This window comes from Morchella sextelata (genome assembly GCF_020137385.1).
Source record: "Morchella sextelata strain SCLS chromosome Unknown scls_26, whole genome shotgun sequence".
Classification (NCBI taxonomy): domain Eukaryota; kingdom Fungi; phylum Ascomycota; class Pezizomycetes; order Pezizales; family Morchellaceae; genus Morchella; species Morchella sextelata.
Genome location: NW_025408641.1, coordinates 697139 through 900047, shown reverse-complemented (window position 1 = coordinate 900047; position 202909 = coordinate 697139). Strand labels below are relative to the sequence as shown.

General features: G+C 47.9%; 48 protein-coding genes across 48 annotated transcripts; 28 read left to right on the top strand and 20 right to left on the bottom strand.

Annotated features, from left to right (window-relative positions):
- Positions 1–5266: 5266 nt before the first annotated feature.
- H6S33_008510 (uncharacterized protein) lies at positions 5267–7024 on the top strand (the record flags this gene model as incomplete). The annotated part of the gene is made up of 4 exons (XM_044839866.1): positions 5267–5843; positions 6123–6512; positions 6601–6741; positions 6798–7024. The coding sequence occupies 4 exons, from the start codon at positions 5267–5269 to the stop codon at positions 7022–7024; spliced, it is 1335 nt and encodes a 444-aa protein (XP_044688055.1).
- Positions 7025–9778: 2754 nt separating this feature from the next.
- Positions 9779–11532, bottom strand: H6S33_008509 (uncharacterized protein; the record flags this gene model as incomplete). The annotated part of the gene is made up of 3 exons (XM_044839865.1): positions 9779–10917; positions 11040–11201; positions 11343–11532. The coding sequence occupies 3 exons, from the start codon at positions 11530–11532 to the stop codon at positions 9779–9781; spliced, it is 1491 nt and encodes a 496-aa protein (XP_044688054.1).
- A 3874-nt stretch (positions 11533–15406) lies between these two features.
- On the bottom strand, positions 15407–16726 carry H6S33_008508 (uncharacterized protein; the record flags this gene model as incomplete). The annotated part of the gene is made up of 3 exons (XM_044839863.1): positions 15407–16401; positions 16456–16558; positions 16628–16726. 3 exons carry the CDS (start codon positions 16724–16726, stop codon positions 15407–15409), a joined length of 1197 nt encoding a protein of 398 aa, XP_044688053.1.
- A 1587-nt stretch (positions 16727–18313) lies between these two features.
- Positions 18314–19358, top strand: H6S33_008507 (uncharacterized protein; the record flags this gene model as incomplete). The annotated part of the gene is made up of 2 exons (XM_044839862.1): positions 18314–18917; positions 18979–19358. 2 exons carry the CDS (start codon positions 18314–18316, stop codon positions 19356–19358), a joined length of 984 nt encoding a protein of 327 aa, XP_044688052.1.
- Positions 19359–21681: 2323 nt separating this feature from the next.
- Positions 21682–23986, top strand: H6S33_008506 (uncharacterized protein; the record flags this gene model as incomplete). Its single annotated transcript, XM_044839861.1, has 3 exons — positions 21682–21822; positions 22059–22190; positions 22334–23986. The coding sequence occupies 3 exons, from the start codon at positions 21682–21684 to the stop codon at positions 23984–23986; spliced, it is 1926 nt and encodes a 641-aa protein (XP_044688051.1).
- A 748-nt stretch (positions 23987–24734) lies between these two features.
- H6S33_008505 (uncharacterized protein) lies at positions 24735–29284 on the top strand (the record flags this gene model as incomplete). The annotated part of the gene is made up of 4 exons (XM_044839860.1): positions 24735–24927; positions 25046–28458; positions 28539–28777; positions 28843–29284. The coding sequence occupies 4 exons, from the start codon at positions 24735–24737 to the stop codon at positions 29282–29284; spliced, it is 4287 nt and encodes a 1428-aa protein (XP_044688050.1).
- Positions 29285–30539: 1255 nt separating this feature from the next.
- On the top strand, positions 30540–31332 carry H6S33_008504 (uncharacterized protein; the record flags this gene model as incomplete). The annotated part of the gene is made up of 2 exons (XM_044839859.1): positions 30540–30876; positions 30941–31332. 2 exons carry the CDS (start codon positions 30540–30542, stop codon positions 31330–31332), a joined length of 729 nt encoding a protein of 242 aa, XP_044688049.1.
- A 2482-nt stretch (positions 31333–33814) lies between these two features.
- H6S33_008503 (uncharacterized protein) lies at positions 33815–36410 on the bottom strand (the record flags this gene model as incomplete). The annotated part of the gene is made up of 5 exons (XM_044839858.1): positions 33815–33920; positions 33987–34824; positions 34897–34967; positions 35020–35881; positions 35945–36410. 5 exons carry the CDS (start codon positions 36408–36410, stop codon positions 33815–33817), a joined length of 2343 nt encoding a protein of 780 aa, XP_044688048.1.
- A 779-nt stretch (positions 36411–37189) lies between these two features.
- H6S33_008502 (uncharacterized protein) lies at positions 37190–37541 on the top strand (the record flags this gene model as incomplete). Its single annotated transcript, XM_044839857.1, has 3 exons — positions 37190–37222; positions 37279–37321; positions 37375–37541. The coding sequence occupies 3 exons, from the start codon at positions 37190–37192 to the stop codon at positions 37539–37541; spliced, it is 243 nt and encodes an 80-aa protein (XP_044688047.1).
- Positions 37542–40532: 2991 nt separating this feature from the next.
- On the bottom strand, positions 40533–41249 carry H6S33_008501 (uncharacterized protein; the record flags this gene model as incomplete). The annotated part of the gene is made up of 1 exon (XM_044839856.1): positions 40533–41249. The coding sequence occupies one exon, from the start codon at positions 41247–41249 to the stop codon at positions 40533–40535; it is 717 nt and encodes a 238-aa protein (XP_044688046.1).
- A 2084-nt stretch (positions 41250–43333) lies between these two features.
- On the top strand, positions 43334–43972 carry H6S33_008500 (uncharacterized protein; the record flags this gene model as incomplete). The annotated part of the gene is made up of 1 exon (XM_044839855.1): positions 43334–43972. One exon carries the CDS (start codon positions 43334–43336, stop codon positions 43970–43972), a length of 639 nt encoding a protein of 212 aa, XP_044688045.1.
- A 4494-nt stretch (positions 43973–48466) lies between these two features.
- Positions 48467–50759, top strand: H6S33_008499 (uncharacterized protein; the record flags this gene model as incomplete). The annotated part of the gene is made up of 8 exons (XM_044839854.1): positions 48467–48565; positions 48623–48950; positions 49040–49080; positions 49136–49294; positions 49345–49518; positions 49579–50316; positions 50377–50474; positions 50531–50759. 8 exons carry the CDS (start codon positions 48467–48469, stop codon positions 50757–50759), a joined length of 1866 nt encoding a protein of 621 aa, XP_044688044.1.
- Positions 50760–51817: 1058 nt separating this feature from the next.
- Positions 51818–54782, bottom strand: H6S33_008498 (uncharacterized protein; the record flags this gene model as incomplete). Its single annotated transcript, XM_044839852.1, has 9 exons — positions 51818–52192; positions 52250–52402; positions 52463–53620; positions 53674–54072; positions 54125–54167; positions 54218–54395; positions 54454–54538; positions 54615–54642; positions 54742–54782. The coding sequence occupies 9 exons, from the start codon at positions 54780–54782 to the stop codon at positions 51818–51820; spliced, it is 2460 nt and encodes an 819-aa protein (XP_044688043.1).
- Positions 54783–58388: 3606 nt separating this feature from the next.
- Positions 58389–59990, bottom strand: H6S33_008497 (uncharacterized protein; the record flags this gene model as incomplete). Its single annotated transcript, XM_044839851.1, has 2 exons — positions 58389–58418; positions 58497–59990. 2 exons carry the CDS (start codon positions 59988–59990, stop codon positions 58389–58391), a joined length of 1524 nt encoding a protein of 507 aa, XP_044688042.1.
- A 909-nt stretch (positions 59991–60899) lies between these two features.
- On the top strand, positions 60900–62023 carry H6S33_008496 (uncharacterized protein; the record flags this gene model as incomplete). The annotated part of the gene is made up of 2 exons (XM_044839850.1): positions 60900–61239; positions 61302–62023. The coding sequence occupies 2 exons, from the start codon at positions 60900–60902 to the stop codon at positions 62021–62023; spliced, it is 1062 nt and encodes a 353-aa protein (XP_044688041.1).
- A 645-nt stretch (positions 62024–62668) lies between these two features.
- H6S33_008495 (uncharacterized protein) lies at positions 62669–63177 on the bottom strand (the record flags this gene model as incomplete). Its single annotated transcript, XM_044839849.1, has 3 exons — positions 62669–62960; positions 63045–63076; positions 63154–63177. The coding sequence occupies 3 exons, from the start codon at positions 63175–63177 to the stop codon at positions 62669–62671; spliced, it is 348 nt and encodes a 115-aa protein (XP_044688040.1).
- Positions 63178–63765: 588 nt separating this feature from the next.
- On the top strand, positions 63766–64426 carry H6S33_008494 (uncharacterized protein; the record flags this gene model as incomplete). Its single annotated transcript, XM_044839848.1, has 3 exons — positions 63766–63883; positions 63941–64000; positions 64098–64426. The coding sequence occupies 3 exons, from the start codon at positions 63766–63768 to the stop codon at positions 64424–64426; spliced, it is 507 nt and encodes a 168-aa protein (XP_044688039.1).
- Positions 64427–65466: 1040 nt separating this feature from the next.
- H6S33_008493 (uncharacterized protein) lies at positions 65467–67610 on the bottom strand (the record flags this gene model as incomplete). The annotated part of the gene is made up of 4 exons (XM_044839847.1): positions 65467–65741; positions 65797–67090; positions 67147–67347; positions 67416–67610. The coding sequence occupies 4 exons, from the start codon at positions 67608–67610 to the stop codon at positions 65467–65469; spliced, it is 1965 nt and encodes a 654-aa protein (XP_044688038.1).
- Positions 67611–69943: 2333 nt separating this feature from the next.
- On the top strand, positions 69944–71637 carry H6S33_008492 (uncharacterized protein; the record flags this gene model as incomplete). Its single annotated transcript, XM_044839846.1, has 3 exons — positions 69944–70594; positions 70682–71354; positions 71408–71637. 3 exons carry the CDS (start codon positions 69944–69946, stop codon positions 71635–71637), a joined length of 1554 nt encoding a protein of 517 aa, XP_044688037.1.
- Positions 71638–73172: 1535 nt separating this feature from the next.
- H6S33_008491 (uncharacterized protein) lies at positions 73173–73603 on the bottom strand (the record flags this gene model as incomplete). The annotated part of the gene is made up of 2 exons (XM_044839845.1): positions 73173–73432; positions 73495–73603. 2 exons carry the CDS (start codon positions 73601–73603, stop codon positions 73173–73175), a joined length of 369 nt encoding a protein of 122 aa, XP_044688036.1.
- Positions 73604–74652: 1049 nt separating this feature from the next.
- H6S33_008490 (uncharacterized protein) lies at positions 74653–77217 on the top strand (the record flags this gene model as incomplete). The annotated part of the gene is made up of 5 exons (XM_044839844.1): positions 74653–75359; positions 75434–76071; positions 76136–76791; positions 76843–77138; positions 77196–77217. 5 exons carry the CDS (start codon positions 74653–74655, stop codon positions 77215–77217), a joined length of 2319 nt encoding a protein of 772 aa, XP_044688035.1.
- Positions 77218–77700: 483 nt separating this feature from the next.
- Positions 77701–79680, top strand: H6S33_008489 (uncharacterized protein; the record flags this gene model as incomplete). The annotated part of the gene is made up of 1 exon (XM_044839843.1): positions 77701–79680. One exon carries the CDS (start codon positions 77701–77703, stop codon positions 79678–79680), a length of 1980 nt encoding a protein of 659 aa, XP_044688034.1.
- A 3194-nt stretch (positions 79681–82874) lies between these two features.
- Positions 82875–83477, bottom strand: H6S33_008488 (uncharacterized protein; the record flags this gene model as incomplete). Its single annotated transcript, XM_044839841.1, has 1 exon — positions 82875–83477. One exon carries the CDS (start codon positions 83475–83477, stop codon positions 82875–82877), a length of 603 nt encoding a protein of 200 aa, XP_044688033.1.
- Positions 83478–84179: 702 nt separating this feature from the next.
- H6S33_008487 (uncharacterized protein) lies at positions 84180–84634 on the bottom strand (the record flags this gene model as incomplete). The annotated part of the gene is made up of 3 exons (XM_044839840.1): positions 84180–84219; positions 84362–84480; positions 84566–84634. 3 exons carry the CDS (start codon positions 84632–84634, stop codon positions 84180–84182), a joined length of 228 nt encoding a protein of 75 aa, XP_044688032.1.
- Positions 84635–85464: 830 nt separating this feature from the next.
- On the top strand, positions 85465–86458 carry H6S33_008486 (uncharacterized protein; the record flags this gene model as incomplete). The annotated part of the gene is made up of 4 exons (XM_044839839.1): positions 85465–85572; positions 85647–85678; positions 85775–86291; positions 86372–86458. The coding sequence occupies 4 exons, from the start codon at positions 85465–85467 to the stop codon at positions 86456–86458; spliced, it is 744 nt and encodes a 247-aa protein (XP_044688031.1).
- An 890-nt stretch (positions 86459–87348) lies between these two features.
- H6S33_008485 (uncharacterized protein) lies at positions 87349–87935 on the top strand (the record flags this gene model as incomplete). The annotated part of the gene is made up of 3 exons (XM_044839838.1): positions 87349–87379; positions 87446–87771; positions 87855–87935. 3 exons carry the CDS (start codon positions 87349–87351, stop codon positions 87933–87935), a joined length of 438 nt encoding a protein of 145 aa, XP_044688030.1.
- A 4741-nt stretch (positions 87936–92676) lies between these two features.
- H6S33_008484 (uncharacterized protein) lies at positions 92677–94853 on the bottom strand (the record flags this gene model as incomplete). The annotated part of the gene is made up of 4 exons (XM_044839837.1): positions 92677–93732; positions 93801–94485; positions 94574–94586; positions 94751–94853. The coding sequence occupies 4 exons, from the start codon at positions 94851–94853 to the stop codon at positions 92677–92679; spliced, it is 1857 nt and encodes a 618-aa protein (XP_044688029.1).
- A 4439-nt stretch (positions 94854–99292) lies between these two features.
- On the top strand, positions 99293–101810 carry H6S33_008483 (uncharacterized protein; the record flags this gene model as incomplete). The annotated part of the gene is made up of 4 exons (XM_044839836.1): positions 99293–99608; positions 99692–99844; positions 99926–101634; positions 101757–101810. 4 exons carry the CDS (start codon positions 99293–99295, stop codon positions 101808–101810), a joined length of 2232 nt encoding a protein of 743 aa, XP_044688028.1.
- A 2467-nt stretch (positions 101811–104277) lies between these two features.
- On the top strand, positions 104278–106133 carry H6S33_008482 (uncharacterized protein; the record flags this gene model as incomplete). The annotated part of the gene is made up of 5 exons (XM_044839835.1): positions 104278–104622; positions 104692–104764; positions 104827–104954; positions 105009–105683; positions 105738–106133. 5 exons carry the CDS (start codon positions 104278–104280, stop codon positions 106131–106133), a joined length of 1617 nt encoding a protein of 538 aa, XP_044688027.1.
- A 1603-nt stretch (positions 106134–107736) lies between these two features.
- On the top strand, positions 107737–109689 carry H6S33_008481 (uncharacterized protein; the record flags this gene model as incomplete). The annotated part of the gene is made up of 3 exons (XM_044839834.1): positions 107737–108199; positions 108255–108311; positions 108410–109689. The coding sequence occupies 3 exons, from the start codon at positions 107737–107739 to the stop codon at positions 109687–109689; spliced, it is 1800 nt and encodes a 599-aa protein (XP_044688026.1).
- Positions 109690–110217: 528 nt separating this feature from the next.
- On the bottom strand, positions 110218–110778 carry H6S33_008480 (uncharacterized protein; the record flags this gene model as incomplete). Its single annotated transcript, XM_044839833.1, has 1 exon — positions 110218–110778. One exon carries the CDS (start codon positions 110776–110778, stop codon positions 110218–110220), a length of 561 nt encoding a protein of 186 aa, XP_044688025.1.
- Positions 110779–113271: 2493 nt separating this feature from the next.
- Positions 113272–114270, top strand: H6S33_008479 (uncharacterized protein; the record flags this gene model as incomplete). The annotated part of the gene is made up of 1 exon (XM_044839832.1): positions 113272–114270. One exon carries the CDS (start codon positions 113272–113274, stop codon positions 114268–114270), a length of 999 nt encoding a protein of 332 aa, XP_044688024.1.
- Positions 114271–116093: 1823 nt separating this feature from the next.
- H6S33_008478 (uncharacterized protein) lies at positions 116094–117104 on the top strand (the record flags this gene model as incomplete). The annotated part of the gene is made up of 3 exons (XM_044839830.1): positions 116094–116207; positions 116293–116436; positions 116541–117104. 3 exons carry the CDS (start codon positions 116094–116096, stop codon positions 117102–117104), a joined length of 822 nt encoding a protein of 273 aa, XP_044688023.1.
- Positions 117105–119024: 1920 nt separating this feature from the next.
- Positions 119025–120485, bottom strand: H6S33_008477 (uncharacterized protein; the record flags this gene model as incomplete). Its single annotated transcript, XM_044839829.1, has 4 exons — positions 119025–119252; positions 119312–119439; positions 119504–119573; positions 119640–120485. 4 exons carry the CDS (start codon positions 120483–120485, stop codon positions 119025–119027), a joined length of 1272 nt encoding a protein of 423 aa, XP_044688022.1.
- A 2339-nt stretch (positions 120486–122824) lies between these two features.
- On the top strand, positions 122825–124461 carry H6S33_008476 (uncharacterized protein; the record flags this gene model as incomplete). The annotated part of the gene is made up of 4 exons (XM_044839828.1): positions 122825–123136; positions 123216–123311; positions 123366–124013; positions 124072–124461. 4 exons carry the CDS (start codon positions 122825–122827, stop codon positions 124459–124461), a joined length of 1446 nt encoding a protein of 481 aa, XP_044688021.1.
- An 8482-nt stretch (positions 124462–132943) lies between these two features.
- On the top strand, positions 132944–133854 carry H6S33_008475 (uncharacterized protein; the record flags this gene model as incomplete). The annotated part of the gene is made up of 4 exons (XM_044839827.1): positions 132944–133064; positions 133135–133306; positions 133362–133690; positions 133775–133854. The coding sequence occupies 4 exons, from the start codon at positions 132944–132946 to the stop codon at positions 133852–133854; spliced, it is 702 nt and encodes a 233-aa protein (XP_044688020.1).
- A 6151-nt stretch (positions 133855–140005) lies between these two features.
- Positions 140006–140685, bottom strand: H6S33_008474 (uncharacterized protein; the record flags this gene model as incomplete). The annotated part of the gene is made up of 3 exons (XM_044839826.1): positions 140006–140126; positions 140187–140482; positions 140572–140685. The coding sequence occupies 3 exons, from the start codon at positions 140683–140685 to the stop codon at positions 140006–140008; spliced, it is 531 nt and encodes a 176-aa protein (XP_044688019.1).
- A 1407-nt stretch (positions 140686–142092) lies between these two features.
- H6S33_008473 (uncharacterized protein) lies at positions 142093–142564 on the bottom strand (the record flags this gene model as incomplete). The annotated part of the gene is made up of 2 exons (XM_044839825.1): positions 142093–142380; positions 142442–142564. The coding sequence occupies 2 exons, from the start codon at positions 142562–142564 to the stop codon at positions 142093–142095; spliced, it is 411 nt and encodes a 136-aa protein (XP_044688018.1).
- A 2446-nt stretch (positions 142565–145010) lies between these two features.
- H6S33_008472 (uncharacterized protein) lies at positions 145011–147925 on the bottom strand (the record flags this gene model as incomplete). The annotated part of the gene is made up of 3 exons (XM_044839824.1): positions 145011–145894; positions 145994–146482; positions 146659–147925. 3 exons carry the CDS (start codon positions 147923–147925, stop codon positions 145011–145013), a joined length of 2640 nt encoding a protein of 879 aa, XP_044688017.1.
- Positions 147926–154212: 6287 nt separating this feature from the next.
- H6S33_008471 (uncharacterized protein) lies at positions 154213–155699 on the top strand (the record flags this gene model as incomplete). The annotated part of the gene is made up of 2 exons (XM_044839823.1): positions 154213–154560; positions 154638–155699. 2 exons carry the CDS (start codon positions 154213–154215, stop codon positions 155697–155699), a joined length of 1410 nt encoding a protein of 469 aa, XP_044688016.1.
- Positions 155700–157502: 1803 nt separating this feature from the next.
- H6S33_008470 (uncharacterized protein) lies at positions 157503–158726 on the bottom strand (the record flags this gene model as incomplete). The annotated part of the gene is made up of 1 exon (XM_044839822.1): positions 157503–158726. The coding sequence occupies one exon, from the start codon at positions 158724–158726 to the stop codon at positions 157503–157505; it is 1224 nt and encodes a 407-aa protein (XP_044688015.1).
- A 2944-nt stretch (positions 158727–161670) lies between these two features.
- On the top strand, positions 161671–163376 carry H6S33_008469 (uncharacterized protein; the record flags this gene model as incomplete). Its single annotated transcript, XM_044839821.1, has 3 exons — positions 161671–163007; positions 163072–163283; positions 163354–163376. The coding sequence occupies 3 exons, from the start codon at positions 161671–161673 to the stop codon at positions 163374–163376; spliced, it is 1572 nt and encodes a 523-aa protein (XP_044688014.1).
- Positions 163377–174069: 10693 nt separating this feature from the next.
- Positions 174070–177128, top strand: H6S33_008468 (uncharacterized protein; the record flags this gene model as incomplete). The annotated part of the gene is made up of 4 exons (XM_044839818.1): positions 174070–175168; positions 175224–176446; positions 176505–177019; positions 177080–177128. The coding sequence occupies 4 exons, from the start codon at positions 174070–174072 to the stop codon at positions 177126–177128; spliced, it is 2886 nt and encodes a 961-aa protein (XP_044688013.1).
- Positions 177129–178046: 918 nt separating this feature from the next.
- Positions 178047–178905, bottom strand: H6S33_008467 (uncharacterized protein; the record flags this gene model as incomplete). Its single annotated transcript, XM_044839817.1, has 1 exon — positions 178047–178905. A coding segment is annotated over one exon (859 nt), but the record flags the coding sequence as incomplete, so codon positions are not given.
- A 6049-nt stretch (positions 178906–184954) lies between these two features.
- Positions 184955–187143, top strand: H6S33_008466 (uncharacterized protein; the record flags this gene model as incomplete). The annotated part of the gene is made up of 10 exons (XM_044839816.1): positions 184955–185405; positions 185484–185540; positions 185606–185651; positions 185732–185751; positions 185811–185849; positions 185905–186022; positions 186093–186218; positions 186278–186359; positions 186416–186718; positions 186802–187143. The coding sequence occupies 10 exons, from the start codon at positions 184955–184957 to the stop codon at positions 187141–187143; spliced, it is 1584 nt and encodes a 527-aa protein (XP_044688011.1).
- Positions 187144–187966: 823 nt separating this feature from the next.
- H6S33_008465 (uncharacterized protein) lies at positions 187967–188929 on the bottom strand (the record flags this gene model as incomplete). Its single annotated transcript, XM_044839815.1, has 3 exons — positions 187967–188010; positions 188112–188488; positions 188658–188929. 3 exons carry the CDS (start codon positions 188927–188929, stop codon positions 187967–187969), a joined length of 693 nt encoding a protein of 230 aa, XP_044688010.1.
- A 369-nt stretch (positions 188930–189298) lies between these two features.
- On the top strand, positions 189299–191964 carry H6S33_008464 (uncharacterized protein; the record flags this gene model as incomplete). The annotated part of the gene is made up of 4 exons (XM_044839814.1): positions 189299–189413; positions 189473–190590; positions 190648–191659; positions 191717–191964. 4 exons carry the CDS (start codon positions 189299–189301, stop codon positions 191962–191964), a joined length of 2493 nt encoding a protein of 830 aa, XP_044688009.1.
- A 704-nt stretch (positions 191965–192668) lies between these two features.
- H6S33_008463 (uncharacterized protein) lies at positions 192669–193799 on the top strand (the record flags this gene model as incomplete). Its single annotated transcript, XM_044839813.1, has 3 exons — positions 192669–192779; positions 192829–193048; positions 193183–193799. The coding sequence occupies 3 exons, from the start codon at positions 192669–192671 to the stop codon at positions 193797–193799; spliced, it is 948 nt and encodes a 315-aa protein (XP_044688008.1).
- Positions 193800–202909: the final 9110 nt, after the last annotated feature.

Below are 202909 nucleotides of genomic sequence, written 5' to 3'. Positions count from 1 at the left end.
AGAACATGCGTTTCCAATAACGATTCCAGTTTTTCGTGAAAGGAAACAATGTTCCGGCCATTTCAAAGCTGCAAACTCCCGCATAGAAGCAGTAAGAAAAGGAATAATGGGGGAGGTTGTCTCGGGATTCATGTAAACGTGATCGATTCATCTGTATCCACACACATGTCGTAGTGTGGCACAGAAGAAAGATTCTATCTCGCCCGCCTCGGACTATAGATGTTGAAGTACACATCCAGAGCATCTCATCGCTTGGATTACCGGTTACATTATATCCGAGCAAGCGAGATGTATGCCAAGTCTGGGGGGATAATAATACTTTACCAAGTCAATCTTCGATTATGTGACTCTGAGGGAGATGTTTTAAATCACCAACAGTTTTTCTGCCGGGATATCGATGGATATAAAAAAGGAACCCTGAAACGAACCACGCATGGCCATTTCCCGTGTACGTACGTTGATAATAGTACCGTATCAGTGCTTTAATCTACTTTAACGAACTAACGAATGAGAACTGACGGGATGGACGGTGGGATCTGCAACACGCTCGCTCGGTATTTAAACCATATTGTACCACTGAGCTGCGCATAAAGCAGGTACATACCGGCTGTCATTCGATCATGCGTGCACAATAAAATATCCCGTTGTACCAGGTAAACATCTATCAGGTATAAAGCTAAAGTTCCAAATTTAAGAAGGAGAGGAGGTTTTTTCTTTCTTTCGGGCGCATGTATTCGGTGCAGCTTCCCGATTTGTGACCGCTTGGACCAGGGGTTCCAATTATCTGCTATTTAATATATGTGCTGTAATATAGGTATGCGTGCCTAGTAGCGAGATTTAATGGTACGGATGCTCTTAAGTTTGGCCTTGTGAAATATCGACGGTCAACACACGCTGTAATGAAAGGTCTCAAAAGTCTGTTCGTGTATGTCTTATTAAAATACAGAGTCATAGAGCAGGTACATACATGTACTCTATGTACCTGCATATATGGACCGAGAAGCTATAGTGGGTAGGTGTGTAAACTTCGGCGTTTGCAGCCAATCAATCTATAGAAATTGGGAGATCTACGTATACTCACACAATGGTACTAGTGCCTAGCCTAACGGTGGAATTTTCTCTAATTCCCATACAAAAAAGGTTCCTCTGAAGTTGACATATCCACCCCCTATGCCTTCTCGCGCCATATCTTTAAAAGATTCCTAAAACGTCTCTGGTCATGGTGGTAAGCTTATTTGATTAGGTGAAGCTCATCATGCAATGTTCCCAATCGGTTGCGTAAATAATGGTCTAAATTTAGCTTCTGGCCCATGCCTTGATGATTGGGTAGATAAGCTTCACCAAGTAATAAAACGATGAAGCAATCAGTGGTTCGTCAAAGCGTCTGTTATTCCATAGTAGAAACTCCCTGACCAACGGGTAGGATTCCATTCAAATCGACATTGACCCCATTCCCATACACAATGTATTTCGACTCATGTACTGTTACCAAATGGTTGATATTTAATGTCATCTAGTAGAACCATTGGCTTGTAATTGGTTGTCCGGTCCCTAGAAGTGTCGATAGGTGGTTAGAGGAGTATCCAAAATGTTGATCTAGACGACCAAACTAAGATATCTGCAGTTATGTATTTCTAATCTTTGGTAAGACTAGCACTGCTTATAGAAACAATTTATACAGCTGTGCTGGTCACGGGTCAGTCTGTAACTTGATATTCAGGAAACAGTCTGAAGGAGTGGGATATATATATATGGCTAGACGTACGTCATACTTTGGCTCATATCTTCTAATGACCTTTGATGCTGTTCAATACCAGGGGACGGTCATATTCGCGCACGTGTGCGAGAGACCGTACAGAGCAATAGAAATCTCGTGGGGGGAATTTGTGGTGATGTCTACCAGTAGCACATGCAGTTAATGGTTGTTCAGATGCCACCACCCCCGGATTCATATGGTGATTCGAACTAAACATGTAGTTTGCGGGAGATTGTTGGATCTGAACGTCATCGTCAACATCAACGTTCTGTTGTGTTTAGGATGCTGCTGCAGATTTAGGTTTTAAGTTTCGAACAACGACAACAAAACCCCGAGCCGTTAAAAACATCCTAGCCTCGTTCACCAAACACCACCCTTCTTCGATCGTTACAGTCACTTCAAACGGTTTCAACTCTAAATCCTTCGGGCCTCCAATATGAGAGTGAATACTGTCATTCGCTCTAGCTTAGCTAGTCAAAATCACGGGGCAAGGTAAGCTAAGAGACCGGGGGAAGCATGTTGTGGACTAAATTCGTATGTACATGTTGCTGATATATTAATCTAAGCAAATTCATTCAACATAAGAGCTTTATCATTCGATAAGGTAGATCTTAATGTCTACCGCCAAACCTCAATCACGGTGCCAGACACACGCCTAGGCTATAGTCGAATCAGAATGAATCTCAAGTTTCTCGAAATGGCCCCGGCCCACTGCGAATTCCTACCGGGGACTGGTTGATCAGGGGAATGAATGGAGGCAGAATTCTGGATCCACTTTACCAATCAACAACTGCACCCACTATGTCTGAGCACACCAAGCGCCGAGCGTCTTCTATCCTACCCAAAGACCGGAGGTCTTAATTATGTATCGCTAGAATTGGCGATTCGGGGAATAATGGTGGAGGGTGTACCTACATAGGGTAGAGTACTCGCGGTAGGCATGAAGAACCTGAACATCGTTTTTCTGGTAGCAACCACTTTGACCCCTGCTAGCGCGTTTTTATGTTCAGGTTCTTGTTACCTGCCCCGAGTACATACATACCCAGGTTTTGGGGGAGAGTCTAGTCGCGTTCTGGATCCACATGTCTATGTGGCACTCAATTTTCGCTGAGGTTGGACTCAGATGGACTGGATTCTGGCCGAGGAGAATATATGGACTCTAGACCTCAACGCCAACACACCACCATCATAAGTACGAATACTTAATACATATGTACCTTTTGGAGATATGCAACAAGAGAAGCCATGGTCACACACTTTTGAGATTCAATTGGATAAGGGTTACTCTAGCATCTCGCTTAATCTCTTAGTAGGCGACATATTCACAAGGTCTCACTCGGGAACATCCAACCCAATCAAATCCCGAACAAGTATCATCGGACGAATACTAAATACACTACATACCCGCTATGTAGTAACAAGATAGAGAATTGCTGTTGATTGGAAGGGGGAGACTGTTGAACAATACGGATAGTTAATATACACTTGCTCCTATCAGCTAAAACCTCATTTCATAAAACCTTGATACCAACACAACTGTTGACAGTTATGAGCAACTACATACCTAGCTGTAACGAGTGCTGGATAGCTAACTGTGTTTCCCTTTCTTGAATAGAGTCCGCGACGCAGATCCTCCTGAGAGAAAAAAAAAAACCTTCCCCCCTTCAGATTTACAGTCAACATTAAGGCACGCGCGCGATACATAGCAAGATTGCAAAAGCCCAGACCCGCCAACGCCTCGTGCTGGTGTTTGAAAGGAAGACAGATCCACTTAATAACCAGATCCGGAAGGCCGATATTTAAAAGTGGCGAGACCGACACAATGAAAAGGAAAGAAACCCGGGAATCGTGCATGTTGACCCGCACAGATTCTCTTTTCGGCCCTTAGGCTAGGGTGCTTTACTCTATGATGTGCATCATCTCGCATATGAAAACTCGCAATGCCGAGTCCAAGAATATTTGACAGACTGGTATTATACCGTGTTGGTAGTAAATGGCATGGAGTGTAACTCTCAAGGTTACATCTGGTTAGGTGTCGAGATACAACAAACCAACAGGCACAGCCTACCTCCATATATGCAAATCTTCACCCTCAACCTCATGCCCTTGCACACTTGCTACTCCTGTTCCTGCTCTTGTTCCTAGAAATGTCAATTCTGACAGCACGAGGGGAAGGCTCATCCTAGTTATAGTTTCGCAAACGGCCATACCCGGCCAATGATCCACGCGCCCTTGTGTATGTCGTTATTTACCACCCAGACATGAAAGTTTCTCTACTCTACTCTAAGTGCCTATCATCCAAGGTTGGGTCGAATCACTTACAGGGATTAATCGACGGGAAACGCACGGTGATTGGAAGGCGGACCGTCGCCAATCGGTGATTGCCCGTGTCTGCTTCCTCCCTTTCCACTAGCGCAGAGGGATGGGTGGTTGAGAGCCCATCGCGACAGCACTACGAGTCTGGGCTATCGCATACAAGTTACATCACGGGTGACCAATAACCGATGTCGGTATTAGGGATTGGGCTTTCTCCACGTGCGCCTCACCTGAGTGAGGTGGGAAAGGGTGGAAGAGGAGGAAGAGAGGGGACTTCTTACAGTGCCTAAGGCATGGAAGACAGTACCTGCTACTGGATGAGAGGCTGCGGATGACTCTGGGTTTACGAGAGGGTGGTCATAAAAAGTATCCATTACGAGTCAATCAATTCCTACCTTTTTTTCTCTCCGCCCCCCTCTACTCTGAATCTCTGTTGGACTTGCAAACCTGTTATTTGTTACAATACAGTTAGTACATACTTACATGTATGTTTGGGTGTGAACAGCATTTGTACTCTCACCAATAACTCTGAACTGTCACATCTTTCCAGAAGGAAAGGAACAGAACATAATCCCCCCTGCTTCTGATTTCTTTATCCACTGTACCTACTGTACCGTCTACCGGCTTTCTTACTACTGCAGGGCCTACATAGCCGCTGCCCACCCAGTACCGTTCCTTCTGCGTCGTAACGCAGCAGCACCCATCCCATCTCCCCACAAAACTTGTTGTAGGCGCCAAATATTTCAGCCCTGCCATAGCATAGCATTGACTTTCTCTCTTGCTTTGATCTTTGCCGTACGTCGCGTCATCGCATTTGAATCTGGGGACAAAAATCGTTCTTTCATTATCAGGGGTACAAGTTGTTTTTCGCGCTTTTGGTAGGTACGTTATCTGCAATATATCGCTTGCTATTCAGTCGCGCTTCTCTCTTAACTAATGGATAGTTAGCATCACGGATTTTGTTTTTCTTACATACATGTTCTTTTGACTTGTCTGGACCTTTGTCACTAGTATAATTATTTGGGGGTTTAAGAAGTATCTAGTCCTGCCTCTCCTCCCCTTACTATTTGGCGCCTGCATAGACATCACATCACTCCCAAGACCTCAAGGTAATAAGAGGTTTTTTATCACACGACGCCAGGATCTGGATCTTTCCCCTTCTTACTAGTCATTCTTTATTTTTCCCTATAAACAATGGCGTCCCGGAAGCAAGGACAAGAGCAGCCATACTCCACCCAGCAACAGTACTATCAGTTGCACCCGGCTCAAGCGTCGCAGTTTTCACTACACACCCCCACGGACCCAAATCCGCCAAACTCATCTTTTCGGTCTCCCGTGATGGACCAGCAACAACCTGTAACTGGGGTAGGACAACAAAGATTACCACGGGTATTTGATGGGGACGAGTCACCTGTGGAGGAGAATTTCAATGAACAGTCGCGGGTTCGCGAACAGCAACTGCCTCAAGTGGTGGAGCAGGAACAGTCGTGGGTTCGCGATCAGCAACTGCCTCAAGTGGTGGAGCAGGAGCAGCCGCGGTTAGAATACTCTGTCCCAGAGGGTATTGAGAATAATCATCAGCCCCAAGGTCACGAACAGCAGTACCAAGACCACGAACAGCAGTACCAGGGTCACCATCAGCAGCAGCCCCAAGGTCAAGAACAGTACCAGCAGCAGCACCAATCGCAGCCCCAAGCACAAGATCTGCAGTATCAGCAATCCTCATCATCACCACCTCCACCAACTGATTACCTCCACCAGTACCAGCAAGGTTACGACGCACATATCCAAGCCCAATACTCAACACCCCTCCCCTCGCCGGGCTTCCCTCAATCACAATTTGAAGCTCAACAAACTGTCCGACGTACATCACAGCAGTACGGCCCGGCACCACAATACGTATCACCACCACATTCGCCATCTTTCCCACCACCTCAACGATCTGCAACATTCCGACCACCGCATCTATCATTTCCACCACCTCCCCACTCACCTTCCTTTATACCTCACCCGCAATCTCCTTCGTATCCGCCACTTCCCCAGTCTCCAGGATACCCACCACATATACCACATACACCAGGGTTTGCACCACAAACTCTGACATTTCCACCTCCGCCCACATCAGAAATCTATCAACCTTCAGTACCAGTACCACAATCCACAATAATGTCAAGTTCAGTACCTCCAGCGACGGAAACGCCGCCTCCTACAGATCAGGGCGTGGAGTTGATTACGAGACCGCCAGAGCCAATTGTCGCGGCGTCATATACACCCGGAGTTGGAATGGAGGGGCCGAAAACTCCGCTTTATACACCGGGTGGCGGGAGCGGACCAAATGGAGGGACTCATGCGCCAGGCCAGATTGGGCATCCAAATCAGCAGCATGGGAAGGATGAATATCAACATGGGCTTTGTGATTGCTTTGGCGATATTCCTACTTGTAAGTTACTTTTGCATTTACCCCACTCTTCCCCGCTTTTTCTTTGATGCGGGATTGCTTGAAACTAATCATTGAGGGTGATACACAGGCTGTATAGGGTGTTGGTGTCCATGCATACTATACTCGCGTACAAACCACAGATTAAAAACTATCCCCAACTCAAACCTTAATGACTTCCACCATTGTAATACCCATTGCGTTGGGTGTTGCGTCTTGGCACCAGTATCATGTAACTATCCACACCTCCTTCCCATATATCTCCCTTAATACTAACATAAATTAAAGGGATATTTACTTTTCTCCAACGTGGCCGCATACGGGAGAAGTACCACCTCGAAGGCACCCTCATGAGCGACTGTGGAAAGGCTTATTGCTGCGTCATGTGTACGCTTGTGCAAGACGAGCGGGAAGTCAGTGATCGTGAGGATGAAAGGAGGAGAAACGCAGGACCAGGCAGTGGTGTAGTGGGCGAGACGGGGTATATGAGACAGAGTAATATGATCTACGGCTGATGGATTTGGACGTTTTTAGACTTCCTGTGATTATTTTTTTTCTTCTTTTTCTTTTCTTGGGGCTGCATGGGGTTTGATTTTGATTTTTGATTTAGCGGCTGCGCTCAGCTCAGATGGTATCATATATTACTCTACTTATTTATTGGGATGGGTCGGTCTTAGGGGTTTTCTTCTTTTTGTATATTTTTTTTATATTTCTTTTGTCATCTATATACTAGGGGTTTTCTTTTTCCTTGAATACCTTAGGGTCGGTGACTCCATGTTGATAATTTTCTGGGGTGGTATATCCTTTTATTTCCTAATTTGTTTCTATATTGAGCTGGAAGGACGGTCCTTAAGATCTTTCATTAATGTGTAAATTGTATAAATGTTTAGTGTATCAATCCGCTAGAAACTGAAAACTAAAATAAATGCCATTAATGTAATGCATTACCATAACGTAACCTTCAACCCTTTCAGCCATAGGGCTTTTATAAAAAGGAAAACTAACGGTTGAACTTCGCCCTAGTCAGGAGGGGAATACTGATAAGCCATGAACTCAGCTGCTGCCAGCACAGCACATACACACGCTAAGACGTTGGGATAAGAATTGCACTAAGCAAGCCAGTGGCAAAACCCGCGGGAAATGCAGCCGACGAAGCAGTCGCGTGCAGCGTGCGGCGTGCCGAACCTTATTTCTGACCCGGAGACCTGCTCTCGGCTGCCGGCAGGGGAGGGCGCGATAATGTATGGGTCATGAGTTATCACTCGTAAGTAGGCGTGAGATCCAGCGAAGGGGGTGTTTATGTAAACTACCGGGGAAGGGGTTCTCGCATAATGAGAGAGGGAATAGATTTGAAAAACATGTATAACCCAGTACTAGGAGGTGTTTTTGCTCTGGTGTCGGTATGGTGTTGTGGTGGGTACGCGCTAGGTTAGCTAGGTAGGGTGGTTTAAGGCGTGCCTTGCGTAGACGCCGTAACTTTTGCCAACAGAGGGTACTGGAATAGTTTAGACAAAAAGTCCTGTTATTAGTGATTCAACATGGTTAGAAGCTGTTGTAGGTAATACTTGCGCATATCCCCTAGATATACTAGGCTAAATAGGCCAAACCCGCGTACCAAGGCGACCCTAGCCATCTTGATCAGTATATTCAGAAGAACTACAAGGCTGACAATTCGTAAAACAGAGAAACTGATCCTCGTACCTTGTGCAGAGTTATCCGCTCTCGACTGGTCCCGAATTGGTAAGTGTTTATGTACTGTACTAGCTTCGGGGGTCAGTCTTGTTTTAAGATGTTTTACCTCGATGTAGGGGTTGATAACACATTGCTATATATACCTAGCATTCGCGGTCAGCTAATTGACAGGAAGATCTGCCCATAGAGTATTGCATACGTGTAAACGAGTGAGGGCTCATATACCGAATACAAGATACATACATGTATGCATCGGCGATCTCTTTCAAAAGCCCTACTCTCCTACTAATCATTGCCAGTGCCTGTACATATACTCAATGCATACATGTCCATCCCCAATGCCGCCCCTGCTGCGATCATATAGGACCCCGTAACCTCACCACTTACCTTCAAATAAACAAATCAATCAATTACTCAATTAACGAAACCCCCACGCTTTGAAACATCGAGTGACATCCCATGATGCACACCACACCACACCACCCCCATGACCACAAGTACGCAACCCACCCACCCACCTGCACATGTCCGGTCCGATCCCCAATCCTTATTTCAACATCACACCGCATAAAAAGGTGGGTGTGGGGTGGGGCGAGGTGAGGTGGGGTGGATGCTTTATCCGTTAGTTAACCCCAGTTGCGCATGCAGCGCAGTTGCACCCATACTATCAACCCTCGAACCCCACCACCACCACCACGGTCTTCCCCGCCGGTAAAAACAAAATAGTAACAAAAAAACAAAAATAACCGGATGGAACGTATGTAGATGTATGGATGCCTATTGTATTCTATATAGACTACATGTATTGTATATCCCCCATCTCCCCAGCTATCTATCTCGATCGTTCTGCTCATTCTTACCCACTACAACTACACTACAGTTTCCCAAGAAAGAAGGACGAAGAGGAAGAAGAGGAAGAGGAAGACGTAGAGGTTACATGGTGCATAGGTAGGTGTTATCTGACCCCGCCTGCACCAACCGGCCGTTTTTCCACACACAACAAAGGGAAGAAACAAAATAGGACCCGCACAGCAGATAGAGGTAATGATACTGGTGCAAGTACTCAAAACCATTCAGAACCCAATCCCCACAAACCCAACGTCCGAAACCTAACCCAACCAACCCGCTGAACCTCGACTCACCCACCACCCCAACCCATCCCAACCACAACCCCAAACGATAATTCAAAAATAGCCCAAGATGGTATCCAGAAAGAAAGAGACAAAAAAAAAGGTAATAATAGCTGTTGTCACACAACAATAAGCAAGAAGAGAGGAAAACTAAATCTGTACTATTCGAAGAAAATAAAACCATGGCCGCCATAAGCTAAAAACCGAAAAATCAAAAACACAGAAAAAGACAAACCCCCTGCAAACGCAAATGTTTCCTACACTTTTTTTTAAAAAAACCCCGTCACACCAATGCGGCTAGTACTCGGAAAAACATACAAAAGCCAAGAAGGAGTTAAAAACCACAAGAAAATTCATGACTCCGTTGCACACCGTGTGCACCTGTTCAAAGCTAAAGCCCAAATAGAATGTCCATCAATTCCCATTTTCACGACATTTTCCCCGTTACTATAATACCCCTCCTGGTAATACGCCAGGTAACGTGATATCTTGGCCCCTTCCGTAGATACTGGATCCACTACCTCCTGGTATCCCGGTTCCAGGTCCAATTGAGGTTTCAAAATTACCGTTTCGCCTTAACATGAACATTGGTTTCCGTCCCTCTTTGTCAAGCTGCTTGAACAATATCAACGGCTTCTCGTCCAATCCCAAACAACGCTCCTGGTCTCCATGCACAATGTACAATGCGTACTGTCGCCAGTCTGCCTGGATGTTGTACCGCTTCAGAGCAGCGGGGAGAACCTTGTAACAAGGATCATCCATGGATACCCTGAACGACTTGAAAATTTCGACAGTAGGTTGTGAACCGCCGGCAGTATTAGGAGGCTCTTCATCAGGGGACGTTTTGGCAGATCGTCGTTCAGGTGGTTTGTGCGACGAAGAGGTGTGAGTTGTATTTGGCGAGAGATGGTTTATCGTTGACGGAGAAGTTGGTGATGGCATAGCAGAAGAGTCCCTGATATCCCTTATAGCTCCATTCGTTGCTGTTGGGGGTGGTTCATACTCGTTTCTCACGGTATCTGGATGTGTTGGATGGGTGGGAGATGCATTCTTCGGAGTTCCAAGTATGAGTTTCTTCATCGAAAACTTTCTAGACAAGCCTTTTCCTGCAGATGGTGCGGGCAAGAGATTTGGATTGTTGACAGGGAAAGCTTGTTCTTGTAGCTGCTGCTCCCTCTCCCTTTGACTTTCCCTCTCCCTCTCTCGTTGTTCTTTTTCCCGTGCCTCTCTTTCACGAGCTTCCCTCTCCCTTTCCCTTTCCCGTTGCTTAAGCTCTCTCCGCTCTGTTTCACGCTCACGTTCATCTCCCCGTGATGATACTGAAGGTTCGGGAGGGTATGCGACCGGCGTCATTAACGGGGCGTTCGGATATGTGCTACCTTGCGGCGTTGGGAGTGACTTATGGCTGTTCTTGATTATGCGCCACACCGGCAATAGCTCTTCGCGCAACTTGACAAAAGCATCCTGCATTTTCTGCAGGTCGCGTTCGGCCTGCACAATCCTTTCATCCCGCCGACGTATGATAGCGATTAAGCGCTGTATGTCGTTTTGTGTGGCAGCCTTCTCGTTTTCATCGGCGTCGGCGGCTGGAGCATGCGATAAGCCACCAATCAGCATTCGGCTGCTTGCAAAGGGGTTTTTTTCTAAAAAGGAAAAAGGAAAGAAAAAAGAAAAACACGGGATTTTAGGATGGAATGGAACAACATACAAACAGGAACATAATGTTCTGGCTCGATCGTTACTCCGTGGGCGACTTTTAGATGGTAGATATTCTTTAGGATCGTAAGTCGGTGTCCCACACTCTTTATCCCAATATCCCGTAGTTCGTCGTGTTCTAGATGGATAAGTGCTTCGCCATCGATTCCTTCCTCTGTAGAGATCGATCTCATCGGTCAGAATCAAAGTAACACTACCACAATCGAATGGTATCCCATTCCATCCCATCTCAGATATGGATTTTGGTGACGATAGAGATGATGGAGGGGTAGATGAATGGAGAAGAACGACCCACCTATAAAACATTCTCTATATTGATCCAGCCCTATTGAAGCAATATAGGTCCCGACATCCTCAGTGTCCCATTCAGAGATATGACTCTCAGGAATGTCTGAATCCCGCGGGTATGTGGGGGTATGCTGGCCACCGTCCCGCGAGGGAATGGAGTTTGTCGGAGAATCCGGCTGATAACTTGGAGAAGGCATCCCTAGCTCAGGTATTATCGACGGAAAGTTGAGGGCGACGGGAGGCGACAGGGGAGGGAGACTAGGGGGAGAAGACCCCGAAGAGCTCGGGGTTCTTTGCTGTTGGTACGTCGTGGTGGGAACTTTGAGGGTTATGTTGTTTGTGTAGTTGCTCTGGTCGAGCTCTTTGGTGAAGCGAGCGGGGAGTTACCTGTGGCTTCCCAATGTGGAGAACTGTCCTGGTATGGACGTGAGAGGCGAGCAGATGTGCTTTGATCCACGTTTGATGGGTACAGCTGATGGGTGGGTAGAGGATGAGGAAACGTGCAGGTGAGGTTTCCTTTCCTTTGCTTGGGGGGGGGGGGAACGATGATGATGTATGTAGACAGGGTAAGGGGCAAGCAGTGGGTGGGGATGGGGCGGTGTGGGATGCGTGTGGTTGGATGGTTCTGTTGTTTTATTTTGGTGGGGGGCTGGTTGGTGGTGAGGTATGTAGGTATTCCAGGGTGAGTATGTAATTCATGTGTGTGCGAAAGTATATCTTGATCTATGCTTTTCAGGACGAATTGTAGATACTCTGGTTATTACTAGTATGCGGCTAGCCCTCTTGTAGTGCTCAAGAGCCTAGATGTCTAGACACATGTAATCGGTATGGTACTAGTAAGTAGTAGTACTACTCTCTAGACTACTGCAGTAGACAAGAGCTCTGTCGGTTACTGTAGGATGATCAAGGAATCGTAGGCGCACAACCGTACAAAAAAAAAAACCTGTGAGATGGTGGCCGCAGTAGGTAGACAGGAAACAAGAGTAGTAGAAAACCCCCGGATTCCCACCGCAACCGATACGATCCCTGGGAAACAAAAATAGCGAGTCGCAGCAACTTCAATTATGCCCTCGAGAGCTCTCGCCCAAGGAGAAACACAATGCAGAAAAAACAATACGACACACGTGCACAAATGTTCGGAAAAAAACCAGGTCGAGAACGGAAACGAATCCGACGGGCGAAAACAATTCAGAAGGAGCGGACGTCGCTGGCTGGTGACGAGGAGAAGAAGGACCCTAAGAGGGGACGGAGAAGGAGAGAGAAAGGGAGAGAGGGATTTGTTACAATATTTTGTGATATGGTACGTCTCTAGGGGGCGGGCAGGCCAAGGACAAGACGAACCCTCCCCAATTAAAGATGCTCACTGAATAAAGAAAGAAGCTTCTCAATCGGCATGTGTCTAGAGAGTCAAAAATTCTACACCATAACCACCTGCTGGCCAATGCACCCTGCACACTCCCCCTCTTCCGCTTCAGGTCCCTGTCGGCGTGGTGCTGCTGCTGCTGCACAAAGATCACAGAACGCATAAGGTTGTGTCCAACGAAGATCGAAAGAGAAAAAAAAAAAGAAAGGCGAACAACAACCCCAATTAAGAAACGGAGAAATAGCCGCAGCGTTAATAATCGACCGGAGAAACTCTGTCTTCACTTCAGCCAGCGACCGATTAGCGGATCAAATCGATTGTCACTATCCCATACCCTGCTCTGATTTATGGTACGGTAACGGGCGTGCGTGCATAGTTTCCAGACCGGAATGAAAGAGGCCCTCGATAGGTGCCAGCCAGGCCCCCAAACAACACTTGGCACAGTCCTTCCACTCCATATATAATACTCTAGCAACAACACAACACAGCAGGTCCCCTGTATGTACGTATCTACTAACATAACATTCCTTTCCAGGGTATGTAGTATTTCGCTAACTAAGGATGGAACAGGGCTAGGAGCCTGGGTTCTTGAACAATTGGTAATTAAGAAATTACTAGTTGAAATTTGATAATATCATGACATCCTCAGACGCGAATAATTTCATAGGCCTGTGAGGACTTAATCATGAAGCAAGCCACTCTAGGGGAAAGGCCACCTTTAATTTTGCCACGAAGCACCAGATATTTGTTTAGCAAGGCACCAAAGAAAGAAACGGCATTTGAACCCCCAGTGCCCCTGGTGGCAGTTCACCATTATTATCGGAATGAAGAGAAATGCATGGGGAGTTATGATGGCCTCCTAACAGATTGCGGCGCCTGTGGCGCATGCCGAGAGATTTAACACCTGATTACAATCCATATCTTACAAAGGGCCCTAATGGGGCATTTGGATTTATAAACTGTTAATAACTCCCTAAAGCTCTTGGCTATTACAATAGACAATACTAATATTTGCGAAGATGTGTTAACCTGAATCATGTGATATCACTCGGTCCTCACTAAAATGGCACCGAGTGTTATCGTAAACTGACGATAGGTTTTCCAAATCTACAATATATCGGGGTGGGTCAAAGCCCATGACTTTGATATAAAGTCACACAAAGACCACTTAGCTGGCCAGCGGCGTGGAAATCAACGTCAGCCCCTATAGAGGAAGCAGGTGCCTTAAGTCAAAATAAGTTCCCAATGCCTAGCTTAAGTATCCAATTCTGATAGATTTCCAGTCTCAACCCGTAGTGGTGCGGCCACCCCCCATAGCATCCATGACTTGAGACTCGAAACATGTTCTGAAGATAGTTAGTCTTACTGCTTCACTAGCATCCGTATTAACCGCCACAAATACCCCCACGGAGCGAAAATACACCTTACCATAACCTCATAGACATCTCTCTGATACCACACGCCCTCCAAGTAAAGCGCCACGCAATCCACCGCTCAGGTAACAGTTGCGTCACAGAAAATCACTCGCTACTCGACCGCACAATCAAGAATCCAGACGAACAGCCCCCAAGCCCTGATACACTTGCGAGTATGTTTCTTCCGCCGTACAGCGTCTAATTTCCATACATAAGTACCGGCATTGCGCTCACTCCCCACCACGGAGAGCGTATAAGGGGGCTGTTTGGTGAGGCCATATATCAGCTATCACACACCTCCACCGAGCGCACCGGTACCTACCTCCCAAAACCGCGGTAGCGAAAGCAGACCCCGCACTCGACCGCGGGGGGGTGCGGGACACAAGTAATCTCCTCGGCTTCTATGTCCGACAATAGTCCGTACCGTGCATCCCTAGATCTGTCGTTGATTAGGAAAGACTGCTAATGCAGCCCAATCTCCGTGGGTACGTGGATAATGAACTGATTTCGGGCTGGAGGTATAATATATGTGGGGAAGGGGATGATGGGGTAGAGCTCACTCAGGATCCTCGCGCTATGGTGTAGGGTTCTTAGGGATAAGAAGGCCAGAGTAGTACCGCGAGATGTATCAAGTTCACTTGATTCCTCACATCTTCGGACTCCAAATTCCATAGGATATTTGTTCAAGACACATCAGCATCATTACGCAGCAGCCGAAAGCTGCTCCTCGTTTTTGTGTTCTAGATTTTTTTACTATTGCTGACGGTACACATAAATCCCACATAAACCGACGGACATGTAAAAATATTAGAATATTTATCTCCTCGAGCTCCATATTATGCTGCTCAACCAAGCCAAGAAACAGAGCATCAAGATAAATAAACACAAAAATACTCGGTCTACCAGCTTCATTATACACGTGTACACCCATCCGAGAGACGCCCCCTACTAGTACTTAAATCAAGATAAAAAAAAAGCAAAAACATGCACCACGATAATCTAACAGAGCATGCTTCTTTGAGCCTCCCGCATGCATCCCAACCACTGAACAACAAAACATTTGCTAGAAAGCGCTTCAGAATTCAGAATAAAAGAATGCGTAAGAACGCCCGGAAGCCAATTGCTAATGCCAACTGCTAATGCTAACTGCCGCTGAAACGCCTTAAATCTCCCCTTGCCCACCCTCCTGACCGCAACCCCTTCGAGTCTCATATCCGTGATATTTCTCATCCGATAAAATAAAGCAAGATAATCGATAAGAAAGAAGAATTAAAGAATGAGTTACCGAGCACTTTAATTCTCCTTCTTCTCACCGTCTTCACTGGTGCTCTCATCTTCATCCTCGCTCCTCTCATCCACGGCATCGCTGGTAAGGACATATCTCTTGGCAATCCTCAAAATCAACCACAACCAGAACAAATTGACAGCTTGCAAACTACCAAGAAGAACAATCGCAACGCTTTGAGCCAAGCCCGACTTGTAAGTCCCAGTCTCCCAATTAAGTTCCCAGGTTCCAACACTCTTAAACTTGGTCAATACACTCCACAGGATTCCCAGGTTGAGGAAATGGCGCATGTAAATCCAAACAAAGATGAAGAACCCAAAGTAGGGCCCGATAAACCAGTGGTCAAGATAGTTCAATGTCTTCGAGGTAGCAAGGAAGAAATCGGAAATGTCGTGGGTAACAAAGACAGCAAGGCCAATCCAAGTGAAGTGGAAACGGTAGCTCAAGGCGATAAGGCTGAGAGTGACAATGTGATGTCCAACAAGCTCTTTGAAATCCTTGCGAGGTTTCTCAAGCTGAAGAAGGAGTACAATGCACTGTTGGAGCCAATATGCAGCCTGGAGGAGATAATAGGCCTTGAAGTCGGCAGTGTGGGTGCGGTGGGGGTACGCTTCGTAGTAAGCAGTGGTGTTGAAGTACCAGATTGGAGTTTGGTACATGACGTATAATCCAAACGGACCAAACACTGAAAAGTAGATTGCCGTGTATGACTGCTCCATAAAACGAGATACCTTGGCCTTCTTGGTGATGTTGTTATAAAATGCAATTGGGCGGAGGAGCTGCAGCATCAAGAATTCACGAGTGAAGCTGAAGAGGAACGTGTAAAAGAAAACAAACGCCAAATCACGAGGGCCCTTGTCATATTGGTATTCGGTTGGTGCGTGGGAGCTTGGATCCGGAGCAGTACGGTACGAGAGGAATATGCAGGCGTGTAGGGGATTGGAGGGGGTGGGGTTAACGGCATAGCCTGCTAGAGCGATAATCATTACGAGGAGAGGATTCACTAGCGAGGACTTGTTAGCACTTTGAAGCTCAAGGGAAGAGTAGATTGACGTACACCATGTTTTACGGTAGGACAGCTCCCTGTACCAGGTAAACCAGTTTTCTGGTCGTGATTTTGACATTGACAGCTTTCTTCTTCGCTGTTTTGACGCGGCTCTCTGTTAGGTAAAAACGATCAGCGTCGCTGTTGGAGTGCGTGACTTAAGGGGTTGGATATTAATTCGTACTTGATCTTTCGTCGTAGGCATCGTAGAAACAGCCGGAGCTGACGTATCGCCCACCCTGATATCCTCCCCTAATGACGACCTTCGCTTGACTCGAGCCATATTGCGCAATTCTTTTTTTGTGTTCCGGATCGAGTTGTAGAAGCTCGTGCGATTCAAGGCTGTCTCGGAGGTGATTATTGTGACAGCACGCGATGTGTAGTGACCCCTTTGGAAGCTTGAGAACTTGCAGTGGCAACGGAGGCGACCGAGGTTGTAATGACGAAGTAGAAGGAAGGTTCCCAAGACCGGAGTGAGGAGTGATGGATGGATGGGAACAATTATATATTTATTTACAGAAAGGAAGCAAGAAATAAAGCAGAGGAGGGGAGAGAGATGGGTAGGAGGTGAGAGAGAGGTGGGCTGTAGAAGAAGAATCCTTCTGGAAGAACACCCTGCAACAAAAAACTTAGGGAGAGACGAGGGTACACAGCTTACCCTTACCATATCAGGATCGGGACCAGGGGGGAAATGGATCTCCAGGGAACCAAAACGTTCCGACGACGCTTCTGGATGGCGACAACGTGTATCCTGGACCAGGGTGCCTGGACCGCTTACTTTCCCGGTAGCTCGGAGCCCGCTTCCCGATTTTTGGTCTACGCGAAACTCGCTCGTAGTATTTATTCGACGAAGCGAAATGTCCTGTAGATAGAGTGGTTTCCCGTTTAAATATTCTTGTTTTGGTAAGAAAAACGGATGCTTGATAGTCCGGATACTTACGCGTTAGCCGCGGTTATTTGCACAACTTCTCACTCGGCGCGAGCAACTCCGTAGGGCGTCACCATGCCAGCTGTGGATCACCGATGATGTGGATAACTTATAAATATATTTCTTCAGCCTTTATAGACTGGGCTTTGTAATTATCGATAAACTTGTATATGCTGACGGCATTGAGAAATCTATGATACAGTCTGGAATTACATGTTCTTGTAGATCTCTCATGTACTTACATGTATGTTGCCCTAGGTACATGTGCTTTCATGATATTATATCAGAGTCTGTTCTCGCTTCGTCTCGTTTCGACATGGAAACGAAGCCTCCGAGAATCTTATGTTATTCCTGTCACCACGTCATGAAAGGGTCTAGTGCTATTGATATATCACAAGCCCTTGATCAACATCTTTAGCTGCCATCGATAATTTGCCGATGTACAGAGTCACGATAATTACCCCGAATTACTTTTCAAGTCAGGTGAAATCCGAAAAAAAAAAGATTAATTCCAGCCCCACCACACGTATCGGCATCTCCGTGCACTTATGGAGTTGCCAGTTCAAACTAACGTCATACGTATACAAACCGTGCCGTTTCTTGAAAACTTTAATTCATCCACATGTCCTGTCATCGGAAGTTGATAGCTGGTGGCTATTAGATAAGTACACATAATGACCACGTGACAAGTTCCAGATTTCTGAACGTTTTTAAGGGAGTGTCATTTGCAAGCTTCGGCCAATCTGGACTATGTCACTCATCCTCATATCTTGCTATCAGTCACTTAAGCTACCAGTCAGCTAACTTACCACAAGTGTCTTTATAACCTGGGAAAATGGGTAGGTCCTGTCCCTCTGCTGTTTGCTCGCTCCCACAGAATGTGATTACATCTTGTTTTAGAACACCGGCTAACGTATATACGTAGAAGAAGAACAAGGAATAATGGCCTGTTTGGAACAAGACTGCTGGATAAGACTCAACACAAATGCACCGTGGAATGACAGCGGCGAAGGACTGTTTTCAACCAGAGAGATCGAAATGGGGCATCTCATCTACACAGAATTCCCAGAGACAATCGTCAACCATCTAGATCCCAAATACAGAGACAATACTGGCGATGGAATAGATTTGTTATACTTCTGTCGGTCCAGCCTGACTCGTGAAAAATACGACGAGGAGCTGAAGTACACACTCCTTGGGAAAAACACAGCGGATATGTTGGTCAAAAAACGGAAGGGTGGGATCTTCGATTGGACAACAGAACTGGAAATGTTAAGTGTCAAGCCGACTTGGGTCAACCACAGCTGCGTGCCAAACATGTACAGGATCGATAGCAATGACCTCATAACAGGTCGACTCAAGTGCCAGTTTTTTGCGTTGAGAGATATTAGTGAGGGTGAGGAGTTGACGATAGCCTACGAAGACGTAGTAGAGTGGGAGAGTGTAAGCACAAGAAGAGCATTTCTTGGGAGGGAGTACGGATTCTTTTGTCGATGCCTTAGGTGTGCTGAAGAATCCGAATTACGTGACATGGAGCCCCTCCGACGTAAGTATCCTAATAACAAGGATCCGACTCTGAGATATATGCTAATATGAACAACTGATAGCGGCCCACATGAATTTGTCGCTACAAATCCGCAACGACAGCAGGAAGATGGATGGAGCTGGAGATCACGATACTTCCCGGTCTGTGAAGACTCAGGACTACAAGCTCCCTAAAACCTATTCCGAAGACTATCTTCATCTCAGACACAGCAAGGCATTGAGCAGTAGTCGTGGAAGAACTCGCCTAAGGCTTAAATCCTTGCTTGTAGGCCTACGGGATAGGTTTAACAAGAGTGATATTGCCGAAAATACACTGGCCATGGATTCACATGATTCTCTTGAAAGGTTGGACGAAGAAGACGAAACGCATGCAGCTGTTGCTCAGTCCGGCTTGCCTTTGTCTATCCGCGAACAGAAGAGGAAGGAGAATAGTACAATTTGATATTGCTTATAATTATTAATTGCTTGGAGAGAATGTTCGAGGTTGGGGAATACTCGAACACTTTATGGGATTATTTGGGTTGGGGTCCTAGCTAGAGCCTGTGTATAATTACAACGTCACATGGAATAATGTGGAAAGTGAATTGGGAGGAAAGAGATGGTGGACTCGGGCACTGCTATAAAGACTTCGATAATAGATATCGCATTAGGGGCTTTTATTTCAGATTAAAGACTCGAAGCGGATGAAAAGAAAACCCGAATGGCGTTCCACACTTGAGAATGGGATTGTGAGCTCTTCATAAACAACCATGATGATCCTCAGGACTAGCAATTGTACGCCTACTCACTAGGGTTTAGTATGAATGTAAAGAAATAGTGAGATCGATTGTTAATTATTAACGCAGTGGATAATACTTAATTGTATTTTAAGTACTCAGGACAATCCATATCAATCCTCATGTAGAGTACACTGCCAGCGGAACGACCGATGGACTATTTTCTTCAAAGTTAATAACTGATTATCTCGGAATGGATTATGTATTTTTACGTACGTAGAGCTAGATAAAGATTCTGCGACTCGTTCGAGTTTAATTCAACTAGGTTTGCTTTACATCTTACTGCTGTAAAAAATAAAACTTGAACGCAATACTCCCATGAGCCTATACAGCTATACTAGGGGGGATGCTTCGAATTGGTAGATGATGTGGTCTGATGCTCGCAGTTCGCGGCCTAGGTGCTAACTATACCACATAACAAGACCCATGTGGTAGGTTAGCGAATAGGTGTTAAGACACATTGCAGTGGCTACGTGGTTGTAAGTACTGGTTAAGCTCACTCTCATCTTCCTTCACAAGAGCAGTAGAGCCTCTATACAGATTCCAGATAATGAGAGCTGGATCACTAAAAATCTGAAAACGCCTCGAGCTACTAGTTTAAGTAGGCTAGCTACATGCTCCGAAGTACCTAGCATCATAATGTACAAGTTCTGGGAAGTATCAGTAACCCCCATTTGTATGCTATATATGTACTCTATGTATTTTGTCACACTTATACTTATCATTCAGTGTAGTTCGATTCACGAGGACGCTCCAGGCGAGGTTTGAGAGTGTCCTCGAGATGTCTCGTCCTCGTTGACCTCTGTTCTTGTCTGACCGCGACGTCCAACATCGTTGTCCTCGAGGTTCCCCGAGGCAAGGACAGGTAGTGTCATCGAGACTCCTTGTTCATTGTTTTTTTTTTTTTTTTTTAGACCATTAACCTTATATGTCATCGAAGACACGTCCTTAAGGCAAGAACACAAGGACGCTTGTTCTCGTGGACCACACTATTATCATTTAAAAGCTGGCGTGCTTTATTAACTGGGATATGTAGTGCACGCTATAATTTATAAATTGTGGTTCGAACATTCGATTTGTTGATTCTATTAAAATCTCGCAATTGAATCAAATGATAGTTATGCGTACGATTTATCACAGCTTGAAATTTATTTCTCGAATCGGTTCCAACCATACACCAAATTGGCCCGAGATACGTTTATGGAAGAAGCTAGTCTCAGGAATATATGTGGCGCAGCTAGAAGAGCCTTCTAATTATCCTTTCAGTAGTGCAGGGATTATGGTCTGGGTTTGAATCGATTTCGAATTTTGTGCGATTAGTCAAATCAAATCGTGGTTTTGATTTGGTGCCGCGCCGCGCCGGCAATTGATTCTTTGATTATATTAGATTTAGGGCGTTCTAAGTCGACTCAAAATCGAACCATGATGCAGTTAATTGGGGATTCCGTGCAGAGGTACGTCACGTCGTGTTGAGGATAAGTGCACTAGCGCCAAAATTTGAGGTGTCAATGATAGCAACCGCACCAAGACGCCCATTCTATGTGAGCCAACTAATCCCAATTTGGCCAAAATATTAGAGCCCCCTTCTAACGGCCCTCTGCCAACGCCGAGATTTGGGCGAGTACTGCAGTATTGCTATTTCTCGTTCTCTTCTTCTCTTTATTTTTTCATCCATCCGACGTTCTCTCCCTCCTCACTCTTCATCTTCATCATCACATCCAGACATCAATTCTTGGTGCTCGTCATCATCAATCTTCTTGCCAGTCATCAATTCTTTCTTCTCTTACTTGTGCTCCAAGTGTCTGGCACTAGTGCTCTTCTTTCTCTTTCCAACCCACGAACTTTTTCTCTCTCAACACAAAACTTCTTTTCTCCCACCAACACCAACACCAACACCAACCATCTTCTTCTACCATCCCCTCTAATACCCCCCTCCGTACCACCTCTTTAAAAAACCTCCCCCACCCCAAATTGACAAATAAATTGAAAATGGCAAACAACAATGAACGCAACGATCGCATGTACAGAAACCGTGATAGATCTATATCTCCGAGAGATAGGAAAGGCCGAGTCAGGTCTAGATCCCCGAGAGATCCCCAGAGAGGAAACGAGAATAGGGCTGGCGCGAATGTATGTATAAACCTAAATCTATCTTGGCTTCATTTTGTTCTCTTTTTTTTTCAAAAAAAAAAAAAAAAAAAAAAAACCTTTTCTTTTATTCTTTGCTGTTGCATCATCATATGATTGCGCTACTTCTGTATCGTATCGTATCGTGTGGGATGAAGCTGAGGCCAGCTCGTCTCAAAACTGAATTTGAAGGAACGATTACTTGGAGAACATTCCACTGACGCCAGCCCCAAAACCAGAATCGAAACAAAAGTCAAGGCCAGAGCCATAGCCGCAGTCTGCAGCAAGAGCGGGAGAGGAACGAAAGGCTCAGGGCTGTCCTCAACAGGGTAAAGAGAGAGTCTGCAGCCCGGGGAATGAATGATGATAGGGTACGTACATGTGTTTCTCTAGCTGTTTTCTCTCTCCGTCATCTATGCTACTGCACGCATATAGAGATCAGAGGCAGATATCTAGTGACGTTTATATAACTATATGTATATAAGAAACACTCACTAACACCCCCAACCTACAGAACCAAGCTCAAAACCAGGCCCAACCCAGAGCGGCTCGTAGACCAAACTCAAACTCTGCTCGTTCCGCCCGCCCCTACATCCCTAATTCTGCCCGCACCTCCAACGACTGGATCGCCGACCGCGAACAACAGCGTCGTGCCCGCCGCAATAACTATGGCAGAGCCGATAACCCTGTAGTCATTGAAGACGACGAGCAGGAAGATGTTCCAAGACCCGCCGCACCTCTTCTGCGCAATGAAAATCGCGAGGCCCCGATTGTCGTCCAGGATGCTCCGCGTGCGAGGATTGCCGCTGCTGTTCCAGCTGATGTTGCTCCAGCTGATGTTGCTCCAGCTGATGTTGCTCCAGCTGATGTTGCTCCAGCTGATGTTGCTCCAGCTGCCCCGATTGTTGATGCTCCAGTCGTTGCTCCAGTCGTTGCTCCAGTCGCGGTACCAGTCGCTGCACGAGTCGCTCCACGGGTCCCCGCTCCAGTCGCTCCACGGGTCGCTGTACCAGTTCCTGTGTCTCCAATCCGAGCCTTCGCTGTCCGCCGCCGCCCCCCACCAGTTTTCCACCCCGCTCCTGCCGGCTACAATCCTCAACCTCTCGGTCTTCTTCGCCCCAACGCACCTGTTTTCTTCGCTGCCCCACCTGTTCCCCAGGACGACATTCATTTCCCCCCCCCTCCTCCGTACATGGGCCCATTCCACCAGCCGAGAGGCAACGTGATCATGGAGCCTCGCAATTTTGGGGGGGGGATGTTCGCGCGCCGGGATTATGGCGAACCGCCGGGGATTCTTTATTACGATGATGGTCCGATGGAGCGAGCTCATTATTTTTATGACCCTCCTGCTCATCCTCCTGTTGCTCCTGCTCATCCTCCTGTTGCTCCTGCTCATGCCCCTGCTCATGCCCCTGCCCGCCCAGCAGTTGTAGCGCCAGCAGATGAGGCGCCAGCAGATGAAGCCCCCGGGCCACCACCAGACCGCCGCCGCTTGCAAGAATACAATGTTCTCCCCGTCCCCGTCAACCTCGGCTTCCCCCACGAATGGACCCGTATCCACGACGAGAGCCTCGCAACGCTCCTCCGCGCCCGCATCGAGGTACATACCGCGCGCTGGCTCGCCATCACAAACGCCAACAACGGTCTCCGCGACGCCCATCCCAACCACCACCACCTTGCGCCCCCAGAGCCCTTCGAGAGCGACACCTTCACGGACCCCGGCGATGACGACGAGGAGCTCGACGCCCCAGAGGTGCCCGAGGGCGAGCACTGCAACACCTGCATGGACAGGCGCGCGAACGTGCAGTTCAACTGCCGCGGCAGGGTTGGCGGCGAGCCGCATTCGGCGTGCACGCGCTGTGTCATGGAGATATGGCGGGCCAAGGTCGGCATGGGCCGGATTGAGCGGGACCTGAATCCGCTGGCGTCGTACTTGGTGTGCCCGGTGTGTAGGGCCCACGTGACCCAGTTGACGGCGGATAATGAGCTGGGCGAGTTTTCGGAGGCGATGGTCGCAGGCAGGTATGTGCCGGTGGTGGAGGGGCAGGAGACGGAGTGGGTTTCTATCAGGCCGTGGATCGCGAGGCGGTCGCAGAGGTATGCGAAGAGGATTGAGAGGCAGGTTGGGGGGGGTAGGGGTCGGAGAGCGGGTTGGGCGCCGTATTGAGAGTATTTCTTTTTTAGATTAGAGGCCTGCATTGTTAGAATCAATAAATAGTATGTTCTTTGGGATCTTGTAGTCTTCTCTTGGGCCGTGAATAGCTTTGAGTTGTGGGTAGTTTTCTATCGTGAATTGTGAATAGTTTGCGTGTGCTCGAATGTGGCAACCTGATCATTGACTGTGGTCACACAACAACCGAGTGACCGTCTGTGAATCAAATACAAACTGTGCCCAATCCATCTCCCATTCCAGAGTAGTTCCCACTTCAATAACCCCGCATCTCATCTAAGCTCTCACAGCTCCTCACAAAACTAGTGATTCCCGCCGTCTCCAAAACCCATCCCGTCACCCCTCACCACACCGACCCTCGTCACACCCGCATCACGGTGGCGCAGCGCCACACCATGTACCAGCCACCCGCCGCACCGCCGCACCGCCACACGCGCGCGTAGAGTGCTTTCGCGCCCTTGTCTTTTTGCTACTTCGCTCGACCTGCGACACGAATTCTATTCACGTACCCACGAACGCGTCTCCACACGAATCTCGCCCGCCAAACTCACAATTCTAAGATTCTCGATACAAGCCTCTACAAGCCTCTACACTTTCGCTACAACTCTCTAGAACTCGAACATTCTCGCCACAGCTGCACAACTGCACCTGAACACTCTGCAGCTTCGCTCTACACCTGTCTACGAACACTTCTGGACCTCCGCTGATGACCTGAACCACAAGGCGGTGCGGTACAAATAGATCAATGGCTTCACGGGAGGGCGAGAACGGCGCCGGGGGTGACAATGTGGTCAATGCGGCCAACGGGGGTGAAAATACCGCGGCGGTCAACGGGGGTGGAAATGGCGGGAGTGCAGCACAAGTACCGGTTCCAGCACCAGCACCAGCACCAGCACCAGCACCGGCGACGGTGTTTCCGCTGTTTGATCTCAAGAAACGTACTCCCCCCATTCTACTCCCTTCTTCCCCCACTCACGCACTCGAAACTTGAAGGCGGTTAAAAAGGGAGAGCAAGAGCAAGAGCAAGAGGAACTGACACTGGCAATGTATGTACAGGCAAAGAACTCCACCAAAAACCACCCCCCCCACCACCCACACGCAAATCCCGCGCCCCCCGCTCCACCACGCCCACCTCCTCCTCCCTCTCAGACAACGAGTCACCCGCCCCCACCTCCACCTCCACCTCCACCACCACCACCACCGCCGCAAAGAAAAAGCAAAACCCAAAACAACCCGCAAAGCCCAAATGCCGCCCCAAAGACGACCCCGACGGCGACTTCTCCGCCGCAAAGCCGCGGCCGCGCAGGGCGCCGCGCAGAGCGGGCGCGAAGAAGAAGCTGCTGAAGCCGCCCAAGGACACGGCGAAGAAGGACGAGAAGGAGGAGAAGGAGGAGGGGGGGATGGCCGAGACGCCGTTTCTGACGCCTACGTCGTCGCCGCCGGCGATGGACTGTGGTAGTGGCGATGACATGGACGTGGACGAGGTGGATCTCGGCCGCGGCCGTCGCAAGCGCCGGCGGAAGACGCCGGTCGAGGAGCTTGCGGGGGCTGTACCGTCGTCGCCGGCGGTGGTGGCGCAGATGGGGGCGCTCGCGGTGTCGCAGCCGCAGTCGCAGTCGCCGCGTCGGGAGCAGCAGAGGGCGGATGCGTTTGGCGTGCTGATGGGTAGGCGGAGCAACGCGGAGCGGAAAGAGGAGACTGTGGGGGTGGACTTGGAGCAGGAAGAAGAAGAGGAAGAGGAAGATGAGCCCATGCTGCCCCTGCACGCACCGGAGGCGGCGGGCGCGCGGAAGAGGATACCGGTGTCGTGGGACTCGGAGACGGGGATGCTGACGATAAGGAGTAGTCCAGGCTTGTTGCCGTCGAGTCCGGCGCTGGGGCCGATTAGTGTGCTGGATTTGACGGCGAGGAGTGATTTCGACATAGGGGACGGGGACGGGGACGGGGAGGGGGAAGGGGGGGGAGGGGGGGGAGTGCTGATGGGCCTGGGGAGGAGGAGGAGGGCGACCGCGAGGTATGATCCGGGCACGGGCATCCTGAGTATCAAGAGCAGCCCGATCCTCGCGCCGGAGAGTGGCCTTGATGCTGTTCCTGATAGCGATTTCTGCCTTTTGGACCATGAACAACAGCAGGAAGAGGATGATAAAAAACTACCACTGCCACCTCCGGGCGAGTCTATGGAGACATCACAGCCCGAAAGCACAGCAAAACGGACATCCGCAAAATACGACACCACCACCGGCCTGCTCATCATCAGCAGCCCCATCATAGGCCCTATAAAAACGCCCGAGCTGCGGCCCAAGAGCGCGTTCAGCCTGCTCGGGAAAAAGAAGAAAGAACCCCCACCTCCGCCTGCCCCAACAACTGCTCCTTCCCAGACAGCAGCACCGCCGGTACAGGAGCCACTGCCGACAGTCACGGTGCGGCAGGCGCCAAAGAAGGTGGCCGGCTCGCAGACCGGGAAGAGCGTGCACCCGTTCTTCAAGCCCGGGGGCCTCAAGAAAGTCCCCTCACCCCCAACCCAGCCCCAATCCGACCCCGAGGAAGAGGTCACCGTCAACTCCCAGCCCCCACGGAGCATCTTCAGCGCCACCCCAGGCCCAGCCCCCACCCTCAGCGCCTTCGCCAGCACCGCCAAGGTCGCAGTCCCATGGGACATCCCGTGGCCGACGCGCGCGAACTGCCACATCCGCGACCTCCCCGCCACCCCGCTCCTGCCGCCAGCAGACGTGCGCCTGCCGCCCACCGACCGCAAGCGCAAGGAGCGCGCCGTCGTCGTGCCCGGCGCCGAAGACGTCCTGCAGCAGCTCGCGCGCACGCTGCGTGTCCCGCGCGTGGCCCGCGAGATCGCGGCGCACGACTACTACACGCGCCGCTACTACGACGTGCCGGGCGATGTGCGCCTGCCGGGGCGGATCGTGACGACGGGGAGCGAGCTGCAGGCGATGGTCAGGAGCCAGGTAGCCAGTCGGCTGCCGCACCCGGAGAGGGCGGCGGATGGGGGCGGGGGCGGGAAGGTGCACCCGGGGCTGCTGAGGCTGTATCGGAGGTTGAAGAACGAGCTGACGCCGTTCGACGTGAGTGAGTGCGAGACGAGCTGCTGGGAGGTCAAGTATGCGCCGGAGAGCGCGGGCGAGGTGCTGCAGACGGGGAAGGAGACGCAGGTATTGAGGGACTGGCTGCTGGCGCTGAAGGTGGAGAGCGTGGCGCCGGCGCCGGCGTCGGCGTCGGCCGCGAGGGCGACGAAGCGGAAGACGAGGAGCGTGAAGGGCGCTGCGGCAAAGAAGCGCAAGAAGAAGAAGGACGCGGAGTTGTCGGACTTCATCATCGACAGCGAGGAGGAGCGCGACGAGATGAACGAGATCTCGGACGCGGAGGACAGCAACAGCGGCAGCGGCAGCGGCGTGTTCGGGGCCAAGAAGTCGACGATCCGCGCGGGTGATAAGGGCGGTGATTGCCCGTTCGGCGGGCCGAAGGAGCCCGGGAGGCTGGTCAACGCGGTGGTCATCAGCGGGCCCAACGGGTGCGGGAAGACGGCGGCCGTGTATGCGATTGCGAAGGAGGCGGGGTTCACGGTGTTTGAGGTGTCGCCGGGCATGCGGCGGAACGGGAAGGACATCGTTGACCAGGTGGGCGAGATGAGTAGGACGCATCTCGTGCACCAGGCCAAGGCTGCCGCGCCCGAGGCGGGGGCGTTCTTCAAGCCGAAATCGGCGCGGGAGGAGGAGGCGGCGGTGGCAGTGGGGGTGGGGGTGGGGGGGCAAAAGGCGGCGCCGGCAGCGCAGCAGCAGCAGTCGTTGATCCTGATTGAGGAGGCCGATGTGCTCTTCGACGAGGACAAGAACTTCTGGTCGAGCGTGCAGACGCTCATGGCGCAGAGCAAGCGCCCCATCGTGTTCACTTGCAACGACGAGAGCCTCCTCCCCATCAGCAGCCTCTCGCTGCACGCCGTTCTGCGCTTCACCCCGCCGCCCAGAGACCTGCTGGTCGACAATCTCGTGCTGATGTGCGCGAACGAGGGACACCTGCTGGAGCGCGAGAGCGTGCAGAGCCTCGTCGCGGCGAAGAAAGACGATATGAGGGCTGCCCTTGTAGAGCTGGAGTTCTGGTGCCGCCTGGGGCTGGGGGACCGGAAGGGGGGATTGGACTGGATGGTGATGCGGTGGCCGGAGGGGGTGGATGTGGCGGACAATGGCGAGCGGATGAGGGTCGTGAGCGAGGGGACGTACCTGAAGGGCATGGGCGCGTTTGATCGTGTGCCCAGGGGGGGGCAGCGCAGGTTGAGGGATGCGTGGGAGATGTGGGGGGTGGATGTCGGGCCTGCGGACGGCGGGGAGGAGCTGGCGAGGGAGATGCGCGGCGGGGAGGGCATGCATGTGGCGGGGGCGCTGCGGACTTGCGAGGAGTATGCGGAGGCGTTGAGTGCCGTGGATGTGTATGCGGGCGCCTCCATGCGGGGCTTTGATGAGGTGAACCATAGATATTCTCCTATTCCTACTGTTGTGTTGGTGGTTTGTGTAGTTACTGACTGGTAATGATCGAGGTGCAGCAATTCATGGACAGCACGCAGCCGCCCCCCAGCGCCAAAGTCCGCGCAGACGATCTCCAGGGCCACACAACGCTGCGCGAAGACCCCCTCGACCGCCTCTACACCGTGGGCACCGACCTGGCCACCACCGTGCGCTACCTCGCGAAGCGCCACCTCTACGGCGGCAAGTACACCGCGCTCAAGGACAGCCAGCTCGTGGACCTCATCACGCAGCGGGGACGCATCAAGAAAGAACTAGCGTAAGCGCCCCCCCCTCCCCCCCCTCCTTTCTCCCTAGAACAGTGCAGTGCTAATAACCAACCAGACCACTATCACCCCACTACCTGACCGAGACCTTCCGCCCCCTCTCGTACGCGTCGACCGTTTTTGCGACGACCCCCGCGATCGTGCATTCGGCGATCAATAGGACGCCGGCCGTGCTGATGCTGGATGTGGCGCCGTACGTGCGTGGTATTGTGCGGCATGATGCGCGGCAGGCGGAGCTGCGGGTTAGGGCGAGTGGGCTGCTGTCTGCTGGTGGCGGCGGGAGGGTGACGAGGACGGCGAGGAACGCAGGGGAGGGCGGGGATCGGAGGAGGAGGGATAGGTGGCTGGGGGTGGCGGGGGTGGAGGCGGGGATGGTGCTGGGGAGTGGGGGGGTGGGGTGGGGTGCGGGTGCGGGGGCGGAGGAGGAGGAGGAGGAGGAGGAGGAGGGGGATGGGGAGAGGGATGGGGAGTATGAGTTGGAGGAGGAGGAGTTAGACTAGTGGGTGGGGCGTTCTTTTTTTGTATTTTTTGTATTTTTTTTTTTTTTTTTTTGTGCGTTGATAATGGGTTTTTTTTTTTCTTTTCTTTCGCTACTTTTACTTTGCTTTTGCTTGTGGCTTGGGATGAGGGGGAGGATAATTGCGGCGGACTGTATACTACATGTATCTAGCTAGACGTCTCCCCGCCCACCCTACACCACCCTCCTCCCTGCTTCTTCACCCGCCTACCTAAGTACTCACCCACCCTCATGCTACCCACATACCTTCCCACACGCATCACATTGCATTGCATCATATCGCATCATTCATGTACCACTTACAGTTACGATAATCACGATCGATCGAGTAGACCTTTTACTTGCTATACCTGCATACAGTAGTTAGTAATAGTACTTATATAGCAGACAGACATATCTGGACAGAAGTTATAATTGTTGAATTAGAGATGCCTGGCTGCATGGCTGGTTGGGTGGGTAGGTGTTGGGTGGGTGGTAATATATGGCGTTTTTAGAGGGAGGTTTTTTCTTTTGGATACTTGAATACAAAGCACGAGAAAAAAAGAAGAAAAACGCTCAATTCCAAACCCCAAACTCCAGGGAGTACAAAAAACAAAAACCTAGTGACCCAAGATCAGTTTACACAAACCCTTACGTTCTGCATAACCCTCCTGCCTAGGAAGTGAGCCGAACCGGGGATCACCGGGTTAAGCTGCCTCGGGAACCGTACCCCAATACCGCTAGGCCATTGGGAGGTTCGGTGTTTCAAACTGCAGCAATATAATGAGCCAAACCTTTAATTGAGCAGCCAGGTCTTGTTTGGGTCTTGGCTCACAACTGCTCACTCGATTCTTCTCAAGCCTGGCATTAAGACGAGACGGGACCGGCACCCTCGAGGCAAGACTGGGCCTCAGTCTCGTCACGAACGGTGTCGTGGAGAACACTACACGGTGCATGTGGATTGGGGTGGGGTACACGTGGTTGGGGATGGGGCGAAGTGAATAGAAGGAAGATGATTGCAAATGGTGATTACAGATGAAGTAGGAGTAATTCAATGGGTATATGAAGCGCTGAGGGAACTGACTGGTTTTATAAACCAATACCCTACTACAGCTACAGGCAGTTGGATCCTCAGGATATTTGCTTCTATTGTTCTACAGACACTGACTCACATACTAACTTACACAAAAGCGCTACCAACCCTCAGCCCCAAGCCAAAACCAAAACCAAAAACAACAATAATTATACCACCAACATCCATGTCCACCTACGCCGCTGAAATTGAGGCAATCCTCGCCGCCGTCCGCGCACGCATAGAGGCCGAGGAAGGGGAAAGATATGAAATTGTCGAACTGAGTGGCGACCCGATGCCAGATGCACCTACCACCGCAGCACCTGGAATGGCGGAATTTTATGGCTATGGCCGCCGGTTGGAAGATATTGGGGAGGAGCAGCAGGAGCAGCAGGGGGAGGAGGAGCAGCAGGAGGGGGAGGGGCAGCAGGAGCAGCAGCAGCAGCAGGAGGAGGGGTATGTGAACCGTTATGCGACGAACGAGGATATTGCAAGGGAGCTGGGGATCCCAGGGTTTGGTGGACGTATGATCCCCTAATTTCTCTATACATTTTGGAATCACCTACTAACGAACTAACCAACATACAGTCAACACGATCCCCCATCCCCGCCGCGCCCTCTTCCCCCCACCTCCCACCCCGCTCTCCGAGTCCGAGTCCGAGCCCGAAGACACTACCGTCCCGGAGCACATGCAGTGCGGCATCTGCCTGTGCCGCCAGATCACGCTCGCGTACAACGGGTGCACGCATGGCGCGTGCAGGACGTGTGTCAAGCGGATTTGTGCGACGCAGGGCCCGCAAAGCACGTTTCCGTGCCATGTGTGTCGCGCCTTGGTAGCGGAGGTGGGACCGCTGGTGGAGAGGGAGGGGGCGGAGGGGCTGCGGTGGAGTGGGTGGGATGTCGAGCGCTGGGTGCCGGTGGTGGAGTGGGTGATGGGGGTGTCAGCGAGGGTGAGAGGGAGGTGGGGGAGGTGGTTGTAGGCGGTGGGTGGGGGGTGAGCGTGCTAGTTTGGGTGGTTTACTTTTTGTGTTAGATAGCTGTGATGGTGAAGATGTAATCACTAGAACTTGGCCTATAATTCGTAGAACTTAGGACGTAATTTTAAAGACTTGCGCTGCAATTCATAGAGCTTAGAATCATTTCTACACTCTCAAAAGCATACAGTCTCCATTCGTAACTCCAACCCCGAGTACTTCTTTCTTAGACGCCAACTCTCTCAGCCAGAATCAATTGCAACGTCAATACGGCCTCCCCCTCCAAACAACCCCATCACAAAATATCACTCGACGACCAAATCCACCGCAACCCACCAACCTCGAAACCAACAGCTACAATTCATCCGAGTCCATATGCTGAGGCTTGGAGTGGCTGCCCTTATATGCTGGGTTGCATGAGTAAGCCCCACACACCAAAGCCCAACACAAAATACCCACCCGCGCCGAGCCCGAGTGATAAGCTATGACGAACCGGACACCCGCCGTTCTACACTTGCGTCCAGGTGAGTACAGTAGATGCTGTTGGTGGGGAGGAAGCCACTGTATTGGGCTTCGCTTCCATGGATTCTACACCCGCTTATGGCCACCATGGAACACAGAAACCTCCTCTGGATGCATGCAGTTACTTTACAACCTCCCGTTCCAGTCTATAGCCAATACGCCCACAGCTTGGCTGGCCCTGAAAATAACTGTGTTTAGCTCACTGGACTTGAGTAGGTGCGGGAGTTGGTATAAGTACTGTTAGTCTGGTTTGGCCGTAGTCTACGAAAATAGTATAAAACGTACCACCAAACAAACCACGCCGTGAATGAACCCCGCGCCCCATCCACACCCGCCGCAATCTTTCAATAACGCACCAAGTACTCTGGTGGTTACCTACTTTGATTACTAGTACAGTCGACTCTCCCTATAAGGGTACAAAAATACCGCGAGGTCGTACCCTTATCCCATGAACCGTAGAGGCCTGAGGTTCCAATTGGGTACTTTGCAACTCCAACCTCGACAAAAACACAAAAACGATATAATTCAGCCCTGTTTACTGATAAGAAAGAAGCGGGAAAGATTATTAAGCGATCCCAATAACAGCTCTTAATATAGTACTCACGGAGCTGGTGTTGCTGTGAATTTGAGAAGGGTAACTTTATTTCAAGTGGAACCCAATTGGGTCCTTAACTCGGTTGCTACGGTTGATGGGATAGAGCAGTTACCCTTATAGATATTTCAGGGTTAGGTTTGGCAGAGTAGAAAGTTCACTTTTGGGGTGAAGGGTTCGCGCAACACTGAATTTGGTAGAGTGGGAAGTTCGCGGAACTTCACTTTTGGCGGCTAAACCATTACTCTTTAGTAACGGAAATTTCGCTTTTTGGTGGTGCAACTTTCAATCTTAGCAGAACATTTTTTACTTTTTGAGGGCGAAGGGTCCCAACTTCCACTCAAGAGTCACTCTCTCAATAAGGGTAACACACCAAAAAATTGGAAAAAGTACTAAGGGTATTCTTATGGTGAAAAGATGAGCATTTACCCTTAACACTACATACTAAAAAAAAGTAGCCTGTAGACCGGGCTCCTTATAGGGCGAGTATTCTTATAGAGGGTACCCTTATATGGAGAGTCGACTGTACCATGCCATGCCCTTTCTTTTACTCAAGGGTATGGATGTGGATGTGTGGGAGTGCCAATCCCCAGGCGGTTTGGCTCATTACATTGCTACAGTTAGAAACACCGAACCTCCCAATGGCCTAGCGGTATTGGGGTACGGTTCCCGAGGCAGCTTAACCGGGTGACCCTCGGTTCGGCTCACTTCCTAGGCAGGAGGGTTATGCAAAACGTAAAGGATTGTGTAAACTTCTTGGGTCACTAGGTTTTTGTTTTTGTACTCTCTGGCGTTTGGGGTTTGGAATTGTGCGTTTTTCTTCTTTTTATTTCTTGTGATTTGTATTCAAATCTTGGAATTGACCACACACCCGTGTTGACCATACCTCTGTGAAGGCGTCTATGAATGTACTTGGAGTATATATAGAGGTCCATCCATACAAGTTATCACCCACACACATGGACATATACAGATGGATGGAGGAAAGACTACAGATGCACACTCAAATTATCACCTTCGTGCTGCGCACCACCACTCGCCCTCACCCACCTCATACCCAGCTCCCAACTTCTCAAGCGCTCAAAAGAACAAGCAACAAGAAAACAATAAACAGGCTAGAATGTTCATAACATCGTGACAAACAACAACAAAAAAACGCAGAATCCCACCCAGGCTACACATCATCTCGAGTACGTACAGCATAACAAAAACACACAACACGCGCAAAAACAGAAACAGAAACAGAGAAAAAAAAGGCGGATAAATGAATTATTATCCCAAAACAAGAACAAGAATAGAAGGCGGGAGGAGGAGGAGGAGGAGGATGGCTAACGATGAACAAACAAACAAAACCCAGTAAATTAGTCTACCACTCTACTCGCCTAATGGCATTTCTTCAACTTCGTTACAGAGTGCCCTCCAATTATCCGCCTGCAGCTCCGCGTATTTGACTCTCTCCTGGCTCCAATCCTGGTGCAACCTATTCCACCGCCCCCGTTAGTTATCTATTCACCCCTACTCAAAGAAAGGAATCACAGCAACATACCTCGAAACATGATACTGGCTGCTCTGGAAATGGATCAGCTCATCCCTAACACACTCCTTCACAAACACCCTCCTATTAAGCATCTCCACGATGCTCGCCTTATCCCTCACAATACTCTCCTCGACCCTCTCCCTCTCACCGGGCTTCACCGTGCCCTCCGGCTTGTTCCTCAGCGCCTCCAGCTTCGCCTGACTCGTCTTAATGCGTCTCTCCAGCTGCGGCACATTATCGACAGCCAGGCGCTCCTTGCGGTCAAACAGCTCTCTCATGCTCACCAGGCAGTCGCGCTGGCGCTTGAGGTCCTCCAAGATGCCGGCATCCCACGCCTTGGTCTCGTCCTCGAGCAGCGTCTGGCAGTTTGACAGGTGCTGCGAGACGGCGAGGAGCCCATTGTTCAAGAGCGGGATCTCGTTGGTGTCGACGGCGTATGTGGCCTCGCTGCAGTCGGTGAGGGAGCGGAGCGCAAGGCTGAAGCGGAGGTAGTCGGCGGCAATGCCTTCGTTGCGCTTCTCGAGGCGTTCGAGGAGGCTGCAGAGCTGGATGTAGATCTCGCTGGACTTGCGGAGGCCGCTGCGCACAGTGTCGAATGTCTGCTCGAGGTTCACGGGGAGGCTGTCTTCGAGACCCGGAGGAAGAGGCTTGCCGGCGAATTCTTCTTGCATGGAGATGGTGGTTTGCTTCCGCCAAACGGTGAGCTCCGTGGGCACTGTGAGGAACATGATGACGAGTTGCTCCTGGGAGAGGACGGGGTGGCGCACGAGGGCGTTGGCGAAGCGGAAGAGGCCGCGGCGGCGGCGCTCGACGAAGGCGGCGTCGGCTGAGAGGTAGTGGCCGTTAACTGAGTTCGGACAGACGTTATTTCTGCTGTGATAGCACAATGGCATGTGCCACTAGGGAGAGAGGATCTTACCAGCTAGTCTTTTGGGGGGTAGGAGAGGCAATTGGCGGAAGGGGTAGCGTTTATGCAGACATTCAAGAAGCCTGTCTAGTTAGCATCATCTACCAATAACCAAAAAATAAATAAAAGACATACCAGACAAAATCACTATATCTTCGCACAACCCTGCTGCCCCGTCTCGCACTTGCAATCTGATAATTGCGATGTTGGAACATGAACATGCCCTCCTTCTCGGGCAGCACCGACACTGTGACAACCTCTTCTGGCCCCCTACTCGGCACCCCCGACTCAGACTGAATGGTGGTTCCGCCGAGGCCTCCAAACGACCCATGCCGCGCCGGCGCACTCGGCTCCGAAAACAAGGACGGATTATACCCACCCGTCTCTGCGTGCGGGCCGCCTTCATAGGCCCCCCACGCTGACGACGCGCTTGTGCGGTTCGCGTTATTGTTTCGGAGCGCCGAGTGGATGTCGTCAGGCTCGAGCTCCGAGTCGTCGATCTGGTTGCGTATGCGCGTCGGCGACGAGTACGGTTCGTTGCGGCCTAGGGAGCTGGCGCGGCCGTGCGAGTCGCCGCGGACATGTGTGCTTGCGGGGCGCGCGGACGCGGAAGGCTGGTAATTAAAGGAGTTGGTGCGCTCTGCGGTCGGGCTGGTTTGATGTACGCTTACGGGGGCCTCGACAACGGGAGGCGCGGTGTGGCTTTGTACTACTGCGGGGCTGCTACCCCAGGGGTCTTCGACTTCGTCAACGAACTTCGAGGTGCGCGTGCGGATAGGAGAGGTGCTAATGGGTGTTGACTGCTGGCGGTGGACTATAAGAGGCTTTATGGAGCTTGGTGAGGTCGGCTGGTCCTGTGATTGGTCGTGGACAGAGTGCGGGGCGGTATTGGCGGACTTGTGGGTTGAAGATGCAAGAGACGTTGTAGGGGTCTCGACGCCTGGCCCGCGATGATGCTGTCGAGCTACGATCGTAGTAAATCTTGGGATTGGAAGATCTAGCTCTACAATTAGCGCCGTCCAATGGCGAGTGAGCGGGGGAGGGGGGTTAGCAAACTCACTTCTCCTCCTATAGTCGACCCCATCAATACTGATCTCGTCGCCCTCCTGCGCCAGCCCGATCATAGCCAGAAGCACATTGACCTCATCCCTACCTACACTCTCCTTCCCGCCTCTCATGATGACTCCCCAAATCCTCTCCCTTGCCGTAGAGTCAACCCCGGCCTCGAGCAGTATCTTCCCCACGCCCTCCACGGAGATGCCATTCGGCGCCGCATACTGTGCCAGCAGTGCGTCGTAGTAGTCTACATACTCCTCAGGGATACTCGCATTCTCAGGCGTCAGCAGCGTCTTTGTGATGTCGCTGTCGGCTCCACGGCGCGGCACCGGCAGTCCCGTGGCCCATGGATCAGGCCCAGAGTCGTCAAAGAGCGAGCCTGAGCCTGGCGTCGCGGTCGTGAAGTCGTCGTCGAAGAGGGAGGAGCGCGAGCGCGCAGCGGGGGGAGGGGAGTCGCCAAAGATGGACATTTGTTGTGGTTTGGTGGTGATGGGTTGTGGTGCGGGGATGTGGAGGTGGTGGTGTCGGGCTAGCTGGTGGTCGGGTTAGCTCTCTTTGGTCTGGTTGGTTGTTATCTCCACCGTCGGACTACCCGGCGGCTAGCTTGGAGAGTTACCTAGGTAACTGTTGTAGCTTGCTATGTGGGATGAGCTTCTTCTTCCTCTCAGATTCTGGCAGCGAATTAGGAGAGGGATATCTGATTGTTTGGAAGAGTCTCACGGTGCTGTCTCTTTGGGCGGAGAGAGACAGACAGACTCAGGTGGATGTTTTTATGTCGTGGAGTGGTGTTGACGTTGCAGCAGCGAGAGAGAGGGAGGAGGGAGGATGCGTGCGTTGCGTTGCGTTGCGCTTGTCTTGTCACACCTGCAACAACATCCCTGCAAGCCACACCCAGCCACTTGCACAAAACGGGCGCTGATGATGTCAACCTGATCATTGGTGGGGTGATAGCTCATGAAGCTGAAGAAGCTGGACACTGAAGAAGAAGAAGAAGACACACCTAAGTACCCGCGCTTTACGCAGACGCCAGATTGTAGGTGAACATGTAGTCATTTAGACCATTTTAAAGCGCCAAAGCCCAAAATGCTTCACCACGAGCTATCTCCACAGCTAACTAACCATCAAGCTCCGTCACGAACGTCATTACATGACCCACCTACATAGCTCCTCCGCCCCCGATCTCCGACATCTGAGTCAGCAGTACATCCACCTCTTCCAAACGCCTACAAAACCACCCCGCGAGCGTAGCATGCAACCCCGCCTCTCACCGCACCGCAGCAAGGTTCTCACTCCCCTTACAGCTACCCAACTTACTTTAACTTACCCATGGACTTTCAGACACTAAATAAGGCCGGATACATACCAGAGCCATTCTTAAGAGGTGCCATCCCCGCCACTTCTACTAGCTCCCTACCTCCTAACTAACGATCAAAGACCCAGCCCCAGAAAAAGACCTCGAGGCCCAGCTCAAAGATGAATACAAGCCCACGGGGCTCAGCATAATCGTCATGAACTGCGTTGGTGCATGCTGCTGGCTACTCGAGTTCTGGATCATGTACGTTGTGTGGTGCTGGATTGAGGAGCTGCGGGCGCAGATTTGATGCGACGGTGTTCCTGGTGGCGTTTGGGTATGCTTTTTTGCGGCCGAGTGATTGTGTGTGATTGTAATGGGTTTAGTGGGTAACTCGGGATGCCTTTTTTTCCTTTTGTTCTTTCATTTTTTTATAGGCGTTGGGAAGGAATTTGATTATCCGGAAGGGTGGGAGTTTGGTCCCGTCAACATGTCAAGAGAGGTTCAAATGGATACATCTAAGTATTCACTCGAAGAATTCATGAGAACTGTACTCCTTGATTCTGCCGCCAAAATCCATAAATACACTCTCCAGGGATAGTAAATATCCATACCTTATCGGCGTGCTCTTTTCTTGTAGTATGGTAGAAACCAGGCGTATGAATGCTTATCGCTCTTACTTTATTTAGACACGACTCTTCTCGGTCCTCTTCCATCCTGGGGAGTATTAATCCAGCGGGTGCCAGTCTATTAACAGCCAGTCCTCCTACTACAACAAAAGACCCATACTATCTGTTCGATATCTGGTAAGTAGCTGGTATTTCCATGTCAATCGGCCCCTTATGGCATGAAAGGACGCGATAGTCATAGAGACATCGAATCACATCGCCCCAAGAAGAATCAGCGCCCAACCACCGAGAGCCTTTAGGGGCAAGATTTGACACTGCATGTCATTTTGGTGAGGGGAATATGTCGAGATCCACAGGGCAGTGGTGGTCGTCGTGCTATCCTAGATCCCCATAGACTCTTTCGTTACCTCCAATACAGCGCTGTGAGGCGGCAGTATCTTCTTATGCGTGTCCTACGCCTCCTCAAGCATACATGTAACTGTGGGGGCGGGGTCTTTCTCGATAAATATATCGGTCAACCCCATACCCATACCATGTACATACCGGTAGTCACCAGCCAGCGCCCCATAACACGCAGATTCTCAGAAAGTTAGGATTCTCGGATGCTGTGATGGTAGATGAAGTGGATTGACACTCGTGCTGGCTGCTGCGGCGGTGCGTCATGGCGTGTCACTCGCGCTGTGCTGCGGCTCTGAGAGGGAGGAGTGTTCTCGCTAGTGTTTTCTGGGTTTTGATTTAGACGGTGGGGTGGGTAGAGGGAGGGTTTGAGTGTAGTTGCGGCATATGGCCGGATGGTGGGGTGGTGCGTACGTTGGTGCGATGGTACGGTGTCACAGCATTACTTTTTGTGTATTTATTGCCCCCCTTTTTTTTGAGGGGCCTGAGGGCCTTAGTGGGGTATGTGTGATATCGATCAGAGCTCTCTGGCAGGCCTACAATCGCAGATCGAACTATCTTAGCTTCTCGCTCGTTATTTAGCCAATTAGTCTCCCCCATGGTCAGGGCCGGATGTAGGATTAGGCTGGTTTAGCGAAACTTTTTCGGGCCATATGTATTCTTTTATAGTATAGTAGATAGATATAGTAGATGTAGACCGTGCACGCAGCAACCACGACAATAAGAGCTATAAAACTTCCAACGTCGCCTTATACCCATCCATCCGTCAACAAGACATCGCAATACTAGAACTATACGCCCTATCCGTTCATCAACCACGTACGTTATTCCACTGGCTAAGTGTGTATACCGTTAGCTAAGGGCAGCAAGATTTCTAAATGGAGCGATCTTTTAGAGGCCCACGCTGGGTTAAATGCATATGGTTTGTTGATGTCTGAACTGTTTGCTGTAACTGACTATTTTTTAGCTATGTTTAGTGAAGAAAGATTGGATGACAGTGCTACATGTAGTTACACAGAGAATGCTCCCCTCCCATCTCCATCTAGTATCAATGCTTCCCAACACCCCACGCAGGAGACGCTCAAGCAGAGAGGAGGAGGGGGTCTGGAAACCGCTAATATTCTCCTCAAACCGAAGAGGTCAACAGTGCCGCCCTGCTCATCGGCTCACTAGCTTCATGAGAGATGGATGCCCATAGGTTACCGCACAACTGAACTTCTGATTAGACTCTTCACTAACTTGAAGAATAACTAGGTGTGCGCTTGGTCGGCGGCTCTATGTGAGTCTTTGAAAACTCTTCTTGTCAATGATAAATTCTACAGCCTCCTAATGCAGATGAAGTAGCCAAGCTATGAAGACTTTAAGCCGTGTGGAAACAGAAGAAAAAGACTAGGTTCAAGGAAAGAACAAAAGCTGGTCAGCTCGGTTTCATCTTCCAGTAGGGCACCACTCAACTCAGGCGAATTGGGCCACTAGTGCGTTATTGCAACTCCAGCATATTTTTCAAGCATAGAAGGTGCTGCACCTATATGTAGTTCTATGGATTATGGCCAGGTAGGACTCCGGGTTTGCAACTATTTCTGTCACGACCTCGAATTTAGAACACCGTCGAGTGATAGTTGGTGACCGAAGACCTTCTAGTACATTTATGGTCACACTACTACTGCTATAGGGGACAGTTTGCGTACCCGCCTCGTATCTACAGGATTAGCGAGATTTATAGTCGATTCATCGATTTGAGGGCGTAAAGATTCACTGAAATCGTGCTCCATTTCTTGGATTATCTCTTTAATTTGAAAATAAAGATCATAACTAACTAAACTACATAACTACCTGCGCGAACAGCACGGGAAAAGAAATAAAGATGTCTCATACACTCTAGTCAACCTATGACATGATTACATGGACACTGTTAAACGACAGGGTGTATAATGAAAATGAACCGTAAACCCGCAAAAGAAACAGCAAAAGAAAGACAGAGTGCGTTATATAACTCAAAAAAATGAACCTACGTCAAAGATGAACGGGAAAATGCAAATAACACTACTAGATATGGATGTAGAGTGGGTGCACAGCGTCTATTCTCATTGTAATAGATACTGAAAACTAACCTACTTAACCTGTCATGTACTCAAAGAAAATCGCCCATACCAGAATAATTAACAGGGCGATAAAAACCGAAAGAAAAAAAAAAAAAACGAAGACCTAAGCAATAAGGGTATCTCAAAATTAGCAGGCATTGCCCCGTTGCGCAAGAAAGCCCACCGCAATCAATTTCACTCGCCATACCTTGCCTTCCACATCCTTTGGATCCTCTCCGACACTTGGACAATCCACTCCAACACCTTCAGCCCCACTCCAACCACCTCTTCCCCATCAACGAGATCCACGGTATTCACCTTACCTTTACATTCCTGGCACCTCAGCCATGTCGGAAACCTCAGCCTCATCATCCTTCCTCTACACCACACCCGCTTTGCACAGCATACACAAGCGCCATGGCCGCACGATACATATACAACCTGAATATTTCTACGCTTGCACACACCACACACATTTTCTCCGAGCACAAACGCCGGATCCCCTTCCTCAGACTCGGAGCCTAGATCATATTGTGGCGGCGGCTGATAGACCTCCGCTTTCCCTCCCCCCTTACTTGGAAATCTTTGCATGATATCGTTGAAGCCTGTACCCTCCTTAACTTCCTCCTTCTCTACGACAGGTACTCCATCTTCAGAATCACAATGATCAAGATATGGATCATGATATATATCACTTGCCTTCTCATCGTCCTCAGATATGTCGTGCTCGGAGTCGAGTTCGTCATCGCCTATCGGGTAGTCGCGTTCTGTATCATCGTAGTCCATGTCACAATTACAATACCACCTGTGATTTTCTTCCCAGGGATTTTTATACTGGCGGCGTTCTTCTTTCCATGATTCTGCGTCGTCAGGGTCTTCCTCATGCTCACGTATAAAGTCGTCGTCGTCCATTGGTGTGAGTTAAGAGTTGTAGTATGTTGTTACCGGTTTAGCGGATTTGGAGCTTGGATATCTGATAGTGTGAACTTTGCCAGCTACTGCGGGAGGGAGGGTTATATATACGGACTCGGGTGAGTCTTCCCAGTAAGTCCTGTCAGCTTTGGAGAACATGAAACACTCTTCGAGGGTTGCCATTGAATGTGGAGTTCTTTCTTGCACATGCGGAGTGTTACTCAAATGATAGGAGGGAGAACGCGTAATTGGTGGCAAGCCCATAATGGTACGTGGGTGTGTATGTGGTTATACATATTGTAATACCGAGCAAAACTCGATCTCTTTGGTCTCGTACTCGCAATTACTACGCTATCTACTGAAACTGGTCAATTACTTATGACTACTAACTATAAAGACACCCCATGTGGCTAGCATTGATCGCCTTGTGATTTAGGATTTGACTAATTGGAATTAAGATATTTGTTAGAATATTTCCCCATTGAATTGAGCGCTATATCCTGTGCGGGCTTGTGTAGCGTAATCATGGAATATCACTCGTTCAAGGGAAACAGTTGATTGGTTGTCATGTTGCAAGGTGACCAATCTTTCCTGGAAATTTGTATAATATTTAAGGGCTACTTCTGCCTAACATAAGTGGGTACACTGAAAATCTCCGGCAGGTGTTGGGTGGGGTGGACCGGTGGGGGGGGCAAGCATTCTATGGCGGGTGTCGATCTGATAAAACCGTTCGCACAGCCAAATTCTTACTCTGATCGAAGTACTTTCGGGCCTGGGAGTTAAGTCCCCGGGTTGAGTTATTTTTATATGGGTTTATACGTGACATGATTTTTATATCATTACCAGGAGTTATTCTCCGGGGTTATTTATGATGGTCTAGAATATCTCATTAAGGGAGTCTAGAACTTACTATTGCCACATATTTTTAGTATATATAGTTCTATTATTTTACTATCATGTCGAATAATCAAGAAAATAATTACTGTATTTCCGCACATAAAAAACTACACGAAGATCAACATTGCTGCCGAGTGAGACCTTGTGATTACAGTGTTCGCACCATAATAAAATAAACGTGTTATCCATGAGTGAGTTTGATTTATCAAGTGATGTGTTTCTATTGTACGTATTGATACCATACCAAAAGCCTATGGTCAGGCCAGGCCAAATTTGACGCTGTGGCTCGGGGTTTCAGCTTCACATTCACGATTCACGAGATCCGTCTGATTCACAGTGTGGATATTAACCATAATTATAATCTCGGTCACTCAAGCCTAGGGTCAAACTCCGCACAGGCGCTTTCATTATTCTCACCTTAGTACCCATACCAATCTATAACTAACACCTAGTTATAGCGTCGCATTCAAGCCAGCCTAGACTCAGTACGTACCACTACCACTCAGCATCTAACCCGAACAGATAAACCGCCATACATCCCCATCCTCTCGGCCCCATATAGCACACCATGTCCGAGATCCTCAATCTGAACATCCATAGCAGTAGCAGTAGCCCGTAGAAGACCCTGACTTTCGTGCCCCCTACCCAAGCGAGGAATATGGCAGCGAGCCAAGTGTAGTTGCCTCGATACCATAGTGCCGCCATTAGGAGGATGGTCACGAGCTTTGTGTACATTGGTATGAGCGAGTGGTGACGGTGGTGATGGTGATGTATGGGTGCTGGTGGGTTGTAGGATGGGAGGTACATGCCGGTTATATGGCCGGTGAGCATGAGGATTATGGTACTTGGAAGGGTGACTGGAATGGACGGTGCGGTATTCGAACAATCAATGGCTGAAAGATATAGGTCCCGAGTCTTGAAAAATTTGGGCAAGGGATGGGTGGTGCTGATGTGGTACAGGTGTCGTGTTCTGAAGGTTTCAAGTGGGTTATCTTTTTAAACTCTTATGTATAGCTTGAATAGTGTATGTGACCACATGAAAACACAGCATGCCTAACCTGGATACGTATATAAGACACTATAGTGCCTGCATTCTGAAATTTATTATTCACACCAGTCACTTCACCGCCTATCTACTCATCCATAACAATTACACTCGCAAGATTCAATCTACCATAACTCTAAACATGAGCACTTCAAATGATACATCGGCATCTCTTAGTGACCGCCTCCTCGCCCTCTTCAATACCAGCGTCGATTCAATCGATACCTCAATCGAGGCCTTAATCGATACCTCCTTCACCTCCAGCCCGCCAGCTTACGACGCCATCATTCACAGCACTCTCAACGATATGGAATCCGTCTTCACTGAGTGGGAACATGATCACAACCTCAGCTTCATCACCTCCGTCATCCACAGACGCCGCACTCAGCTTCTCGAGACCGGTAGCTTCACCTCCGGCGATGAGGACTTCCTTGCCTACCATGCTCCACCCTCAGAGACCGCTTCTGATGCCACTGAGCCCGACGTCCCCGATGATATGCTGTGTACTATCTGTGGGCGCCGCCAGATCAGCGTCCAGTTCCGCGATTGTGTCCATGCGTCGTGCAAGGACTGTGCGAAGGGTATGTGGCGTGCGAGAATCCAGTACGACGGTCATTTTCCAGACTATTGGCATTGCCCGTTGTGTAGGAGGTATGTTTATGAGGTGAAGGAGATTCGTGCGAAGGATGATGAGGGTGAAGCTAGGGAAATAGCAGTCATGGAGTGGATTTTGGAGGTTTCGAAGAGCGCAAAGGAGATGGTTGTGGATGTGCTGGAATAGACAAAAAAGCTAAGGCAAGTCGTGAAGGATGAGAAGATAGGCTAGGCCTATATAAAGACTATTTGAACGCATACGCTTCTCGTATGCGTCGTCGAAAGGAGAAGATTTAAATGATACGGAATAAATTGCTACTACTATCGGAGTTGTCAGTACTTCTCAGTGATTAACAAAGAATTCTTCGCGGTTGAAACCCAAGTTATAAACACCCACCAAATATCAACGTAAAATATATGCCGGCTATGCGGACGGAAGAAGGCCTGACTGCATTTTTCTTTTGATTTTGTTTAGTGAATTGGTGTATGCCTATGTCTAAATAGTACACACCTACCTTCACCCAAGCAAAGCCCCTTATTGTCTATTTTCCCATCGAGTATGCCATTTATGGAGTAATTCTTTGTAGGAATTCTTTAAGCTTCATGTGTTTCTTCTAGAGATGATGTAGCTATCAGATCTTGTCACACTTCCCCTCACGAGAGAGGAATCATGGAGCTCAGCTACTTGATGTAAGGTGCAATATATTATGGCCTATAGTACGGCCTGCCAGCTGGGAATGATATTCAATCGAATGTCCTGTGAGAAGTTGATTAATGAGATGTAGTATGTGCTGTAGACGTAATAAAGGATTTGAATAGCAATGGATCTCATCAGCCAATTAGCAATCCTTCAACCACAAGGTTAATTAAGATATTGTCGATATATCTGGAGGAGATCGAGATAAATGGTGCAATGTATATGTCAATACCAGAAGTACTCGATATGATAGTTGTGGCCATGAATCATCACTCGGTCTAAGGGACACATAACTAATCTTTGTGTTGATATTTCTAGCTTTAAGGTGCAGTGTAGTTTGCTATCTACAACTACCGTACGTAGTTTGAAGTCTTTGAGCTTTTCGAGCCTTTGTGGCTACATTTAGGTCGAGTTAATATTTATGATAGATTATACATCTGTTATGAGTACTTTCTAGTACTAGGCACCATATGTCGACTCACCGTCTCGCACAGTTACGGTTTGCTATACATGACTCATTAGCAGCACAAAGTCCTCTTACCATTAATTATTCCTGCCGTTACACTACGTTCTTTCTACACCACGATTCTCCACCCGCAGTGTAATGAAGAGAGCTACGTCTACATTCAGTTTTTGCTAGGTATTTACACAAGTATCCACACCTGCGCCTCTGGCTCTCCTGCCACAATTTTAAACCTCCGTATACTATGAAGTCTTCAGTCATTCAAGAGTTACTATGTACTAGTTCACTAGTTGTGGACCCCCGGGCGTGCGCGTGGTGCTTATGGTCATCCTGGCTTTCGACTGCTCTTTTCTACATCCCACTGACTTCTCTATCCTTTATTAACGCTTCAATAGAACTGATCATTTAGAGGAACGTGGCATGGGAGCTCCCAAGGAGTGAAGAAGACTACGGAGTTTTGTCCATCCAGAGCGAGAAACAGGCGAAGGCTGTTTTTAGACAAGAAAATTTCGGTTTGAAGGTGGCTATTATATGAATTACGCTATTTCACATATGGAGTGAACTGTCTTGAAAGCAAACGGAGGCTTGAAGATCATTGTGTACGCACACTTTTGGGTTTATTCACTGGTGTTCACATCACTTGATGTCACTCGATTGATGCAGGAACCCGACCTGCCTTAATTTCAAGAACAACAACCAACTCAGCTCTCGGTATTCCTATTGATACCATAGAGGAGTAATTTACAGTGAACTGCGCATACGGAAATGAAGCCAGAGGTTAACCTACCCCCGAGCTTATATTATGGGGGATTATCTCGCTAATTGCATATTGTTAACTGCGTAGCATTGTCTTCATATTTTCACTCATAATATCAATGGTATTAGTCGTCAGAAGTAGTGTTCTTTCATGCTGCCAGTATGAAAACGTTAACAGCACTTGAAACCCAACGGAAAATATACCCCACCGATTGAAAAGGCATATTTCAAAACCTGAAGATCTATGCATGAAATTCATCATAAAAGCCCTCATACCGGTGCAAAAGACCTTTAAATATCACACACTCTTACTCTAATCAAAGCATCATCTCAATCACACAATCACACCAGCATTAACAACAACTATCAAATACTAAATACCCACCCACGTTCCAAATCAACACTCAAATACTAAACCAATACTCAAAAACCACTCAAAAATACTCAAAATAATGTGCTTCACACACACCGTTCTCCCCGTTGCACCAATGTGCCCCGTGCCTGTCACCAGCACGGAAAAATTTCCCAAGAGGCCCAGCAACGTCAAGTCCGCGCGCACGCCAGCAAGATGGATTTGCTGCCGTTGTGAATCGGCGAATACATATTATTTGAGACAGTGTATGGACTGTCTCCATAACAAATGTCGTGATTGTTACCGTGAATACTAGTAGAGGCAGTAGAGACAGTATTCGGATATTCGAGGGATGAGGTTAAAGTGTGGAATTTTTGCATGGAGAGGAATATTTAGAGGTTAGCGATGAGAGATTAGGCGATATTAGATGATATTAGATGAGATGTTGGACGAGATATTAAATGAGTGATAGATAGAAAAGGCGAGAAAAATATAAAAAAATATGGTGGGATTAAACTTGTTTGGTTGGTCTGCATACGCGTGCTTTATTGGTTTATTGGATTAAGCGTAGCCACGTGCTGCGTGTCCTAGATATTTGGCTAAGAAACTTTCATAGTTCTGGCCGAGGCTAGGTACCTCTGGTACTTGTGCGCTTAGAGAAATTCGTGAGAGAGAGAGAGAGAGAGAGAGAAGGAGAACTAAAATCTCATAGGCTTGCGTATTTGGGTTTCTTTTTGATCGTCCTATGTAACGGAGAAAGTGGCCACGCAAACCACCTTGCTCTGCAATTTGACCAATAAGTACATATGTAGTCGCCCTCCCACCCCAGTCCCAACTCTTACGTTACTTCAGTACTATCGACCGCCGGCTTCCTGAATAAAATTATATGATTTTTGTGCAAGCCGAGTCTTCGGATAGAAGAGAAGGTGCGAGTTTTCTGTAAGAGAATGGGGGGTGGAAAAGCTGGGTATAGCTAGGGAGACTCTGCTGAGAAATCTGGTGCAAATATGGGCGTTCCGCCGGTGGCTAGGGAGAGCGAAGGGCTTTCGCCGCTACTGTGTTGATCCATTTAGCGTATCTGCATACCCCGTTTTTGGGGCCACGGAATGATAGGCGGACAACTACTTGGTACGCTAATGATCTATGATTATATGCATGTTACCTAGATTACTACCGGAGTCAAAACTTAAAACGATAGGTATATATATGTGTATATCGTTACACGTTCAGAGGGATACCATATTCTATGTGCCGAAATCCAGATTAAGGGCCAGGCAAAGGGTAGCTATAAAGACACAACAAGGAGCTTCGCCTAGCTGAGTCTACTTTGGAATATATCCCTGCCGAAAGCCTAGGGCTCCTAATTAACCACTGGCTGCCAAAGAATCTACACAGAATAGATATAGCAGTCCACCAACCAGCATTGTCCGTAACCGTTTCTACCACCAAATTTTGTCCCAAGAGCTGAATGCCAAGTAGCCCAGACACAGTTCCTTGGCGACCTTCGTCGAGTGAGACATTGTGAAGTATCCTTTTACCCCCGAGCTTGCGCAAAGACCATTCCCCGTCCTAAAGGGTAAGAGAAGGTGTAGATTTATAACTAACGGTTTCTCGATGGAATTTTAATTCCGAACTGGTAGTGTAGCTCGTTTAGCCAAGCCTCCCCCCTTAAATATTCGTTCGAAATTTCCAATGGCTGGTTAAATAGCCTCTATGTTAGATCTGAAACTCCAGGTCGGCCTAGAAGCAGCTGTATGGAACATTCCTGGTTTTAGATGAAGATACTGGTCTCTGAGCCCTTCTTTAAAAATGAGCTTCATAATGGAGCAGATATTCTATCTGTAAAGACCTAATGGAGTTGTAAAAAAGAGATGGATTAAATTCAAAACCAAATAATTAGGGAATTGCTAATTCTAAGAGGAAACTTGCCTAGCAAAAGATACAGCTGTACAGATGCACCAGCGCCCGAGTGCAAAGAAGGATTGAGGACCGACATCCAGCCTGAACAAAGATGAATCTTATAGCTTTACATTTCATTAGCAAATCTCATAGGGACACTGAGCTCCTGGATTTCTGATTGGCGTTCTCATAAGTAGTAGTGATTCAACCAATACTTTTTTTGAGTAACATTGTGTGGAAAAAAAGATATTCTATCTAAGTTACTAGTAACAGAAGGGTTGATGGGACAAACTGTATGGTATCAAGCCTAGGTACGAGCAGGGTCCATTCAATTGTCGGTTACATCACCGGCTTAGTCATAGCTCACCCCTTGCTCTCAGAGACACACCAGCGTCATGCAGCTTACAACTTTATTTGTACTGCACCGAAACATCTCCAGAACTTCCACGTCGAGCTTCAAATTTCCCCAAAGCTTTTATCGTCCCCAGCGAGAAAAATAGCAACTTGCACAGTTATGCCTTCAGATAGTGATGGCACTGCCATCCCCACTATGGACTCTGACGATATTCCAGAGACCACGATGTCAAGGGGGAGACCTCTACTTTTACCCACGGTAGGTGTGGGGACTTCCGATTTTTTGATGAAGCTTTTGAGAACTAACACAGAGGAGGGTCGTAAATTACGGCATCTGAACGGGATCGTGGTGAGGAATTTGACGACTTCGACGGCACCTTCACGTGCCAGAGGGAAATCAACCGATGACGACTTTCTGGCAGGTGCCTGGAGAACAGCGAGCAAGACGCTCGCTGCTACTCAACAGGATGAGAGCGAATCAAGCCTGCACCACTCGAAATCGTCAAGCGACCTGTCTTCAGAGAGACCACATTCGAGGCGACGTAGTACGCGTGGGTTGGACGGCCCGGTACAGAAGCAGAAGCGACTTGAGGATATGAGAATGTCCGATGTGTTCTTCTCGCTGCATGTTGCAGAGCTTGGAGGTGGGTGCTACTCCGATTTATCCTCTATTATTGATGGCGAACGAGCGTACTGAGTTGAGAGTCCTCTCTTTTGCGTGTGCGACACCTAGATGATCCAATATACATTAGCGAAGTTATTCATAAGTCAATGGTACGTGAGTGTTTTAGATTAAAGCAACGGGGAGAGGAAGCTAACAACTTAATAGAATCCGAACTTCCAGTCGTTCGAGTTAACAAATGCCGGAGCGCATATCTCGAGACGGGACGTAGTAATTGTCAAATTATGGGCTGGCGTCAGCGAACAATTTCAGCTTATTGTCGAGTTGGACATTGCACTATCGTCGTTAAGGTTTATTGGGAAAAGTGTTGGTAGCTCTTTCCCTCACTACGCGACGGGTAATAACTGACGTAACAGCTTGAAAACTTTCCGTACCCGTTTTCTACAAACTGCATTATTTTTTCCCTATCCGACGGAATCTATACTGTAGTTAACGATCTCCCAATGCCGCTACCAAAAGAGCTTCGGACTGGTGGCCACAATATTTCAAACTCTATTTCATCATTGTCGTTCTCCAGCGAGAATACAATTGTGCACTCACACCTGCCCTCGTTTCAAAAATTCGATTTACTAATATTAATATTCATATAGCCATCCACCTCTTACGACACCGTGATGAAGCTCAATAACCTCGAAGAGTGCATTAACGATGCTCAAGTGACTACCGCAAAGGTCTCCTCGCAAATAAGCGCTCTTCTCACTCGTGAAGCAACTCCTCTATCTCTGCTCAAGTTGACCGCTGCCGCAACCTCTCGCCGTGATGCGGCCAAAAAAGCTCTCGCAGCCGAGAAAAAACGCCTAGAGAGTGTCACCGCTCGCCGTGATAATCTCTTGAAGAGCATCAGCTCACGCAGAAGCGCTATGGCACTCGGTAAAGAAAGTCAATCAACTAGCGAAAAGTTCCTCGAAGAAGCCACCACACAACTCGAGAGATCTCGCATTGACCTTGCAGAGACAAAGAGTGGCATCGAAGCTCAGAGGCGCCGCATTGTAAACGACTTGCAGCAGATCTATCCTATTGAGCCGACCCCTGAGCATTCGTTGGGATTCACGATTCGGGGCTTGTATCTACCCAATACGGACCATGATGATCATAATGATGAGGTTATCTCAGCAGCTCTGGGCTACACTGCTCGTATGGTGTATCAGCTGGGTTATTACCTGGGCACATATCTACGGTATCCGGTACAGCCAGTGGAAAGTAACTCATTCATCATGGATCCAATCAGTGTTATCGGTGGCGCGAGAACATTTCCCTTATGGATGAAAGGAAGTTTACATTTCCGGTTCGAGTACGGAATCTTCTTGCTGAATAAGGATATTGAGCAGGTAATTTCCCCCAAACCCATCATAGCAGCCGGTAACTAATACAATCGTGATGTGGCATAGTTGATGAGCCGCCAAGGTCTCTCAGTAATGGACCTACGCAACACGCTCCCAAACCTCAAGTACCTTCTTCTATACATGACTTCTGGAAATGCGCCCATGTAACCTTCCCCCCACACCATCTAATCTCCTCGTTTACTAAGACCTTCAGCTCCAGTCTCGAAAGGGAACGCCCCTCGTCGCCATTCATCCAGAACCTGCGCCGCAGACAATCGGAACGTTCTCCAAACGGGAGATCCGTAAGCCCGGCAGGCAGCACGCATGCAAGAAGAACCATGTCGCTGGACGTTCCCAAAAGAGACTTTGTGGATTTGACAGACTTGGTTGATAAAGGAGAAGAGACCTACACTAGCACCGCCACAGCAGCGTCTGTTGTCGGAAGCTAGGCATAATTGCTTTCATATATTTTTTTTTGTTCTTTTGCTTTGGGGATGGGGGCATTAAAGGAGAACAGGTTGTGGAAAAAATTACGGGTAATCGGTAATGATCAAAAGTTTGACTTTTTAGTTTGGGGAAAGGGGGGGGGGGGGGGGACAGAGGAAGGGCGTTTTAGAGTTTAATTTTTCTTTTTTTTTTTTTTTTTGCTTCCTTTATATATACCTTTTTTCTTTTCTTTTCTTTTCGGCGATATTCCCTTTTAAATACTTGACGGGCATGATGGGTTCTATTCATGATCATGAGGAAATGATGCGATGCATGAAAGCACTAGGAGATGCTTTGTAATTACATGTACGCACGGAGGGTGGGACTTACTGTATCTAACTTACACTGTATGTACAGTCTATCAGCTACATATATACGAGATTTTTACTCTCGCTTCTGAGTATTGCCATCTCTAGATAGTAATGACCCGGAATGAGAAGGCAGAAAACAGCCAAGACCTTCGAGTGATCACATGTGATTGCATAAAATCAAACCCACATGACAATATTCTTGGATCTTGTAGTCCGAGGTAGGTCCTTTTAACCCCACTTTTCTCTAACCATACATGATTGACTAGAAACTCTTGCCGCGCGTAGACCGCTCACGCACATCATATTAGCAGCAGAGGTAAGAAAAACCGTGTAGATGGGTTATGTGTGTAGGAGCAGATTCGTATCCTTGTAGCTAATAATAGTCTACTTGATCTAATGAATTGAGCTTGCATAATTCAAGAACACAAGATATATAACTCACGAAACCATAAAATCGATTTAAGTAGAAGGGAGAACAAAAAGCCGAACTATAAGAACATAATTTCCCTACCCAAGGAGCAAAAAAAAACCAGTATTGATATGAATTAATAACAACAGATACATGAAAATAGCTGCTGTATCAAATTCTAGAGCAGAGAAAAAATATGCTGTCATTTCTCGTAAAACAAGATGTAAAAAAAAACAATGTTTGTCAGACCCATCCGGTGTTTTACTTGCCCTGATCAATTAAAAGAAACCCCTCAACGAATTTATGAGTACAAGTCATCATCTTCACCACCTGTGCCAAACCCGGCACCACCAGAGCCACCAGTGGCCGCACCCTCGCCCTCACTTGGGAAGCGGAAAGTGTTCATACCACCTGACTGCTTCATGCTTTGAGCAAACGCCTCGTAACGCCTGACCTCAACATCACTGACGGAACGTCTGGCAGCACCCATGGCCTCCTCGAAATGAGCCTTGGTAAGCTCTGGGACGGGGTCCTCGAGCTCAATATCATCCATCTCAGTATCTCCAGCATTGTCCTTCTCCTTGCTGGCCTCAATTTCGGCAGCAATTGCCTGCTTGATGGCCAATTTAACAGCACGCTGGGTAACGAAACCCAAATCGGCACCAGAGAATCCGTGCTGTAGAACGTTAGTATCGCACTATAAAGTCAAAAAAAAAAACATGGGGATAGTTACAGTCTTTGAAGCGATGTAGTTCAAGTCGACATCAGGGGCAACAGGTGTGTTCTTAAGCTGGGCCTTGAGGATAGATATTCTGGATGTCTCATCGGGAAGAGGAACGTAGACCAAAGTGTCAAGACGACCTGGGCGGCACAAGGCAGCATCCAACTAAAATCTGTTAGAATTGCCATATAAATAAAATAGAAACGAGGCTGAAAGGGCTTTTACCTGTTCGGGACGATTGGTGGCACCAATAACGAAAACGTTCTTCTTCACACCCATACCATCCAACTCAGTCAACAACATGTTTACGACACGGTCACTGGCACCGCCGGCATCACCCATGGATCCACCACGGCTCTTGGCAATGGAATCCAACTCGTCCAAGAATACGACACAAGGAGCTGCGGCACGAGCCTTGTCGAAGATGTCTCGAATGTTGCTCTCAGATTCACCGAACCACATGGACAACAACTCGGGTCCCTTGACGGAGATAAAGTTGGCAGCGCACTCGTTGGCGACGGCCTTAGCCAACAAGGTCTTACCAGTACCGGGAGGACCATAGAAGAGGACACCACGAGACGGTGACATTCCGAATTTGAGGAACTTGTCGGGGTGCTCCACAGGGTACTGTACTGACTCGATGAGCTCGGCCTTGACACCCTCGAGACCACCAATGTCGTCCCAGCGAACATTGGGAACTTCGACAACGGCAACCTCGCGCAGGGCTGAGGGGTTGCTGACACCGAGCGCAAAACGGAAGTTCTCCATAGTAACACCAAGTGAGTCTAGAACCTCGGCATCGATGGTGTCCTCATCCAAATCGATCAAGTCCATCTTCTCACGAATCTGCTGCATTGCTGCCTCTGAGCAAAGCGATGCAACATCAGAACCAACATAACCGTGGGTTTCTGATGCAATTTGTTCCAAATCGACACCCTCAGCAAGCTTCATGTTCTTTGTGTGAATTTGCAAGATCTCAAGACGACCGGTTGGGTCGGGAATACCGATGTCAACCTCACGATCGAAACGTCCAAAACGACGAAGAGCAGGGTCAATTGAGTTAGGTCGGTTGGTGGCAGCCATGACAACGATGTTGCTACGAGCCTTCATACCATCCATCAAGGTAAGAAGCTGGGAGACAACTCTTCGCTCGACTTCACCATTGGTCTTTTCACGCTTGGGGGCGATAGAATCGATTTCATCAATGAAGATGATGGAAGGAGAGTTCTTCTCTGCTTCCTCGAAAGCTTTCCTAAGATTTGACTCTGACTCTCCGGCCATCTTACTCATAATCTCGGGACCGTTGATAAGGAAGAAGAAACTTCCGGTTTCGTTGGCAACAGCACGGGCCATTAGGGTTTTACCAGTACCAGGAGGTCCATACTAATAAAATTGTTAGTAAAGGTACTTTAGAAAAGGGTTATTTGGGAAATTACCAGAAGAATACCGCGTGGAGGCTTGATACCGATGCTCTTGAAGAGCTGGGGATGTCTCAGCGGCAGCTCAACCAACTCTCTGATCTGTGCCATCTGCTTTCTGCAACCGCCGATATCATCGTATCCAACCTCATTTAGGTTACCCTCCTCGTCCTCACGGTTTAGAGGCTCTCCCTCACAGTGGATAACTGTGTCTTGAGCAACGATACCATAGTCTGGAGGATCAAGCTCAACAACCTTGAACTCTACCATTCGCATACCACCTCGGACTGTGAAGAGATCACCCATTCGCACAGGTCGGTAGGCTTCAAGGAAATAGGGCTTAAGGTAAACGTCAAAGAGAGAACCCGTGAGTCCCTCAACAGTGTCTGCAATGGGAAGAACAGCAATGCGTTTCGCCTGCGAAAAAATGTTAGACAGTTTAGTAATTTATTCCTCGAGTAAAACTTACGTATTTAATATCGGGGCAGGGATGAACTGTGATGACATCTCCTCTATAAGTTTGTTAGCATCTTTCCAACATCCAGGACTTGGTTCAACTTACAGCCTGACGCGCAAGTTATTTCGGACTACACGGTTAACTCTTGCAGATCCATCATCGAGATCATCGTCGGCCAGAACAATTAAAACTGTGTCTTTTCTCTTCTTTCCCTTGACAAGGACAGTGTCACCACGGAAGAGTTGTAACGTCTCCATGGTGTTGTTTGATAAGGCGATGATACCTACATGACGGTTATCCATTAGCGGCAATCCTACCGATAACGATGCGGGGCAACGAACTGTTATCATCATTCACAGCATCGGTAACGATCAAGCTATTTGGCTTCTTCTTTTTCTTCAAGATGGCGGTGGCAACATCATCGGCCTTATTTCCACAAATTAGTATACAAGAGCTGGAGTTGCAACCTCTCATCAACCGAGGCGAACAGGTGGATTCTCACATCTTTTGGCGGAGCACCGGATGAGTCCCTGAAGCGCAAAGAGATGGTTAGTAGATGGTTCTAGGAACAAATGCTGATGACGTTTATTGTAAGATGCAAGATGAAGGGAACATGATGATGAACATACCCCAAGTTGACCTTCTTCTTCTTATCTTCGTGATCCGGCATATTGGATTCTTTTTAGGTGGAATAAATGTGTTTTTCTGTAGATGGATGAAATAAAGAAGACAAGGAGAGAATGATGGGTGTGTAGATGTGATGATGGATAGAAGAAAGGTTTGGGGGGGAGGGGAGGTTGAAGAAGTAAGAGAGGTGCTGGGAGAGGTGTTGAGGGAGGCGGATTTAGACTGGGAGCTTCGTTACCTCAGCCAGCCAAGAAGAACCCCGCCGAACTTCATCGACGAATAGCATGTAACAAACCTGTCCCCCACATCAACTCAACCTGGCTATCTGGCTTTATGCACATGAAATTGGTTTAATTCCTATCACTGATTTGTATCCGCGATAAAGACTGGCTCTTGGGCCTTAAGTCATTCTAGAATGCTCATAGCTCTCGCTGTTTACAACGCGCTTCCGCCACAATGCGGCTCTGAGATGTGGCTTTGCCCCACTTTCCGAATTGGTTGCCTAACTCAATATCTGTCCTTACACAGCCCAAAGTTGGGATTTATGACTCTCAAGTGGGAAAAGGCGTTGGATTACCAAATTCTACGCCTGGAAGCTTCCATCTCGCTGAAGGTAAAAAGTGTTTCGTAGGTATCTATCAATAATGATGGGGCAGCTGGAGTACATGCCATGATGATAGGTACATGTATTTCAGTTCCCCATAGCCCTGGTAAATGGATTCGATTCTAATTCTGCCGGTAGATAGCTTTGGCCAATCAAACGAGGTGGCAATAGCAAAGGATTTGCAAGGGTCCTTTGGACGTGCATGATAAAAAAAAAAAATGCAAGCCCGCAATTGTTTGCCACTAAGTACATGAACCGGTCGACATTACAAACTCGGGCCGGGTCCTTCCAGAAGAAGCTCTCCCCAGATGCTACGAGAACCCCAGCTACACGTAGATACCACGCTCTAGTCCTACCCTATCGAAAGCCCGATGCATACAGACATATGCGCACTCAAACTTCTCTATCCAAATTTCAGAGGTTATGCACGCAGGCTGTCTGAATATGATACCAGCCGGGTGAATTCAGCGGGTTATCGAATATTTCAAGATATCAAACCGAAAATATTATAGCTCAATCTCAGGTAAGTTAGTAAAATCAATAGCACCTCTTTTCCCTTTAGATTATAGCCTAATACGTATATACATATGTACCGCTTTTTCTATTATTACTGAAGATAAAGAACTTGGGCTGAACGTATTCATCGAGTGATTTCCCATGATCCGATGCTATGATAATTGATTGATTGATTACTTTATTAATTGTATATATGATCGATGCTATGATAAGGACTGCAGCTAACCTTCACAACAACCACAGGTGTAGAAAAACCTCTAGTATTATAGAAACTTTGTATATATTGACTACGAATCCTATTGATCCAGCGTTTAGAACCCGAGAAAAGTCATGCACGCACGCACCTACAAGTATATTATTGGCCATGTTTTGCACTATGAGTATTCGGGGTTGTTCGACCTAGACAGAAGATTTCCATTCTTCTTCCCCACCATTAATCCCATTCATCCTCCCCAAGTACTGACTATGATTAAACCTGTCGAGTACATACATGTATTATTTGATATTTCGAACATCTCTCTACCAAAACACCTAAAAAGACTGAAATTCAAGCTACCAGACTGCGCAACCCGAAACATTCTAGTGATGTGCCTCAATTGAAGCTGAATATTCAAAGCAATTTATTTTAAATTGAGCAGTGTATACATGTGTGTTGTTCAGCTAGATGCGCGCTCATTTGTTGGATTTGAGCATGATCTCGTTCGAAAACACCCATGATAAAAACGTTAATCAACACCTCCACAGCTGCAAGATATTCTTAATGATAGTATCATGATATCCCTAAGTATCATCTTTAACAACTTGAGCTCTGGGTTTAGTTGCAGGGAATCCGAAGCTTAGTAAAGTACCCTGCCTCTCCATCAACTTGATAGCCTTCTTGGTTGTGGCCTGTCTAGCTTTCTCTCTTCTGAGTTCAGCCTTCTTCGCCGATGCCCTGGCTTTCGTTAACTTCTCGTCAGCTTGGTGCCGTCTGTTTTCCTGCCCCACGTCTGAAGTCCGACGGCGAGAGCGATATCTTTCATTTGACTCCTTCCTCGCTTGCTTGCTTGTCATCGGAGGAGGTGGGGGGAGTACCGGGCCCAAAACAGTGCGTTCCATGCAATATGTCGAAATGCTGAGCTGATGATAGTCCACTTTGGTCGTCGTTTCGGAGCCTATTCACAATTTAGAGAATGAGTCATGAGCCAAATAGATGTTTTAACCTACCTTCCATCGGGTGGTGCTTTGAAGATTGAGAAACTGCCATAATTGCGGATGGGAATGGCGAGTAGAAGACGGGGTCCAATACCGCCCTTTTTTTTAAAGACAAAACTCCATGTACGTGTCATCTCTCGACGGAAATACCTGTTCAAAAGTTAATGACAACAGGGAGACAGCTTTCAGACCCGGATATATTGACATATACACAAGCATACTCGCCATGTATGCACCTGATTGATTGATTGATAATTCATTAATTGCCATGTATGCACCTGTGATATATACACATCCCATCTTCTATCTCCAAGTGTAGCAGACGGATATTTGGTGAGAAAAACTAGTCCAAGAGGTGAAGAGGCCAGTACATTACAACGATATTTTTTCCATCTTAGGCCCAGTTTTCCGCTGAAGGTATATTGCGAGTTATCAAAAAATTATCCGGAAGCTTATTGTGTATAGGAAAAAATTAACAACTTCAACGTCGACCCTCCCCCACAACGTCAACCACCAGGGGAGAAGACAAGAGATTTCGTTTTTGTGATTCCTTAATTATGCCTCTGTTATCTTAGGCTTCAATACGAACTCGATTGAAGCAGGTAGTTTCAAAAACTTGGTTATTGCAGCCAATCTGATAGCCCACAATAGTATTCCGACGGAGGGAGGGAGGGAGGCATCTACCACCGGGCCGGGGGTTTAAATTTGAGTCGAAACATGAAGGACCTTACAACTTTTATTTGATTGTCTTTACCCCATTCAACTCACTTACACAGGTACATCACCGGTACGAACTGACCATGGGGGGGCGAGAATAAATACACACAGGACAAGTAGATTACATGCAAGTACTTGAAGCATCCCATACCCACGATTACATGCAGCTCCTCCCTCCCCTGTGATTGAAAACCATCGACGTTACGAACCCAGCACCTCCATCCCAGCCCGGCCTTCCCCTCTACGAAATAGATCAATTTTTTTTTCCATATCAATACAGCCTCCAGCCCTCCAGCCCATTGTACCAAATTTAACCAGCTCTTTTTGTTTTGTGTAACCCCCTTAAGCTGACGAAAAGATGAAGGCAATGACCACCCCACGTACAGAACCAATTATGTACAAAAAAAAAAAAAAAAAAAAGTGAATCCCCAATATATAAGGAAAAGAAGAAAAAATAAAATAAGAGTGGAGTTTGAAAAGAATAGAACCGGACCGAAAAGAACAACCAAGAGAAGAGAGAAGGTGGAAAGGAAGGACAAGATGCTCCCGTTTTTTTTTTTATTTCAATATCACTACTACGTATTTAATACCCTCAGAATATGATGGCTAGAAGCGCGATTAAGCTTGTCCCGGAGGTTTCGGCAGGCCCTATAAAAAAACATCAGCAAAACCGTCCTCACCCAGCGCCAATGCTCTCCAAACCGGGGGGGGGGGGGGGTTACTCACCTCTGTAAAGATCTTACTCAAGCTCGTCTTCATCTGCTCCGCCGCCTCCCTCTCCATATTCTTCTGCTCCATCATCATCTCATCCTTATGCTCCGCAATATGCTTCTGCGTCTCCTCATACATCTGCTGTCCCCTCTCCCTCGCCAAATCCATGAACGTCTTCTCCTCATCCTCCCTCCTCTTCTTCGGCGGCGCCATCCCCAGCGCGCCCATCAGCACCTCCCCCAGCGACCCCTTCTTCTGCGCCCTCTCCCTCTCAACCCTCTTCTTCAGCTCCGCCCTCGCCAGCGCCTCCCTCCTCGCAAACTCTGTCGCCACGTCCTTCTCGCCAAAGTCCTCAATGACCGGGCGCACATCGCTGATGCCCATCGCCGCAATATACTCCAAGAACGGGATCAGCTTGACCAGCTCCTTATCGTCCGCGTCGCCCGTCCACGGCTTCATCTTGATTGTGTTATTCGGGTTCATCGCCCACGCGTCCGGGTTCGTCTCCAGCATGATGACCTTCGACAGGTCGCGGTTCAGGTAGTTCAGGTCCTTGATATACTTCCCATCCTTGTACCGCGTGTGCGAGCGGAACAGCGGGTACATGATGTACCCGGGGTACTGATCCATCTTCTGTATGACGGGGGCCGCAAACTGGTCATGCTGGTTCGCAAACACCACAATCTCGTAATAATTAAACAGGTACGCCAAAAAATAGTCCAACCCGGGGCGCTTCGCAATGCGCCACCCATGCTCGCGGTCCCACGCGCTATGCACGCACAGGTCCTCGAGCGCAATGACGAGCGTGTACGGGCGCGAGTAGTCCGGGTGCGGGTCGGGGAGCAACTTCTCGAACGGCGGCTCGTTGTAGAAGTCGAGCACGTTCTGCAGGCGGGCCTTCAGGCGCGCGTAGAACGCGGAGGCCGTCCAGCCGTTGGGCACGGCGGCCGTGTCGTAGATGGTCTTCTCGAACTCGTTGAGGTCCTGGCCGAGGTAGATTGCGCCGCCGACGAGGGCGGCGAGGAAGGAGACGAAGACGAGGCGGGCGAGGCGCTCGCGCTTGCGGTCCGTGGACGAGACGTAGGAGGGCTTGGGGAAGGGTTCGTCGCCTTTACCGCCGCCGCCGGTGCTGGTCTTGGGGGGGGGTTCGTCGCCTTTACCACCGCCGCCGCCGGTGCTGGTCTGTTTGGCCGTTGGGTCTGCTGCATCGGAGGTTGGGGTGCTGGAGGAGGAGGAGGAGGCGGCGGCGGCGGCCTCGTCCTGGGAGAGTGGTGAGGCATTGGCCTCTGTGGGGATGATGGGGTCGGCGTCGGCGGGGTCCACGTCCTTGCTCGGGTCGCCGCCGGTGTATGGTCTTCGTTTCTTGAGGGCATATGTTCGTGACTGCTGCTGCAGGGTGCTCAGGAGCAGTGGGCTGTTCCTGGGAAGGATGGCAGGGCACCTCCGGGGGACAGCGGCCATTGACGGCCTTGACGCCAGCAGGGAGCGGGTGAGAGCTCTGGCGAGCATGTTTGGGGGGGGTTCTGTGGATGTGTGGGCCGTGGGCAGGCGGCGGATGGATGGGGGAGGTCTGGTGGCAGTGGTGGGGTAGATATCGAGAGATTGGATTGTAGATATCGATATCTAGGATCTGCTGCTGCTGCTGCTAATATTTGTTGTTGATGAGGTAATTGGGTCTTGGTAGGGTTCTGGTTTTTTTTTTCGCAGCAGGGATTGAGAGGACGTCAGTTATGTAGATGGTTAGAAGGACGATGTCTGAAGTAGCTCTAGAGTAGATCATAGATAGAACGATAGATATGTCTGAACGATCACTCACTCGCCACAGCTCTTCTCTTCGCTTCTCTTCTCTGCACTGCACTGCACCGCACTGCACCGAACTGCCCTCTCTCTCTCTCTCTCTCTCTCTTTCTCTCTCTTTCTCTTCCGCCACAGCTGAGACTTGACCTGCCTGGCTGTATGTGTGCAAGTAAATCTTCAATCTGCGGCTCTTCTTTCTTTCTCAGCTCAGAGCGGGGCAGCGCAGCCGAGGGAGGGGACACGGGCCTTGGCGACTTTTCCACTTTCGGGTTGCCGGAAGACGATTGCATGCTAGAGATTGGATGGAGGTTTGACACAGACCGAAACAGAGCACAACCTCTCGGGCTCTTCTGGCTGGAATACGTACTCGGGAGACTTCTTCTTCTCGCGTCTGCTTGACTGGAGGTATATTGCCTGGTCTGCGTGGTTGGTTGGCGATATACTGTATACTGCACGTACTCACCTCTCTCCAGCAGCACACAGGATCACCCGCCATCCACTCACATCTCCACCACACACCTGCATGCAATCGTGAACCCACCCACCAATTGCCCTCTCTCTACCATACATACATACATACATACATACATACATAAAACCCCACCACCCCACCACCCCGCCATGGCCTCCTACCTCCTCCTCCGCGCCCACCACGCCCTCATGTCCACCCTCACGCCCGACTCCTCCACGGCGGCCCCGGCCCCGGCCCCCACCCCCCGCCGCACCATCCGCATCGGCTCCCGCAAGTCCAAGCTCGCGCTCATCCAGACCGAGCTCGTGCGCAGCCTGCTCATCGCCGCGCACCCGCACCTCGACTTCGAGATCGTGTCCATGACCACCACGGGCGACAACAACCAGACCAAGCCACTGCACTCATTCGGCGCGAAAGCGCTCTGGACGCACGAGCTCGAAGAGCTCCTGCTGGACGGGAGGGTCGATATGATTGTGCATTCCCTCAAAGGTCCCCTCTCCCCCTCCCCCTCCCCCGCCTCCACGCAGCAGACAGCAGCTAACGCAGCACAGACATGCCCACCCAGCTCCCCCACCACTGCACCCTCGGCGCCATCCTCCCGCGCGAAGACCCGCGCGACGCCCTCGTCATGAAAGCCCCCTCCCCCCACAGCACCCTCGCCTCCCTCCCCGCCGGCTCCACAATCGGCACCTCCTCCGTGCGGCGCAGCGCCCAGCTCGCCCGGCGCTACCCGCACCTCACCTTCCAAGACGTGCGCGGCAACGTCGGCACGCGCCTGTCCAAGCTCGACGACCCGGACTCGCCCTACGCCGCGCTCATCCTCGCGAGCGCCGGGCTGATCAGGCTGGGGTTGTCGCATCGGATTACCGCGCCGCTGGAGAGCCCCGTGTTGCTGCATGCTGTGGGGCAGGGCGCGCTGGGGATCGAGGCGCGGGAGGGGGATGACGAGGTGGATGCGCTGCTGGCGCCGCTGCGCGATGAGAGGACGGCGCTGGCGTGTCGTGCGGAGAGGAGCCTGATGCGGACGTTGGAGGGGGGGTGTTCGGTGCCTATTGGGGTTGAGACGGCGTGGGAGGGCGGGGTGTTGAGGATGAAGAGTGTTGTGGTGAGTCTGGATGGGGGGGAGGCTGTTGAGTTTGAGGGCGAGATGGAGGTTGCTGGGGAGGAGGAGGCGGAGGAGATGGGGAGGGTTGTTGCGAGGGGGCTGGTGGAGAGGGGGGCGGAGGAGATATTGAAGAAGATTAATCTGAATAGGGAGATTGTGGATGCGTAGAGAGGGAGGGGGTGTAGATAGGGGGAATAAAAAAAAAGGGCAATCTTCACTTCGGATTTTTCGTCATTGTCTCTAGTTCTGTGGTTGTGATTTCTTTGTAGCTAAACAAAAACACACAACGTATCATTGACCTCTCCCCTCATACCTCTCCCTGCCTACACACTATAATACCAATAACCCAAACCCCTAACCCGCTCCAACCACAATCAAGCATGAGTGGCAAGCCATGAACCACCGAGTGAGGCCCCGTGCGTGGGCGAGCAGCAATACATGGTGAACGGATCATTGACCGCTTCCCCTTTGGGGGGGGGCTTATGTCTCAGAGGTGAGACTTGGCTGTACAGGGACTACTATTTTGGGTGGTATTGTTACGATTTGATATATATATACTGAGACGGTCATTTCTGCCAAATGAATCTTCCGAGGGTGGTATTGGATGCAATTAACACTGGAGTGCGATATATTATTTCGGCTTGATCTGGCATTTTCTATACCACACCGCCATACCATACCAGTGATATCTACAGCGTCCACCCCCCCCCACTCCCTCCAAAGCAAAAAAAAAAAAACCAAGAACCCTCCCCCCCTCCCTTCTCTCCCCCTCCCCCTTCCCCCCCCCCCCCCCCGCGGGCCACCTTGCACCCCCTACAACGGCTTCAGATTAAACGTCCTCCCCCCCACCCCCGCCACCTCCTCCAACTTTGTGCCCAGCTTCACCACCGAGAAGCTCACCATCCGCGGATCCATCTTCAGCGTGCGCCTGATCTCGTTCTGCGTGACGCTGTTTGAGTCGAAGCGCATCACAAAGTACTGCCCGTGCGTGTGGGTGCTCTGGTGCTTGTGGGTCTTCTTCGGGAGGAGCAGGCGCTCCCAGTTGGTGTAGCCGCGGACGACGCCGCCGTTGCGCAGGACGAGCGTGCCGGCGGATTTGGCGATGCTATACGGGGGAGGAGGGGAGTTAGTAGGCGGGGAGAAAGAAGGGGGGGGGGGAGGGGAGGGGAGGGGAGGGGGGGGATGGTACTCTTTGACTTCTTGGAGGGATTGGCCGCGGACCTGTAGGAGACAGAAGAGAGTATTAGTGGTTTGTGCTCTACCCGTCATGCAATTAGAAGCTAGGGCGAGGGACTTACGACGGCGATCAATTCGTACAGCATCTTTACAGTAAAGAAATAGTATAGAGAAAGGGAGAAGGAGAGGCTGCAGGTAGGTATGCGGACTGACGCGTGAGGCTCAAAATTCTTTGCTTCGCCGTGATGGTTTTCTTTTACCGGGGTCGGTTTGGGCGTTTATAGTGGGAGGTCCCCCACACACGTGATCCGCGGGGTCACGGCTCGAGTACGGACGTTCTTGAGACTTCTCAACGAACGAGAAATGTAGATATTGTATTTACCAAATGATGGTGCAAATTAGATCGATTCTTGACTGCTACATGATCATGAAGGATTGATGTATCTATTTTGCGAGGAAGGAAATAGCAGAAATGACCCTTCGAGTCGTCGACATCCACTGGCAATTTGCCTGCTTGACCTCGCTTATCGCTCCTTAGCTTAGCACGTGACCCGCCCCAACGTCTCACCCGGCTGTTCCTGTTTCCCCCAGCTCTGCTCGCCCGCCCGCCCGCCCGCAGCCTCTCCCCAACCACGCATTTCCTTCCTCTCTCGCGCCATTTAGACCCCCTCCGCACCACCACCTAATAATACCCAATACCCTCCCTCATCCCCCCCGCGCAAAACACCACCGCAATGGCCTCCCTCGCACGCACACTCTCCCTCCGCGCCTTCTCGGCCCTCACCCGGTCCGCCCTCCCCGCGCAGGCCCCCCGCGCAACCCGCGCCTTCTCCGGGTCCGCCAGGGTCTACGGTACACCTCCCAAGATACTATTTAACATCCTCCTCAACACCCGCTAACCCGCCCCAGTCACAAAGTTCACCAAAGACCACGAATGGGTATCCCACGACCCGTCCGTCTCCAACATCGGTACTCCCCCCCTTCCACCCTCCCCCTCCCCCTCCCCCCCCCCCTCCCTCCCTCCCCCACCACAGCCACTAACCCCCCCCCCCCCCCTTTCTCCCAGCCACGATCGGGATCACAACCTACGCCGCCAACGCCCTCGGCGACGTCGTCTTCGTTGAGCTCCCCGAGGCCGGCACCGAGGTCACCGCCGGCGACGCCTTCGGCGCCGTCGAGAGCGTCAAGAGCGCCTCCGACATCATGTCGCCCGTCAGCGGCGCGGTCGTGGAGGCCAACACGGCGCTGAAGGCGAAGCCTGCTCTAATCAACCGCAGCCCCGAGGCGGAGGGGTGGATTGCCAAGGTGCAGGTTGGCGAGGGCCAGGAGGCCGAGTTCGAGGCGCTGCTGGGGAGGGAGGAGTATGAGGCGTTCGTCAAGGGGGAGGAGCATTAGGTAGCTTTTTCTTCTGTCTGTTTCTTCTTTTGTGTGTATGGGGGACCGGGGGCGGAAAAATGAAAAAAAGGGGGTTTATAGAGATGGGTAGCTGGCTAGCTGGCTGGTTTGTTGTGTTCGCTGTGATTTTCTGGAGTTGAGGTGATAGATGGCTGTGAATAGTAATACAATACAGCAGCCCAGCAGGTACTCCACAGGAACACATAACCTCCAAAAGCATTACCATGAGTGAATACGAACTCCTAAGCTCAATTGCCATCTCCAAACCAAATCCCCAGACAATTCTATTCCACCCCAAAAAGGCACATAACAATCATTGACCCCCACCCCTGCCACCCCTGCCCCCCCGGGCCCCCGGGCCCCCGTGATGCCGTGATACACCACATCTTAGGATCTACACTCGTATTCCAGGCAGCCATTGCTACCATAACTACCATGCACACAATATCACTCACGAATAAGTCAGGGTTGGGGTTATTTACGCCGCACTATTTACCCACCTGAGATCAGGCAGATATCCAGCACTCTGATGGACCCACCACCTTCACATCTCTATGTCTTTACACCTCTACACCTTCCCCCACTAGCTAATCATCTTCCCCGCTCAACCACCACTGCTGCTGTTAAGTCAGCCATCTACCTGGTCACGAAACAACTCTACTAAGTCACCAAAAACCACTACTATACGCAAGCTACCAACACTACAAAACCACCATCAAGATTAGATGCATATATATTCATAACCATCAGAACATTTGGATTATACTAATACAGTCATTTCCCCCGTCCAGATTACATCCGTTCCTCGGGCTACTATCCACCATTCATCTCAAAACCCCCTCCTACACACCCATACACACCCATACAGCACACCCATACAGCACACCCCTATAGTGCGCTCCCACCACCGCAAATAACCCATTAATCCCACCATCCCACCCCCACCTTCCGCATTGCCCCCGCCCCCACCTACGCACCCAAAAACACAAAAAGGACACCCAACGCCATTACAATCCCACCATTCACATCCCATCCCAAAGCTACACCGTCCACCGGCCCTCATCGATCTCATTCCCGTCGCCGCCATACCCAATCACGTCTCTGTCGTCGTCCAGCAGCCGCCCATACTCGAGCATGAGGCGGTACATGTAGATTTCTATGTCCTGCTTGCGGAGGACCGTGGCGGCCCAGTCGCGGGCTTGGTTCGCCAGCTTCTTGCCCTCAAAGTCGTGGCCGGGGACGTACAGTGCGCTGGTCGAGTTGCGGTCTGCGGGTGTTCCGAGGCCCATGAAGTATGTCAACAGGGTGTAGAGGTCTGTGCGAGTGATTAGCCATGATTCACCTGTAGGAGGGAAAGTAGGGGGGCATACCATCAAAGCGGTTATCCATCGGCGCGAAATGCAACCACGCAAAGAGGCGGCTATCATGCCATTCACGGAAGATGGTGGACTTGATGCCCATACTCCTACTCTTCAAGAACGCATGCCACCTTCCCGAGAACGAGTGTCCGTCAACGTCAACCAGGTACTTATACGTAAACTGGTCCGTCATCGTCGTCTGGCTGACGGGCGACAAGTACTGCTTCAGCCAGCCGCAGTTATCGTCTGGCACGCACCACTTCATATCCGGGAACCCCACGTCCGTGTGCTTCTCAGCAAACTCACTGGGGTGGAAAGCGCCGCGGACCTCCGTGTAGTTCTTCTCCGTGTCCGACGCCCACCGCATGATATCGTACGTCTCCTGGGTGTCCTCGAGCTGCGTAGCATTCGTCATGAGGACGAGACGGTGACGGTGGAGGCGGCGCCAGGAATCTTTGACCTGGACTCCGCCGGAGGTGATGCCGCGCCAGAACATCATTGTGGCCTTGTCCTCCCAGGCGACGTCCTTTTTGTCCGAGTACTGGTAGCGCTCGTCTTTGCGGTAGTACATGTTTGCGGGGAAGAGGATATCGTTGTTGACATTGACCTTGCACTCGCCAAAGACGGGGACGAGCTTCTTTGTGGCCATGACGGACGACGCCGAGAACATGAAGCCGTGAAGCTGACTGATCGCCGGTCCGACAGTGCACAGGTCGCTCGACGTGTTGAAGTTCGACACAATCCCGCCGGTGTGTGGGAGCTTATACTTTGCCTCTGCTTGCTCGGGGGATATAGTCTCTGAGCGTGCATATGAGTCTGGCGGGCAAGCCGGTTTCACAAGGTCCATATACGGCTTCCCGGGGGCCTTGAACCAGTCCGCGACCGGCAGCGTCTCCTTGAACACCAAATTCCTGGGCGTAAACGCATTCTTCGGATTCTCGGGCATGCTTCGGGTCTCCTCCTCCTTCTTAAGATGCGCCTGGAGCGTCTCCCACTCCACAATAACTCGCGGCTGATCTAGTCGGTTCATCGCGATCTCCATGTCGGGCAGCTCATGAGCAAAGACGTCGAGCATATCCCTCATAGTCTCAGCGCGCCAGTTATCCTTGCTAGTGAGAATCCTAGTCTTCCCTTCCTTGATTGCGAGGCCGGCAATGCCGCTGGGGCCCGACTCTTCGGCGAGCATACCGTGGACGAGGAGGCGGAGCTCGGCGGGGGGGATAGACCAGAAGGGGCGCAGGTCGTCGTTGATCTGGTCGAAGTCGTCGAGGTGGTATATTCCGCGGTCGCGCGCAAACTTGTACCACTACTCTGGTGTCAGCTTTCAGGTTTCCGGGAGAGAGAGCTTAGAGTAGATAATACTTTATCGAATCCCGGGGGTGGGTGCCGCCCATATCTCTCTCTGTACGTCTTTACAGCCTCCGCAAAGCTCGTTGACCTCGACGACTCGTACGCGCGGAACCTCTCGGCCGCCTCACGCATGAGGCCTACAATCGGGTGTCTATCGACCGTCTCGGAGGACTTATCAAAATCCAAGTCATCCAACGGCGTAATCTTGAAGAGCTATCGATCATTGAGCACCACCATCAGCTACCGTCGTTTCTCACAATTAGGCTCTCCCGGCTACATACGTCGCTCTGCAAATTCTCATTCTCATAGCTAGGCTGTCCGCCCAGTACCTCGGGGACATGTAGCTTCTCGATCCTTATGCTAAAGTCGGTTCCGGTGATGAGCGCCAGATTCGTCAGGAGGATTATTGCGCCAAACACCCCCAGCACTATGAATGCGCGTTGTCGCGAGCCCTCGCGTTGCTCCATCATCATCATTTCTCCCCTGTGGTTACACGAGTGGAGGGGGGGGGGAGCAATTCTGCCTGTGTGTATTTATTCCTTAGTGAGAGAGGCCGAGATAGGTAGGTGGGTGCACTGGTAGGGAGCCTCCTAAAAAAGTGCGAAAGAGAAAAAAATAATAGCAGCAGTAAATAAATAATAATCAAGTAAGAAAGCGAGGGTAGGTTTCTGTAAGAGAACCGAAGGAGAAAAACCGCACAGCGACGATACCTGCCAGCGCCCTTCTTCTGTCAAGGCATGAGTGGAGAGGTAGCAGAAGGAGGACAGGTTCAGGGGAGAGGTGAGATAGAGTAGGTAGAAAAGAGAAAGAGGATGGGATTTGAGAAAAGGGGATTCTGCTGCTGAGCTCGGACCTGTGGGCTGGCTGGGGGTCCATTTGGTTGGATTGGATTTTGGCACAACGCAAAAAAGAAGCAAACGTGCAGCCAATCAGCGGGCATCACGGTTACAGTGTCTCGGTGGCTCCTTTGAGTATCAAGCCGTCACCAAGGGATCGGTCATGGCCGGCCTGTCTGTCTAGCTGTCTGTCTGTAAATCTGTCTACTGCTGCTGTGGCCTGCACGTAGAGTGCTGGTTATTATGTATGTTTCAGATTATGAGGTGTCCGGGTATATATGTCCATAAAACCTTAGATAAGAGACACAAGAAAATTGGGTTATGATTTAGACGATGCCAGGCTATCGCGGCATTGATTCAAGTGAGGCAGTTTATTTACCTACTCTGCTCTAGTGTCTTCACAACAAGTTTCAGTGCTTTCCGGGTCAATGGCGAACCCGGTGAGCTCAATGGAATGCGCATTTATTGGTCAATAAAAACCAGGTCTACGGGGGGACCTCGCATTTACAAGCATAAGTACTTACATAAAAGTGTCAAAACGAGTTTGTTTCAATGGTGGGGTTATACGCAATGTGTCCCTGGGCCATCTTTATGATCCACCCCTATACCTATAATAAAAACACAATATAAGCCATGCAGAATAAAGAAAATAAATCGCAGTAGACAATAAATACCAAATAAAGAAGGTTTTACATGAAGAAAAACGGAAATGCCTAATTTTCATTCAGATGGGACACCATGATCTTAGAATTAACTGAAGTCCGCCATTAGAGTCTTTTAGCCAACGACCACCACTAAATCGAAATACCCAAGACTTTGGTGCATGCATTGAGGGGACCTTGGCCTGCATGGTATGAGGAATACTCTCAAAGGAAAATTCTAGGGATTGGTATTCTAAATATTTGACGGCGTATTCTTAAGCACGGTATTCGAAAAGTGATATATGATACGCATCCTGCATGTACAGTCGCATGCAACAAGTTCCCGCCGTTTTTTGACGGTGAGTCAAACCATAACCACTCCACCACGAACTCTGCAAAAGTTTCAAGATATGACAAGTGGTAAGCTGTTGTTATTCTCCATAAAATGGGCTGAAATACTGTACAGATAAATAAAGATACAAACTGTCCAGCCAGGAGGGGGATTGGCCTACTGGATCATTAGATTTCAACGCCATAAAGAATTCATGGGAAATGCTCAAGAGTGCACTAAAAAGGCGATGAAGTTATAGACAGAGAAGACCTCATTGTGATGATGAACCTTTTATCACTGCACAAGAGGAGTGGGAGGCATTGTTTCAATCAAAGCCAGATAAATTGCCATTAAGGGTTGAGGTGTGTCTCAAAGCCAATGGAGGGCATACTAGATGGTAGTCTCAAAATCGCTTTCTTTATATTCTATTTAACTCTACTATCTATTCTCTATTAAATATCTCCACTTGTGGTTGAGCAACGACTCTTGCGGTCGCTGGCAAAAAGACTCTATTGCACCAGAAAACCATTTCAAGATTTCAATCAATTGCACTCGAGCCGCGGCCGGCGACAGAATGGAGGAATTGTTTACCCTGCTCTCAAATTCCTTTCTGAAAGATCTCCCCTACTAGCCCCAATCAGGTCCTGGATCCCAGTCAGTGCTTTTGTGTCGTCGTCAGACAAGGTTAGGGTTATCACTCATGCATACAGACCCAGACAGTTACCCGGCTACACAAGGGGTTCCTGGGCTAGACCTGTCTGGGCAAGTGACTCCATAGAATGGCACTTGCTGCGGTCTTACTCACCCCACCACCAAGGAAGGAAATACCCCACCACCACCATTACCACCACTAAAGAACTCACCTCCAAAAAAACAACACCTAATACACAGATCTTGGTAGTAGCAATACCAGTGCATCCACTACATCACCCACACCTACTACAAACACACTTATAATATAACCTCGCTTTTAAACTTAACACCCTTAACCTCACGTCCAGATGGTAGACCCAACAACCCCCTCAGGATCCGCAGCGACATCCCCAGCGGCCCCGCCAGCTCCCAAGGCTACTCCCAAGGCTGCTCCTAAACCAGCTAAGGAGCCTAAGGCCCCTAAGCCTATAAAGGATCAGAAAACTGCTGCTCCGACAGCAGCAGCAGGAGATGGTGGAAGGGAGCTGACCCCTAAGGAACTCAAAGAAAAGAAGAAGGCCGAAAAGGCCGTCCGCCGTGCGGAAACTAAAGGCACCAGTGGTGCACCACCCCCCGCCCAGGGCGGTCATAAACCTAAAGAAGCCTCAGCAGGCACTAAAGGTGGTGCTAAAGTCACAGTGCAGCAGCCAGTGACCAGCAGCGGTGGCATCGTAAAGACCATCTATGTTACAAGCGGTGGCAGCGGAAACCAACCAGTCAAGACGGTAGCGAAGGAGGTAGAGGTAATTGTCGAACCGGCAAAGGACCGAGGGCTCGTCGGATTGCTCAAGGACCTGTCAGTGGAGCAGAATGAGAAGAAGAAGGGGCCTGTGTTCGGGTTGGGGCATGCCCATGTGGATGTGCACCCTGCGATCCTGACATTAGGCATGCAGATCAACCAATATGTGCTTTCAGGGAGTACTGCGAGATGTATTGGGTTTCTGTTAGCTATGAAACGTGTATGAATCCCCTCGGCCTCTAACTCTAACCAGAATCATAACAAATCACTCGCCCCACTAATCAACGTACTAACCACCCCCCCATAGGTAATCCAAGACTACGAGACACCCCCCGCATCTTCACTCTCGCGTCACCTCCCAGGACACTATCTCTCTCATCAGATTGCTTACCTCCTATCGGCACGCCCCATGTCCACGGCAATGGGTAACACCATCCGCTGGCTGAAGCAGGAAATCTCCACTCTCCCTCCTGACCAGACTCAGGAGGCATCTAAGAAGCATCTCGTAGAACGTATTGAAAACTTCATCCGAGAGAAGCTCACAGTAGCCGATGACATGATCGTTAAGACCACCGTCGACAAGTACATCCGCACCGGTGACACCCTCCTCACCTACGGCAAATCCCAGGTCGTCGAGCGAGCCCTCCTCGAAGCCCACCGCCAAGGCAGGATCTTCAGCGTCATCGTTGTTGACAACCGGCCGCTCCTCGAAGGAAAGAACCTCCTTCAAGGTCTTGCCGAGGCCGGAATCCGCTGTGAATACGTCCATCTCTATGGCCTCGAACACAGCATCTCCTCTGCCACGCGCGTGCTCCTCGGTGCCCACGCTATCATGGCTGATGGAGCCCTCTACTCTCGTAGCGGTACCGCAATTGTCGCTACTACCGCACGGGAAGTTGGCATCCCCGTCGTTGTCTGCTGTGAAAGCATAAAGTTTAGTGACAAGATCAATCTCGACGGGATCGTGTCCAATGAGCTTGGTATTTCCCCCTCAGAAAAGTATCTGATGGGTACTGATGGCTAACTTGCAAAGGCGACCCCGAGCTGCTCGTTAACATGAGCGACACAAAGGCCCGCGAGATGGGCCCCCTGCAGGGCTGGAAGGATATCGATAATATGAGGATTGAGAGCTTTAGGTACGATGTCACGCCGAGCGAGTGTATCAAGGCGGTCGTCTGCGAGCATGGATGCGTGGCACCGAAGAGCGTGGCGAGCGTGCTCAGGAGCAGTATGGCGGCGGCTGCTGCAGGGTCGGCGGCGTAGGTAATAGTGCTTGCTGGGTATGCACATGTTTCATTTCTTTTTTTTTTTCTTGCTCAATTTTTTCTATTAGCATTGCTCTTATCAACGGGATTTTTTAAAAGTTTTCCTACTTAGGACTTTCTTCTCTTTGTTTTTCATCAATATTTTTCTTTCTCTCTTCGAAGATCTGGTGGGGTGGGGTGTAGAGTAGAAAGAATGTACATGGAGGGGGGCGTAATAGCTATTTGCTTACCTATAAAGCTGCCCACGTATTTTAGTGTTAGTTTTGCTTTGAATAATAAAGTTCCAATTGATGAATTAACGGATTGATAAAGATAAGAGGAGAGTCAATGATCGTGGTGGAGTGTGTTATGTAGTGAACGAGTGATAGTACATGATTACCCGGTCCTGTGCTTCTGTGAAATGGACTACGTAGTGAGCTAGGAGAATAGGAAATGTTACGACATAACTGCTAGGTAAAGAAGAGAGAGAAAAGCACAGTCACAGCGATAGTATAGTCATCGATATTCTTCGCCGGTACTACCCATCGTTCCTAGTAGCCCAATAGAGAACAGAGATTGTGTTAAGTTATGACATATATGGCCGGCGTCTGGGATGAAAGCCTGGATTGGGCTTATCACAGGTACGGCGGAAAAGCAGACGAAGATTTATTTTTTAGAAGTGTTTCTTGGACAGCTCATCTTCCCAGAATTCATTATGATTTTGGAATGCTCTTCTCTATCGGGGACGGAAGTGGTCATTACCATATCACTAACGCTTTTGAAGAGTGACTCGTGTTTTATCATCTATAGGATTGATCAAAAAAGAGAAGAACACGCAGTGTGCTCCCTCCCGGCCCTTGTAAGATGGGCACAGTGTAACTACAGGGTGAAAGAGAAAATACATAAGAGATGGCTTGAACCTCGTGACTACGCCGTCTACATTTCTCTGCCCTATGTATCTCTATAAATGGGAATCTAGAAACTAGGTGTAGAAATTCATGCGCCTGGAAGAACATGGATTAAACGCCTTGAGCAAAATGCAGGGAGCTGGACCTAGGGAAATCGCCAGGAGTTATAAAAGACGAAAAATCAACGAAGATAATGTTAATAGGATTATAAGCGATTCGAAGCTGAAATTGAAATTGAAATTAAAAATTGAAATTATCTGCAGGCTCAAGCCTGAAGTAGAAATAAAGAAGAGAGAGGAAGGGAGACTTGAAAGAGTGGAAAGAAATGGAAAGAAATGGGAATTAAAGAGTGCTAGAGGGAGAATGAAATGTCGGCAATCTCTCCCACAATTCCTGAGCAATAAAGATACTGTCCACCGTCACCATGCACCATGCCTCGCAATAGGTTCGGGTGTCCAAATATCCCGACTAGTTGTGCGGAGGATGCCCTGTTCAGAACGAGAGTCTATGAGCTATACTGGATCTCTCAAGAGGTTTGGTGATATCAGCATACCAGAGCCGAAAGAGAGTATCCACTGCAAAGCTAGTTAACCGGCTCCCACCACCAAGGGAGAGAAGTCATGAAGCACTTTCTGGGCAGCACAATTTACTCCAACGAAACCTCCTCAAACCTCTCCTCTCCAAGTTCCAAGTTCCGAAACTTCTCCTGCTTCCTATTTGGTTGTGATGCTGGCTTCTTCTCGATTTCGACCCTGCATGGCTGATGCGTTATAAGGACCAAGTCCTCGTCATCTTCGTCCTCGACTGTTTCGAGCTCTTCCTCGTAGGCAGCGTCGCGCTTGAAGATCATCGACTGCTCCACTTTCTCTTTTGCAGCCTTGTCGGGAGCTTTCTTTGGGTCTTTCTCTGCTAGCCGTCAGTCGGGAAGGGTTCCTACATATACTCGGATAGTTATTTACTTCTTTTACCTTCTGTATCTTTGTCCGCGTAGCCTAGGGCTCGGTTTAGACACTGTTTTGCGATGTTCTTTGTTGTCTGTAGCTTTTCTAGAGCTCCTTCCCCAAGCCGGGAGAGCATTGTAATAGTATTATTGTTTCTACAAGAAATTGTGGGATGCAGATGGTGGAGAGGTTCTACATATAACTCAGGTTAGTCGGAGGGTGCTTGAGGCTGCGATCCTCAGTTATCAATGCAATCTCCAGGCGGTAGATTTGCATTCCCATTCTATCGTTTTGACGTTTGAAGAGGATGCAGCACCGCGTCACACGCCAGTATCGTGTGATTGAGGAAATTAAGAAATGGCGGTGGGGCTTGGATCAAGAGGAGAAGAATGAGGAGGAGGAGGAGGAGAGGGACAGAGGACCTGCGAAACTGCAACCTTAGTGGTGGAAATTCCCCCCTCCAAAAAGGATTGGACATGAGTAATCGGTAACCTAATTGCCTGATACGATTTTCTCGAGGATCTGGATTTTTGCTTTCCCGAAGGAATTTAGCGCCAAAAATCAGATGAAACTATCCTCTATAGGCTTCTTATTAGATCTTGAGTCTTAGACTAGCAGATAATGCTTTAAACGGCGGGGAGAACCAATCTAAATTTAGACGTAATAATTGTAGGCAACCAAATTGAGCTTTCTGAGGCTGAAAATATGAGCGAGAAACACCTAGAACTCCCGAATCCAGTCAACAGAGCTCAGAGGGACACAGACACAATATCGGATTGAAACTAATACAAAGCTCGGCCAGGTACCGAGCCCTATGTTCTTGGTGCATTAAATCACCTAACCCTAATTTCAACCAGTTCCTCGCTTCAAAGTTATAAACCTAGCGGTTTATTCATAATCAAACCTGACATACTTTAACTCCTATGTAACAATCACATGTAACCATCCATCTGTGGTAATGGCTAGATTATAGCGTAGATAGCTCAAGTTGATGATGTTATTGACGATCTCGTACCTACATGTACCCACATGCACCTAGCTTTAGAGCTTTGAGGCTGAATAAGCCTTGTGCGACGTCGGCTGTCTAACTCCATAAAGTAATTCCAGACTACAGAAGTCCTGACAGCTAACCAGGACCTTAATTGAGATTACGAACAGTCAAACCCCCTGGGCTCCTACAACTTTATGGAGCAATCCCGCCTTGGAGTCTTCTTGATACTCATAATCATAATCCTGCTCGCCCCCGATGGCAACTCACCCACGCAGCGACATGAGATCGACCACATTATCGAGAGGGAGAAACTAGAGCTCGAAACACTACGAAACTCGACGTTTAGGCAGCCGGGAAACTTAACTGGCATCAATACTGAGAATGAGTCGGTGTTCCCGTCAGATCTAGTCAGAGGGCAGGTGCGGAAGATGAGGGAAGATGTGATGGCGGATTACTTCAGGGGTGATCATAGTTCAGAGGTCCCAGCCAGAAATGTTGGGAGCCAAGGGACAAATAATGGAATAGAGAAGGAACTGTTAGGCGAAGCACCGAAATCGGATAATAATGCTCAGGAAAATAAAAACAACAAGCGTGCCCCTATATTGAATGGGCCATTACCACTGTATCGGAACGTGTCAGGAACCTTACACGGAGAATGGAGCCGCGTGAAGCTTCCGGGACTCCTAATACCACAGTCAAACATAACGTATCAAAAGAATGTCACTGCCGATAGTGGGAAGATTACTTTTAATATCGAGGAAAAGGAGCCTGGGAAAGTTCAGGAAGTCGGAATGACTATGATGATTAAGAACGAAGAGGGTGGCGATTCGAAAGAAATTACCTTATATGGCGTGCATTTTACGGACTCTGGAGAGATGGTTTTGACTACTTCTTCCGAGAGGTTAGTTACACTGGTCAAATTTGCGGCTTTCTCGTCCTTACTGGGGGCACTTTGTTAACTATTCCACTGAGCAGATTTTCAGGAATATTCGCGCTTCCCCACTTTACTCTTACAGAAGAATCATATAATCTTTCCAAAACTCTTCTACTCTCGTCAATCTCAACAGCAATACAAAAGCAAGAGGATTCATCACACTCCAACTCTCCCTGGCAATCAGGCTCCGACCAGGTCTCTGATCCACGTTGCGAATATATTGTGTATATTCAATTCCATCCAATAGATGCCCCGGCATTTTCAACTCCCCTTATGTCATTCTTTCCATTTGGGCCAAATCCGTTGCAATCGCAACAACCCATGACGCTAGACACCATTCACGAGATTGAGCAGGAACTACGTCGTCCTACTGGTGCACCTGTCCCACCTGCACCCCCAATAATCCTTTCCTCTATCATCTATTCCCCTACATGTGGGTTCGTTCTTAGCACAAAGGGATCAGAGGGATTGAAGGTTGAGAAATATTATGATAAGGCATCCAATTTCGCATTGTGTGCTGCGTCTGTAATGATTGTGCAGATCTGGTTATTGATCAGACAAATGAACGAGAGTAATACACCAAGTACGGTTAGCAGAGTTAGCTTTTGGACTATGGCTATGATGAGTGTGGTAGATGGCTACTTGACTATAGCATTTTTAGCGGTTTCTATCTTTGTGGGTATGTTAGGTCGTTTCCAATCTGGCGACATTAGTGTCGAAGCAGGATTAATAAATTATTCCAGATTCATGTTTTCTGCCGTTGGTTTCAGCGGCATTTTTCTCTTTTTTGCTGGTTTCTCTCTTTGGTATGCGCTTTCTAATGACAATATACCGCGTCCAACGGCCCGAACGGCGCGCAAACACACCAGCTGCTCCAGCAACAAATACAGCGCCAGTCCCTGTCCCAATAAATCTCTCTGCTAGTGGGCTTCCAGCCCCTGTAACTGCTGCACCACAAACTCCTGTTGTTCTTCCCCCAAACCAAGATACCAATGATTCCGATGATGACGGAAGACAAGACCTCGGAATGTTGTACTCTCGCTTCTACTTTATTCTCTTGGGATCCATCTTTCTATCCCTTCACGCAACATCTTGGCCACCTTTCTTCAGAAATATCTTTATGAATAGCGCTGTAGTCTTGGCAAACAGCTTCTGGATACCACAGGTCTATCGAAATGTCATGCGCGGATGTCGGAAAGCCTTCACCTGGGAGTTTGTGGCTGGGATGAGCTTTTGTAGGGTATTGCCAGTGCTATATATTTATTGCTGGAAAGACAATATCTTTTATATAGAGCCAAATTTGAAGACGGCAGCCCTGATCATAGGTTGGGTCTGGTTTCAAGTCTGTGCTTTAGTGAGCCAGGAGATGTTTGGACCTAGATTTTTGATACCAACAAACGTAAGTCATTCATCAGTCTCTCCAAACTTTCGCTACTAACAATAATCTTAGCTTCTCCCACCGGCCTACGATTACCACCCGATCCTCCCCCTTGACGACCTAGAAGCTGCAGATCCCCAGGTTCCTACATCGCCATCCACTGTACCTGGGGCAAGAATCTTCGATTGTGCTATTTGCATGCAATCAGTTGAAGTGCCCACAATTTCCAGTGAAAACGAGGCAGGCAGAAGCGGTGGTGTTGGGTTACTTGGGAGGAGAGGATACATGGTCACACCTTGCAAACACGTATTTCATTCGAATTGTTTGGAGGGGTGGATGAGGTTCCGGCTGCAATGTCCAATCTGCAGGTATGTAGCTCTAAGTCTTTAAGTTTTGGGCTCGTTGAACTGATTTTTCCTCTTTAGAAACCCGTTACCGCCGTTGTAGAAACCGCTTTTTTAATATATTTTTAATCTGGGTTTGGGATTGGGGGTCTGGTTGGGTTTTATGTCTTGCTTCCGAGGGTTTGGTGCTGCGCATGATCAATTTTATTTTTAGATACTGAGAGTTTTATACCTGCATTCATCTCTTCTTCTTCTTCCTCTCATGTAAATCAAATGTAAATTACACGTACATATTGGTACAATAGATGGCGAATAAAGCTGTGTGCTTACGTACGCATACGCACCGCAGAGCTTTACAAGCCCATTATGTCCAGTATTTTGATGCGGGGAATAATGGTTGCCTGGGCGATGACTCCTCGACTCGCATGTTTCGTGGCTTTAGAGACTGGAGAGATAGTTGGTCGTTATTCGGATAAAGCTTGACATCAATCGAATATAGAAACTCTAAGCTCCCCACTCATGACCGTCACCATCAAAACCAGCTCCCCAAACCTAGAATCGTTCAACCAACCCAAAGAACCTCGTCATGCGAGTCTCCCCACTATCCCTCCCTGCACAATCTGTTTTTCGCTATGATCTTCAAGAAGACCTTCTCAATGACTTGGCCAAGCTTCGAAAAATGGCCTGCGATGACGGTGATGTGGTTTTCGTCCTGCACGGCCACGACAGTGTCTGGGTCCACTCTCCACTCTTCTACGTTGCATCTGGGAACAAGCTGCCGACTGAATTCGGGAACGTTATTGGCAAAGCAATAAACGACCGAGGCAAGGAAGTGACGATAATATCTGTGCCTGAAAAAAATCGGCCTTTTGTCGAAAGGTTTCTACAGAGAAGCTACACTATAGAATCCCTGGAATTACTTTGGAAAGCGATGGGCAGTGATGATGTGCGTTTGAAAAATAAGGATGAGCGTATGGAAGCCAGCACCAGAAGCATGAAATCAACACTACCTGAGTCGATGTTACCAGACTTTGAGATCAGTTTGGGGGATCTTGACGGCGAAGAAACCAATGGATGGCCGAGGTTTTCAATAAAAGTTCACCGGTTTTTACTGGATATCAGAGTCGAGTACTATCAAATCAAAACTCGTGCTGGTTTGAGGTTCAAAGATCCAACGCCACACTGTTCAAAATTATCAAGGGCTATTTTTACGGATTTCTCCCTTTGGTCCATAGCGATGCATGTGTATTGCGGGATACCTTCAGCTATTTTTGGGATTGATGCAAACCTCCAGGATTATATCACAGAACCTGAAGTGGACAAAGAATCCCGCTGCAGCGAGTTCTACAAAAAAGGACTACTTCCAGCTGAGGGCGTTGAGAATTTATTCCTGCAGATTTCTATTGCTGCAAACTTTTTTCTTGTCACTCAACTGGAGGACTGGGCTCACTTTCAAACCTATAGACTGGCACATCAATTTCAGTGTACCGGAAACGGATGTGCTGAAATAATTCCATACATTCTCCAGGCAGTTTATGATAGCGATGTGACGGATGAATGGATGTTCAATAAAGGGATTTCTTGGTTTTCCCAGCTACGAAATATTCCGAGCCTATGGAAGAGGTCGTTAATTTCCAAATCGAGTGTGCTTCCCCTTTTGATTGAAAGGATAAAGAGTTCTACTGTTAGAGACGAGGATGAGGACGAGGATAGAGAAGAAGAAAACAGGTTTATAAGAGGGGAGGAAGCTCTTGAACTGTTCATAAGGCTTTGGAAGCTAAGGCAATACACCTCACTGACAAAAAGTGCGGATAAGTGGGACAATAATCTAATAAATCCGCTCATGGGGCATGCAACCGAGGTCATTTTAGAGGACCTTAGTAACTCTATAGCCTTCACCATTAACAGATTAAAGGACCTACGAATGAGTAAAGGCTTCTCGAAGTTCGCTAGTGAGGATTTGATACGGAAGATTCTCGATAATGCATCGTCGATGGAGATTGAAGGACACTATTGGTCTAATATCGAGATATTAAAGGAACTCATCAAGAAGAAGGAGGTGCCTCGTAAAGAACCACGCCTTGAGGAGAAAATGGATTCCCAGAGTGAGTTGCATCCAGAGCATGATAAAGAGAATGGGGGTTTGGAAAAGAGTGGGACAAAGGTTGAAAGTCGTCTAAAGGCCTCAGCCTCACCGTTTGTTCCTCGTGAAATTCCCGGGCTTTTGGTAAATCAGGAAGACGTTCCAAAGGAACCCATTTATCCTGAGATCCCCTGCCCCGACGATAATAATGCATCACAGGATGAGTCAAGTGTTGGTGATCAGAACTCTGTGGTATCCGAATTGAAGGAACATTTACCTCGCCCTGCATCTGGACCCCTTGCTGAAATGACTATTTTGCAGTCAAAACGTCAAAACTATAGGGGTCGGCGACATATGTCTACTCCCTTGCCCAAAGGGGAATCACAGGAAGAGCAAGGGGGAAATGAGAACAGAAGGTTTACAGGTCCATCAATAGGTGGTGCTATTCCATTTTGTCAACAGATGAAAATGACAAATCGATAAGTCATGATTGGGAAGTGGTTGCACGTGAATATATTTACTCCATAACTCGTTAGAGAACGTGTCTCGAGAGATTTGCTTCGGATTGGTGCTGTTTCTGATCTTTTTTTTTTGAGGCATGTAGTGATTTCACTACATGAAGAGATAGGAAAGAACAGATAACTTAATCGATAAATTTATTTTATAAATTCCATGGCAGTATTCACTGGCATGTATAAGCTGGCCTAATCTTGCCCGGCCCGGTGTGTTCGGCTTATTGTCATAGAGGGACGCCCCACTCCCATGATGCTTGGTCGATTCTGTACACGGCGATCAACCCGTAAATATATTTACAACGTATTTATATTGATCCTAGTCGAGGCTCTTTAAATGCATTGCACCGTTATTACCTAGATCCCTAGATGGCACGCCCCGTAGATTGCACTGCGACTTTTTAGATCATCTGATATCACTCGCATAGTTACCGCTACCTAGTGCGCCAATAAAATGATTATAGTAGAGTATTTCACTCATTCTTAGATTATGTTTTTGTACCTAATGGTACAGAGCGAAACACTTTTTCTATTCGGTACCAAGTTTTACGATCATAGATTATCACTCGGTGGTGTTGAGGACCAATTTTTGTACGCTATTCCATGATCCAGTATTTGAAACTAATCAAACTTCGTACTGACCAGAGATGTCTCTAAACAGAGCATGCATAACCGACTTCTTCAAGCCCCTGTGCGAACCGCTAAACTATCTGTCTTCCATAGTCACTGCTAGATATTATGACTCTTCCTCGTAGTCATATAACTAGACACAGCTACAGCCAATATAGAACTGTTGAGTAAACAAAAGAAATGGCCATTAAGCCACTGGGAAGAATTGTATCTTGATATGGGCCGCTAAGCCCGTCAAACTGCTAACAATGACACTAGGAGCAAAAATATCTGCGAACGCATTTACAGGCCTGATCCGCTTTCCCCCCCAAGCTGGCTCAATATACTTGTCAGATTTTATATTGTTTCCAATCCTAATCCTGAACGAGAACATGCAGGCAAAAACCCAAAGTGAAGTCCGCCGAAAAGAAGCTTTTGCCCAAATCCCAATCAGGAACCAGAGAGAATAAAAGGTCAGGTAAGTACATATGTACATCTCCATACCACAAATACCACCAGCGTCTAGGAGCTCAGCAAATACTCTAGTCTTGGATTGAAATAACCCCACAGAGAGGTCTGTGTTGACTAGTATTATTAAGAGTGGGTGTCACTTTGACTTTGGAGAGCGGGTAGATATACAGGTCTAGCAGCTCTAGCTGACCCATCTCTACAGGATCTCCACACACACCCGCGACGGTGGGGAGCGCCAGGATGTATGATCATGGCATTTTGCTCCCAATAGAGCAGAATGACGTCCTCGAAGCAACTCAAAATAAAAGCCAACATACAGCGCCCCAAAAATATGGAAGTGTCTTCACTACATAGGACACAAGTGATATCCTTACTTGCTTGGCTACGGTCAGTTCCTATATTCACTAACCTACAAATACTCCCCAGAAACCAACAGTGACGGAGGAGTAACCGCCCGCCATAGGTGCGTAGGAGCTCACACGCCCGGCGCACTAGATAGCGAGATCGAGAGATATATTAAGTATTGACCGTGGTGTTTTGTATTTGGGCACTTGGCGGGGTGTAGACAGGTATGGTCCTGTCTGGGGGCCTCCTTGGGGGCCTCCTTGGGATAATGGAAGAACAAAAGCCCGTAACATGGGTTGGTGGTGGTGCACGTGGGAGAAAGTTGGTAAAGGACATAGCTACATGGCCGTCGATGGGTATCTAAACCTCGAGGAGCTCGAGGCGACCATAATCTTACCTCGTGGACCACACTAAATTATGATTATCTGTGCAGCTCTCACCTCATTCCTTTTCTTTTCTTTCATGAAAGAAAAGAACAAAAAGTACTGCAGATTTCGCCGGACCGAAATCTACTACTCCCACCCCTGGATTGAACCATGGACCTTCTGCAGTCGAAGACCAGGCACAACCTCTCTGTGTCCAGCAGGCGAGTCGTGTAGAGAACCACTAGACCACTCGCCCATGAGTGTACTTGGCTGGAAATGATACTTAGCCGCCAAGGCAAGTCGGAGGCGCCTAACCGATTTAGGTGCGCTAGTGCTTCGGGGGACCATCACCAACGTTTCGGGTCTTAGTCTCGTTCCCGGAGTTTATAGCAGCTTCCTTACAGATATCAGCACAGCACAATTTTAGCTCACCCATATCATCAGATAAGCGCTCTTTAAAATGTCTACCATTCATGATCATCAACGTCTGATAAATGTAGTCTCGATTAACTCAGAAGTTAAGTGGATCCTGATCCCCATTGATTAAGAAATCCTGCTCAAGGATTTCCTATTTAAATACCGACTTAAGGTACAGCTAGACTACGATATACGATAAATACATCAATAATCCCCTTCGGCAATTATGACTGCAGTAGTAGCAGTGACAATTACGGATAATAATATCGGGAATATTATAATCACAGATTATCACTCGGTATTTCAGATGGCAAGCACCACCACCGGCAAAACAGCTTTTGATCACCCACGGAGAAGAATCAGCTATCCTGAGTACCACGTAGAATCTTCCTAGCTCAAATAACTGATGAATCAGCCAATCAATCAATCAATAACCAGGTTCAAACAAGGTTTTTCACATGACATGCCCCTCCAATTCCACTGGATTTGACACCACGAAAACGTCGCCTGGCGGAACCAAACATAAGGTTGAGCGGATGCGAGCCGAGCCGAAATAGCGGGGGATAAAGTGTGCGATAAGAAATCGCACGTGCACCAACAGTCACTCGACTTTCTTTTTGCCACAACTACTTGGTACTACCTGGCCGGATTGGGACAATAGCGGAATTAATGCTAAGGAACCTTGGGGGAAACACTCTAGATTGAATTTTTCTTTCTATGGAATAATAGGATATAGGCAGAATAGAGTCTAAGAATAAGAATATGGAAAAGAAAAAGAAAAAAAGAAAAACCACCCATGAAAAAAAAGGAAAATAGGAAAATAAATAAATCCCAGCAGTCCCCTTTCCAGTGTAACGCCATATCCTCTATTTCAAAAGTAGCATCCCATGTGTCCTATTCGTCCGCTCGTTCGTCCGCTCCATGTCCCCGTTGTATCGTTTCGTAAATCGCTGTCGTTCTAAGTGCCCTCCTTCAACTCCCTCAACCACGCGCTCCCACTCCACCTCTTCGACCTCCTCTTCAACTTCTTCTCCTCGCCCACACTCATACTCCTCTCCACCCTCTCCTCCCTCTTCACGTCAACCCTTGGCTCCTCCACGCCCTCCATCATATTACCCAGACTCCCAAAGCTCCCCCATGCCCTCTCTGCCCATTTCGGTCTGCAATTATGGCACGCCCTAGCCGAACACATATCGCAGACATAGACCCAGCGGAACCAATGCTGCTTCCTGCATCTCTGGCAATACTCATGCGCCTCCTCCTTGCCCTGCAACTTGAGCTCCTCAGGCGTACTTGTGCTGGCCGCAGTATAGTATCTCGTCACGTTCTGGTGTGTGCATTTCGAGAGCCTTGGTATCGCTCTGGGCACGTACTGGGGCTGCTGCGAGACCGGCGGCGACTTCTGGAAGCCGAGTGAGGAGAAGATGGAGGATGAAGTGGAGAGACGCTTTGACGGGGTGTTGTTTGTGGTTGTGAAGAGCTTTGAGAGCGGTGGGGCGGGGAGCTGGTGGATTTCGGCTTGGAGGGGCTTGGGCGTGGGGAAGGAGGCAAAGAAGAGCATTATTGTGGCCGGTGGGGTTGAAAGGAGGGAATGATGAGTTGGTCGTGTGAGGAGGTAAGTGGGTTACTACGGAGGTCCAATCAAACCACTGAGCCCGCGGTGGTAGCAGTGTTTCGTAGGAGTAGTATCTGACGGTACTAGCTAGTAGTACTAGTAGTAGTAGTGTCTGGCAGGAAAGTAGGCGGAAGTTATAATTCCGTCGTATTAATACCAGCACCAAACTCCGGCACCGGCAAGAAAGAAAGGAGACGAGAGAGAAAGAAAAAAAAACACCAACGTGTTGGTGGAGGGGGGTGGGAATGTAAGTAGCTGACAGGTAGCTACTTGTAAGGCAGTTATCATTATTAGGGTGCAGGAACAGCGAATACGAGCAAGGGTTAGGGCTTTTAGTAGCCAACCAAACTGTGAATCAAGATAAGATAAGATGCCAAGAGGTGTCAGCTTAAGTCGTCTTCGGATCTAAACAACTCCGCCGCACCCTGATCTGGGGTGAGGGATGGAGATGAAACGAGACATTGCGCGCGCACTGTCGTAGTTAAATGCGCCATGGGGTAGGTAGGTATGTCGAATGGAGTATGGGTTCTGTAATACGTGGGATCTTTGTACTCTGGAGGGCCTACTGCGGTCTGGAGTGTAGGTACTTGGAGATGCACATATGTACTCTACTCTATCATGTAGGGTAGTGCCTGTAGGGTACATACTCTACTTGATTATTAGAGTAGTGATCGGGCATAAAGCGAGTCTAGAAAAACTATTCAGCCACTGGAGGCTCGAATGAAGATCGGGGAATTGGTAGATCTTGCAAGACACGGATAACTACAACAGATAGATTGGGGGAACCAGGCGCAAGCCGGGACGGGAATCGGCGAGGATCATTAGGATACCTAGATTCGGTTCCCTTTTCACGCACCAGGTACTGCCTTGTTCGGTATGTGGTGGTGCACTTTGATAGTGCAACTCTAGGGTCCCGATGTTGAGATGGAATAAGGGAAGGGAAGAGCGTCTAATTTTAAACTTGATTACACCCACTTCAAAGGCGGCAAGCTGAAAACACATATGCAGAGGAGAAATTGGGACATTAGTCTGACCTCAAAAGAGTAACTACATGTAGCCTCGCAGCTCGTAGCAAGCAGCAAGTTCAGGCTCAAGGAGGTCATATTGCAGGATTGCAGTAAGGCAGGCGGGTACGAACGGCGGTGGGTGGAAAAGTAGAGCAGTGGTAAACAGACTCAATTCTCACGAGCGGGCAACCCCGATATCCGAGCAGCTGAATATCCGATTTGACTCGGTTGTCGTCTTGTGCTCTCGCACAGCCTCGGTTCAATTGCGAGCTCAGCAACAGGACAAGATCAAGAGACTGTGTGAGGAGCGCGAGAGAGAATTGGCCCTGAGATAATAGTAGTTCAGCCCCTCTCATCCCCTCCCTTCCTCTTCGCCCAACCACCTTTTCCACCCACCACCACCACCACCACCCACCGCAGTGTTTATTGCTGCACGACCCCACACTCGATCGCGCTCTATTCTCCATCTGCGGGCCTCCCTCCTCTCTTACTTGCTTGCCTCTCTCTCCTCCTCTCTCCTTCTTCCCTTTTACTTTTCTTCCCTAGTGCTCCTCATCTCTCCATATTACCTTAAGCAACCCTACAGAGCTACAGGCCAACACTTAATTGCTCAATTCTTCGTTTATCGTTGTTGTTTTCCAAACAAGGTTTTTCATATTCTCCTTTCCCACTTGTCCCTTTTTCGCGCCCAGCATCATCCATAAACACGCGTTGCATCTCTTCTCTGTATGGCTTGCCTCAAACCAGCCCAGCCAGGGGGAACACGACAACAACCCAACCCAGCCGCTGTCCCAGCCGTCGTCGTCGTCGCCGCTCATCCCTCCTCCTCCTCCTCCTCCTCCTCGTGTCAAAAAGGAATAAACAAAAGTCGCATCGCTAACTAATTTTGTTTTTATTTTCAAGTAAACAGCTAGCATATCGTAGCAATGACAGACGTCACTAAAGAAGTCATCCGAAAGGAGATCTCCTCCATGACCTCCTCCACTAAGCACAAGACTGGTGGCTTCGGGGGAGCTGGCACTGGATACATGCAGGTACGTGTGTGCTTTGACTTTGAGCGCGATGGCCTCTTTTTTGCGTGATTACTCGGATACTAATGCACCTCTAGATCTATCTCAGGCAGCTCCAAGACAATCCAATGTAGCTTGCCCCATCTTTTGCGATTTCTGCCCACTTTGTCGCCTGGGTCGAGTCGCGCGCTTCACGATGGAACAGAGTACTGACGAAACATGCTAGGCGAACCAAGATGTTGACCTCCGGAACTCTCTCTGCCCTGCAGGAAGTTCTGGCCTCTGTGATCGCCCGCGACCGCAGCAAGAATGGCTCCTACCTGACTCCCCGTGTTCCCAAAATGGCCTTCTACGGCGCGCTTATCTCCGCACCTCTCGGCCATATCCTTGTAACTCTTCTCCAGAAGACCTTTGCCGGCCGCACCTCGACCAAATCCAAGATCGCCCAGATCGTGGTAAGCAATCTTTTGGTCTCGCCGATCCAGAACTCCGTGTACCTAGCGTGTATGGCGGTTATCGCCGGCGCGCGCACATTCCACCAGATCCGGGCAACGGTCAAGGCAGGGTTCTTGCCCGTCATGAAGGTGTCGTGGTGCACTAGCCCGCTCGCGCTATTGTTTGCGCAGAAATTCTTGCCGCCCCACGCCTGGGTGCCGTTCTTCAACCTGGTCGCGTTCGTGATTGGGACGTACATCAACTCGATGACTAAGAAGAAGAGGATTGCGGCGCTCAAGAAGAGAAAGGTTCGTTAACTTGTTACCCCCAGGCTTTGACCCTGGACCCTGGAGCGTGGAGACAAGGTGGTTGGCTAACACCCCCGAAGTTGTACCAGGAGAAGAAGTCCCTGTCGGAAGAACACGTCACTATCACCAGCAGCACCAACACCAAGGAATACATCCGACGGGACTAGGAAGAGCGCGGGGAATGTAGGAAATAAACTACTTCCTATCCTCTCTTTTTCTCTGTCTTTATACCCTTGCTCGCTTCTTGCTCTTTCTTTGGGACTTCGGCACAACACGTATCAACAATAACCACCACACGGGCGGGATGGGATGTGGCTGCAGGGAAATTCCCAGCATCTCAAACTCACCCTTAATCAGTCACACACAAAACCAACCAATCTTTTCATTGCGAATCATAGCGCTTCTTTGCCTACAAATGGCTATGTTAGAACCTTCCTCGCTCTTTGAAACCAGAGCTTCTGCAGTGATAGGGGGGAGGGGATCTACTTACTTATCTTGTGGACCTTCTTCTTGAGTTTCTTTTCTTTGTTTTTTTTCTTCTTTTCTTTTGTTGTGGGGTTTTTCTGGGCCGGAAAGGAAGGGGAAAGGAATTGGTTGGGTGTGTATTTGTGCAGTGTTAGGGTCGCAAAATGGGGGGATCGGTGAGCAGTTTGTAGTGGAGTTGGGGAGATCCGGAGCGCGGGGAGCATCATTCATGATCATTGTACTACTCTTTTTTTTTATTATGTATTCACTCATATTATGTAGTGTTTTTTCAAGCGATATGGACGAAATGGAAGGTGTTATTCAAAAGTACATACGTTTTTTTTATATGTCGACGGGTCCCGTCCAATGTTAAATATTACGAGCAGGTACTTGGCGGGCGTACACCGAATGACAGTTGATGATCGATGGTGCCTGCGTGCCTTACCAGGCTAGCTCTCCCACAAGCACCTGGTTACCCGGCCTGTAGTTAACCGCATTCTGATATCACTATCAGAATTTTAAATATTTTTCTCGACCATCCACTTTCACCCCAGAATTCACAACCACCAAAACCACAACCACAAAAGTCAAAATGGGCAGAATTAACAAACCCAAGCAAAAAGGTACCCCTCCCCACTTCCCCCACACTCTCCAGCGCAGCACTGCTAACCCACCCACCAACGCAACAGCGCCCTCTGACCGCACCCGCGCCGCTCGCCGTCAAGCCTCGCCCTCCCTCGGCCTCGACAAATCGCTCGCAACGCTGCCCAGGGCCTCCGACGACCCCGTGTTGACCAACAAAGAGGCGACCGCCAAGAAGGTTGGCGACGCCGTGCTGCGCGCCACGCTGGGCGACAGCGGCGTCAAGAAGAGGAAGCGCGGGGGTAAGGAGGCGAGTAGGCGCCAGAAGGAGCGCATGGAGAAGGCGGTCGGAAAGGCGGAGGCCGTGATGGAGAGGCTGGATAAGAAGCGTGGGGATAGTATGAAGAGGGGGAAGGTGGTGAAGGATAGGAGGGTTAGTTTCCGTTCCGAGTGCTTGTTTGTGGGTGTGCGGGGTTTGGGGTGTGGGGAAGGGTGCTAATTAATGCGTGTGGGTAGGATGATTGGAGTGTGTTGAATGAGAAGATTGAGGGCGAGGTGGAGGCCGTCAAGGGGGCGGCGGTGGATGTGGTGGCGTAGAAAGTGGTGGGATGCTGCTCTGGGTAACGGCGTTGGTAGGCGTTCGTTTCGTTGTGGGGAAAAAAATTCTCTTTTCTTTTCTTTCTTCCTTCTTTCTTTCTTTAATAAAAATTGATTTTCGGTCCTGCAGTTGTTTGTGTTGTGAAAAACCATGGTTTTGGAGAACCAAGACCCCAGTATCTCTTATTGTGCGGGAAATAGAGTCCTCATCCGCTCATTGCACGAGCGTGGCGTATAAGCAGCGTAGTAAGGGACGTCAAATAGAGCCATTGAACACCTGGTATCTCCCCAAAAGGGAAACCGCGTAAAAGCCAAATTTTCCCACAGCCTTGTAGCCCGGATGCCATACACATATGGATGTTTTAAAATCGATCATTGACATCCCGCCAGTCTCCGAAGCTTCCGCGCAATCTATTCCATGCGACATATATGGGCCGCCCTTTCACCATCATGGTTCGGCGTCACCTCAGGTCTCTTGCTGCCCCCCTAAGTGTGTGGTAATCAAGCGCATCACATGCCTAGCGCTATAGAAGCCCTGCTGTGCTCGTGATGCCCTGAGTTGAGGGAGGGAGGGGCTGCTAAACTTCGTTTGCCCGCGGAAACAGATATCTCGGATTAGCCAGAGCGTAGTGACTAGTTGTTATTACGATAAAGGGTCTGTCATTGTGATGGTGAACGATGGATCTCATTCTCGATCGCCAGTCTGGCCGGCAGAAGGAAAGGAAGCATGGTCAAAGCGGGTGTGGTGCTAAGTCTTTTTGCGGTTGTCTCCTCTGCATGGCTGCAGTGTTAGTATGCCCGGGAGTGATTACTAGACTGACGATGATATTGTGAGTGTGTACGTGTCGGGTTGTTGAGTGCTTTCAAGGGTGGGGGGCCGATGTGGTGTGTTGTTCACAGAAGATCACTCGTAACAGTCATTTTTCCCTGTCTCGATACGTCATTAACGATCGAACAGGGAATATATTACGGATTAGCGATTCGCCAAAGTCAATTACTCATGTTGATACCAAGAGTTCTCGAATTAGCCTTCCCCTTGAAGTTATCTAGTGACTGCCATTGACCCATCCTCTCATCGAGTCTAGCCGCGGTCCTTTACCCCTCAGCGTATGAGAGGTCTTGCCTGATTTGATAAAATAGTACAATATGAGTGACAAATAGGGGGGCCCTAGCTCCGAGTGATGAATCACCATGAATGCCCACTCAATTAAGGGAGATCTCGGCCCATTGCCGGAATTGGCAATGAATGCTAGATAATATCCAGTCATGGATTATCACTCGACAATTGACCCTACTTCTTTATTTTTTCTACCTTCTCAGACCCTATGTTCTCATCGAACACTTATAACTGTTACCTCTTTTTTAACCGGATCTGACCACCCACCTGCACGCCTTCACCCATCCGAAGATCGTGAACTATCATGAACTATCACTCACTTTTCGTATAAGGATATATCTTGATTTCGCTGTCAAATTTCTTATAGCGAGATTATACTGTAGTCATAATATCTGAACGGTATAGTGTTCCTCGTCATGATCGAGAAATACCCACATAGATCCATTGGTTAAGGCATGGTCTGAACTATCGGTATATATACATACACCCAGCTACTTGTCGTTTGTAGTCCCTACTTCTAACCCTCTAGGGTAGGAGGCCCTACGTCCTACCTGTCGCGAAGAATTGTGATAATTCGGAGCTTGGCCCCGGCTCCCAGCTGTTATATAAGGCCAGCTTTCTCCACTTCAACCCTTTCTTTCCTTAGGGAGTAGGTAGCTCTTAGATGAACCTCTTGTGTGTCACTACCTACCTCCTCCTCCCATTCTCTTCAAGCAGGCAGGCAGGTGGTTTTTTGGCCTCGTGTTGGCCATGGGATGTCTGTCGAGTTGCCCCTCTGGCCGGAGGCCCTCTCCCCCGCTCTCCTAGAGGCTCCCCACTCTCTCCAAGAAGCCCCGCCCCCGCCCCTGGTTTGTCCCCGACAAGGGGGACCAAACCATTCGCCTCTGCTATGCCACTCCCGACACCCGCACGAGCGGGTGTTGGGAGTGGCTTAAGTCACGTTGGCTCTCCTCTCGGCCTCTCTTGGTTCCTGGGCTTTCTACCCAGGGGCTGGGAGGGGCCTGAGTTACGTTAAGTCTCTTCGTTGGCCTCTCCTGATTCTTGGGTCAATCCCAGGGATCAGGAGAGGCCTGAGTTGTGTTAGGTCTCTCCATCCTTTCCTTCGCTTCTTGTACTCTTTCCTCATGGAGGGAGTACAGGTTTCACTTAGTTTCTGGGCTCAGTCCGAGTAATTGAGTGAGAGTTTTCCCCTTCCATTTACCTTTTATGCTCTCTTCTTGTAGAGGGCCCGGGTAGAGATCTCTCGTATTTATACAGTGTGGTTAATTTTGTTGCACCAGCTCGAGTGAGGTCAGCAGAGGAGAATACTGGCAACTAAAAAGCGTTGGAGCACACGTACACGTTTAATTCTCTCTTTCAGCATAACCAAGTTAGCATCCCAGTTACAGCAAATAGCGTAGTTTTTAGCTTCAAATACCAAATACATTGTTGATATGTGGAACTATGAGATGTGTGAATTAAATATCCTAGGATTACGAGACTAACGTTGTACTGAAGACCTCGTACTCCACCAGCGTAGCAGGGCAGCTTCTAGGTAAACCTTATCGTGCCCCACCATTGGACACCGTGTAAATAAATAAACTGAACAAATGCGGCTAACTAATATACTACAACTTTCTATGCCCGATGCAAGTGATCGTCGATTTATCGATACTAAAATTTCACCTGTGGCAAAATCTCAAGATTACGAAATGCAGTGTAACGCGAGTGATATAGTACGTACTGATAAAACCCACGTTAAAAAAAAAAGGTCGTTTACGATATCATACACTACTCTAGTATTCACTGGAATCCTACTAAGTGAACGTTTAAAAGAATCGTATTTTTATTTGTGGCCGTTGAGAGACCCAAAGGGGAGCCGCGGGCTGCACGAGATTCTGTGTTATATTTTCCGTGATAGCAATTAATGTTCTGTGCCCCCCCAAAGATCACAAAGCTCTAAAGCCTAGCGCTAGTAAGCCGTTTGTACTTTCGCAATGCGTACACATATCCAGTTCTCTCACTAGACATATATATGCCATGCATGGGTGCCCCCATATAATGCGGCTTTTAACCCCAGTTCCTCAACCATCGAGATCGTGGCATGGCCTGAAGCTACAGGCATTTATGTCTTAGATAGCCAGTTAGCCGGCGAGCCAGTAACCTTCGCCCTCATTACTGCGGCGCAAACAGCACAAATTATTACTCAACACCCCACGCCATGCACCCTCTCAAAGTGTATATATCTGCACCAATGGTCTTACTCACATGTACGTACTGTAATAATACTTAGTTCTTTTTTGTACTACATTTAGCAGCGTCGCCCGTGGGTGCAGATTATCAATCATCAATATCAGCCCGTGGGTGCAGCATGCAAGCAACCAGAGTCGAGTGATAGCTTATGAAGCACATGATTGATGAGCGCCAGTGTTTAATTATCGAGGGCATATGTACCTACACACGTTCTCCGACATGTATATGGGGTCACCTGATAAACTAAGTTGTCGGAACCTGAAGGTACATGCTCGCCTTTGGAGTACCTACATGTACATACATGCAGTACTACGCTCGTAATACCTGCCTACTTCTCTGCGTACCTGTGTGTTCGGGACTATGCAACATTCTGTGCTCTGCGAACCCGCGGGAAAGGCATAAAAGTGCAAGTGCAGAATCTTACCATTCCACCCCATGGAGTAGTTACACACACACATACTCTACCATCTTTTACAGCTATTTCGGGACAGATCAGATATGAGACCACATCCGGTGAGACAAAAAAGCAAAGAACGGACGTAATCTCAAAATGGCTATATTTATTTATATTTTTTGGATGCAGTAAAAAATGAAAAACTCCAAAAAAAAGAGACGTCGAGTCTACAGAGCACAAATCCCGCTATTTTGATTCCAAGAACAGCAAAAGCTACATAGCTTGCTAGCCAGCCCAGCGTAGGATTCAAGATAGGGAAGTGAAGTGAACCAACAGAAACGCGCCTGCATGCAGATGAATTTGACGAGCGCAAAAAAGAACTCCGCCCGCGCCCCACCGCCCACTTTGAAAGAATATAGGAAACATATAAAACAATAGTGAATAAACGAGTGAGGAGTGATGTATGGAAGTATGTAAGTAGAAGACCAAAGGTATGGAGTAAATAGAAGAATAGAATAGAAGAGTAGGGAAGACGATCAAGGAAAAGGGGGCCTTTTATGGCCAAATAGATCAAAAAGATAAAGGTAAACACAAGAAGATATCCCTAGAACCATCCGCTATGAAGCACCCCAAAAAACAAACCGAACAAATTTTTAGATACCGCCCTCTGCACCCCGGAAAATGACCAAAAGAAAGAAAATATCAGACGCCAAAAAAAAGCAGAGCAAAAAATCAATCCGCACCAACAACCTACAACCATTCCATTCCAGTCCATTTTGAGTATTTTTGTTAATCCGGCCCATTCCAATCCGATCCTGTCCCATAGTAAAAAAGAATAAAAACACCCAAGGCAAGTCGCTACAAAATTTTGTGTGAAGATAAATGAAAAATAAATAATAAAACTGATTCCTGGGTGGAGTGGGGAGGGGGGCTGGTTTGTGTTAGGCCGCACTCTCACGAAGAGCCAAGTTTCCCAGTGCTTGAGGCAATTAGGGCAATTAGGGGCTCTCAACCCCAAACTCCTCAAACCACTGACTCTCCAACACCGCCCGGATGTCCCATCTGTCCTCCACGTTCATGGTCAAGCAACCCTTCACGACCTCCAACACGTTCTTCCTCGATTCTTTGTCAAGGCCGACCAACCCTCTGCATCCCTTCAATGCATCAACATCCCATTCTCCTGACAAGATCATGCTTTGCACCTTTGGCTGGAAGGAATGACTGAACGGCAAACTTCCAACAAAAAGTGCATACACCACCACGCCAAATGCCCACATATCCACTGCTGTGGTGTAGTGCGTCATGGAGTTCTTGTTAGATAAGATCTCTGGTGCTGCATATTCGAGCGACCCAACCAGGGTAGATGAGATGACTGGTGCCATTGAGGATGCAGATGAAGACTTCCGCCTGGATCGGCGTCCAGGGCGCGGGTCGAGTGTGAATGCGTTCCCGCTGCTATCACTGTCATCGTCCTCTTCATCATGGTTTGATTTCATGAATTCGGCCATTCCAAAGTCACAAAGTTGAAGATTTCCACCCTCATCTGGATCTACCGTCATATCAATGAGGCAATTCTCAAGCTTGACATCTCGGTGAATCACGCGCATGTCTTCGTGGAGGTACCTCAATGCGAGGGCAAGCTGGAAAGCGTGTTTCTGTGCTAATTTGGCCGAGAGCCCGTTACGATTCAATTTAATGAGATCATGTAGGGTTCCACCTTCGTTTAATCGCGTGAATGCGAAGGTTGCGAATGGAGTATCATAAACCGCAATCAATGGCAAGATGTTGGGGTGAGAAAGGCATCTCCAAAGTGAGACTTCTTGGTCGAATTCAGCTTGAATCTGGTCGTTTTCACAATCAACATCACGGGCCTTCTTACGCACGATTTTAACCGCGCGTGTAACCTCAATTCCGCCCTCAATAGTGATAGCCTCCTTGACTACGCTAAAGCCACCAAATCCGATCTGCTTGCCTAGAACGTAGGAGCCGACTTCTTGGCCTTCTGAGTCAGGCTCAGCGGGTTGCGCACTAACTGTATTGAAATTGTTCAAGAACTAGTGAAATTGTTAGCGGCTTTGACGAATCTCAGAAAGAACTCACCCACTGAATGAAATGAACCTACCATATTCGCAGGGCTTAGCTGACTAGACCCGTCACCAAATCTAGGGCTTGCAGAGCGGACACTATTCCTCCTTGATCGTGACCGGGCCCCTCCGTCCAATGATGAATAAGACTTGTTCCTGGTAGAGGTACTGAATCTTCTCGGCGAAGACCAACAGGTGTTGTCTTGTTCGTTCTCGTTCAGCGGGGAGCTAGCAATTGATGATGGGAAAAAGAGACCGAATGGATCTGCTGTAGGGGGCGGCGTCCGCAAGTCTTCCGACATGGGTGACATAGTCGAGTCAGAAGTCAATGAAGACATCTGATCAGTTCCTCCGGGACTACACGCATCTCGCTGCCTGCGACGGATTGATCCGTTTCCGTCACCGTATCCAAACTGACCACCCTGGTACCGGAGAGAGCTTCCTTGACTCGCCTGTAAATCCTGCTCGGACCAGGTGTAAGCACGAGCTGGTGCACGCTGCTGAATGTATGGCTTCTTCGATGTGCCCTCAACATTGATTGCTCTTGGTGCCTGGCCCTGCAACGGAATTTGTTTGCCGCTATCTGTTTTGACTTGGGGGTCAAAGGAGATGGACGACTTTCTTTGGCGATTCGCGTGCTCCATAAATCCGCCGGTAGGCCCAGGGCTTTTATTCATGCTCTGACGATTCGCCTGCTCCATGAATCCACCAGAGGGCTTGTAGCTACCGGAAAGGTTACTCTGACGGTTCGCTTGCTCCATAAATCCAGCAGTAGAGGGTTTATAACTGCCCGAAGGACTATTATTCATACTTTGACGGTTTGCCTGCTCCATAAATCCACCAGAACGCTTGTAGCTGCTGCTGCCATTCATGTCCATGTCAAGTGAATCATGGTGGTGATCAAGCTCTAGCCTAGGAATGGGAATAGCGTGTGGCTGCATCGGGATGGGAGCACTATGGCCGTGACTGTGACTGCCCGAAGAAGAACCATTGCGTGAAGAGAAAGCCGAATCGTTGAGGTGGCCGGTTCGGGGAACAGAATCAATCTTCAACCTAGCAAACTTTGTGTGAACATTCAACCCACGGTCCATCGCATGTGCAGAAGGACTCTGCACTGGTACCTGCTGTAGTGCGTTGCTTGTGTAAGTGGAAAGGTTGTTGGTGTTGATGGGAAGAAAGAGAGTTTGGGTTTTTGTTTTCTCGGTAATTTTTGGTGTGTGTATCGAGGAGAGAGAAGTTTTTTGCGGAGAACTTGGGCGGAGTATAAATAATAGGGAAGGTGAGTGGGATACTATGGCTTGCTGCTTGTTGCTTGGTGTGGTTTGACGTGCAGGTAGGGCAGCAGGGATTTAACCGCAGGCAGCACGATGATGGTATGGATGCGTGAGGAGGCTAGGTGGTTGTGTGAAATCTGAGAGAATGTGGGCTGTGGGCTCTGGTTGCGTCCTAGCTAGTGAAACTGGAAGTGACGATGATTGATAGATCGACAATGGCTGATGATAATGGGCTTGGGGAAGGCTAAATTCTACGATAATATGGGGTCGCTAAAAGATCACGGACTCGAGGGAAGGGGGGCGAGCGGCCGTTATATGTATCGTGAACGACACAGAGCAGAGTTCTTATGTAGAATTATGTAGAACTGACACCGACTGAGGCAAACTAGAACTAGATAACCGTCTGGGGGGGGGGGGGGGGGGGGGTGGGGATGGGAAAAATCGGGAGGGCACGATAAGTGTGGGAAAGACAGAAGTTATGTAGTGAATCTTTTATGTAACGGTAGCGTTGAAAAGATGGCCTACTGTGAATTATGAGTGGTGCTGCTTAGCTACTGCTGCAGTGGGCAGAAATGATGGTGGTATGAATTGGAGTGGTGGCCTCAGACAGACAGTCAACTGGGAAGGGAATGGTAAATCGGAACAAGATGATGGACGCGCACACACGAAGGAGAGATACTTGGCGGTCCGCAGACAATCAATCAGAAAGGAATAAATCGAAACAGATGATCCGATGGTCGATGGGGAGACTGCAGTTACAAGATGAAGTGACAGAACAAGAAAAGAAAATCCACAATATCGTAACAGATGAGCTGAGCAGAGACAGAGATTCGAACCCTTCTCCTCCGGCTCCCCCTACATCTGGCTCTAATGAAATGTCAAGGCCCCCGCCGGATGTAGGATGGAATGAGTTAAAGAGAAAATAATAAAATAATAATTTTCCAAGATCCCGCCTTAATTCAGTCCGGGAGATCGAAGGAGGTACATACAGGCTTGGCTTACGGTGTGTCTCTCACCTGAAGTGAGAACTTTAGGTGCTCTACATACCCCTACTAACGCGGTTTCTGAAGTTACAGTACCGGTACTCACTCAATACCAAGCCCCACACCCAGGTCAACCCCACGATTGATGAAAAATTTAAAGCTGCACGTGCGTCACGGAAAACGAAATAATGGCGGTACGGTGGGACGACGCCAATCATGGTTGGCTGGCCGTTCGCGGGGCAGAGCGTCTGTGTGCATATGGTGGTGTGCGAATTCGGAAATCTACTGCGGAATCTGTAAAGAGTAAAATAAATAATTAGAGTAAAGAGGTGTGGTTCCAGGGAGAGAAACTTGGAAGAATCACATCCAGAAATGTAAAACTTTAATAAAAAGCAAAAAAAACAAAAGTTTGGGGAAGGGGAAACACCAAAAGAAAAGGAAAACAAAAAACAAAAAGGGAAATCACTGCACCGGCGAAACAGAACGCCATCCCCGGGGCGAAAGTGTGGGGGTCCATGGAGACCCAACGAGGAAGAAGGATGTGCGGCGAAGGTGAGGATAGCTCGCGTAGAGCCTAGATCGACTGATTCGTTTCCGTTTCAACCTGAAAGGTCCAGGGACCCTATAAACTTGAAGTGGAAACGATTGGCAAGGGTCTAAGGCCGTTTCCCTTTCTGTGATGTGCTCGTACTATTTTCGCGGAGTCGCGGGTGATCTGATAACTAACTATCGCGATACACCACCATCATGCAGTTAGTTCGGTAATTGAGCTGAGACTAAGATATAAAATTGTTAGGAACGGAGACGTCATCTTCAAAAGGGAGATGGTCCGACAAACGATTTGGCTGAGTTTATCTCGAAAGTTCACCACTCCTTAACCACGAAGCGGCCCGCCCGGTACTCGGAATGCTAACCGTTGGTCTTGACTCTGGCGGGGTGGCTTGACGGGGTGAACTGGGGACCGGGCTTCCTTTATTTTTGTTTTATGGCTTTTGATCTGGATACGAGTACCTACCAGGTGGTGTCTCCTCTGTGCCAGGTATGTACCTACATGTACCCATATGTACTCTACTTACTGATATCTATCTGGGTAGGGTGTGTATCTACTTTACTTTTTTATGTATGTACTCCACTTTACGCTTCTCTGTCGTGCAGAGATACCTTTCGTGCAGTTTTAAAGTTGACGATCTTCAAAGACCTCAGACTGACTATGTACGTAAAGCACTCAACGAATGTCAACTTCTTCTTTTTCTCCTTCCCGCAGGAATGACGAACAAAGATTGGCAAGGCGAGCAAGTATGTCGAGAGGATGGCGGAATCATGCCCTACATAATGGACCATGCTAAGCCGCTGCCGCCGCCGTCGGGAGAGACAATTGCAAGAAGGAATCTACGGTAGGTTTCCCACACAAGCGACACAACAGTGACCACGTTAACGCTCTATGGCGAATTCTTCTTCAATTCTGCAAGTCTTGCTGCCCTGCCTCTCCTTGTTTCTTTTTGCAATGGACTTAACCTTTCCCCTCACTTTAGGACTCGCTTCGTCCCTGCATTCCTGCTATCGGGTGGCGAATAGATAACCAAAAATACCGACATTCCTAATCCAAGTGGGCCATTAGATGACGATAGAGTGCAGACATAGAAAAGGAACCAAGAGTCAGCGATGATATGTCCGCGGGTGTCTCTAAAAATACGGGTAACGGTTCGACTCTGACGGGAGCGTTCTGTCTGTTTTTACTGGCGGACGATCGTCGGGTGTTGTCCATAGACCGAATTCAAACTTTTGAGGGAGCTCTGGAGATTATTTCGTTCGTTCGGTTGTTTACCGGTGAGGTCCGGGGTAAGGTAAAGGTTGTAAAGATGTCTTGCAACTCCCACACATCCTTTTTTTTTTTTTGCCGAGTGGTAAATTCTTTCCTTGGGTTGGTTGTTGATTGCTGATTCTCACCTGGTTGGGGGGACTTTGGCTGTACATATCTCGCTTTAACTGCGCTCTATGATCTAACTAGAGTAGCAATTGCTCAAAGTATCTACGCTCTACTCTACACGATGCTTAGTGTTCCTGGGTTAGTTGCTATGCGCTGCATTGACATGGGTCTCCTGCTGCATCTCTCAGCTCTCACTCACCATACAACTGCTCGCTCGCCCTGACCACCCCTAAATAAGGCCATCTATTTGGGTAAGGGGTGGCTTTTTCTTTTTTAGCTCTCACTCAATTCGGGGGTTTTTGCTTTGGTTGCTTTCTTGGTGCTCCGCTGCTTTGCTTTACCCGCCTCACTTTCACCTCACCTCTGTTTCGTCTACTCTCTCTGTCTGTCCCAGTCCATCGACTCCTGCTTCAGTGAACGGTGAGGTCTGTATCCCCACTGGACCGATTATCATACCCTCGTTCGTCCACACATACGCGCACCCCCCTCCAACCCTCTTTACACCCCCCTCCACGGCCTATTCAACCCTGCCTGGACATCATCGAGGGAGCGAGGAATACACAACCTTACCCTACCACTACCACGCCCCCCTTCACGCCTCACACGCAACCACTCGCATCTATAGCCAGCCAGGCCAGGCAGGCAGGATACACGCATTCGTTTCTTGACTCGGCTTCTTACCCTGGCTCTTATTCACCCCCATAAAAAACAAAAAAAACAAAAAAAACACCATTACCCCCCTTCCCCTAGATCTCTTCCAAATAATTCAAGTAGTAGCCAACTAGCCAGCCAGTGCTATAGACAGCCTCGTCACGCGTGCACCACGAACGTTGTCCTTGCTCTTGCTGCCTGCCGAACAGCACATGAGATTCTTCCGATCTTTTCACATTCCCATTCGCACTGTGTTCTGGTACCTGTAGCTATTGGGCCCGTTTTTGATTCCATATTCAACATTCTATTCTTATTATTTACTCTGCTTTTTTGATTCGAGGGTGGTGCATAACGTGCTTTACATACATTACATACATTCGGACTTTACTACTTTCTTGCACTCGGCCATATCCATATTATATTCACAGCCTTTCCCCCACCTTCTGTGTGAGCCATGACCCGACCTCAGATTGTACGAGCTGGTAAGTCCGTCGTCTCTCTCAATTTGACCCTTTCCTTCTCTATTCCCTTCTCCATTCTTTATCTTTACCATGAGCATTCGAAGAGCGAGCAGAGCTCCTCCTTCCTCTACTATGACCGCATGTCGGCAGCCCCATCCCACCCATCTCACTTCGTCTTCGCCTTACAAGCGATCTCGGCAGCGTTCACCGCCTGCTGTTTCTCGAGGAAGAGCAATGGTTTCCTTTGTAAACGCCGCTAAACGATTCTTATCACCCACAGACACGCTCGATCTACAACCTCGTGAAAAGGCCTCAGCCGCGGATCACACCAATGCCCCAGACGAACAAAGGGATGCACAGGGATTCGCACCCCACCAGAGTAATACATTGAGAAGCGCGGAGGAGGAGGAAAAAGCTGGTACTTTACAGGAGGAGGATGAGGTGGACAGGGACCTTGCTGGATCAGAGAGCCTCACAGGGGATGAGGGCGGGTACGATGACGACGATGATATGGGGGATCGAATGAGCAGCAGTCCCAGTATCGCCGATGGTGTGTATTTTCTGCGCAAGGCTGTGGTGGTGTCCTGGATTTGGGTGGGGTGGTCGGCTAATGGATTGGGTTGGCTGGAATAGACGATATCGACCTTGATATGGTATATGCTTTGCATACATTCCAAGCGAGTGTGGAGGGTCAAGCGAATGCTACCAAGGGAGAGCATATGCAGCTTCTCGACGACAGCAATTCATATTGGTGGTTAGTCAAGATTCTTCGGGATGGTTCAATAGGTACGTTTCAATTGCTACCGCTGCTCTATGCGCAACCATTCGCGCGATAGAGGTGTTCAGCTGATGTCGGGTTCTCTCTAGGGTATCTACCAGCGGAACATATTGAGACACCTACGGAGCGATTAGCAAGGCTGAACAAGCATCGCAATATCGACCTGGCCTCCAACATGCTCAGCGACAACACGAGTGAGAAATCGAAAAATCCGCTCAAGAAAGCTATGCGCCGACGCAATGCGAAAGCAGTAGCCTTCGCGCCCCCAACATACGTCGAAGCCTCAGAGTACGAGTATACCACCGACGAAGAAGAGGGAGAGGGTTACGATTCAAATGAGGAGGAGATAGCAGCTCAGGAGAATGAGGGAGGGGCCACTGAAGCTGGGGCGCGCACTGTGAAACCTACTGCTTCGCTGGACGAAAAAGCAAAGGATTCAAAGAGCACCGTTGAAGAGAGTAAACTGCGGGTCAACCAAGCAGCATCATCACTAAGACATCCGGATTCGGCTGTTTTCAGTGATGATAAGGTGGAGACAAAGAAGATTACTCTCACACCAAACTTGCTGAGGGATGATGGAGATGCGACCACAACGTCAATCAAGGGACGGGGTTCTCTGGATAAGGACAAACCAAGGGGCGATGGGATTCTGTCACCAGAACCAAGGGGCAAGGATGGTAAAAAAGGAAAGAAGGGTGTCCTTGGTGGTTTATTCAAAAGGCGTCATAGAAAAGGGAAGAACGATCAGGACGATTTGGAAGATTGGCTTCAGACCGGGAACGACAAGCAATCTAGTATCAGCTCCAGAGAATCGGAAGATAGCCAGATTGATGTACGGAAGGGGAAGCAATCAGAACAACAGGCTCAAACACAGGCACAAGCTCAAACACAAGCTCAGCAGCAGCAGCAGCAGCAACAGCAGCAGCAACAACAGCAGCAACAACAGCAACAGCAACAGAGGGAACGAGAGCGGGAGATCCGGGAACAACGAGAACAACAGCAACAGCAACAGCAACAACAACACCGGGAAACACAGCAGAAGCCTGCTGTTTCCGGTCCCACTTCAACTATCCGCAAGGTGGAATCAGATACCGAAGCCAAGGAGGAAGTTGCAGTTCATGGACCAACCGCGCAGCAGAAGCAATCGCTTGAAATGCAACGTTCGGGTTCCGGTTCGAAACCTACAGCTGTGTACTCACCGGACAAGCGGTCACTGTCGCAATCGTCACACAGCAGCGAGACGGAAAGAGGTCCCCCACAACAGAAGATCACAACCGCCCCGATACAGACACAAAACCTAGAACCCCTGCTTCAATCGCCCCAGACTCGCAGCCCTCAAGCCGAAAGTGCCACAAAACCGGCCTACGAGAGAAGCGCTTACAAACCTTTCCGCGCCGATGGAAACCAATCACCCGAACAATCATCCTCGCCTGTTGAGCGTCTTTCAGATTCACCAGAACACATTTCTTACCATGACGCTTCTGACCGCCATGATCTCACTGATGCCTCAAGCAGCGACGACACATCCTCGTCACCTATCGAATCGCCACCAGAGATTATCGAGAGGCTCAGCGAGGCTGACTCCCCTTCACCAGTCATTGCACACGAAGACGGCGCGATCACGCGGACGTGGAGCGATTGGTCACTACGCACATATTTTGAGGATGACAATGATGTCCGAGATATGTTGATTGTTGTTCAACAAGACAAGAGCGGTGCCGGCGTAGTAAGGAAAGACCATCCTGACATTGGTCCCATCTTTCAGGAGTCCAGCACCAAACTGGCCGATATCACCAAGGTATGTTTATATTCCTCCTACTTTCTTTTACCTCTCTTTTACCTCCTCCGATTTTCTTCCCCTAAAACACCTTAAGGTTTGCTGTTGGTAATTCGATGCTGATTTTCTTAATTTTTCTCTAGCGGTTGGATGGCATGCTAGGTGATTGGCTGCAGAGGAAAGGCCGCACACGATAGGCGTGTTAATGAATTTCGTTGGAGCTGGGGAGGGGGGGTTTTTCAACAATTATTTTTTGGCCTTTGTGAGCATTTTTAACGACTTTTTTTTTTCTTTTTCTTTTTTTACTTTTCTTCAATTTCCTCTGATTACCGGTTGTAATTGAGCTGGGTTTTTCTTTCATTTGTAGGAGCAATCTATCAGGAGACGATGGAAAGGGATTTCCAATAGTCAGATACCAATCGAGGGTATCTAGAAATATATCTAGAGATCTAGATCGAGAACAGTACGGACCAATACCGCCAAAACCATTTTTTATGTCTATCTTTCTGTATTTTTCCTTTTATCTTTCTCTCATTTGGTTTTCCCTGGAGGGACCGCGTGCCGCTCTTGAGGAGGGTGAAGTCTACTTGAGAGCAGGACCTCCAGTTTTCTGTTATACATATTTCACATCGTTTTTTTTCCTAGGGAAATTGAGGACGGTTTCCTTTGTAAGGATTCTTTTTATTTTTTTCTGCCGTCAGGCACAGATACATATGTCTTTTTAGTTTATTCTCGCTTTCTCTGGGGGGGGGGGGGGGGTGCTCTCTAAGTTTCTTGTTTTCCTTTCCTTGGTAGAGAGGGGTCCTTTAACACTTCTATGATTTTAACAAGGATATATACCAGTTCTTGCCAGGTTTATTTGGTTGTAAGTGAAGATTGTGAGGTTCTGACATGTGTTGTTTTTCTCAGGCTCGGGAGTGGCTGTATTTCCGAACAAATGTCTCATTTTAGTGGAAGCATGGGACATGGGGGGTATTGCTAATGATAGGTAGAGGGTGGGACATCCGGGGCTTACTTTTTCTGCTATTCACAGCAAAGTATTGCAAAGAAAAGCTCAGAGAGACAGCAGGAATAGTGCTTTATTAATGACGTGTAGTCTCAGTGTTGTCTTTCATGGTCTGGCTAGTCACATGTATGCATGTTGCCCTGCGGGTGATGGAGACGTTAGATCGTACATTGTAGACTCATTAGATTCCGGGAATGACCGGGATGCAGGGACCCTTATGATCGCCGGGTTATTCCCCGGGTTCGAACCCTCTGCTGGGTTGGGAAGCCTTCAGTCAACACGTTATGACTCCCCACTAATTAACAGGCGTTGACTACATACATGTTCTACGTACAAGGTCTTACCTTTAAGGTCTGCCAGCAGATATTCCACGTCAAGGTTCTTCGGCAAGTTCCCGAGCTGGGGAAGATGTTTGGGTTTCAATTCGGTTAAATATCCTAAGTAGAATTTTGGAGCCCCAGCTGAGGATTATTCCACTGTCGTTCCAGGTAAACTGCATCAAGGATGTGTTCATGGATGAGCCTGTCCGTGAGTTAGCACTTACTATTCGAAACACTTTGTGTGTTTGTTTGAGACTCGAGTGTTTGAAATCGATAAGAAACACCTACTTAGTCAATTTCCTGCGGTACTTGTTTCACAGTATTTCCATGATGTCACCCTAGGATAAACAACACATGATTCGATCCTCCATTATTCTGGGTGGAAGGGGAACACTGATGTTGCGGGAGTGTATGCGAGTGGTCATGAACCCTCGGGAGATTGGAATGCTCGATCGGATTGTCTATGGCGCGGCCTCCCTTTCTTCCATTTTTTGCGAAATAGGCTGTTTGACATCACGCTCTCTTAGCATCGTGTTCTTAGATCTGTCGATTGATTCCTGAGAGGCGATGCTAGGCATCAATCAAAAGAGATGTTAGGTAATTTGATATGTGTGCCAAGACTCTGAACCCGGGAATTTAATCAGAGACTCTGCCGTTTAGTGTAGAAATTGGAAGTTTGGAGGACCCGTGGCCTGTTTGCTATTTAGGCAATATATCCTTAAGACCGATAAGTTAAGAAGTTTAGTAGTAATGTAATTGGGCAATTGTAAAGGGCCTTTGTGGGCTCCGAACAAATATTAATGCGTGATCGACATTCTCCCGTGTGCCATGTGCATTGAATGAAGCTTGTGTGGTCAAGCTACATGTACTTACATGTAGTTGCGGACTTGTTTACATACAAAATTAAACCCACTTGAGCTTTAATTACACGCAATGTTCTTCCAGTCGTGGTAATACGACTTTTTCAGGTGTGTAGTGGTTGTACCACAGTAATTCGACTCAGCGGACTGTCACAATTCAAGAAGTTTGCGTACTTATTACATGTAATTCGTGGTCAAATTCTACTAACTGTTACTACAATGGAGTACCCTGAAATCATGTTTGAAATTTCAATGCCCTTCCGGTAGACGTATAATTAATAACATCATGGAATATCACCCGCTATCAAACTGAATCACATGACTAGGCTGCTACCACCGTACTACGCTAGTAACGAAACAATAACCTTATCCTGAGAACCCTAAACCTAGGCGAGCGAGGCTCTGAAGCCACACAACCCCTCCATTTTGCTGCCCCACACTTGAATCAAGGCCCCATCACCACAACGCGACCATAACGATGTCTGAAGAATCCAAGATAACCGAGCCTATAACGGAAGACGTTCACACCGACACTGAAGAAGTTGTCGAAGAAGCCAACGCCGATACTACACAAACCGGCGCTAGCAAGAAAAAGAAGAAGAAGGGGGGGAAGAAGGTCAAAAAGGCAGCAGCTAGTAACGATGCCGAGTCCGAAGCTTTGGAAGCAGCAGAAACTGGGGGAAGTAGCGATATGGGCTCTGGAATGGTTCAAAAAATTCTGAAGAACAACCCCAGCTTAGCTGCAGAAACTCAAGGGATGGATCCAAAGAAGATACAGGAGATGTTGAGCAGGCTGAAACTGGAGGACTTATTGACAGGAATGGTTAGCTTCACTATTGCCGTCAATGATTACGGTTATGAAAGGACTGAAACTGATAGAAATAAAACATAGGCACCGGGAGGGAAAAACCAGAAAGATATGGCGTCGTACAAGTTCTGGGCTACGCAACCAGTTTCGAGATTTGGTATGTTCCTGGAGTTATGTGCCATGGGTTGAATTAAGAACTAATCTCTCTACGAATGGAAGATGAACCTGAGTCTCAGAAGCCAGATGGGCCGGTGCGAGTGCAGAAGCTTGAGGACGTACCAACAACAGGCGCTGAGCTTGTTGATGGATTCGAATGGGATACCATGGATCTGAACGATGAGAAACAGGTAAATTACTTTGAGAATCTCATCTCGTACTTTTATTAACCCTACAACAATCAGATCAATGAAGTCTACGAACTCCTTACCAATCACTATGTCGAAGACAATGATGCCATGTTCCGCTTTAACTACTCTGCATCTTTCATCAACTGGGCCCTTAAATCACCTGATTGGGTCCCGTCTTGGCATGTCGGTGTCCGTGTTGCTGCGACAAAGAAGCTCGTCGCCTTTATTTCAGGTATACCGGTCACTTTGAAGGTTCGCGACAACGACCTAAAATGCTCTGAGATCAACTTCCTCTGTATTCACAAAAAACTACGCGCCAAACGTCTCGCACCCGTACTTATTAAAGAAATCACCCGAAGATGTAATCTGCTGGAGATCTGGAACGCCATCTACACAGCTGGAGTTGTGCTACCAAAGCCTATTTCCACATGTAGATATTATCACCGCAGTTTGGATTGGCTCAAGCTCTATGATGTTGGCTTCTCACCGCTACCGGCAAAGAGCACAAAAGCGAGGCAGGTTTCTAAATATTCGCTGCCAACGAACACAGCAATGCCTGGATTAAGAGAAATGGAGTTAAAAGACTTGGATGCAGTCCATGGATTACTAGAGAGATACCTGGCGAGATTTGATTTGGCGCCAAAATTCGACAAAGCAGAAATTAAACATTGGTTATTCAACGAGGAAAGCAAGCCTGAGGATAGGGTTATTTGGTGTTACGTTGTGGAGGTACGTTTCCCCTACGCACTAAAATTCATGCAAATAGCCACTAATTCCCAATAGACGGATGGAAAAATAACCGACTTCTTTTCATTTTACTCCCTCGAATCCACAGCCTTGAAAAAGAATACCACTATCCGTGCTGCCTATCTTTTCTATTACGCCTCTGAGACTGCCTTCAGCGGTTCTCCAGATATGAAGAAGGAGCTAAAGGTCCGACTCAATGCGTTGGTAAATGACGCTCTTATCCTCGCGAAGAGGCTCAATTTCCACGTCTTCAACGCGTTGTCACTCCTTGATAACTCGCTTTTCCTCACGGAACAGAAGTTTGGCCCTGGTGATGGATCCTTACACTATTACCTTTTCAACTGGAAGACACCATTCATTAAGGGCGGAATTGATGAGAAGAATAACATCGACGAAGAGAATGGCAGTGGGATTGGTATGGTCATGCTTTGATTCTGGATATCCTTTTGCGTTAAAGGTGTAAACACCATTATGTTTTCTGGATTGCTCGAACAGAATCGAGCACGTCATGGGTTGTAGTTCATGATACCGTAAAGTAGCGTGTAAAAAAACACGAAACAAGATGTTTTGAACCTCAAACCAATAGGCCATAATCATGAGGGTTATTGCATCATGAAACATCACTCGTTGATCTATATCCTGCTGATGAGAAAATCATGTCAACTGGATAGGTTGAATGGTCCTAGAATTTTTTTAATATTTATTGAAAGGAAGTATAGAGTTGGTGTAAGATCGAAGATTTGCGAACGGAATAACCACGGTTTGAGAGCTCTTGAACCTGGTCCTACGACAAGTATTAGTGTTATTGCGTTCACCGAGAGGGGGAACATGAGTGGTCCGAGCTTTTATAAATTTAGTTCGTCTAGGGCGAGCCATCTCCTCCAGAGAGCCCGACTCGGTTAGGGCTAACATATAAACTTTAGGTGGGATATAATGGTTTATGTGACGATATAGAGGATTTTAGCTATTAGAAGCCCTTTCTCCGTTAAAACGCTAGTTTGATTGTCTTTTCATCAATGTAGTACATAAGCTATTGCGTATCTGCATGTGCCAGTACGTCCCCTATAAACTCCATATACGCCTAGCAGCATAAAACTTAGTTCCATCGATCATTGAGCAGAGGCTCGAGCCTCCTCAAGTAGCCAGTCTCGTGGACTACGCTGGCCTACCAGTGACAATATAGTAGTATTAATACTTGTAGTTAGGAACAAGGTGTCTCAACACGATACTTAGGTTTTGACTCATATTTTGATTAATCTAAATTATGAGAAGTGACAAGTCTACATGAAAACTCACTAGAGATATTGTTAATTCTATAGCTACCAACTAAGCATGCTAGAAAGTAGAAAGTACCCAATCGTTAAACACACGTACTCGGTAGTCCGTGAAAATAGATACAAGTGGAATCTAGTGGACTCTGCTTTTATGTACTATCTATTAGTATTCTGCTCTGTCTTGTACTCGCTTGTTAAGTCCTCGTTATTTTTAAGTTGTGTAGGAATTTGGTTGCAACAACATCCGATTGCTTAAACTTGCGAGTAATGATTATCTAGACTACAATCTTATAAATATAGCTTAAGGACTATTGCTGTCGCAATTATCGTTGTTAGCTGATTATTTATTGCTACTGCTATTAACTGATTACATGTATTATCGCCACTGCTATTAACGAGTATTTTACCACCGTCTATGTTGTTCTGTGACCAGATAGTTAAACCGAGTGATCTTGTGTGATGCAATCACCCGTTCTATTGGAGCCACCCCCCAAAACCTTTTTCTCTTACTCTTTCACACAGTTTCCACCATCATCGATACTTCACAGTATTTCCCCTAGCACAACACCCTTTGGAACCTGGTCTCGTACCTATCCCTACGAGCGGCTTGCTGCTCACCGTAGGTCCGAAACCATTTCTTCACATCATCCATTCAAATATCTGGTTCCCCTTCTCCCTGACGTCTTTCCACAAGAATATCATCCTCTCCCATTTTCATCACACTTTTTCTTTTAGCACTATCCCCTAAATTAACCATCAAGATGATCCCCACACCCAGAAGCAAATATAGCTTGCGCGAAAGGAAGCCAAATGCAACACCTACTCCCACGGCCAAGCTCTCTTCCCCTAAAGATACCGCCCCCAAAAAGATTTCCTCAAAGAGGATTGCCTCTAAGAAGGCCGTAACAATGGTCGTTTCACCAAGCTCAACAGAGAAGGAGGAGGAGGTAGAGGGGGAGGAGGAGGGGATTGCCCCCAAGAGGAAGCGGACAAGGAGGAAGAAGAACCCACCCCCCTCGCCTGTGTTCAATCCCGCCATTAATGAACCAAGGCCACCCGAGAGTGACTCTGAGGATGATGGCAGAGACGACGACGACGACGACGATGATGATGATGATGATGATGATGATGATGATGATGGCGGTGGCCTTGCCAGGACCAAAAAACGTAAAATTACTGCTACACAAAGTATTACTGTAGCCAAAAGGGTTACTGCAGGTCGAAGTAAGTGGATTTTGCTCATACCAGCATGTTTTCTCTGGGATTAATGGTGTTTTAGAGATCCCAAAGGGTCAAGGCGTAGACTACGATATTACCATCGGCCGCAAGTACCAAGGTAAATATTACTGCCATCCTACTCCTCTTTTTCCTCCTGACTTTCTCCCCTTTCTCCTCCCTCTACTATGTATAGAATATAACTAATAAGAACATCAGCTGAGCCATGCGTACATACCCCACATATCTCCGAAGAGCGTCTTCAAGAAATATTCGCGAAAATCAGAAAGAATATCAAAAAGGGTGTCACTGAGCAAACTATAACCGTCAGACCCTGGAATTATATACTTCCCACCAAGGCACAGATTTCCCGCCGTAAACAACAAGGTATCCCGCTGTACACCGAGATTGGCTGCACCAAGATTGCGGCTACCAAAACAAAGATCACTCCTGCACTTCGTGCCCCCGCTCTCATCGCATTGGAGAGAGAAAGACAGATTGCTAAATTGAGGAGCACTCGCGCATCGGTAGCCTCAAAGGTCTTCAAAATCACAGAAACTAGGGACAGATCCACCCCACCCACCTCTAAGAACGAAGAGCGAGAGCAAGGGGGAGAGGAAGATGAAGAGGATGAGGAAGATCAAGAGGATAAAGACGAGGAAGAAGATGAGGAAGAGGACGTAAACGATAACAGCGAGGAGGAAGACGAAGAAGATGAGAATGAGGCGGAGGCGAAAGATTCCATCACATGTTCTCTCTCAGTCTATTCTCCATACTGGAGCACTCATAAGAAGGAAACGGAAGAAGAAGATGATGATTACGTCCCACCATCCCCCTTAAACCGTATCGCGTTGAATACACGACGTGGGGTCGGGGGGGATAAAACCAAATCCTCTCCTTCGCCTTATATTAATCCCTTCAAATATCAGCTCAAAAAACAAGATAGCCGGTCAGCTGAGGCCCAAGCCAAATCTTCTGAAGACCAGCCATCTGCTCTAGGCGAATCTTCATCCCAGGCCCAGGATACATCTATAAACGCAGAGTCCAGAGAAGAAAGGCCTATTATCGCTTACTCACGCGCCACCAAAATAAGCGAGACTTCTTCGTCTACCAATACTGAACTGTATGGAATTAAAAATTCCAAAAACATTCTTTCTCCAGTTAAGGCAATCGGCTCTCATCCGCGTGCATACATGAGGAATGCCTCTCCGTCACCCTCAAGTGCATCTTCCTCGATAGGAATTATGGGCCCTCCTCAACGTCCGTCCACGCCCAGATCTTCTTCATCTGTCCAAATAGTTCCTACCTCAGTTAGGCCCGTGGATTCTCGTGAATATCAATCCACACCTAGGTCGTCGTTATCTGTTCGATCATCCAGCCAGTTTTCAAACGACCAAAGCAATTCACCCCATGGGAGAGCTCAAACCACTCCCCCACGCGAGTTTCTGGATAGTTCACGCGCCATATCTCCCTCGTCCACCGGACGCTTTTTGCACTAGATTGCACTTAGTTAGAAAAGTACTTTAACTTCACATCTTATATCATGCAATGGGATTGGCACATCTTTTTGTAACAGTTTTTTAATCTCCCGATGGCGTATATGTTCTTGGTATTTCTCTTCTGTATTGTCTACGTGATACATTTTTACACCGCAAGATGATCTACATGATTACTTGAAACTGGTTTCCTTTTCTTTTGTACAGAAGTACATGTATTTATAGGAAAGAACATACCGAATATACACTTAACGTTTAGTCGCACTCAATAAACCTGGGTCCAAACATGCCCCCCATTTGAAACCCATAGAACCAGTGTCTTGGTATAATTATGTTTTCAGCGAGATGCCTGCTATTATTGAGAGCAAATGGGAATACTGTGATATAGAAGTTATTTTATTAACCTAGCTCCACCTAAATACCATAACCGGCCGAGCAATCCCGAGACCTATGCCTCATACCTCATCCCGACTGGTGCATGTCCAAACTAGCCTTCCACATGTCTAAACGAGGTATGATCGCATCAATCGATCATTCCAGTTGAACACACGCCCACAAATCAATTGGTTCATCATTTTCATCCTCGCTCACCCTCGACTGATCTCCCAGCCTTAAACCCCCAAAACCCGCTTCACGCATATCCGCACCCCCCTTCATTGCAAGCATATCCACTAACGCCTTACTCACCTCCCAATCCTTCGTTACTGCATACTGCAACGGCACTTGCCCATAGAAATCCATAATGTTAACATGCACCCCCTCCTGCTCCAGTAGCAGCTCTACAATCGCAATATCGCCATAGATAACTGCCATATGTAGTGCTGTGAGCCCCTCTGTGGTCTGTGCATTGACATCAATCCTCTTGTCGGTGTCGAGCAAGAGTAGGGTGAGGGGATGGAAGCGATGCATGACGGACCAGAGCAGGGGAGAGACGTTGTTGTTAGAGAGGAAGTCAGTATACTGGAGGATCTGGGACAGGAGCGCGGAGGCCCCGTGATTCTTCAAAAGAAGAAGATTGGTGAGGGGGCTGTCGGTGCTGGCCTCGGAGGCGATCCTGAGGAGCATAGGGGTGGTGAAATCTTCGAGAGACATTTTTGCAGGATGAGTTGAAGTATTTTAAGGTGCTTTGTGGAGTGTTTGTGGAGTGATTTGGTCTCTGGTGATTAGAAGATCTCTAGAGTGGCTTTTGGGAATGATTTATAGCAACTAGTCGAATAATGGCATTCAAGATATCCGCTATCGTGGTTGGTTAAAAGATGTTAATTTGATAGCATAGCTTAAAATAATCAAATGTGCGGCTATTCAAGTATCTTTTCTGTCATCTTGAAACCCCTCGAGGGTCAATGATCACACAATTAATGAATTATCAATCAATCAATCGAGGGTCAATGATCGAAGGTGCAGCGAGTGATGTATCATGATCGGGGTAGTACAGAAGAGTGAAGATCGCGAGAGCACCAAAGGATAGAACCCGGGAAGTTGAATCATCAACCAGCACTCGGTCACATATTGAATCAACCCTGTCGTAGTAACACCAGCGAAGCTAGCAGCACTACTACAGCTGCCAGTCGATTTGTCCAATGAAAAGCACAATCCAGACCGGAAGGTGGTACAAAGGCGTTTTTAATATCTTCAGATCTTAATCTGAGGCTCGGCACGCCAAAAATCAGGCGACATTGGTGATATGATGCGCGAGGCCTTTAGCGGAGCCCCCGGTCGGGTACTGCGGGTTGAACCTTATAATGCCAGTATCCTTTCCTTGCAAGGCAGATGCCGTCATATGGCGAGCCTAAATGATTGCTCATATTCGAAATTAGCCTGCACTTGGGAAAGTCGTAATTTAATATTTGGTAGGAGCGGGAGAGCAGAGTTAATACACAGCAGGATGGATGCACTTTGAAAAGCTCTCTGAGATATCGTAACTCAATGGTTTATGTGGCCTTCCGTCAAGCCACTATGGTGCCATTAGATGGATCCGTCCCAGACCCTACATGTATGTAAGGTGCCCACAGTCGTCAATGACACATCTCACAACCGGGTTCCGGGACTATAATCACTAGTCGAGTATGTGCTCTCCTATTACAGCATCAACCGTTCTATCTGCTAAACATGGTGCATGGAGTTGAGAACAGCTTGACATCAACATGCAGCCTCAATTCGCCACGTCCACTCCAAAGTATTTCTACACCGGCCAAGCCTTCATTGTCTTTATTGCTGCAAGCTGGGGCGTACCGATTGTGAGAATTCTTTCATTGGATGCTTTCGAGAGCCTTCACTACGTTCTTAGAGGCATGGCTTCCACACTGGTAACTGATGAGTATTCTAATAGGGAAATATCCCGGAATTGACCCAACGTACTAACGCCAATGCTTTCCAGATACTATCCTGGGTTTTCAGTATCACTCAAGAGGCATCATCCCCCCCCCGCGGGAGGTATCTACTTCTGTGATACTGTACGGGCAGAAGGTACATGCGTTATATGTGGACACAATTACAAATCCAGCAAAGCTCTAGTCACTCGCCAAGTTCTGTCTCTCCACACATAGCTCATGGTATACCTGTCGCCTTTAAGGTTTCAAGATGGTGCTCAGCAGTATTCTAAAAATAGTGCATACCTGCTTCGAGCACCTCTAAAAGATTAAGGAATTTCCCCTCTCTAACAAAACAGGCTAAGATCTAGACGTAACCCTACAAGGCAGATGGACCTCGAGTTATATGTCACTAGTTGTCTTCAATAGCTCGTGCACCACGACCCACATTACTCTGAAGGTGGTGGGACTTTGCATAAATTCGCATAAACTCGGCGGGATTTTAATCTCTGCCGTCTCACCACCTTTTTTTTCCCTTTTCTGATTATGAGTAATTTTGAAATCGATATTTTATCCATGCCCCCTTACTTGAAGAGAGACATCATCTTATCACTTACGGATTATTGCAGCACAAATTCAGAATAGATATTGGGCACAACTGCCTTTTTTAAAGGGGGCATAAGGTAGTAAAAGCTCAATCCCACATTTTCGTCTGATATCAGCTACTGTGGCTCAATTTATATGCATCGATAGCTGACCGACCATTGATTAGGACAATCACATGACAATCTCTCATGCAGCAGCTGAGCGCCACCGTTGTGACACATGCACATGATGCATTGCAGTCTCAAGAAGAGCAGAGCATACATTTATGTACCTGTTCCTCCTTGTTCTCTTTTTTGTGGAGAGTAAAAGCACACATTGAGGCACTATCTATCTATCCGAGCAATGGCTTTACTTTAATCTCGGATAGACGACCAATTCTCATGGGTGGTGGCGGGTGTGAGGTACATATGTACGTATTTACCTATATCGTTCCCTGTAGAACGTGGGAACCCGTGTCAGCTACTACTATCTGGGCACAGGCGTTATACTTAAATTGAACAATAATATCTCAGCGCTATAGATTTGAAACGCTCAGTAGATGGCCTCTTTATAAATCCCGTTGGACCCGGGTCCTTCTGAGAGGTTTTAATCCCTCGGAATTAATGCCCTCCTACAGATATATATAGTTACCAGAGGAACACGATCCATATACTTACAACATAACTTTACAATGTCCTTCCTCAGCCTCCCCAACGAAATACTACTCCTCGTTGCCGAAAATCTCACAGAAAATCCTCAAGACTTTTATCATCTCCTTTCCACCTCTCACCGCATCTATCATCTAACTATCTCTCGCTTCCACCGCCTTGCTCACCTACCAAAAGATGGTGAGCCCGCCCTACACTGGGCTGCTAGACGGGGACATATTTCACTTCTGCTGCTTCTATTAGCTCAAGGCGTAGACGTCAATCTTCGGAACAAAGCAGTCCTCGCAGAGACAGCCTTGCACTCTGTAGCAGAGGTCGAGGCAGTCCCCGTGATAATAAGGACGCTCTTGAAGAACGGTGCTGGAGTGAATCTACAAGACGCAGCAGGAGTAACCCCCCTTTCGAAGGCCATGAGCTTCCAGAACTACGAACTTGTGAAAGCTCTACTGGACGAGGCCGACACTGATGTCAATATCCCCAACAACAAAGGCATCACTGCCCTACACTGGGTCGCCCTTGAGGGTCGAGACGCAACATTCAGTAGGGCTGAGGAACTCATCAAGCTTCTACTTTCCAAAGGGGCCTACATCGACCAACAGGATTATAGCAACATGAGTGCCCTCTACCTCGCCATTTCCCGGAACCACAAGCCCACCATCCGGCTTCTTCTCCATCACGGTGCTAATCTATTTCTACAGCGCGAGCTGGGTTACACTGGGATCAGGCGGGCGGTGATGCACAACGACACCGAAATGGTTGAGCTTTTTCTACAGCAGAAGGGCGTGGACGTGAATTATCGGGACCAGAGCGGGAAGACTATGCTGCATTGTGCGGCAAGCTTGACAATTAGTGAAGAGCCGTGGGATTTGAAGAATGTTATTAAGCTGCTGGTAGAGAAGGGCGCGGATCCGAGAATTCAAGATAACTGTGGGGCTGTGCCGCTCACGTTGGCGAGGAGTCCGAGTGATGAAATCAAGAGGTTGCTGGATCCTGGGACAGGTGTGCATACTTGTAGGCGGTAGAGGGCCTAGGGGCCAGAGACCGGTGAGGAATGCAGAATACCGGGATTTGAGAGTATTGTCCAAGGAATTGGGTACTGATTGTATTTACATATATATATATACTTACGTAGCTATACGAGGCACTTCCTTTACAGTTTGAACAAATTTGATCGTTGTACAATTTTTTTTTTACCGCTGGATGGCTCAAAGGAATTTTTTGAGAAATTACTTACCAGAGGTACTTATTATGTTGGAGGCGTTTCTCATTTGCAGCTAGACGTAGATGTTGTTTCTCGAAAAACGTTTGTCATCCTGGATGGACCCTTTAATGATCCATCCCACCCCTGTCTTTCAAATAAACGGCTTATAGACTAGTACCATGCCGTCAGCATAACTCAATCTAATATCCAACGGCCGGATAATACAAACTCCCGGTCACCGATAAATTACTGCAGCGTCAGCTATATAAGCACGTACCTACAATAATTTAAAAATCAACAGCAAACCTGGAACAGCTCTCCAGACGTAGGTATCGATTCACGAAGTTGATACTTATAGCTTTTATAACCCTCCGCGCATGCACTCTACTCTGCCCTGGCTACCAGGCGCCGTGATGTAAACATACAGATAGACATACAGGCAGGCAGGTGACGTGAACAGACAGACGCTTGTTTTCCCTGTTTACCGTTTTATGTCATAACGCATGGCATGGGTACTCAGGGTCTCTGCTCTTGGCAACGTGTGTGCATGCAGCAGAGTGCACATCGAGCAGAGTTGGGAGGTAAGCGGTTGAGTTGCGGGGGAGTCTGTGGGTAAGTGTAAGTGTGTAGCGGAACGGGTGTGGGGGTGGTTGTTGTTGTGGTGGTGGTGGTGGTGATATGTGGGTGGGTGGCTATGTAGGTTATGGAGGGTATGTGGCCGAGGGGTTGTGGAGGTTGGGCAGAGGATGGCTTGTGGGATGGCTTGATGAGGGCCTGCCGGAAAATTAAATTGTTTGTAGAACCAGGTGCTTATTGCAGGGGTGTGAGGTGGGTATTGTACGCCACTTAATTGTGGAGATTGTGCTCGTGGTCTTTGATGTGGAGGAGTGGAAGTGGAGGAAGTGAGGTGGTGATAGAGGTCGACAAGTAGTGTAGCTATTGTAGTTGGTTAGTACATGTAGGTATGAGCTCTGGTTGGTGGTTCGATCACGACGTAGGTTCTACTTAGCACGTAACTCCAGGGGATGTCGAGTGTTTCGTCTAGTATGTAGGTAGAGGTTTTGATAGTAGTGCCTGTAGTTTTGATTCTGGAAGCACATGTAGTACCTGTACTTTCGGTAATTTGATACATGTATGCAGTTGCGTGATTTCTCGCTTCTCATGAACTAGCGAATTCGAATCAGATGTACTCCCCGGTGTCCATAGCGCCTACCGGTCCACCACCAACCACAACCACAATTGCAACCTCACCTGTTGCGGATTGGCATACATTTAGACCGGTCTATCGTCTAATAATTAATTCCTGCGTCGCACAGACAGCGCAGGTGGTTTTGTCTCCTCGGAGCGATAAATATATCCAGTCAAGTAACACATCATTGAGACTTGCTTGGTCCTTGCTGGTGGAAATGATGTGCTGCACGCCAAGCCCCACAACGGGAGCTATCCATGCACACACCCCTAACCCTGCCGATGCACTGTGTACCAAGCTAACCGCATGCTGTACCAAGCTTTCTCGCGCTCACGTCGCTGGAGCTCTTTAACACTACACACGACTCACGACTCACCACTCACCACTCACCACACATCACTCCCTCACCAGACATCACCCACCCCACCCCGCCCCGCCCCGCAAATCAAATCAGAATGACGCAGCCCCCGCACGCCGCCGGGCCCTCCACCGCCGCCTCAACACACCCCAAGCCCCCGGAATCGCACCAAACACCCCTACAGATCCTGCCCGCTATGCTGCACGCCGTCGTAAGCCCCTCCTTCCCCCCCCCCCCTCCCCCTCTCTCCTCTCTCCTCCTGACTTCTGCGCATTGAACCCCTAACACGAAAACAGTTCTGCCAAACAGCCGACGTCTTCAACACGCCGCAGCGCCAGCAGCCCCGCGCCGTAATCCACACCAATGCGCAGCTGCGCACGTCCGTCTCCGTGTGTAACGAGCGCTTCCAGTATGCGCTGGATCTGCTGGAGATGGATATCGTATCTCTCCCCTTTCTCTTCACCCCTCACCCCCCACGCGCCTCACTCCCCCGACCCCGACACCCGAACCCCTAGAGATAGGATGGTAGGCTAACGCGCACCAGCTAAAAGCCAAAGCCACCCTCCGCCGGGACCTCTCCGCCCTGCGCGCCGCCGAAGAAGCGCGCGAAGCCGAGGCAGCCAAGGAGCGCGAGCGCGAGCGCGCAAAGGCCGAGGCCGAGGCCGCAGCTGCAGCGGCGGCGGCGGCAGCACAGGAGGCAAAGAAGCAGCAGCTGTTGAAGCAGCAGCAACAGCAACTACAACAGAAACAGAAACAATTACTGCAGCAGCAGCAGCAGCAGCTACTACAGCAACAACAACAACAGCAACAGCTATTACTACAACAACAGCAACAGCAGCAGCAGCAGCAGCAGCAGCAGGATATAGTGATGAGCGACACCCCCGCCGCCGCCGCGCCGCCGGCACCGATGCAGTCCGCGGCGGCCGCGCAGAACTTTGACGACTTTCTGGCGAGCTTCCCTGTGGGGGTGGGCGGGGTGCAGGGGCAGCCGGCGCAGGGGCAGGGGCAGGGGCATGATGATGGTGGGATGGGGGGCGGGCAGCCGCTGGAGGAGAGTGATCTGTTTGGGAGCGAGTTTAATGATTTGTTTGGGTATGGGGGTACGTAGTTGGTGTTCGTGGGGTGGGGGGGGGAGGTGGGTTTGCTTTGTGTTTTGGGGGAGTTTGGGGGAGTTTGGGGAGTTCTGGGTGCGGGGAGGGGGCGGGGGGGAAGGGAAGGGTGTATATTAGAAGTGGTAGATAGGGAATATAAGTAGTAATGCGGTGGTGTGTGGTGTTTTTCTTATGTTGGTAGGCCGATAGATAGCAGTAGCAATAGTAACGACTCGTGACAATCACCATCAACGCTGATATCCAATATATCAAAACCACCCAACCAATCGAATAAACCCGCTCTAGTCCCACAGAGAGAACAGCCGAGTGATTTCTGATGACGCCCTCCATCCCAGTGCATGCAGCTAGGAGACATTGCATCTTGAGTTTGCCGCGCGGGGGGTGCTATCTCGAGATAATGCCGCTCTACATCTTTAGGAGTTAATTGGGAGCAGGAACATATGTATACCCACCATTTACCAGTCTATTCTGGCTTCTTCAAGGGCCCATAGCCGCTCCCGCACGGAACATAGGAACTATCCCCAGCTCTCTTCAAACCCAACACATAACCAGCTACTCCAACCCCCCCCCCCCCCCCCCCCAAAACACACACACATACATAAATACACCAGCCATCCGGCCATCCGGCTGCGTGACCCAAGTGTTTGTATTTGCGTGTGCGTGTTGTATGTTTGGGAGTTGTTTTCTGCATCAACCCCCAAATCAAAACTAGCCCAGAAACCACAGCGTAGACGCCTCTCCCCCGCCTCTCCCGCTACCGCGCCAGACGCGGAGCTGGCGACGTCACGGGTAGGGTCCACATGTACGTGTTTCTCCGGCGCTCTTGTGATGCATATGGTGGGCCCTATTAACGCGCGCCCTGCGTTGCTTGCGTTGCGTCATAGCGGACTCTCGTTACAGCGAGAGGTTTGTATCTGCCCCCCTTCTATTTCTTCTACTGTAGGCTACATACTTACTACATGCCCACTACATGTAGTTAAAGCTACTATAATCCCGCCTTAAGAAATTCACACACCCCGCCCCCCTGGGGTTATGATGTAGGAAACGGCAATGCGCCCGCCTTGTTTGTGCTCTTTCCGTACTCACTAGCACCTCATGCTATGTGGGTAGAATAACGCTTCGTATCCCACTGGTTGAGAAGTAGGGGTCCACTACATCTGGTGATAATACAGCATTGGGCCGAGTAGGTACTGGATATAAAGCCTTAGGTGGTTAATTTATTCAGTTTGAAGTAGTTAGTAGCTACATGTAGCTAGGGCTGATAATTAATATTGTGCATCTGCAGTCCTCAACACCTAAGTAATGCTCCGAGTGACGCGACATGATGCGTGCTAGCTTCTCCCACACCGTCAAAACTATGATTGATATAAAAATGTTAAAAGCCGTCGCTCCTCTCTGCAGTTCTTCTGGATACTCGTATGATCGATCGTCCTCCTAAGTTAGGTGTGTCCCTTTCTAAAGATGATGCGGCGAGTCGTAAAATTTAATACCGACGATGCGGCCAGTGTACTAATCTAGAACAAAACAAAAGTGCAATGGACCCTTTCTGTAACCCCCCGGGCCAAACCACAAACCCCCCCAACACCACCACCCCGCTACTCCATCAAATAAATCCCCACACTGCAAATGCTTTTGTCACCATTGAAAAATTTCAAGTCGCAAAGTCCCAGTTAAAGTGAATAAGTATGCAGAAAAGAAAGAAAATCTCACAAAAAAATCAGGATAGAGATAAAAAAAAACAATAAAAAACAATAAAAAAAAAACGCATATACCCGCATGCCCTCTCCCCGCCTCAGAGGAAACGAAACAAAAGAAAGAGAAAAAGAAAAAAAGAAAAAAAGTACCACTCCCTAAATTTCGTATCGTACCAAAGAAAAGACCCCCTTCTATAAATCTCCCTGCTCAATGAGCTCGTCCTACTTCTTCGTCGGCTGCGCCACTTCTCCCTTCACCTCTACCGCAGAATCCGGAGCTTTCAACCCGTGAAACTTGCCAGTGGGATCTAAACGCACAATCATACAACTGAGGTTATCCGAAGAAAACCTGCCCAAAGCATAATCTACAAGCATTTTACTCGCTTCCTGTGGGTCCTTGACGGCGTGAACGAGGTCAACTGCTTCCTGGTCCGAACAAACATCCCAAAGCTACGCAAAGAAAGTCAGCACAACTGGTGTAAATACAACGCAAAAGATGCCAAACTTACGCCATCACAAGCAAGTATAATGAATTCGTCTGCCTCGGGCTGTAGGACAGTTTCCGTGGTATAAGGATGTCCTGTGACTAATTCCTTCATATAACTGTCTCCTAGGGCACGAGTGACAGCCAGAACCCCTATACGTCCCAATGTCAGCTAATCATTACAAAACGGAGGGGCGAGGGTTGAGTCATGACTGACCGTTGACACGGTTGTTTAATATCAAACCTCCAGCGTTTGCCACCCTCTTCCCTTCATTTTCATCGCTTCCCTTATGATCATAACTCAGCCTTAGAGCTTTGCCATTTCTGCAGAGTACAATCCTAGCATCACCAACGTTGGCTGTGTATAGGACCCTCTGTCTTTCTGTCGCCAAGTTCAGGGAGGGTTTCGAGTTTTCGTCGTTGACTACTCCCTTCCCTTTAGCAGCATCCAACTGCCCAACACTATTCGGCACCGGCCTATCCTCCCACCTCAAAACGGCACAAACAGCTGTACACCCACTATTCCTAACAGGTAGCTTTTCTAGCTGTCCATCACAATTGGTAAAGGTCATGTCTAGTAACTCGGGTATGGGAGTGTTGGGATGCTTTCTGATTGTGTCCTCCAGAACCAGGTGTAATTTCTTCCCACACCAATCGGCAGCATATGTCCCCGCATGCCCATCGAAGATCGCAAAGTATCCATTGTCTGATTCCACTGTCTCCTCGGTCGAATGTGTAGACGTAACTCCAGAGGTGTTGGTAGTACTTGATGTAGGTGTAGCTGGCGGCAAGGTTGGCAAGAAGTTATAAAGAAATGAGTGGGTATCCTCCATGGTCCTTCGGCATTTTTTGTTCTTATCCTCCGTCACGCCGACTCTGAACGTGCTTTTGGGGCCTGGTTTTGAATCGCCCGCAGAGTTATTGTTAGGACCTACGACAACTGTAGGGAGATCATCCTTTGGTGCAGTAGTTTTCGTTTCTTTTTCCTTTTGCTCGTTATTGTTGCCAAGGTTTGTGATCGAATTCTTAGCAGAGGCTATGAAGGCAGACGTTTTAGAACCAGAGCTCCCCTTCTTTCCCTTTTCTGCGAATGGAGTACTGTCGGTGGGAAGCTGGTTAGCAATCTTTGTATTCAAGGTAGGCTCAGCATCAGCTGTTGATGGAGCAGATCCGTTGTTGTTGCTGTTGTTACCGAACATCCTGGCGAAGAGACCGCCGGCGCTGGATAACGAGCGTCGCTTTCCAGCCAGCTTTCCTATGTGCGATTCTAGTGCCGGCCGCGTTGGAGGCTGGTAAAGTATCTTCTAAACTGGAATCGAGCGATTTTGAAGTTGTGCCTGGAATGCTATGACGTTTGGATTTAGGTTTTGACCGTTGCTCCCGGTGTTTCTAAGTATACAAGTGCGGGGTGCGGGAATTTCTGCTCAGAGAGGATCTCTGTACGTGGCACGATACGGATAAGCTGATACCAGCCAGGGGAGGGGTTTATTTTGCTGGGTCAACCTATTTGATCAGTTAATTCTGCACAGGATGCGGAGTAATATATGCAGGCCAAAGCGTCTTTTGAACCGTACCTTCGGTACCTGAGTTTCTTGCCCAAAGTAGATGTTTTTAAAGAGTAAAGATAATGGCACAGAACGTCTGGTGGATCAAGTTTGACGGTATCAATATGAAGGGATAGAGAAGATGTGTCGATGGCGGGGGGGTTGATGGATAGAGCAAACTTCTGAGATGTAGATGAATGGCGTAAGTGAGACGAGCAGAAGGTATGAGGTCTACGAACTGGTAAGTAGTTCGTGAGAGGGGTGAGAGCCTGGCTGTGTGCCAGCGGTTCGTGTCCAATACGATACTACGTAGTCGCCAAGACCGCTTACAATTGCCCCCCTGAACACTCCGTCATCGTCTCTTCAACTCCACGCAGCTATCCATCGCCGGTGCTAACATAAGGTGCAGCTCCGGCCAGGTCAACATCGGCATACGATTATGTACGAGAAAGGGGATAAAGTCTACAATTAGTAACTGTAGAGCTTTAGTAGGGTGTACCCACTAGTCGCTGTTCATCAATGAATGTACATTTATACCTACATACTCGAACTGTTGAGTAGGCAGTCAATACTTCTTTAGGGATCGACCAAGAGAATAAAAGTCTTCGATCTAATTCTATTTTTACCCCAAAGAGTGAAAAAATTGGTTCAGCTGACAGCTATAAAGTTAAAGAGCACGAGAAAAATAAATAGTGAGTTACTGATGTAGGTACTGGGTATACCCTAGACAGGTAGACAGAGTAGGACACAAATTACTAGCCTTTAAAAACTGTGAACGATCTTCCCATACTAATGCATCAAAACTTAAATAACGTGAATACTATCGATTCTGGTTGTGTGTGATAGACTGCACCCGTCAAATCAACCCGTCAACGAATGGGTCCTGAACAATGAACAAAGCAAAAACTCTGATGCCTGTCCGTAAGCATAAGTTTAAACTATATATGTACCTGCGTAAAGGAGGTGAGAAGAACCAGTCACAGGACAGAGCGCGCCAGACAAATACTTGTATCTACCCTACCAGTCGCTACCAAAAGTATCATGTAGGTATGTATTTACATACAATACTGTAGGCACTTCAAGATACCTACTCAATAAAGTCTCTTTCGAGTCGTGAGCCCAAAAAAAACATGTTCGCCTGCAGGATGAGAGCAAATAGAACTCTTTGCAGTAAGTAGTTCGCGGAGGGCATGACGGCTGAAGCAGGATAAAGGCGCACAAGAGACGTTTTTTGCCCCCCCACACAGGACACATTGCACACCCACCTTTCACACGAGCCAACCAGCGCTTGCGGTCCACACCCAAATCAGCGCCTCACCTCCCCCTCTCTTCGCTTACTCGCAGTTTTCTTGTCTTTTTACACCACTTTTTTCCTTCACTCTCCTCTCCTGGTCCGCTGCCTTTTTTCTTCCTAACCTCTATTTCCTTCTTCCCTTCCTCACTCACCCCACCTCTTCGTCTCCACACTTCATCACTTTTCCTTTCTCCTTCCCCCCTCCCCCTCATCTTCTCATCATCATCCTCCTCTCCATTTCTCTTGACATCTCCTTTCCTCTCGAGGCGTTTGGACCGGAAAATTGCCTTTTTGTTTTTCTCTCGTCTTCCCTTTCGCTCCTGTTCCACCCTCCCTTTTCATCTCTTAGTGTCTTGAAGAGGTGGTATAGGATTGCGTCCTCGGTTTTCACGGCTTTTTTTCCAATTGTCTCCACTTTTTCTCTCTCCTCTTTCTTCTATCTCTCTATCTCTCTATCTCTCTATCTCTCTATCTCTCTCTTCTCTTAGCGCGCTTCAACTATCGCGTGTATCTTCCTCATCCAGGTCGATCTCTGGCAGCGTTCTTTCTTCGTCGTTGTCGGGTTTCCTTTCAGGCTTTCTCGATTTTTTTGTCGACTCGAAACGAGAAAATAAACACTTTGCTTGCGCTGTCTTAGACAAAAACGCTCAAAAAGAAATTTTCAAGTGGAACTGCTTGCACCCGCAAAATTCATTTCATCATGTCTCAAGACCAAAATAATGCTCCTGGCCAGGGGAATCAATCCAGCCATATGCCTCCTCCACCTCTTCCCCCAGTCATTATCCCGCAGAACACAAACCCGATTCCGACGGCCATCACTTCGCCGATGTCGGTTTCCGGTGTGACCTCGCCCACTTCTGCTGGGGGGTTCGTCCGCCGTGCCGCACCCGAGCCAAACAAGAGAGCGTTGTATGTTGGCGGAGTGGATCCTCGCGTTACCGAGGAGATTCTGAAACAGATTTTTGAAACCACTGGCCATGTCCAGAGCGTCAAAATTATCCCTGACAAAAACGTACACATACCCCGCTATTCCGCCCCTCATTCCCCCCTCCTATAAAGTGTCACTCTGTAGTCTAACTGTGTCTACTCAGAGTAAGGGGTACAACTATGGCTTCATTGAATACGATGATCCTGGTGCGGCTGAGCGTGCCATGGCAACTCTGAATGGAAGAAGAATCCACCAGGCTGTATGATCCCCACTCTTCTCTAATTGTAAATATTCGCCTGACGAACAAAACTAGGAAATTCGTGTCAACTGGGCATATCAATCTAACCAGTCTAGCAAGGAAGACACTACTAACCACTTCCACATCTTTGTCGGTGACCTTTCCAACGAGGTCAACGATGAAGTCCTTACTCAAGCCTTCTCTGCTTTTGGCTCAGTTTCTGAGGCCCGCGTTATGTGGGATATGAAGACTGGCCGCTCCCGCGGTTACGGTTTCGTCGCTTTCCGTGAGCGTACTGACGCCGAGAAGGCTCTGAGCAGTATGGATGGAGAATGGCTCGGTTCTCGTGCGATTCGCTGCAATTGGGCTAACCAGAAGGGCCAGCCCTCTATCTCTCAGCAAGCCGCTATGGCTGCCATGGGAATGACTCCTACCACTCCCTATGGTCATCACCATTTCCCGACCCATGGCGTTCAGAGCTATGACATGATTGTCCAGCAAACACCTCAATGGCAAACAACCGTTTATGTCGGTAATCTTACACCTTACACAACCCAGAATGATCTTGTTCCATTGTTCCAGAACTTTGGTTACGTGGTCGAGACTAGGTTCCAAGCAGACAGAGGGTTTGCATTTGTCAAGATGGACACTCATGAGAATGCTGCAATGGCAATCTGCCAGCTCTCGGGGTACAATGTGAATGGAAGGCCGCTGAAGTGTAGCGTACGTATATTTATTTTCTACAACACCCATTATCCACGTAATACTGACATAATTTTAGTGGGGCAAGGATCGTCCCCCAACTGGCCAATACGACGGATATTCTCCGCAGCAGCCGAACACTCCTCAGTACCCTCCACAGACCCCTTCTGCGTACTTCCCACAATACGGTAGTCCTATGGCCCCCCAGGGTCCTCCCGGATCCGCTGGCGGTCCAAATGCTATCCAGGGTCATGGTCCTCAGTCACCAGCTGGACCATCTCCACCTGGCAGATGGCAAGATCAGTCGCAGGGCTTTGGAGGACCGCAGACTGGGTCCGGCTATGGAGGAGTCCCACAGAGTGCTGGTGGATACGGCCGTGGAAATGGCGCCGGAACTCCTGGAGGTTGGGGCGGAAACTCCGTTGGGGGTTTCGGAACCAACGGCTTCGGAGCGTACCAGCAGCAGTAAATTCCTCTGCCTACCCGAACTCTACATGTTGGTTTTCTATCAGTCCATACGTCGGTTTTGGTGCGGAGAGAAAAATTGTCATGGGAACCCACAATACGTGCGGTGAATTAAAATTTCTATTTTTGTTTTTCTTGGGACAAGTGGAGCTGAAGGCTTGTCTAAGTTTGAAAAGATTGCGGCGGAAGATGTTTCGTTGGCTTCGTTTTTTTCTTATCTTTTTTTTTTACCATTTATTCCCTTTGGATTTTCTCTCATTTATCCCCCTCGTCTGTCGGAATTTTGCTTTGGATCGTGATTTCCGGGTTGTGCGTGTTATCTTTTCACTAAAAATGTTTCGCTTTTCCTTGTCTTTCCTTTGCCTTTTTTCCAGGACCTATTATGATTACGTTTTTCTCTGGATCTATCTGATGACTATCTCATTATTTACCCTTCTTTACGTTATTATCTCTATGGCAGTTCTATGTGCTATTGGGACGGGAAGGGCGAGCAAAACGTTGGTGCATATTTTTATTATCTTTTAACATGGGGCTTTATTGACTTGCGACTGGCTTTGGCCCATGGGCCAGCCCGGAGGATGGTGAGAGCATTGGTTGCGGGTATGGGTATGAGAACAGAAAACTATTCTGAAAGGTTGTGATTCCTTTGTTGTGTCTTATTACCTCATATTTGGGATCTTTTTCATCCATCTACTTTTATCATTTACTCTACTCTCGTATTCATTCTATCGGTCGTTATCTCTCCCCTCGTATTTGGTTCGTTTGATTCTTCGGATCACATTTCTACCGACAGCAGTCACGCTTCATCATTCGGTATATTTTGAGTTCTATACCTATTTCTTTCCTTCCAGCCCAGGTAGTTCTTTTGATTATCTTTTTCGTCAAAGTCAGTCTGGGATTTCTTTTGGGCGCAGGCTTTTGGGACATCTGTTTTCTTTTGGTGCATCGTATCGTTGGTTGGGTAAAAAAACAAAAAGGTCGGCTTTTATTAATCCTTGATAATTCTTAATGATTCCATGCAATACCACGTTTTGTCCGAGCACGCACATTTATATCTCATATCGAGATTTGGCTACATGTATAATTTGGGTTCATATCGCTTTTGTTGCTTCGTAGGAGTTTTGTGGGAGTTATGTGGGAGTTTCTTCTTATTTCGATGATTAGTTTTCTGCAGGATGATTCAATGTTAGGAGCTGTTCCTGCAGCTAATTATGATAATGCTTAATGGAAAAATCAATTTTCAGAGTGATAGTTGATGAGGATTCTAAAGTTAAAGAGCTCTTTTGAGATGTACCCAGAGTGTTTACCTTATCACAGCGCAACACACACCTTAACTTTGGATCTCGAGCATGGAATCTTTTTTGCCATTTTTAGGTAAAGGTATGGAGGTATTCAAATGTAACACGTGTATCAGGAAAACATTCACTCATATTAGCTTTGAAGTAGCCTCGTGTGAGGCGGGTTCTCGCGTGGTTGAGAAACCACAGAATGTGCATCTTCTAAACCCTAGCCGTACGCGTGGGTTAGACAATACACACCTCAAGTCTTCAAGCCAGATATCAACACCAGTTGCCAGCCTTCTACGGTACAGGCTACTCAAGATATATTGTGAATGGTTAAAACGAAAACCTTAGCGTAGATACATGTACTCAACATTCATTTCTCTCAGGCATCTAATACCTGAGAACATGCCTATCAGCAATGTCCAATAAAGCATACACGCAATATACGGCTAATATCAGAGACGTAATATCTCCGGGTCATTTGTAAGATTTCCTTGTATTATATGGCTCCAGGGCTAACATTAATCTTAAGACTCGGAGACTTTGTGTTTTTGCTGGTAGAAGCTGGTATCGCGGCCTGGCCTGGCGGTGGCTTAAGGGATAATAATGCATCACCGTATATCACTCGTACGCCCTACCCGTACAGAGACGGAAGGAATTTCCCTCCACGGCTAGTGTCATTTATAAAATATAGAGATTGCATAACAACTATAAATTCATATTTGTAGATAGTGCATATTATAATGCAGATAAACTCCAAATACAATACACGTAGACGTCATTATTTTATATAAACTCTTTAAGGAGTTGACCTTAGAAAACCGCACCTAGCAGTACAGCGTTGTGCCAATTAGCCTTAACTTTAGCCATACCTACGTAATTCAACTGGTATAAAGCTTGAGAGGATGGTTTACAGCCATGAATAACCTGCGTGCGTAGTCAGAACCTTAACCATACCGCAACATTGAATCCAAGTGATGGGCTGTGATGAGCGTAGGCGTGAGGCACAGACGGAACTAGTCAGCTCTATTTTCCGGTAACCTGCAGCTGATTAGTCCTGATCTTTTCATTAGTCAATCAGATTCTCCTAATCTAGAGCTGGTGCTCTCTCTAGAGTCTCTACTACGACAGAAATTGCACCAGGAAATATGTATCTCCACTAATGAAAATAGATTGCTCTCTGGTGTAAGCCTTGGCGCCAAGTCTTGAACTAGGACTAGGTTAGGCTTCTGGGCCAGATTCAGAAATCCCAGAGCCCTAACCCTCCCTACCTATCATGTATCTAATACTACCGATCATTGACAAGCAATGACAGCGCCCTAAGTACCGCATTAATTCGAATAGACGGTAAAGTTGCCTTTTCGGGCCAGTATGATGGGAGATTAAGGGGCGTATTCAAGACAAATATCCAAATACCTCCATAACTCGAAAAATTGGCTAGAACAACATTACTACTTCTTACGCAGATCGATGCCATTCTTTCAGCCTTGTGCGACCGGCCGTGTTGTCGATTGTTCAGTCGTCGGTTGTGCAGTCGCGCCAAGCTAGGCTTACAACAAACTCTTGCTCTTGAGTCCTGGGGGGCACCGCAACGAAAATGTGCACAGCTAGCCGATATGAATGCTACGAATGAGATGATAGAATAAGCAAGAAGTGAAAAGTGTTCAAGGGAAAAAGACTGGCTTGCACTTTAGGTGTAATAGGAAAGTTGTATGTAGATATATGGTTAAGAGCTATAAGAGGCTCCCAAAAACGCTCCAAATAAAAATAAAAACCAAAAAAAAACGCCAGAATAAAAAAAATGAAAAAGAACACGGTTTTATGCGTTCATACTCTAACTATAAAACAAATATCGCCTTGAGGCAAAAGACTCGCGCTCTAAATCCGGAGTATCTAATTGGCTGATGGAGGATTGGTACCAATCAAGTTACTGGAAAATAGAGCTCTCTCCACTTGCACAAAGGCTCGTAAACTATATCGGACACTGTGACATAGAAATCAGCAGGTTGATAACCTTTGGGAGAACCAAGGGGAAATATATGTACTGTTGCGAACGGGATCAATTTCGGCCTAAGATCTAGACGATCCCGCCAGATCTACGATCTAGTAGGCCTTAGTTTACTGGCCAAGTAAAGGTTCGCCCGGACGGCAGCTCAAAGTTCTGTGCTCTGTTTAATGAAATGAGGGCTAGGGGAGGTTGTTGAGGTGGTGGATAGTTGTGGTAGAAGTTGTAGTTATTGACCACCATGCAGCGGTGATTCTCAACTTCATGATCAGAGACGGCGGGATTCAGATTTACTACAGCTCCTGATGCGGCGGAATTTGCTTCTAGGTCTTCGCTAGCTGTCTTCAAGATAATTCAAGTCATTAGCAATCATAAATAACAAATTGGATATTCGGAGTTAATACAATCTGTTCCTGACGTCCTTTACGGAGCTTCTTCACCTGCGCAAAGACAATACGTACCAAAAACGGATGCAAGGACTCCAACTATAGCTATTACTTGATCCCGATCTAGGCTCCCGTTACTATTGCTGCGAGGGTGAATACTGTGCATCGGATTTAGCGAGTTTGAAAATACCAGACTAAATAAGTTAACGGTTCTTCTGTGTTGTAAAATATATAAACAGAGGAGGATACGGAGACAGACTATCTAAACGCAGTGGACAGCTAAGCCACTTTGGCAGAATCACGGATGACTTTCCGGGTGGCTAGAGAAGTCTAGTTTATTACTGTCATTACGTAAATCATGCTTATATAATTACAGAAAGCCACAGCACAATTGGGTTTTACAAAACCCAATCTCCCACATGCTCGCTCACTCGCACCCCAACCGATCAAAACCCAAGCATGGTTTCGACAGTTTATGGGATGCGCGCTCGTTAACTAGCGAGAGAGGACAAACCCCTAGCCGGCGTTAGAAGGGAAATAAACTTAACCCTCTGAGGAATCGTGAGCTTAAGGCCAAATTGGGACAAAGTTTCACTGCATGTAACTGGTTGCCAGCAGGCTGGCTAGGCCCCGAATGTTTCTGCTCTTCTTTGAAGTCTACCTTGCGAATAATTATGGATTATATGTTGATATATATTAACTTTTTCCTCAATAATCGTGGGGTAATCGATACTGGGGTGCCTTCGGCACCTCCTCCCCCTCCTCCCCCTTTCCGGAATCCCCTTCGCTCTCTCCCCCCCCCAAAGTTGACCTAGTAAAAGGGACTGAGTTCGAGATTTATATGTGCCAAGGAATGACTGCCAGAGACTAGCTACGCCGGAAGATGCTCCCAGGCTTGTGATGGATTTGGCTGAATAATCATTGACTCCATAGTGAACTAGGCTTAGATAGGCAACTTTGTACATTCTACCCGCGACCCCCTCTGTCTCCGACATTCGGGGCATTTTGGTTGGTTAGATTTGCCAGTTAATGCGGAAGAGTGCGAAGTCTAAAGTCTAGGTACAATTGTTTCTGTGCAGTGTTTACAGTGGTTTGCCGGTTATCTGGTTTAAACAGTTTGTACTCAACCATTTAGGGCGCGTTTGGCAACCACCTAAACGGAGGTTAAGACCCCCAAATGCCGTTACGCAACACACTTTTACCAAAACTCATATCAAAAATCAGCCTGTTTGGCAAGCCACTTTGTTAAGGAAATCTCGTGTTTGGCAGACCAAAACTCTGTTTTAATATTTCTCAGTTAGCAATGTGCTAACAAGACTTCCGCTTAACGTAGTTTCTAAACCACACTTCCCCTAAACGCGCCCTTAATTTAATAGTTGGTAGAGAATTCTTACCTCCTTGTATAAACAGCGGTTTAAACAATTCATACAAACCGGTTCGTGGGCTCAAACACTGCACTTAGTCAGCTGGAAGACCCTGTTCGTGCGGACACTCGCATGCCAAGAAATAGAACCGCGGTTTAGGTGGCTCGACGTAAACAGTTGGTACAGTCGTTCACAGGGTGAGAACGATGGGAAAGATCGCTTTGGCAGCTTGCCAGATTAAGAACCTTGGTTCGTCTTCACCCAGTGTTCGTCCTCACCCCGTGAACGACTGTACAGTTGTCTTAGAATTCGAACCGGTTTGCACCTGAATTCTGGGTACGGTCCCAGGAACGAGGTTCGTATTGCCGGACTGAGACTACATGTAGGCACTCCCATTTTCAAGCTTTCCCTCGCCACCAATTATCAATTTGCACGAGCTCTAAGGCTCCAACGCCCTAAATTAATAAAAATTCTGGATACGAGTGGGATTTAGCAGATTTTTGAGTGTTTGGATACACTGTTCAAGGGGCTCGGGAATCACGATTCTGGCAATTCTACTTTTTCTCTAAGCATCTACAGAGTTTCCTACGTAGCGAGCATACAGGATACCGAGCAGAGAGGAGGAATATTTGTAGGTGAATGCCGGCCTACTTGCGTGTTCGCCTCACTACATGTCGCGCGAAAATTCACACCATATGCACAATCATCTTGAATGAAGGTTGTTTGGATCACAAAGTACATGAAGATTGCGGTTAGTGTAGATCCGTATAGAGGAGCGCTGAACTACATACATATGTATATGTAGTTCTTGGACATAAGTCGCCGTCTTCGCGCCAAAACACACGCCAAAATGGGCAACCTCCCTAACCTCTAATTCTTTATCAATTACCACAGAACCTTCAGGATAGGGAGATACACTATAAAATAACATATATTTCAAAGCGTAAGTTTGTTCAACAAACACGTGGGAAGTTATGTAGCTTTGAAGCAGCCCCGGCGCATTTCCTGAAAATAACCGAACAAAATTCTCTACCATTAATTCTACAATGAATATTTTTGAAATTCAAGACTACCAAGTGATTCTCCTAATAATTAAGTTGTACTAAACTAATTGGTACAAGTTATATCTTAAAATGGCGGGTTCTGGAGCTATTATAAAATCGCCGATTTCGGCGTTTTTTGGTGTGGTTTTGCTTCGCGACGGTGATCTGTCATGGCACTGTAGCTACATGTATGTACATGTAGTCGTATAAGTCAAAACTTTCCAACCTCAGATCTTCCCCCAAACCATGGCCATGAGTGCCGGTATAGAGACATATACTTCAAGAAATAAATATATAGATCTACCCATCAAACCCTAGAACTGTAGGTTGTACTCCAGTACTTCTACAGCCATTAATTATAGAAAATTGTTTAGCTTCATATATAACGATAATTTACGCCCAGGCCCCCAATATATAGAAATGACAACATAATACCACGCGAGTCTGGCCGGGCCATGGCGCCAGCCACCGTATCTCAAGAAAATTATTAATCTGTGCGGTGGGTTTCTAGCTTTCTTTCGAGTATTGCAATGCCAAATTTGCGAAAGAAACGGCGTGACTGGTCACGCCGATTGGTTGGCCTACGTACCTCGCGCGGCACCAGTGACCACAGAATTAACCATTTTGCATGCCTATATTATAATTAGATCCATAGACCACCAGGGTATATTTGAAAGTTTTATTTTGGCTGTCCTAAATGTGCTCATGTACATACTGGTAAAACCTCTCTCTACCCACGGGCTTGGTAAATGCAATGCCATTGGAGTCATGAGTAAATGTAGTATACAGCTAGTAAAGTTGTACATGTAGCAAGGTCGAGATCGAGAGATCTGGCTTGCATGTACTCGTAAATTCATGACGTTTCTGAACACGACTGCTACTGCATACCATACAAAAAAGCGCTAAATCCACCTTTTTGTATATCATGCAATATTGGTCGTGTTCGGAAACGCTATGAAATTACGAGTAGTCTCTCACACACACACCCCCCCCCCCCCCCTTCCCCCTCAAGGACGTAACCTAAGCCACATACTTAAGCCACATGCATAAGACTAGGAAACTTGGTGACACTGGAGTCTTTTAAAGATCTGCCCATTCAGCAATAATTAGAATAAACTTTGCCAATTCATCCGAAACCTACATAACTACATTGCTTTGACCAATTGACGAATACATTTAGTTATCTACTTAGGTGTTCAGTAAAATGTGGTGAAAACAGTTATTGCCACGGGGCATTTTTGACTGAATGCCTAAGTATTGACTAATACAGGGGGTTTTCATAAAACCCTTAGTACATGTATGTACCTACAGTACCGGTACTGTAGGTCCATGTCTCAATTACTACATTCTAAATGCTAGTAGGTGTACCACATGGATCCGTATATGTCGCCCTACTCTGTTGGTGTGCATAGAAAAACATACATACAGGGTATTTGAGGCTCCAATAGAATACCCATGAAACCCCTCCTTCTATTCCCCCTTACCCTTCCAGTATCCCCTCACTCACTCATCTCTTTTTATTCTGTAACCACCAAACTAACCCACCAGCCAACCATCACTGAAACAACGTCCATATCTACCTAACTTGGTTTATTCTGCCCCCGCCTACCTATTCCGCTTACCTCACCATATCCGGACCCCTACCCTCCCCAGTCTTGTTGAAGAATACCGCATGGTAAGCGTTGCTTTCCTGTCTCTATTCCCCCTCCACCTTGCACTCGGATTTACATATAGGCCAGCTTGTTTGGTTACTGACTATGCTTGTGGTTGGATCCGCCGCTTTCTAGAGCTATACTCCATCCCAGAGTACTGCAATATCGCAGTTCATTGCATTTACGGAATGCTCGGAACGAACAGCTGCGAAGGTATACTACCGATCCCTACAGATCCATTGGCGAAGGCGCATGGATGAATGATAAAGGCGAGGCTGACAAAGTGCCTCTCCACTGTGGTATATTTGGTATATTAATAGTTCCTCAAAACACATTCATGGAACGTAGAAGTCGCTGTTGATTCGTAAGTAAAGTCCTATTTTTCTCTGTCGCGGTTGGAATTACTCGACGGTTGTATGGTGCGCATTATAATTCGCGTATATCCTGCTTGCTTCCTTTTCTGTTATTCCACCCCGTCCCTTGGTCAAGCGAACTCCGCATCACTATCGTTGTCGTTGGCTTGTTGTTGGCTGATGGTGTTGTTGTCAATTGACCGCGGCCAGCCTACCCCACACTAACACCCCGCAATCCACCACCTGTCGTCACCGTCGCTCCCTCTTTCTCCCCTCTCACCCTTCCTTCTTCTGTATTTGCTCTGCAGGAGGGACTTAATCTTAGATCTCCACGTTTCCCCACAGCTCTATCGCATAATATATCAGGGCCTAAATACCAGCTCCCCGCTATTTCTCTAACATGTCGCGCCGTCTGAATAGATACTTCAACTCCAACAACACACCTACAGCACCCGCAGCATCTGCAAGCTCCACTTCCAACTCTACAGCACAGCTGAACAGCATCTTCGATAAATACCATGGTAACCACATCTCACCGCTAGTCGCGTGACCCGAGAATTCAGTAAGCTAACGTCAGGACCCGGAATCTAGAGGCTGGCGATCCACCTAATATCATTGGCGTCAACGGCGCAATGAGGTACCTCCAAGATATTGGTATCGGCCTAGAAGAGCCGACCGTTCTCGTCGTTGCAGAACTCTTAAAAGCTCCTACCATGGGGGAGTTCGCTCGGGAAGGATTCGTTGACGGGTGGAAGGCATGCGGGTATGCTTTCCCCACACACCATGTTCACACTATTTCGTATGTCTGACAACTGCAGCTGTGAAACCCTCGATAAACAGCGTGCGCGAGTTCCCGCTCTCAGGAGCTCTTTCGGCAACGATGAAGCCGTATTCAAGAAGGTCTACCTCTTCACCTACAACTTTGCACGCTCTCCAAACCAGAAATCCCTCCCGCTAGAGTCCGCTGTGGAGTATTGGAAGTTACTGTTCGCGTCGCGGTTTAAGGCGCAGATGGATAATTGGATCGAGTTTTTGGAGACGGAGTACAAGCGTAGCATCGCGAAAGATACGTGGAACTGCATGTACGATTTTGTCCAATTAGCGGATGCGGACCCAACACCGGAGTTAGCGAGCTACGATATTGATGGTAGGATTGATCGACCCAATATTCCACTTATAGGTGATATTATACATGAAATTGGCTGACTGGCGAATTATCGATATTACCTAGGTGCCTGGCCTTCAATACTGGACGATTTTGTAAATTATGTCCGTAAGAAGCAGGGAGCGAGTGGGATGGACACATCTTGATTCTGCTGTCCCTCTTACTGTGCTCGGGTTTTCTTTTTATCAAACCCAACTTTAGCATATTAATGCTCGAGAAATCTATTTTTTCTTTTGTTTTCTTCCCCCTGTTCGTTGTTTGTCAGGGCATCAGAGGCTTGTGGAGCTGATTCAGTGTGAGTGGTAAGATAAACTTGTTGGAGTTAGACGAATGCATATCCTGCGTTTGAGTTGGATGTGAGAAGGGATTCAGTCGAGGGGAAGGTTGGATGAGCATGGGTAGGGTTAAACAAACCAAACCATGAGCACTTGCAATTCAATGGAATTTTTCTTTTCTGGCTACTTAATCTCCTTATTTTCTCTTTATTTATTTTTTGCGGATATCTACCCTGGGGCTTTTTTATGGTCTATTTTGGGCTGGATACATTGCGACTCATATGTCATTTAGAATGTCTTGCTACTTATTGAATGGTGTTTCAGCTTCTGATCATGAGTTATGATTTGAATTTTGTAGGGCCTGGATGAACATTATTGTTTCCAGCTTCCTCAACTGGTTAGCTAATTGATTAGTTTGTTGGTGGGACCTGACTTCCCTTGAGTCAAATTGATTTAAATGTAAACTGACAGCCATCCATATGATACAGTACAAGTGCATGTAGATACAGCTAATCATGACAACCGCCATGATATAATGACTACAGATAGCATTCAACAGAAAAGACTGCTATATGTGGCTAGTAAGTTGCGCTATAATGATTTACCCCAACGCACTCTAGCGCCGGGAATATTCAAGCACACTACTGCAGCCGCCTGTAGCCCTGGGGAATACAGTTTCCGGTAGAATTATTGCGAAAGTCAGAGGTAAAAGAGTGGATTTTGTTGGTCTGTGCTCGTAGCAAAAAATCTTTTAAGGGCCAATAGGACTATCGGGTCACGGGGAACCCACTTTCGCAATAATTCTACCGGAAGCTGTAGAGTATGATAAGCTCGGGCCATGCAGAGCACCTACTCGCAGCAGATAACAAGTACCCGAAAATGCAAGCCCTAATCTGCAATTACCATTGGAGTAGAAGTCAAAAATACACCAAAACCTTGCAGCTACATTTTCGGGTACTTCAGGCCTGTTGCGAGTACATACATGTAAGTTGCGTATGTAGACCTTGCTCGGTGGAAGCTTTATCCTGGTAGAAAGTGTATGTAGCTCCGGCCAGGGGTAAGTTGATAACGTGCACGTTACATGTAGTTACTACCAAATCACATGGGTGGTTGTCTCAAAAGACAGAGTGATTCCACCCAGGCTTCTGGTACCGAGCGTTGGGATCTTGCGTTTTGGTAGACCTAGGAGAGCCGATCGAACCAGCGCATCAGTTAGACTAACGCACCAATATCCAGTTGACGCCAGTAATTAAGCTAACAGTGGGAATGTGAGGTCGAGCCCCAACTAGGGTCACTACCTCGCCACAGAAGAGACCCATGGCCCCAAATATATACATGTGTCCATATATGCGTGCGTAGATACATGTAAATATGGCGCAAGAAGTTACGTCTTTCGGGCGTCGGTAAGACTACAAGGTTGGCTAAACCTAAAAAGCACCAACATGCAAGATAAGGAGTTGCAATTGTGCAACGTTATATAGAGTAGTATCTACTCTATGTTGTCACGTCACATCTTCCCCATACATGACTTTAGCTATAGTGTCTAGTTAACTTGCTTGATGGAGCGTATATCTGGAAGGATAGGCCTTCATTGAGCTTACAATGGCCTTTCAATTTTGGCTCTATAGACCTAATTGCCAAGTATGTTGTATCCTAGGGCCCGAGAACTACATGGACTTGCATTTTCGATTGGCCACCTAGCTAGATTCTGGTAATTACGCAAGAAACCAAAGATTTGAGCACGCGGAGCGTCATAGTCATGTTCAACGACGAGGTGGAATTAATTAAACGCACGATGGCTCAGATGATATAATCCAAACAACCTAGCAATTTAGCTATAGTTAAAACAACACTACATGTATGTTCATGTGGGGCGAATTTAATGATTCAGCACGCAAGTTATTCCGTTGCACCTCAAGACATTATAAATTAATACGTATATACTAGTACTGTGCTTTATTTACTCCCACTATTCCGCCACTGCAGAGATCATACATTAATCTTGGTCGGGGCCACCCAAGCCAGCTGCCAGCCCATGAAGAAAGACTCAACCGGCAATTATACTACTGTTTCGTTACTACGTACGAAGACAACCTATGATTCTGTGGGAGTGAAACATCACATATATATATGGTGGACATGAGAATTGGTTTCTAAAGATATTTTCGAGACGGTTGCTAAGTGGGAAATTCGGTCATGAAATATCACTCGCTAAATCAAAACCAATATGCATGATGATTGATTGGGTGTTTGATTGATAATTCATTAAGGTTGGCATATTATATTATAATATAAAAGAGTATATGAGGAATATCTTAATCTTCTTAGCTGATTTACTTGACTATCGTATTCAGGTCCATTTATACGTATAAATATATGCCAAGGCTAGAGCCAAGATACTATGACTCCATCTTGACATATTTATATCCATAGCCTTCCATAGACTTCACAAATCATGAGGCTCGACAGGTAGAACACTGCTCCCGGGCGCCGGGCTCGCACCAAGAGTTTTAACATATGAAGAGGAGGCAGTACTCCGTTATAACATTACACAAAACATTAGTCTTGAGATTCTCAATGGTAGCATGGAAACCTCAAGTTTGTTTGAGATGACCTAATCAGGTAAATGAATAAGAGCACGCAGTTCATTTAGGCTTACAATCAACGTTGTGGGTTTTGGGTTTTTTCAGGTAACGAACAGGACTAAAGATTCAATTGCTGATCTATTTACCCATAGCAAATAGATTCGTTCACTCAGTACAGCCTTTCCTATTACTAAACACATTTAGAGTGATTCATTTGGCGCGAAACCTTGGCCATGGCGTGAGGAAAGGGTGTATTTACTGATTCGTTTACATAGATAGTAGAGTACGTAGAGGATCAAGCGCACATAGAACATTCGGGTAGCCAAACTTCTGTAGAAGCTTTCTTCGCGGGCATTGGCTTCAATTGACACAAGATAGTCCTTTACGAGTTTATTGGTAACTGTATCCAGGCCTGGAATTGATACATTGATATACTGTACCGTGTATGTAGAGTACATGTAGAGTGTCCATGGTGTGCGCAGATCACTGGGACTCAGGTTGTCTCAGCCATAGGAAGATACCTGTTTGTCGTTGCTCCAAAATCGACTGTGGCTAGACTACTCTAGACATAGAGTACTCGCGCTGCTGGATTGAAGCCGACCAGACAAAAAAGGCGAACGATCCAAAGATTAAAGGAAAGGAACTCTTATTGGCTGCCAGATCACTCGCGAGTAGGTGTGGCGCATGCATAGCTAGCGCTACATAGCTATCGTGTTCTTGCGCCACAATTGTGTTCCTTTCACCACGTTGCGCACGTGAACGGCCAATATCACTTTGCTATGTATTAGAGGCTTTCAGTTGATCCCTGTTTTCCATTTTCAAAGTGAAAAGGAAACTCCTGTAGCCAAGAGTCTGTCCGAAGTGCATTGAACTATGGACAAACAGAGCAGGTGCAGACTGAGAAATACTCGAGGACGGAATATTTAGCATTAAGTATTCATCAGAAAGTGACATGTCAGCTGCAGAAGCAGACGCAACTTTAGCTGCATGAGTTTTCCTTTCACTTTGAAAATAAAAATTCGGGTCAACTGAAAGCCTCTATTGTTGGTATCGTCATGATGTATCCAAGGGCTGTGATTCTTGTTCCTGGCTACTTATAGGCTCATTGCTTGATGCAGGAATCAACGGTGTGTGTAGTGCATGTGGTGTACCATGACAGGTCTCTACATGTAACCAAGCTCGCGATCGTACTACCCAGCCCTCCTACTGGTAAGCAGCTTGCTGCTGGTAGAGATGGGCCCGAAACTAATCCCTACCCGGCTGGGCCCTTTAATATGTATTACGGGCAAATCGACTAGGTATATGTACATGTAGGTTATGTATGCACGTTTTAAGCCAAGAGACTCGTCGTCGAAAACGAAGCACGCTAATTGGCCTAAGATTTAACCCTAACCCAGAGTAAATATGGAATTGATTAGGTAATTAAAGTCTGCATTGGAACCCTTCAAGATCAGGTCGACAGGGCAGAGAGAAAGGGTAGTGGAAAATTAAAGGTGCTGGGCAGAAGGTACTCTTTATGTATATAAGATACCAATTTTTTGTTCCGAGAGTACTCATATATAGCGAGGTAAGCTTTCGTAACATGACGCAGTGTCCGATCCGATCCGCTACATGTAGGATTCTGGTTGATAACATTCTATAGCTGTCAACCTTTAAGGCTTAGTGGTACATAGAGGACATGTTGCGGCTATCTCTTCGCAAATGGGGCGTGCTCATTGGGGCCCAACTTTGACTGCCGTCTTTTAATACCATATCCTAAATATTAATCCTAACAATACTGTTTGAATCCCCTCTATTTAAGGTGGGGATGGAGCCAGGGCTATCAAGGTTCTGGAGAACTAAGTAGCCATTGGTGTTGTGATCCGCACATCCTTAAAGGTGCCACGTCAGTATTTTGCTGGTGCATTTTCTAGTCATAAAATTGCACTTCTGGGCCAATGGATAGACGCGGTAACCTGCATTGAGAGAAGGAGAGGAGGGAGTGGGGGAGGAGAAGAGGGAGTGGGGGAGGAGAAGAGGGAGGAGAGCACTATACTAGACGGACAGAGCCGACAAGTAAGTAGATGAACAGGGCAGGAGAACTAAACTTCTGGCAGGTAAAAGCTTTCTTTCCTTACTTCGATATCCAGGAGCAGGCCTTGAGCCGGGTTTTCTCACCATTTATTGACCAACCAATAACACATCTGCTCCAGTCGGGGGCCGGCCCAGTGTTAAATACTTCAGGCCGGTAGGGATAAGCCTTTCGCAGCGAGGTAACCCCCTTCAGTTACCCCTGCTCTTGAATTCGAAGTACTACATATATATACTGACATAGTCGAGACCGACGGGTCCCTTCGTTCTCTGTTTTCGGAAACTATGGCGTGGGGGATAGCTATGGCTCGCTGTGGAAGACAGTGTTTTTGGCCATCGGTGCTAAGAACTTGTGGTATGGGGAGTAACTGGCTCCTGGTATAGACGTGGGGGCATGGATGGTGGAAGAAGCTTTGCACGGTTACTCCCAGCGCACATCAATGCCGCAGTTCACCGCCTTCCCTGCTGTTTAGTAGGCCAAAAGTGAGGGGTGTGCCTGGGGGTTGAATTGACCACCTCCGAGCATTTTGTTTCAACCATCATATACCTTTAACTTCTATTACCAACTGCTCGGGACTGCTCGGCCTTGTCTTAGGCTGTGGAACCATCTGCGGGGACCGGCCGCAGCTGCGCTCGCTGTGGTAGACGGGATTCTTGGCTATTGAGAAGTTCTTCGGCCGCCGAGTACTTGTGGCGAATACTCTTTGCTTCAAATTCAGCAGCCCTCTACGCAGCCCCTGCACCAAAAGTCGCTCGAACGTGACAGACTAAGGGATGGTCCCGGGTTGTACGCAACCCACAGAGCTAGGCATCGCTAGTTCTTTGGGGGTAGTAGATTATATATATCTTCTGTCCAGCCAGCGAAGTTTCAATTTCGCGCGGAGGGCGCCCCAGTCAGGTTGCTTCGCCAGCGAGTTGAACAGGACAGGCTTCGTGGGAGGGACACCATTCATGCCGAAGAGGGTATACTTCGTGTATTATATATAAGATCATGAATTTAACACCCTTCCTACTTATAATTTGTGCCGTTCAATATCGTTACATATCGTAGTGGTAAAACTCCGAGATAATTTCAAATAATACAAAAGTAATACCTATAATTAAAGTATCGATATATACATATCGCTGGCTAAATGCTATATATGACTTATTTATATTTTTGTAGAGTAGAGAAAATTAAAGAATGCGCCTCGAGTCCCTAAACGTTTAAACGTGTATATAACCAAATCTAGCGAATATTCGAATGTAGTTACGTATACCGCACTCGCTGGTGTCTATTGTAAGAGAGTTGGGCCTTGATTATAGCGAGAAGGAGTCGGTTTTAGGCCGAGAGGGTTAATGGAACATGCTTACCTTAGAAGCCAAAGCTACTCCGCCTTTTTCTCGTGTTCTCCTGCGGGTGGTGATGTGGGATCTGGGGTGCTAGGTATCTCAATCGGGGCAATTTGAGTCGACTCTAGATCTGGGGTAGATAGGACATTAAGACAGCTTCTGTGTATTAGCATGGTGAGCTAGTGGGCCCATACCAGAGAGGCCAGATAAGCCAACCTTTGACTATTGTCATTAACCTTATCAATCCTATGAACTATTGATCTTCTCATTTCAGATAAGCCCCCGTTTGAAATAGTGCTAAGGTCCCCTATCGTATCCCTACTCAAAACTGCCTGAGGGTAGGCAATAGCAAGAGGATTTGCAGCGTCTGTATTGGGCTTTGACTCGGAGTAGAAACTGAGGTGAGCTTCGCGTATGTGGAATATATTTCCGCTTGTAACAGGTGCCGGCGGTGGGGGAGCACCCCCCTCGCGACTTTCTTCGTCACTAGTCTCTGGTCTGTGTGTGGCTCCCTAGCCTCGTATATGTATATTAGACCCTTAATTACTAGTGAATGGTGATAAGGCGAGAGAATTAATAAGAGTTGTTGACTAGCGCATACCTTTTTGCGTGCTTGAAGGATACATTTAATGAAGAATATAACGAGCGGCGTTATGATGGAGAGAATACCCAAAACCGTGCCGATAATTTCGCCGGTAGTTAACTTTGAAGGCATTCTTCTAGAGAGATCCAAGTTATCGGTACGCTACTGTATAGTGCGCAAGTAGCTCAGTGGTGGTGAACACAGAAATATTGAAGCTAGTGAATGATAAACGTGATCACTGTATGTAATGATGAACTTTGATTTTGAAGGGGTTTGAGGGTATTTATAGATAACTGCGCGGTCAATATTAAAGGACGAACCCAGATGAACGATTGGCTCACCAGATGAATGATCACGGCCGCTACGTCACCATGCAGGGTGATATTGATTAATCGCCCTCCTCCTGGTGAACTTCCACCGGCCATGCATGACTACTGGTATATATACCCTAACCAATCTTTATGATGAACGAAGGACCTAGTATACTACCTACTCACGGGGGGTAAGTTAACTACAATCATCAAGGCTGGATTTCGAGTATAGAAGATAACTCTGTAAGTACGTGTTTTGTTGTGGCTATCATCATAATCGTTGATTCGTAGGGTCGAGTTTAGCATGATTGCCAACGTCGTCATGACCCCTCTGCGATCCCCAATTGCAACAACAGGTTGAGACTCGTCTAAAATCTAGCAGCATAACTTGTAGATACCTCATATGTCGGGATTTATTCTATCCTACTCAATATTATACCCAGCAGCATGTAGACGCAGCAGTTATTAAGTAGTAATGGATATATGTCCAGATATCTATGTATACGTAGTAGCTCTCAAGGACATCTTCCAAATCAGATACCTAGCGATCATACAAACTTTTGCAAAACTCTACTGATTTTGCTCGAAACCACGGAAAAATCAAAGAGTTTCCTGCAAACGGCCGATACCCACGGCCGGTGGTGCAGAGCATCAAAACTGATCCCATCACCCCTCTCTCGCGGGGTCATATGGGCAAGACCGAACCAGAAGTAGCCCCTCGTGAATACCTCGCCTATATGCCAGTACAATACTCACTCAAATTCTCCACAGCCCATATCAGAGCCGCATGCTCTGCCCCCAAGGCTGAATGGGTTAGGGTTCTTCTTGTGCCAAGATTCCAATCGTGAGGCTCAACTCTAAGACATGCCAGCGAGGCTGTACGAAACAACATCATGACTCTAATTCATGAGGTTCCCCGCTCAGAGACGGTACAGAGAAAGAGCCTTGTTTGACAGTTTGAGAGTTTGATACAGTTACGCTATCATACATTACTACTTTTTTATAGATAGGCACTAAGAGAATTGACTTGTCCGTAATACAACCAAAATTCATAACTAGGAAATGATCTAGCACTGCAATATCTTCGTGCCGTAAAGAAAGAAAAACAAACTCAATCCGCTGAATCCCTAAACTCGTTTCTCGATGTAATTTTGATCCTTCCTGTCGCTAGGTTTCCCTTTTCTCCCTTAGAAAGAGGACCCCAAGCTCAACTCCGGCTTCACAATCACTATCTTCTCAACGCATCTGATGGCCAAGTCCCTACTCTCCAGGGTGGTAACAGACCCTGGAGACTAGTTACCGGGTCTCGTTCGATGCCTCCCCTAAGTACCCTTCGGGGATGGATGACTGCCAGAGTGATTGGAATGTCTGGATGATGTCCTGTGTAGAAGTTGAAGATGTTGTGATTTATAACGTTCCCGTTAGATGGATTTGGGGGACTGGGCTCGTCGGAGCTGGCAGCTGTGGGGGACGTGATTTCTAGATTTGAGGTCTCAACATCGGGAACGACGGCGGTCTGTAGCTGTTCAAGTTAGATCCTAAAGCAAGGTAGAAAGAAGTTAGTAGAGAGTGCTTGCCTCTTGAGCTCGTCTGCTGCGTACACATTTGCGGATTTGAAAAAATAGAAGGACGAGACCTGGGACTCCAACGACGAAAGTGACCAGAAGCGGGACTACGGTGCCTACCTCGCTAAGCTCCATAAAGCCAATCGGTGTATTATGTAATCGTGAGGATGGATGCCAAGGGATATTGAAGTTGTCGATATTTCAACGCAAGCCTTTCGGAAAGAGTGGAAAAAAACCAGGGAATTGTGGTGAGGTAGATTAGTATGCAAGGGGTGGTTAAAAGCGTAAAAGAAAGGCTTTTAAGTGGAATATTCAGGATATCGCTCATTTGCGTTGCGAGTGATTGTTTGTGAACCTGACCCTGGTCGGCCGGTGACGTGAACACGTGAACACGTGAACTTTGTAAATTCACCACACAATAGATCTAGATATCAATGATTTTTCAAGATAAAAAAGCTAGAAACAATAATGAAGAGATTATCTTGACAGATTTTTGATATCTATCATGGTTTTGAAGTTATAAGCAATTGAAATTGGCTGTTTTTGTATGGTGCGAGAGGCCTTGGGGGGCTACCTTGTAATCCCTGTTCACACCAGTTCAGTATTGTAGCCCTTACAGCCATAAAGTCGAGTTAAAGGTGAGGCTCTTCAATGCCCGCCCCCCGGAGCTAATGAAAGAATTGATTGAACTGGTGTGTACAGCCGCATTCGAAAGGTTTTAGCACCTCCGGGCCAAACTCACGAGGCAGTCCTTTCTGCTTTCCAATTCTCATATTCGAGACCGTTGTCAGAGAGAGCTGCAATGTCTCTATTGCGGTCATACCTGTCAATAATTTGAGTATGGGCGAGTGCTATGGTTGTTGGCGGGCTACAATTCATGAATGACTCAATATAGTAGGGTGCCAGTACTTTTCGAATGCGGCTGTACAGGGTTGACAAGCTCGCCCTCTAAAATATTGGGACAGAGGCACCCCTGGGTGCTATAAGAGATGCAAGAGAAAGTCAAAGAGTGGAATAAGACAAGTAACGAGGATTACACCCTTCGAGGATGGGCGTGGTATAGGGGTGGCGGGGGGTTTGCGGCGTTGGTCGGGGCAGCAAACAATAGCGGTGTCAGACTTTGCCCGGTAGACGTGTTTACAGTGGGCAAGAAAGCTAGTGACAATTATAATTAGGCGGGCACTTCTACCGTTAAGAGATCAGGATGACTATGACACAATGCGGAGAAGCTACGAAGGGAAAATATACTTGGCCCGAGGGGCAAAGGGGGGAAAAGAGAGACGACACAAATTGTTTTTACATAGTTACTTTTCTTTCTTTCTTTATTGTTGAGATGGTGGTGGGAGTGATTGGGAAGTTCTGGGGCAGTGTGATATTGTCATAGACTACGGTCTGCATACAATTAATGAATTAAACGAAAAGAAAAAAAAAGAGAAAAAAAAGGCTCGCCCTCTACTCCCTCTTGCGCCATATGTAGATAGCACCAAGAGTGAACAAAGTGGAACAGTATTATGCCCATTTATACCCCCAAAAACGCAAACCTGCCTGAGCCGTGGCAGTGGGGGCATCAAGATGGCTAGGAAAGGGCCCTCTGATTGACCTTGGAGTCACATTGCGGCCACTTCCATACGCCGCCGTGTCACCTTTAAGACTGGGCGTACCATCCCCGCCGGCCAGGGATTATCTTTCGAGTACGTGATTGGCTAAATAGCATCGAAGTGTTCCATAAAGGTACACATCCCATGAAAGATAGCCAATTCATCGAGTTTTGGCGGTACTCAGCCTGGGCACTAGGAAGCTATCCACGTGTCCGCTACTAATTAGAGCACTGTCAAAGTTCCCGTGCTAGGAAACCTTTTTTTTCGACGGTCCAATGTTTTGAGACTTGACTCGCGCGACGTTATGCCAATGTATTCAAAGCTGCTCTAGAATTAATTTAGCTGCGATTTTGGGGGGATCTCTGGCGGGAGATGCTTCATCTTGTTTCCAATTTATATATTGGTTCCTAAGTTACCTAGCTCGGAGATGCAGGTACGTACTGCTTCATGTAAGTACATGGCAATTAAATGCGGTTCATTACTGCACGTAGCTGAGAAACCAACTAAGCTACAAGAGTCAGCTCTGAATGCTAATTTTTATTAATTCAGAATATTCACACACGCAACTGTGCCGTGCCATGCTTTCATTTCCCCCCCCGCGGCCCGCCTATTATACTACCGATGCATTTGATTGAGGTTGGGCACTGAGTCAAATGTACACATTGGCCAACGAGGAACAATTGCAAAGGATACCCAAAGTGCACGACTCAGATATCAAGATGGAATCTCAATTTTTATTTCGATGGTCACCAACCAGCCTGTCACATAATCTACAAAACACGCGCGACAAGAAATGATATCTAGACCTAGAGGTGAGATTCGAGTTCTCTCCGCGTCTATCTACCCCGCTAGCTAGCTGCCACCACTGCATTGTGCCTGCAATACCGGGTATCTATATACACATCCCCCGCCCCCGTCCCCCTCCCCGCTCCTACTTCATATTCCATATACTATTACTATCCTACACCCCCATTTCCCCTCTCCTACCCCCCCATCCACGCCGCCTCATTCATCGCCTCCTCCGCATCCTCATCCACAGACCTCCTCCTCGTCTTCGCCTCCACCGCCGAATACAAACTCTTATAAAACTCCCTCACCTTCTCATGCGCCATCACCTTCCGCGCATCGAACCTCAGCACCTCCAACCCCTCCTGACATGTCGCGCGCGACAGCGCCACATACGCCTGCCCCTTCTCAAACACCCTCCCCAGATCCACCTTGACGCGCTCCAGCGTCTGGCCCTGCGCCTTATGGATCGACAGCGCCCACGCGAGGATAAGCGGGACCTGCGTGCGGCTCGCCTGCACCTCGCCCGACGGCAGCTCGACCTTCCAGACCTCGGGCTGCACGAGGAGCTGCCGGGACGTGCCGTCGGGGAGCGCGAACTCGACGAGCGGCCAGGTGTCGGCGGTGGTGTTGGTCGAGAGGGGCTGGTCGCGCGCGGGGTTCTCGAGCGTGAGCGAGTCCGGGTCGTCGTGCGCCATGTCGAATGTCTTTTCGGACATGAAGCCGACGACGCGGCCGAGCGAGCCGTTGACGAGCGAGTCGTCGATGTTCTTGATGAGCATGACCTGCGAGTTCTCTTTCAGGCAGATGACCTGCGGGGCCATGCAGGTGGAGAGCAGCTTGGTGCGGTGCTCGATGTCCGTGATGCTGCCGGTGTCGATGGCGGTGAATTTCCGCTCGGTGCCTGAGAGCAGGCGCATCTTGCTGTTGTTTGCGGCGTCGACTTCCTGCCGCGTGGGGAAGAGCTCGGTGGCTTGGATGCCGTCGTCGTATTTGAGGGGGCGGGAGAGACGGCGGAAGACTGCGATCGAGGCGTCGGAAAGCTTGCCCAGGCGCATTTCGTTCAGGATGGCGGCGAACTCTAATTGGTCCATATCAACATCACACACTATCACTCGCCTATCACTCACCCAACACATCTGGACATGAGACATCACTCGGACACAAGCACGTGACTTACCAGGATCACGTTGCCTAAAGACTTGGGTCAGGCCAATGGTGTGCTCAATCGCCGTAGTCCACGTATTGGCGTCAAACGCAAACTTCGCAACCTTCCCATAATCCGGCACCGGCGGGAGCTGGAAAAAGTCGCCCGTAACCACCAACTGGATGCCCCCAAACGCCCTACCATTGTTCCTGATTGTCCTTGCGATGGCCTCGAGCTTGTCGAACAGCTCGCCGTCCACCATGGAGATCTCGTCGATGACGAGCACCTTGGTGCGCAGCCAGCGCATCTTGGCTTTGACGTTGCGCTTGATCTTCTTGACGAGGTCGGCCACGGGCTCCTTGCCGAGCCCGATGCCGGCGAAGGAGTGGAGTGTGACGCCGCCGATGTTGCAGGCGGCGAGGCCGGTGGAGGCCGTGACGGCGACTTTCTCGGATTCCTTGTCATTGTATTTGCGCTTAAGGTGGTTGATTACTTCACGCATTAGCACGGATTTGCCGGTACCTAGGGGGCGGCAGTCCAATTAGTGAAATTGGTCTTTTTTTTTTTGCAGAAACAGAAGAAGCAGAAAAGGCCGTGGGTTAATAATTGGTTTTTTTTTGCATTTTTAATATTTTCTTTTTTCTTCTTGATTGGGTTGCAAGGGCAGCGCCGGGAGCGGTAGCGGAAAGTGCACAAACCAGCAGATCCAGTAAAAAACACACTCTTCCCCGACTCCATCACCAGGTCCAGCACGTGGTTCTGCTCGTCACTCAGTGTTATCTTCTTTTGCTTTTTCTTCTTCTTCTCTCCCCCCCCCAGCACCGCCTCCTCCTTTGCGGCCCGCGTGCTCAGCCCTCTCCGCTGCTGCTCCATATTCTTCCGCGACGCCCGCTTAAAGTCGCTCGCCGTCATCTCCCACGGCGGTTTCGGCATCTCTCGCGGCGCCGGGGCCCGTTCGGTCCTTGTTCTTCTCGTCCTAGCTGTATGTGACGGCGGCGCCGCAACTGACTCTTCCCCGTCCTTTGCCCATGGAACCAACCGCCTCTTCTTCGGCACCACCGGCTCATCGTCCTCCCTCAAATCTATCACCTCCATCTGCTTTGACGTCTGCTGTGGCTGCGGCGGCGGTTGCTGCTGCCTCTGCTGCCTCGCCGGCACCTGCCCCCTCGCCGGCTGCCTCGGCATCGGGATCGGCACCGGCACCGACGGAGCAAATTGCTCCACGGGCGACGAAGACCACGGAAACGGCGCCGAGCTGCCAGGCTTCGGCTGCGACGACTCAATCTTTATCACCGCGTCCTCCTCCTCATCAATGCTGCTATACTCCCTCTTGACGGGCGTGGGGCTCCTCCTCCGCAAACTCGGCGGCAAGAAGCTCTTCGGCAGCGGCGGCGTGGGCACACGGAAGCTTGCCGGCGAGGCGGAGTACGCGGCGGGGGTCTCACGGAAGCTTGCCGGCGAGTCGGAGTGCACGGCGGGGGTCTCACGGAAGCTTGCCGGCGAGGCGGAGTGCACGGCGGGGGTCTCCACCTCGACTTCCTCGAGGACGATGGTGTCGTCAAAGTTGAGGTCCTGGTCGTCGTCAAAGTCGCCCTCGTCGAAGAAGACGGCCTCGTGGAGTGCTGTCAGCTGGGACTTGATCTTGGGGGATGTGTTAGCGGCGGTGGTGTGGGTGGGGGGTGGGTTGTCGTCGAAGGAGGAGGCGCATTCGAAGGCCTTGATGACCCGTTCCCGCGGCTTGGGGCGGACGACGTTTGTGGCGGCGGCGGTCTTCTGCAGGACGGTGGTGAGGGAAGGGCCGTGGGAGGAGGTTGTGGTGGTGGTTGTGGCTCGGGCGTGGTAGCGGCGGGGTGGGGCTTTGGGGGCTTTGGGGAACTTGGAGAACGCGTGGGCGAGAGAGGATTGTATGTTTTGGGGGGGGGCTGGCGGGGTGGGTTTCGGCGGTGGGCTGTTGGGGGTGAACATGGTCGTGAGGAAGGGGATTGGGTGGGGGAACGGTGGTGGTGATGGGCCCCGGGTAGATACAGCAGAGCTTGTGATGGCTGTGGGGGTTGTGATAGATGCTGAGGTGATGTTGGTGATGTTAGTGATGGTTGTGGGTGTGGGTGTTGTGGCAGAGTGGAGATGGGAGGAGAAGAGGAGTTGTGTAGCAGCAGCAGCACTGGCAGTGTCCGTGGATGATGGCAGTGATGGTGATGGCAGTGATGGTGATGGCAGTGATGGTGATGGCAGTGATGGTGATGGCAGTGATGGTGATGATGATGATGGTGGTGATGTGGAGAGCTGTAGTCGTCGACGCGAAGCCGACCAACCACGGAGAAGAAGACGTGTGTGTGAGACGTGGAAGTGCTTGTGCAGCAGCTGCAGTAAGGGTGGTTGTTGTTGCCAGTAGAACTGCTGCTGAAGGGGAAAGATCAACGATGCTTTCCGGTACGACCAGCCACCCATTCACGAGAGCACCAACCAGACCAAGAATGAAAAGGGGGGTGGGGGTGGGGGTGGGGGGTTAAACTACGGTTTTGTACTGACTGGGAATGTAGAGAAAACGCTGTCTGGGGGGGCAATTTGTCTGTGTCGACTCTCTTCTTCGGGCGGGGCGGGGGCGAGAAATTTGAATTGGGCGACGACGTTGCAGAGACGCGTCCGAAAAATCAATCACGCCAAGACGTTAAAGAGCATTTTCCCATTCGTGCCCGATGAGTTAGTGGCTTGACGGATGATCCCTGCCGCATAAGTGATAATTAACACTCTCTTCTGACCTTGACAAGACCTTATGCATGCAGTACCGGGTTCTAGCTAGAGTAATAACAGAGATGCAATATCATGGGGCCAATTTATTTATTTACAAACGACTGCCGTGGAATCGGTAAGCCCGCCAATGACCAGTTAGCGAGTCTCCTTCTGCTGCGTTGCTTTGCTGACTAACTGATGATTCGACAACCCGACAACTGCAACCACGCACCCGCCCTCGTGGGAGATGGGATCCAACTAGATTCAGTCACGGATAATCACTCGCGCGTACATCCCTACACCATCATATATTCTGAAACAATCTGATAAGATGTCTGTGCAGCATTAGTGGTTCGCCTAATACAGTTCAACCACACAATTTATGTCCCAACCATCATTTAGAAGAAATTGATAAATTAGATGAAAGCTTCTATCTAGCCACTGGTCCGTATGATATCATCTAGCCGATCTAGTATCGGTCATGGAATATCACTCGCAGCGACTTTAACTGCCATTGGGTTTGCCCCGACTATCATCTCTACGTGACTCGTCAGCGATCTGCATAGTGTCAATTGCAAGTATCGACAGGCCTATCAAGCCACGTGGCAGATCTACTTACTAGCCACCGCCGCGCCTTCTGCCTCGTTTCCGGGTTTTGAATATTAATCTTGATCCCAACGACCATTGTTGTTGTATATTACCGTGTAACGTTACCCTACAGCTCCTGCAATACAAAACCCTTGCTTACATTGCCAATCGGAGGGCCCAGAGAAACTTAAACGGCCAACGTACCAGTACCGAACTTGTTGTGCGTTATATAATCCAACTTCTCCCACACAACCGTAGATATCAGTGGCGGTTAGTAATCATGGATCACTGTCTATCACTCGGTCCACTCATCGCCTGTCACGTCATGCGCTTATGTTTTTTTTTTTTTTTCTTCATTGATTCGTGTTTTACGCTCATACTTCGATATAGTCTCGTTATCGGAGAACATTCCGGCTGGCAGATGTGGTGTTATGTTATATCCGCAGAGTCTTCCAAAAAAAACAGACACGTGCTAGGTCCTATTAATTGGAATTATAAACCCTTAAGTTACCAGAGTCTAGTAGAACAGCCAACTACGTAGTGCCAGAGCCACTCATTATCAGTGCAACATGAAACACGAGCCAATCCAACGGATATCTTAAAGCGCTTTAGCAGCCAGCCAGTCAAACCAGATCACAGACTATCACTCGGTATAGTTTTTTGCTCATTTTTTTTTTTTTTTTTTTTTTTTTTTGATTTGATTTGATTTGATTTGATTTGATTCGAATTTCGCGCTTAGGCTCCGCAATGATTCCAATATATATCGAAGAAAGGTTCTGGATGTCGCTAGACATTATGGGCATATTTGCAGTCTTCTAAAAAAAAAAAAAAAGATCGGGGAAGCATGATGGGGGCCAATTTTCACTCTCGAACTCTGGTCCATGCCGTCGTTATTGTTGCCCTCTTGTAGTAGTAGATGAAACTAACAGCGGTATTCGAGAAGATAAGAACATGATGAGACGTGTGTGTGTGTTTTCTCTGGTAAGTGCATTTAAAATCTGTTGGTAGTATCCCGGTTGTACACAAATTTTAATCATGAACTATCACTCGGGGGGGGGGCTGTTTCACTCCGAGTAGAGCGCTAAGCTTCCGGGCCTGATGCATTTAGCGCAGCACTAGTGCTGTAGTAGTCGCGTGTTACTGTTTTTTTGCGTAAGCATTGTTACAAATGCCGCATGACTGCGATCGCGAATATTGCTGCAGTAGTGCCCACGGCATAGTTTTGAATGCCCGTAGAACTGCTCAACCTTTACCCCTTCTTCTGTCGCGCGGTGTGCTTATTATACCCAGGCATAGTTTTTTTTAAATGCGACAATTCAAAAAATCCGCCATTTTCCCCCCTAAAAAAGAAAAAAAAAAAAAAGAAAGAAAAAAAAAAAATGCTGATTATCAACATGCGACTATGCAGATCTAGACCCATAATCACAGAGCTAGCTGTGCGATAATCCTATGATGGATTCTGTACGAAATTTACCCCCCCCCCCCCCCCCCCCCTTTTTTTTTTTTTGACACTGTATTTAATGGGTGCTGATTTAGCGCATCCAGGGATGTGATCGGCCTGATCAAACCTAGATATTATTTATATGTCAGTCTGTTCGGGAACTTAGGCAGACCACCGTGGAAGATCTAAATGCGTGCAATCAAACATATGCAAAGAGTCCATGTCCAAAGAATTGAAATAGCGCTAGTTAGTAGGTCCAGGAGGGCCGATACAGACGGCTCTTAGTACTGGCCTTCATATACACTCTCCGTCTAAACCGTGAGCGCGGAGTATTGGATATGGCAGACGTCGACTGCCCTTGTGACCTGATTGATCCACAATCCACTAAAGATCTGTATCCGGTAAAACAGACTATGATAGCCACATTTATGGCCAAATGGAGCGGGATTGTTTTTTCCAAACCAAAAGAAATCTTCATACGACCTGTTGTTCGCCACGAAAACACACATGGGTCAGTTAATGTACTGTTTCTGGCTGGACTCTAGTCTACCTATAGACCACAAACAAGCTGGATCGTATTGAATACGCCGGCAGAGTTCGACTGACCTCATGCGGTATGGTTGCCCTATTATCGAGGCTTCCCACAATCCGCTAAAAAAAAAAAAACCAATACCTTATTCAATATATCACGATAGCCACATTTATGGCAACACGAGGGGCCAGCAAATAGATTGATGTTGTCTTCCACACGAAAGGCCACCCAAGCAAGAAGATATCCCTTGGTAGTTGGTTGGAGATTTTGGCGTAGACTCTAGCAAAGCCAGGTGTCACGTCACCACAGCAACGGAATCCCTTAGGCCTTGTTCAACAACCAAATAAACACATATACTGTTATAATCCTTGGTTTGCATGCAAGATATCCTAATCCGGCGGTTATTAGGCCGTGCTGTTACCCCCTGTATCATAATTAGTTATTTGACTGACCTAAGTCAGTAGCTTACAATCGATAGTATCTGTGCGCGATAATCAACTGCCTTCACTCAATACCAAAGCCCCGTCTCATGCGTCCAAGAAGAGGCTATAGAAATCGACTTTTTTTTTTTTTTTTTTTTGGCTGCAATTGACCTGTAAGGGTAGCTAAATCATCTATGGATCTCTGAATACAGCATTCTAAAACGCCAGATTTCACTGACTCTAGTTAGGTAAAATATATAATCCGGGGAATAAGCCTTGGTTTGTAAGATTTCCTGACGCACGCTGTGATCTGGGGGTTAAAAGAAATAACGCCACGAGATAAGTGTTCTTAGTAGTAGTTTTTTTGCTGGTACTTTCTAATAGACGAGGCACCGGTTATCCAAGCACGGAATGAATTGTAAGCCGGGTACGAGATCCCCGTAGTAGGCCTACTCGTTAGAGGTCTTTTATCACCTGCATAATTCGTTTTGTTTCTCTGTGTCACGAAGCAATTGGTACTAGTAGTATTTGTACGGTCTATGCCACAAAGATTATCGCTCCATAGCGACACGATATGAGCAGAGTTATGCTCGCGCAGCCCTTTCTGCGAATAGTCGAGCACCGGCTACAATAGCGGGTTTTATCATGGGTCTCATGCGCCTCTGTCAGAGATATGCTCCCATATATTCCAAAAATAACCAAACAAAAGCCTTTCTCGTAATGATGGTGGCCATGTTTACCCAATTCCAGTCCGGTCCACCGGCGGCATGCAGCTTATAACTACTGAAACAGGCTGACTTTAGGTCCGTTGATATAACAAGCAGGTTCCAGTAGTGGTAACTTCCAGTAATAATAACTTCCAGTAATAGCATGCCCAAGTACCAACAAGCCCCAGTGCCAACCAATCTCCAGTAGTAATAACTCCCACCGAATAACAACTTATCGCGTCTTTTTCCGCGGCTCGGCACAACACGATATTATTCCGCCAGCAATTCGGCAGCGAATAGTGCATTACCGCTGCTGATCGACTCACTCGAGCCAGTCATACAATGCCATAGATCCGCCAGCGAACGGCTTAGACCCGCATATATTCCGGTAACGTATCACAAAGCACGAGTGACCCTCCATGAACATCACATGACTAATCCAGCCAATGATCCACATCTCGGCTGCCATTGGTCCCTGGTGACGCGACCATAAAATCCCGTAAAGACCCCTGATAATGATAATAGTTACATGTAGTTAGCATGTAGGTATCAAAGCCCCTTAGAGTCAGTTCCAAAGTAAAGCGCTCTGCCATACTTGTCGTGTTGGTGTGACGTTAACACCCCGAGTGATACCCCATGAACTGACTAATCCACCCTTCATCCAACCCTGGCGCAACGGTTTTTTTTCTCCGCGGATTGGTTCTGGCCGGAGAAGTAGAAGTCTTCCCTGCGCCGACGCCAGTAAACGAGACGAGACCCCGCTGCACCTGGGGTTCTTCTCTCGGCTGGCTTCCTGTTAGTGTTAGCGCGGCAGTTACTTTCAACCCGCTTCTAGATCCGCTGCCCAGTTGGCGGGGGCGTGCGGAAGACCTTCTTTTCACGACCCGGCTTGATTCTCCTTAAGTGGTGGTAGCGTGGTAGTTCATTGCGACTCGCTACAGGGTAGTAAGAGTCGTGCGAGGGCAAAGGTTTGCGGGCGTGTGATTCGGTGCTGGTGTTGTGGTTGCTTGTGGTAGAAAAGTAAAAATAACGATAAAAGACGAAGGAAGGAAGGGAGGAAATAAAGGGAAGGGAGGAGGAAATAAAGGGAAGGAAGGAAGGCGAAAGGTTGCACCTTTTTGTGCATGTGGGGGCCAAGGGACACTGAGCCAGAGGACCCTTACCAGACCCTTCCTTCCCCGCGCACCAATCCCCCGTAAGCACGTCCCCTAAGCACAAACACCCTGCCCTAGCCCACCACCCCAAAGCGGCACCTCGGTACCACCCATCTCTGATTGGCTCCCCCAACGTCACTCCACCACCGCACCGCCACACCGAGTGACACCCCATGACCCACCACACCACACCACACCGCACCACGCATCACGTGACCCGTCCAGTCACCAAGCAACCCAGCCAGCCAACCAGCCACCCCACCGCCCTCCCACCGCAAACCCCCCAAAACATCGGGTTGCTGCCGCGAGCGAATGGGCGGGCGCCTTATGTCATCGTCGCTGCATGTGCCTGGGTTATCCCCCATTGGGCCTGGGCGCTGTGATGGCTGCATGAACGATGGCCTGGAGGTGACACAAAGAAAACGCCGGAGAGAGAAACATTTCCCCCCCTGACCCTGACCCTGACCCTGGCACTCACAAGCACGCGGACGGGCAGGCATACTTCTCTACAGACAGGCCTCGATCTCTAGAGTACCTACACCTCTCTACATACACGCCCTCTCCCCCTCCCCCTCCCCCTCCCCCATTCCCCCTATCACGACCCTCTACACGCGCCCCCTCCCCCCCCCCCCCTATACAGAGACAGACAGACACCCCCCTCGCCCCCTCGCCACCACCATGGCCTCCTCCATCCCCCCCACGCCCATCATCGCGCCTCCCACGCCCGACACCGACGCCAGCAGCCCGCGCCACCCCAGCTTCTCGCTCCGCCGCGGCAGCAGCAGCACCACCGCAGGCCTCGGCATCGAGGGCCTCCCGACCCCCGAGTCCTCCACGTTCGACGCCGCGGCCCGCTCGCCGCCCACGGAGGACATCTTCCCGCCCAACTACAGCCTCGCCTCGACGCCCGAGCAGCCGCGGTCCACGCCGCCGTCGGCGTCGCTAAACAAGCGCGGCGCCGGCGGTGGCGGCCCGTTCAACTTCCAGCCCATGGTGGCCGCGAAGAGCCCGCCTGTTGGGAAGCCGGTGGGTGTTCCCCTGAACCCTTGGGGGGGGGGGGGGTTAGCCCCTTAATCGTGAACGTTTCTGACAAACAATCGTAGAACCAACGTCGTGGGCATAGATATAAGCACTCCTCCATCTCGCACCAGATCTTCCTCGAGCCGCCCCCGCGCGCGCCCCTCGTGCTGCCCGCCTCCCTCCCAATCCCCACGCGGGCCGAGCTCTTCCGCTCCATAACCACCAACCAGCGCACCCGGCTGCTATGGTGCGTCTGCCACCTCACCGTCGCCATGCTAACGCTCTACTCCGCCGCCGGCTCCCTCGCCGTCACAGCCCTCTCCCACCTCCTCGTCTTCGACGCCCTCAGCGCCTCCGTCTGCGTCGTCGTCGACGTGCTCTCAAACTTCGAGGTGTGGAAGCGCAGCAGCATCCGCCACCCCTTCGGCCTCGAGCGCGCCGAGGTGCTCGCCGGCTTCGCCATGGCCGTGTTCCTGCTCTTCATGGGCTTCGACATCATTTCGCACACCGCCGAGCACCTCGTCGAGGGCCTCTACACCGCCGAGGCCTCCCACGAATCGCACATGCACTCTGTCCGCGTCTCGCCGGGGTGCGTGGACCTCGCTGCCCTTGCCGCGCTCGCGAGCTCCCTCGTGTCGGGCCTCATACTCAAGAACCATGCGCGCATCGGCCGCGCAGTGCTGCAGTCGAATCCCTCGCATCTGTTGACGGTTGTGGCGTCGCTCACGCTGCTGCTCATCCCGCTGACGTCCGTGGGCTTCTCGTCGCTGCTTGATCGGGGGATGGCGCTCGGCATGGCGCTGGCAATGATTGCCATTGGCGTGCGGTTGGTGAAGGTGCTTGGGGGCATGCTGCTGATGAGCTATGGCGGGGCGGGGGTTGCGGATGTCGTGCGCGCGATCGAGGAGGATGAGGCCGTCACGGGCGTGGTGGACGCGCGCTTCTGGCAGGTCCACCATGGGCTGTGTATGGCGTGCTTGAAGGTTGGTGTTGCGGCGAACGCGGTGGGAGAGGTCGGCGAGAAGGGGCTGAGGGAGAGGGTGGGCAGGTTGGTGAGGGAGAAGTTGGGCGGCGGCAGCGGCGGCGCGGGGCCTGGACGGGTGAGGTGGGAGGTGAGCGTGCAGGTGACGGGTGGGAAGGTTTAGTGTAAGTGTAGATAGCACATGTAGATATGTAGCTGTGTCTGGGTAATGGTGGGTGCATGTGCGCATGAGGATGAGATATGATGTGTTTGTGACGTTTCTTCTCGCATTGAGTACAAGTATGTAGTGATCGATATATATGGCGTGTGGAAGTATGTAGTATATGACGCAGTAGAGGAGTATAGTAGCGGGCTATGTAGTATACTCTATAGTATTTGCAGCAGTTGAGCGCATGCAGTGTAGTGGCGTATAATAATAAACAGGCACGATCGATCGAGTAACCTAGCTTCTATATCTTATTCTTGTTATTATTATTGTTGTTGTTGTTGTTCCAGCACGAAGTATCACTCGGCCATCCATCCATCCGTCTCTACTAATTCGTCCCAAACGGGTTGCTGTTATTGCCAACTCCCTGTCCCAAACAGGAACGGTCTGGTGGCCTGATCTCAACCGCAGCAGCTTAGAGAAGACTAGCGGTGGTGCGGCGCGTTATCGCTATCGTTATCGTCCCCGCATGTTATGTGTGCGGGGTGTATGCGGGGTGTATGCGCTAGATCAACGCCAGATCAACGGGGGCCTCGATGTAGTGCGGGCCGGCCGATCGATTATGTGACGGTACCAGCTTGACTAGATCCAAAGAGTGCGGTAGAGTCTTATCTCGCCTTATTTTGCACCGCGCGGGTTGTTGGAAATTAACATCGACAAAGCCTAGCTCGAGCTATCCCTTAAGCTGTCGCGAAAATGCTGACCCACCAAAAAAAAAGAAAATTTGGTGTGGCTTCACTAGCTAACAGATCCCGTTAGATCTCCCATACAAATCTAATTCCTCTGTTATAGGGGGGGTCAGCAATATCGACAGCTTAAGGGATAGCTAGACCCAGTCCTGATATCTTGGTCCCGGGTCAGATTGACCAGGCACCGGGGGTTGGAGATATATCTCGGTGGCCTTGTATTTCTTTCCCCTAGGTCTCCAGACAACTTGGATGCATGTAGTGCCTGCTCATCGACCACGACTATATAATCACCAGCGGTGGTCACCCCAGACCTAGGTACGGTGCGAGCAGGCAGCATGTAGATGCTGTCATCGCAACTATCCACCAATCGTATATCGATAGGCAGTACAGTATACGTTTTGAGCTCTGCGTAAGAGTTCGAGAGTAGTAACCAATGTAGTGGTAGGTAGCACCCTGACGGAGAATTGAGCGGCTCCCTCCCTCAAGCGGGAAGATGGATATACCCCACCCCGTCATATCTGTCCCCTTGCCTTGTGCACTACATATTCCTCTTAAGATCTTCTCAAAGCACGCAGTAACGAAACGTATCCGACATCTTATAAATTACCTTATTCCCTAAGCCTTGTCTATATTAACGTACGTGTACGTGTAGCTACTAGTAATTGTGAGGGATGGAGATGCTCGTGGATTAGCGGAGAGGTTACTGTGACGAAATAGAGGACGTGCTTGGATGGTTTGCGTCTAAATGGCTTCTCGATATATATCCATCTAGTTACATCTAGCTAAAACAAGAAACAAAAAAAGAAAACATCTATTCTCTATCGCTCGCTCGCTTTTAAGACCAGCCCGCTCTAAAAACCGACACGACAAAAAGAAGGAAAAAACGATATAAAAAAAACAAAGCGAGAAATCTAAAATCTAAAACCGCTGATCTAGTCTAGAATAAAAAAAAGCCGTTCTAAAACGAAACCGTTCTAAAAAAGAAACCGTTCTAAAAAAGAAACCGTTCTAAAGAAGGAACTGTTCTAAAAAGAAACCGTTCCAAGAATCTAACCCCCCTTCTATGTGATAATCATACACTCGCCCCCTCCTCCTCCTCCGCCGGCTGATCCGGCAGACACTTGCCCCCCTCCCTGACATACTTGACCATCATCTGCGACTCGGCATGGCTATAGCTCCTATACTCGCCGCTCTCGCCATGCTTATAAAACAGATCCCACACCTCGAGCGACTCGAGCTGCAGATGCTCCTTCATAAAGCGCATCACATTATTCCAGCACCCGGTAAACAGCAGCCCACTGCTGATCAGCACCGTCCTCAGCGTGTCCTTGTGGCGCTCCAGGAACGAGATCAGCTCGTACTCATGCATCTCGACGGTCCACAGCTCCACCTTGCGCAGCGCCGGCCACACCTGCTCCTCGCCAAAGATGTGCGGAAACAGGAACGAGTCCGCCGGCACCGTGTTCCCAAAGCCCAAGCACAGCTCCTCGAGCTGCTCGGCCGGCGCCAACACGTTGAGCAGCGCGCTGCTCTTCATGTTATCGATCGCCTCCTGCGAGTCGATGCCCAGATACAGCTCCATCACGCGGCAGCCCTTCAGCACGGCCGCCGCGCGCGCCAGGAGCTCAGCGTCCTCAAACACGGCCTCGTGCACAATCTCGTCCGTGTTCATGCCCGTCATCTTGAAGGACGTGAGCCGCGTGCCCGCTGCATATGCGGCGTCAATCAGCGCCGCGAAGCCGCGGAGGTAGTCCTTCTCGAGGCCGTGCTCGCCGTGGAACTTGTCGCGCATCTCGAACTCGTAGTAGTCGATCTCGCGGTATGTGTACTGGCGCTCGCGGGCCATGGGCGCGCCGTGGACCATCTGGATTGCCTCGAGCCGGGGCAGCGCGGCGAAGGCGGTGGCCATCATCTGGGTGTGGTCGGGCGACGTCTGGAAGTCGTACCAGCCGTCGATGGTTGACTTGAAGATCTCCTGGGCTCGGGCGTCTTCGGATTCGTCGTGGGGGGTGTTCTCGAGACGGAGCTGCGAGTTGAACTCTTCCCAGATCATGTAATTTGGCTCCTCGATGCCGTAGATCAGGCTCTTCACATGGCGGGCTAGGTGGGGTCGCTGTGCGATCGCGACAAGGCGGGAGACACTGAGCTTAGTTGGTTTCAGGGGCACTGTGCGGAAGAGGAACTCAGTGGAAAGCTGAGCGAGAGAGCGCTGGACGAGACGGAAGTTGGCAAGGTCGGCTTTGCAGTCAAAGTGACAGAGGATTTCGCGGACGATTTCGGGGCTGAGTTTCTCCATCGTTGCAATACTAGCGCCACCCGAGGTTGAGGATTTTCAGGGGGGGGTGAACTGTGATCGTTAGAACAGCTAGAAAGCTTGAAGGAGAAAAAAAAAATAACAGGCAGACAAACCCTTGATACGCAGGAATCGAATCTAGAAAGAACACAAAGATGTGCTAATTTCGTAAATAACAAAAAAAAAAATTGGTGTTGATAATATAAGGGGGGGAAACAGAAAGGGCTGCCTTGCGAAAAACTAAGCTTTGCCTTTGTTCCTAAATCCTGTATTGAATAGCCTGTTAGCCAGCTAGCTCTTGTAAGTAAGAAGATAGAAGGATGTACCTTGATTCCAAGTAACCTGTGTTTTGGAGCTCGAGTGACTTGTTCTGTCGCGCAGGTATTGGGTGTATACTTAAGTATAAACAAGAAAGAGAGAGCTGCACATGCTCGGATGTATGGGAGAGGCCACGGTTATTAAATTTTTTTTCTTTGCAGTTTTTCTTTTTTCCTTTTTTCTTCTTTGGCTGCGCTGGCTGCAAGGGGGGAAATACTGACAGCCAATCGCCGCCGCACTCGAATCTATTTTTGCCTCGGATTGGGCTTAGTTTAACTGAGTGTGGGGGGGTTAAAAGATCCGCCTCGCGGCTCTTGTGGTGATTGGCAGATAGGATTCTAGAAACACAGCCGAAAGGAGAAACAAGTGGATACAGATACAGTAAGCAAGGGTAAAAGACCCTCGTACAATTTGCAATGATAAGGAAAGGAAATCTCCAATTTTCAAAAAGGCTGTCCTGTTTTAAAGTCTTTCCCATAAAATTATCCGAAGCCTTCTTGGTTTAGGCCCCGCAGTTGTTTACATGTACTTATTGCTGTCACGTGCATACTCCACGTGATGGGCGTCGTAATCATGAAATATCACTCGATACGCGTTTCCCTCATTGTTGTTACCGTTGTTGTTGTTAACTGCTTCCAAGACCCAAGAACTAATAAAAGTCAAAGATTACCATTGAATCTATCTTTAGCGTTCTCATGCTCAAAATTGGTATTCCAACACCCATGTTATTAGATCTAGCTTTTTCGGGTCTTAATATTGGCAGATATATTAGTCCCGTAAGAGTAACGACTTTCGGACCGCCAATCATGTAATTCATCTGGTCATTCCAACGCCCACACCCAGAATTTCTCCGAGAGAAGCCCTCCAACTATGCATTTCAGACTAAAGCAGTGAGTGTTTGTCGCCTCACCCGGCATTATAATAAACTAAAACTGAGGAGTTTTCTGTGACTCTCGCTATTTGCGGGGGCTGTCGAATACTGTGAATAAAACCATACACCCCGGTCGTGGGCAATGGCCCTGAAGATCTTCATTTGAATTATTTCGGAGGATTTGCGGCCGGGCTTGTAAGACCAGAATGAGGACGCACTGAGAGGTCATCATTAATCCTAGACGGCATGATGCTCGCTACCAGTATAGTTGATAGGCATGCATGAGACAAGACCCCTCGGTCTCAGTCTTGGTGCACATCCCGACATCTGAGAAATGAAAGTAGGCTGATGATGAATTTATCTCAAATGTACTCGAAAACTGTTGGTGTAGTATGATGCCCCCGGGAGAGCTTAAATTCGGACTTGGCTGATTGTGTGTTTACTAGATGCCTATGGATAGTGGATTAGTACATCAAACGAACTTAAAATTCAAGATATGATGTTCAAAGGGCCCAATCATTACCCGATAATCACTCTGAATCCTCTTAAGGCCCTCGGGTGTGACGTTGGTACCCAGATAAAGTCGAACAGTCTCTCCTTTTGTCTCGTCTTGTTCAAGCCGCCAAGTTAAGTTGATGGCCATTACCATGGAATCAAACACTCCTTTATCATTCTACCACTCTCGCTTCGCTTCCTTCAGAGAACTGGGATGGTAAACTGTTTTTATACTGCGCCCTGGAAAATCCGAAGATCAAGGTAGATTTTCGCCGCTCACCGTCCAGTCACTACTCTTCTCCGGGATCTTTACTCGGGGACGCATAATATGTGGTTCTATCATGGATTTCTGGTAGATATCCTAGGCCGTGTGACGGGGGATCTGTTCTATTCGATGGCGAACAAACGCGAGTGATATTCCATGTCGCAAAGCACACATGCACATTAGACTGCCACTGTGCAGCTGCAACAGAACACTCTCGAAGCCCATCTTTGTGCATCGCAGGCCCTGACGAATCATGACCCTGGCTCAACGATCAGGGCTAGGGGAAGAAAAGTAGCGAAGGGTCACTTCAGCCGCAATACCCGTATCCTAGTCATGACGTCAGCCCCCGTCATCACTGACCTCACGCTGATCTCCTCCTCCCCACACAACAATAAACAAGAGCTTCGACCTAGCGTTCCCAGGGTTAGAGGCAGAACATTCTGCCTCGAGAAAGCTTGTTTGGAGTAGCTGTCATGCATGCTGGGGTTTCTTTCAATTGATAAATTGATAAGTAATCATCAACTAAAATGGCCGGAATAAGGTGCATATGCTCATGGGTGTTTATCTATTTCTAGAGCAACCTTTCTCTCAACTAATTGCAGCCAATTAATGGCCTGAGAAATCTTGATTGATTCGTCTCCGAGGCAACAGAGATCAGAGAGTTGCTCGATTGAGGTCATAGCTTACCTGCTCTGCTGTGAAAGCCGCCCCATGTTTTGGTTCCCGGCCTTGATCTTGGTTATCCACCCTCCTAATTGCACATGCCGTGATACCGATAAAAAATGATCAGAAAATCAAGCAACCGGCGACCGTTACGTAGCCGTGGCTCCCCCCGGTGATGGTGGGATTATATATACTGACTCTGTGAGCCCGTTTCTCGAGATTTACTTTAGCATTTTCAAAAGTAACATTACCACCACCATCACTACTACTACTACATTACTACAATCAATCTTCGACTAAATAAAACAAAATATAAAAATATAAAATAAGCAATCATGGAAACAGTCTACAACGCCGCCAATGCTGCCAGCAAGGCCCTCTTCGGCGAAAACACAAACCCAAATTCCCAAAACCCCAACCAAAGCCAGAACCGAAACCCAAACTCAGTGACCACGGACACGAGCGACTACGACCGTCCCTCCGCCTCAGAGACAAATCCCTTCCGCCAAAGTGGAACCGACACTGACAGTAACAACCCATTCCGCTCCGCAACAGGCTCCACAACAAAGCCATTCGACTCTACAAACACTTCCGGGTTCGGCTCACAACACACCGCCACCTCCGGCAGTGGCGGCCATGAAGTGCTAAATAAGCCATATGACTCTGGCGTTGGGTCTCTTGAGAAATCAGCCGCGAGAACCTACGACCAACCCTCAGGAAATGATTTCGATCAGCCATCCACTGCCGGTGTGTTCGCAGAGCACTCAAGCAACTACGGAAACAACCCGGCTAGTAGCTTTGACAAGCCCACGACCACCACCAGCACCTTCCGGAAGACGTCAATTGGTGACCTTAACAAGGATGGTGTGCGGCACGAAACCAGCGATCTGGACAAGGAGAGGATGGGGGTTCACTCTAGTAATCCTACCATCAGCAGTATCAATGATCACAGCAACACTTTCTCTTCAGATCACAACAAACCTGTCACAAGTCGTTTCTCAGAAGACACAAACACCTCGCATACCAGCACCAGCACCGGGACTGGGACTGGCGTCCTAGGAGGAGTTGGTGCATCTCACGAGCACCACGCACCGACCAACAGAGACTTCTCGCAGACTTCGACGACCGACCACTCTAGTCTTTCCCGCGACTCAACCACCACCAACACCCCTCACCACCAATCTGGAGCACCCGCACAGGGCTCTAACATTCAATCCCTCGTTGATCCCAACCCCACCACCTCTACCTCTGGAATCTCGTCCACCTCCAAGCCAACATCTACCAACAGCCCTGCCGCCACCGCCGGTTCCGCAACCCACGGCGCCGCCAACAGCGGCCTCGAAACCGCAAATGCAGCGCCAAAATCTGTCACTGGTGCCGCCGGCAGTGGGCCCGGCGCAGCCGTGGAACCAAGCGTAGGAGCCCACCCAGGGCACGCACAGCAACAGACACCAAAGCAGCAGGGTGCCGACAGACCACTCGAGGAGCCTTCCAACACCTCCTCCACTTCTACGTCTAAGAAGGATACCGGAGCGCCGGAACCTTTGGGTTCGGGGGCACAACATGAGGAGCAGAGTCAAGGTACCGGTGAGAAGTATGAGAAGTCTACTGGTGTCGCGGCGGAAGGCGGTGATTTTGATGCCAGCCGACCGGGCGCTGGGAGGGAAGCTGAGTAAGTTGATACCCTTGTGACTTTTTTATGGGATTGATTGGATGCTAACTATGGATGTTACTAGTCGTCTTCTCGATGAGAAGGGTATTCACCATGGAAAGGAGACGAAGCCAGATACCTCCGATATTACTGCTGGCGCAGGACATAGCAAGCTCCTGCCTGGACATAAGAGCCACGCGGATACACCGAAGGATCATCATCATGATAACCAGACTACGTCGCCGCCCTCAGACAGCGGATCATCGGGTCATAAGGGATTGGCAGAGAAGATTAAGGGTGAGCTTTTCTCTTTGGATGTGCGGTTGTGATTGATCCAAATGGTGGACTAACCTAACCTTTGATACAGAGAAACTTCATATTCATCACTAAAGTGAGGTAGTATAATAACGTTTCCGTTTCTTGATTTAGTTTAGTTGGCTTGTTTTTTGTTGCTGTATTATGAAAAGGAATGTATGAATACTACGAGTAAAGAAAGAATAAAAGAGTAGTTCAAGGATGCATATGCTTTTTGGTTGTGCTATCTCAGAGCTTTAAGTAGGTAGTGGCTGACAATGCATTAAGTGGTGCATGAACCATACTGGTGAAACACTGTCTAGATAGTCCAGGCACAGGCAGTGAGTTTTGAACCATTATTAGAGAAATCTACGAGAACCACAATGCCGTCTATACAAACCGAATAATTTTAGGGGTGCCAAAGGTCTAAAATGGAGTATTTTAGCCACACCCGGTTTCCAAATTTCGAGCTCAAATGTGGAAACCGGATGTGGCCAAAATGCTCTAATAACTGAAATTAAATGTCAGCAATCAGATGACATGCGAACGGGGAAGAAAGATCTTGTGTGGAAATTTATTCCAAATAAGACATGTCAAGCGGGCTGGTCGGTCAGATAGTTTTCTCACCCGCTGCACCTGCAAGACAATCCACTAAACCTGATACGACTTCGACGTTAGAGTTGAAGCTGAGGTTTGGAGGATTATATCAATCTAAACGCTGCTGGAGAGATTTTATACCCTCACAATCTCACTTGACCAATGGAAAAGATCCAAAATGTCACGAACTAGGGGCATGACTTCGTTGGAATGACACGGGATGTAGAATCACCCCCTGCCCCACAGCGTAGCATGAACGTACTAACTGCTCCTCTTTCCAAGTGCAAGGACTGACCGTGCGGATAACATGTAGCGCATAGCAACTAGCTGTAGACACACAACGGATGAGTACCTCCTACTATAGATATGGATTTTGCGATCTCTAACGTATGTTTCGTAAGCCTGGTTCCATGGCTGGGAGGAGTATCGGACTGGAAGTTTGATGACACCTAGTCTACGAGGGATTATCTGATCATAACTGGATGCGCGTGCGAGTTGTTCCATGATCCTGTTATGATGAGCTAATCCTTCTTGCGCGGCCCCCGGGGGGGGGGGGGGGTAAATTAAGTCGTGCATTTTACAGCTCCCACGGCTATTATATTACGGCCTAGCTGATCATTGGTTGTGTCATGTTTTTCAATTGGGGAGATTGATATTAACGTTCCCGATCGTGAAGAGAAGAGGCGGCTGTAGTCAATTAGCTTGGATTCATGGGATTGGGTATTTCGAGGAGGGTAGAGTACTCACTCGTTAATTAAAAGGTCGGAAGTACATAGTTTTTGCAACCAAATCCCCACACCTTTTAATTAGAGTCTTTTAGCTGCAAGAGTTGGAGCACTTCGACAAAAATCCTGCACATCTTATTGGTTGGACGACCGCAAGTCTCTTCCTAAAACAGCTAGACTTTCTGTCCAACCTGCTCGACTTTCTGTTCAACTCGCGCAGCTAAAAGACTCTATTAACGTGAGTAAGTACATGTATCCCTTAGTCTGGCAATGCTGACCACCCTATAATAGAGGAATGAAATTTGTATGGGAGATCTATTATTTGATAAGAGAGATAACAAGATCTGTTAGTAAAGCCACAGAAGAATTTGCTTTTTCTAGGGGGGTCAGCATTTTTTGCCAGACGAAGGGATAAAAGAGCTTAGATTATCTCTGCGCCTAATCCGGTGTAGAACTAAGTGCTGCAGGTTCTAGGCGCTAGATCTGATTCGCGCCATTGCTGTTGGCATGGATAAGCCACTAGTGGGGCTCCTTATTATTTTGTCTGTATTGGGGGTTAAATAGTAGGACTAGACTGTCTTGGCAAGACATCTAGCCTTCTGCATGGACTACATAGTTCTCTCCATTCAACACGTAAAGACACCTTCCTATATATTCCATCTATGTCCACCAATAACCCAAAAGTCTCTTGAGAAAATTGCAGATTAAATAGGAGCATCTTACATATTATGCATAACGAAACAATTGTACAAGAGAACCCAAAAAGAGAGCGTTAAAGTAAACAACCCATGCATGATATACAAATGAGACCTAGATCAAGTATTGTATATAACGAGACTAAAGAAATTAAGAAAGAGTAAGTTAAGGAAAACAACCTTAGATATGAATGTGATCCAATGTAAATGTAGAATGAATAGAGAATAAGAAAGCCCTGTAAATGAGATGAAACCCCTTAGGAATACTAGCTCCGAGAAAATGCCTGCTAGACTTCTAAAATTTAAATACAATAAAATTGTACAATATTCATTGGCCAATTGAAAGATATTTTATGCCAATGTTGGGATCAAGCTCTCACACCATGTCGTCGACGGAAACACGCCGAGGAGTATTAGTAAAGGGAGCTGCAATGGCGCCTGTTGGATTGCTCAAATGATTAAAGCTTCGATCAGCGTGTATTGTAACCAGAGTTTCGGTATCTTCATTGGCTGATGGAGGCTGGGTAGATTCGACGGGGTCCAGTTGATTCTCTAGAACTACCAATGGGGTGGCGGACGTGTGAACTATGGGGTTCTGGTTGACTAGAATTTGGGAGGCTCGCCGAGAGATACTAATTTCAATTTGCAATAATTGGTTTCCTAGCTCTTGTAGCTTGGCATTCTAAAGTTCACAGATTAAACACAATAAAATAAAGCGGAAGCAAGACATTACGTACTAACTCACTTGCGTGAAAATGTGTCCGAACTCTTTGCTCGATTCCAAGTATAAAAAATACAAACAAAGAAATCAAGGCAATGATTTCACCAGTATTGAACTTTGGTTTTGCCGTATGTATATGCACGTTGTTCAGCTCTAGATCTAATGTCGACTGCATCTTTAAGTTGCTCGAGATTAAGGAATTGGTAGAATGACCACGATCCAATTTAAAAGTTTATATGTATTTAGAGAAAGCCTGGATAACTGTGACTGAGATCGATCGTGCGGGTAGCTTTGAGGAGACTGAATAATAAAAGGCTGCTGCTTATATATACTTACTTAATTACAGATATCCTGCCATTTTGGGAGAGAAAACTGCCTTCGAATCATGACCATGCATGGCATATAGCTAGCTAATTATCGGCGACCGAAAGCTAGGTCACTTCAGAACCGTAGCTATAAGCCTATGGCATACAAGGCTTTCATGTACCTATATAACAAGATAACCCTAAAAACGCACGTCTCCTACCTGAACCATGCATGTAATAATAAATACGTAATACTATACTACATACACTATGTATATATATTTGCCCAAAACCTTCTCAGCACCGGCCTCAAGGGAAAATTACACCTCGCTTCGTGAAAAATATCTCCTCTCACGTATATCAAAGCACAATTACCACAGCTGATTTGATCATTGATTTCGATTTGAACTGGAATGGCCGCCTGAGGGATCCCTGGCCGGCCCGTCTCGAGTCTGCACGGGTTTTTGGAGACTTTCGGGCCTATTAATTGTCCAAGATAGAAAAAAGGAATATTTCCAGAGGGGGGTCAATATGCAGTCTTGTTAATATTTATGCCAAATCAATATATTTGCTTTGCTTGAATTGTATATACACCAGTATTATATTGCACTTTCAACAGCAAAATACAATTTAAGTCTAATTATATAATGATACATAGTAATTGTCTGCCTCGAGCAGCTCAAGCACCTCGAGGCATCGCCTCTCTTTGCACAAACAAGCAATTAAAGGTAGGGGCCGTATATATATACGAGGTAGAGGCACCTCGAGGCATTTGCCTCTGCTGGTCTTGAGCAGCCTCGTGGATTAACCACACTAGTCCAATCACAGTGGCTTGTTTCTAGACCCGGAGACGTAGTGATCGATATTAAGATCGATCCAGAGTGGTGATAGCAGCTAGAATTAATGCTAGGCTCAATATCTAGGGGTATCACATTTTTTTTAAAAACAGGATTTTCTTCTGCCATGTGTAGTAAATTGACAGGCCTAGGTATGGGCATATGCATCGTCATTGGGAAATTTCGAAATCAGATATCCCTGTGTACAACAATTTGGGTGGCGACGGGATAAGTCATTCGGTCTTTAGGGATATGAAATGATATATTTGCCTGTTTTGTGGCCCGGAGTCGATAAGATATCCTGACATGATGGATACCCTGAGGATATCTTTCATAGGGGATAGATATATCGGCCTTGTAGGATACCTGAGAATTATCATGAACTTTCATGGCTTCACCACAGAATCAGCGCGAAATGATTAAACCATCGACCGCCTCCATCAACCAGGCCATGCCTTAAAACCAACTATTCCATCATCGGGGCTGTAAAAGTTGGGAAATACAATCATACAAAGAAGCATCTGCACATCAACCGGGCAGAACATCACCCCCGCCGTCCTTACAGGACACCTTGGAGTCTTTCATCCATTACTATCACCATTACCTCTACCATCATAGGTTGTGGGTGCTGGAGGCTGTTAATTGGGCCCATGGGATCCGGACTTAGAGGTTTACAGGCGCCCCGTATCGTTATTATTATACGGTACCCGCGGCCACCTTGTATGACTACCCAGTGTGCTATCTCCGCCTGTGGACTACCCCGCGGCTCGTACCCTCATGTAGGCTGCTGTCCCATACCCTGCAGAGATAACTCATCATTGTGCAGTGATTAGTACTAGTTAGTGGTGCACCCGCAGTTAAGTGAAATAGGTGCACCGGTGATGAGATATATATCCTATTAGATCTGCTAGATGTCATAGTATATATCTGATTTTGATCCTCTACTTCTGATTAGTTATCCATTATCCCTTAAGCCGACGTACGTCAGGTCGAATCTCAATCATGTTACTCAACTGGTCGATGCGCAAGTTGTGATTTAAAAAGCTATATGAGTGTACACATGTACGTGATAGATCACCTAGCCATTGACACTTCTATGCGATGTTTACATCACGACTTAAGTTCAATCCGTAACATATTATAATATTATTGGGTTTGATCAGTAATACGAGTACTGAGATCCAGCCTGGTCTGACGGCTTAAGGACCGGATATCCTAATTCTGTACCATATGCATTGCACAGGGTACGCGTATACGTAGATCATGCTGATGTGCGCCCCATGCGCATTACGGCGGGTTTCATAATACTAGGCCCGAGAGAGCAAAACGTCACATAGTAAAGAAAAGCAAGATTACTCCATTAGGCGACTCGAGATACTGGTTTAGGTATCCCAGTTTAAAGTTTCGGCCAGATTGCCTACATGTAGTTAATGTCAAGGCTATTAAGATTACCTAGATACAGTGACAGAAACATGGATAAAATGACTACCACAGTCTTTGGCAATGCCGTACCACTGCGGTAACACTACCGTTTACTTCGTCAAAATACGGAGATAAAGCGGCATATTCTCGCAATGCCGCACTGATGCGGTATCAGTTTTACCCCCATTTCTGATACTGTAGTTAATAGCTTGAAGAGTCCCTCTATGTGCCACGACGCTTCACTGAGCCTAGTATTATGAAACCCGCTGTAACGAAGCTCGAGTAAAAGATTTTTCATAGCCTGGATCTTTCCTCATTGCGCCGGCCCTTGTACGATCGTAGCTCAGCTTGAGACTGTGAAAAGTGCATACATGCAGTATTTAATTGGCTCGAACGAGCTTTGAAGGGAGGCTCAAGTTTTTAGAAAAAGAGTTTCAAGCCGGCCCAGGCTTCCCAGATGACGATACTTGCTTTTAATAAGCTAGCCCAGCCTAGTGTGCGGTCCATAAGGCTACACAAGGTGAGCAGCGACAAGTGCCTCGAGATGCCTCTACCTCCTATGTTCCATGTCTTTGCTTGCTCGTGTAAAGAGAGGTGATGCCTCGAGGTGCTAGAGCTAGTCTCGAGGCAGATCATTACTATAGCTATATTTAGATATTGACCTATCAAAGTTAGAGTTTAGTATACTGTTAAAGAGGTAACGTAATACCGATATTCAATTCAAGGGATCCGATCGAAGAAATTATATATTAATTTGGTGTAAATCTTGACGACACTAAACTGGGGAATCCGGGAATAATAGTATAGGCAATATCAATCCCACTGAATATATACCGCTAATACATGTATATATACGAGTATGATTACATGCACCTAAACCCCGAGTAACTCGAGGCGAGCAGCCTAGGAGGGTTTGCCTCGAGCATGCTCCCCTTGTAGACCATCATGCCTAGCTTGAGCCCTCTCGAGCGTCAATGCCTCGTGGACCACACTAGTCCGGCCAAATTAGTCCGAGATGGCATGTACATGTAGTTGTTACATGTACTGATATAGTCTCGTGCCCAGAATGTGCCGACACGGCACAATCTGGTGTAATAGGTCTTTTCGTTTGGTGACTTGTTTTCTCGGAGATATTAGCGTCGGAGGCTCTCGGGGGGCTCTCGAGGAGGCTTTTCGGGGGTATTTTGTATGGGATTAGCACACCCCGACTAGAACACCCGAACTAGCGTAAAATTTGAACGCTAGCGGAGGTTTTCTGAACTTTAAATATCCCCGGCGAACCTTGAATCTTTGCGAGTTTGCTATACAAAATCAAGTATTTCGGGGTCTTAAAATCTCTCCGAACCCCTACATAGACTCTCCCAGGGCCCCCCGACTCACTCGGACATTTCGCGGAGACACTTGGGAAAATTTCCGAAAACTTATTACACCAGACTGTGCACATGGTGCACATGGTCACGCATAGCACAGTCTGGGAACGAGACTAGATCGAGGGCAACTTTCTAGTGTGGCACACGGCCTAGGCCTGGGTAATGGAATATATGATATACATACATGTATGTATCAGATCGAAATCCTTGCTCTGAAGATCATACATATAGCGCAAAAAGAAAAGAAAAGAAAACCCGGCCCTACATGAAGCTGACAAGATTTAAGAAGTACTGGATTCTTAATTACATGTATGTACATATGTACAGCCGCGTTCGAAAAGTTTTGGCACCTCCGGGCTAAACTCACGAGGCAGTCCTTTCTACTTTGCAATTCTCATATTCGAGACCGTTATCAGAGAGAGCTGCAATGTCTCTATTGCGGTCATACCTGTCAATAAGTTGAGTATACCCGAGTGCCATGGTTGTTGGTGGGCTACAATTCATGAACGACTCAATATAGTAGGGTGCCAGTACTTTTCGAATGCGGCTGTACATGTATGTATGTACACGGAACGAAATCCGCTACACAACAGGCGCGACTCACAACTCTCAGTAATGAACAATGAGAAACCAGTCGGATTTAAACATTGATTAAAAAACAAAGTAGAGTTAACTTTAATTTGGGACGCCAAGGCCAAATTACTACAAACACGAGATAAGATCCGCCGTCACCTGCAGCTAGCTGCAGATGAGCGATCAGTGTATTGCACGGTTTGAATTCGGTGGGTGTGTAGTTGAGCCTCAAGATTAAAACGGCAGGCTCGCTAGATCTAAGCCAATAAGAGGATCCGGATGACATTAGCTGGTGAATTAATGACGTGAATTATGTAGGCTATCTATCTAATAATATACTGAATTCGAACATACTTACTCCATATATACATCTATGCAGTACTACCCCAGCTCAGCTATGTTGATAAGCCAAATGAACGTTTCATAACTTTGCGACCCGGAGTACAAGCATTTCCGGACAGGTTTATGGTGAGCGGGGAATTTTTAGTTAAATACATGTAATGTACAGCTATATACTAGAGGTGTAAACCAGTCCCTTGAAACAATTGCTACTGGCTCAGGTTTTCTATTAACCTAGAAATGACTATGAATATTTTGATTGGAGCACGCGCACGGTCAACTGATTGATAGTCCGTTACGCGTAGGTCTGGATCTATGGATCAGCCGAACATGACTGCATATTCTCGAGTGATATATTGTGATTCAAAGCAGAGTTTTTTATATATGGACAGCTAAAGGTGCAAATGCCTCTGCGGTTGCAATTGATATTTCAACTGATTAGAAATGTATAGTTGGAAGTTTTGAATTCAATGAATAAACTTCTCAAGTTTATCTCTGAAGCCTACAGGCCTAGACATGAAATTTTAGTCCACAGAAACGGCGTTTGTTTTTCTTTCCCCTACCTATTAAAAGGAGGTATATCCGATCCAGTCCGGATTTGGTATCACCAGTGTGCTATTTTATGTGTAGGTCACAGTAGGTGCGCTTTTGATTCCCGTGGCTATATTCTCCGCGGCGCGCGGGAGATCGGATCTACTGTCAGTTAATTGCAAGGCTACGATGAACATGGTACCAACTCTGCCAACTCACACGTGCACACGTACCTCATTAAGTAAAGAAATTCTATAACAGCTAGTAACGGAATTAGATAAAACCAGTGAAACTTGGTCAACATTTGGTCTTAGTTTATCTTTTTTCGCACTGCTTTAATTTGGCGGATGGTTAGCTTTCTTTGCCTATTGCAATTGGTGATTTATTAGATTTCGCCATTTATGCAGTATCTGACTTGAAAGTACTAGAATCCGAGTTTAACGCCCCTCAAGGCAGGGAAAACTCAAGACACACATATCCTCCTCCTCTCCTCGAAGTTCTCATGGATCACAGTAGCCCGGTAAATCCCTTGCTATGGATGTTTTCCTCTGATTCGCTTTGGCAACGAATAATAAGACACTGGGTTATATCGACAGCTCAATGCACACACCATCAATCACGCGAGAAGTGTTCGCGAGTAATTAATATGTACCGTATGAGTTGAACTTACACTAAACTAAATAAATATTCAGCCAACCACGCACCTCACCCAAACACGGAATGGGGGGTGCTACATGTATAAATTGCGCCGTGTTTGATGGGACAGACTGTGGTGCTGGCGCCTTGGACCTAAGAGACGAGTATGTTTGGGGCTGGCAAAAGTAAGGCCAAAGCCTGCTCTTCAACACCTCGAGGTTTAGACTGATCTCAAGTAGGGCTAGCGGGCTGTGCTGATAGCTGGGTTCAAAAACCCGGTGGGCGACATATGTGCTGGTAGCGAGTACTCCCCCGCACGGGCAGTTGGCTATGATGACACTACTCGCGGGCTGAGTATCGGGTGCATTTGTAATATACGCAATAGAAGTACAAGTACTACATGTACGTATACGTTCATGTACGTGTATACACCGAGCAAGTAGAAAAGTATAGGATAATGCACATCTTTTCTCCGAACTCTTTTGGCGAAGGTTGACGCCTGGCATACGTATAGATTAGTGGGAAAGTAACCTGCATTATCCGGTAATATTTCCTTACCCTGGGTATGTATTTCATGTAAATGTGCCCTCTAAGCACTCTTTGTTTGATACCATGAATAACACCGACGACCTCGGTTGATGAGGTTTTTGATGGATGATGATGATTTGGGTGAAAATGTGCATGTACTCGCATTACTGCAATCGCCTATCACAGCCTAACCATAAAGACAGTGTTGCGGTAATCGATCCTGTGGTATATATCCATGAAGCATTTGCAACAATCCAAAATTCTGAAAAATGGGGGTTTCAAGGCAGTGTTCTCTAACAATGCACACAGCTTTCTAAATGAAGCATTTTTAAAACGGGCTACTATTGCATGTCATAAAAAACAGTAGATCAGCCGTATTTCTTTTTGGATTGTATGTGACCTAAACCCACCAGGAAATAATGAGTAGAGTAGTATGTGCTTGCCGCGCTTACATTCCTTGCAGATATGAAAGCCGGTTCGTGAAGGGTCCTAAGCCGCAAGATTCGATATTCGCAACCACTCTCTGGGGTCTGCGATCGACGGAGTAAAGGGTCGAAAATCCAAGCCCTCATTGCGGTCTCGAAGGTCAGGCGGCGTTTGAGTTGGTTGGTTTTGTATTTCTGCCTCGGAATAAGGGTTTGACTGCGCGGAAGGTTGATCTATCAGATATATTGTTCCCATATACGACCATGCATGCCCGTAGGATCCGGAAGGACCCTTATGCAGTGCATGATCGATACGAGGTCAGGACCCGGGACAAAAAGACAAGGCTAGACTTAGGTTGAAAGCCTCAGGTTTCCAGACCTTATAGGCTATTTTCCACCACCTAATTCCACCATTATGTTCCAATTAGGGTCGACGGTACCGGTTAACCTGTCGCAATAGATCCTTTAGCTGCACAGGTTGAACAGAAAGTCGGGCACTTCGACAAAAAGTCCTGCATAATTTATTGGTTGAGCGCGCGATTGCAAGTCTCTTCCTAAAACAACTAGACTTTCTGTCCAACCCGACTTTCTGTTCTAATCAAAACCCAATTGACTGGGATAAGTCTGTAATTATGGATAGCCGCGCCAAGGTATCGATCACGAAGCCCCGAAACTTTGACGAGACTTGACATGCACGATGACTAGTTTCAAGACTTGGTCCATAAAATAAAAGACAAGACGAGCGCGGGACTTGTCCACACCTATTTTTAAGCCAGATGAACCACCAGCTGATTAAATTCATCCAGTCGATTATTTTCGGGACAAGGTAGATTCTTGACCTGCACAGCTGCAGTCTGGTGTAGCTGTGAAAATTTTTGGTGACGTGTTTCTCATTCAATTGCGTAAATCCAGATATGCTGACGCCGGAGGTTATGTATCTGAACCTTGAATATTTACGGCGAATTCCTCGAGCGAGACTACCTAGGTGCGTGGCAGGGTAACTAACTCCACTAAGAGCTCCAACCCAACCACCACAGCAACAAGCTCTCCCGATAGCTCCAGTGCACCCCCACCCCCCAGCTCACGATGACCGACCATCGCTCCGAAGCCCTACTCCTCAAGCACTATCGTCTCGACAGTGCCTTCCCTGAGGCCTGGTCTGACCCCATTGAAGACCTTCAAATCGCCCAACGCAAGCAATTCCGCGCCTCCACAACCCGCTACAGTATCCTCCAAGAAGAGGGCATCTCCGCCTCCTTCACCCGTCCCGATACAGACAGCGGCTTCGTACCAGAAGATGAGCCAGATCCACTTGGTAGTACCTCGAGCGTGGTGCGGCTCCTGCGTGATAGGGGACTTCCTGTAGAGGAGAACACACGGCTGCGTAACCGCTACCTCATTAGCAGTAAGACCTTCAGTCCAACGGCGTTTCTGAGAGATGTGCACGCGACGACACCCTCGTCGGAGCTGCAGCGAGGGTTGAATCTTTTGTCGGGATCTATTGCACAGAAGTCCGGGAGTCTCAAACTGCTGGTCGAAAGTAATTTCGATCGGTTTGTGGCAGCGAAGGGAACCATTGAGGGAGTGTATAAGGAGATGAAGGCGAATAGCTTTCTGGACAAAGACAAGGAGAGCGAGTACGGGGTGGGAAAAATTAGAAGCTACCTTAATGAGGCTGAGGCGAAGGCCGATGATGTCTTTGGCCCCGTTATGAAGGGACGTGGGCGAGAAGAGGAGCTCCGCACGTTACTGAGTGTGGTGGAGCGCCATCGCGATATCCTGGAGATTCCAGGGCTTTTAAATGATTGTATCAAAAGAAAGGATTACGAGAGCCTGATTGACGAGTACCAAAAGGCACGGAAAGCATTGATGGATGCGAGGGCACTTGTGCCAACAGAACCTGGGTCCCTGGCAGTAAATTTCAAGGAGGAGCATATCCATCAATTGATCATTGCAGAGAAAATGTGGATTGAGATCACATTTGCGATTGATGATTTCAAGAGGGATACGTGGAAGAGGCTGGCAGAGTGTAGGACAGAAGACAATTTGCATATGGAACTTATTGGCATCTTGCTTGAGCTGGGAGTAGAGGATAATCCAATCTGGGTGTGGCTATTAAGTCGATATGAATACCTAAAGAACAGGATCACCACAGTATTTGAGAGATCACGTGTGGAGATTGAAGGTTTGTCTACCGCTCACCCTATCTTCATGAACAATCACTCACCTTATACCCCTAGTCCTCCGCCGAAAGGTAGCCTCCGCACCCCCGCCCTCCTCCAAGGCAATCGCACACCATCTCCGCTCTCCTACACGACGCATTCAACCAGACTCCCAAAAACAACTCGATACCTCACGCACAATCTCTCTCTGGGAGCTTATTCACAGCTCCCTAACAGCACTTCTTGACCCCACAACCGGTATGCTCGGCGAGCTCCTCTCCTTCTGGAAAACCGCTCAATCGTTCATTGATGGCGACACTCTTCTCCCCGTCGGGATCGATGATCAATCACGCAAGCACCACCGCCTTGAAGACCTTAATATCCGGATGCTCCGCGAAGGCACTGTTGAGATTGTAGCCCTCATCCGTGACTGTGTCATTGCCTTCTTCCAAGAACCCCCTGTTGATGACGTATCAACAATGTACTCCCCTGTCCCACCCACTCCCGTCAGCAGTACCTCCGATGAAGCACCCCCGACCCCCCAGCTTCCACAGATCCTCAAGGCAGCCGCGCCCCAGAAGAAGGAGGGCGAAGAGGGATACGCGTTCTTCCCGCCAGGCGCCAACTCCCTCAGTGGTGTCCATTTCATGGGCAAGATCATGGTGCTAGTCGGCAATGCAGCTATTGCAATGGCCGACATGGCCGGAAAGCTTGGTAAAGATGGTATCGCTGATAAGCTCAAGGTCATGGTAGCAGGCGGCCGTGAGCGCGCCGTGGTAGCTGTGTGTAGCTCGTGGCTCAAAGATGCGCAGAATTGCCGTGTCCTTGAGGACTGGACGAGGGCGGTAGATAACCGTGATGTCACGAAGATGCCGGGATTGTTTTCGGCGTGGGAGAGGGAGATCATTGGTGGGATGCAAGGAATGGTGTATCTTGACAAGGTCAAGAACTCAAATAGCGCGGTGATTCCTCCACCGAGTACAAAACTTCTCACCCATGTTAGGGGGCAGTTTGTCAGGTCGCTTTATAAGAGCTTGCAAGGGATGGTGGAGAATGCAAAGAAGCCTCTAGTAGATGGTGAGGAAGTGCCGACAGAGGTTGACGATGAGGGCGGGCTGGCGAGCCCGGTCACAAGTATCAGCCCGGCGAATCTGATGGCGCATAGTGTAGATAGCAGTGATAAGAACGTGCGCATGTTGTTGACGTTGTCGAATCTGCAGCTACTGAGAGCAGATATCGTACCGGAATTAATATCAATGTTCGAGCAGGCATTCTCTGTAAAGCTCACGGATGAATCCAAGGTAATCATCCTCCTTCTCAACTCACTTCTAACTAAACTCTCCAAACTAATTCGCTTAGACAATCCGCGATGCACTTGGCCAAATCGATACCCAGCTCTTCGACGAATACACCAAGCCCATCATCGCAAACCTAACAAACATCGTGACTACCGGCATCCTAACTCCTAGTTGGTCACCACCTCGCGGCTCCATCGCCACTGAAGTACGCCCCTACATCTATGACGCCCTTCTCACTCTTGTGCACGTTCACTCGCAAGTAACCACTACAGCGCCCTCTCTCACGCAACCAATTCTGTCCCACCTCCTAGAGCAGTTGTCCAAGGAGCTGCTAGAAGCATTTAAACAGCGGAAAAGATTCAACCTCGGCGAGCTCCTGCAGGCAACGCTCGATGTCGAGTTCGTCAACCAAACACTAAGCCAGTTTAACACTGCGCGCGCCAAGGACTGGCAGCAGAAGATCTACTTGGAGCTGGACCGCGGTAGTGATGCTGAAGCGAGGCAGGGGCTTCAGGGCGAGCTGGCGGGCATGAAGAGTATCTTAAGTCAGTTGAGGAAGTACTCGAGGGCCGAGTTGTAAGTGCCTTCTTTACTCTTATCCTGTCAGAGCTATGATACTAACTTGTAGACGTATAGTCTATGTTTTAGAGCCAAGAAGTCCAGCTCGCGGAGGCCGGAGACCTAGGTTGATACCCGTGTCACAATATATCACTCGGTATAATTTTGGTGTGGTAGCTGACTAATCATTTCCTTTTATGTTTCCTTGTTTCATTTTTCTGGCCTTTTGAAATAGCATTTAGAGAGATATTGGGCCAAATAACCCTTCCCTATGAGCTTGGCTTTTACTGTGAGTACTCCTAGTTAGGGACTGGCTGGTTGTTTGTGCGGAATTAATATTAAGTCGCTTATGTGATGGGAGACAAATATATATAATTATGACGCTTCCTCACTACTTACGTATATCCCTTTTTCTGTTACCCTGCGTTGGCTACCTATAGTAGATGCTACCGAATTAAAGAATGAGCGGCATACCTACTACAGGCAAGCACACAAAAATACCGCCCCGCACTACCAGATGCTCTTCCCGAAGGTAGGGGTACCTGAACATGCACGTCGAGAAATATATTTTGCGTTCTAAGTTAAAGATATCGGGCCGATATTTAGCTTTCAATGACCGAGTGATATTATATGACCCAAACCCATTGGATATGAATGAAAGCAAAGAAAGCTATCCCCCAGACTCTTGCTGACAAATAGACTCTAAAAAAAGAGTTAAATATAGGTAGAAATTGGAAAATTGGAAAGAAATCATCGGAAGATCCGTAAACTCGTAATTTTGTGAAATAAAATGAAGTAGATCTTTAAAATTGTAGAAAGAAAATGGCATGAAAACAAAAAAGACATTTGCCTTTAACTCCTTCTCATTGAGACCTGATAAATGCCGCAAAACATAAGAGAGGGAAAGATTGCATCCTGTTGCGCATTGTATATCCCATATATATTGACAGATAGTCCTAGTTATGATGCATCGTTAACCACGTGGCCATCGACAGTGTCCAATCCGAACAATCATGTAGAGTATGTGTAATCATCATGAGCTGCACTACACAGACGCAGAGTTCGACGCTAAATCTAATGCCGGTATGTCTTCCCCAATAACCAACAACCCAAATTCAGATCTTACTTTCACGCCGAAGGTAAAGCCCAGCGCAAAGCCTAGTGTCACTGCCACAGAAATAGAGGGAAGAAAATAAGTACTCATGTTTCTTGAGTCCGATTGGACATGTGCAACTCCTGGAAAGAAGGGTTCATTCGCGGGCACCGAGGCGATATAAAATATCGTTGTTGCTAGGACCCAAACGATCGTCCCCCCTAAGATACCAAAGCCGATGCCAATTGCTCTCCACTGATGGGCCCGCGGTCGGGGCTGAGAGTTTGGGTCTGCGGCTAGTTCGGGAAGTATATGAGCGTGCATGCGGCCCTTATCGGTATCAGTATCGAATCTATACCCGCCCGCGTACTTGTAGCTCCCTGTTGTACTTTCTATCAATACCCCAGGCATTGAAAGAAGAATCTTTCTGATCTCCAATTTTTCCTTTTCATCCTCACACTCAATAACAACCATATCGAGATTGATTTCCATCCACCGGCAAAGCAACAAACTCAATGCTCTTGACCCCGTTATTACCGATAAGAACCCAAAGACAAATGCAATTGTATAGAACAGCGTTCCGTTCCATGAACTTCCAAAGAGGAATGTGAGAAAAATCAGAGTTACAGCTTGTGTGTAGCCAAAGAATATAGTGGATAGTGGATGGTTCCGGAAGAACATTTCAGAATCTATCGGATATCGAACTACTACAACCATTGAGTGGTTGTTACCTAGACTACGCAAGACAATCCCTAGGCGCTGGATGGCTGAACAGATGGTTATTGGAAAATCCGCTAGACAAAAAATCCATCTACCATATTTATATCAGTTTTAGATCCTCATGATTTGACTAGGGGATATATTACTTAAGAAAGTTAAAAAGATCTCTGAAAAAGAGCATTACGGGCCAGCCTATCTGAGGAGGTTCTTGGCTATCGATAGAACATCTCTCACACCCTTTCGGATCAAGTATTTCGTTTTGATCATTAAGCAGTGGACTTAGTTGAAAGGCTTCGCTTCCGACGGAGATCGAAGATGAATATGAAGTTCGAATTAAGCCCGCTCCCACAGCCGTACCTCCAAGCCACCATGTAAAATAACTCGAACTCTGCAAAGGACATGCCCAGATAAATTGAATATCGTCAATCATTGGTAAACCACGAACAAGTATCCCGAATAAGGTGATTTGCAGAAGACAAAAAAAGAATATCATGACAGCAATTTTTATACGCCTGGGCCTGGCGGCATGGCCTTTTATGACCATTAATTGAATCTTTTCAAGTGTGATATTGCCTTCTTTCCAATCTGCAGCTGAGTTCTCATCTGTTAGGGGTTGTTTAGGATCCGGTACTGGAATCTCCTTAGGGTAAAAGTCCCTGGGCCGTTTATTCTCTGATGCCAGTGAGACATTGTCCTCTGAACCTAATTTAAACCATTAGACATACATAGTATAGTCTTGGGAGATAAAGTTTCCATTAGAGATAGAGGATATTACCTTGTGCGTCTGTGACGTCTGCAGACGGTCTATCAAAGGTTCCTATGTCTGTATATGGTGTGACCAAGTCCTTCACTGTTAGGGAGTTTCTTTTTTTCATTGTGCTCGTGCCTTTGTTATATAAACCCAATGTCATTGCAGCAGTAAGTAACGCTAACTCCGTGTTAAAATAGAGTAAAGATCTTATTTCGGCCATTGGCAATGGGGCAAAGCTCAACAGAGTCGGAACCAAAGCCATGAGAGTTGTTGACACGGACATCCCGATTTGGTCGTACTGCGAACTCACGTCCAAAAACATGTTGATTCTACGCCGGCATTCCACAGGGACCCCGACTCCATGCACTCCGATATGATATGGATCGTTCAGTCTTGAAGCAGAGTCAGTCGTTTCGTTGACGTTCTGCCCTTCGCCGGGTATAGCAGAAACAGTTCTGGCCATTAATAGAAGTGTCCATGCCACGAGAATCGCAGGATACGAGCTTTCAACATAGATCTGGAAGAAAACTTTCATGATAAACCTAGGAATTTGAAGGATACGGACGGTAATCGGATGTATTGCTTGGCTTGGAGTCGATACTGATGTCTGCTTCGAACGCTATACGACCATAAGAATCTAGCTAACCATGTATATAGGGAGACAGCCTTCTAGGCAAAACCTTATCAGATACATTGGAAAGCTCCTGGCTACTTAATCAATCAGTTAGTATGATAAATTGAGTCGACGCCCATATGCCAGTACTCTTGAAGATACGGATTTTTACACTCACATTGCCATAATTACTGCGCATGGAGGGGAATTCAATGTATTTTCGGCGGTTTGGATAAAGGTAATCGTGTTTTCCAATCCGGAAGAAAAGAAATATTTTTAGTCGACGAAGTCGAGACAAAAATAGTGCGTTGTTTTTAGAGAACATTAGTAGGAAGTACAATAGATTATATAGAATCGGGTTGCCAGGCGGAAACTGCGCACGGCTGCAATAGGAATCGGTATATACCCATATAATTGGCCTAAGATCCCGATGCAGGATCCGGGGTGCCAGTACATGCGTACATATATATAAGACATACGCATAGAGGTGTGCATATGAAACATAAATATTGTTGTCACTACATGTAGTTAAATCATGAGACAATTAGAACACGAGCTAAGGGTAGAAAGTGTAGGTGGAGTAATAGATACCAATAAAGTTCATTTTTCGGATACATATGTAGTCTATTAATGATACCAACTTGACCAGTCGAGTAATTCCAGGGCCCAGGTTCAGTTGTAATCCATATCACTCACTGACAGCTGGAATAAAAGATTTGGATAAATTAATTCTAATCTCTAAGGCCGGTTGTACTGCATGTATATGCCATACTCGTGCCTTATTCTGTTGTCAATTAGATCTTGCAGCTTTTATCAAGAAACCCGGAGGGTACTCGGGGCAGGTAAAAAGTACCGGACAATGCAGGTTTTTGGTTCATCAATGGGTGCGCGTGCTAGGCGTGAACTACTGCAAAAAAAAGCCCAGAGACAAAACTTGCATTGTCCGGTACTTTTTACCTGCCCCGAGTACCAATCGTTTGGTTAGTAATCTGGGTAGATGGAAGTACGATACCGTCTTATCCATCAGAAGAGACCATTCTCTTCTGATGGATGCAGAAAAAACTACGGCGTGAGTCATTCAAATTAATGCTAGGTTCAGTGGGTTACGCCGTGAAGCGAGTTGTTTCTTCCAGTGGAATAACACGGAGTCCTGGGTTGACGCAAATCATATACGAGGGAGTACCGATATCCCTTCGCCTATTGCTCCTAAAGAAAGATCTTTGCAGGCCTGTTAGTAGTACTTATGGTAGGGAGATGTGATAAATGTTAAGATAGCGAGTGCTCACTGTTGACATGACACACAATCTAGCATTTCTAGCTAGTCCGGGCACACGTGGGGCTGCAGATCAAGCGGCCTATGCGCATCTAGGCTCGTCCCCAACCCGTCTACAGTCGCAACTCGATATGCCGGAACTCAATACACCGGATCCCTTGCTGTCCCGTACGAGATCCTCTGAGAATATTATTTTTCCTACTGCAAAATCAATTTGCTATCCCGGATTTTTTGCTATCCCGTACGAAATCCTTAGAATCTTGGCAATCCGGCATATCGAGTTGCAACTGTACTTCCATGCTTCCAGAGGACGGGCTGGTGCTATATCTTCCCGACTTGGGTGAGTTCTTTTTGTATGGAGTGTCGGCTGTCGGGGTGGCTGTCGAGGTGGCTGTCGGACTCATTTACATACAAAAAATAAACCTTTTTTAGCTTCCGACATCAAAATTAAGGTTTACTCTGACCCGGATATCACATTTCGGGCTTTTATATCACAAGTCGGCCTTCCATGTCATATTGTCGGCTCTCATATCACATTGTCGGCCTTTATATCACATTGTCGGCCTTTATATCACAAGTCGGGCGCCTACATCACAATTCAGAGCCCGATATCACATTTCAGAGGCCGACAAGAGTGTCGGCCGACATTTGTCGGGAAGATATACCGCTAAATCTCGAGTTATTCGGGGGGTTGCCAAGGCAAAAAGCTGAGGATCTTCACCTTTAGAGGAAGCGATCTTCAAGAAAACAGCCCTCTTTTACAGGATCTAAACTAAATCTAGTTTAGCAGGTGGCCTTGGCAACCCCCCGAATAACTCGAGATTTAGCGGTAGCACCAGACTGTACTGTGGCAGTTTGCTGCAAGTAACGGGCTGGGTACGAGACTAATGCGCATCCTATATAAAATACATGTACATGTACAAGTATGTATTATGTACGTACATCTGTGGAACTAGCCGGACGAAGGGTCGCCCTGGTGTTACCGCCCGGAGGCCTAGCTAGCACGACTTCTAGAATTACTCTGTTAGTGATATACCGCCAAAACTCGATAAATTGGTTAGCTCTCGTGAGATCAAAGCTGGACGGAGACAGCCAATTTTTCGAGCTTTAGCGGTATAGCAATAATAGTGGCAGATCTGAAACTGGGTACGAATATATAGGCTTCGAATTTTTGCGGTCATATTGGGGTTGTAGATTACGCTCCATATATTCCGGTTCTTGCCCTTTCTTTGTACGTACGTAGCTAGCCGGCCCGACTAAACACTAACTATCCCGTCCCGTGCAGACTTTACTGTACTCGCGGCAGGCAACAAGAACCTGAACATCGTTTTTCTGGTAGCAACCACTTTGACCCCTGCTAGCGCGTTTTTATGTTCAGGTTCTTGTTACCTGTCGCGAGTACATAAGTACCTACATGTAGCTTCGTTTGTTGGACGCTCTCCTGAGAGATGCATGTGTCTTGAATTATATCAGAAAGTCAGGGAAGATATATGATGGACGCAGAATGCCGGGGATATGTACATACTCTTTGGTTAGTTTTTTCATGGGAGACTAGTATACACACGATTTCGGTTCATTCGTTCGATATTCAACACTAGAGGGGCTGGCCAATATCTTGATTCAAGTACTTTCTCTTAGAGCATAATATCTACATATTACTACGTACTATATACCGCCAAAAGCACAGTTATGTACATCGATATATCCTTCAATCGATAATTAAAGAGGTAACATGATTCTTAATATAACTAGAAATAGCCAATTTATCGAGTTTTTGTAGTCGTAGGACTTTAACAAATTTAGGCCCTAGGAGCCTTGTGCAATCAATACTCTACTCTGGCTGGCAATAGAGTGCATGAGCTTTGTCTAAAATACTCAAACCCTAGCTAATCTTCGATTAAATCGAGAATGGCGAAAAAAAGCAAATAATCAGTCGATTGACTACATGTAGTGGATAGGCAGTCCCAACTGGAGTGCATCTACTCGTGCATAACAACCATATTTTGGTGGTATGCAGACCCAGTCCAGTCCGGAAACGCCAAAAAATTACTTTTCCGAACAAAGTAAAGCCGCAGATGTCCGATTCGATGGACCCCCACAATATTTACCACATTAGTGTGAAAGACTCGATATTATATACATACTTGAGATACCTATAGTTACACTGTATACACATATAATACTACATAGGGCGAATAAAGATACTCTACTATCTATGTATCCTAAAAGCAAAGAAATATTATGTGTGGTTATGTAGCCTTGATCAATTGAGGCATACTAGTACATGTATTGCATTGCCCGCAAGTACTATATGATGTAGTTGGGACGTCAAACGAACGCGTGTCAGAAAAAAGACTCGCAGTGGTAATGATAATTATTACAGCGCCGCTAGCCAACACCAGCAATACCATCGCCCTTCAATTGGTGGGTCCGATTGTTTATAACCAAATCATTTGTCTCTCGTGTCCGGGCCGGCCTTCTTCTGGTTGGTCAAGTATGTACACTACTCGCAGCAGGTAACAAGTACCCGAAAATGCACGTCCTAATCTGCAATTTCCATTGGAGTAGAAGTCAAAAATACACCAAAAACTTGCAGCTGCATATTCGGGTACTTCATGCCTGTCGCGAGTACCTACAAACCTTGACGCCAAGAACCTAAGGCTGGGCATCAGGTATTAGACATTGGGTATCTGACTTGGGAATACTTCATGAGATCTGACTCGAAGATGCTTCATCCATGAGACCTGACTCGAGGATACTTCATGGAATCTGAGTAGGCTTGCAGAGCTGGAGATCAGGCTTCGAATTCCAGCAGAATGATTACTAAACAATAGTATATGGAGTTCTATGCAGCTTTATGTTTTGTCTATGCTTTGTTATTTTACGTTACTAATGTGAGATTTCTTTGTGCATTTGCAAATTCGGCAATCGTCTACCGCATTAACTGGCGGAATCTGATAAATGCGCATGTATTGCATGACGTACATACGTAAGCAGGTACGCTCAGCGCATACCGTATTGTGTTTAAACAGGTATGTACTAGGGTGTAGCGAAAAGTGATCAGAATCTGATAAGACAAATACACGTATTCACCGCAGCATTCACTTATCAGATTCTGATCACTTACCCTCAACACCTGGTACATGTAGGTACTTGGGCCACAAATACAAACTATCATGCAACGTACGACTAGAGTAGGTATATGTATTATAGGCCGACTGAAGTTAATATTCGTAAGCTAGGAAGAATGAAATGAAGTAGGTAAATATACCCCGGTGCGGTAACTATAATGTATGTAGCCGACTGGGCGCAATAAGCATCAGCCCTGTCCGCCAAGGGACCCGGCCCATTGGCTGTTACAGCCGAGAGAAGCTGAAGCTGAAACCCTTAGAAGGGAAAATGGGAAACTAAACCAAACCAAAGCCAACCACGGACGGTTACTTAAATTCACGCTCAAGCTCTATTTACACAACGACCAAAATCTACCCACAAAAGCTCCTTAGATGGGTTACGGCTCGCTACCATCCAAACCTCGTCATGGCAGATCAAGACTCCCACGCATCGATTCCAATGTGGTCTCATCTCCCCATTCATCTGGAGGAGAAGGGGAAGGCATCGATGTCGAAGCGAATTTGAACAATATGTCAAGCCCCAAATCCCCTTCGTTTAGTGGTCATCGGCATTCAAGCAGCGCCGGTCGCTTTCGTTTACGGCGAGCTGGTACTATCTTAGCATCAAAGAACTATCAAGAAGAGCTTCCTGGACAGGAACCAGGGCTTGATCCAAACGAAACTTTGGATTCCAGGGTGAAGATTCACACTACATGCGGAATTACTGTAGTCGACTTCTCGGAAGATGAAATTGTACAGACTGAACTTGAAAATGCGAGTTTGATCTCGTTTTTAGAAAAACCAAGGGAGGACTGGGTTGGTGTGCGGTGGATAAATTGCAATGGTAACCTTTTATTCTCTACCCCTATCATCCCCGGCGCTGCGGCACGGGTTTTGAAAATACGCTTCTAACAACGTATAGGTCTATCGTGGGACTGTATTCAGGCTCTGGCAAAGTATAAGGGGCTTCATAAACTAGGTGATTATGAGCAATAGATGATTTGGTAAAATGTTGTCAAAATGTTGACATAAGGAATGGCACAGCGATTGAGGATCTCCTCAACACGAAGAACAGGACAAAATGCGACTGGTAAGCCATTTCTATAGCTTATTTTATGCCCCTTTATTTGCATTTATAGTTGCTAATGCGCCCTTGTTACCGTGTCTCAGGTACTCGGACCATGCCTTTGGTAACCCCACCTAAGGAAGTCCCTCGTGAATCATTCAACTAACTTTCCGCGCCCCGCAGTTATTCTCCCGCTGCTTAAGTTGGTCCATGTAGATGAAGGTGAACTTTCTTTTCTCTGAATAACATTATTATCTTAGTTTTCTAACATTTCTAGTAACTGAAAAAGTGGAGAATGAAAATACAAGCGAATTCCTCTACGGGGATGGTCCTCCAGTTAACAGAATAAAGACAATTCAGAAGTACTATGGGGGACCTAATAAAGAACGCACCCAGTCAGTCTCCTAACGTTCAAATGCCTTCGCCGTAGCACGGTCTTGGACTAACTTACCTACCAACGGCCAGATACATGGAACAGCACTCGAGCTTAGCATCGAAAGGACTTGCTGTGAGCGTAGAGCAAGTTTCGATGTTTTTGACCGCCGATGGCACTGTTATCAGCTTTTTCGAACATTCTGCGGATGATGTTGAGTGCGTTTGAATTGAAATTGATCCTATTATTATGGTTGCTAATGGGCATTGTTTTATAGACCACCAATTCTCAATCGGCTCTATTCGCCAAACACACTTTTGCGGTCCGTCTGCGATCCGTCAATGATAATGCAGGCCATCGTATGAAATTCAATCCCGTTCAATCAATTAAAACGGGAATTCCTAACATTTGATAGATTGATGCCATTGTTGATTTGGCATTCCCAGTAGTTGGAGCATACCAAGATGTGATAGCTGAGCTTGAACTTGACGTGCTCACCGACCCATCTATTTACCAGTCACAGGAACTTTATATTCTCACCAGTGAGCTGTCGCTCCTGAAGAGTACAATTTCTCCAATTGTTGGCTTGGTTTCGTCACTCAGGGACCACAAGAAAAGTTTTTCGGGGGCTTCGAAAGCTTTTATGGGTGTAGAGGTTAGCGAGGTTACAAAGACTTATCTAGGGGATGTAGATGATCATCTGTTGTTACTCCTTGAGGTATGTGATTTCTATAATGCCTTTCCTTTCGATTGTGTCTCGGATCCTTGCCATTGTGTTACTTTATACTGATACTCTCACAGAATGTAGAGACCATGAAGAGAGCAGCAGACAACATGATTGATTTGATTTTCAACACAATTGGCTCACTCCAAAATGAGTCGATGAAGATGCTAACCCTCGTAACGATTCTCTTCCTCCCGATGTCTTTCTTAACCGGTTACTTTGGTATGAATTTCGAGGAGTTCCCTGGAATTCGACACTCGGACACGTTCTTCTGGATGATTGCAGCACCGGTGGCAGCCTTGACAACATTGTTTCTTTTCAGAAGCGTGTTGTGGAGAGATGTGATCAACAAATACCGGAAGAGATCAATCAACAACGCCAGGAAGAAGAGATATGACCAGATGAGTAAGAGACAATAGAAACATCGTGGTGGCAATATTGTTCGGGGTAAACATGTGGAAGCATGTGCCCTGCAGTTATACTTATGGCGAGGAATTCGGTTGGGATTACGGGCGGTGTCAATCTCGGAGAACAACTTGTACTCCAAATCGCCGCATTTCTCATGATATCCTATTATCTTATGGGTGGGTGTTATCTTGCGGATTACTTGTATCTTTTTTTTTATTTTTTTACAAATACATACTTAGGGACTCGAGTGCATGTGAAATTTTATCATTATTCCGGTTGGGCTTGTGATAATACCATCTGTTTTTTTTAGAATTAGTATTTTCCGACTAGATATTAGAGATTTCAAAAGAGAAATTACGCATATACTTACATATATACCTTGACCTTCAAATAATCTTCGCAGATTCCGACCAGATACCTTAGAGCCCTTTCAATAGCCAAATCGTTTATATTTCATTCCATTAGCTACGTATCTATAGAGCCACCACCGCAGCGTTTAACATCGCAAACTTTTCGGTCGCCTGACTACATAGTACAGCATTGGGTACTAAAGGTTTCCTCGTGTGTTTTCACACGAGGACCGAAATACCTAGAACCCTCATCCCCTTTCCCCCCGAGAAAGTACTCCACGACCAATCCAGATGCAATCCCAGCATCCTTGCTATCACTGTCACTGATGGGAAAGTTTCATTTGAATCAGGTACTGGAAAGAGGTGGGGAAATCGATCATATAACCCAGAATGCCATTCTGCCACAAACGCCCCGAGCGCCAAAAAGACCACCCGCAAAAAACAAACTTGAAGGAGAGGGTATTATGGTAAAATACAGAGCTGTTTATAGGACGGCTTCACGCTCGAGAACTGATTCGTCGAATTTAACTTAAGAACGGGGGTTTAAAGTTAGCAATTATTACATTGAGCGAAAAGCAACGACGTAGGGTTCCCGAAGAAAGGAAAAAACCCTGATGGTAAAAACGCACTCAAAAATACTGTCTTTCCCGGATATTGATCAGTGGGAACACTATGGGCCGTGACCCTGCTCGGAAACAAGCATCCATCCAGGACAGCCTCGATGATCCCAGCAACAAACGCCGCGCAATTAAGTTGTGACATTTCCTTCGGGACGGAAATATAAGAACTGACCATAGGGTCATTATCTATCAACATATACTCGTCCTCGTTATCACGGGACTTTTCAAGGCCATCGGCGGGTTTGTTGAAGACGGAGCGGTAGAGTGTGGTAGTAATGAACTGAAGAATACCGAGGATACGGGTTTCGCGTTTTGCAGAGCGGCCGTCGCGCCAGAGGAGGAGCTCAAGCAGACGTTGGCCGATCGTGTAGCCATGGAGGTTTAATCTAATATAGGGAGTGTAAAGTTAGCGACTAGACAACTATATGGGATGACCCCCTAATAACTATCAACCAAGGTGCTACACAATGTCCCATCCTTGCAAAATATCGAAGTATAATATCGAATTGTGTGACGCCCATAGCTATGAGAACAATTGTGAAATTAAGAACCAACTTTTTCTCTAAATCTTGAATTCCCGATACTCTCTTTTGTGCATATTGAACCATTTCCCCAAATAGAAACGCAAAGCTAGCCTTTGACAGCTCGGAGCGCTGAGAGCGGTTGAGGTGACGGTCATAAATGGATTTCCGTGATGACGAGTAGCGGAGATTTGACGTTGATGAAGCAGTCAAGCTATGTTTGAGAGGGGCAGTAGATGTCGGGGTACCTTGCTGCAGTGAAGGGTTTGGTGAAAAAGGAACGAATGGAGTTTCTTGTCGTGACATTTTTCAAGATATATGTATGGACCTATTGAATTGTTTCTAGATAGTGGGGAGGCGGCTTTGGTGGGGGGGGGGAAGAGGTGAAGTTGAGGCCGACGGTTGTCCAACACTAGCTACATGCAGTATCAGACCAAGCACCTGTCCATATTGAGCAATCACAGTTACCCGGCTACATTTTCATGCATTGGAATTCATTATGCGCCAAAAAAAGGCACTTTCTCATCCGAGCTCTTTCACGTCACGTCTACATACTACTCAAACGTCATCTTTACTCTTCCCCTTTCAACAATCAACTTAGCTCCATCTCATTACTCCGCTCCACAACCAAATATTCGGACCCTTTGTATCTCCATTGACGAGCCCCTTACCACCATGGCAGACCAGTTTATCGGCCTCACTATACTTCTCACTCTCAATGACCAAGATCAAACACGAGTCCGTGGTCTCGTAGCTGAAGTGCACGGGACGGAGCTGACACTTTCTAATGGTGTGTTCTCAATACTAGATAGCTTTCAGTTCGTTTTCAAAATGCTTACTTTCCTCTAGTTGTGTTTGTGGATTCAGGGTATTCTATCCCTAGTTACACCGTGATCGGTCAACAAATTAAAGACATTGAAATTATGCCCCCTGAGCCTACACCTCAGTCGTATGCTCCGCCGCCGCTTCATGCTCCTTTACCCCCGCAGCCGCTCGTTGTTCACAACCCGCCCGCGCCTCCCACTCAAATGTACCAAACAGGCAGTCAAAATCAAGCTCTTGCCCACCATAACCAATCCTACTCTTACACAACCACAATAGTTACCTCCAGCACACCCCAGGTTGTCGCCCCTTCCCAATTCATCGATCCCGCGATTCTCTCAATCTCTCAAAAGCCGCCCGCACCAACTCAGACACCCCCGGTTGCCCATCATGCACATCAACAGCCTCAAGCTAGTTTCTCTACACCACCGCGGATATCAGGAAGCATCATGCAGTCGATCCCGCGACCTCCAAACCCAACTACAAAGCGCCAGGATTCTTCCCACGGCTCCAACCTAAGCCTAAATACGCTAGGAATGCCAAATACTCAAAATGCGCACTCATTTCCTACAAATGCCCCCGCAGAACCTTCAAGATCTAGCGCATTAGGTATGCCATCCCAATCGCGTGCACCGTCTTTAGTTTCGGCGGCTATTAGTGCTCCATTCGCCGAGCTTTCTATCAAAGGTGATATTGCTGGTGAGTATAACGCATTTGATGAAACCGATGATAACCTTAGCTCCGTGGCAATGCCGCCGACCTTGGATGTCCGCCAGAAGTTCCAAGGAAAGCGCTCACGCCGTGGAAAGTCGCATTTAAAGAAGCAATATGAGCAACAACATCAGCTCTCTGAACCCATGGCCCAGGAAGATCGTGCACGTGAAAACTCTATTGCTCCCGGTATGTTTGGGGGCGCAATCGCACAGGCGGCAAGTGCAAGCGCCAGCCATTTTGTCCAGCCAGGAATGGCGGGGAGAAAGAACAGACGCCAGAAGCGAAACAACAATAGGTATGATGGCAATACGACCAACGCTGAAGAGGAGGGGTGGGCCACAGAGGATGTCAATGACTACAAGGAGAGGGAGTTCGACTTCCAGGGTAATCTAGATAGATTTGATAAGAAATCGGTTTTCAGCCAACTCAAGGTGAGGGCTAGCTTTAAATATACATGCCCAAATCTCCACGCTAACACGCAAGGGTAGGCTGAAGATACAATTGCTGAAGGAGACCGCCTGGTGTCATTCAATCGTCTTCCCCAACGCAATCCCGCAAGCAAGGGTTCTGTTGCGGTCAAGAAGAACTACCATCACACTGAAAACGTTCTTGGCAATTATGCCAATGGCCAGTCACTAACCGAGCGTGATGGCTGGGACTCGCCTGAATTCATTGCGGAAGAATCCGAATCCTCTGAGGATTCCGATCACCATGCTAGAGGCCGGGGTGATGGTGGGGCCGCGGACAGTGGCAGAAGCAGTAGACGGGCCATGTCACGACAAGAATCCCGTCGTCGGACACGTCAACTCACAAATAACCCTACCGCTATGCGCTCGTTTGAAAACCTACAATATGCCCATTCCTCCAGCGGAGGTGGAGTGGGCCCCTCGGGCGCTGTTAAACATTCTAAAGCAGCTCTACGCCTTGCCCCCAGCCATAGGCCATGCCCTGTAGTAAGCCCACTGCAGATGCTAGATGTTGAAAGAATCGCGGAGGTAGAGCTATGCCTGACAGATGACATGATGACCGAGAACGCAGGCCGCGGGATTGCGCAGGTGGCCATCCAGGCGTTCGGCAAACGTATCTCCGCATCCAACCACAACTCTCTCCCTGTCGTGCTCGTTTTTGCAGGAAACCACAAGTCCGGAGCCCGCGCCATTGCTGCGGGGCGACACTTGAAGAACCACCACGTCCGCGTGATGGTGTGCGTGCTCGGTCTTGAGAGAGAAGACGAGCTCCTTGAGAACGTGCGCAGGCAGCTGAACATCTTCCGTAACGCAGGCGGGCGCGTGGCGAGGTGGGAGGAGCTGGCGAGTAATTTGAAGACGCTGGATTCGCCGCCGGAGCTGATCATTGATGGGCTTCTGGGCACGCATCTGAGTATTGAAGACCTGCGCACGGATCAGCAGGCGACGGCGTTCGAGTTGGTCCAGTTTTCGAATAAGAGCAAAGCTAGCGTTCTTGCGGTTGACATCCCTAGCGGTGTCGATGGTAGCACTGGTTTGTCCCCTATCCCCATTTCCCGTAATATGAATCGCGGTACTAACGGTTGTTTAGGTGAGGTTGCACAGCTTGAAGACACTGGCACGTTCCACATGAAGGCCAAATGGGTCGTGTGCATGGGCGCCCCGAAGACTGGGCTCCTGAACGCACTGGTCTCCGGCGTTGGGGCCGGATGGAACCTTTACGTGGCCGACATTGGGATCTCCAATACGGCGTGGAGAAAATACGGGACTCGACGGAGACATGGGGTTGAATTCGCTGCTGACTGGGTCGTTACCCTGGAGTATCACGGCGCGTCATGAACAAACTAACCATGGGCAAGAAGAAGGATATTTTTGTCATGGAGTAAAACAGCAACAACAACGATAACGATAACAGGTAGTGTAGTATTTATTAGATGTTTGGGGCGCTTGTGTGTTTTTGGGATGCTTTGGATAGAGTTTTTAGTTTGTGTGGGGTATTATTATTATTATTATGACTTGTATGATTTTATCTTTTTTTAATTGTTCTTTTGTTGTTGTTTTTTTTCGTCGTGGGGCGGTCTTGGATAACGGATGTTATGATTTTGTATCATGAGTAAATGGGCCATGGTTGGGTGTACTTATTCTTACACATATACAGAAACTTGATTTATTTACAAGTCATGTATGTAGTTTAGACACTTTAGTTATCATGAAGGCCTTCTTCAATCAACGAACCACTCAATTGAAAAAGAAAAGAAAAAATAGACTTACAGGCGGATGTCATCGATCACCAGATATCACTCGGTGAGCGATACTGGTGCACGTGCTACACAGTATTTCCTCTGCTCACGCCACCCCGCCTTGGTATACGTTACCAGTTGGAGCGGACACATCACAAACAACAAATGCAGACAGATCTTACATAGAAAGGATACGTCTCGGGACACACTATGGCTACCTCAACTGCGTCCATAAACTGCATCACCCACACTCGCTCATCTTCGATCAAAGAATACAAACACACACAAAAAAAGGAATCAACAATGCCCAAACCCCTACTCCGTCTCTTCAGCGGCAGTGCACCCCCTCCCCCGCCTCCTCCACCTCCCCCGCCTCCGCCGCCCCAACCACCACAGGCAAACCTTCCAGACCGGGTACCCTCCCCCCCCTCCTCACCAAGCACCACCCACTAACACCCCACAGAGCACCCTCAACGCCGACATCACGCGTGGCATCCGTCTCCGAAAAACCGTGACCCGCGACCGCAGCGGCTTAGATGGCAACATAAGCAGCGCGAGCAGCAGCTGCTTCCGCGGCGACAGGGCGGAGGTTGATGCGGCGGGGGACAGGGCGCCGCAGCTGGCGGGGATGTTTGCGGGCGGAATGCCGAAGTTGAAGAGCCGTGGGGGGGTTGAGACTGGAGGTATGTGTTTTCTTTCTTGGGTTGGGTTTGGTCGAGTGATAGTTTGTGTTGCGGGCGGTCTTGAGATTTACTTTGGGATGGAGATGAGTATAGATGAGTTACATAGAGTGCTGACTGGTGTGTGGAATTTCTAGCATCTAGATCATCGTCATATATGTCTTCGCCGGCGCGGTCAGTCTCTCCGGGTGCCCCGGCAGTCCCTCTAGTGCCTACAGTACCTCCTTGGCCCGTCCCCTCCAGCTCCTCCAGCCCTTCAGTCCGGCGGCACCCGCCTCCCGTTCCGGCGAACCGCCCCAATTCTGCCTCTCACTACCGCAGCGCACCCACCTCACCGCCTCTACCCACCTCCGCACCCCCCCGCCCGCCATGTTTCCGCAAAACCTCCGCCCCGCTCCTCTCCGAAACAGGGCGCCTCAATACCTCTACCTCGCACCTAAGACCTCCCGCACCCCGCGCCCCCTCATCACTCCCCACATCCTCGTCCGCAAGCCCGCTTATGAGGCCCGCTGTTGTCGCGGCCAGAAAGGCTACAGGCGACTTGCATGCGGGCCGCGCGCCGCCAGAGCCGCCGTCGAGGCCGGCTCCGCGCGAGAAGCGCGAGAGGACTAGATATGTGGTTGATGATAGTAGGTGGAGGTTTAAGCGCGAGGAGGACCTGCCAGAGCCGAGGGTGTGCGGTGGCGGGAGGAAGGTGTATAGGAGTGGGGGGACGGGGAGTACGGTTCCGTTGGATCTGGGGATGTTGGGTTAGGCGTGAATGAGAAATCGCTTTTCGTATTTTTACTTAGTATTTTTATTTTAAAGGCTGCGACTTCTATGGTTGTAATTTTTATCATTGTTCTGAGGCGAGAGCGGTGCACGGGATATCACTCGGCCCGTGATGGGGTTGATTGTAAAGACGAGAAGACGGTATTAAGTACCGAGAGAGTCTCTTATGGATACATGTATGTAGGTATTATTATCTCTCGCTGTGTATGAGAAGAATGCTGGGGTATATTTAGCACCCCGTCTTCACGGTACAGAATCCGTGAGAATCACTTGTACTAGTGAAGATGTATATAGAGTGGTAATGAGAGCACATCTGGTTATCAAGTAAATCTCCTAGACGGTACGTTTTGCTTGTGAATTGCATACTCATTGCTAGGTAAACCATGAGTGAATAGAAATTCCTACTATGAACTCACGTCTTACTAGATCGACGGCAACAGATTGAATCCGACTCTACTATGCGGAGCTTTGATATCAATTATAACTACTCGCATTTCAAGTACATATGTATTTGCGCAACCAGCAAAAAACACAGAATCCCGAGAGCTTTCCCATCTCCCCTGAAATTATGCACCCTTTATCCATACATGCACCTGAAAGACTTTACAGCTAGGCCACTTTTAGGCCATATCCATAAAGACCGAGCCGAAGGGATAAGCGAGTATGTCTTTCGGCAAACTTTTGACCGGCAATCTCTGGCCTTGTTTGTGGACTGTGCTGCTTATCCCTTAAGCTGGGATGCTGACCCCCCTTATAATAGAGGAATTAAATTTGTATGGGAGATCTATTATTTGATAAGAGAGATAACGAGATTTGTCAGTAGGGCCGCACGGAGATTTACTTTTTTTTGAGGGGGGTTAGCATTTGTTGCCACTTAAGGGATAATAGTAAAGTTTTGTGGTATACTTGGTCATGAGTTATCACTCGCGTTTCTGGTGCTGGTGATCTACATTGATATGGCTTCCGGGCATAGGTCCCGGGAGGATATATGTTCACTGGATATTCTGATGTGCTGGACATTAGGGCTCTTTACTATCGAGCGGTAAATGTGCCAAAAGTAATTTTACCAACGGTAGTAAATTATTTACCACCGGTGGTATAAGCACTGAATTTCAGTCATTGTGTCTGCACGCTATAATTCTACATTAGTACATTTCCACCGGTTTAAACACTGGGTTTCAGTCTATATGCTGCGCTATACTAAATAAGCAAATGTTCAATCATTAATGCCAAAACTTATGAAAACTTCCCACCGGTGGACAATTTTCATATATATTGGCATTATATCGCCCCTTTTGGCCAAAAGGTCTGTGCTTTTATCATAAAAATTAGCATTATAGGGTATAAATACTGGTATTGTTTTCACCACCGGTGGTAAAATACTTTACTACCGTTGGTAAAATTACTTTTGACACATTTACCGCCCCATACTTTACTACATAGTAATTAATAAAATAACGGCTTCGGCTTCGGCTTTGCATTAAGCACCCTCGAGTCCACCGCCTTCGTTCTCGAGTTTGCGATAAATTAAGTGACACCTGAGATCGACCTTATCGCACAGAACAAGATTAGATATCATTCCACATTTTGGCAGAGCTTGCTTCCTTCCTTTAATTGTGAGCCATATTACTCATAACGGGTTTTTTTTTGTTTAATTCATTACTCATAATGGGCTGTTGTGGTATGTTTGGTCATGAGATATCACTCGTATTGCCCGGAGCTGGCGGTTGACTGTGTTAATTGTGGACACGAGACCAGGCACGATATGCAGTTGAAGATACGATTAAATGTATCCACAGAAGACCGCCGGTGAGCGTAGATAAGAAAATCATGCGAGCTTTCACATGTGTCATTATCAAAACGCTACGTATAGCTTATACTGATGAATATATTACAGTACTAGCAAATTCATGACGTTTCCGAACACGACTACTATTGCATACCATACAAAAAAGCGCCAAATCCACCTTTTTGTACGTCATGCAATATTGGTCGTGTTCGGAAACGCTAGGAAATTACGACTATATGTATGTACGTACTCATCGTTAAAAAAGTGCCGTAAACTCTCTAGGTTTAGATCTTCTATTATCATTCTCTCTGTGTTAGTTATTGGTATGACTTGGAGATGAGTGATTCCGCATCGATCTCGAGCTCACGATCAAGACTCATTTCCCTAGAGTCTTGATGACTGGCCTCCAAGCTATAATAGAAACCCCCGCTGACTGTGCGCTTCGTCTCGACGTCTCGCGTGTCTCGTTTGCATGTGTCTTGCATATCCCACGTGCAGACAAGCCCCCGAACTAAAAACATGGAATAAGCATAAGATCGATTCTATTTCTACTGCTGCATAGTTTTTTGGTGGCTTTAATTACAGTTTTAAGGTTGTCGTGCTTTTCTGAGTTCTCTCATCATTGAGCATATTAGTAAGATTAAGGATCCAGCCACTCGAATACCTAACTCGGACAGCCAATGATGATTGGCGGAGAAGAGGTACAGAAGCCGGTTGCAATGTTGATCTTATCTTTTCTACTTGTTAACTGTCCGAGTGAGTGGAGTGTCCGAGTGGCTAGGGAAGTCATGGTTCTTCAATCGCCTCGCTGATTGGTCCATCACTACCAGACTGAGTCACTCTTTAGAAACACGGATTAGAGTGTCCGTGATATCATGTAGGTACTCTACTTCCTCACTCCGCTCATTGCGTAAGTCGAGATTCTCATACCTTTTTGGCCACAGGACCGGGGCCACCCTCCAATCTCAAACCTTAGATAATCACCAGATCAATCATGAATTCTCATTCCGACCGCGGATCTGGGTCAGTTACACTATTCACAATGGAGACTGGTTGTGTTTGTAGTCCCCAAAGTCGACAACCATCCATCGTGGATGACGGAGAGTCCTGGAAGGCCTTCGGTCCGCCTACCTAGCGCGTTATGCACAACTTTCGCAACTTGATTCCTGATCATAATCAGAAGCCCCCTCCCTCTAAACGACGCACCTGTCATGGTCTGTACTTTATCGACGTCGCAACGGGCTTAAGTTGATCACCCACAATGATATCATCCGCGGATCTTCCACCCTCTTTTCTTGATATCGTGGCGGGCCATGGGAAAACAGTACAGCAAAAATTTGAGAAAATTAATTTGGAAGACAAGCGGCACCGGTCCGGGAGCTTTGGCTTGAGGGCGGGGTGATTGACTGACGTTGGGCGGCGGCGGTTGTTAAGCACGAGGTGGAGCAGCGCCTTTGGACAAACGAGGATGTTTGAACCGATTATCTTTAGGTAAATGGGCCCCCGCTGGTTATCTCCAATATGTAAGTTTTGCGAAGTGAGGGGTTTGAGAAATCCGAAAACCACTTTTCCCCTCAAAAGAAACACTGAAATTGACGTCGGTAGTTACTTTTATTGATTAGCGTATCGTTAATTGGGAATGTGAACTGTTACCCCTCGTTCGAGATGCTCCTGGATAGAGAAATAATATCTGTCCTGATTGAACGAATTTCCTATTCCTGGATACACCAATCATCTCTCAGTTGATGCCTACAAACCACAAACCCGCCTTACTCAGGATCATTGACACAAATGGTTCACACTAAGGTTCTAACCCGTACGGGTCTGGTCTTGAACCCGAGTTTGGTACTATCCCTAATATATCAGCTTTTACTAATAATGGCCCTGGTACTTTACAAAACACGCACATAATCATTTAGCTCTCAACCATGATACGTCAAACAAACCTCTGTGCGCCCAGATCTCAGATTTGAAGAGCATAAAAAAGCATTTATGGATACTCTAGAGCAAATATACTCAGGTCGAACGATGATTGTTTGAGACATCGACATCCAGAATGTGATTCCAACTTTTTGAACCCCTTGAATGGTATTTCAACGCAGGCTACCTTTGCATACGTGCGTAAATACGTAAAATATACCTACAAATACTCCTAAATTTAATTAGAGCAGGTTACAGGGCACTTTTGTGGCATGTAATTCAAGCCAATGCAAATCCGTGCCAGCAGGAATTTACCAGTAAGTAAAGCACTCTAGAGTAAGGTGAAAAGACGGGTTGAGTAGCTGACTGTTGTGTTACAGTCGATCTGCTTTCTTGATATTACTAGAATTTTATGCCTTAGTGTCTTGTCTTCTTGCGTACTCCAACACAGTTGCAAGTTGTACCGGTAGGTACCTATTCAGATGAGTCGGCTTTCTAGTTACGGCATTGGCTGTACCGGTACACAACCTGCAACCTCGCTAGTTCGGACTCGTATTGGAAATCTTTGAATTCATGCATGTAGAGAATCTTCCATGCAGCTACGTTGTACCTACCCTCTACCTGAGATAAATACATGTAGCTGCTAACTAACGTAAGTAAGTAGGCTCTCCGAGGCCCAGCCAGCGCAGCACAGTAAAGGCTTCAAAGATCAAATTTTATTGTCTAAAAACATAAATCGGATTACTTACAAGATCCCGCTGGAGTGGAGTAATTGCTGTCGCGCCTGACGAAGTAATTATGCTTCCTACATACATATACTCAAGCTCACATATGTAGAGGGGTCCTACAACGATACCGGAGATAAGCCCACCCCCACACATCTTCGGAAAACAGTGGCCCGGGATAAAGGGAGGAATCAATTAACACATCAACCAGTCAGTCGCCGACTCTAGAGCATTTTGCATATCACAAAACTCCCAAGCCTTTCGAACATCTCCGGGTTTTGCTAGAGTAGAACAAGATTTAGGCAGCACTCATGTGGAGGTACTTTTTGTCCGGGGGGCGCGGCCAATATAACAGCGGTTGACAGCAGAAGCGTGTGGATATGTCTGTTGAGAACCTAGAGTACTTGGAATCCTTGTCAATGCTCTAGGAAGGTCCTGCAGGCTCAGTAATACCCTATGGTCTGGTCGTGTCGAGTCCAAAGTGAGATGTGAAATGCACGCTGTAATGCAGAGTGTGGGTTAGGGTTGGGTGAGTGGTTGAGTTTCGAATATGTTGATCTTTTCTACAGAGCCGGTGTTTGAACTCAACACGCTTCTTCTGCTGTTTTTGATACCCAAATAGTTACACTATCAATGTGAATCCTATATAGGAACTGAAAAGACAAATCTATAGACCGGTGCCCCCAACCTTTGGAATAGGCCTTGCAAGGCCCGTGTGGAACTTCGAAGGGTAACTGCATGTGAATCTAAGAACCTCGTTTCACTGCCTCGGGGCGTGTTACTCTTACTATCAAGGCCGCCGCCGAGGTTCTTTACACGGGTGAAATGAAAATGATGTGTATCAAGCCTCAAGATCCAGGCCATTTACTTTTAGGCCGTGTTAACGTTGGGGAAGAGTTTAAGGACCACTGTGATATACATCATTTTAAGTTTCTGGTCACCTATCTGTGGGTATAATTATCCAGATAAATAGGTAAAACTATGTAGTTTTCGATATCATAACCCACGGCAAATACCTCCATATACTTACCCCCACCACCACAACGCCACCTAGATATCCTTTCCCGTCCATAATTATCATTGACACAGCAGCACCTCTTTGACTAAGCAGCGGCGGCAGCAACAGCCCCTTGGCACCGGCCAGTCTAGAAGGCATTCAAGAGATTACATCGCTATTCTTGGCCCGGTCCGTACGGTGGTGGACCTATGAAACCAGTAACAGCGCCCGATGGGCTTCTAGGTTTCATATCTCGTCCGGGCGGTCTCAACCCTTTCTAGAACCTCTCCACCCTTCCCCCCCCTTCTTCGTCGTCACGGCCGTGCGCGGATTTGGAATAGCGGGGGGGGGGGGGGGGGATGGGTACAACTCGTTTGTGAAACTGGAAGCTATTACATACCTCGGTCAGTGGTTGTTTGAAGCTGGTCGGACAGACACTAGACGGGGTGGGTACTATGAATAGATCTCGTGGTGGTTGATTGATGACGGTGTAATCTCCAGGGAATACGAACGGAGGGTGAGAGGGTGAGGTCGTTATTAGATTAGTTATTTGGATCTGTTCGATCCAATTTTACTTCTTTAAGTGAGGAGAGGCTTTATGATGGTTGGCTCCCAAGCCATGTGTGGGTATTGTATTTAGCTGGGCCTACGTAGGCAGGTACCTCCTACTAGGGTACAGTACCTGACTTCACTCTCGACTGCTGCAATGCATATATACGGCGGAGTTCCCCTTCTTCTTAAACACTCCTTGATGCAACCCCCACCGTGCTGTACTCCTATGATTGTGCTCCGTCCATGATATCAACAGCTATCGGGTGATATATCATGTCATCTGACCCAGGGCCTTTGAGCATAGTAAAAAAGGTTCTGGCGTTTACTAGTTTGTACGGGGCGCGGTGGGCGGGGGAGTACGAGTACTGACTGTCGTTGAGCTGAGGCAGAGCAGCATGGCCAATTAACACGTATCCTTAAGCTTTGCTATTGTATGTATTGTGTATTGTGTGTTAGGATGTTATGTATGTAGTCAGGCACTCATGATACCTATCATGGCTATTATGCTTGGCCTCTCTCTTGCCCTGCAGTGTAGGGTCTGACAATATTACTGGCATTGATGATGCCAGGCTCGATGATTGACTGACTTACTGTCGATCAACTGGCTGGCTGACTGGCTGTAGGTACTGAGTTTCTCGTTCATCTGGTACCTACCTACTTACCTACATCCTACACAACTTACCTGCTGCTCACAAGAGTGATATTTTCAAACGCGCCGATCACATATTCCTAGAGCCACTATGTAACGTAACTGCCTGGATTCATGCTGCTGCTGTATTTATGTCGGCGCCTTAGTGGAACGTCACATCACATCCACATCCATACCTCTCTCTCAAGATCTCTCCAACCCTATCCCGGCACATTCGTTTCGAGCTGTGGCTGAGTCGTGTCGGGGCACAGTAAGATATCATAATCTACAGTCTACAGCAGTCCTTCAGCCCGCCCGGCAGTGTAAACTAACTGTAGGCCACGATTGTGTATTGTAAGTTGAGCGAGTACGTAGTGAGTTGATAGTAAACAATATTCGAAATCCGCCCGGCTAAAACACTCGTTCGTTCGTTCGCTCGTCGGCCGGGCCTACCCTCCTGATTGGCCCTTTGCGGTTTTTGCTTTGCTTTCCTCGCACGCGGGGCGGGCGTATGCGCGGCTTCTCCATTGGCTCCTCCTTCCTCCGGCCCCCAAAACGAAACTAAACCAAACAGATGTCTACATCTACAAAACAATAACTCCTCATCCTCCTTCTACCCCCGCGCCCGCGAGCGTGCGAGTAGTAACCATATGACCTGCAACTGCGGGTGAGTATTCCTGCGTGCGTGGCGGGTATGTATGTTTGAATACAGCAGGTAGAGTCAACAACATTACAGCAGCAACAAAGGGACCACCGTGTAGAGAGAGGTATCATTTACCGGTACCGGTGGCTTTGAATGAATGATATGTTACTTACTCTACCTACTCTACCTGTACATCCTTACCCCCCGGTCGATATGTATGAGATAGTAATCTATCGATCGATAGATATGATTAATGGGGTTGGGGTTTTTTGATGATACTTCTACCGGTACGGTTGTTTCTGCGTTTCTGTTTCTGATTACGGCCGTGTATTTCCTGTGTGTGTGTTTTGGGTAGGGTATGTACCTCACAGTGAGGGTGAAGCAAGGGGCCGAAAGGGAGGGGAAGGGGAAGAGACCCACGTCCATGTCTGTGGTTTATGAGATTTTGCCAGAATGCCATGGTTGGGGGTTTGCGGAGTGGGGAATTCGTGATTTGATATGATATGATAGAGTGAGAGGCTGACCACCAGCGGGCAGAAGGCAAGGCAAGGCGAGTATCGCAAAGTATCTACTCTGCCGGTACTGTAGATAGTCTAGTAGGTAGGCAAACGAAACAAGGGGGCGGGAGTCTTCTTCCTCCTCTGGCATTAATCTAATCTATCACTCACTCATGCTCTTACAATACTCACTCACTCGTTTGTTTAATGCTGCCCCATCCAGTGGAAACTCCCGTAATAACCCACAACCTACATTCATCAAACAGTAAACACCGACCCGGTCATCCTTCCCCACTGATGAATTCAGCCAACAGAAAAACAAAGAGGGGATATTAGAAAAGAACAAATAAAAACAAGGAAGTTAGTTATCTGGAAATTATGGGGTCTGTTGGATAATAACCCTCATACATACATAACCTAACCCACCTACATTACATCTCTACCCAAACACAGATCAACAAGGTTGGTGATGAAGAACAATGCTTCCTCGGGGGTTGTTGAATGAAATGTTGAAAGTGGAGCCGATCAAATCGAGGTTTTTTATTTTTGCTTTTTTGCCTGCCCTCTGCCTCTCAGTGGCTTGCAGGTAGTGTGTGGGGGCCAAGGAAAAGAGAGAGGAAAGGGTTCATTAACCGCACCTTGATGTGATTGTGATTGTGATAGATGGATCTGCGCGGGCTTGAACTTGGCCCTTGGACTTGACAGGATGTGTGGTGTGGTGGATGTGTATCATCCATCATATGGCTGAGCTAGCTGATCAACTTTGTCTGTTTCGTGATGTCGAGTTTGTACCTCCTCCTTCCCCTTCTTCTTCCTCTAACTAAACCCACGCGCGCGGCGGTGAATGGATGGTTGCGCTCGGCCGTCGTTCCTTCGTTCGTTGTGCTTCCCTTCCCGTTGTTTGATGATTTTCGCGAGTGCTGAGATTGCTGCTGCTGCATGTGGGTAGCGGAAGCAAGAAAGCTCGCTCGCTCACTCGCTCCCTCGCGAGTCGCGCGGTGTCGCTCTTTTTCTTTGTTGCAATCATGATACAATCAAATCAATCAGTCAATGCAATTTGGGGGAAGCTCCCCGAACGATAGTTCGTTTCTGGTTTTTTTTTTCTGGGTGGCTTCGCAATCGATAGGCCCGCAGATTACTCATGACTGAACGGTTTTATATATTTTCTGTTTCTCGTTCGTTCGGTATACAAGGGGAGCTAGAATTTGATGACTGCAAACCAATTCAATTCGCTGCTTGCCTAGACAGACAGACGGACGGACAGATCGGCACACAGAATTATTAGAGAGAAGAAAAAGAAAGAAAGAAAGGAAAAAGAAAGGAAAAAGGAAAAGACAAGACC